General features: G+C 50.7%; 2 protein-coding genes across 11 annotated transcripts; both read right to left on the reverse strand.

The window, feature by feature from the left end:
• Nucleotides 1–23,868: 23,868 nt before the first annotated feature.
• On the reverse strand, nucleotides 23,869–134,597 carry PTPRS (protein tyrosine phosphatase receptor type S). Of its 10 annotated transcripts, XM_044947983.2 has the most exons (37): nucleotides 97,448–97,601; nucleotides 89,439–89,640; nucleotides 82,337–82,482; nucleotides 81,660–81,801; nucleotides 75,581–75,769; nucleotides 73,646–73,654; nucleotides 71,881–71,898; nucleotides 68,900–69,010; nucleotides 57,830–58,099; nucleotides 56,374–56,955; nucleotides 55,234–55,367; nucleotides 54,822–54,966; nucleotides 49,248–49,306; nucleotides 49,001–49,115; nucleotides 47,553–47,746; nucleotides 44,428–44,545; nucleotides 42,083–42,691; nucleotides 41,526–41,623; nucleotides 40,704–40,957; nucleotides 39,746–39,839; nucleotides 39,440–39,655; nucleotides 38,805–38,962; nucleotides 38,309–38,320; nucleotides 38,020–38,132; nucleotides 36,451–36,498; nucleotides 35,309–35,406; nucleotides 35,101–35,224; nucleotides 34,337–34,512; nucleotides 34,138–34,257; nucleotides 31,353–31,507; nucleotides 30,964–31,249; nucleotides 30,541–30,719; nucleotides 29,514–29,640; nucleotides 29,294–29,419; nucleotides 26,493–26,647; nucleotides 26,179–26,314; nucleotides 23,869–25,188 (listed from the first exon to the last, which is right to left on the reverse strand). In XM_044947983.2, the coding sequence occupies exons 2-37, from the start codon at nucleotides 89,527–89,529 to the stop codon at nucleotides 25,120–25,122; spliced, it is 5,676 nt and encodes a 1,891-aa protein (XP_044803918.1). In that variant the 5' UTR covers nucleotides 89,530–89,640; nucleotides 97,448–97,601; the 3' UTR covers nucleotides 23,869–25,119. The 10 variants fall into 10 exon arrangements, with proteins under 10 accessions (XP_044803918.1, XP_044803915.1, XP_044803914.1 ...); XM_044947980.2 differs by lacking the exon at nucleotides 97,448–97,601 and adding an exon at nucleotides 134,464–134,597 and having other exon boundaries at nucleotides 49,001–49,306; XM_044947979.2 differs by having other exon boundaries at nucleotides 49,001–49,306.
• A 97,832-nt stretch (nucleotides 134,598–232,429) lies between these two features.
• Nucleotides 232,430–233,940, reverse strand: ZNRF4 (zinc and ring finger 4). The gene is made up of 2 exons (XM_044948722.1): nucleotides 233,862–233,940; nucleotides 232,430–233,742 (listed from the first exon to the last, which is right to left on the reverse strand). The coding sequence occupies exons 1-2, from the start codon at nucleotides 233,938–233,940 to the stop codon at nucleotides 232,529–232,531; spliced, it is 1,293 nt and encodes a 430-aa protein (XP_044804657.1). The 3' UTR covers nucleotides 232,430–232,528.
• Between the last annotated feature and the right edge of the window lie 53,707 nt (nucleotides 233,941–287,647).

The following is a 287,647-nucleotide window of genomic DNA, read 5'->3' on the forward strand; positions in this document are numbered from 1 at the left end:
TAGGAAGGACCAGAGTCGGTGACTCTCCATTAGCCTGCTGTGCTTGGCTGCAATGTAGAGGGAAGGGGACAAATTCATGGGCATGCCCCTACTTTCCTTTGGACCATAATCAGGACCCCCATCTCTCTTGTTGCCCCCATATCTAGTCTCTCACTACATCCTTCATCCCATTACTCTTCCTCTCCATCCCCACCCGTCCCTGGGAACTGCCCCCCACTTCCTGCTTCCAGTTTCTACCTCCTCCCATATTTCCTCCATGCAAAAGCCAGCATGATCTTTTCAAAACATAAATGTGATCATGTTTGTCCATTGCTAGAATGTCAGCTTCAGGAGGGTGATGATCTTCCTTTGATTTGATCACTACTGGATGTCAAGTCCCTGGTATACAGTAGGTGCTCCATAAATGTTTGTTTAATGAAGGAATGACTTAGGACCATTACAACAGAGATTATGGGTGGGTGACCACCCAATAGCCTTATTCCCATCTTCTTTGGTCACAGCATCTTGGTATTACTTAGGGCACCAAAGCATCAACTGAAAACATCAGCCTCCTTTACAGCCAGATGTAGTTTTGTGACTACATTCTAGCTGGTGAGATCCAAGCAGAAGTTTGCTTGGGATTTCTAGGGAGGCGCCTTTAAAAGAAGATGATTTAGATGGAAACTACATCATTTTATCCTCCTCCCCTTTTATCCTTCCTGCTGTTTGGAATATAAGACTGATGGCTGGACTTTGGCAGCCACTTTGGATCCTGAGTTGACTCTGAGAAGAGTAGAGAGAGGAGAAAGAGGAAGCCTGGGATGCTGAGGACCATGGATGTGCCAACCAGCCCAGAATTACTCACCTGCAGACATCATCTTTATCTTGTTTGAGCCATTATTAGTCCAGTATTTACTAATACTTAGTTTGGGTTCCCTAGAAGGAGACCCTGAAATAGGGTTTGGGGAGCAAGTAGTTTATGTGGGAGATGATGCCAGGAAGCCCTGGGTGGGGGTGGAGAAATTAGATGGGAAGGAATGGAGTTAATACAGAATGCATGTCCAAGTTAGGTGACAGCTATGGATAACTGGGGCTCAGTCCACTGGGACCCTTGCTGACAGTCCAGAGCACAACCTTAGTTATCCTACCTGAAGGATGAGGGAGCTGGGGAATTGATCTCCCCAATTCTGCTATCCTTGTGAGTGAGGGGTGAGTGAGAGGCAAGCTTCAGGTTGGGGCCTCTTGTTGTTTAGTCCCTAAGTCTTGTCTGACTCTTTGAGACTCCATGGACTGTAACCCGCCAAGCTCCTCTGTCCATGGGATTTCCCAGGCAAGAATATTGGAGTGAGTTGCCATTTCCTTCTCCAGGGGATCTTCCCAACCCAGGGGTTGAACCTACATTGGCAGGTGGGTTCTTTACCACTGGGCCACCAGGGAAGCCCCAGGCTCACCCTGCACGGAGGAAAATCCCACAGCAGAGTCAGGGATTTGCATTCAGGAGCCTTTGGTGTGTTGAGATGAGCACAAGGGCATGGGCATTTTCCAGGGGCCCCCATTTTCCTTTTTTTTAAAAAAAAATGTATTTATTTATTTTTGGCTACACTGGATCTTCATTACTGTATGCAGGCTTTATCTAGTTGTGGGGAGCCTGGGTTTCTCACTAGTTGCAGTACTCAGTTTTCTTACTGCAGCGGCTTCTCTTGTTATGGAGCACAAGCTCAGTATTTACGGCATATGGGCTTAGATGCTCTGAGGCATGTAGAATCTTCCTGGACCAGTGGTTGAACTGCTGTCCCCTGCATTGGCAGGCAGATTCTTAACCACTGGACCACCAGGGACGTCTTCCCCCATTCTTCTTAGGACAGACTCCTCAGTATGAGTTGCAAGGTCCAGCCTCCCTTGCCTTCACCTCTTGAACCTCGTTCCACCTTATACTCTCAAAGGCATCCCAAACTCCTCAAAGGCACCAAGCCCCTTGCACCTCCTTGCAGGCCTTTCCCCAGGCTGTTCTCTGGAGCATCCTTCACCCCTCCCTTCTCCTAGCCAACGCCTATTCTTCATTTACACCTTTAATACCGTCTCCTCCAGGAAGCCTTCCCTTCCCTCCAGGAAGCCCCCATCTAATTCAAGCCCCTAGTTCCAGCTTCCCACACCTTCCTGTGTGCTCACCTTTGGAGAAATTCTCATAGCCATATTTAGACAATTATTTGTACACAATTTAGGGTTTGTCTCATCTGCCTGCTCCCCCAAAGGTGCTCCCCATATCTGGAGCATCCATCCTGGGGCCTGGTATGCAGCAGATGCTCAATCTATAGGGGAATTCATGAGGGCAGACCTTCCCCTGCCAGGAGACTGAAGTGTGGCTCGGATCACAGAGCAGAGCCCACTGGCATCTTTTCTGCTGCTTCCATGGTTCCCCTGGGGACCCCCCTGGCCCTTTATTCCAGAACTCCTGTAATTGAAAGCAAATGTTCCCTCCAGAAGTTTACCCTATCTGTGTTCATCTTCTGCATGGGCTAATTTTATTAAAGTTCCCCAAAGAGGGAATTGTAAATTCATTATCACGCATCTTGGACCAGACCCTCCTCTATGCCGGGTGAAAAAAAAAAGATTAGAAGTCAGCTGGGCCGGATGATAATGAAACACAAGATGCTCCAACATAATTCTTAATTAAACGGTAATGAGATAAGGAGTTGTCGCCGTCTTGTGGGCCTGGCCTGAGTCGCCCGTGTTCTCACTGTAACTCTGTGATTTACGATTTTCCTCCCTCAAAGATGTAATTAGTTTTTGCTTCCCACTTAAAAAATCCTAAACATTATTTAGATTATTAAAAAAAAAAAAAACTGGCTGCCATTGGGGGTTGTTTTTATCCTGGTGCAGTAGTAATGTCAATTTAGGAAAAAATGCGGGAAGGTGAAGGAGGAGGGTGCGAGATGAGAAACTAGCAGAAGAGCAGGAGACTGTGTCCAGTTCGCTCCTGGGCCAGCCTGCTGGACTAGGACTGATGGTGCTGCCCCCAGAGATGGCCTTTTGTTTCTGGGGTCATTTAAGACTCTCCCCATCTCTCTCAGGGGCTTCCATGGTGGCTCAGTGGTAAAGAACCCACCTGCCAATGCAAGAGAGGCAGGTTCAATCCCTGGGTCAGGAAGATCCCCAGGAGAAGGAAATGGCAACCCACTCCAGTATTCTTGCCTGGAAAATCCTATGGACAGAGGAGCCTGGTGGGCTACAGTCCATGGGGTCACCAAGAGTTGGACATAACTGAGCACGCATGCACGTCTCCCTCAGAGCCTCTTGCAGCCCCACATGTAGGAATATTTGGGGCTCACTTGGCCTCTGTCTCCTTGTCACTGAGCCCTGGGGTCAGGATGGACTTGTATCGTAGAGTTGTTTGGTGGCAAGTGGTAGAAACCACTTCCGCTGTCTTGGAGGAGTTGGGTCTGAGCAGTGGGATACCAAAGGGGATTCACAGAATGGAGACAGGAGGGCAGTCAGGTTTGCCCCATGGCCTCATGCTAACTCCCTCCCCTCCTGCCACTGTTTCAAAGCCCCAGGAAAGGGTGGCCCAGCCTCAAACCAGGACGGCCTCTCACACACCTTTGCGTGGGGTCATGGGAGGACTAGGTCCTTCATCGAAGGAGGACATCATGACACCCCAAAACTATGTGCAATGAGAGCCTCCCTGAAACAGAAGCCAGGTGCAATTAAACATGACTGCTCAGGTCCCCAGTGATGACTGCTGTGGGACTTCCCACAGCCCGTTTGAGAACAGTGTTGTGGCAAGGCGGGTGTGTGTGCAACCCCCAGGCAGCACATCTGTTCCTTAGAAGTGGGCTCATCATGGCCACAATGACAGGTGAAATCAAAACCACCAACAGTTTTTTGAAATTTACTTATTTTTGGCTATGCTGGGTCTTTGTTACTGTGCAGGGGCTTTCTCTAGTTCAGCAAGTGTTGGCTACTCTCTAGTTGCGGAGCCTGGGCTTTTCATTGCAGGGGCTTCTCTTGTTGTGGCTCCTGGGCTCTGGGGTCCGTGAGCTTCCGTAGTTGTGGCACACGGGCTCAGCATGTGGAATCTTCCCAGACCAGGGATGGAACCCGAGGCCCCTGCATTAGCAGGTGGATTCTTATCCACAGGACCACCAGGGACATCCTGTTACAACTTTTCTTACTTGATTGTTTTTGCTTTGTTTCTGCAATCCCCTCACTTCCCTAATTAATGAGACCAGAGCTTTCTCTACAAACAAAAAGCAGGGGAGGATGGACCTAGGGTCTGTTATAAAGAGTAAAGTAAGCTGGAAAGAGAAAAATACCATGTATTAATGCATATGAATGGAATCTAGAAAAATGGTATAGATGATCTTATTTGCAAAGCAGAGAGACACAGATACAGATACCAAGGGTGAAGGTGGCGGAGAGGGGGATGTGTAATGAGTTGGGAGATTGGGCTTGAGACATAAACAGTATTGATACTACATATAAAATAGATAACTAATGAGAACTACTGTATAGCTCAGGGACTCTACTTAATGCTCTGTGGTGGCCTAACTGGGAAGGAAATCCCCCAAAGAGGGGAATATGTGCACGTGTAGCTGGCTCACTTTGCGGCACAGCAGAAACTAACACAATGTCGTAAAGCTACTACACTCCAAGAAAAACTAATCTACAAAGGAAAAGAGGACATGGGGGCTTTTGTACTCAGGAGGGCCCTGCAGAGTCCTGCTCAATCTCAACCAAAACCCAGTAGACTGGCCTTTCTGCGTGTGGGTGAGCAGACCCAAAGTCATTTTGGAGACAGTTCATTTACCTGTTTAAAGTGTACTTGTTGTCGTTCAGTCGCTAAGTTGTGTCCGATTCTTTGCAACCCCATGGACTACAGCATGCCAGGCTCTCTGTCCTCCACTATCCCCCAGAGTTTGCTCAAATTCATGTCCATTGAGTCAGTGATGCCATCCAACCATCTCATCCTCCATTGTCCCCCTTCTCCTCCTGCCTCCAGTCTTCCCAGCATCAGGGTCTTTTCCAGTGATTTGGCTCTTTGCATCAGGTGCCCAAAGTATTGAAGCTTCAACCTCAGTGTCAGTCCTTCCAATGAATATTCAGAGTTGATTTCCTTTAGGATTGACTGGTTCGATCTCCTTGCTGTCCATGGGGACTCTCCAGAATCTTCTCCAACACCACAGTTTGAAAGCAGCAATTCTTTGGCGCTCAGCCTTCTTTATGGTCCAACTCCCACATCCGTACATGACTACTGAGGAAAAAAAAAAAAAACATAGCTTTGACTAGACAGACCTGTGTCAGTGAAGTGATATCTCTACTTTTTAATACTCTGTCCAGGTTGGTGAGGTAGAAGGCAATGGCACCCCACTCCAGTACTCTTGCCTCGAAAATCCCATGGGCGGAGGAGCCTGGTAGGCTGCAGTCCATGGGGTCGTGAAGAGTTGGACATGACTGAGCGACTTCACTTTCACTTTTCACTTTCATGCATTGGAGAAGGAAATGGCAACCCACTCCAGTGTTCTTGCCTGGAGAATCCCAGGGACAGGGGAGCCTGGTGGGCTGCCGTCTATGGGGTCGCACAGAGTCGGACACGAATGAAGCATCTTAGCAGCTAGGTTGGTGAACACATACTTCATGTGCAACTATAAGGTGCCAGGCCTCTGCTGGGTGCTGGGGACCCTGCAGTGACCAAGAGAGACAAGATCCCGCCCGTTAGAGACCTCACAGTCTAGTGAGGGAGACCAATGTTCAATGCATAACCCCACACTGAAATAGGAGATCACAACTGTGGTCACCTCCAGGAAGGAGCAGGGGGTTAGGAGGATGCTTGAAGGGGGATGGACCTGGTCTGGAGGATCTGTGAAGACTTCTGGAAGAAGTTTGAGCTGGGAGCTGAAGGATGCAGGGGAGATACAGGTGGGGGGTGGCAAACAGGGCAGAGAGAAGTATGCCAGGCAGAGGGAACAGCCTGGGCAAAGGCACTGAGGTGGGACAGGTAGAGGGGCTGGAGGTAGGCTGAGTATGAGGAGTTTGCCTCAGAAGGCCCTGAAGGCAAAAAAAAATTTTTTTTAATTATTTGACCACACTGCACAGCATGTAGGATCTTAGTTCCCTGACCAGGGATCAAATCCTCACCCCTTGCTTTGGAAGCTCAGCGTCTTAACCACTGGGCCACCAGCGAAGTCCCCCTTTTCCTTTTCTTTCTTGTTTTAGTTTTATCGAAGTATAGTTGATGTACAGTGTTGTGTTCATTTCTGCTGTACAGCAAAGTGACTCAGACACATGCAGATTCTTTTTCGTATTCTTTCCCATTATAGTTTATCACAGGATATGGAATATAGTTCCCTGTGCTATACAGTAGGACTTTTGTGTTTATCCATCCTATATATAACAGCTTGCGTCTGCTAATCCCAAACTCCCAGTCCTTCCCTCCGCCACCCCCTTGCACCCTTGGCAACCACGTCTGTTCTCTATGTGTCTGTTTGTGTTTCATAGGAAAGTTCATTTGGGTCATACTTTAGATTTCACATGTAAGTGATATCATATGGTATGTCTTTTTTAGGTTTTTAAATTGAGTTAATTACATAACCTAAAACTCGCTACTTTAAAGTGTGTAATTCAGTGGTTTTTGGTATAGTCAGAGTTGTGCAGCAATCACTAGTCTAATTTCAGAGCATTCTCATCTCCCCGAAAGGAAACCCTTTCCCCATTCCCCCTCCCCAGCCTCAAGCGACCTCTCCTCCATTGTCTGTGGCTCTGGACTTTACTGTTCTGGACACTTCCGGTCGATGGAATCACACCCTGTGTGTCTGGCTTCTCTCACTGAGCATCATGTTTTCAAGGTTCATCTACGTTGTAGCGAGTGTCGGTGCCTCTCCTTTTTGTAGCTGAATAAAGCTGCATTGTACGCTGCGTGCTAAGTCGCTTCAGTCATGTCCGACTCTTGGCGACCCTATGGACTGAAGCCCACCAGGCTCCTCTGTCCATGGGATTCTTCAGGCAAGAATACTGGCGTGGGTTGCTGTATGCTCCTCCAGGGGATCTCTATGGTTATGCTCATTTTATCTGTTTGGCATTGATGGACATTGGGTTATTTCCACCCTTTGGCTATTGTGAATCATGCTGCTATACACATTTCCATACAAGTTTTTGTGCAAACATACATTTTCTGTTCTCCTGCGTAGATATGTAGGCATGAAATTGTTGGATTCTATGATAATTCTATGTTTAACTTTTGGAGGAACTTCTAAACTCTCTTCCTAAGTGGCCACACCTTTTAAATATCCCACCAGTAGTGTTTGAAGTTTCCAGTTTCTCCCCATCCTTGTCAATGCTTGTTATTGTATTTATTTTTTAGATTAGTCATTCTAGTGTAGGCAGTGTGGGGTCAACTCACTATGGTTTTTGTTGCTCAATCACTGTTGTGTCCAACTCTTTGCAACCCCATGGACTGCAGCATGCCAGGCTTCCCTGTCCTTCACTATCTCCCGAAGTTTGCACAAACTCATGTCCATTGAGTTGGTGATGCCATCCAAAATCATCTCATCTTCTGTCACCCTTCTCCTGTCTTCAGTCTTTCCCAGCATCAGGGTCTTTCCCAATGAGTCAGTTCTTCACATCAGGTGGCCAGTGTATTGGAGCTTCAGCTTCAGCATTGGCCTTTCCAATGAATGTTCAGTGTTGATTTCCCTTAAGATTGACTGGTTTGATCTCAAGAAGACTCACAAGAGTCTTCTCCAGCACCACAGTTCCAAAGCATCAGTTCTTCAGTGCTCAGCCTTCTTTGTAGTCCATCTCTCACATCTGTGCCTGACTACTAGAAAAACCATTGCTTTTCTCATGAGTTACAAGCTGGAGGGACACTGGTGATAGGAAGTTACTGCAGAGAGCGAGCTCAGATCTAGTTAATGAAGCCAGTGGGATTTAAGGGACTTCCCTGGTGGTCCAGTGGCTAAGACTCCGAGCTCCCAACACAGGGGGCCTGGGTTTGATCCCTGGTCAGGGAACTAGAACACTGCATGTTGCAAATAAGGGTTCTAGTGCTACAACTAAAGATACCACATGCCACAATTAGATAAATAGATAAGTAAGTGAATGAATGAATGAATGAATACATAAAGCCAGAGAGATTCTGGAAAAGGATGAAACTTACAACTGCCCCAGCTCCCTGGTGCTTTCCTGCCGAGTGCCCATTGTGAGGGTGAGAGGGAGTCCTCCCAGGACCGGGAACCATCAGCAGGGCCCCGAGACAGCAAGGTTCACTATTCAGGAGGCTCATTCAGCTGGAGCCCCTTTCTAAAAGGGTCAGAGAGGGAGGAGTCCAGGCTGGGGCTCACAAACAAAGCTCGGAGCGGGAGCAGCCTAAGTTCCTCCTTTGTAGGGTCCAGCTCTGCTCTCGGTTTGGGGGCCTGAAGGGGTGGGGAGGCACCCTCGCCTGAAGCCCTCGGGCTGTGGATGCCCATTGTTTGCCCTGATTGAAATGCAAAGAGAAAATTAGAATTCACCAGCTTATTCGCCCTTCTTTCTTCTGGATTTTAATGAATTCGGCAGTTATGGGCAGAGCAGGTGAAGAAAATGGGCTTTTGAGATGTTTTTTCAAAAGAACGATTTTCTCTGTTGCCAGGCTGGTCCTCGCGTTCAGCTTCACTTGGCACAGTGTTCTCCCAAAGTTGAGGGGTCTGGGCAGCTCTTTCGATCCACTGACTCACTTCTCCTCCTGATTCACAAGCCATGCTTAAAGAATCACCTGTTTATGTGACAGACCATCAGGAAAATAAATACATGGGAGGGCGCATTGGTGAAAGGCATGGCCGGTCACGTACTGTTATAGGCAAAGAATGTTTAAAATTCAACAGTAAGGTCACTATAGACTCAGTGGTGACAGGCTGAAAGCTTCTCCTCAAAGTTGAGGAACAAGACAAGGGTGCCCACTCTCGCCATCTCTGTTCAACGTGATCCTGGAAGTCCTAGCCAGAGCAGTCAGGCAAGAAAAAGAAATAAAAGGCTTCTAAATTGGAGAGGAAGAAGTAGAATTATCTGTTGCAGAGTACATGGTCATATATATAGAAAATTGCAAAGATTCTACCCAAAACTGTTAGAACTAGTTCATAAGTGAACTCAGTACACTTGCAGGATCCAGAATCAATACACAGAAATCACTTTGGCTTCTGTACACCAGCAATGAACTGTTTTTAAAAATTAAGAGAACATCCCACCTACAAGATCATCAAAAAGAATAAAATACTGAGGAATAAGTTGAACCAAGGAGGTAAAAGATCTGTGCACTGAAGACTAAACCACTGATGAAAAAAACTGAAGAAGACACAAAGTTAATATTGTTAAAATGTCCACCAACAACTTCTCTGGTCGTCCAGTGGCTCATACTCTGAGGTCCCAAAACAAGGAGGCCCGGGTTTGATCCCTGGTCAGAGAACTAGAACTCAAATGTCACAACTAAGAGTTTGCATGCTGCAACAAAGTTCGAAGATCTTGCATGCTGCCAACTAAGACCTAGTACAGCCAAATAAATAAATAAAAATTATATATAAAAAAAAAAAAACATGGAGACAGAAACCAGACCCCAAGAAGAATGTGCTGCATGATTTCATTTCTATGAATCTCAAAAGACAGGCAAGACTAATTTATGGTGATATAAATCAGAACAGCCATTCTCCCTGGGGTGTGAGCATTGCCTTGGAGAGGTTACGAGGGAGCTTTCTTGGGGCTGGTGCCATACTGGTTGAGCTGCTGCAGCAGAAGGCCAGAGGCTGGGTGGCTTATAAACAACAGACATTCATTCCTCAGAGTTCTAGAGTTTGGAAGTCTAAGATCAAGGCACTTACTAATTAATATACCAGGCACTTGATATCCAGCAGTGATCAAATCAGAGCAAGATCCTTACCCCTCCTGAAACTGACATTCCAGAGAAAAATGATCAGTTTTTTTTAATTAATTAATTTAATTCTGATTTGTTTTTGGCTGTGCGGAGTCTTCACTGCTGTGCTGGCTTTTTCCTAGTTGCAGTGAGTGGGGGCTACTCTCTGACTGTGGTGTATGGATTTCTCACTGCAGTGGCTTCTCTTGTTGTGGAGTACGGTTCTAGGTGTGTGGGCTCAGTAGTTGAGGCTCTAGAGTGCAGGCTCAGTAGTTGTGGTACACGAGTTTAGTTGCTCCACAGGCATGTGGGATCTTCTCAGACCAGTGATCAAACCCATATCTCCTGCATTGGCAGGTGGATTCTTTACCACTGAGCCACCTAGAAAGAAATATGATCAGTGCGTAAAAGATCATTTCTGTTTTTGGCATGTAGAAAATATGGGAGGAGGTGGAGGCCGGGTGCAGGAATCAGAGCAGTTCCCAGGGAGGAGTGGAGATGAAGAATCATGGCATGAAGGACGTGGTGAGGGACTAGATATGGGGGTGACAAGAGAGGTGGGATTCCATGGTCATGGCCCAGAGAAAAGACTAGAAGTCCAAGATCAAGGCATTGACTGAACTGGCGTCTGGTGAGAACTTACTTTCTGATTCATAGAAGGCCATCCTCTCACTGTGTCCTCATATGGGGGAAGGGGTGAGGAGCTCTCCAGGGGCTCCTTTATAAGGGTACTAATCCCATTCATGAGGGCTCCACCCTCATGACCCAAGATCCTCCCAAAGGCTCCCCCTCCATGTAGCACCACACTGGGGTAGAGCTTAATATAAAAAGGGGGTGATGCATATAGACAGCAAGCCAGAAACATTCTATTATCTTGATCTGGGTGGGTAGGTAGATGTAAAAAAATCATCCATCTCTACATTTCATATTTGGACTCTGACATGTAAATTAAACCTCAGTTTTTTAAAAAGGTAGGAGAGGGACTTCCCTGGTGGTCCAGTGGTTAAGAATCTGCCTTCCCAGAGCTTCCCTGGTGGCTCAGTGCTAAAGAATCTGCCTGCCAATGCAGGGGATGTGGGTTTGATCCCTAATCTGGAAAAATCCCACATGCCACCGGGCAACTGAGCCTGTGTGCCACGACTATTAAGCCTGTGCTCCAGAGCCCAGGAATGGCAGCTACTGAGCCCACGTGTTACAACTACTGAAGCCTGAGAGCCCTGGAGCCAGTGCTCCACGACAAGAGGCCATCGCGCTGAGAAGCCCTCACCCGGTAAGCGGAGAGTGGCCCCTGCTCTCCACAACTGGAGAAAAGCCTGCACAGCAGCGAAGACCCAGCATAGCCAAAATAAATAAATTATATATATATAAAAAAGAAAGAAAAAGAAACGGAATCCGCCTTCCACTGCAGGAGGCATGGTCAGGAAAATAAGATTCCACACGCTGTGTAGCAAGGCCAAAAATAAATAAGTAAAAATGAACAGGAAGGAGGAAGTTAACACGGGGTGGGTGGTGGCTGACAAATAACACTCAACCAGATCTTTTCTCCTGGAGCTGAACAGAAGAATTAAGTGAGTGTTAGAACATCCTTATTTTCAGTTCAGAGTTATTTAGTTCCATTCCCTGGGCCATCTAAAGTCATCCCTTTTCCTGTAGATTCTAACTTCTCTTCTATGCTTTGATTCCCAAACTTGGGAAAGCATGTTTGCTTGGTCCGCTGTGACAAAGCCCCACTAGTTGGGGCAGCTTAAACAATAGACATTTATCATCTCACAGCGTGGAGGCTGGAAGTCCAAGATCGTGTGGGCATGACTGGTTCCTTCTGAGGCTTCTCTCAGTGGCTTCCAGGCGGCTGTCTTCCCCCTGTGGCCTCATATGGTCACCCCCCTGTGTGTGTGTCTGTATTGTACTCTTTTTTTTTTTTAAGTATTTGTTTGGCAGTGCCAAGTTGCTGTTGTGGCGTGCAGACTCTTTAGTTGTGGCTTGTGGGCTCTAGTTCCCCGACCAGGGATTGAACCCAGGCCCCCTGTATTGGGAGTACAGAGTCTTAGCCACTGGACCACCAAGGAAGTCCCCTGGGAAGCCATTCTTGATGCCCCTCCCCCCTATGAACCTTTTGGCCCCATGTATTTCACTCAGCAGAAGAGAAAAGAAATCTCCCATTTGTGAGTCTGTCTCCCCCACTCACCAAGAGGCCCACCAAGGCAGGCGCTACGTCTTGGTCACTGTTAAATATCCAGTTCCCCGTACACGTGTTCCATTTTCGGCTCTGCCGTTTTCAGGCTGTGTGAGCTTGGGCAACTTACTTAACCTCCCTGTGCCGCAGTTTTTTTCATCTGCACAATGGAAGTGACAGCTACTTTGTCACGTGGTATAAAAACACCACGGTTACCACTCAGTAAACAGGAGCTATTTTTTAGCACTGTGACAGGGCTTCCCTGGGGAAGATGGCATAGTTAACAAGATTTAGCGGTGTTCTTGCGCTTGCAGGATGCTGCTATCTGTTCAAAATGAGCTAAGTCTCTAATACCTGATAGTGAATGGAAGGACTTTATTTATTTAAATAATTTTTAAACTCTTTTTTTATTAAAAAAATTTTTTGACTGCACTGATGAGAGGCATGTGGGATCTTAGTTCCCTAACCAGGGATTAAACCTGTGTCCCCTGCATAGGAAGCACAGAGTCTTAACCTCTGGACCACCAGGAAAGTCCCTGGAAGGGCTCTATTTTTTATAATTCACTTTAATCACAATTATTGTATAAATGTATTTTCTAGCATAAGAACAGAAATAGGACTATAAGATAAATGGATTTTCCATCACACGAACAGAAATATGACTATAAGAACTAAAGCTCTCTTTCGCTCATCTTTCATCCTGGTCTGGTCTTTGCCCGCTGTTCTACTTTACATTGCTAGGGTGGTAAAGAATCTGCCTGCCAGGAGATGTGGGTTTGATCCCTGGGTCGGGAAGATTCCCCTGGAGTAGCAAATGGCAACTCACTCCAGTCTTCTTGCTGGGAAAATCTCGTGGACAGAGGAGCCTGGCAGGCCACAGTCCATGTGGTTGCAAGAGTCGGACACGAGTGAGCACCTCTGCCCCAGACTTCCTGCAGTAAGCACCCGTCTTTGTGTCGTGATTGTGGGTCAGTCACTTGGACCAAATGTGGTGGAGATGACTTCCTTCCGTGACATGACGTCTGGGGCCTGAACTTGGAGGCCAGGACCGCAGACCAGGGCACCTGTATGTGGCCTCTCTGTGTGGCTTGAGCTTCCTCACAACATGGCAGGGATCCAAGAGCATGTCCTGAGAAGATCTAAGAAGTGAATGTCTCTAGGGAACCAGGTGGGAGCTGACAGTCCCATATGCCCTAACCTTGAGGAGCACCAGTACCACTTCCCCTATATGCTACAGAATCAGTGACAACCAGCTTCAGGGGGAGGGGACATTGACCCCACCTCTCCATGTCAAAACCTTAGTGGTCGTATTTTAAAGCAGCTGTACTTCACCAGAGGCGTGTTGTCAGTTTAGACGTATAGCTTTCCGACCTCCCTTTCCTTTGTATTTACAATCATGTATGTGTCCCCAAGAAAAGATCTAGTGTGTTTTTTTTTTTCTGAAGTGGATACATTTATAATCTTTTTTGATTGTGTTAAAATAACATAAAATTTACCACTGTAATGATTTTATTTAACTAAAAAATTTTTTGACCATGCTGTGTGGCACATGGGATCTTAGTTCTCCAACCAAGGGTTGAACCTGTACCCGGAAGCCTGGAGTCTTAACCACTGGGCCTCCAGGAAAGTCCCACTATTGTAACAGTTTTTAAGTGTATGGCTCAAAAAGAGTGTGGTGTTGATTCACATTATTGTACAATCCCCACCATCCATCCCCATGCCTCTGTTCATCTTGGAAATCTGAAGTTCTGACCTAATTCAATACTAACTCTCCATCCTCTCTGCCTCCCAAGCCTGGGAAGCACCATTATGATAGGATGGCTTTTTTATATATAATTTCCTCTTTTAGTTTAACTTTTTTTGTTGTGCTGGGTCTTCATTGCTTTGCGCAGGCTTTCTCTGGTTGTGGTTAGCAGGGGCTTCTCTCTAGTTGCTGTGCACGGGCTTCTCGTGGTGGTGGCTTCTCTTGCAGCAGAGCACAAACTCCAGGGCGTGCAGGCTTTAGTAGCTGTGGGACTCAGGCTCAGCAGTTGTGACTCACGGGTTCTAGAGAGCAGCCTCAGTAGTTGTGGCTCACAGGCTTAGTTGCTCTGAGGCGTGTGGAATCTTCCCGGATCAGAAATAGAACCTGTGTCCCCTGCATGGGCAGGCCAATTCTTACCCACTGTAGCACCAGGGAAGTCCTTGTTTACAATTTCTAATTCGTTATTGGTGACAGTACAACTTGCTGATGACTTTTAGACACATCATTATAACTTTTTATTTTGAAATAATTTTAGACCTACAGAGATGTTGCAAAAATAGTACAGAGTTCCTGTGTATCCTTCATCCAGCTTCACCTACACAACTGTGGTACATTTACTGAAACCGGGAAATGAACACTGATACAATACTAGCAACTAACTACAGAACTTATTCAAACACATAGAGCAGTTTTGCCTCTCAAGTCCTTTTTCTGGTCTAGAATCAAGCTAGGACCCTTTGTTGCATTTCATCATCACATCTCCTAAGGGATAGTTTCTTTTTAAATTTTTTTTGGCCGTTCTGAGTCTTCATTGCTGCACGTAAGCTTTGTCTGGTTGCGGTGAGCAGGGGCTACGCTTCGCTGTATGCAGGCTTCGCGTTGTGATGGCTTCTCTGGTTGCGGAGCACGTGTTCCAGCTGTGGCATGCAGGCTTGGTTGCCTCTCAGCAAGCGGGATCTTCCAGGACCAGGTATCAAACCCCTGGCATTGGCAGGAGGATTTCTTAACCACTGGACCACCAGGGAAGTCCCTATAGATTAGATTCTTATTGTTTGTCTTTTATGTTCTTGGGTACCTTAAAGAGTATGGGTCAGTTATTTTGTAGCAAGTCCCTCAAGCTGAGTTTTTCTGTTTACTCATGATTATACAGAGGTGGTGCATTTTGGGGCAAGAATGTCACAAAAGTGGTGTTGTGTCCTTCTGAGTCAATATATCAGGAGACAAATGATGTTGGTATGTCTCATCTGTGGGGGTTTTGACCTTGATCACTTGGTTAATGTCCTATTAGCCAGGTTTGTCTATGGTAAAGTTACTGTTTTCCCCTTTGTAATTAGAAAGGATCTTGTATGGAGATACTTAGAGACTATGCAGATATCCTGTTTTTTTCATCCATTAACTTTTATTATTTAGTATTTCCTTCTTTTTGCTTGTTTTCAGAAATATGTATTTTAAAGCTAACTTATGCCAGGTAATACTTGTACAGATCTTAGTGATACAAAAATAGACTTTTAAAATCCCATCCCTCAAATAAGTATTTGTAACCCAGGGAGAGAAATCTAACTAACTGGCTTCACAAAGGGTAGAGGAAAGAAAATGAACTCTGCCTGACTCTGTCGGGGGAGAGAGAGTCAGGTTTGAGTGCAAAGTGCTAGAGACTGGCAGACCTCTCTTTTGTGTGGAAAATTGCATATATTCTGGCTTGTGAGTCTCTAGTCACAAAGGTTTAAATATGAGAGTGTTGAGCAGTTGATAAGAAATTGGATCAGAGCTTTTCATGGCTGAAAATGTTTTTAGTTGAACCGCACCAACTTCAGAAATAGGCCAATGACTTTTCATGGTGGCTTTGTAACTGGCACTTTGTTGGGTTTTCCTCTTACTTACAGGACAGTTTAAGATGATCTGTTCGAGTTGTCTGGTGGGCAGTCCTATTTCTTATGATAATGAAATATTTGCTTCTTTTCATACTTGTATGTCATTTCTTGTTGCATTGGCTGGGGTCCCTAGTATTACATGAAATGATTGTTATCATCATGGACATTCCTTGTGTCATTTCTGAATTCACTGGATGTGTTTCTAGAGCAGAGACTGGCTCACTATAGCCTGTGGGCCAAATCCAGTTCACTACCTGTTTTTGTAAATAAAGTTTTATTGAAACACAGCCATGCCCACGTGTTTTGTCTGTGGTTGCTTAGGTGCTGTAGTGGGTTAGCTGAGTAGTTGCAACAGAGACCTTCTGGCCTGCAAAGCCTAAAATATTTTTGCCAACTTTTGTTCTAAAATTTCAGCATTGTCAAGTTACTTTATCAAATTATGGAATATTTGCTTATTTTTTTTAAATCAAAAGCTTTGCGGTTTTCTCTTTTTCCCCCCATGGATTGATTTCTTATTTTCTCATTTCAGATATATAAAAGTGATATAATGAACACCATAGCCTTAACACCCAAGTTAAAAATTAAAACACATATCGAGCTGTATTTACATGTGTGCCTGTTGCTGGATGCATTCCCCTTACTCCTGCCCAGAGGGAACAGTTATCCAGAATTTGTTTAGAGATGAGTTTTTCTAAGAGTTTTATAGTTTTAACTCTTTAATAATTAATTTCTTTTAAGACTTATTGATTTGTTTTTGGCTGCACTGAGTCTTCGTTGCTGAGTGCGGGTTTTCTCTAGTTGTGGAGAGCGGGGGCTACTCTCTAATTGCAATTTGCAGACTTATTGCCATGACTTCTCTTGTTGCAGAGCATGGGCTCTGGGTGCTTGGGCTCCAGTAGTTGTGGTACACGGGCTTAGTTGACTCGCAGTATGTGAAATCTTCCCGGACCAGGGATCAAGCCCACGTTCCCTATGCTGGCGGGAAGCTAGACCACCAGGGAAGCCCTCTTTGATGCATTTTGGGTTAATTTTCATACGTGGTGTGAGGTGCGGTCCAATCTGACTCCCCAGGTGGCGCTAGTGGTCAAGAACCTGCCTGCCAGTGCAGGAGACACAGGAGACGTGGGTGTGAATCTCTGGCGGGCTGCGTCCGTGGAGTTGCAGAGTCAGACATGACTGAGCATGCCTGCACACGGGGGCCAGTTTCATTCTTTGGCATGTGAAAATCCAGTCCCAGCGCCGTTTGTTGAAGAGACTGTTCTTGTTTCACTGCATGGCATTGGTACCCTTGTCAATCTATAGATCATAGATGTATGGGTTTATTTCTGGATTCTCATTTCTATTCCATCGATCTATATGTTTGCTCTTATGCTATGATCAGTGTTTTGATGACTGTTGCTTTGTAGTAAGTTTTGAGATTGGGAAATGTTAGTCTTCCAACTTTATTGTTCCTTTTCAAGATTATTTTGACTGTTCAGAGTCCTCTGCGGTTCTGTATAGGATTAGCACTGAGGATGGGATTGCCATTTTTGCAGGAAAAAAATCATTGGGATTTTCACAGGCATTGCATTGAATCTGTAGATTGCTTTGAGTAGTATCCATATCAGAGAAGGCAATGGCACCCCCCTCCAGTACCCTTGCCTGGAAAATCTGATGGATGGAGGAGCCTGGTAGGCTGCAGTCCATGGGGTCGCTAGGAGTTGGACACGACTGAGCAACTTCACTTTCACTATTCACTTTTATGCATTGGAGAAGGAAATGGCAACCCACTCCAGTGTTCTTGCCTGGAGAATCCCAGAGACGGGGGAGCCTGGTGGGCTGCCATCTATGGGGTCACACAGAGTCGGACACGACTGAAGCGACTTAGCAGCAGCAGCAGCAGTATCCATATAGATGAGTTTTTATATATTTGCCACTTGCATTTATCTCTAATATATATTTGCTTGATGTGTTTTAAAGTATTCTGTGATAGAGTTACACTAACTTTTCTTCCTGTGATTTGCTTGCTTTTGATGAGTGTATTAGAGATTGTTTATATTGTGGTACATTTCCAATTGCTTTGTATTCATTGTTGTGTAGTATTTCATTGTGTGACCAATCAGAGTTCTTTAGACATTCTTCTGCTGGTGGTTGGGCTTCCCAGGTAACATAGTGGTAAAAAATCTGCCTGCCAAGGCAGGAGACATGGGTTCAAGCCTGGGGTCAGGAAGATCCACTGGAGGAGGAAATGGCAACCCGGTCCAGTATTCTTGCCTGGAAAATTCCATGGACAGAGGAGCCGAGTGGGCTCCATGGAGTCACAAAGAGTCAGACAGAACTGAGCGACTGAGCACGCATGCACTTCTTCTGCTGGTGGCTATTTTTTAAAATGTTATTGAAGTACAGTTGATTCACAATGTTGAATTAATTTCTGCCGTACAACAAAATGGTTCAGTTATACATATATGTATTCCTTTTCATGCTCTTTTCCACTATGGTTTGTCACAGGATATTGAATGTAATTCCCTGTGCTATGCACTAGGACCTTGCTGTTGATCCACCCTATGCATAATAGTTTGTAATCACTAATCCCAGACTCTGACCTGATCTGAATCCCAGACTCCCAAGCCACCCCTCCCCCCCAGCAACTACACATTGGTTCTGGAGTCTGTTTGTTTCCTAGGTATGTTCATTTGTGCCATAATTTAGACTCTACATGTAAGTGATATCATATGGTGTTTGTCTTTCTCTTTCTGAACTTGCTTCACTTAACACAATCATCTCTAGGTCCATCCCCGTTGCAGCAAGTGACGTTACTTCATTCCTTTTTGTGACTAATATTCTATTGTATGTGCTGTGTGCTTAGTCGCTCAGTCGTGTCTGACTCTGCAGCCCCAAGGACTGTAGCCCGCCAGGCTCCTCTGTCCATGGGGATTCTCCAGGCAAGAATGCTGGAGTGGGTTCCCATGCCTGCCTCCAGGGGATCTTCCCGATCCAGGAATTGAACTGGGGCCTCCTGCATTGCAGGCGGATTCTTCACCAGCTGAGCTACCAGGGAAGCCCCCATTCTACTGTATATAACATCTTTTTTATCCTTTCATCTGCTGATGGACATTTAAGTGGTTCCATGTCTTGGCTATTGTAAATAGTTCTGCTGTGAACGTAGGTGTGCATGTATCTTTTTGAGTTATAGTTTTGTTTGGGTATATGCCCCAAAGTGGGATTACTGGATCATATGCAAACTCTATTTTTAGTTTTTAAAGAAACCTCTCTACTGTTCTCCATAGTGGCTGCACCACCTTACATTCCCACCAACGGTGTAGGAGGGTTTCTTTCTCTCCATCTTCACACCCACTTCCTGTTGGTGGATATTTAAGTCGATGCCAATCTTTTATAAAATAGTTTCCAGGGTTTGTTATTTTTTGTTTATAATAAAAATATTATACAGTATACTTTTTTTTTTCAATTTTTACAAATAATTCTATGACAGACAAACCTCTGCATGTCTCCTTGGCACATCTGCTCAAGACAAGTGTCTGTAAGATGTGTTAAGACTGAAATTATTGAGTCAAGGTATCTTGACTCAGTACCTTCAATTTATTAGATACTGTAGATCTGCTCTCTGAGGTAGCAACTTATTCTAACTTCTATTTGAGTGGGTTTTCTAATGTTAAAGCATCCTTGCATTCCATAAATCCTTCCCTGTTGAGTCATAACATCCTATTCTTCTAAGGAGATGCTAGATTTGCATTGAACTTCCCTGGTGGCTCAGGGGTAAAGAATCCACCTGTGATGCAGGAGACACAGGTTCAATCCCTGGGTCAGGAAGATCCCCTGGAAGAGGGCAATGGCAACCCACTCCAGTATTCTTGCCTGGAGAATCCCATGGACAGAGGAGCCTGGTGGGCTACAGTCCATAGGGTCGCAAAAGAAATCGGACATGACTGGACAACTAAATAACAAGATTTGCATTACTAGTATTTTTTAGCCTTTTTGAATCTAGGCACATGAGCGAGATGTATTTCCCCCCTGCCCGCCTTGAGTTGTCCTGTATACTTTGAGTACTATCTTTTTTCCCTCTGCAAGCTGACATAGCTTATAAAAGATGCCAATTATCTTTCTCTTGAAGATTTGGCAAAACTCACTTGAAAAACCATCTGAGAAAGTGCCTTGTATGGGGGATAGATCTTTGACCATCATTTCAGTGTTTCTGAACATGATTCCCTTTTTAATGACTTGGTTTGGTTTTGCTTTCTTAGATTTTTTTCCCCCATATTTTATCATTTGAAAGTTAGTGGTGTGCTGAAGTCGTGTCTGACTCGTTGCGACCCCATGGACTGTAGCCCGCCAGGCTCCTCTGTCCATGGGATTCCCCAGGCAAGAATACTGGAGTGGGTTGCCATTTCCTTCTCCAGGGGGAATCTTCCTGACCCAGGGATTGAACCCACGTCTCTTGCATCCTCTGCATTGGCAGGTGGATTGTTTTACCACTGTGCCACCTACGAAGTCCAACATTTAGTGGTATGAAGTTACATATATGCAGTATATGCTCAGCCTTTAAGATAACTTCTTTGTGAGTGCTGTTAGTTCCTCTGTCATCTGTAATGTTTATTTGTGCTGTCTTTGTGCCAAAGGTTTTCTCTTATGGGTGTTTTTAAAAAATCCAGATTTTTATATTATTTTGTTGTTACTGCTGTAGTTTACCATTTGACTAATACCTGATTGTCCTAAAGATGTTTCCCCTTGATGCTCCTTGGATCTGTTTGTCCTTTTGTGGGTGCCTGAGTTGAAAGCTTTAGTTTGTTTTCAGTTATTCTTCCCATAAATTCATATAAGGCTACATATACCCTTGAGTACTTTCTTGGGCTACTTATTTCACTTATAACGAGTGTTCTCCCTCCCTCCATAAACACATTTGAATTTACCTCTGAGTAAATTAAACAGACTTTGAATTTACCTCTGAGTACATTTTTGGTTGCATCCCAAAGGCTTTCATTTGCAGTAGTCTTACATTCAGTTCTAAATACTTTGTAGTTCATGTGTGATTTATCTTTAACTCATTTGTTTGAACCCTTCCACCTATGTGGATTTGAAGTTAGATATCATCACTGATTTATAATTTTATTACAGGTGGCTAGGGAGTAAAGTCTGAGCGTTGAGCTTTCCTCTCTGGTCTAATTTGTGGCCCCTTTTTGGTGATGAGCTCTGGGTATTTAGACAGAATGTACATTTTTCATTGCTGGGTATAAGGCCCTGGACGCATCTATTTGCTAAAGTTTTCCACTGCATTGTGCATCTCAAGATCCTTCTTGTCAGCTTGGTCTTTCTGTTCCCAAGTTAGGTTTAGCATCCAGCATCACTGTAGTTCTGTTCACGGGTGTTTTAGCTTTAAATGTTTCAAAGTGATGTTATTAGGGACAAAGTGTGTGTCCAGGGTATTTACACTTTCTAGAGCACTAGAATGGGTTTCCCTGGTGGCTCAGTTGATTAAAAAAAAAAAAAATCCACCTGCAATGCAGGAGACCCAGGTTCAATCCCTGGGTCGGGAAGACTCCCTGGAGAAGAAAATGGCAACCCACTGCAGTATTCTTGCTGGGAGAATCCCGTGGACAGAGGAGCCTGGCGGGCCGCAGAGTTGGACATGACTGAGCGACTGCACCACCACCACCACGGAGCACTCAAATGCTATGGTCCCTGAGAGACCCTTGGTGGAAAGTGGGACTCTGCTGTGGGGCCCTGTTCCTCCCAGCTCGGGGCTGGTGCTGTGGTCAGGAGGAGCCCATAGACGCTTTGAGCTTTTGCACTGTCACAAAGGGGACTGGCTAGAACTGGGCCCATGTCCAGCTGACGCTACTTACACCTGTGAGATCTTGGGTAAGAAACCTGACCTATTTGAGCCTCCGTTTTCTCATCTGTCCACTGGTGCATGGGCAGAAGGATTAAATGAGACTGCATGGGCCAAGCATACAGTCAGTGCTCAATAAATGGGGGTGGATGTTATGGAATCCTATAGCAGGGCCAAGGCAACTGGAGATGCTTAGAGTCTTGGTGCTCCTGTCTGTGAGTTGAGGCAATTCCCTATGGCCCTCTTCCAGGAAGTCTTCAGATAAATCTCTGTCTGCCACCACCTGCCCTGCAACTATAGCCATGAACATCCCAAGGGTGGAATCATAGAGCTGAAGGTCACATGCTCATTGACTTTCCCTGAAGATGTTCTGTCTGGTTTCCAAGGAGGGAAAGGTAGATCCTATTCAGACACTTTAGTCTCAATGGGCTTGGGTAAAGAGAAAGGAAACAGATTTCTTAGAGGAGCTTTTAGAACTGGGCTTTGAGGATTGAGTAGAAGTTCTGTAGGCAGAGTAGCCTGTGATAAAGTCTTAGATAATTTAGGTAGGACCAGACTTGGGTTACAGTCTGACTTCTATCCCTTGGGTCCCACATCTATTACTAAGAAGACACCTTCCCACTACTTCTTGAATTCAGAACTCAGGAGCTACTAAAATACAGGCCTTTGCTGTTTCTTCATCTTTCTGTCTTCCCACCACCTCAGCCCAGGGAGTGAAGGGTTTATTTCCCCCCTGCCAGCTGTGCCATAGCTCCCACTATTCCTCTGTTTGTTGTCTCTTTCCTGTTTTTTCTCCCCTGATACTCATGTCACAATTTTTAAAAAAGGCCTCAATCGGCAGTTAATGTGCATTCCCCCATATTCCTGGATTTGGATGTTTTCTTGATTGTACTTGCCAAAGATTTGTCTATATTGGTGTTTTTAAAGAAAAGTTTTGTCAATGCAAGAACCACCTCAATAACACCCAATTAGTGTTGTTGCTGCTGCTGCTGCTGCTAAGTCGCTTCAGTCGTGTCCGACTCTGTGCGACCCCATAGATGGCAGCCCACCAGGCTCCCCCGTCCCTGGGATTCTCCAGGCAAGAACACTGGAGTGGGTTGCCATTTCCTTCTCCAATGCATGAAAGTGAAAAGTGAAAGTGAAGTCGCTCAGTCGTGTCTGACTCTTAGCGACCCCATGGACTACAGGCTACCAGGCTCCTCTGTCCATGGGGTTTTCCAGGCAAGAGTACTGGAGTGGGGTGGGTGCCATTGCCTTCTCCACCAATTAGTGTTACTTGAATTGAAAACTTGGTTCACGTATTTTAAAGGTTGACTTGTTTTCAGAATGTTTTCTTATCAACATGTTCAAGGCTATAAAATTTCCTCCATGCATCCCTTTGGCTGCATCCCATGGGTTGTTATATTTTGTACTATTTGAGTTGTTCAGTTTCAAAAATGTGTCACTTCTATGTTGATTCCTTCTTTAACTCATGCCTCATTTTAAAACGTGTTTTAAAATTTCTCACTGAAGGCCTTTTCAGGGGAGGCTAAGTATTGCAGAATTTACTGCTGGGGTCAAGATCAGGTTATCTAACATTTGTTTCTTGAAGATTTATTAAGATCTCCACTGCTGGATTTTTTTAAAAGTAAGTGCTGATTTTCATAAATGTTTCATGTGTGTTTGAGAATTTTAAGGATGGGGAATTTAGGGTTTGGTAAATCTATTTGACTAAGTGTATTCATGGTGGTGATCACGCCATCGACTTACATACTTACGGATACTGGATCTGATGGCTTCTAAAAGCAGTGACCCCACTCTTTCCTAGGCTGGGCCCCCGCCCTCACATCCTCTTCTCAGCCCTGTAGCATCTCTGTGGAGGGATGCTTTCACCAGGGGGGATCTTCCACCCACTTCTGGGTCTCAAACCAGATGCGGAACAGACTCAGGAATGGGTGCAGACACAGACTGGCTCCCCCCTCCACCCGCTGGGGGTCTGATTGGCTTAGAGTAGGCTCTGCTCATGAGGTAGCCTAGAGCACGGGGAAGTACAGTGCTCCCAACCCAACTGTTCCCTCCATGGACTCAGCTCTACTGCTGACCCTTCTGAGGGCTGTGGATGAGACAGACCAAAGTATGAATCCCAGCTCGACTTCAAACCGCTGTGTGACTTTTCGTTGGTGCCTGCCCCTCTCTGAACCTCAGTTTCCTCATCTATAAAGTGGGTTGATTCCCACCTCAGCGGGCTGGCCCATGGTAGATACTCAGAGATGGTCACGATTATCAACATGAATAACTAGTATCAATGGGGCAGCCCCTGCAGGGAGTTTGGATTCTGTGTTCAAGTTCTCCAGGCTTCCGGCTTCCCCAAGGAGACTGGACAGACAGGGGCTGGGGTGACAGAGAGTCCACCAGCGGCCGGGGTCAGACGATCTTCCTTTAATACAAAGTCGATATATCTACATACACAGAGGTGGGAAAACCACCCAGCTGCTTCCGTTTGAATAAACAGTGTTGAAAGCAACAGCGGCTCTGCTCTTGTACAAAGAGAAAAACTCACTTGCTCGGGGTGGGGGTGGGGCAGAACCCCATCCTTCTGCCCCAGAACGGCCCCATGGTCCCGGGGGGGCGGGGAGGGGCCCCTGATTGGGGCAGCTTATGGCCTCTCTCTCCCCCCAAGTGGGAACCTCCGACTGTGTTCAGTCCTTCTCCTCAAGGTGGGAGATGGCAAGGGGTGCTCGGGCTGCTGGGGGCGGGGGTCGCTGCGACCTCCTCGGTGGTAGTGCCCACCCTGTGGGCTCGACAACCGACGCTGGTGGGCCCGCGTTCCCCCACTGCCCCACCCTCACCCTCCTTGATATGTCTTGAGAATTAAAAAAGAAAAAGCAAAAAATTAAAAAAAAAAAAAATCAGGAGGCAAAGGCCTTATTCTTGAGCGAGGCACACCTTTGGAGTAGGTAAAGGGAAAAAAAAAAAAAGCAAGCCAAGGGGCAGCCTGAGCCCGCGCAGGCCCATGAACATGACCGGCACGCAAGAACGTCTGTTACGGTGAAAAAAAAACAGACTGTCTGTGAACAGAATAGGAATAAGCCAAGTTTTTCTTTTTAAATCCGTTGACTGTCAAGTCTTTTTTGTCCCCCCCCCATGTGTTTCTTCTTTAAAAAAAAAAAAAAATACACTATTAAAAAAAACAAAAACAAAACGAAATGTCACCGGATACAGTTACACTGAGTTCTGAAAGAAAGCTGACTCCTGTCCCCACCCCACTCCCGCCCCTCCAGCCCGGTGACCCCCAGGCTGCGGGGCGGGAAGGCTGCCTGGTGGGGAGGACAAGGGGCCGAGCTCCCAGCCCCCGCCCCCCTCTGGTTCTTGGGAACAGCCCCTGGATTGCTCGCCGCCCCCCTCCCCCCACCCCGGAACCTCTCCTTGTGGAATCTCGTTTTAGAAGGGAATGAGGAATGTGCCAAGTATTGAAGGCGGCGGCCCGGCCCAGGGAGGGGGCTGGGGCCGTGCAGGGGGCCTTGAGGGGCTGCGTCGTCATCCCCGGAGACCCCTCGGCTGTGGAAACGCGGTTGCTGCCTCCTGCCCTGGCCGCCGGAGGGGGTCCAGGCCTCGGGGGGCCCACCCGGCACGGGAGGCGCAGGGGCCGGTCGAGTCGGGCCAGGCCAACCTGGCTTAGGTTGCATAGTGGTCAAAGCTGCCGAGATACTCCAGTGCCGCCTGGTAGCAGAACTGATATTCATCCTGTGTGGAGAGGGGGTGAGGGGAGGGCCCCCATCAGCGCCTCTGCAGCTCCAGGGCTCCCCATCACACTGCAGAGCAGCTGTGCCCCTTGATCCTGTGCCTGTGCTGGGCTCTCCCCGTCCTCAGCTGGCCCGCAGGGTGCCACTTGGCCATCCTGGCCTCTTGTGACACTCCCCTGGGGGCTGGGAGGTTGCCACTCCAGCTCTGACTGCCCAGAGACGGGGGAGCTCATGGATGCATTTAACCTAGCTTCTGGATCTGGTGGTTTCTAAAAGCAGTGACCCCACTCTTTCCTAGGCTGGGCCCCCGCCCTCACACCCTCTTCTCATCGCTGGAGTATCTCTGTGAGAACAGAGGGGGATCTTCCACCCACTTCTGGGTCTCAAGCCAGATGCGGAACGGACCCAGCAATGGGTGCAGACACAAACTGGCTCCCCCTCCACCTGCCAGGGCTCTGACTCTGGCTTAGAGTAGGGTCTGCTTATGAGGTGGCCGAGAGCACGGGGAAGTACAGTGCTCCCAACCCAACTGTTCCCTCCATGGACTCAGCTCTACTGCTGACCCTTCTGAGGGCTGTGGATGAGACTGACTGGGGTACGAATCCCAGCTCCACTTCAAACCGCTGTGTGACCTGGAGACACTGCGTGGTCCAAGCAAAGGTGCCCACTGTCAACATGATGGTGGGACTCTGGGCCTGGCTTCAGGATCCATGACCCCTGCCAGGGTCCTGGCTGAGCTGGACCTCACTGAGACCCTGGGGCCAGGAGAGGGGACCCATCTCTGTTCATTCCGAGCGACGCTTCTCAGCTCTGGCCTTTGGCTTACTCTTGGGTCAGCCCAAAGCAGGAGGGGCTGAGGACCTTTTACCCTTGACAACCCTGGGAGTGGGGGGTGGCTGTGCCCACTGCACAGAGGAGAGAACAGAGGCTGGTGGCGGCATCAGCGTGAGGCCAGGCTGCCCTCCCCGCCCCCGCAACTCCCCCGCCTCACCTCCATCTGCACCATGGCTGGCCTCTGGGTCCGCAGCATCTTCACTGTCTGGAAGATGTCCACCACACCCTCGTACCGCATCCGCTCCAACACGATGCTGAGCGTGATGAAGACGCCCGTCCTGCCCACGCCGGCGCTGTCAGGGCGAGTGCACAGGTGAGTTCAGGGGGTGGGTGTGTGGGGAGCCTGGCTCAGCTGCCCAATTCCCATCCTGCCTGCTCTGAAGCCTCCTGCCCCAGGGATGGAAAGAGCCCCAGCGGGAGTGCCCAAGGCTGTGCTCGTAAAGACTCAGCTTCCCACCACGGGCAGCTCACCTGCAGTGGACAGAGATGGGGCCGTCCTGGCCAAACTGTTCCTTGGTCTTGTGCACTTGGCCGATGAAGTCAATGAAGCCCTCCCCCGACTTTGGCACGCCCTGCTCCGGCCAGTCCGTGAACTGGAACTGCCGGACAGTCCGGGACTGGCCGTCCTGGAACGGAGAGAGAGAGAGTGCCGGGTCCTGTTATCAAGGTCAGTGGCAGTCACCCTTGCCAACCACAAGCTGCACCAATGCCACTCTCCACCCTTCCTCACCCTCTGCCATCCACCCTCCTTGTCCCACACCATCTTTCGTTGAGATGCTCTGACTTCGTCTGTACCACCCAAGGCTGCCAAGTCCATCCTCCTCACCATTTAACTTCATCCAGCAACACCATCTCACATGGCAATCGTTCACCCCTATCCCCCGACTGCTGCTCTCTGCACAGCTCCAAACCCATCCACCACGACCCAAGTGACACCAACACCATTGCTGTCCCTTATCCTCCATTCTGCACTGTCCCATGGTACACCCAACATCTGCCCTTGACCCACTCTCCATCTCCCTGGCAACCTCCTCTCTCATCGTCTTAGAGTAAAAGAGCACTGTCCCCATACCGTCACCTCCCAACAGCACCACCTTCCACCATGGACATCATCTTCCCACTCACCAGCCCTATAATCTCCTATCCCTCACCACTCAAGGGCGCCATCTTCCACTAGCCACCATTGGAAATTCATCGTCTTCTACCTGCTTTTGCCTCCTAACTTTTATCATCCACTTACGGTAGTTCATAATCCTTGAACATCTGGTAATGCCGCCTCCCATTAACTTTCTCCATCTCCACCGCTCAACCATCTGTCTCTCCAGTGCTCATCCCCATGACACAACCATCCATCTGTACAATCTAAATCTCAACCACTCACCTCTCCAATCCTCATCCCCACCACTCAGCTATCCATTTCTCCAATCCTCAGCCCCAACAATCACCTTCCATCTCTCCTATCCTCATTCCCACCATTAAACCACTCACCTCTCCAATTCTCAACTCATCACTCAACCCTCCATGTCTCTAATCCTTATCCCTACCATTAAACCACCCATCTCTCTAATCCTTATCGCCACTACTCAACCTCTTCGATCTTAATCCCCAATACTCAACCATCCATTTCTCCAATCTTCATTCCCAAAACTCAACCTTCCATCTATCCAGTACACTCATCTCCACTACTCAACCATCTATCTGTCCATTCATCCCCACCACTCCACCATCCATCATTCAAATCTTCATCCCCACCACTCATCGATCCATCTGTCCAATCCTCATCCCCAGCAGTAAACCACTCATCTCTCCAATCCTCAACCCACCACTCAACCATCCATCTGTCTAATCCTTACTCCCACCACTGAACCTGTTGGATCCTCATATCCAGCACTCAACTGTCCATCTCTAACCCTCATCCCCACCACTCAACCACCTATCTCGCCAATACTCGCTTCCCACTACCAAGCCGTGCCGTCCATCATCATGACTCTCTTCCACCTTTCATTTATCATGACCCAACGGCACCACTTTTCACAATTCATCCTTAGCAATCCATCCTTCTTCCCCCTCTAAGGACCATTAGACATTCCATTATGTCAGGACCACTGACGTTCTCCACCCTCCTTCCCTCATCACTTACCTTTTCCCACTCACACTCTCTGCATTAAATGCTGCAGTCCAGCGATGCCATGTGATTTTGATGGTCTCCATCCTCCATCACCTAACACCTTCTCCAATCCCGCCTTCCTCTCTCTTGGACCATCAACAGTACTGTCTATCACTGAGTGTTCATTGTTCCTTTTACTTTTCAAATCGTTTCCTCTTCATTTTATTCCATCTGCCACTGGCCAAACACCTGCCCTTTCCAATCTCACCTTTCTCCATCCACCGCTGATAACACATCACCCTTCGCCAAGCCACAGTTCCGTGCTCTACCGGCATTCTCCATCCGCTTCTGTCTGGACATTCAAGTCTCCAATCCCACCTCCTCTCATCTAAGACCATCCTGTTTACCACCCTCCTCTATCACCCAGCAGTGACGTTGTTCACTGAGTCTCCAGTCCCCCATTCAGCCCACCCAGTGGTGCCATCCTGAACTACCCAAGCACAGTGACCAGCAGTGCTTTGTCCACCAGGGTCCACTGTCCACTGGTAACATCTGGACTGACATTGTCATGCCCCATCATCCTACCCATGGATTCTCCAATTCTGGCACTAACTTCTATTCTCTGTCACCTAACAGTCTTCATCGGACCCCATCTAATACCTGCTCTCTCCCATCACCACGCGCCTCCGCTGGGTCTTCTCCAGCCAACACCGTCTACTCTCTCCATTCTCCTCTCTCTCCATACAATGGTTCCAATTCCTAGTACCTGCCCCCACCCCCCCACTGTCTACCACTCTTTTCCCATCTACAGTGGCCACTACTTGACACCATCAACCCATCACCTTTCCCCCAGCCTGCCTTCAGCCCTCTAATGCTGCCCTCCGTGGTTGCTGCTTCCCAGCTAATGCCCCACTTACTCCCTTTTACATGATCGCCTTGGACTATGTCCCCCAGTGAGCAGTGTGACACGTGCTCTGAGGGGGACACCACGGGGTCATGGTCCTCTCTTCCACCTACTCGGTGGTGGGAGTGACTGTCCAGCTGGCCCACGCACTCCTCTTCCACCCAACCCCTGGGCCTTTGCTTCCACTCCCCAACCAGGAAAGCCCTCTCCAGACCAGCAGGGGAACGGTGAGCTGCCTGGAGGGTCTGTCCCTGTACTTACCCGGGCGTCCGTGACCTTGAACTCCCGCAGGATGTACTGAGGCATGTTGTATTCCGCCATAGGATCCACCACGAAGTACTGGTAGCGGGCGGAGCGCTCGGCCGGCCAGTACTGGTGACACTTCTCCTGGGGGGCAGGTGGGCGCTGTGGTCAGCCCCGCCCCACCCCACCCCCTCGGCCCCTCCCTCCCCCGCCCAGCCCTGGACGGTCCCCGCCTCACCCGGCCCATCTCCCTCAGCTTGGTCAGCATCACCACGATGGTCGAGTTGTTCTCCCAGAGCATGCGCCAGAAGTCCTCCGTGGTTTCCGCCAGCGGGCCCTGTGTGGCAATGTAGGCCTTCTGCTGCCTGTGAGCGGGGAGGTGAGGCGGTGGCAGCGGTGAGTCTAGGGCCCCAGGGAGACCCAGGCCCAAGCACCATCTCCCTCCCGATCTGGTTCAACCCCCCAAAGAATCCTGTTCTGCACCTGGAGAGACCACCAGCCTCGGAATTACTCCAACTTCGCGAGGAAGTTGTGGGACTGTCGGCAGGCGTCTCTGCTTTCATTCTCCGCCCCCTCCAGGGGCATTAAGTTAATATCCATTGTCTGCTCAGGCCAGGCTCCCCTCCAGGGCTACATATAGCCGCCCATTCTCAGAACACCCTCCTTTGCTCAGGGCTTCTCAACCTTGGCACTACTGACGTTCGGGACTGGATGACTGCGATGGGCTGCCGCTCTGTACCCAGTGGGGTGTCCAGCAGCATCCCTGGCCTCTGCCCACTAGAAAGTGTTAGTGCTCAGTCGTGTCTCTTTGCGACCCCACGCACTGTAGCCCACCAGGCTCCTCTGTTCATGGGGATTCCTCAGACAGGAATACTGGAGTGGATTGCCGTTTCCTCCTCCAGGGGATCTTCCTGATCCAAGGACTGAACCCAAGCCTTCTGCATTGCAGGCAGATTCGTTACCATCTGAGCCACCAGGGAAGCCCTAGATGCCAGTACTAACCCTCCTCTCTCAAGTCCCATTTTAACCATCAAAAACATCCCCAGATACTATCAAGTTTCCCCTGGTGGGCAGAACTGCCCAGATCGATGCTTTTCTCTGAGAAAGATGGACAGATGTGATCATGTTCCAGCCAGCAGCCGTCGGTTAAATGCATATCTAAAGAGTCTCTCCACCCCAGCTGTGACTGCATGGGGCTGGCAGGGTCTCTTGAGCTCTCTCCCATGCAGGACTGGAGCCCCGGTAGTGGCCAGGGCTAGGTTTACCTGTAACCATCAATGAAGCTGGCGTTAATGTAGTCGGAGCCTTCCACGCCCCGGATGGGTTGTAGGCAGACCCGGGTGCTCTCGTAGGGCATGATGTTAACCAGGCGGTTCTTGAACTTGTTACAAGGCAGATTGGCACTGATGAAGCGGGATGTGTGGGCTTTGGAGTTGGCCAGCCGCTGTGGAGACGAGGGGATGACATCAGGACAGCCTCCATCTGGGGACCCAATTTCCCTGGGTGGCGGGCAGGCTGTGTGTTTTCAGCCAGAGGGCTAGCAGGGCCATGGCGGGCAGGGCAACACCAGCCCTTCGACCCTCTGGTCCCCTTAATGGGGGGGGTGGAGAGAAAGAACTCTGGTCTCCTGCTTAGCCCCCTCTCCCCCACCCAAGCACAGCATCCTCTACTCGTTCCTCCCCACCCACCTTGAACTCGAGTTCCATGCCAGTGACGTGCTCGCCTGGCTCCACCTGCGTCAGCTTCTGGATGTAGGCGTAGAGGCTGCGGGCAGGCACCTCCGTATTGCCGCAGCCCACGGCCTCCAGCAGGGCCTCGTGGATGAAGCTGTACTGGTCTTCCGTCTGCACCATGTAGTTGCGCTGGGACCGCATGAGGGTCACGTGGCCGTACACGTCCACCGTCTTCTCCGGCTTGATACGCTCCAGCATGGCATCAATGACGATAAAGCAGCCTGTGCGGCCCACACCCGCACTGTGAAGATGGAGGGGGCCGTCAGGGGGCACCCGAGGGCCAGGGGAGAATGGGGGACAGGGCGCAGAAGGGAGCCGGGAGTGAAGGCGCGGGGGCCAGGTACCTGCAGTGGACCACGATGGGGCCCGCGTCCGGCGGGTTGCAAGTCTTGACTCTCCGCAGGAAAGCCAGGAACGGCGTCGGGTACTCAGGCACCCCGTGGTCCGGCCATGCCGTGAACTGGAACTGCCGGACCTCCCGTTTCTCGCTGGAGCCATTCTGGGGGTGCCAGGGACACTGTTGGTCAATGCAGCCCACCACCCATGTGCCGGCGGCCCAAGTTCATGCCTCCAGACCACCATGTCCTTGAGCGCCTGATTTGGGTGCCCAGCTGCTCCAGGGTGTGGGGGTGTCTCCACTTCAGAGTGTCCCCAGCATCTTCGTGCACTGCTCCCCATTTCTCCCTAAACCTGCTCCCCCATCTCAGCTGATGGTGGCGCTGTCCTTCCACGCACTCTGGCCAAAATGTAGGAGTCGCTCTTGACTCCCTTCCCCTGCCTGTCCACATGCAGCATCAGTCAGCACAGCTTTCAAAGTCTATCCCAAGCCTGCCCACTTCTCACTCGCCCCCTCCATGGTGATCACCTTAGTCCAGCTCACCGTCATCCATCCAGACCAGAGCAGTCACCTGTTCCCCCTGGGTGTCCCCACAATCTATTCCCTCCACAGCAGCCAGAGGGTGCTGGTGAGCACCCGAGTTTGGTACCCCCCCCAGCTCCTCTGCCCACAGCCCTCCCTGGGCTAAAAGCCAGAGTTGCCCCTGCCCCTGCAACCCACAAGGTTCTGCACCTCCTCCCATCCCCTCCCTGCCCTTACCTCCTCCCACCCTCTGCTCCAGCCACAGGACTCCTCACTCCCAAAACACCCAGGGCCTTTGCATGTGCTGTGCCCTCTGCCAGGAATGCCGCCCCCAGATCTCTGCAAAACTCCTTTCCTCACCAACTCCAGGTCTTCCACTACATACTCTATTCTTCCCTGTTTTACTTTTCTCTTATGTGTAAGATTCCTGGTTTTTTTTTCATATTTGTTGTCCACGTGTTGTCCACTAGACTGTAAGCCCCACAAGAGCGGTATTTGACACACAAGTGTCTCAGCTTAATGCGTGAATCAACTGAAAACCCTTACTCTTGTCTTTTTACTCAGGTTTCTGGCACCTGTGCCAGGCACAGGCTGTATGTAAGGGCACGTGGCTGGCTGCCAGGGAAACACAGTAATGCCAGAGCACCTCTCTCTCCCTACATGACAATAAAAAGTGTCCCCAGTCCAAGGCACTAGAAATAAAAATATACAAAATGGCACCCTAATGAAACTTACAAGCCTTTGCATAGCAAAGGAAACCATCAACATAATGAAAAGATAGCCTACAGCATGGGAGAAAAAAAATGTGCCAACCATGCAACCAAGGGGCTCAATCTCCAAAAGAGATAAAGAACTCATTCAGCTCAACAAAAAACAAACCTAATTGAATAACAGTCAGAAGATGTAGACATTTCTTCAAAGAAATACATCAAAAACTACAAATTCCAAGGTTGGAGAGGATGCAGAGAAAAGGGAACCCTCCAACACTGGCGGTAGGAATATTAATTGGTGCAGCCACCGCGGAGAACAGGAGAGGTTCTTCAAAAAACTAAAAATAGAACTACGTATGATCCAACAATCCCACTCCTCGCCATATATCTGGAAACAAAACTCCAATAAGATACAGGCACCCCTGTGTCCATAGCAGCACTATTTACAACCGCCAGGACACAGAGACAATCTAAATGTCTGCTGACAGATGAATGGATAAAGACGTGACACATAAGTACAATGTACCACTCAGCCACAGGAAAGAATGATCCAATGCCATTTGAAGCAATACGGATAGGCCTAGAGATTATTATACTGAATGAAAAAAGTCAAAGAATCGTATGATAAAAAATATCATGGTATCACATGATAAAAAGTCAAAGTATCATATGATAACACTTATGATATATGATATCACATATGCTATCACATATAACACTATCATATAATATATGCAGAATCTAAAATATGGCACAAATGAACTTATCTACAAAACAGAAAGAGACTCGTGGATATAGAAACCAGACTTGTTGCCAAGGGGGAGGGGGTCGAGGCAGGGCTGGAGCAGGAGACAGGGGTCAGCAGATGGAAGCTATTATAGATACAGAATGGATAAATATCAGGGTCCTACAGCACAGGGAACTACATTCAATATCCTGTGATAAACTATAATGGAAAAGAATATCAAAAAAATTATGTATACATATAACTGAATCACTACTGTACAGCAGAAGTTAACATTGTGAATCAACTATATGTCAATAAAAATATTCAAAGTGCCCCCAGACATCGCCAAATATCCCCTGAATGGCAAAATGCTGCAACCGAGAATCACTGAGTGAGATACAGGGAATCATGTGATGGGCAGCAGCCATCAGTTAAAGATTCCATCTACCTCAGCCCCAACTGCCTGCTCTGTCCTCCATCTAAGGCTGGAGGCCCCCCTACTGCATGGCCAAGACCCTGCCATAAACCCAGGCTGGGTGAGGGAAGGGGTCAAGACTGATCTCGGGGTGGGGGCTGGTGACTGCTGGTGAGGGGAGGAGAGGTTCATTGCTAAGCTGGATTCTGCTGGTTTGTCCTGCTGTGGCTGCAGACAAGAGCCATTCCCCTGAGGCTCAGTGTCCCCATCCGTAAAGTGACTGCTTGAGAATGCACCCAGCCTGGGTCAATGTGGTTTCTCTTCCGTCCAATGGGGAGTTCCCAGGGCAGAAGCTCATCTCCCTTCTCCGCCCACCATCGCCCCCTCCCACAGCCCCCCAGTTCCATCCGGGCCCTACCTTGTGCAGGGAGAACGTCCTCACGCAGAACGTGGCCAGCTCGATGGTGTCCAGCAGCGTGACCTGGATGAAGCCGTAGGTCTCCGTGCCCCTGTTGGGCCAGTACTGGTCGCATTTGATCTGCACCAGGTGAGAGAACACAGGTGAGCGTGGGCTGGGGCCGGCGCAGGGCTTGGGGGCCGCAGGGCCCAGGCCTCACCCGTGATTTCTCCTCTAGCCGCGTCATCATAACAATGGTGGCCGAGCGCTGCTCCCACACCATGCGCCAGAAGTCGCCGAAGGTCTCCGGCAGTGGCCCCTGTGTGGCGATGTACGCGTTCTGCCGCCGGTAGCCGTCCACGTAGTTGGCATTAATGTAATCGCTGCCCACGATGCCTAGGCCGGGGGTGGCGGAGAAACTAGAGATCAGTGGGGGTGCTCTATCCTTCTAGGCTGGCTCCACCTGGTCCACCGCTTAAAGGAAGCCCTCCGAGACTGCCCCAGTCTATCCCTAAGGAAATCGTGGTGCATATACTCCATGCTTTCTCTGCCTCAACATTACTGCTGTTTGGAGATAGACTGTTCTATGTCGGGAGCTGTCCTTTGCATTGCAAGGTACTGAGCAGCATCCCTGGCTTCCACCCTCAAGATGCCAACACCACCCCACCCCAAGCTGTGACAACAAAAATACCCCCAGACATTGACAAATGGCCTCTGTGGCGAAGCTGCCCTGATAAGAGCTACACATGTAAAGAATGGATGGAAATCTGTGGTGGACAGCAGCCACCAGTTAAATACAGATCCTAAACTTCTCAATGGCTTCTGGGTAGGGTGGGACCAGGCCTCAGTTTCCTTACCTATCTCCTAGCTAGTCCACTCTGTCCTGGCCCCCCTGGCCAAGAGGAGACATGGGATCTACGTGTTCTCCGTGGAATGAGGACAGGCCAAGGTTGCTGGGGAGGAGCCTGGGACCCCACACGCTACCTTCGATGGGCTGAAGGATTACGCGGGAGTGGTCGTAGGCGATGACGTTGGCATAGCGGTTCTTGGGCTTGTTCACTTCCAGGTTGGAGTGCTCCCACGTGAACTGCTGGCCCGGGTCAATGGACTATGAGAAGCAGGAGGTGGGAGATGTCAGGGAAGGCGTCTGTGGGCCCCAGGAGGGTGGGAGGCGGAGGGGGGGCTGGCTCACCTCATACTCCTGGGACAGCTTGAGGCTGTCGTTGGCCTTGAGTCGTTCCGTGTGCTCCGCCATGTCCCCGATGGGGATGGGCGGGTGGCTGAGCATGCCTGCAGGGAGAGCAGACCCGCCCATGTGGCCAGTCACTCGGGAGGGCCAGGCCGGGGAGGGGAGGGGACAGGGGGTGCTCTACGGAGTGAGTCTGCGATGGACGAGCTGCGGGTTAGAGGGGGTGGCGGGAAAGAGGAAGGTTTGGGGTGGGCCCCATGGGGGCGAGGAACCCAGGCCTGGAGGAGGGGCACTAGGTGGAGTCTCCCCCACCCTCCCCAGGCCCCCCCCCCCCGACAACCAGCTGGGGAGGCAGGTGCTGGGGGAGGGTTGCCCCGCAGGACTTTAAGCTCCTAGTGCCTCGTGGCAAGAAGCAGGCAAGTGACACAGAGATGAAGAAGCAGATGTGGCTGGCTGAACCTTCTGGAATAGTGTCCCCCTGGTGAGGGCAGGAGGCTGCCCCCTTGGCGATCGAAGAGACCAAAAAGTCCTCTGCCAGGTGGAGCTGAGGGGCCGGGGAGGGGATGCACGGCGTATGTGTGTGTAGGATGATGGGGTGGGCGTGGGTGCTTCTTCCCCATCTTCAGGCCTGCCAGACTCCTCTCTCCTGGGGGCCCAGCGGCCACGCATGCACACACACACACACACACACTCACTCACTCAGCAGCTACCGGGAGGGAAACTGACAGCTGTGTGCCAGCACCCAAGCACCGGTGTTGAATCTATAGGGACTTGCCGAGTTGACTGCTGAAGAGCTGTTGTCCCGAGTCCCTGGGTGCTGCCCCAGGGCCCACGTCTAAGAGGGCTGAGGCTGGTGTCTATTTGACTGGTGGGTCCCCCTGCCTCTCGCATGTATTTTGACACACACCTGTGCCCTACATCCCTGCTCCCAGCCCCGTTCCCTCTCCTCCTGCCTCTCTCTCTTTCTCACACACACACGCAGTCACAACCTGCCACCTTAGGGCCCAGGGGACCAGACCCCTGCCCCCTTCGAGAAGCCAGCGCAGGACAGGTGGGCGGAGAGAGAGGAAGCCGGATGAAGAAACCAAGGATGAAAACAAACAGGAGCGAAAGGAAGCCAAGAACAGAGAGACACCGGAACTAACTTTCAAAGTGAAACCCCGGCTCCCTGAGGGGGCTGCTGAGGCCTGAATCTGCAGAAACAGCAAACAATAAATAAATGAAAACACGCGGGGGGAGGTGGCCCACCTCCCCCCGCCCCTCGCCGGGTGCGCGCACAGCGGTCGACGGACAGATAGATGCAAAGGGCGGAGCAACTTCAACGAGTGAGGGACCCACGGCAGCGGCTGGGTATCGCCTCAACTGGACACTGGCGAGTCCTGATTTTCAGCTATGACTTTGGCAAGATCTCAAAGCTTTTAGGTTCTTCTATCAACCTGTCGTCCCCGCACCCGGCCACCCCCAACCAACCTGGCCTTGGGTCCCTTGTTGGGGGTCAGCAGAGGGGATTTTAGAGGAGAAGCGGGATGGTGAAGGAGAAACTTGGGGGCAGGAGAACAACATATGGGCCCATGCCATGAGCTGTAAGGACAGAGGCCATCAGTTAAACACATACATTTAAAATTCTCATCTGGATGGAAACAGAATTGACATAAGCTAGTCCAGAGACAGAAGAGAGAAGAAGAGACTACAAGGGATGCCATGAGACTTTTCATGATCGCCTGTGGAGGGCTGCAGCCATCAGGTAAATATAAATGATCAAAACCCTCATTTGGAGAAACATGGGACTAACGTGACACAGTCCAGAAATAGAAGAGAGAAAGAAATGTTAGGAGAAGCGTGCAAGACGATACATGAGTCCGTCAAAGCCCCCGTGGTCTCTTCTTATGGAGGACTGCAGCCATCAGTTAAATGTTTAAAAATCTCCATTTTGTTGGAAACAAAAGTTAACAGGAAGCAGTTCAGAGACAGAGAGTGAAGATCAGGGTGTAGGTAGAGAACAGCAGATGTCGCCGTGCGATGAGCTCATAAGGAGAGAACAGCAGCCCTCGGTTAAACTGCAAATCCCTTAATTTGGTTAGAAGCAGCTGGCATGAGCCCATTGAGGAGGAGGGGGGGGGATGAGGGGGGGACTGCACATGAAGACGATCAAGGGCAGGGTCCTGATTCCGTTCTCCCACCACGCGTGGCAGGGGACTCAGCAGAATCCTCTTTCATCTACAGGGGACTATAATGAAACTGGGAGAGCATGACCATATGTGACCACAAAGCGGGGAGAGAGAGAGAGTGTGGTGGAAGTGGAATTTTTGCTCCTTGCTAGGGGCGCTTCCCCAGGGAGGGTGGAAAAAACCCAAACACCCACCACTGAGTGGCCTTAAGACTAGAGGTGTGAACAGAAGCAGAGCTTTTTCTGCCAGAAGGAATTGAGGACTCAGAAAATGTTTGCTTCTGTCTTTGAAGATGTCCTTTAAGCTCCTGGAGAAGACAGCAGCCACCAGTTGAATGCAGCTTCTCAAAAATCTCCCTAGATTGTAAGCACCATCAACCCCAGGACACTCCCACGCCCAGAGCCTCGTAGGAATCAGGACTGAAGAACTGCATCAGGCACAGTTCAGTGGGGGCTGGCAAGGATCTACCAAGGGGGCCGCTTCATCTCCCACTGTGCTGCCTCCCTCCCATCAGTGCGGTCCCCGGCGCCCGGGATAAGCACATACCTGGCGTTTGGAAGTTAATGCGTCTCATTTCCACGGGGTCCTTGGGGTGATGGGGGGCGAGGTCGGCGTTGTTCAGTAGGCATTTAGTGCGGGGCTCAGAGTCCTTTCGTTTGCTTTGTGCGAGCAAACAGACAGAGATGTGTGACCCAGCTGTATGTGACCTGGGTTCCCACAACCATGCACAGACACATGTGCAACGGTTGGAACAACTCGGTTCCCGCTCATCCCGTGGGCGAGGTGCCACCCCAGCCCCTGTCCTCAGCCTCCAAAGGGCAGGACCAGTTCTTACCTATCAGGCTTGCTGCTCCCGAAAGCAGATGCAGGTGAGAAGGAGGGAAAGAAGACAGGTGAGGGCAGGCTGGCCATCAAGAGCCTGTTCTATGACTGTGGATGGCTTTCTTTCCCCCTCTGAACCTTGGTCTCCAGAAATTGGGGCTAATCCTTTCCAACTTGGGTCTCAGCCTTCTAAGCTGGGACATGTCCCACGTGACTTCGTTTAACAGGACAAAAGGGAGTGCCCCCCGTCCCCCCCCCACCCCCGCCAATCTTGCACGGGACGTAACAGGAGTCAAATCACTGGCCAGGTTGGAATGCCAGCCCTGCCATTTCCTAGGCTGTGTGACTTTGATCAAGTGGCTTAACCTCTCTGAGCCCTGTTTTCCCTGTCTGGACCACAGATGGCTTCTGTGATCATTCTCAAAGACAACCTTGCCCTGGATCTTTCCAAACCTCCCACCCTTAGGAAGGCCTCCCTCCTGTCAAGTGGGGACACGAAAGGGGCTCACTTCTTGTAGAGCAAGATGGCAATCACTATGCAGATAATGAAGACCACAGCCAGCACGGGCCCGATCACCCAGATGAGCCCCTCCTCGCCGTCCACGATGGGCTGTGGGTCTGGGTTGTCCAGCTGGAAGGGGTCTGAGAAGGGGCTGGCCGCAAATGTCTGCAGAAATGGGGTGGGGGAGACTTCCATCCGTGCCCACCGCTCTCACAGTGGCCAAATGAGTCTTCCTCAAACACACATCTGTGTCCATCCCCTGCTCTAAACCCTCCTATGGCTTCCAAGAACACTGACCATAGTGGTCTGGCCCTGGCCAATCTTCACTCTTCCCCTCCTCCACTCTGTTTCAGACACTCTTAGGTCCTCTTTGTTCCTCTTGCATCCCAGACCTTTGCACGTGCAAACTCCGGGATGCCTTTTCTTTACTGAACTCCCATACATCCATCAATGCCCTCGTTCCAAAGCCCTTTCCTCTAAAAATCCTTCTGCTTGGGATTTCCTCAACCTCAAATCCTTCCTTCTGCTCAGCTCTGACCACAGGGAGCTGGGAGGATCTTCGTCTGGCTCTGAGGCCAGGGCTCTGGGGACTGAGGCCACTCCGGGCACTCTGGATGCGGGCAGACACCATTCGGGACTTACGGGCTCACTCTTCTGCAGCACAGCAAGCACAAAGAGGACATATCGGTGGCCGGGCTCCAGGGCCCTGTTGTCAAAGCCTCCATACTGCTTCTGGTCCCCAGGATGGAAGGTGTGTGGCAGCACTGAGAAGCGAGCCGCGATGTAGGGCCGGGGGACCTCCAGCTGACGCGAGTGCCTCAGGCTGCGCCTCTGCAGCCGTGCGATGTCCTGGATCAGCTGTGGGAACAGAGATGTGGGCTGTTCAGAACCCAGCTGGGAGCCACTGGGCTCCTGAAAGCTGGCACGTGTCTGGGCCCAGCCCCTTACCTCCTCCAGGTCCATATCCTCTGGGCTGCCCAGGGGGGTCAGGAACTGACCACCACGAGATTTGCGCAGCGGCACCATCACAATGAAGTAGTTCCTGGCAGGAGACGAGAATCACAGAGGGCTGTCTATAATCATGAGCAAGGGATGCTACTGGGCTGAGTGAGGGCACCACCCCTCTCTGAATCTTCCCTTCCGTTCACACCATGGGTGTATGGCCCAAGTCACGTAGGACTACAGTTTCTGATTCAAGCCTCCAGGGTTTTGATCATGTTGTACTTTTTGCCTAGAAAGCCTACCCTGGGCAATGACAGTTGACCCTTCAACAACATGGAGATTAGGGGGTGCCAACCTCCGCTGCACAGTAGAAAATCCACATGTAAGTACAGTTGGCCTTCTGTATCCATGGTTTTCCATCTATGAATTCAACCAACTGTGGATTGTGTAGTACTGTAGTGTGGACTTGTTGAATAAAAATAATATGCATATAGGTGGACCCCTGCAATTCAAACCTGTGCTGTTCAAGAGCTAACTGTATACTTCTCAAATTCGCAAATGTCCTTCAAAACCCCAGCTTCCACACCCATGCAGTCTCGTAACTCTCCATTGCCCCCTGCTTCTCAGAGGACTCCTCTCCTTAATGTGGGACTCTTAGCCTTTGAGCTTCTCACTGCCACACCATGGGACTGAGATTGTCTGTGTCCAGCTATGTCTCCCCATCAGTCTGAGAACCAAAACTAGCAGCAGGTCAGGCCTGCCAGGGTGTGAGAGAATGCTGAGGCCACATTCAGTGGGGACATCTATGAGAGGCCCCGGACCTTCAGGGCAACCACATGAGAAGGCACCCATGTCTCTGTTTTACAGACCAGCAAGGGAAGTGGGGTACTGAGAGGTCAAGCGGCAGTCACACAGCTGACTGGGGGAGGGATGTAAAACCCTGGAGCGCGTGGGTTGAGCTTACTGGACAGGCACGGGGCTCTGGCCATCTGGCAGATACACCACGATGAAGCCATCGGAGTCGGGCTTGGGGGTCACGCTGGGCTTCGAGCTGAGCAGGTTGAAGGCGGTCCAGGCCGTGACTGTCTGCTGGAGGCCGCCCAGGCTGCTGCCGCGGTTGGTCAGCACAAAGTTGTAGAAGGTGTTGGGCTTGAGGTGAGTGATGAGCTTCTTGGTGGTGCGGCCATCCACGTCCAATGTGAGCCCATTGTATTGGATCTGTGGGGTGGGTCGGCTCAGCAGAGCTCTAGGTTGAGCCCTGGTCCTCACTGAGCCTGGATCCCAGACTTAGCCTGGACCCTATGATTTGTGACCCCAGAATGAACCTCGATCACAGCTGTAGCCCTAATTCCAAGCCTTGACCCCAAGACTCAATCTCAACCCCAGACTGAGCTCCGAACCCAGTTGATTCTCAATTCAGCCGAGTCTCAACTCCAAGTTCCAATCCTTAAAAAGTCCTGATTCCACACTTAGGCTTGACGAGAGACTGAGCCTCAAATTCTAGCTGATCCCCAGCTAAGCCCCAGTTCTGACCGAACCCTAATTCCCCCACTGAACCATGACCCCTGCTGAGTCCCAACTGTGCATCCCAATCCTGACTAAGCCCCGAACCCAGACTGAACCTCAATATCCCACCCAGTCGCCAGTCCAGTTGACCCCCTACCCTGACTCCAGATGGCACCCTCACCCTGGTCAAGCCCCGCCCCACATATACTCTAACCCCAGCTGAGCCCTGCCCCACGCACACCCTAACCCCCCATCCTAGATCCAACAGGAGGCTGCGCACCTTGTATGGGGTGGGTGAGTTGTAGTTGTCTGGGAACTCCCAGCTGAGCAGCACCGATGTCTTCATGATCATCTTCACCTTGAAGTTCTTGGGTGAGACTGTGCCACACAGCAGCAGGTGGGAGAGAGCAGAGGAGAGATTCCCATGAGTGCTGGGGGGCTGGGCACAGGTACGGGGTGGGGTGGGGCGGCCCAGGCGCTCCCTGTCGTCCGCTGTGCCCGTGGCCTTACTGCCTGGCCCTGGCCCGGCCCTGCCTGGCCCTGTCCCATGTCCCTGCTGCGGGAGACGGCGCAGCTGCAGAGAGAAGGCGGAGGCAGAGGAGGGGAGGGGGGACGGGTTGGGTGGGTGGGTGGGGGGCGGTGGTGGGGGCGGCGGTGCCACCTAGGCATGTCCCACCTTTGCCAAACGCCGGAGCCTCGGGGTCCGGACTCGCCTTGAGCGTCCACGTGGAAGCAGAAAAGTGACCACTTACCTGGGCAGGGGAGAGGGAGGGGGCTGGGGTGGGGGTGGGCACAAGGCCCGGTCCGGCTCTGGTGCGGGGGTCACCGCGCGCCTACCTTGGTCCCGCAGGAACGTCCGGTAGCGGACAGGGGGGCTGTAGGGGCCGGGGCCCCGGCGCGTGTGGGCCCGCACTTGGAGGTCATAGGCCGTGTCGGGCTTGAGGCCCTGCAGCGTGAGCATGTTCTCGGCGCCCGGCTCGGCCGCCGCCGGCAGCTCGGTCTCTCGGGCGGGGCCCAGGGCGCCAGCCTCCCGCACGGCCACTGTGTACTTGATAATGGCCCCGTTGCGCTCGGCGGGCACGGGCGGCAGCCAGCGGAGCAGGACGGTGCCTGCCGTGGCATTGCCAGCTGCCTCCAGGATCTGTGGGTGGCCACGGGGTGTGTCCTCGGGGATGCTCAAGACCTCGGCCGCCTCCTCGCCCAGGCCGCCTCGGCTCCGGGCCGCCAGCCGGAACACATACGTGGCCCCCTTGTGCACGCCCGATGCGGTGTAGTGGTCCTCGGTGGGCGGGAACTCCAGCGTGGCCAGGGGGGACGAGTCCTCGCGGCCGAACTGCAGGCGATAGCCCAGCACCTCGTCCTCAGTGGCGCCGGCCGGGGGCTCCCAGCGTGCCAGCAGGCTGCCCTCAGGGGTCTGCTGCACCGACAGGGTGGGGCGGCCCAGCACTGTGGGGGGACACAGGGCAGGCATCAGGGCCACGCGATCAACCCCCAGGTCCGGAGCACAGCGTGGGGTGGCAATTTTTTGGCCACTTGTGGGATCTCAGTTCCCCAACCAGGTATTGAACTTGGGCCCTCAGCAGTGAAAGCAGAGAGTCCTAACCACCGAACCACCAGAGAAGTCCCAAGGAACTGCAGTTTTTAAAAGCCATCTTGGGAAGGCCATGCTCAAAAGCAGAGACTTGGAGGTGAAAGAGGGAGCCACAAGGAGGTCTGGGGGGAACAGTGCTTCAGGCAGAGGGAACAGCCACTGAGGAACAGTGAGGACGCAGAGGACCCGAGAAAGGAAAATATCTGCAGAGGCCACGGCAGGCCCTCATCTATGCATCTCAAGTTAACAAGTCATTCATCTCTTGCTTCCTGCCAGCACCTCATTAGCATCAACGGAACGGAGGAGGAGTGTCTAAAACCCTGTCTCTGCCCCCATGGTTCTCACAGTTTGGGTAGTAATCAATGCATCAAAGTCCAGAGAAGTCCTGCAGTGCTGAAGCGCTACACGTGAAACCAGGTATCTCTGCTGTAGGACTTATCAGAGCCTTTAATGGAAGGTGGTATGAACAGTCACAGTGTATGCAGCAGGTTCTGCTTAGCAAGCATGACTCTCACATAACATCCCTGAGAGAGGCAGGAGAGATATGGGAAGCTTCCTGGAGGTGGTAACATGGGAGCTGGATGCTGGATGCCAAGGATACTAGGCAAGGGAAAAGCACAGTAGGGGACATGGGCCAGCAACAGTGTGAAGGCATGCTGCGTCCAACTGGGAGCCCTTGAATATCAGGGTCTGTGGTGAGAAGAAAGATGCAGGCCGTGGGGGCCCTTCTCCGTTTTGGAACACACCAAGCTTGTTCTCTCTGAGCCTTTGCCTGGGTTATGCTCTCTGCCTGCAATGCCCTCCCCTTAGGTTTTCACAGCTGCCTCTCTCCTCACTCAGCTAATCCTGGCTGGTGAAAAACCAGCCTCTCAGGACTGATAGGAGGAGCCAGAGGGGAAACTAAGGCAGGGCTGCCAGGAGAGGAGGCTTCATGGTACCATGGGGGAGATGGAGACACGACCCTGAAATGACAACCTGCTTGTGGGGATCAGAGCTGGGATGGGGGAGGCATGGGGTGCAGAGAGCAGAGCTGGTCATGATTGTTGGCTAGAAGTGGGGTGGGGCAGGTGGCTGGAGAAGGCTTCCCAAGGAGGGAGACTAATCAAAGACCTAAAGGATGTGGAGCAGCCAGCCAGCTGATAACCTAAAGGGTTATCAGCACAGAGGGAACAGGAGGCAGAGGGTGAGAAGTTAGGAATTGCTTGTTTAGGGATGTCCCTGGTGATCCAGGGGCTAAGATTCTGTGCTCCCAATGCAGGGGGCCCGGGTTTGATCCCTGGTGGGGGAACTACATCCCACATGCAGCATGTAAGAGTTCACAAGCTGCAACTAAGAGTTTACATGCCGCAACGAAGATCCAGCACAGCCAAATAAATACATTAGAAAAAACAAAGAGTAGGGTGTTGAAGGTTCCATCTAGCTGGAGCTGAATGGGGCTGGACCGCACCAAGTCTGGGTGTCCTCTTGAACAACCCCCACACTTCGCTCTGTTCCTCTCTCCTGGCGCACCCTCCCGCCCTCCCCCACACCACGGGCTCAAGAACTCTGCAAGGATGCTCTGAGGGCAAAGGGGTCGGTGACAGGCTTGTACCTGCTCCTTTGGTCACTACCACCTTGGGTTTGCTGCGAGCGCCATCGCCTTTCATGGTGTAGGCGGCTACCGTGATGGAATAGGCAGTCTCAGGCTGCAGGTTTGTGATGACCATCTCCTGCGGGCAGGGATGGCGATCAGTGATGCAACCTAGGCTGTCCACCCTCCTCCCCGTGCTAGGGACAAGCCAGGCGGACGCAGGGCCCAGTCTGTGGGCAGAGACGTGCACCCGAGCTCATGCCACAGACCTCAACACGTAGCATGTTCATGCTGAGATGGGCACACGTGACCTCATGACACCTGTCATGGCCCACCGGGACCAGTGCAATGCCCACCCTTCTGCCCTGGTCCCCAGCTACCACGCTTTCCCACACAGTCTGTCCTCCCCGCAGTGGCCTCCAGAGGGTGTGTGTGAGCACCTGACCACAGCCCTCCAGGACTCCCAGTTCCCTAGGGGCAAAAGCCCAAGTCTCTCCCACCGCTTGCTGCCCACAAAGCCCTGACTGAGCTGCCCTGTCCTCTCCCTCGCTCACTCTGCTCTAGTCACACGGGCCTCCTGGCTATTCCGCCTACACACCGGACACGGCCCTGCCCCGAGGCCTTTGCACTGGCTGTCCCCCCTGCCTCCACTACGTCCCTTGGAGTGCTGGAGATTCCTTACAACAGCTCTCAAAAGCCAACAGTCAGACCTTCAGAAAATCTGCAGGCCAGTTCTTAAAACACAGTGATGATGGAAAATGAATTATAGAGGCTTCCCTGTTGGCTCAGTGGTAAAGAATCTGCCTGCCAATGCAGGAGACACGGGTTCAATCCCTGGTCAGGGAAGATCCTACATGCGGTGGAGCAACTAAGCCCATGCACCACAGCTACTAAGCCTGTGCTCTAGAGCCCAGGAACTACAACCGCTGAGCCCATGTGCCGCAGCTCCTGAAGCCTGAGCGCCCCAGAGCCTGTGCTCTGCAACAGGAGAAGCCACTGTAACCAGATGCCCAAGCTCACTGCAACAGGAGAAAAGCCTGCACAGCAACGAAGACCCAGCACAGCCAGAAACAACAAAATTTTTAAAAAACTATAAAACATGAAGTTATATAAATGTACGATCAAATAAATAGTAAAAACAAAGAGAGTAAATACTCAAAACCCATTCCTCCTTAATTATTTTACTGTGATAACTAATACTTATGCCTGATTCAAGGTTATTCTTTTTTTAAATTATATCTGAAATTGTAACAAGTTTGCAGCAGTATACATATTTTTATACATTTTTTTTTTCATTTTCTTTTCTACTATGGTCCAGGAGCCACTCAGGTAAGAGGGCTAGAGGATACCTCCAGGGTCCTCAGCTGCTGCTGCTGCTAAGTCCCTTCAGTCGTGTCCAACTCTGTGCAACCCCACAGAGGTCAGCCCACCAGGCTCCCCCGTCCCTGGGATTCTCCAGGCAAGAGTACTGGAGTGGGGTGCCATTGCCTTCTCCGGGTCCTCAGCAGGTGCCCATTTACCTGATGCAAAACCGAGGCTACAAGCTCCAAGAGGTAACGATACCACAGGATACTTAATAGTTGCCTGTGCTACACATTATGACCCTGTTGTTCACCCACATTCCATCTCTCATACCTGTGTAACAGAAATACTATACAATGATGAGCTACCGCAAACCTGGCTGGTAGCTTGAAATTGACGTGGTGTGAGTGTTTACACCATGGAGAAGGGCAAATGCCACACCAGTCAGGACTGTGTCCACCTGCCCACCTGCCTGGACAGCTGACCGTTCAAGCCTTTACACCACTGTCTACACCCCGTCCCCACCAGAGCTGTAACTAGACATGCATTTGTGCGTGTTCCAAGTAATATCCCTCTTCCCTGGACCATGACCCCCCAGGAAGGTGGGCTCAGGGCTGTCCTGGTCACCACTGTGTCCATGGCACCTAGCACAGATCTACATTAGAGAAAGTGCTCAGTTAATCACTGCTCCTTCAGTGACTGACAGAGCACCCTGACCTCCCCCACAGGCACACGTGTGCCCATGTTTCCATACATGCACACCCACCAACACGTCAGGCATGCCTGGGAGCTGTGGGGTGGCTCCAGGAGCACAAGGAGGGGGGCCAGGATGCACGAACAGGGGGTCTCCTGCCCCTGAGCCTCAGACATTGTCCTTCCCATGGTCTTCATGGATTGGAGGGGCTAACCTGGAGCCACGTGGGAACGTCCCCCCAAAACTGGGATGGGGGGTGGGGAGTACAAGGCAGAGCCACTGGAATGGGTGAAGCTGTGTCAATCTAACATCGGGCTTGGGGCTCTCAGAAGAGCCTGTGGCCCCCATCTTAGGGGCAGAAAGACAGCCCAGAAAGAGGCAGTGATTCGCCTAGAGCCACACAGTCATCCTGACTCTGGTTCAGGGCCTCCGGAGAAAGCTTGAAGGGGTGGAAACAGTTGTTCTACAGGCCTCTTGTGCCACCTGGGGCCCAAGGACCACTCCCCCCACACCCCAGAGCCAAAATGACGGAGAGGGGCACTTTGGCCTGAGAGAAATTTCAAGGTCAGGGAAGGCTGAGCCAAGTGATAAAAGAGTCAGGCTAGGCGGGAAGGTAACTGTTCCAACTTCCCAGGCCTGGGTCCGTTAAGGGAGGCTGTAAGGTGGAGGAGGGTGGGCAACGCTGTGGAAACAGTTGCAGGGAAGATGTGTGGGAGACCACAGCGGGGAGCTAGCCTAGGGGACCGGGGTGGGGAGGCCAAAGGCCAGCGGAGTCCAGTGGTCACTCAGGTAAGAAGGCTAACGGATACCTCGGGGTCCCCAGCAGGTGTCCATTTATCTGATGCAAAACCGAGGCTGTACGTTCCAAGGCGTAAAAGGTGTGCATCGGGGACCCAGGGGAGGAGACCCTTTTACAAGGGGCGTGCAGGGAGGTGTGGACTCACAGCACGGACAGTGGCTGGGGGTGCACTACTTACATATTCAGCCGTGTCGTCCATCTCCCACTGAGCGGGGAGGAGGCGGCAGGAGAGAGAGGAGGAGGTGAGCGAGGTAGCCAGACAGAGAAAGAGAGAAGCAGCGAGAGGGCAGGAGCGCAAGGACCCTGCCCGGCCCCGCCCCGCCCCCAGGCCCCGCCCGGAGCCCCGCCCACCTGGGCGTCGGCCAGCATGATGTCCTTGATGCGCGGCGGCCCTCGGGCCTCTGCGCCCTCCATGCGCACGTAGTGGACCTGGTAGCCGCGGATCTGGCCGTGCTGGCGGCCGGGCGCTGGCGAGCGCCACAGCACGCGAATGGCCGTGGCGTTGAGCGCCTCCGCCTCCACCTTCCGTGGCGGCGCGCTGGGCACTGGCGGGAGGAGGGGAGGGGGGGCGGGCGGGGCCGTTACTGGGGTGCCCAGCTCCGCCCCGGGCAGCGCCACTGCCCGATGCCAGGGTGACGAGTGACTGCCGGTTAACCGGGCGCTCTGAGCGCTCCCTACTGGCGAGGAGGGAATACCTCCCGCACACCTCCCACAGCCCAGGGAGCGAGCCCTGATGGTGCACCCCCTTTACAGATTGGCAACTGCGGCTCCCAGAGTCTAGACCACGTGCCCAGGGCCACCAGACATGACCGGGTCCTGCATGCCCCATCCTAAGAGCTTTACCCACACTGACTCCACCCTCAGATCACTCCTGCCAGATCAGCGCTCTTGTGCTCACTTTACAGATGGGGAAACTGAGGCACAGAGAGTTGACTCCAGGATCGCAGGGTTGTTAAGAGACGATGCCGGGGTGGGAGCCCAGGCAGTTCAGCTGCAGGCTCCCTTACACTCCAGGGTGCACCCAGACCACTCCACACTGGGGCACCCTCTCAGCCAGCCCCCAAGCTCAGAGCTCTCGCCATTCACCTTGCCCCTGACCCGAAGATCTGGCATGAAGAATGGCTTCATCTCTTCCCCATGCTTAGGACAAAATGTGGGGCTGCCAACCAAACCTTCCAGGCCAATGGCCCAGAAAGCAACTGGTCTGGGTTTCCTGCAATTTTACTGGGGGAGCTGCCAGCTTCATTTCCCCCCATGAACCTCAGCGTCTACTATGTGACTAGCACCTTACAACTTTCTAGTGTGGCAGCAGTGAGGATATTTACACCACAGAAACTGGCCAGCACTGCAAATCCGTCTCCGAGCCTGGGGAGCTGGTGGTTAACCATCCTCAGCATGCCATCTCCTTACTTTCTAGGTTGGATGGCTCAGACCCAAGGAGCTCCACATCCTGGGTTATCTCAAGAGTCTGAAAACAGGGTTTCTGGGGTCCCACGGACCTCTTAATTTTCCCACCAGCGTTGCTTGCTGTTTCTTACACTCCACTGCCATGGTTTCCACCACCAGACCAAAATACAGGACACTGCCCGCTTAATGTTCCAGGCCCAAGGCTCAAAGAAAATGCAGCCCAGAAGGTCCAGTACGGAGATTTCCAAGCTCAAGGAGCCTGGGACGACTTCTTACGGAGCCCTCTCCTGCCTGTTTTGACCACCAGCCAGCCCAGTTCTCCAGGGGCGGAAGGCTCTGCAGCGGGGGGCCGGGCTGGGGCCTGGGGGTCGTGGGCCGGGGTCGGTGCTTACCGTCCTCGTCGGTGCGGACGACCACGGGCGAGCTCTCAGGCCCTGGTCCCACCTCTGTGTGAGCGACGGCCGTGATGCGGTACTCCGTCCACTTGTCCAACGCCTCCAGCAGGATCTGGGTGGTGGTCGGGGGGATGCCGTTCACCTCCTTGGGTTGCGGGTCCTCCGAGCCCAGCGGTCGGTAGCGGACGCTATAGCTCACCAGGGCCCCGTTGTGCGTGTCCGGCGGCGGCGGGCGCCAACTTACCAAAATGGCCGTGGAGCGCGTGCTGACACACTTAACATCTTGAGGGGGGGCTGACGGTTCTATTGGGGGGGGGGGAGAACGTGGGGGCGGGGAAGGGAAGCGGGATGGGCGGGGAGGGGGTGGGGAAACAAAAGATGGGAAAGAGAAAATAAAAAAGAAGATGATAACAAACAAAACAGAACCAAACCAAAGAAAAAAGTCGAACCCAAAAGAAGTGGGTGTCAACCAAAGGTGAGATGGGCGGGTGGGAGGGGCCGGGCGCGGGGAGGGCTGGCCAAGAAGGCTGCGTCCAGCATCCAGGGCTGTGCCTGGCACACAGTAGGTCTTAGGGAGAGGGGAACCACAGTCCCCACAGAGTACACACGTGTGCAGTGCAGTAGGCCAAGGGGAACAGCAGGGAAAGTCTTTATTTACTGGGCACCTATTATGTGCCAGGCGTGGTGACAACTGACACAGCAGTTTGCCCCATTTACTGGGCACCAACTATCTGCCGGTCACAAAATAACAGCAACTCTGTACTTATTCATTCAACACCTACTGTGTGCCAGGGAAAGCACCAGGGATGGAATGACAGAAAAGGTACTTATCTATTGAAGGCCTACTGTGTGCTGAGGACTGTGCCAGTGGAAAAACAATAAAAGCTTCATTTAGTGGGCACTTACTATGTGCCAGGCACAGTGCCAAGGGCTTTGCAGAGTAACAGTAAGAACATCTATTTACTGAGCCCCTGCTACATGCTAGGCACAATGTCAAGGGCTTTGCAGAGTTAAAAGTAAGTGTTCTTATTTACTGAACACCTACTGTATGCCAGGCACAGCACAGGGATAGAATAACAGTAAATGTATGTATCTACTCAACACCCACTGTGTGCTGAGCACTGTGACAAAGGAATAACAATAAAAGCTTCATTTACTGGGCACTCACTATGTGCCAGCTGCCATGCCAGGTGCCAAAGCTTTATAGCCCTGTTAATTCAGTCACTACTATGTCAGGGCTTCCCAGGTGGTGCCAGTGGTAGAGAACCTGCCTGCCAATACAGCAGACATGAGACGCGGGTTCTCTCCCTGGGTCGGGAGCATCCCCTGGGGGATGGCATGGCAACCCACTCCAGGATTCTTGCCGGGAAAATCCGGCAAGAGGAGCCTGGTGGGCTACAGTCCAGGGGGTCGCAAAGAGTCGAACCCGACTGAGACTTAGCACGCTCACAGTACATTCCAGGCACAGTGCCAAGGGTTTCACCAAACAAGTTAAAACATGTACTTATTGAACTCCTACTATGTGCCAAGCACCACACCAAGGGCTTTACAGAATAAAAGTGTTTATTGCACACTTGCTGTGTACCAGGTCCCGTGCCCGATGAAGAGCAAAAGCTCCACTTACTTATATGCTGGGCACAGCACCAACGATGGAATGACAGTTAACAATAGTTTACTGAACACCTACTATGTGCCCAGGGAACAGCAGTAAAAGCCCCACTTATTAGGCACCTACTATGTGCTAGGAGTGTCTCTAAAAGCTTCATAGGTTAATAATAGGAGGATCCATTTACTGAAAACCTGTACTGCCAGCAACCCTGGAGGGCACCCCAATGGTTACTCCTTGGCCTCACTTGCAAAGAAAACAATGCCTGAGTCTTCAGTACCTACTGTGTGCCAGGTAGCATGCCAGGGGATATGCAGAGTAATAATAAAAGCCCCTGTGTATTAGATGCCTACTCTGATGGTCCCAGGGCTAGAGCTTTACAGGTAACACAGCTCATATTTAGCATTTACTGTGTGCCATATTTAGCACCTACTGTGTGCCAAATTTTTAATAACTCATGGTTCTTCTGTTCTGAGCCCCTACTGTGTACCTGATGCTACCCTAAGCCCATTACTGATCAATAGTATGTCTCATTTATTGAGCACCTACTGTAGGTTGGTCTTTTAACAGCCCTCTGATGATAAATGTAGACGTTGCCATTTAGGCAGTGCCTACTGCATGCCAGGCCCTGTGCTAAGGCCTTTACGGAAAAAGAAAAACAGTTCCCACGTATTAGTACCTACTATGTGCTAGGTACTGTATGAAGGGCCTTGTAGAACATTCATAGTTCTCATCTCTTAGGCACCTATTATGTGTCAGGCCCTATTACTACTGGATAACAGTAATAATCTCCACAATTTAAGCACCTACTATGTGTCAAGCACTGTGTTGATGGCCCTATATAAAAATGGTATAGTTCTTATTTACTGAAGACCTACTCTTTACACACACAGAGCCAAGAACCTTGCAGAGCTCTTCACGTGTGTGACAAAAACTGCCCAAAACCATGCTAGGCCTTTCCAGACTGACAGTAGCTTCCATCTGACCACCTACTATGTGCCCAGCACCAGGCCATTTATTGAACACATATGGATGCCAGCCATTGGGCCAAGGGTTTTTGCAGAGTGATCATCGTAGCTCCCATGTTTCGAGGACCTACTGTGTGCCTGGGACCAGGTTGAGCCTGTAACAAACTATTAATAGTCTCCATTCATGGAGTGCCAACTCTGGGCCCAGCACCTTGTCAATCCATATTTAGACGGAAAATAGCTGCTGCATTTATGGAGCACCTACTGTGTGCCAGGCAGCTTGTTAAGGGCTTTGATAAATAACAGAGATACTTCTCATGCATTAAGCACCAACTGTGTGTGTTCAGGGCTTTATGGAATATCAGTAATAGTCTCCATGTGCTGAGCACCCACTAGGGGCCAGGCCCTGTGTTAAAACCATTACTAATAATAAACCTCACATTCTAAGCATCTTCTGCACGCCCAGCAGCCTAGGCCTTTTACAGACTCAAAATGTGGCCCACTGATTGTGCCTCATTTAATTCTCACAACCCCTTAGGCGGCCAGAAGTAGCCCCCCCTCCACTCCCACCCTACGTTCCCGGGAAATGGGTTTCAAAGCCCACCGGGCTGCCTGGTATTATTGTTGGTTGTATACCCACTGGGTGCCAGACCCTATTTTACAGGTGAGGAAACTGAGGCCCAGGAAAGGCAAGTGGCCTGCCCTTAGGGTGTGTGGTAAGAGCCAGGACTTGAAAACAGGCTCAGCAGCTGTCCACAGGCTGTTTTGGTTGCAGCTGGGAATTCAGAACTCAGCCAGTGTGTTTATCAGCTCAGGCCAGTTAAGGATGCCTGGAGTCACATCCCCTCAAATGCCCATGACTCTAGAGTCTGCCTCCCCTCCTAGGCAGCTCAGAGAGGTCACTGGCCTTGCTTGAGGTCAAGGTACATAGAACCTTCATCAGCCCCAACTATTCATCATGTGTGTTTATAGACCACTTACTCTGTGCACACCCCCTGCCAAGATCTGGGACACAGAGATGAATCAGAGGCCTCTGTCCTCAAAGCCATCAATCAGGCCACCTGAGACCCCAGAGGCCACTCAAATGACTTACTGCAGCCAGAATGACTCTCTGGACTCACTTAAAGAGAAACACTGGAGTTCCTTCCTCCAGAGCTAGACCTTTGGGGGCCCCTTCCCCCATTTCTTGACCAGCCACTCCAACTGAAAGTGCCCAGGGGAGCAGGGAGTCAGGCAGGAGCAGAAAAAACAACTGAGAAATGTGCCGGAAGGAATGGATTCGCTGAGAAAGAGGGAGGAAAAACAAAACCAAAACCGTAACGAAAGCAGAAACAACCATGATGGTGGTGATGATGAGAAAAACCATAATAAAAGAAAGAAAGACGCCTTCCAGAAAACTCCCAGTCTGGTTACCTACCTTCCACTCTTCAACTGCTAACTTAAAAGACTTTCTTACGAGGGAGGGAATGGCGGAGTGCTGACCTACAAGGCCAGACCGAGCTCTGGGTGGGTCTCCGGCCGCAAGTGGGGCGTGCAGCCCTGCTCTGGCCCCAGTGTGGGCACGCTGCACTTCCAGGCTGGTGCCGACGAGGCGGGAAGGTGGGACGGTGTCTGGGGAGACCCACGGCTGAGTGGTCTGGCCTCCACCTACCCTTGAATTCAGCCTAAGAAGCCCGCACTCCCCGCAGAGGGGGGGGCATACGCCTGGCCCTGCGTCTTGGCTGCCAGTTCTCTTGCGCCCCAACCGTCTTGGGGTACAAAGTGGGGAGCCCCTTCTCCCCCACTCCCTGCCCTGGGCCGCCCCGGAGGTTTGCGTGGATGGGCCAAACCGCTTTCTTGACGACCTTGGCGGCCGCCTCCTTCACAATCCGGCCCAACCTGCGTGACTTCTTGGGAGGGGGCGGAGTGGCGTGGATGCGCACATTGGGGAGGGGCATGGTTCCGGGTTTCCGGTTCCTTGACAGGCGTGCCTCTCAGCAGCGGCAGCGAGGTGAAGAGTTTAGGGGGCTGAATTTGGGCTCTGGACTGTCTGCACAGCCCAGCACACTGGGCACAGGCTAGCGGGTGCACGCAGGGTGGGCCGTTTTTGTGAACTCGCTGGAGACCAGCGTGTACTCACCTTCGCGGCACCTGTGCCGGTCTCTCACGTGGCTGCCCAAGCCACAGGACACCCTCACTGATCGCCTCACGCACAAACACGCCTGTGAGTTGCGGAGCGCTCGGCTGGGCCCCAGAAGGGCGGGGAGGAGGGTAGGGGGCGGAGGAGGGGCGGGGTGCTGTCTCCGAGGAGGCCCCTGATTCCAGCGGCTCAGACTCTCTGGCCGGAGTTGCCGTCTCTCGACTGACCCGTGACCCCCTGTGCGCACACGCCTAGGGGGTGCCTGAAGGTTTGAACACCAAGGCGGCTTCCGGAACAAAGGCTTGGGGTAGCTACCCCGTGACTGACTGGACAGGGGGAGGAGAAGGAGGGGGCCACGGCGGGGGCCACCTGGGCCAGACTGCGCAGAGAGGAGGGAGCAGAGGGAGGAGGGGGAGGCAGGGAATCGACAGGAGGAGGGGCCAGCCTCGGCCCTGAGCTCTGCAGGTGGGGAGGGGTTGCGGAGTGTGGCAGGGTCCACGGTGTGGCCCAGAGCCAGCTGCAGTGTTCTCTCCAAAAGGTGACTTTTTGTGACAGGGAGGCCGGGCGGGCACAGCAAAGAACTCCAGGAATTCGAGAACCCTATGTTTTGGATAGCCTTGCACTCCCCCCAGGACCAGGCATCAGTTCTGACTGCCCCCACCCCGGCCCCTGCCAATGGGGACCCCTGTTTGGGGGCCAAGAAGGGCTATTTGGGGAGGTGGGGTCTTCTCTGCATCCTCTGCTCTCTGGCAAGGATGGGGTGCACGCTGCGACTGTCTCATGGACCCCTCTAAACGCCTGTGAAATGGGTGCAATGTGGCCATTATTCCACAAGCCCCAAACCCAGGAGAGGCAGGGGAGAGAGAAGGTGCCATCAGTCAAACCGGCCATGGCTGTCCCCAGGGGAGATGGAGAAACTGAGGCCTGCGGGGTCCACGGGCGAGCCCCTCACTGCAGCGGCGGGGGAACTGGGGCTCAGCGAGGATTCTCATGTGCCCGAGGCGGAGGAGCGAGGTGGGATGGGCCAAGGCGCCTCCCACCCTCGCGCAGGCCCCGCCCGGGTCAGTGCACAGGTGCCGGCCAGGTCCCCCCCGTAGGTCAGGGCAGGGTCCAAGAGACACCTACTGGACTGCAGCGTGCGCTGCCGCACCACCGAGGTGAAGGCGCCCAGGCCCTGTGGAGAGCGCGCCGCCAGGCGAAAGGCGTACTCTGTGTTGGGTTTCAGGTCATCCACCACGAAGGCCGTGGCCGGGTCGAAGGTCCTCGCGACCTGGGGGAGGGGCGAGGAGAGAGACCGGGATGGGGAGAGAGACAGACAGACAGACAGACAGACATCAGGGAGAGAGACAGACACAGACCGAGAGTGATGGAGATGGAGAAAAGAGAGGTGGAAAATGTAGCAAGGGACGGGGCAAAGAGGAGGAGGAAGAGAGATATTCAGGCACCGAGTCAGCAAGACAGGAGAGCCGCCCAGAGCAGGTGCTTGGGGAGGGGAGAGGGGGCGAGTGCCATCCCCTCCCCCACGCCACCCACGCACCTCTCTGCCATGGTCGCCTTCCCGGTAGAGGAGCTCGTATTTGATGATGCTCTCCTGCCGCGGGGGGCTCCAGGAGAGCCCGATGCTCGTCTCTGACTTGGCCTCAGCCCGGAAGTTCATGGGCTGGCCGGGCACTGCGGGTGAGAGGCGAGAGAGCTGGTATCATCGAGGAGAGGCTGGGGAGGGAGTCCACCAGCATAGGGTACCCAACCTTCGAGGTTCCCATTCTCCCCCAAAAGAGCTCCCTAAAGCTTAGTACTGCCCTAACAAGAAGGGATGTGAGGTTCTGGATGCTCCCGGAATGTTCTCCACTGTCCTCATTTCTCTTCTTTTCCAGGGACAGCCCCCTGTGGCCTGTTGTCAGCCGCCCACCCCAACTCCCCCATCCTGTCTGCTGCCAATGGGAAAACATTTTTAAAAAATCCCCTTTTCAACATACCCCAGCATCCACCCTCTCCCCTCAATTCAACAGAAAATTGGTGGGGCCCATAACTGAAAATATAGATCCACCCTGTGTCTGCTCTGTGGCTGCAGAATTCCAAACCTCCTGTCCCTTCGCTTGAGCAGTGGCCCGACTCTTCCTGGACTCGAGGTTCCCGAGCCCAGAAACCCATCAAGAGCTGGGGCCCATGCACCTACATATTGCACACCCCTACCCCCCGTCCCTCGCCCGCACTGTGAGAGACCTGCCTTCAGGACTTTGAGTTAACATACTTTGTTATTTCAGTGATCCAGTGGGCAGGGATCGCTCTAGTGAGAGCAGCAAACCGAGGTTCTCAAACTCAGAGATGGATGAGGGAGGGGCGTAACAAAGGAGAGGGAGGCCAGCGGAGGCCACACCCCTTTTCTCAGATGCATCCCTACCAACTGTAGCCCTGTGTGTGGGCTTGCCAGATCGGCTTTTCCAAGGGTAGCCAGAAACCTGGGTTTTCAAGGACACCCTCCTGCACTGCGACACCAGCGTGAAAATACTTGAAAAAGGCCAAATAAACTCGTGGTGGCTTCCAGGTAAGATGGCCTCCTCTGTGTGCTCAGAGGCACATCACCGTATGGCCGCCTCCTACTGCCTTGTGAGGCATGGGTCCCACATCCTTCCGTCCTCCCATCCCCCAGAAATCGTGCATCACGCAGGCAACTCACCTCCCTGCTGAGTCTTGACCTGGATGGGGTCCGAGAGGGGCCCGTCGCCCACGGAGGTGAAGGCCAGCACGCGCACCGTGTATGTTTCGTCCTCCAGAAGGCTGCCCACGGTGGTCAGCAGGCTGTCGTCCACGTTGTGCTTCTGCCAGTTGCCCACGGGGTGCTCCGGCTCCATGGTGTAATAGATCCGGTAGCCCCGGATCAGGCCATTGGGTTCCACCGGCTCCTCCCACTGGATGATCATGGTGGTGGCACTAAGCATGCGGGCCTGCACGTTCCTCGGAGCGCTGGCGGGGGCCTGCTCGCCGGTGCGGGTGACCACCGACTCGCTGGGCGGACCCTGGCCGATAGAGTTGACGGCCGACACCCAGATCTCATACTCCGAGTTGGGGCTCAGACCACCAATGCTGTAACGCGTGGTGGTGATGTCCTCTTTGATCTGGTACGGCCCATCCTGGCTCTTGGATTTATATTCGATGACGTAGTAGGACACGGGGTCTGGGTTGCCTGAGTCCCATGTGATGGTGATGCTGGTGGCTGTGTTCTCTGTCACCACGGGAGTCCCAGGGGCTTTGGGGAGAGCTGTGGGCGGGAGGCAAGGTCACATGTCAGGCATACTGGCTGTGAACCTACACAGCTCAAGGCTGTGTAACTTTTAGTCACATGACTGCCCTCTCAGAGCCATCATTTCTTTGGTGGTAATCCCTGTCTTAATGACCCCCAGCCTACCATCTATAGCAGGTATCGGCAAGGCATATGGCTTATGTATTGCTGGTGGCTGCTTCTGTGCTAAGAATTTCTCAGCTCTGTCATGGTAGCCCAAAAGCTGCCACAAGCCAGCTGTGAGCAAATGGGCAGGTGTCAATAAAACTTTATTTATAAAAACAAGTGGAGGGCCAGATTCAGTCCATGGACTGTAGTCTGCTGGCCCCTGTTCCAAAGCTAGAAAAATATCTGGGGGCACCTTCCTCTGAGTTTTACCACAAACTTGAGACATCAAGAGTCAGTAATCCCTCCCTACTCCCCAATGCTCCATCTCTCTGAGTTTTGCACAGGCTATTTCCTTTTCTTAGATATGTTCTCCATCTGTTTTGGCTCATTCCTGTTCAACTTTTAGTCTTCCCCTGATTTAGCTTTCCTGGGAAATGGCACCTTTATTCTGGTGGTCTGAGTGGTGCTCCATGGCCCCTATCACTGCCCTAATCAGCATGCATCATAACTGCCAGGCTACATGGTATCACCCACTTTGGACTGTGAGCTGAGTAGAACAAGACTGGGTCTCATTCCATGGGGCCAGGCCCACAATAATTTGTCATCAGTAAATATTTGTTGAATGTCCTATTCACAGCCAGGAGTGCCTGAAGCCAGAAAAGTAACTCAGAAGTTTTTCCACCATTATGCCCCACCTACACCTGAGGTACAGGGATGACTTGCCTCTCCCACGGCCCCTGCTTACATTTCACTGTGATCTGGGCCACGGCCTCGATGACGCCCAGGCTGGACATGGCCACGCACGTGTAGTTGGCAGAGTCCTTCACGTCTGTGAGTTCCAGCACGTTCCGGCCCACGGGCATGTCATCCTCGGGCGTCAGGTCCTCAGCCCCCTGCATCCACTTGACGTATGGCATGGGTGAGCCCACGGCCACGCAGGTGATGTTCACGTTGCCACCTGGCATGATCTCGTGGCTCATGGGCAAGATGGAGAACCGTGGTGCCACGCGGCGGACTGGGGGAGTGGGGTGGGTGGGAGATGCGGGGGGAGGGGGGTGGTGGTGGAAGGGAGATGCATGGGGTTGTGGGGGGGATGGGTAGACGGAATGCAGAGGAGAAAAGAAAGAAAAGCAGGAGGAAAGAAAGAAAGGAAGAAGGAAAGAAAGAAAAAAGGAAAAAAAAAAGTGGAAAACAATTTAAATATAAACAGGGCTGTTTCTTTCCCCCCAGTCAAAATTTTTTTTCTTCCAAATGAAAGAAAATAACAACAAAAAAAGAAATTAAAAAAACAAATTCCAACACAAATAAACCAAAACTTCAAAGGAAGGTAATTTCACAAACAATATATAGAGAGAGGTATCGATATATAATAAAAGAGACATGAAGCATTATTCCATAGCAACAGGGTTTCAGAGACCAAGTGGCTGGTCCACAGCACAGTTAGAACACAAAAATTTATCAGTGGTTTCTCATCTTTGCTGACAGATGTGGCTTCAGGGAGCAGACCCTCTGCCGGCTCAGAGGAACTTCAGAAGACTGGGGCTGTGGGGGCCGGTGAGGGGGGATGCTCTGGGAAGGTCAGATGGGAGGGGCGAGGGCACAGGAGGTCATGGGAAGAGTTGGGGCAGCAGGCAGAGGGGGCCAGGATGTGGGGCCCTCCCATCCCCACTCGCCCTGGTGACCCGGGGTCCCCGCCCACTTCCCCAGGGGGGGCCCTCCAGGAAAAGATGAGAAACTCTAATGAAATTTTTGTGGTTTTGGGGTATAGAAACCCTTCTAAAAGCTTCTGTCGAATCTGACAAGTTTCCATTGATAGATGCAGCTCTCAGAATCACAAACAGCATGCAAAATAGGTTGGTTGGTTGAGAGAGGTTTAAAGAGAAAGAGACAGAGAGAGAGAGAGGAAGAGGCAGAAAGTGGGAGAGAGAGAAGGGTAATGCGAAGAGGCCTGGATCTCAGGGGCCTTTAGTGCACAGTCATGGGGGGAATCAGAGAGAAGAGAGAAAGAGAAAACAGGACAGACAGGGAGGGATAGACAGAGAAAGGAGGGGGAAGGGGCCCACTTCAATGCTGCATATTAATTCTAGCGGATGTGACCCAATGTGACACGTCACATTGTCACATCACAGCCCTGGCAGAATAATAAGTAGGATATTAATAATAATCAGAATCATAAACGAGGGAATGAACTTGAACGCTGAGAAACAGGGACATGTCCTGTGCATTTCTTAGCGGGAAAGCGAATGCAGCCTTCTGTCCCAATCTCGCAGACCATGAAGGCGGCAGGATGCATTTCGGGGGGCTCCATTTTCGGAAGTTGGATGGGTTTCTGGGTTAGGTGTGTGGGGGGGGAAGAGGTGGGCACGAATGGGTGTCTAAACTGCCAAAGGGCACAACTGCCCCATGGGAAATGTTGCCCTGTGGGGGAAAGGGCTTGGGTCAACTGGTAAACCCTTCTAGCTGGATCAAAGTTATCCCTGGCTTCAGGACACCACATGGACATGCCCCCAGCTTTGGGCAGGTCAACGAATCTTGTCTCAAACTGTAGGGATGACCACCTGGAGGCTCAGCAAGGCTAAACAGGACCACAAAGTAACTTTCACATGAAACGGGCTCGTGGTGGAGGGGTCTGGCCTGTCCTACAGAGGAGGGGCTCCAGGGGCAAAGGGAGGCAGCCCTGTTTCCTCTCTCTTGGCATGGGTTCCGAGCTGAAAAATCTCAAGCCTTGTTCCCTGAATTCCAACAGGAGGTGAAGAAGAAGGGGAGCTCTGCAGGGGCGGGAGGGAGGACCAAGAAAGCTGGCAACCCTTCAGAAAAAGAAGCCCCACGAAAAGTCCAGAGTCACGTTGGAGACAGGATGGAGGAGCTGGAAGGTGTCAGCAGAGGAGCGGAATGGGGGGAGGGGCAGGGAGGGGAGACAGAGGGGGCCATGCAGACAGACTGGGGAATGAGGGGCGGCGGGGTAGGGCGCTGAGATGGGGGGCAGCTTTCTGGCAGGGCTGGGAGGAGGGCGGGGGGAGTTGGGAGGAGAATGGGGAGTCCGGCCAGCCAGCGGACGCAGTCCAGGCCAGCCGCCGGCATCCACAGCGAGGCACGAGTGGGATGCCCAAACGCTGCGTTGTCATGGAAACAGAACACGATGGGGGATGAGCGTGGGGGAGCTAATTAATCAAGGACAGAAAACGGCACTGACGTCCAAAACAAAACCAGGAGAAACAAATGAAAAACCAAAGTGGGGTGGGGGGATAATTCAAAACACCAAACCAAAAAACCCTCTAAAACAAAATACCCAAAAAGCAAGAAGAAAAAAAAAAAAACATGGAATGGGTGTGGGGCTGAAAATCGGGGTCTGAAAGGAGGAGGGCTGTGGCTTCCCCGGGGAGGTACCCCCCAACCCTGGCAGAACACAGCATCTGGCCTCCCCACCCAGCACCCAAGGGCCCTGGTAGAGGCTCGAGGTAGCCTCAGAGGTGAGAGTCTCATAGGCAAAAGAACCTTCGGAGCAAAACAACCCAGCCACAGGGAGCCCCACTTCTCAGTGACACTCTCCCTGCTGCTTGTTTAGAGCTGAACAGAGACCACATCAGTCTAATCACACAGTTCAAGGTGCTCCCCTCAAGACCTCAGGAAAACCTGCCCAGGCTGGGGGGGTGGGGCTGATGAGGTTGCATAGCCCTCTGGCCTTGGGAAGGGCCCCTCATCCTCTGGGAGCCTCGGTTTCCTCCTCTGTGAAATGGAGGCCATCAGTGATATGCTGAGGTCATTAAGCCGACTGGGGCAGTGCCCAGCACCTTAGTAGGTGCTCAGCCTGGGCATGGGGCCAGTGAAGTTCCCTCTGGTCTTCCAGGGTGCTGGAAAGATCAATGAGATGTTTAACATTAAGGAGGTTTCAGGATGAATCAGAGTTGTTTTTTGTTTTTTAAAGAAAGCAATAGGAAGAATCTCTATTGAATCCCTCCCAACTGAGAGGCCAATGACCTTGTACCCATTTTGTGGATGAGGCAGTGGAGGCCCAGAGAGGAACTAGGGCTAGCTGGAAGACACAAAGAAAGGAAGCGGTAGGGCCAGAGCTCAAAGCCTGGTATGCCTGACCCCTACCTCCCAGATAAAGTGAGCCTTCTCTTACCATGGTAATTAGCAAGAATTATATAGCCACGTGTCCCTTCTTGGTTCTTTCACACTTGTGTCCTTACCCTCTGGGGATACCAAAGAGGGCAAAAGTACCTCACCTATATACATCTGTCAACTAAATAATCACCAGTTGAATAATATCCAGCAGCCATCATAATAAATGTCCAGAAGCCATGAGTAAAAGGTTTATACCGAAAGGGATTACTGGAACATTAAAAGGAGTGAAAGCTAGCTTTAGGATTTAAAGATTAAATAGGAGCCAGATTTATCCCTGTGTAAAACTCAACATCACACCCCAAAGACCCTGCTCATATCTGATCTCATCTTAAAATACCTTCCTTTAGGACTGTCATAATTTGGAAGGTACCTCTAACACTTTTCAGAAGTAGACACAAGGCAAACATCTTGAACATGTAAAAAGACTTGCCATACAGGGTTGTTAATTATAAGTCAGTTAAGAGTGGGAGGGCATTTATCAACAAATGTAATTTTGGTGCTCACAAATCCCCAGCATGGCCGGCAGCCATCAATTAAATGGATCTGCCAATATGCTGTAAAGGCTGACACCTAAGACACTTTGCCCACTTGCTTTCTCGCCTACCCCGTTGGTTTCTAAGGGTGTGCTGCAAGAAGAGGGCTGGTTTGCCATGACTTAGGGGAGGACTGTGCCCATGAGCACCAGGTGGCTTAAACCTCCCCCTGTGGGGGGTCCTCACAAGGCCTCTGGGTATCCTCCCAGTTGGCAAGGGCGGGTGGCTGACGCTGTGTTCTGCCCAGTTTGGTGCTGACTCCCACCCACATCATTTTTCCACCCCTGGCTGCAAGCTTGAGGTGCAGGTTAGAGAGTAAGGTGGGCGCGGAACCCACGGGACGGAGTGGCCCCGCGGGACCCCCGCCCCCAATTACCGACCTGAGTGGAGGGTCCAGGCAGGTTATAAGGGGACCACACCAGCCTTGGTCCTCAGCACGCTCCAGCTGGTTCTTGTTTCCAGCTCTTCTCGTCACCGAGTAGCCGGGGGGGTCCCAGTGGGGGGGACCCGTGTGGGTGCGGGGATCAGGAGGGTGGGCGGTGGTGGTGGGGGTGGCGGGTTGGGGGGATGGGTCGCTTCAAACCCCGATTCACATGGAAAAACAACTCAAAAACCATCAAAGCAACCGGGAGACGACCCCTCCCCCAGGCAGGAAGAGGCAGAAACTCAAAAACCAAAAAAAGTGGGGGGGGGGGCAGGAGGCGGGGTTCAGGGGAGAAGGGGATGGGAAGGGTGAGGGGGGGAAACTCAAAAGTGAGGTGATCTGATTGAAGCACTAGGTAGGGAACTCAACAGTGTCAGACATCTCAACGAGTCAGCAAGCCGCAGCTCCGAAGGGGTGGGGTGGGGGCAGGGGGCTCTGCTGGGCATTTTGGGGTGGGAGAAGCTGCTGGGTGCTCCTCCGGACTCCAAAATGAGGACGGGGAAGGGCGGGGAAGGTGCCAAGAAGTTCTGCAGCTCCATGGGGTTTACTCAGGCTTAGATTACACCTGTCAGGGGAGGGGGAGGGGCATCCAAGGCCTAACTCCAAAGCCCCTCTACTGAACCCCAGCCCGTGGCCCAGGGAGGGTAGGTACCACTCCATGGCCTGCCCTGTGATCTTTCTCTCCCTCCCGTGCCATCCTGCCTCCCCTCTCCCACTGCCAGCTCCCTCTGCTGCTCCAACAGAGCAAGGCCTGGAGGGACCTGGCTGGACTCCCGGCCCACAGGCTGACCAGCGGCCTTTTGAGCTGGACATTGTACTGCCCTACAGATACTTTTTTATTGGGTTTTTTTTTTTTTTTTTTTGGTACTCTCTGTCTCCCAATTTTTTTTTCCAGTTCTAGCAAAAAGGGGCACGGTGTCTTGCCAATTGACTGACTCCCCTTGCCCCCTTGCTGCGGCCGCCAGAGACACAGGGCTCTCTGAATGACGAGGTGTAATCTAATGTACCCCCTCACCCCCAAAAACAGAGGAAACAGCAATGCAAAGGGTGTGAGGCAGGCAGCAGGCGAGACGTGTCTAGAGCTCAGTGTTCCTGCGGAACGGCCCCGCCCCCACCCCCATCCACCATGCCCGAACAGAGAAGAAGCCTGCCTCCCCACCCCTGGAGCCCCTCTCCCCTCGGGGTGACGGTGGGATGAGGAGAAGGGCTGGGTTCTGATCTGCCACTGACTACCACCAAGGTCATGTCAGGGACTTTGGGGGGTGGAGGATGAGGTGGGCATGGCCAGGTGTGACCAGCAGAACTGGGGGAGCTTGCCAACATTCCCCAGTGGTAGTCTTTGTGGAGATACAGGAGGTCATGGGGAGGGGTGATTCCAGGCCCAATATCTATCTACTCCTGTCTGGGGGCTGCCAGGGGGGAAAGGGGAACACCTGGAGATCATACCTACCAATTATATGGCTTGGGTGCCGGAGATTTAATTTTAGAAACAATTTGCCCCACAAAATGCCGTGCTGTGAATTGATCTGAAGGGGCCTGGGGATGGGCTGCAGATAAAGGGTTCTGAAGAACACCTGGAAACTGGGGCAATCTAGAGCTCCCTCTGGCATCAGATACTGAGTCCCCATCTCTTAGTTCAGTGTTTGAGAACCAGCATCAAATTATCCCCATCAGGCTCCTTCTAAAATCCTGACAACATCCTAAGTCCCTTGCAGGTGGAAGGTTCTCTCCCGTGTCTCCAGCTCTAGCATCTTCCCGTGGCATCAGGTGGGTGGCACACCGTTTCACTGGGTCCTGTGCACCAGGGCTCAATTATGCTATGTTACTAGACCAAACGGTAAAGACACCATCTTCAGCCACTCATTCACACCTTAAAGGCTGATGATTTTAAAGAAAATCAACAGCCAGGGAGAATGTAATTCTGAGCTACATTTTCCTTAGGGAGGTTCTGTGATTACAGCTGCCAGCTGCATTTTAAAAAATGGACCTGGCTTTGACTTTGGGTCCTTTGAATCTCAGCAACTGACTTCAGGAGAAGGGTAAATCTGAATACTCCACCCCCTGGATCACCCAGGGTCAGTAGAAGCTGGAGACTGTGAACTGAAGGAAGAGCTAGGTTGAAGGTGGGGATTCCTTGCAACTAATTCCCAGGACTGGTTGCTTTGGCAACAGTGTAAATGCTTATAGCTCTCAGGGCAGAACATGCTAGGTGGCTCTTCTCTTCTGCTGAGCTGGTATGTATCTGCAAGGGTAGCCTAACACCCAAACTGGGTCACTGGCACTCCCTCCATTTCTTTTTGTTTTGCCCCCTTCTGACACTCTGGCCACAGAACTTCCTGTGGGAGTGACAGGGAGTAAGAGGAAAGACGTGGATCTGGGGAGACCATTGATCTCATGGGATTGAGGTTGCAGCCAGAAAAAAATGAGACCATGGGCTGAGTTCCGAAAAGCATTAGCAAAACTTGAGCTCTGAGCAAATGAATTAATTTTTGCCCTCCAATTCTTCCCAAAGCAGTTTCCCATAAGCCATCTTATTCAAAAGGCATATCTGTGAAATAAATGATGGGGAAACTGAGGCTCCCAAAGGGAAATGACTTGCTCAGACCATTTATTTGAACTCTATTTTCCTATTTTTACAACAATCTCCCTTGTGATTTCTTACATGCCACACACGACACAGGGCACCGGATAGACGAATATTAATTTTCTCATGGACTCCTCCCAACTTTCCTGTGAGCTTGGCATACTGATGCTTCTTCCTATTGTTCAGATGAGGAAATAGGGACTCCAAGCAACCAAGTGACCAGCCCAAGGTCATACAGCCAAGAAGGGGCAGAGGCAGGACTTAAATCTGGGTCTCCTCAAGTCGAAAATCTGTGCTCTCACCACTAGTCTATACTGCCCCCAAAGTCCAGGTGGTCTTCAGAGACCCTCAGCCACCTCTCAGTTTCAATTCACTGGGACCCAACTTTCATAAAGGAGCTGAGAGACCTCTTTCCTACATCTTTTGGAGAGTTCTGCCTGGCAGCTCTTACTCTGGATTCAAAAGGAGACAGGAAAAATAAATCCCCTATTATTGCATCTAAAATCTTTTTGCCAACTCGGCCCTGAACTTAATCATTGGGAGTTTAGAGAAGGCAGGTGAGGGGCAAGTGAGAGGAAAAGGTTACCCCAAACAGGCTAGTCTCAGCTCTCAAATGTCATCTATGTTGGGTAGTCAGCTGGCCAGTGGCTATAAATCTAAATAGATATTTTATAGGGGGCAGGTTTTCTATTTGGGGTTAGAATGGGGCACTCAAAGGCTTGCCTTTCCTCAGGGAGGGAAGAGGAGATGCGAGCGAGTGTCTCCAAAGGTTTCAAAAGTGAGAGAAACAGACAGACAGAAGGAGAGCTGAGAGAGAGAGAGAGAGAGAGAGAGGCAGAGGGAGAGCTGGGGAGGCAGACAGAGGGAGGGAGGGGCTGTGCCCAAAGTTCCCCAGGGTTTTCTCCAGAATTCCACAGTTCTGATGCGTAGGTACTCAGAAAGTGACCATGCTGCATTGCTGGACAAAAGATGCCTGTGACTAGGCTGGGAGTCTGGGAGGTGGTGGGGGAAGCAGCCAGCATCACCTGTGAGGCGGAGGCATAGCACTAGGGCAGAACGACTGGCCACGTAGTTGGCCAAAGTCTGTCCTGCTGCATTTTCCGATGGGTGGATGCATATCGGTACCCAGTCAGGACACAGAAAGTCATCACAGCAGCTATCATTCTGAGCACTGACTATGTGCCAAGCATACATCATTTTGGGAGGATGGTCCATTTATAGGTGGCCACTTCTCATATTTAGACATGTTGCTCTACTGAACAAGAACTCAACATGCCAGCTGTCCATTCGGCTGTGCTTCCAATGCCTGTTTCTGGGTTGTCTGGGAAGGTGGGAGGTGGTCTCATGCTGAGGCAGAAGGAAGGGAATGTGCCTGCTTAAGCTCCCTTCAAACATGGCCGTCCTGAAGAACAGAGGCATCAGCTCTGGGTAAGAGAGGTAGCTGGCCAGTCAGGTCAGACAAACTGGGCTTCTCGCCTCACACACCTCACCCAAGCTCTGACCTCCCACCATCTGTCTAAGCCACCTCCTTTGTGCTCTTGAGCCCGGGTGGTCACTTTCTGCCCCAGCATCCCAGCTGTGGGACCCCGTCCGCCCTCCTGGATGGTAGTTGGGACAGGAACACTGGCTTTTAAATCACAATGCGTTTGGAGAACAACCACACAACAGCTCAGCCCAAGAAATCGAAACCCAAGAGCACGGAAACACAAGACAGACCCAAAGACCAAACGCTTTGATGGGGGAAGGTGCAGGGTAAAGGGGCTGGGAGGGGGAAAAAAAAACGAACTGATCGGTTTTTTCCCCCAAAACGAAACCAAAAATTAATAACTAAATAAAAAGAAGAAAGAAAGAAAAAAAAAAAAAAAAAAAACGAAGGAAACCAAAGGAGAAAAACGGAACGGAAGACAAGAAACACTCCAACAGAAGGCGTTGGGAATTCACCAAACCGAATCGACAAGAGTGGCATGCAGAGAAATTTTTACATTCTCCCAGCATGCATCAGGCCCAAGTTACCATGACGACGAGGAGTGCAAAAAACTTAGCAACAACATTACCAAAGGATGCATATAGGCGACCACAATGCAAGCATCGCATGTGTGCGGCCGGCCCTAGGCCGGGCTGGGCGCGGCTGAGATTTTCGTGTCTTTCTGGGTTTTTTTTTTCTTGCTCTCTCTTGGCAGTTTTTTGTTTTGTTTTGTTGGCTTTCAGCTCATTATTCACATTCTGTCATTTTTTTTTAAGTTCATTTTTCTATCATTTTCTGTGTGCATGTCTGCGTGTGTCCGTGTTCCTGTCTGTGTGTGTTTCGTGTGTGTGTGTGTGTGTGTGTGTGTGACTTTCAGAATGTAAAAATGTGGGTAAAGAAAGTAAAAAAGAAAAAAACACACCAACCTTCTCGAAGCTCTGAGGGATGTAAAGGGGGTTTGATGCAGAACACAATGACATGGGGAGAAGAGAAAAAATAGGGGAGATACAGAGAGTAAAAAGAGGACTTCCCAAGGCTAAAAGCTGCAATAGTTTGTTGAATTTTTTCTTTAAACCAAAAAAAAAAATTAAAATTAAAAAACAAAAAGAACAGCAACGACCTTTTCGTCTTTCCTTGACATACACGATCTACATTTGCCTTCCACGATTTTTTTTAAATTCAATTTTGGAGCGTCTGAGGCCCAGGCAAAGGATGGGAGGCCGGACCCCCTAAAGAAAGGACCATCCCTCCAGGGGGCGGGGCACTGAGGACACAGAAGGCTGGCCCCCCTCCCTGGGTGCACCCTGCTTAGAGGGCCCGCCCCCACCCTGCCCCACACTGTCCTCCTTGAGCCCTGCCAGACTTACAAACCCCCTTCCCAGGTGTTTGCAGAGAAATAAAGCAGGTTAGACGAAGACCAGTCAACTGGAGTCATGGACGCGCTATAACTCACCAGAGGTGCCATGGCAGCAGACCGGAGGTGTGGCCCCTGCCCACCCGCGCCCTCGGGTCCCCAGCCCCACCCCCCATGCCACCTCCTCCTCAGAGGCGAGCTGCAGAACCCAAGGGCGGCCAAGGTGCTGCTTCAGGGCTGGTGGGGGCTGTGTCTGGTAGGGGGGGAACTGAGGGCCTGAGGGTCTCCCAGTAAGGGAGGAGCTGCATGACCTCCCAGGTGGAGAACAGTTGGAGGCCTGGTGTGTCAAATAGGGGAAGGGAGGTCCAAAGAAGGGTGGCTTGGGATCAAGGATATGGAGCCACCCGGGGGCAGCCCCGGGGGATGAACTGGACCCCATTTCCTGGCAGGTGGAAGCTGTTTCCACCACAGATCTGACCAGAAACAGCCACGGGGACATAGGAGATGGAGGAGGCGGCAAATGAATATTTCCGAAAAGACGGAAGAGAACCAACCCAGAGATGAGATGGGGTCCACAGAGGCATCTAGGAGCAGGGGTAGCACCCCCACTCGGCACCTTCGAGGAGACACCAAGGGGCTACTCCCAGGCCCTCCTTGGGTTGGGGGTGGTGGTGCCGGGGCAAGGACCCCCGCGCTTCCAGGTGTGACCAAGTGGGAAACAGATAAGCCTCAGCCCAAACCCTGGGACACCTGCCTATAGGAATCCTCCTCTGAGGGTGACCAGGAGAGCACTGGGCTCTGGGGACAACTGAGGCTGTGGGGCCGGCAGGGGCAGCCTTGAAGACCCTTCCCCAACTCTCAGACTGAGGGCGCTGGAGGGCGGGGCGGTGAAGCGGGTACGAGGCCACGAGTCTGGAGAAGCGAAGCGAGCACACAGCAAGGGAAGCACCGCACGACACACCACAGAAGCTGACTCGGATGGGCGGGCGGGCGGGCAGGGTGGGGCAGAGGCCTGCAGGCTCCCCCGGCCCTGTAGGCCCACCAGAGACCCCCCCCTTCCGGCCCCAGCCCATCCCCTCCTGTCGCCCCCACCCCAACGTCCTGCAGCTCGTGGGACAGCCGTCACCAGGCACGAGGGTGGGGGAATTGAAGCTGCCCCTATTTTACAGGCAAGGAAACTGAGGTCCAGAGAGGGACACCGCCTCGCCCAAGGTCCCGCAGCCACCACCCGGGGTGGGCCTGCCTGCTGGGGTCTGCAGGGGGCAGGGGAGCCCAGAGGCTGTGAGCCCGAGAAGGAAGGGGGACCGGTGGGGGCGGGGGGCCCTACCTCGCACGTAGAGGTTGGCGGGTGAGGAGTAACGCACGCCGGCGCTGTTGGTGGCCACGCACTCATACTTGCCCTGGTCGGTCTCCTCGCTGCTCTCGATCTGCAGGGCTCCTGTGGGAAAAGGGGACAAGGCCTGGCCCATCAGGGCGGACCCTGGCGTGGGGGAATGGCGGGAGGGCTGTCCCAGAGTCCCGTCCAGCCTGTCTTTTGGTTGGGCTGGGCCAGAGAGGCAGACAGAAAAGTTGAGTCACCCTAGAAGCCCCCACTGGGTCAGGGCCTCCCTTGGCTGCCTGCCTTTCCCCACCCCAATTCTGGCCCATCCTGAACACACCACATGCCTGGCCAATCCTCCACCCTCAGCTGGGACTTTGTGAATGACTGCCACGTTGAAGGACAAAGCTGGGGCATGGGGGGACTATGTGCCAACTGAGGTGCATTTAGGAAAGTGCCAAATGATGCTTGCCAGGGGGAGGTGGAGGGCAGGTTGGCCGTCCCAACCCACAGCAGCTGCTCCAAAGCCCCTGGCACTGAAGGGGTCACCTCCAGTGATGTACCAAGCCTGGGAGGAAGTTTGGGGGAGAATGGATACATGTATATGTATATGCGTGAGTCCCTTTGCTGTCCACCTGGACCCATCACAACACTGTTAATCTGCTATACTCCAGTACAAAAAAAAAAAAACAAAAAAAACAAGGTGCCAATTCAGGGAGCTGGTGGTCGCTTTTTCGTTTCAACCAGTGTGTAAGTGAATGCGGTCTGGGTTCTTCAAGTATGTTTGGAATCACAGGCCTCGAAGCCCACGGTGCTTGTAAATGGAGACAGGGTTGTATTTCTTCAAGGGTGCTTAGATTTCAGAACTGGGTTACCCTCTCCATGAGAGCGAAAGCAAAGGATGCTGAGAGTGATATATTGAGCTGGCCAAAAAGTTCGATTGGACTTTTTCCATACAATGTAACAAAAAACCGGAGCGAACTTTTTGGCCAATGCAATACATCAAGTAAGTTTGAAATCAAAGAGCTGGATCCAAGCTTTCTGTACTTGAAACGAATTGAAGAATGAATTTCCCCAGACTTACAGTCATCTACATCAATCAGTCTGAATTCATGGACCTGTTTCAAAACCATGGGTCTAGATTCAGGATCCACAAGTGAATGAATTTTCTAGTGTATTTGCAATCATAGACGGAGACCCAAGTCCACGGTGCTCAGAGGTTAATGGGGAGAATTTTCAAGTGTTTGAAATCGGAAGTCTAAAGGAAAACCTCTAATCTGCACAAATAAAGTTGAGGCTGAAACGCCTCCAGTGTGTTTGAAATCATAAAACAAGATTAAAGAATTTGTTGGTCATGAGTCAATAAAGAATTTGAAGAAGTGGTCAATTTTCTTAAGCAGATTTTTTTAAAGTTTTGTTTTTTTTTTTAAATGTGGACCATTTTTAAAGTCTTTATTGAATTTGTTACAATATTGTTTCTGTTTTAGTTTTTTGGCCATGAGGCATGTGGGATCATAGCTCCCCAACCAGGGATCAGACCCGCACCCCCTGCATTGGAAGGTAAAGTCTTAACCACTGGACCAACAGAGAAGTTCCATCTTAAGCAGATTTAAAATCACAGGCCCAAATAAAGGGGCTTGGTGCCCACAAGTAAATGAAACCAGGGCAGACTACCTCCTTCAATATGTCTAAAGTCACAGGTCCAGATGAAAGACTTCACTTCCCATGAACATGTGAAAAATGAATGAATCTTCTTAACGGTGTTTGAAAGCACAAGGCCATGGACACTACAGTGTTCACAAGTAAACGAAAATGTGGCCAAGATTTCCCTGAAGTTATCTGAAATCACAGGTCTGGGAGAAATCTTCATTTTCGCAAGTAAGTGAAGTCCAGCAAACATCTCTAAGCATGTCTGAAATCATGGGCCTTGATCAAATACTTCATCAACCATGAACCAATAAAAATGAGGCAGAGATTTCCACAGTATGTTTGAAACCAAAAGCCTGGACCCAAGTTTGCATTTTCGTAAGTTAATTAAACTGACTATCTGTAAGTTTGTTAGAATCACAGGCCTGGACCCTGTAACTTGTTGCTTATGAGTAACATGAAGATGAGGGAATACCTTCAATATCAGTATCAATCACAGCTGGTTGTTTTTGGTTTTTTAAACTTTTTATTTTATTTTTTTTTTTCTTTTTCTGATCACAGGTTTTGATTAGAGTCCCTGGCACCAGGAATCCAAAAATCCAGTGCATGGTCCCAAATAAACACCCCTTCTCAGCTTTGTTTGTGGTTGTCCCACACGAGTGGGGGGAACCCACAGATGGGGAAGTTCTCTCTAGGGGCTGTGGATTAGGGTTCCGTCCCTACATAACACTTCCTACCAATCTCAAGGCTCCAGGGAAGCAGGCAGGCAGATACCACTATGGAGGCCCAGAGAGGGCATGGAACCTGCTCCAGGTCACACAGCAGCTCATGGCAAAGTCAGGACCAGACTCAGACTCTTCCCTAGGGCTCCCACCCAGGCCTGTTCTAGTCTAACTTTGGGGCAGCTCCGTTGGGGCTGCCTTTGAGACTCTCTGCTCCCTCAGAGAGCTGGACCCCCACACCCGTACCACATCACCCAGATCTAAGCTTCACAGCTGGAAGGCCCTCCTCTGCACACCCATTGTACAGATGTGAAAACCAAGGCTAGAGACGGATGAGGGCTGCATCCAGAGCAGTCATCAGCGCTCTGGGCAGGCATGGGAGGCACTGCACCTTCCGGAGGACATAACACCCTGTGGCCAGGTGACCTGAGGGACCAACACGGCCACACTCAGCCCCCAGCCACAGACGGTGACACAGACACAGAGACTGTATGGACACCGGGCAGGGTGAGGAGGAGACATGTGGAGGGGGGCCTGGGGCAGCCCCCTGTGGAGCCTGGGGGCTGGGCGGGCAGTGAGAGAGACGTGAGTGGGTGGGTGGGTGAGGAAAGAGCCTCTTACCTCGGATCGGAGTGCTTTCTGTAAGGGAAGCAGAGAGAATCAGGTGAATGTCAGAAGGCAGTCCTGGGGGGCCGCGGGGCCCCAGGGAGGCGGGGCCGGGCCACCAGCCAGGCCTGTCCACTCGGCCCCCAGGGCTGGGAGGGGGCTGAGGTAGGCAGCCCTGGGTCTATGGACCCTGCAGGCCCTGTCCAGGAAGACGAGGCAAGGCTCCCAAGAGGAGGATGGGCACTGAAGGCTTGCCAGTCAGGAGGGCTTCCCATTGAAGGCGGGAATCTCTTGGGGAAGGAGGGGTTGAGTCTAGAAGCCCCTGTAGACTGTCCTGGCCTGGCCTGGCACTGTCGGCTGCCTTCCTTCTGGGCCGAGGGCGGAAGGTCCATGACCTCCCCTCCTAGATTCCTTCTCAGGAGGGACAAGGAACAACGGGGCGCGGGGGGGGGGGGGTGGTGGGCAGGTCTTGGGAATCTTGTTAGAGATAGGGTGGAGAGAAGGGTTAGTGCCCCAGGGCTGGACATTAATTAAGCAAAGGGAAGATGTTACAGACAGGCCAAGTAGGAGGGGCAGGGGAGGGTGGTGAAAGGGGATGGAGGGAAGGAGGAGGGCCTTTCAGCATCTCTAATTTCCAAAAGGAAAAGAGGAAAAGGACTGTGTGTCTCTATGGATTCTGGGGGCTGGGACCGCTCAGGAAACCAGACTTGGTAGCCCCTGGTTAGAATTCTGCATCCTCAGTAGTGATATGGGCCCCCCTCTCTCTCTGTGCTGATGACAGCTGATAACCCCCAATGCCACAGCAGAGAAAACACACCCCTCTCCATCTGGCCCCAGTCCATTTTGCAGAGGGGCAAACTGAGGCCCACAAGTTCCAAGAATTGTACCGCCATGAGTCAGAGGCAGGGGCGGGCCTTGAACCCAGCTCTTCGGTCTCCCAGGGTGCCCTTCTAGAACTTTTAGGAGGGTCCTATATTATCTCTTAGAAAATTCCCAATCTAATAGGGCCACTCCCCCTCTTCATACAGAGGGAGGAGGCGAGAGGAGGGGGAAGGGGAATTTGCCAGAGGCTGTACTGTGGAGAGCAAAAATTCGGGTCAGTGGGAATCTAGGTCAGCTCCTGCTTGGGCTGTTTCACTAAGACTGGTGACAGAACCCAGAGAGCGAAGGACAGAACTTCCCAAGATGGCCGTAATAGCCCATGGTCACTATATTGAGAGGAAGACCACACACAGAGAGAGGGTATTAAAGGCTGTTTTGCCTTCTGCTCGGAGGAGGATGAGAAGTTACTACTGTGGGTCAGTATCGGTCATTCTCACCTTAGTAAGAATTAGCCCAGCAGTTGGATTCAGGGGCTTCGGGTTGGATGCTTGGAAAAGAGAACAAGATGCACCCAGTAGTAGCCCAGACGGAACATTCCCCCTACATCTAGCCCCTAAATTTCTGTACCTTCATATTTTCCAGCAGCGTCAAGGCCCAGAAAGGGCTGGCAAGGGGGATGGGGGTGGGTATGTTACGTATGAAGCTCCAGTGAGTCCCTTGTGGTCTTGTCCTTTTTTCCTCTTTTCCTTTTAGGCTCTTCTCTCTGCAGCCCCCTGGTGCCCAGATGGGGAGGGCCAGTGGCCAAGGGGTGGGGGTGGGGGTGGGGAGACGTTAGTAGACATGCCACGTTGAGTGGGTCAGTTACCATCACGGTGGCCGTTAGTCTGAGGGGAGGAGGTGGGGTAGGGGACACGGAGGGGGGCGTTAGTTGTTGACATGGTGAAGAAATTAAACTTACCAAAGGTTTCTGAACGTTTACAACAGAGGGACAAGAAAAGAGAACAGGAACGTTAACGGGTGGTTATACAGAAGCCTGTATCCTCTGGGGATGGGAGGGGATGTTGGAATAATAATTAGATTGATTACAATGTGTTTTCTTTGGCTGCGCCACGTGGCTTGTGGGATCTCAGTTTCCCGACCAGGGATCAAACTTGCATCCCCTGCAGTAGAAGCTCAGAGTCTTAACCACTGGACCACCAGGCAAGCCCCTTGATGATGATTTTTAAAGCAGCTGATGTTCACTGAGTTCCTGGTAGGGCCAAGCAGCCTGCCAGGGGCCCCTGACAGTGACGCTAGGGAGTAGGCACGTTTCATGAGGACACTGAGACCCGGAGAGAAGGACGTGCCCAGGTGACCGGGCACCTGGGTCCACACTCAATCATGTCATTATATTGGTGTGACAATGGTGGAAACCAGCAGAGAAGCAACTGGGTTCCCAAGGCTGCCACCACTCCTCCAGCTGAACCCCCCAAGCTGCAAATATCCTCAGACAGGTCGGCACCGGGAAGGCTACATCTCTCCCAGGGTGAGGTCCACGTCTCTCCAGGGAAGAAATTCTGGGCTTAACATCTGCCCCTTTTGAAGTTTTGGGTCTTTGTTGGGGGGAGCAGAAAGTAGGAAATGGGCAAGCGGGACGAGGCTGGGCAGTGAGTGGCGGGGGAGGTTCGCTGGGAATGATGGAGAGGCTTTCAGGCAAGACTGGCTCCAGGGTGGGGGCCCTCAGAGAAGAGGGAAAGGGAAAAAGGGGGTACACCCACACGTGTCTTCAGAATGGACCAAAGCACGCAGGAGTGCCCGTGCACATGTCTGCGTACACAAGGACCAGCCTGAGACATGCATGTGGGAGGGGCTGTCACGCAGACACACGTGTGGCTGAGATGCACGCGGACAAATTTTGCTCTGGGAGGGGGAGGGCGACCTGTGTGCCGATGGTATGGCCTACATGTTAAGTCAGGACACGTGGGGAGCCTGGACACACACACACAGAGGTTCGTGAAGCAGTGTGACAACAGACACAACGCACACAGAGCTCCCCAGACAGATGGGCTCACAGACGGGGGCATGGGGCTGCTGTGCTGAGGCCCAACTGTAGCAGTGCCCAGCCCCAAGGTGGCCCAGGCCCTGTGCTCTGTCCCAAGGCCCCCTTAGCCTGGGTGGACCAACTAGTGCCCCATCACATCCTTACTGCCTGTCTTAGAGATGCTGTCTCTCTGCAGCCCTTTGTGACTCCCTGTCTATGCCCTTATCTCCTCTGGAGACGCTCATTGCTTCAGCACCGGAAACACTCTCTAGCCTTTGCTTTATGCTCGCCTCTGCTCCTACCTGTCTGGACCTCATTACATCCTCACAGGACACGTCCACTGTTTCAGCTCAGAACACACTCTTCCCCTGCCAGCTTCCATGGCTCCCCAGTACCTCGACCGTGCCATTATACAGCCAGTGCTCAGATGCTGAAGATGGCCTTCCTTCAACACCCTCCACAGCTCCCCATCACCTCTGCCTGTCTGTCCCCCTACTGTGTCCCCAGTGCAGGGGCACAGGAGATACCTATCCTCCTCTGGCTTTCCACTACCTGCAACTCTCTGTACCCCATTAGGACCCCACTGCTTGAGTACTGGGGCCACTCTGCTCCCACGGTCTCAGCAGCCCCCATCACTGTGCATATCTGAGTCAGCTATGGCTCCACTCAGGCACTGAAGAACTCGCCATAGCTCCCCATCACCCCTTGTCAGTCTCTACCTTATTACATCCCCACTGATTCAGCGCCAAAGACACCCTCTCCCCCCTCCACGGCTGCACATCAGCTCTGCCTTTCTGTGCTCCTTCAGTCCCCGGGGCGCGGACCCTGAGATGCTGCCCTCCCCCTGCCATCCTCCTGGCCCCCTGCGCTCACCTGATCGCAGCTGCTTGATGCGCCCATTGCTGGCACTGGGGTCCACGGGCAGGAAGTCCTTGAACCAGGTGATCTCGGGGTCCGGGTTACCACTGGCAGCACAGAGCATCGTGGCCGTCCGCGTCCGCTCCACCACCTTCAGCTGGGGGCCCATGTCGATGTTGGGGAAACCGGGGGGCAGCTGGTCCTCTGGGGCAGCAGGGGGGGGGGTGATGGGGAAAACAGCAGAGATACAATTATTGCACAGCTGTCCCTCCAGGGTGGGGCTTGGGGATGGGCCCTGGAGGCAGCCCTTGCCTGGCTGGGTAATCTCCTGTAGCCTGTTTCCTCCTCTGTCTGTGGGAAACCGTGGTAACTGTTGGGAGGGCATCAGGCTAGACCAGTGTCTCTGATCAGGGCCAATCCTGCCCCTAGGGCCACGTCTGGGGATGTCCATGGTTGTCACTCTCGGTATCAAGTGGGTGGGGGCCAGGGATGCTGCTCCACCCCTCACAATGCCCAGAACGTCCCTGATGTCAACAGTGCTGAAGTTACAGAGCCCTTGGGTTACGTCACAGCAGCCCGAGGGAGCTTTTCGAAATGGAAACAGGGCCACACCACCCTGTGTTGCCCGCCCTGCTGTAGTCTCCTCCACCCTCCAGAAGAACCCAGGCTCCTTGCCTGGCACTGGCCCCCAGTGGCCTCGGCAGCCCCATCTCGGGCCAGCCTCACTCTTCTCACTCTCTCCATCCAGCCACACCAGCCACCTTGGTCCCCCAAAGTCATCAGGCCCCCTCCAGCATCACCTTGGGCAAAGCTCACAGTCACAAGTTATAAACACCCTGGGAAATCCCCCGGTGGACCAGAGGTTAAGGCTCTGCACTTCCACTGCAAGGGGTATGGGTTCCATCACTGATCGGGGAACTAAGATCCCACGTGCTCGTGGTGTGGTCAAAAACTAATAATAAAAAGTAAAACCCTCCTGTACTCTAGAAAATCCAAACATCGAACTCCATAGATCACAACGCATCTGTGTCTCTGCCGTGTCCTTACCACCCCATGTAGGTCCTGGCACACAGTAAGTGCTCAATAAATGAGCGAACGACTCAGCCTCAGTTACTCCCAACCTGTGAGAGGCATGCCTCCTGGCCTCGGTCTCCCTATTCACTGGTTAGCCTCCAGATGAAGGTTGTGGGGGGAGAAAATACCTCTCCCTGGAGACTTGGTCCCCATGTTCTAGTGATGGGTAAGAATGTGGTTCTCTTGGCACATACACACCACTACATATAAAACAGGTAACGAATAAGGACCTACTGGATCATACAGGGAACTCTACTCAGTACTCTATAATGGCCTGTATGGGGAAAGAATCTGAAGAAGAGTAGATACGTGTATTTGTATAACAGATTTACTTTGCTGGTTTTTAGCATGCATGCGTGTTTAGTCATGTCTGACTCTCTGCAACCCCATGGACTGTAGCCCGCCAGGCTCTTGCATTCATGGGATTCTCCAGGCAAGAATACTGGAATGGGTTGCCATGCCCTCCTCCAGGGATCTTCCTGACCCAGGGATTGAACCTGTGCCTTCTGTGTTGGCAGGAGAATTCTTTACTGCTGTGCCACCTGAAACTAACACAATCAAGGTGACAAGCCGGGTGGCCTCCGTTCGTGTAATCTGCATGTCGTGCCATGGGCTCCACGGCCTGACTCAGCTGGATTGGCACCAGGGATGGGGGCTGCGGCTTCAGGGCCTCCTGGCAGGTCCCGCCCCCTCCTGTACACTTTGCCTTCCCCCCTTCAGCACCTGGACTTCTGGTTCCTTTTGTTCTGACCCCTAACACCGCAGCTCCAGTCTGGCCTCACATCCACAATAGACAAAGGGGTTCCCTGGGGTGGGGCATACCGTCTCAGCAACAGTTAAAAACACCCACCATCCCCTTGTTATGGGCTGAAATGCACCCCACCCGCATTCACAGGTTGAAACCCTATGAATAGGCTGGATGGCATCACCGACTCAAAGGACGTGAGTTTGAGCAAGCTCCAGGAGTTGGTGAAAGACAGGGAAGCCTGGCATGCTGCAGTCCATGGGGTTGCCAACAGTCAGATACCACTTAGCGACTGAACAACAATTCAGAGGTTGAAACCCTAACCCCCGGGACCTCAGAATTAAGACTATATTTAGAGATAAGGAGTTTACAGAGATCATTAAGTCAAAGGCAGTACTAGTGCGACCCTAATCCAACAGGACTGGCGTCCCCCTAAGAAGAGGAGATTAAAACCCAGGCACACACAGAGCAGAGATCATATACAGATGGAGGAGAAGATGGCTGTCTTTGAGCCAAGGAAAGAGGCCTCAGAAGGAACCAACCCTGCAGACACCTTGATCTTGGACCTCCAGCCTCCAGGACTGTGAACAAAAACATGTGAAGTAAGCCACCCAGATGGGGGTACTTCATTAGAGCAGCCCTAGCAAACTAACACAGTCCCCATCCCACCCCAATGAACAAGTGATATAGTAACAAGTGACGAGAAAGTGACTGCATACAGGGCTGATGAGACGGAAGACACAGGCCTGCTTGTCTGTGGCAGGCAGAAATGTGTGTTGGTCCAGTGGAACCAGGGCTGGTGGTGACTTGGCATCACCCACCTGAGACCCCTAAGCCTGTACATTAGTGCCAATACTAACAGCAAAAGGCTGGCGACAATCTAAATGTCTGTCAACAGACCCTCATTATACACAGGCCAGGCCATCCACAGGGCAGGTCCCCCAAACAGCAGAAGGAATCACCTTACAGATGCAGAACAAAGTCCAAGATGCACTGCTAACTGGACAAAGTGAAAGATGTGTAGACCAAGGATTGAAAACTATGGCCCTTGAGCCAAGTCCGGCCCCCTGCTTATTTTTGTTGATAAAGTTTTATTGGCACACAGCCACACCCACTGGTTTCCTCATCATCCTCAGCAGCTAGCCCGAACTGAGAAGTTGCAACAAAGACTTTCTGGCCTGCAGGGTAAAAAATATTTACTCTCTGGCATTTTACAGGAGAAGCTTGCCACTTCCTGTTATAGACAAAGCTGCTATTTGCGTAAAAAGGAAATAACACTCATTTATTTGATTACAGATGCCCAAGAGGGAAACAAGGTATGGCAGGGCTATTGGGGGATGGACAGGGGACTGGGGAAGAGGTAGGCAAGAAGACGCCATGTGGGGAGAGAATAGAGACCCAAGTACTTGGAGGTGCAGGAAGCCAGGACCGGGTGAGGGAGAGGTGGGCCAGGGACACCATCACCCCATGTCCGCAGTTAAACAACAGAGCTGTGGTTCCTGTTCGGGCAGGAGTCACTTCATAGAGGAAAACAGTGTGAGTTCCAAAACCTGAGCACTAAGTATGTACCAGGCAATGTTAGGTAATTTCCTGTATCCGCCTCTGAGAAGGGATCCATTTCACAGAGGGGAAAGCTGAGGTTCAAACACTGGGCACACCTGCCCTGAGTCATACAGTCCGGTCTCAGCAAGGCTGGAATTCGAATCCAGGCTGGGCTAAATCTGGAGGAAGCTGGATGGAGCCAATGACTGCCGAACCCCCAAGCCGGGCCTGGACTTGTCGGGTCAGAGCGGCTGGATCCTGGCTGAGCTGTTTCACACCCAGTTCGTTCTTCCTGGGCCCGGAGGCCTGGACCACCTCACTGCATGATCCCGATTGGCTACTGATGACGTCACTGGAGGTTCGGGCCAAGATAACCAGGCCTCAATTCTAGGTGCTCAAAGCTGGCCTAGACATGCTGGAGGCTGGGGCTGCCAGGGTCCCTCTGTGCTGACGTTTCCTGCGTGTGTGCACACGGGTGTGCATGTGTGCTCACCCACACCCCACGTGTGTCCACTCGTGAGCACTTCCTGGGTGCGTGCAGCCCCGCAGGGGAGGGGCGTGCGTTGTGGGCGGCAGCCAGCCAGGGTGGGGGGTAGGCTGCGGCCGCCTGACGTTACCAAGAGCTCCTAATTAAACAAAAATGTTCATCGAGTACCACATTGTGCTGGATTCCTCGGAGTTTAATTAAAACAACAGCGTGAGAGGCGTGCGCAGCGTCCACAATCAGATGGCAGCGGGGTAAGAGAGGTGGGGGGGAGGGCTGGGCCCAGCAGCCTGGACCTTCCCGCTCAGCTGGGGGGTCCCTGGGGCTCAAAGGAGACAGGGAGACAGGCGCTCCGGGTCAAACGCTCTGGGCTGAGCGCCCAGCCCAAGCACCACGTCTGTTGAGGCGGCCTGAGAACAGAGAGATGCTGAGGGCCGAGATGGGGGGCAGGGAGCGGAGATGTGTCTTTCCCAGACTCCCAGAGACTGGGCAGTTAATAGATTCACAGCGTGTCCTTTTAACTCTCTGAGCGCTTACAATGGAGGCTGGCACGCGGGGCGGGGGGCGGAGGGTTGGGGGACGAGGGGCGGGCGGTGTGTGTACAGCGGGAGCCGGGCTGTGCCCGGGGAAAGGTCAGGGCAGAAATATCTGCTGGGAAGCGGCGGGGCGGGCTGGGGCAGGCGGACTCCTCCCCTCCCCTCCCCCTTCCTCCATCCCCTAGCAGGACCAGCTCCAGGCCCCACACACAATGAAACTATGGGGCCCCTTGTTCGAAAATTACTAGGAATTTCCAGGCGGTAACAGACGAGGGCGGGCACACATCAGGGTCTGGGATCAAGTGGCCCTGTGGCCAATATGATGGCTCCTCCCAGGGCTCCAAGCTGCCAGGGAGGACACTGGGTGACTCCCAACCTGGGAGCCACATGGGGGGACCACCTGCCCCCTAATGGCTGGCAGTGACTTGTACTTTTTTTTCTTTGGGCCACATGGCATACCAGGATCTTAGTTCCCTAACCAGGAATCGAACCTGTGTCCCCTACAGCTGAAATGCAGTCTTAACCACTAGACTGCCAGGGAAGTCCCGGGTGGCTTTTTCTTAGAGATCAGAGAGGGTCAGGGTGGCGCTGCAGCTGACAGGCAGAACCCACCCCACAGCTGCACAATGGCTGATGGCAGCCATCCTGTGGCAATAATATCAGACAGGTAGCACCAACCAAATGCTGGTTCCCCACACGGCACCGTTAGTCCCGGACTTGTTTTGTCCACTTCTGTGGTTCGTGTAACAATCCCTTGTGGTGAACATCATTATTATTCCACTTTGGAGGTGAGGGAACTGCAGCTCAGAGAGGTTCATTAACTTGCCCAAGGTCACAAAGCTACAGAATGGCAGTGCCAGGATGTGAACTCAAGTTGCAGGCCCCTGGGTTAAATTAATCACCTTGCAAGGGAGAAGGCAGTTGGGAGCAGCTGGTGGGCAGATGGGAGGCGGGTTTGCAGTAAGACTGTCTGAATGATGCTGTATTACAATAAGGAAGCCATTTCCTGGTGCCCCAAACTATGGAGGCCAGCAGGCAGTCCACAGGAAGGATCCATGGGAATTGTGTGGGGAGGTGTGGTTAGCTGCTTCTGCCTAGCCAGCTATTTCTCCTTTGTTTCTTTGGGGAGACCACCCCTTATTCACTCTGTCTACATGGGCTGACCCACCCTTGACTTCAGGGAAAACTCTGCCAATCAGAGTATTTCTTCCTCCAACCACAGTGACAAGCTCAGGGATGGTCATCTGACCCAAGGTGGGTCAATGAACAGTCCTGAGTCACTTAGTCCTCTCTTCTGTGTACAGGCCCCAGAGTCTGGAGCTAATGGGGAGATATCATTGAGAATACAGCTGATAGGGAAGAGAACACCCAGAGTCTGAAGATAAACCCTGGAACATGGTATGAGTTCCTGGATCCAGCTGAACCTGAAGCTGTTATAATCCACAAACATTTTAATTACATGAACAAATGAATTCTCCGTTTCAGTTGGATGCACCTTTTGTGCTAGTCCCTTAACAGGCTGCTCTTTTCTGCAAAGGCTCAATAAATTCCTACCAGAAGGCTCTAAGACCCAGTGGTATTATGGGCTAAAAAAAGGAGATCAAAGTCCCCCACAAGTGAAAATCCAAAGCAAGACTTTCACGGATCCCTTTGGTATCTGTCCCCAAAACCAGGCCCCAGGGCCTCCTCCACACACCCTGGGGAGCCCAATACCTCGGAGGACAGTGAGCTTGGCGTGGACGGTGATCTCCCCGACTGAGTTCTGGGCCACACACTCATACACATTCTCGTCTCGGGGTGTCCGGAGTGGCTGGATCCTGAGCACGGCCCCTGCACTCCCATCGAACTCGATCGTCTGTCGTGGGGAGGGGAGAGAGGTCAGGGTGAGGCTGGTGTCCCAGGGATGATCAGGAGAGGAGCTGGGGGCTATAAACACGTGTGTGTATAGGCCCTGTATAGATACTGGAGGCAGAAAACTGGGTCTGTACGAGTAAAGGGTATTGTGTGTACATGGGTTCGTGACACACGCACCTAAGTCTGGGGACAGGCATGCAAAATGTGGAAACGTGTATGTCTGACCATGGACATGGGCACAGGGTTGCAAATTCCCTTCTGTGAGATAAAGGTCCAGAGAGGCAGGGCATTGCTTGAGGCCACACAGCACACAGGTGGCAGAACAAGCGAGACTGGCAGAGCCCTCATGGAGCACATGTCTCCTTGCACCTGCCAGGGAAGTGGTGGACGAAGAGAAGGGTCCCAGATGGAGAGGGAGCCAGCTCCGTGGAGGAATGTTCCTGGGATGGCTTCCATGGCTGAGCAGCCATGGCCCCATGGCGGGGGTGGGGTGGTGGGGCCCTGGGCTGTCTCCCCTCCCTTCCCTGGCCACTCACCTCAAAGCGCTGTGAATTGACCTTCTTGCCCTTCTTGTTCCAGGTCACCCGTGGCTTGGGGTCACCCGTGGCCTGACAGACAAAGGAGGCCACGCCCCCTGACACACCGATCTGGTCCTTGGGTTCTCTGATGAACCTGGGGGGCTCTGGGGAGAGAAGAGGAAGAGGGGCTCTGGTGGGCCTGGGCATGTGACCAGCACCCCATGGGGCCAGGTAAATGAGCCCTCCAGCGTGCCTGGGCCACAGAGGTACCACGTGGGCCCAACAAGAGGGCTGGAGTGGACGAGGGAGAAATGGTGGCACGGCTCGCCCTCCATGGGTACCCCGGGCCTGCCCAGCACCCCACCTCCCCGCTTCTGGATACAACCACCACACACACTCACACATGGACACAGCCTCATGTGGGCACACCCACTCAGATGTAGTGCCACAAAGGAAGGTGGGAGGGGAGACCCGCGAATCTAGGGTCCCCAAATTCAGCCCTCAGTAGTGACCAGCCAAACCCTGGAGGGTCCTTGGTCCTAACATGGCTTGGGAAGAGATAGCTTGGCCTAATCCCCCGATGGCACATGTGGGGAAACTGAGGCACTGAACAGGGAGGCAGGGGGTGACCAAGGGACACGAGGTCAGAACCAGCGCTCGAACCCAAGGTCCCAGCCTCTTCATCTGTGGGAGGTGTCCAAACACAAAGGGTCAGAGAAGGAGGCCAAAGCTCAGAACAGGTGACTGGATGCTGCCAGCCACTAGAGCAAATGCTTATTGAGCACCTACTGTATGCAGATGGTGTACACTCAGAAACATCCAGTTCTTCTGGCAGGGATTTCCCTGGTGGTCTAGTGGTTAAGACTCCAAGCTTCCAATGCAGGGGGTGTGGGTTTGATCCCGGGTTGGGGTACTAGCATCCCACACGCTGTGCAGTGTCGCCCCCCTCAAAAAAAATTCTTCTGACAGTGCTGGGCGGGCAGAGCCGCCATAATCCTTATTTCACACACAGGAAAGGCGAAGCGAGCCATCTGCCTGGACACACAGCCAGCCAGGGGCTGAGCAGGCATTTGAATGGGGCTGGTCCTGGGCCCACATCCTCTGTCCCTCATGATGATGTGATGTGCTAAAATCTCCCCAGGTAAGTCTCCCGTGGGAGTTATACCTAGACAGCTTCAAGTCTGGACCTCACTCAGGCTATAGCACCTGGTGAGAGCTCATTAACATTGTTCTCTTTTTTTTATGGACTTTTCACAGTAACCTTTGAATTGCCCAAAGGGATCCTGGATTTCCAGCCATAGTAAAGATATAAGATATCCCATAAAATGAATTCAGTTGTTTCTGAGAGTTTTGCCAACAGATTTAAGGGCTGCAACATGCTTAGAAGGTCCTGAAGGAAACAACCCATCTATCCAACAAAAGGGGATTATTAAATGAATACGGCCACCCACGAAGTGGAATATTATGCAGCTGTAAAAAGGGACAAGGATGCTTCTGTAATGAGCTACTCGGGAAGGAATGTAAGATACCCCACAAAATGGACAAAAAATGAGGAGTAAAATGTGTCGTGAGTGTTATTTGTGTGATGAGAAAACTGAAAATGGGTAAAGTGTGTGTGTGTGTGTGTGTGTGTGTAGAAACAACACCTGCCTCTGAGAGGAGAAAGCAGGTAGCCAGACTCAGGGGGAGGGAGGCGTCACACCCTGGTGCCTCTTTTAGACTGAGAAGTATTTGCAGATAAATTGCAATTATTATTTCTGTAAGGTTTGACTAGAAAGGTGAGTAGATTGAAGAAATATATTAAGTAAAAGTTTGGGATCTGAGGCATAGAGGATCAATAACTCCAGCTTGAGCAACAATTGGGCCTCAGAGGTTCATCTAGAAAGTTTTGGCTACTCAGGAGTGCTGAGAAGTTCAAGAAGACCTCAGGTTCCAAATCTGGGTGCCACAAACCCCAATTTCTACCATCTGTGACTCAGGACGGGTCTTGAACAAAATACAGAGTCCCTATTCCCGTGGCTTGACTGGCCTCACCTCCCTCATTTCAGGCTGTGCTCCCACTGATATGACCCTGTGAGTCTACACTGGCCATCTCTCTGGAAAATCAGTAGACCCACTGCATGCAGACATGTGTGGCCTCTTTCAACTCCTGTGTTGTCTACCGAGGAGGTGACTGTTCATCCCATTATACAGAGAGGACTGTGCAGCTTGAGAGAGGTTAACGAGCTTGTGCGAGTTCACACAGCTCAGACGTGACAGCGCTGGGGTTTGAACCTGGGTCTCTCTGACCCTAAGCCCGCGTCTTCTGCTCCTCTCACCCGCCAGGCCCAGAGCCTGACTGACGTGGTTTTGCGGCTCCATGCTAAGCAGCCCTGGGCTGGGCCTGCCCCTCCTCCTGGAACGGTGACTGGGGCCTTATGCGTCCCCAGCCAAGGTCAGGGGGGAAAGTCACTGCAGTTGGGTCAGGAATCTTGCTTCTGGGAAAAACCCTCCCTCGGGAGCTGCTGGAAGGAAGGGCAGAAGCCAGCTGCAGGGAGGGAAAAGCATCCAGCTGCCTGTTTACCACTCGGGGCCGGGGACACACCCCGAGGACCCTCCAATCCAGGGAAGGAGACTCGACGAGAGCCTGCACTGTCCTTTCTCCTCCTTGCGTCTGGCAGCTTCAACCTCTGCTCGGCCAGCGCCTCCCCCAGGGAGCCTTCTTGGATTACCACTGGCTGGGTCAGGACCGCCTCTGTCCCCATCCTTCCCTGGGTGCCCCCCTCTACCACAGCCCTGATCACACTGGGCTGAAATACTTGGTCCCATGCCACCTGGCAGGGTGGGTGTGAAATGGACCCCACTCCCGGGGACTCCCTCACACCACCTCTCTGAGCCCGGTGACCCTTGAAAAACTGGGGTTTTGAACCCTGTGCATGTGTGTGTGCTAAGTCGCTTCAGTCATGTCTGACTCCTTGCAACCCTATGGACTGTAGCCCACAAGGCTCTTCTGTCCATGAGATTTCCCAGGCAAGAATACTCGAGTGGGTTGCCATGCCCTCCTCCAGGGGACCTTCCCCACTCAGGGATCAAACCCACATCTCCTACGTCTTCTGCGTTGACAGGTGGGTTCTTTACCACTAGCGCCACCTGGGAAGCACTCGAACCCTGATGTTTGCCAAATACTGAGTAATGAAGCTGCCCACTCGCTCCCTGGCTCCCCCTCTCTTCAGGGCAGACGCCTCTCAGCCTACGTCCAGGCAGCTCTGGGAGCCCAGCCAGCCCAGAAAAGCTTTCTCCACCCGCTGCATCTCCCATTAGACTAATTCTTGTGGATGCTTAAAGTCTCTTATTTGGACAACCCTCCCCTCCTCTTCTTGGCAAAGGGGCTCCAGACACAAGAAAGACACTGGGGTATGGCTGCAGCTTAGGCAAGCAAGCGTTCCTTTTGTGCTGGGCCTGTTCTCACACCAGCTCTATTCCGAGGCTCAGAGAGGGTGACTGACTGGCCCCTGCTCACCCAGCTTGTGATGGGCAAGAGCTAAGATTCCAACTTGGTCCCATTTGGTTCCCAAAGCTTTGCGCGCTGTACACTTGATCCACAGGGTTGTGGGTTTCCGGTGACAGAGAGCACCCTGGGTGTTTCCATTTCTTAGATGAAGAGACTGAGGTTCAGAGTGGTGATGCCAACAGCACTGGGAGGTTGGGAAGGGCTTGGCTCGATTTCTGTTTTTCCATTTCAGATTCTGCAGAGGAAAATCTGGTGCCGGAGGTAGAGCCCCACCCACCCTCCTGTCCCTTCCAATCCAGGCTGGGCCAGCCACACCGCGTCCTGGGAAGGTCCCACAGGACCGAGAGCTGTTTCTGGGGCAGAAACCGCTCCTCTTTGTGCTGGGCGGTGGACATCCCAGCTGCCTGCCTGGGCTTTCTCCCGCTGACAGCCCCCACCCAAGTGACTCCCCGAGGACCTGGGCTACTCTCCTTGAAGCTGGCAATGCCAATCACGGTGCCCACAGCCCCTCCGCTGACCACCCAGGTGTCACGGCTCCTGCTAAACAGACCACCTCTTGGGGTCAAGATGCCCCAGCTTTGGAGATGGAGACCTGGGTTTGAGTCTAGGCCACTACCAATACCTATAGGGATACAGTAGTAACAACTGCAGGGACTTCTCTGGGGTCCAGCGGTTAAGACTCCACACTTTCAGTGCAGGGGATTATGGGTCGGATCCTCAGTCAGAGAACTAAGATCCCGCATGCTGCATGGCCAAATAAATAAATACAAATATCAGTAAGTGCAGGATTCCCTGAGGGAGCACCCACTGAAGTAGCGTGGCTACACGCCTGGCGCTGATGCCCTGGGTCACTCTCCCTGCGCTGGTTCACCCTCTGCTCTGGTTCCCTCACCCCACCTCTGCCAGTCCTCCCTTGGCAGCCAGAGGGGACCTGTGAGTATCTGAGTCAGGTCTTGCCCACTCATTCTGCCCATGGCCCTCTGGGTCTCCCATCTCCCAGGGAGCAAAACCCCATGTTTTTCAGTAGCTCATACACACACACACACACACACACAGAAGTCACTCAGTTGTGTCCGACTCTTTGCGACCCCATGGATTGTAGCCCACCAGGCTCCTCGGTCCATGGGATTTTCCAGGCATGAATACTGGAGTGGGTTGCCGCATAAGAGCCTGCAAAACCTGCCCTGCCCCTTCCTTGCTCTCCCCTTCACTCACTCTGCTCCAGACACACAGGCCTCCTCACTTCTTCCAAGATGCCAGGCCTTCCTCTTACCCCAGGGCCTTTGCACAGGCTATGCCCTCTGCCCAGGACACTTTCCACACTCTCCCAACATGAGTGGGGCACTCTCCTCAGCTCCTTTAGGACTCTGTTCAGATGCCATCTTCTTGGTGCAGTGTAACACCCTCTCACCCATTTAAAATGCAGCCCCCAACCCTCCACTCACAAGCTCATCTCCCTTTGTTTGTCTTGCTCCTGGGCGTGTCTACCATCCTGCACACTTGGCGTTGCTCCTTCATGAGATGATCAGCTCCAAAAGAGGCTGGGATATCTGGTTTGTCCCCTAGGTCTAAACCAATAGTAGGTGCTTATTAAAAACCCACCGAATGAATGAGAGCACAGAAGCAGCCATAGTCCAATGACAGACACAGGATTTGAACCCGGGTCAGGAGAGTCTCCAGACTGTGATTTCCACCCTACTCCTCACCATAGACATTCTGCAGCCTCAGTTTCCTCATCTATAAATGGGAACAATCTCAGCTCCGTTCTGCCTGAGGCTGGTAACTGTCAGTCACAGATTTATGATTTATTCCACTAGTGTATGTTAAATTAGTGGTTCTCATGTGGGGGTGCCATCAACATGATGGGGCCAGGGGTGCTCCACATCCCACAGTGCCCAGGACACCCTCCCCCCAGAGAATGCTCTGGCCCCAGTGTAAGCAGTACCAAGGGCAGGGGGCACCCTGAGTTAACTAAAAATGCTCAGCCACCCTCAGCCTGCCATTCCCACTATGAGGAATATAGCCCAGAAGACACAGGCCCTAGAAGGTGACTGGCCAGATCATGGCCCAGTTATGTCTGGCCGCTGATCCAGAGGCAATGTGGGGTGATGGGTAGGAACCTGGGCTCAGGCACCAGGCAGTCAGGCTGCTTCCTGGCTGTAATGTAACCTCACTGTGCCTCAGCTTCCTCACCTGTACGATGGGGATGGGGAAAACAGCATCCATCTCATCAGATGGTGGTGGTTGATCTGAGTGGGTTAGGCATTTATTGTAAAATATTATGAAAACAAGAAAAAGCACAAATGTACGAAGCAGGTGTGTATGTCTCTGGTGTTCTCACCCAGGGGCAATAATTCTCATGCTCGTGATAACCCTGGATTGCAGGCCTACTATGTGTAGGCAGCATGCAGGGGTTATGGCATGTCCATGTCCTGGGAATGCTGGGAGGTGGATGATGCTGAGTCTCATTCAATCATGGTGGAAACAGCCACCGAGAGAGGCTGACTCATTGGCCCAAAGTCACATAGCAGGTTGACAGCAAAGTCAGGATTCAAATCCAGTCTAATACTGGATTCCCAGTTTTTCTGCTGACTTGACACTTAATGTCCCTATAGGCCTGAATAACACTCCTCTAGGCCCTTAGTTCGGAGAAGGCAATGGCACCTCACTCCAGTACTCTTGCCTGGAAAATCCCATGGACGGAAGAGCCTGGTAGGCGGCAGTCTATGGGGTCGCTCAGAGTCAGACACGACTGAGCGGCTTCACTTTCACTTTTCACTTTCATGCATTGGAGAAGGAAATGGCAACCCACTCCAGTGTTCTTGCCTGGAGAATCCCAGGGACGGGGGAGCCTGGTGGGCTGCCGTCTATGGGGTCGCACAGAGTTGGACATGACTGAAGCGACTTAGCAGCAGCAGCAGCAGGCCCTTAGTTGTGAGATAGACCTTGGCATTGGGCCCAGGACCAACCCTCATCCTTCCCACATTACTTCCACAAACACAGCCTTGCCCATCCCCAAACTACAGGAAACTTTTTTTTTTAACTCCAGACCTTTCCATGTGATAACACCTTGACCAGTAATGCCCTTTCTACAGGCAAACTCCTACACACCCACAAAACCCCAGATCCAATGCCCTCTCTCCCAAGAAGCCTCCCCTGGCTCCTCCTGGGAAGATTTGATTGCCTGTGTGTCAACCAACTGGTCACTGGAGTTTCCACTTGTGGCAAGGGAAAGTGAACTCTGTGGCTTCTTCAGGAGTGACTTCAAGTAAGTCCCTGCCTCCTCCTCTAAGCCTTGGTTTCTCTGATCCAAAACTGGGGATGGTAATGAGACTAGCTGGGTTTTGTGAGGTGGAGGGAGAGGAGGCAGATAAAGTCTGCATTTAGCACTGGTCTGGGTGCAGAGTCAATGCTTCAGAAACCCACATGGTCACCTGTTACTATGACTGCTTTTTAATACCATCCTTAAGATCTGCCTCTGCATCTCACAGGACCCAGCACAAAGCAAGCATTCTACTTGGCCTCGTTCACGGAGCACAAAGGCTCTGCTTGGCAAAACCACGGGCCCCCAGGGAGAGGTGGGGACACTTGTTCACATGCGCACATGCAAACTCAGATGCCCGCACTTACCTTCTGCAGCACAGCCTCCGACCAGCAGGACCACGAGGAGGCCCACAGGTCTGATCACAGACGCTACACCATGGCCCCAGGCAGGCGCCATGCTCAGCCGTGACCTGCAAACTTCGACCTCTGACCTCCACCCTGGAGGGGGGGATAGCCCCCCAGGTCCCTCACAGAGAGGCCTCGAGCCAAGCGTCAGACGGGGCAGCGTCTGCAGAGATAAACAAAGGGGCTGTGAGAGGGGAGAAGGAATCCAGGGTGCCTTCATGGGGGAGGCAGCTGGAGGATCACAGAGGGGCAGAGGAGAATCATGGGGTTCGAGGGTCATGGGGCGATGAAGGAGCAGAAAAAAAGCACTGAGCCCCTATGATGAACTGAAGGTCTGTGTTCCACCCCCAACAAAATTATGATGCTGAAATCTAACCCTTCATGTGGATGGTATTAGAGGTTTTTGGGAGGCAATCAGGTCATGTGGTGGAGCCCTCATGAATGGGATTAGTGCCCTTATAATGGGGCTTCCCTGGGTGGTTCAGACGGTAAGAAATCTGCCTGCAATGTGGGAGACCCAGGTTCGATCCCTGGGTCGGGAAGATCCCCTGGAGAAGGGAATGGTTACCCACTCCAGTATTCTTGCCTGGAGAATCCCATGGATAGAGGAGCCTGGTGGGCTACAGTCCATGGGGTTGCAAAGAGTCAGCCATGACTGAGTGGCTAACACTTTCACAGGGACCCAGAGAGCTCCCCCATTACCCCCACCACGAGGACACAGCTAGAAGAGGGTCAGCTGCAAATCAGGAGGCGGGTTCTCACCAGACACTAGATCTGCCAGCATCTTGATCTTCGGCTTTCGGCCTCCAGAACCGTGAGAAATGAGTGTTGTTTATAATCCCGCTCAGTCTATGATATTTTTTATGTCAGCCTGAATGGACAGAGACACCCCCACCCCTGGCTGGGTCCTGATCCCATTTAAGCCTCAGCTCTAATGGAGCCCAGACCCCAGACCTCGGCTGAGCCCCCCAACCCCAGGCTGAGCTCCCCCCCACCAGAAAGCACCCTGAACATCAAAGTCCTTCCCCTCCCAGGCTGAGCCTGTTGAAGGCCAAGGCTCCAGGTGGCACTGCCAACTGTCCCTACAACCAGGACCCTTTGGCCACCAGATGGACCCTCCCTCCCAAACACCCCTGCTGGTTCCTGCCCTGCTCTAACACCTATGGCTCCTGTGACCCCCAGAGGAAGCCGCTCCTGCTGATCTCCTGCCCCCTCCCTTGGGAGGTGTGGCCACACAGCCCCAGCTCAACCCACCTCCGAGCCTTTGAACCCACTATGTTCCTTACCGGGAATGCCATTCCCCCCGACCCCAACTGCTGCGTGACAGGTCTCAGTTCCACTGTCGCTTCCTCGGGAAGCCCTCCCTGCCTCTCATAGGTCAGCCCCCACCCCCATGCCACATCCCATGGCTTCAGAAACGACTGAGCTCATCCTCCACGGCATTTATCCCAGTTTGCAAGTCAAATGCGAATGTGTATCACCAGTGTCTGTTTCTCCCACGGGAATTCAACCTCTGCTAAGGCAGAAGGGTTCTTCTCGGGACCCAAACCCTGGCACAGCCCCCTCCCCGCTGCCCTCCCTAGCCAGGGCACAAGGGAGGGACAGGGAGAGGCCATGCCCTGGGTGGGTCCAGGCCATGGCCACAAGGATGGGTGCCACGTAATGATGGGGCGGCCCCCGTGATTCTGGCTCCCAAAATACCCAGCTGCGGTCACCTCGCCCAGCCCCAGAGCAGCCCCAGGGGAAGGCTGGGCTGGTGGTGGCCGGGTCATGGTCCGGGTGGAGAGTGGAGAAATCACGATGAGAAGAGTGGGGGCTGGGGGGCTCAAGAGGCACACAGTTAGACCACAGTGAGACCAGACAGAGATGGAGGCTGCTTGCACACAGTCAAGGAGAGACCCTCTCACAGTCAGGGAGACCAGACACCATCACAGATGTACAGTCAGGTGACAGAGATGGGTCCACACGCGTCAGTTCAGTTCAGTCGCTCAGTCATGTCCAACTCTTCCTGTCCATCACCAACTCCCAGAGTTTGCTCAAACTCATCTCCATCGAGTCGGTGATGCCATCCAACCATCTCATCCTCTGTCGTTCCCTTCTCCTCCTGCCCTCAATCTTTCCCAGCATCAGGGTCTTTTCTAATAAGTCAGTTCTTTGCATCAGGTGGCCAAAGTATTGGAGCTCTAGCATCAGTCCTTCCAATGAACGTTCAGGATTGATTTCCTTCAGGATTGACTGGTTTGATCTCCTTGCAGTCCAAAGGACCCTCAAGGGTCTTCTCCAACACCACAGTTCAAAAGCATCAATTCTTCGTAGTCAGGCTAATAACACTCACCACAGGCGCACGGACAGGCACAAAATCAGGCTCCAGACAAAGGGTTGCAATGGGGCTGACAGCATATGTAAACAGTCAGATCAGAGGCAGACACGGGTCCACGCCAAGACCACAGATCCACAGCCGGGTGAGACACATACACACAGGGTCACGGTCACGTAGGCAACACACACACACAGCTGGGTTGTGAGCAAACATGAATACGGAGGCAGCGGCGAGCTCCATGGGGCACGGGAGGTGAAAACACACAGCTCCCAGACTCAGATATGGGCACACAGTGGGGCGACAGAGATAGGCAGTCAGCAGACTGAGCTTGCACCCATCCAGACAATATACACCCAGAAACGCTTAGTCAGAACCCCCCCCCATCCACGTGTACACACACAGACAGGCACGTGCACAGTCAGACCACAGACACACACTGGGACCCAACTGGTCCAGGATGTGCAGATGGGGAAACGGAAGCCTGGAGCCAGCCACCTCCCCTGGCAATCCCTCTACAGGCCCTTTAAGAGCAAAAGTGGCTGATGGGGACAGTGAGGGCCCTAGCTGGAGAAATGGCCCATGGCCAGCTGCGGCCAGGGTGACCACAGCAGCTGACGCTGCCCACAGATGCACATAGGCTCAGCCCCATCTGGGGAACAGGGTGGGGCTCTGGCCCAGACCTCTTCGATCGGCAGGTCAGGCCTGCACAGAGCCTCAGGGAAACTGAGGCAGCATAGCAACACAGGCTGCCAAACCCAGGGTTGCCAGGTCCCCCTGGCATGGGGGTAAGGTGGGGGTGACCTCCTAGTTCCTGTCTACTCACCTCCAATACAAGTTGGCATGGGCAGGGGTCACCTGCATGAAGGGCCCTGGCCACGATGTTCCCCCGCTCCCCATGCCCCATGGGAGCCAAGGGCAGCTGCCTTCTAAACTGGGAGGCCCCTAATTACCCGCTGGGCCCACGCCTTCTCAATGACTGGGCAGGATGGGGCTGATCCAGGCACAGGCAGGGCCCGGCCATCAGCTCCTGACTTCCCCAAAGAGGCCAGTCCAGCCTGCTGGGCTGGAGTTGGGGAAGGACAGAGCACTGGGGGCTTTCAAGGCCTGGGGCAGGAATGGGGGTAGGAGAGGATCAGACAGAACACAGAAGGTTCCAAGTTCCAGGGTCTCTCAGGCCCCCACCCTTCCTGAAGGATCTTGCTATAGCAAAGCCCCTGCCTCTCCCCCTCCTCTGGCTTCCTCCAAGACCCGGGTGTGGGAGTCTTCTACAAGGGGTCAGGGGAGAAGATAAACAAACCCTATCAGCTCTGCCTTCCAAGTCTAGTCTGAGTCTGTACTTCTTACCCTTTTCCTGTCTCTATTTGGTCCAGTCCCATCATTACTCACCTGGACCAGTGCTGTCATTTCCCTCCATGTCTCCCGCCCTATCCGTCCCCCCCCAAAGTCAGAGGGTGCCAGAGAGCATCCAAGTCAGGCCCCATGCCCCTTCCTTTGGGGGTAAAAGTCCAAGTCCTCCCCACCACTCAAAAGGCCCTGCAGGACCTCCTCCACCCACCCGCCCCACTCACTCTGCTCATGCCACAGGGGCCCCCTGTTCCTCCAACACATCTGTCCCAGGACCTTTGCATGTGCTATGCCCACTGCCTGGACCTTACCACCTCCAGATTTAATGTTAATATGAACCCACCTTCCAATGCAAGAGATGTAAGTGATGTGGGTTCAATCCCTGGGTCGGGAAGATCCTCCAGAGGAGGGCATGGCAACCCACTCCAGTATTCTTGCCTAGAGAATCCCATGGACAGAGAAGTCTGGTGAGCTACAGTCCATGGAGTTGCAAAGACTCGGATATGACTGAAGTGACTTATGCACACACGTGATTACTTGGCTGAGAATTAAAGGGGGAAGCAGAATGGGGGTGGGTGTCTCCACAGAAGGGAACAGCATGAGGAAGGGCAAGGAACAGATGGGGAGAGATTAGGGCAGAGTAGTGGCAAGGAGGCCTCAGCGGGAGGCCTCTGAGCAGGGGGGAGGGGATGTGGCCAGAATGGCACCACGCCAAGCCTCCTCTATGGCCATCACATATAAAGTAGCCTGGGTCAGCAGCCCCATCACGGCTGAGAAAGAGAAACTGAGGTGGGAGCTTTGGGGCAGCATGATGCAGCGAGATCCCCAAGGTCTTGGAGGATGGCGTGGCCATTAAGAAGGGAACAGCCACCCATGAGAGTCACAGGAAATAACCTGTGTGGCCAATGAGGCTGGGCACAGCATGCGGAGGAGGGGAGGAGGGGAGGGAGCAGCCTCTGGACAAGGAACCCAGGACCCAGGGTGGATCCCTGCCCGCTTCTGTGCCAGGCGCCGAGCTGTCCACCATCCACGCCCAGCAGCTGGGCACCGGTGGGTGCTCAACCTGCACAGATGGGGAAACTGAGGCTCACAGAGGAATGCAGACTCTGCCAAAGCCCCTCAGCTGGGCGGAGCCTTGGTTCCACAGTCCATGTCGACACAGGACTGTGTTCTTCCCTAGCTGTGTGATCTCGGGAAAATGAATGACCCTCTCTGGGCCTGGTGCTGCTGGACAGCCTCTAGGGGCTCCCAGGCTTTGCTCAGAGCAGGTGAGTGGGCACCCATTCCAGTCAGGCGCCAGGGCGCAGGTCACGCGATCCTGGAGCCAGCTTTGTGTACCCACGCACAGCAGGGAGCATAAAAGGGTGATTATGACCAAGACTGGGCAGCAAATAGGCTTTGTGTTGCCCTCACGAGGCAAGGTCTCCTGGGGGTCTGAGGACTCCCTGCTGCCTCTCCCTGCCCCGCCTCTGGGTCTGGGCCATCCTGGGGACCAGGGGGCTCATCTGTGCAACTCTGACCCTCAGGGATTTCCGAAGGCCAGGCAGAGGGAAGGCTGGGTAGCATGTCCCTATTAAAGGAAAAGTCTCTGAGGGATGCACAGTCTCATGGTCATCACACCCACCCCGCCCACCCCCCCATACCTCTCTGGCTCTGTTGCCTCTTTTCTGGGCCCGGGGATTTTCCTGCAGCCTGGACCCCCTTTCCCAGGGCCTCAGATCCCCTTGAGGGTGGGCCTTCCTGCCTCCTGCCTCCGGCCTCCCTGGGTTGCTGTGTCCCCAAAGGTTGACACAGAGTCCAAGCTCTGCCTCTGCAGCCCCTGGTGGACTCCACGTGGCTCTGGCTGAGGCCCCCTCCCTCTTGGGACCTCAATGTCCTCCCACAGGGAAACAGGCTCAGGGTGAGGCCAGGTGAGGCTGGCCTCGCTACCTTCCAGGAATGAGCCAGGACCAAGGCCCAGGTTTCTGCCTTTAATTGACCATCGGTTTGTACTGAAAGCTGTCCCCAAGGGTCCCCACAGCCAGGAATGGATGGGCAGGGCGTCTGGGGAGCCAGGCCCAGTCCCAGAGGAAGTAAGGAGTGTCCCCTCCACATGCCCAGGCCTTTCAAGTGCTCCCCGTGCTTCCTTCTGTTTGACAGAGGAGGAAATTGAGGCTCAGAGAGTGCTAGCTGCATGTCGAGGGTCACACACCAAGGTTAAGGGCTGGGTTAAGATTTGAGGCCAAAAACCAGCTCTCAATCAAGCTCAGAGTCCACACTCCCTGCAGGGCCTCATTACCAGGGTGGCTCCTGCCAGCATGTCCCCCACACCGGCTTCATGCGGGAGCCTGGAACACCAAGATCTGGGTGCACCCCTGCCCTGCTCATACCTGCCGGGCTCCCTAGCACCTCTACTCGATGTCCTGGGCCTGCCCTGTTCCCTCTTTGCATGGTTCTCAGAACGCACTGCTCTGCCTCTGGGCCTTTCCTAATACAGGTCTTCCTTCCAGGGGGCCCACCTGTCAATTCATCCTTCAAGCCGTAGCCACAGACCTCCTCATCCCAGGCTGAGAGTGGACTCGTCCAGGGACCCGTCCTCAGCCCAAGTCCTGACCCTCGACCCTGGGGCTGGAAGTAGCTGTGCTGGACTCTGCCCCTCCTCTGCTCTAAAACCTTCCATGGTTTCCATCAAAGTCCATTCAAATCTAGACTCCTAACCTCAGCCACCCAGAACAGCCAACTCCATCACATCACACTGCAAGTGCTGTTTGCCCCATGGGTGTCCCTACTCATCACCTGCTCACACAGGGACATCTGTGCACGATGTTCCCTCTGCCCAGCACACATTTTCCTCACCCTCTGTCCAACCTGAGCCTGCACACTCATACTTGGGTCTCAGTGGAGCTGTCACCGCCTCCAGGAAGCCCTCTTGCATACCCCAGGCAGGATCACGGCCCCCTTTGGACGGTCCCAGTGCAGTGTCTCCCATCATAGCTCTACTCCTCACAGGCCTATCAACCTCCAGGATGGGAGTCTTTTCCCCACTCTAGGAATGTGTGTTTATTAGATGCCTACTTCATGCCACGCCATTCCTGTGTTCATGTCCTTTTCAGAGAGGGAAACTGAGGCCAGAAGAAGCCACCATGTCAGCCGACATGGCTCTTGGGTGTAGGGAAACTGCTCAAGCGTTAAGAGACAGAGGGGAGGCTCATCGAGGGGCAGGCAGAGCTTGGAGGGCTGGGCCAGCCCCCCACAGGGGTTCCCCCTCCTTCAGGAAGCCCCTCTGGAGTAGGAATCGGGGAAGCAGGACTCTCTAGGCAATAAGGGGCAGGGGGGTGGTGGTGTCCAACACAGCAGTGCAAAGCAACTATGTTTGTTGTTTTAGTCAGTCAGTCATGTCCAACTCGGCGACCCATGGACTACAGCTCACCAGGCTTCTCTGTCCATGAAAATTCTCGGGTAAGAATACTTGAGTGGGTAGCCATTTCCATCTCCCTGGGATCTTCCCAACCCAGGGATCAAACCCAAGTCTCCTGTTTGGGAGGTGGATTCTTTACCACCGAACCACCTGGGAAGCCCCCATAAAGCAACTATACTTCAATAATAAAATTTAAAAATTAAAACAAAACGGGGGGGGGGGGGGGAGTGGAGGATCCAGAGGCATGGGAACTTAGGGACAAGGGGACAGGCATGGAGAGAGGGTCGATGGGAGCTGATATACTTGCCTGACCCCTCAGTTTATTAAAGACACCAAGACGCAGAGAATAAATCTGGAGTCCATAGGCCTGAGGGGCGCAGAGACAAACAGAGGAAAACTTTCTGGGAGTTTTGGGGAGCGGCTAAGAGCAAGGATCTGAGCCACTTACGCCCCTACCCCCATCCCACCCCCGGAGTTCTGTCACCTCCTCTGCAGAGCGGGTCCCCAGCGGGAAGGATGCCAAAGCCCCCTATCAGAAGCCCGCTATCAGAGCACCCCCTCCGCCCGGGCTGGGAGCGAAGGCTGCCGGGGCCTGGCTCCACCCCCAGGAGGTGGGAGAGGAGGTCGGGCTGGGGGCCAGGCGGGGGAGGGGACCCCACGGAGCATAACGGTCTGGAGTTTTCCAAAGTAATAGACCGACCGGTCTGAATGGGGGAGGCGCGCCAGGCAGCGGTGGGCTCGAGATGTCCCTGGTGGGTAGCCAGGCCAGACCGCACGCAGCGGGGGTGTGGAGGGAACCCGGAGGGTACCCCCCCGCCTCCGTCTCGGGAGCCTGAGTAGGGGTGAAGAAAGAGACAAAGCCCAGCGCAGACTGAGCCTCGAGGTGGAAGGGGGTCCCAACGCACTCACCCTGAGGCTCAGAGATCGGGGCCCAGGGCCCCGCGCTGCCTCGGCCGGGCCGGCTGCAGCCCTTCCCTGGGTCCGCCCGGAGCGCCGCGCGCTGCGAGTACTCAGAGAGGCCGAGGCCCAGCGAGCTCGGCCTGGAGGCGGGGCGGGGCGGGGCCATGGGCGGAGCCGGCAGGGGGTGGACCCGGGGAGGGGGCTCCAGAGCAAACCTCGGGCGGGGCCTGGCCGGAAGTAGGGCGGGGGGACCAGTTGGGAACCAGATATGTGGGCACTGGAAGCCTACGTGGATGGGGGTCCTGTGCCCGGGAGGCCCCCAAGGAGGGCACTCTGTGCTCCCCTCCCGCAGTGTGCACATACACGAGGGGGCTCCCCAAGGGACATAGCCCAAGAACCTCTCTTTTGAAGGCCAGATGCCAGAGGGCGCCCCCTACCCTGCTCCTCTCTCCCTTCCAGGTGCTGATCGTGGCCATGGCAACGGATAAAGGGACTGGATGCTGGACACGGCGTCAGAGGGGGCGCCCCAAATAGACCCAAATACGGGAGGTCGAAGAAGGGGCAGAAAATCCCCTCCCAGTCTGGGTTGGATGGCAGAGGCCGCGCCCCCTACGAACACAGAAGCCCACAGGGTGGGGGAGGGGCGCAGGCACAAAGAGGCTTTCCTTTTGCTGGGAGTCCAGTAGGGGACTGGGGGTATTGGGGTGGGGGGAGGCGAACGGGAACACTGTGGCACAGGCCCCCCACCGGAGCCACAACCCTGGGGAGGGGGCGGAGAGCACAGGGCCAGATTGGAAACAGATGGGGCCACCGTGCCAAGCCCGAGACACCCGATCCGGAGGGGGAGGGGAAGACAGGGCAGGGGGGTGGGGAAGGAGGGGTGGCCCCACCCAGGCAGCCAATCCTGGCCGGCGCTGCTGCCCCGGTGCGGGTTTGAAAACTCCGAGGGAGAGGCCGGGAATTCGGAGGCCCTGTAGGTCCTGGGAGCTTGGGGAAGTGGTCAGGGAGGGAAAAGAAGCCTGACAGAGACCATGGGCCGCTGCGGGGGGCCGGTTCCCCCAGCTGATCCCATTCCAGGCGAATTCCACCACGGATCCCGATGGCTCAGGACGACTCCCACAACCAGCGTGTATTGAGATCTAAGTATACTCCAGGCCTTGTGATGGCTCACATCACCCCACCGTCGATCACCCCCATTTTCCGAAGGGGTTAGGGAGGAACAGAGAGAAATGACCAAAGTCAGGAAGAGCAGGGATTCGAACCAAAGTTTGGGTCCAGCGACTAAGCACCCTTACCCACAATGCTACAGAAGGCCTGGAGCCAGAAAATGACAAATCACTAGAAAGGTAAAGCCCAGGGGTAAACAGCAGAGCTGAGACAGGTCCCAGCCTCTAGAAGCTCACCGCCCGGTGGGACAAAGAACATGGGCTGTGATTGGGGGGTGCACAGGCAGCAGTGGGAGCCCCTGAGCCCCACTATGGGCTCTTCTGCTAGGGACCTGGACTACTCACTTCCCAAGGTTGCCCATCCATGCCCTGCTAGGTCTACCCCCATCTCTCCCCAGCACCAAATGCACCCTCCCTGGGTGATCTGCCCGTTTTTGGGCCCTGCTTTTGCAAAACAGAGCATATAATTCCACTTCTCCTGGCACTGGGGAGCCATGCATTGGAGAGCCATGCACCACAGTCTTCAAAACACAGGGCACATGGTAAGTACTCTACATCTACAGGCAAACTCTCCACCTGCCCCTTCTACATGGGACACATAGTAGGTGCTGCTAACTGAGAAATACTCTGACACCTCCTTTCCCCATAACCCTGGGGGGCCCATAGCTGATGCTTCATAGAGGTGGGACAGACACCTGGAAACCCAGCACCTTGTGGGAAGCACACAGGAGGTGCTGTGGGTCAACATGGGTGTGGAATCAAGCGGCAGAACCTCCCCCCTACCCCAGTGTGGTAGGACACGCAGTGGGCCCTCAGAGAATGCCCCCAGGAGCATGCTTTGCTTGCATCTACAGGCTGATGGTCCAGGCCAAGGACTCATGCAGACCCTGGTTTGAATCCAGGTACACCCACGAGACTTCAAGCAAGAATCTGCACCATCTGGGGCCTTGGTTTCCCCATCCAAAATAGAAAGCAGGCACACAACAGGCACCCGATGAACCCACATCATCAGGCTGGGTGACCGGGGACAGAAATGCCTGTCTCTGGGCTGCCCAAGCCCCAGGGGATGGCGGCTGGGGACGTGCCACCCCCTCCAAGGCAGGCCCTACCCTGTCTGCTCCCTTGCCCGTGTCTCCCTGGAGATGACCTCTTGCTTCCAGGTGAAGGAGGTGACCACAGTGGGGTGGGAACACAGCCACCCCCTAGGTAGAGGTGGAGCTAGACAAGCCCTGCGTCTGGCCTCCCTCAGCTGGGAGGCCCTGTCTGCTCAATGCCCTGAACAATCCCCAACCCCCCAACCATCACAGTTCTGATCATCCCATATGTTAACTGTCTGGACACGGGTCTGTCTCTCCCACCAGACTGTGACCTCAGAGGACAGGGCTGGGTTTGTCTCGATCAGAGTGTGTGCCCCGAGTCGGGTCCCCAGCACCCAGCAGGTTCTCAGCAAACATTTCTGTAACAGCCAGGCTGGGTTCTTACCCAGAAGAGCCCCCCCCACCCCCGCCTCCAAGTTCTACATTCTCCCCAAGATGCTACACTGTGCGTCCCAAAGCAAGGGTCTTCATCCACCCTTTTTTTATTTATCCATTTAAAAAATTTATTTGGCTGTGTCAAGTCTTAGTTGCATCATGTGGAACCTTTAGTTGCAACATGTGGGATCCAGTTCCCTGACCAGTGATGGGACCTGGGCCCCTTGCATTGGGAGCGTGGTGTCTGAGCCACTGAATCACCAGGGAAGTCCCTAACTGCCCTCTTTTTAAAAATGTTTCTTTTTATTTATTTAATGAATTTATTTGCACCAGGTCTTAGCTGCAGCACATGGACTCTTAGTTCCCTGACCAGGAATCGAACCCAGGCCCTCTGTATTGGGAGCATGGAGTCTTAGCCACTGGACCACCAGGGAAGTTCCTACGATGTGCCAGGCCTGGCTGGAGGCACTGGAGATGCAGCAGTGACCAAGACTGAGCAGGATCTCTGCCCTCATGATCCTGATGCTCCAGGACAGGCAGTGGATGAGAAAGAAAAGAAAGAAAATACACCAGGGTAGTTGGTGCTAAGTGCTAGGGACTTTCCTCGTGGTCCAGTGGTTAAGACTCTGTGCTTCCAATGCAGGGGGCCTGGGTCTAGTCCCCTGTTCTGGGAGCTAGGATCCTACATTTGCCTCATGGTGTGGCCAAGTGAAAAAAAAAAAAGATGGACGAAGTGAGGGAAGAGGGGACATGTCAGGTGGGATGCAGTATTAAATAGGAGGGTCAGGGAGTGGGAAATCAACATTCAAAAGTCTAAAGAAATCAACCCTGAATATTCACTGGAAGGACTGATGCTGAAGCTCCAATACTTTGGCAACTTGATGCGAAGGGCCGACTCACTGGAAAAGACCCTGATGCTGTGAAAGACTGAGGGCAGGACAAGAAGGGGGCAACAGAGGATGACATGGTTAGATAGCATCACCGACTCAAAGGACATGAATCTGAGCAAACTCGGGGAGGTAGTAAAGGACAGGGAAGCCTGGTGTGCTACAGTCCATGGGGTTGCAAAGAAATTGGACAGGATTGAGGGAGGGAATGACAAGGAAGGGAGTGGGAAGGTGACATCTGAGTAAGACCTGAAGGAGGTGTTGCATGTGCGAAGGCCCTGGAGCAGAACAGTCTCTGGTATGGTGGAGGGACAGCAAAGAGACCCATGTGGCTGGAGCAGAGTGAGTGAGGAGGAGAGAAGGAGGCAGTGAAGGGAACAGGGCAGGTTGATGCAGGCCCTTAGGCTACCCTGAAGGAGGTGGGCATGCTGGAGGGCTGTAGGCAGAGGAAAGTAGGGGTGTGACTCAGGTATTCCCAGATACCCCGTGGCTTACTGCATGGAAGACAGACTGGGGGTGGGGGAGCTGGAGAACCAGGGCAGAGGTGACTGCACCGGTTCAGGCAAGTGATGAGGGAACTGATCAGGTGGAGGCAGAGAAGTGGGGTGGCAGGGTGGGGCGGGGAGGGGCGTGGGCACATTTTGGATAGATTAGGAAGGCAGAGCCAAGGAAGTTTTCTAAAGGACTGGTTGTGGGGTGCAAGTTAATGAGGGGACTCAGGATGATTACCTTGAGCACTCTGACCTGAACACGCTGAAGGCTAGAGCTGCCACCTTCAGGAAGCCCTCCCTGACTGCTCGGACCACCCAGTGCCCCTGAGGGCTGACCCCAGGCGGGAGCCCACAAATCAGTTGCTACATCCTCTCTATACACACAGGAGGCCGCTGTCCTTGGGATGCAGCCTGGGGCTAAATCACGTCAGCTCCTGCAGCTGGGACATTTGGGGGGTAATTTTTTTCAAAATAACTTTTCTTCTAATTATAAAACAGGCTCGTGCAGCAGAAAATTAGGGGAAATCAGCATGAAGAAGAAAATAAAAATTGCCCACAATCCACCCCTCTCCTGGAGAAGAACGGTTAGCATGTGGTCATTTTCATTCATTCTTTCCAGAAACACTTACTGAGCACCTACTGTGTGCTGGGTCACTGAGGACACAGCAGTGGGATGAAAAGCAACCCCCCCATCCCCTTACCCTGCCCCACCCCTGCGGCTTGCAGATAAGAGGGAGAGATGGATATGCACCGAAAAACAAACATCACCACTAACATAAGGCCAGAAGTACTGAGAGGCTGCAAAAAGAAAACAAAATGAACTGTAAGGCTCTAGAAGGATGGAGGGGTCTGGGGGAACCTCTCAGAAAGACCTTGACAGACAAACTCCCAGGGGAAGAGTTTCAGGCAAGAGGAGCAGCAAGTACAAAGGGCCTGAGGCTAACTGCCTCTTTCTGGTCTTTCTCAGATGGGTACCCAGAGATCACCATTATGAAACCATCTGCCAGGGTCCAGTCCACAGAGTTTAATGGGTCTTCACTCGCTCTCCAGTATAAACAACAGAAAAGGACATCGTCAGACCGAGCTGTGACACCCCTCATTTCCAAGAAGAGGGTGATTCCCTCAGGATGGTCAAAAACCTTTGAGACCTGCCCTGATGCGCCCACCCAGGTAAAGCTGCACCCTGGGGACTTCCCCGGTGGTCCAGTGGTTAAGAATGTGCATTGCAATGCAGAGGATGCAGGTTCGACCCCTGGCCTAGGATGATCCCACATATGCTGGGAGCAACTAAGTCCACTCACTTCAACTATTGAGCCCTCGAGACACTAGAGGAGTCCGTGCGCCGCAACTAAAGATCCTACATGATGCAACTAAGACCCAACGTGCTGTGCTAAGTCACCTCAGTCGTGTCTGACTCTTTGTGATCCCCTGGACTGTAGCCCGCCAGGCTCCTCTGTCCATGGGATTCTCCAGGCAAGAATACTGGAGTAGGTTGCCAAATGCAATGTAGCGATATAAATAAATATTAAAAAAAAAAAAGAAAAAAAACTATACCCTGGACATTCTCAAGCTGGACCCCACACTCCCAATCATTTCCCTGACTTCACATTTGGGACCAAAATTTCTGAAAATTTCATTTAAGGGCAACCACCAAACTCCACGCACTTGGCTTTGGGAGCAAGAGGGAAACTGGTTGGGCAGCTTCCTGCTTTCTCAGGCTCTGGGGCTCCCGGGCCCCAGGTTGCCCAATGGGCCCCTCCCCACCCAGCTCAGCATTCATGCCCTGGGGCAGCGAGCGTGTGTCGACCAGCCCGGTGTCCGCCTCGCCCACACTGGCATCATGGCCCTGGCCGTGGCTGCCTGCCAGTCACACCGCAGTGAGCATGCTACCTGCCACAGGCGCGCAGCACCTCCTCATCTGCCTTTTTCATCTTCTGGTTCCCTCAGGCCTAGCTACCATCCTCTCCTGGAAAAAGCCGGGATGCTTTCAGGTGGAGCTGGAGCCAGCAAACCTGCTCTTCCCTGTGTCCTCCCCTGCTCAGCGAATAGGAGCTCTGTCCTTCCAGAGGCTCGGGCTAGAACCTGGGGACTCATCCTGACTCCCCTCCTTCCCTCACCCCCACCACACACTGCTGGTCTGGAAACGCTCTCAAGTCTCTCTCCAGATGCCCCTCCCATCCTGTCTAGCCCCCATTAGTACCCACCTGGATCAGTCACCCCTGTCCTGGTTCCCCAGCTCTGCCCTTTGCTCCACACAATCTGTTCCCCTCCACAGTAGCAACAGGGTGCCAGTAAGTACCTGAATCAGCTCCCATTCTTCCTCTGCCCCAAACCCTCTAGGCTCCCACCTCCCTCCAGCAAAGTCCTCCCCCATGCCTATTCAGGACCTGCCCCGCCCCCTCCCTGCCCTCCCCCCTTGCTCGCTCTTCTCCAGCCACGGGCCTCCTCACTGTTCCTCCAACTCCCCAGGCACAGTCCTGCCCCCGAGCTTTTGCACATACTGGTTTCCTCCATATGAAACACCCTTCCCCCACATTTTCACGGCTATTTCCTTCTGTCAACTCAGGTCTCCCTCAAACATTGCATCCTCAGAGAAGAACTGATCATCATGGTTGATCACTGCCACTCAGGCACTACCTCCATCAGCCTTTATCACATATTCATTCTCTAGCTTTTTTTTTCTTGGAGGAGGGTCACTTATTTTCATCTGAAATTATCTACTTCTCATTTACTGTCTAGATTCGTGCTGTCTGATAAGGAACCACCAGTCATCTGTGACTAACTTAAAATTTAAAAAAAAATTAAAATGCAAAAACCAGTTCTTTGGTCACACCGTGTTTCCAGTGTGGTTTGTGGCCACAGGACTGGCACAGACATCACATATTTCTCTCAGCACAAAAAGTTCTGTGGACAGCTCTGCTGGAAGTGGTGGGAACTGGGAGGGTGAGGCCAGGTCAGTTTCAGCCACTGCTGGGTCCTAGCGCCTGGCATGCAGTAGGCACTCAATAAAAGGTTTCTGAATGAAAGAATAAACTAATGGCTAAGAGGCCTTGCAAAGTCTGGAGGGGCTGATGTACAACACTGGCAGAGGTCAGCAGGTACTATCTGCAGCCACAAATCCACACAGCTCGATTTGAACTTGGGTCTACTTGGCTTCCACCCCAGGCACCCTCTGAGGGCTGCTGCTCTGGCCCCAAGGGCAGAAATTTGTGAAAAGCTGCTCTAACGACAGCCAGACTCCACTCTGCAGCCAGGTGCCAATGTGCTGACTCAGTCAGAGGTGGGGGTGGCAGGGGTAGCGCCTCTGCCAGGCCCCCCATCGCCCACCTTGAACCTGCTGTGGCCGCTTTAATGTATCTGGCCACATCCTCTCCGTAAGATGCCTCTGTACCCGCCAGGTCCCCAGTGGGGACGTGTGTGGCACTTCCCCCTCAAATCCTCCCTGTCTTGTTCCCGACTTCTGCCACATCCCAATAACTGTCATTAAATCTTTCATTCAACTGGCTCACGCAGTTCTCTTAAACTAATTTACTTTAGAAACTAAATCTCTAATTCACAGCTCTAACTGCCTAGCCTTGAAAGTCACCAGAAAAATTATTACAATGAAACTATGAGTCGAGTTCTTCCATTTTCCCTGGATACTGTTGCTAAACCCAGCAGCACAATGGGATTTGGTTATGGAGAGATTGGCAGGTGTTGGTTTTAAAGATCACCCTGTACCGGACTGAGACTTTCGTCTTGACCTGTTACTGACGGAAAGCAGAGTCGCTGCTGGTCCATGTAGCTCTGTGCTACCAGATGCTTCCTCCATTGGGTCACCCCCAAAAAGCCTCATCCTAGTGGCAAGTCCCTCACTTTAGGATTCACGGCCCAGAGAAGGCAGGAGCCCTAGGTTCTTGTCCCATCAAGGTCCCCAGGGAGCTGTGTGGCCTTTATCAAGTTCTTGCCCCCGTCTGGGTCTCTGTATCCCCACCTGTGCAGAGGACAACTGGGTTTTTGGTGCCTGGGACTGATTTTGGTGGGGTCAAGGCCTTTGATGATCAGAGAAACTGAGGCACTGGCCAGAGAGATGCCCAAGACAGGGCTTCATGTAGAATTTGACCAACTTGCCTCATGAGGGTGGGACCCAGCCTTGGTCTCTACTGAAATCTTAGCCATCTATCCTGTACAAGACCCTATTCTGAGTTGGGGGATGCAGCAGGAACCAGGGCAGACAATCGCCCAGGGTTTCTCTTCTAGGGAGGGAGACAGATGGAGGCAGCCATGCAAAGATGTGGGTGGGGAGGGAATTCTGGGTAGAGGACACAGCATATACAAAGGTCCTGTGGTAGGAATGAATACACTAAGCTCTGGGGAAAGAGAGCAAGATGGGGTTAGAGGAGTAAGGTGGGGGGATGTGATGTGAAGAATGAACATATTGAGGCATGAACAATTATCATACTTCTGTAACAATTCTTTCACACATGCATTTAAAGAGCACCTGCTGTATACCAGGCTCCAGGCTTAGCACTAGAGACATAAGATGACCCAGGCAGTCCTGGCCCAGCGTCAGGAAGTTCACAGGCTGCAGGGGAGGCAGATGGGGGGCTCTGGCAGTTAAGCGAGCAGAGGTGTGATGAGGAATGCATCTGGCATGGCGGTGGGGAGGGCTTCTGGGAGGAGGTGATATCTAAGATGTGAAGGAAGAGAGGAACTGGGAGAAGAAATCTAAGTGGTACCAGACTGAATGGGAAGAAGTGGGAATAGGAACCTCGGGCTAAGTCTCACCTCACACGTGAGAAGCCTGAGGAGCCAGGGGACTGATGAGGGGGCTGGGACAGCAGAGCGGTCGTCCCTGCTTGACCCAGCTATGAGCTCAGGTGTCAGCATGACCCCTCTGGGCAGCTCCCCATGTTCTCAATTCCTGGGTGACTGGGAGGTGGGGCAAGGTGACATCTTTAGACAGAGGTTGGGTCCAGGTCCCAACCCCATCCTCCTCCAAGACTTCTGAATGCTCTTTAAGGCTTAATACAAGGGCGAAGCTGAAGTTCAGATAATTTGGCTACCTGATGCAAAGAGTTGAATCATTGGAAAAGACCCTCATGCTGGGCAAGATTGAAGGCAAGAGAAGGGGACGACAGAGGATGAGATGGTTGGATGGCATCACTGACTCAATGGACATGAGTCTGAGCAAACTCTGGGAGATGGGAAACACAGGGAAGCCTGGCGTGCTGCAGTTCATGGGGTCACAAGGAGTCAGACACGACTGAGTGACTGGACAACAAACAACAATGGGGGAAGCGCTCTAAACCAAGCCAGGTGCAGAGCAGGCACTCAATGAGCACTCTGGCTCTTATTCCTGGCTCTTCCTGTAGGCCAGGCATCCATGAAGCAGCTCACTGAATCACCTCAAAGACTGGGGTTACTATTCTCCCCATTTTTCAGTTGCAGAAACTAAGGCCTGAAGTCTGGGCTCATATTCTCACCACTAGGAAGTGGCAGAGCTAGGACTTGAACACAGGCTGGTTCTCACCTCCTCCCTTTCCCCGCATCCAGGCCTTGGCTTCCCTTCTTCCTGCCTGACTGGAGGTCACCCAGTCCAGGAATTTGTAGCATCCTGAACCTAGCCCATCTGTGACTTTGTAGCTGACGTGTGGGTGGGGACTGGTGGCCTCGTGGAGGCATAAAGATGGACCTCTGGCTCCCAGATATATCAGGTATTACAATTAATAATTAATTATTCCAGGACTTCCCTCGGGGTCCAGTGGCTAAGAATCTGTACTCCCAATGGAGGGGGCCCAGGTTCAATCCCCAGTTAGGGAACTAGACCTCACATACCACAACTAAAAATCCTGAAGTGTGACAACTAAGATTCCTATGCAGCCAAAGAAATAAATATTTTTTAAAAATTATGAATTATTCCCCAGCAAGCAGTGCTCATCTGGGAGCCATGATGGAGGGAGTGCAGGTTTGGGTGAGGGCAGGGGTTTGGACTCAGCAATTGTCCTAGGAGATCTCACCTCTTGGCCTTTGCACTCTCCATTCACCTGCTGGGAACACTCTCCCCCATAAAATCCACCTGTCTCCCTCCCTCACCACCTCTGTTCAAATCTCACTTTTTTTTTTTTTTTTTGGCAGGCACATGGGCTCTTAGTTCCCGGGCCAGGGATTGAACCCGCCCCCTACGTTAGAAACACAGAGCCTTAACCACTGGACCGCCAGGGAAGTCCCCCTCAAATGTCACTTTTTCAATGAGGTCTTCTGGGATATCCTCTTGAAAATTCTGCCTCCCACTCTGGGACTTCCCCAGTCCCTTGGAATTTCTCTCCCCTAGAGAAGACTTCCCTGGTGGCTCAGACAGTAAAGCGCCTACCTACACTGCGGAAGACCCGGGTTCGAGCCCTGGGTGGGGAAGATCCTCTGGAGAAGGAAATGGCAACCCACTCCAGTACTCTTGCCTGGAAAATCCCACGGACTGAGGAGCCTGGTAGGCTACAGTCCATGGGGTTGCAAAGAGTCGGACACGGCTAAGCGACTTCACTTCAGAGCAAACTACCACTCTCTCTGACATTTTATGTGGGTTTTATCTGTGCTTTGTTTATTCTCCGGCTCCCCAACTGGAGTGCTAGCTGCAAGAGGGCAGGAGATTTGTTCTTTCAAATTCCTCTGGCTGAGGACAGGAAGCAGCTGGTGTGTGGCAGATGCAAAGCTTTGTGGACGGGAGAGCCCCTCTTATCTGCTCCTAGAAGCAACCTCCGTTGCTGGTTTGTGTCAATCTCTGCATATCTCTCCCAAGCAGTTACAGACCAAAAGTAACACCAGAATACAGAGTGGTTTTCTTCTTCCGTGAAATTGTATCATCTTGTCTGTATCATTTCCCAGCATTCCTCCTTCTTTCAAAAGACACTGTATCTACTGAGCACACTCATCCCTAGACACTTCCCCTGCTGTGTATAATCTTCCATTACGAGGTTATTACAATCCCCCGTTGATGGACACCTAGGTTGGCTCCACTTTTTATTTTTTCCTCAGTCTCGACCAATGCCTGTGAATCTTTGCATCCACATCTTCCACATCTCAGTGCAGAGAGATGGGCAGTTGGAGGGTCTGCACCTTCCCTTTGAACCTGCTAACATCACTTCTAGAAGTTTTTCTGAAAGACACATCCCCGTGAAATGGCATGTGTAGAAAATCCTCATGGCAAAAGACTTGAAACAACCTAAGTGCCCAACAATAGGGGATTGGTTAAATAGATACTGGTGCAAGGGACCAAATAATGCCACAAAAGATTACCATCTTTTAGTATTATGAGACTGGTATCACAGCTGTGAAAAGGAAGATAGAGCCAGATGTATAATTATGAAATCACTTTTAAGATACATTTTTTAAGAGAGAGGAAAAACAACCCCAAAGTATGGAACAGCTTTTAAAAAATGCTACCATTTGGTTAAACCAGGGACCATAAATCTATCCGCCTACTGTTCACTGAATGTTCACTGAAGATGTCTAGATAACTGCTCTGTCCAAAACTGTGGCCACGGGCCACATGTACTGTTTACATTTAAATACAATAAAATGGAATAAAATTTAAAAGTTGAGTCTTCATTTGCACTAGCCACATTTCCAATGCTCAACAGCACATGTAGCCAGAGGCTATTTTATTAGAAAGCTATCACCAAAAAGTGTTTCTAAAATTGTACAAAAGTTCTGCTAGACAGTGCTATACAGAGCAGGGGCCAACATGCTACAACCCAAGGACCAAATCCGGCCCCCTGGCTGTTTGTGTCAATAAAGCTTTATTGGCATCCAGCCACTGCCATTCATTCACATATTGTCTCTGGCTGCTTTCATGCTACAATAGTGGCACTGAACAGTATTGATAGAGACTGCTGAAAAGATTTACTATCTGGTCCTTTACAGAAAAAGTCTACCAACCGCTGGCCTAGCAGGAGACTGGTGGCTGCTTCTGGCGAAGGAGGGGGAGGAGAGCTGCGGATAGGAGGGGAGTGGTGGTAGAGAGACTCTCCCCTGTGTATTCTTCTGTACATCCTCCATTATAGCTCACATGTATGTGTTAGCTGGCCAGAAAATAAAAATAAAAGATGGTAAGAAGTAGCCATGCTGATTTATTCTCCCGCTGATGACGCCCGGGGTCCCCCTCCCATTTCCAATCTGGAAATCATCAAGCTTCATACAATTTTGCCAAGCGGATGGGCAAGAAATGGATCTTGTTGTTTTAATCTGCATCTCCTGGGCAAGAGATGAGGAATCTTTAAATATGAATACATGCTTATCTGCTCATCCATCAGACCCCCAACTCTAAAAAGCCAGGGATCCCATTGATCTCAGTCACCGCAGCATCCCAGCACCCATGCGGGGCCAGCCAAACAGTTGGAGCCCAATAAATGTGTACCGAGTGGATGTATGAGGGCCTGAGGGAACAGGGCCCAGGGCTGGGGCTGTATTACAGTAGGCCAGGGATCATTGCGGACAGCAGTGGGCATTGAACACCAAGCCTAGCTCCTCCAAGGCAAGCTCACCAATGGACCCAGGGCAGGCCTGGCTCCCAAGCAGGCCAGAGCTGGTGGCCCCATGGGCAGGAGCCTGGGGACACCCTTCCTGGGGATGGTGGGGGTGAATCTCGGGCTCCAGGCAGGAGAGATTATATATTCATCAGAATCTTAAACAAAAGCCCCGCGGCCGCCTGTCAGCAGGCTCTGGCTTTTATGGTAATCGGCGATGAATTACCCACAATGCCTGGCCAAGCGCAAGTGGTTCTTGGCCCAGATCCTAAACTAATTTTTATATGTTCGTGTGTATATAATTTCGCTCACTCCCTCCAGTCCCACTTCCATCATTAGTGGAAGCATCGGGGGAGGGGTGAGGGGAGGGAGCAGAGGGAACCCTGGATGTAAAAGCAGAGGGTGCTCATCAAGAGCCCCCTCCCCTCCCGGGGCTTGCCTGGCACCAGGCCCTGGACTCAGCGCCTGTGGAGGTGGGAGATGAGTGCCAAGCTGGAGCCAAGGGGAGTCTGGAAACCACCAAGAACCAAAGCTGGCAGCCCCGGGGGCGGGAGGGCGGGTGGAAAACACCCAGAGAAGAAGAGAGAGGAGCAAGGTGGGGAGGACGTGTGGGCCCAGAAATGCTGAGCCGCAGGCTGTGCAGCCTGAATCAAGTGCCCTAACCACTCTGGGCTTCAGCCTCCTGGTGTGTGAACCAGGCCTCCTTTGTATCTTGAACTGGAGGCTTCTAGTGAATATGTGTATTTCTGCCCCGAGAGCCCCAGTGGAGCTTGGAGCTGGGTAAAACCCCAGCCCCATCTAAGCCCATTTAAGTATACCTGGCTGTGCTCTAAATGCTTTGTACATATTAACTCATTTCACTGCTGCCTTCTGTCACCATCCCCATTATACAGATGGGGAAACTGAGGCTGAGAAAAGGATGAGCCACTGGCTTGTTGGTGGCAGGGGACACCAACCCCACATGACACCCACAGGCTGACTTCGGACCCACCAGCTCCAGGAGGCCCCCTCCAACACCTGCAGAGAAGCACTTCCTTTGCTTCTGGAAAACTAAGTGGATGTTCTGTTAACACAGGGGTCCCCATGCCTGTCCCTCCCCATTCTTGCAGATGCTCAGGCCAGAGATCTGAGAGTTATCCTCAATTCCTCTCAACCCTACCCTGCACCCACTGCTTGGCCAATCTACCAGCTCTTGCAAAAAAAAAAAAAAAACACTCTCCAGAATTTTTCTCCCCCCTTTCCTGCCTCCATCTGGTCCAGGCCCATCATCGCTCACCTGGTCCCCAGTGACCACAATGGCAAAAGGGCACCCATGAGCACCTGAGTCAGGCTCTGTCCTCTCCTCTGCTCACAGCCCTCCAGGGTTCCCACCTCCCTAGGGGTAAAAACCCAAGTCCTGCCAGGGCTCACAAAGCCTGAAACAACCAGCCCTGTCCCCTCCCTGTCCTCTCCTCCCTCCCTCCCTCTCCCTCACTCACTCTGCTCCAGCCACTTGGGCCCCCTCACTGTTCCTTCAACACACCAGGCATGGTCCGGCCACAGGGCCTTTGCACAGCAATTCTCTCCCTCTCCTCCATGGAACAACTTTACGCCAGATCTTCACATAATTCACTCTCATTTCCTGCTGGTCTTCACTGAAAGATCACCTCCTCAGAGAGGCCCTGCCTTGATTCCATAGCTAAAATAGTTCCTTCCTTATCACCCACCCCTTTCCCTGGCTCTGTGCTTCTTAACAGCAACCTGTAGCCCTTTAATAAATAATCTATTTATTTGTGTATTGTTCTTCTCCCTGCTACACTTGACAGAGGCAGGGCTTTGTCTTCTGTGTTCCTCACCACTCTATTCCCAGCACCTTGGCAGGGCCCAGCACATACTAGATGTTCAATAAATAGATGAATCTCTAGACCGCGCCCCCACTCCCACCCAGTAGGATTCTGAACCCAGAGGAGGCTGGGTTCAATCATAGAAAACTATGATTGTTTTCAACACTCAGAAGCTTTTTTGGGGGTCTGAAAAAAAATTTAGATCTGAAACTATGGGGGGCTTCTGCAACTAGTCCAGTGGCAACAGTTAAAGAATAAAAACATCCATCCCACTAAACCATTCAGAAGCCTGCACGCACTCGCTACTGGCTGAGGAAGAGATTATAGACACTCTGTAGGGTGACCAGGTGAGATCCAGCAAATGCTAAGGTGTGCACGCCACAGGACTTCCCTGGTGGCCCAGTGGTTAAGAATCCACCTTCCAATACAGGGGGCTTCCCAGGTGGAGCAGTGGTAAAGATCTGCCTGCCAGTGCAGGAGATGCAAGAGCCGGGGGGTTAATCCCTGGGGGTGGGAAAGTCTCTTGGTGAAAGAAATGGAAAACCACTCCAGTATTCTTGCCTGGGAAGTTCCATGGACATAGGAGCCTGGTGGACTACAGTCCGTGGCATTGCAGAGTTGGATGCAACTGAGTGTGTGCACACACATTCCAATGCAGGAGACACAGGTTTGATTTCTGGTCAGGGAACTAAGATCCCACATGCCATGTGGGCAACTAACTCTGCATTCTGCAAGTACTGAGCCCATGTGCCACAATCAGGGAGCCCACGTGCCACAACTAAGGAAAACCCGATGCAGCCAAATAAATAAATGTAAATAATTAGTTTTTAAAATGTGAATTCCCTATAGAATCTCTTACTTGTGCTTGAAACCTGTGCGTGAAAGCACTGCGGCTTGTCTCATGGGAAAGTGAAAGAGAGGGATGAATGGGCACGGCTATCACGAGGGGAGTGGGCATGCCAACAGCATAGTACTCAGCCCAGAAAAAAGCAGCGGAAGGCTTCATACATACTGCATCTGTGTGAAAAAGAAGAGCACAGAACAGTGGGCATAAGATGTGTGAATAGGGTGGAAGAGACCAAGAGACCTAGATTTGCTAATGTTGAAGTAATAGGACTTCCCTGGTGGTCCAGTGGTTGAGTCCGCCTGCCAATGCAGGGGACATGAGTTCTGTCCCTGGTCCAAGAAGATTCCACATGCTGCAGGGCAAGTACATCCTTGCACCACAACTACTGAGCCCACATGCCCTAGAGCTCAGGCTCCACAAGAGAAGCCACCACAAAGAGAAACTGTGCACTGCGAGGAAGAGTAGTCCTTGCCTGCCACAACTAGAGAAAGCCCACGTGCAGCAGAGAGACCCAGAACAGCCGTAAAGAAAGAGAGAAAAACAGTAATAACAACACTTGTTACTATTTTAAGACACACAACTCACCTAATTCTCTCCCTTTTACAGAGGAGGAAACTGAGACTCAGAGAGGTCAGCCCACTTACTCAAAGTCACACAGCTTGGAGGTGGCAGAGGGAGGAGATGAGTGCGAGTCACCTCTTAGCCCCAGAGCCTGGCCTAGGTTGAGGTGAAAAAGGTGGCTTGCAGCTCAGCTCAACACCGAGTATACAGTAAGCGTCCCATAAATGCCATGGAGATGCCCAAGGGCAAAGGGAACACAGGCAGAGACCATGCTCAGGCAGACTAGTGAATTTCTGAGCAGTGGATCAGATGTTTGCTAGGGAGAAGGGACAAGGGCTTGAGCAATCAAATTCCTTTGATGCTGGGAGCCGGGCATCGGGGAGTGAGATGGCTGGCTCTGAAGAGAACAATTGGCTGCCAATCTCATTTCCTCCTGTGACAGAGATGGGTAGGCCTGGCCGGGACTCACGGCTGGCACAAAGCCAGTCCCAGTGGGGACCTCCCCACCTGTCACCCATGATGTGTTCATCAAAAGCAAGGGGAAACTCATAACCATCCAGGGTGGGAGGCTGGAGGGCTGGTGTGAGGGCCCCTTTTGGGTGGGGAGGGGAGAGCCTGGCCCAAAGTCAATGTGGCTCCTGGCAAACCTTTCCTCCTCTCTGTCTCAGCCGGACCAACTCACCATCCAACCCATGCTTACGGAGAACAATACGGCATGAGATCCAAGACCACGAGTTTGACATGAGTTTGGCCCCAGGCTCTGCTGCTTGCTTACTCTATGGCCTTGAGTAAGTCATTTCCCTTCTCTGAATCTCCGTTTCCCTGTCTGTAAAGTGCAGTCATGACCACCCGGCTTGGCACACCATCCTAAGCCATGGGCTTTAGATTCAGAGCAACCCAAGTCTGAATCATGGTTTAACCTCCTTGTTGGGTGGCCTTGGGCAAGCAGTTTAAGAAATCTGGGTTTGCTTTTATCTTTCCTGGACTAGGAAAATGGCAAACCATGCCAGTCTGCTTTTCAGCTTCCGTGGTGGCTCAGTCAGTAAAGATTCCACCCGCAATGCAGGAGATGCGGGTATGATCCCTGGGTTGGGAAGATCCCCTGGAGAATGTCATGGCAACCCAGTCCAGCATTCTTGTCTGGGAAATCTCATGAACAGAGGAGCCTGGCAAGTTCTAGTCCACGGGATCGCAAGAGTCAGATACAACTTAGCAACTAAACTACCACCAGTCTGCTTTTCTTCATCTTTAACAAGAAATTAAAGTCCTTGTCTGAGCTCCTGGATCAAGCCATGCCTGAAGCTGATATATTCTAAATAAATTCATCTGCCTTTTTTTTCTTTTACCTGAAGTCAGTTTGATTTGGGTTTCTCCTCTTTTCAAGCTGCCTGCTCACTGTGTATCTGAGGATGAAGCCTCCTTAGGAGCAGGACAGGGAGCTGAGGATAAACTCAAGGTTATCCCTGCTCAACAGTCAACCTGCTGATGGACTTCAGACAGACCCAAACCTCTGGGTCTCAGGTCTCTCGGAATGCAGATGCTGGAGTGCAATACCCACAGGCATCATCCAGATCTGGGACTGAGGGCAGTGCCTGTTTACTGAGTCCCTACCTCGTGTCCGCTAACTGGCTGCCTATTATGGATCCACTGGTCTAACATCTACCACGAGCCATTTAGTGAGCACCTACAATGTGCTGGGCCTCAGGCAAGGCACAGGATTTAACCGCTCCACCTTGAGGGCTCACAGTGACTTCACATGGGGAGTCTGCGCCCATGCTGTTCTCTCTGCCTGGAACATCATTCCCTCCTGTCTCTGCCCAGGTAACTCCTACTCTGCCCAGGTAACACCACATCTCAGATTAGCTGCCACCCCCTCCAGGAAGCCTTTCCTGACCTCCCCTCCCATTGTTTGTTCTTGGAGACTTTTTTCCTCTCTCTTCCTCATCCAAATTCCAGATCTGACCATTTCTGTACTGCACTGAGTTTAAGCTGCATCATTATTTTATATGTCAGTAAGAAAGAAAAAATGCTGCCAATTAAACTGAACGTGACTGCTTGCCTTTTTTTTTTTTTTTTTTGCCACACCAGGCAGCATGCAGGATCTTAGTTCCCCAACGAGGAATCGAACTTATGTCCCCTGCAGTGGAAGCACAGTCTTAACCACTGGGCCACTAGGGCAGTCCCTAGACACAACTTTCTTATCACACAGAATTATCATTTGACAGCAACTGAACAGGTTTTTTTTAGACTTCTTTGGACACAGACTTTGATCACCTTTCTTTCTTGAACATAAGTGGAAAGTGTAAGTAAAATATATGTACAAGTTTTCTTAAAACACCTCTGGTTCCAAGCCCAGGTCTTCTTAATTGCTTTTTACCCCAGTGCTGCTGATTCAGGGTTTTGCACATGGCACCTGTCCCTATGAGGCCAGGCTCCTGACAACTAGCATTTCCCATGGTTGGCTGCCTCAAGACTTCCCTCCAAGCTTCTGACATCCATACTAAGGGATCCACGGAAGGCTCTGACAATCCACGGAAGGCTCCCGTCCACTCTCGCATGGCCCGAGCACTGTAGTTTGTCAACTAACATTTTGGGGGCCATAGTGGTCAAGACAGGGATAAGTAGTCTGCCTAAAATGGTCTGGCGCACAGCAGGAGCTAAAAAAATATTATTGGGATGACAAGCAAAGAGCTGAGTCTGATTTCACCGGAAATGGGGAGTTCAGAGAGGATGGACAAAAGCCATAATGTCACACAGCTAAGTAAGCTGCTACTGCTGCTAAGTTGCTTCAGTCATGTCTGACTCTGTGCAACCCCAGAGACGGCAGCCCAAAATGCATAAAAGTGAATAAAAGTGAAAAGTGAAAATGCATAAAAGTGAAAAGTGAAAGTGAAGTCGCTCAGTCGTGTCCGACTCCTAGTGACCCCATGGACTGCAGCCTACCAGGCTCCTCCGCCCATGGGATTTTCCAGGCAAGCGTACTGGAGTAGGTTGCCATTGGGCGCAAGGGCAAAGTCAAATCCAGGATCCTTGGTTTTGTCCTGGTATATCTGCTGACAGTATTGACAATGTACTTTCCTAAAATGGGGTAGAGTGGGGATTCCAACCAACTTCTTGACTAAGAGAGGGCAAACTCACCCAAGCCTTTACATGCATGGGGGAAAAAAAGATACAAATGAACTTATTCATAAAAGAGAAACAGACTTATGATATTGAAAAGAAACTTATGGTTACCAAAGGGGAAACAGGGCACAGAGGGATAAAGCAAGAGCTTAGAAAGAACATAACAGACACTATTATACATAAGACAGACAACCAACTGTATAGCACAGGGCACTATACTCTATGTTCTTTAATACCCTATATGAGAAAAGAATCTGAGAAAGGATGAATATATGTATATATATCAAACCAGTCAATCCTAAAGGAAATCAACCCTGAATATTCATTGGAAGGACTAGTGCTGAAGCTGAAGCTCCAATACTTTTGCCCCCTGATAAGAGCCAACTCATTGGAAAAGACCCTGATGCTGGAAAAGACTGAAGGCAGGAGAAGAGGGTGGCAGAGGATGAGATAGTTGGATGGCATCTCTGACTCAAGGGAAATGAATTTGAACAAACTCTGAGAGATGGTGAAGGACAGGGAAGCCTGGCATGCTGCAGTTCATGGGGTCGCAAACAGTCAGACATGACTTAGTGACTGAACAACAATATGTGTAACTGAACCACTTTACTGTACACTTGAAACTAACACTATACTCCAATAAAATTTATTATAATTTAAATATACATGTGAAAATATAAATTATACAGTTCAGTCACTCAGTTGTGTCCAACTCTTAGCAACTCCATGGACTGCAGCACGGTAGGCTTCTCTGTCTATTACCAACTCCAGGAGCTTGCTCAAACTCATGTCCATTGAGTCGGTGATGCCATCCAACTATCTCATCCTCTGTCGTCCCCTTCTCCTCCTGCCCTCAATCTTTCCCAGCATCAGGGTCTTTTCCAATGAGTCAGTTCTTCTCATCAGGTGGCCAAAGTATTGGAGCTTCAGCATCAGTCCCTCCAATGAATATTCAGGACTGATTTCCTTTAGAATTGACTGGTTGGATCTCCTTGCAGTCCAAGGGACTCTCAAGAGTCTTCTCCAACACCACACACTTCAAAAGCATCAATTCTTCAGCACTCAGCTTTCTTTCTGGTCCAACTCTCACATCCATACATGACTACTGGAAAAACCATAGCTTTGACTAGATGGACTTTTGTCAGCAAAGTAATGTCTCTGTTTTTTAAATTATAATAAGTTGGGTCAATTTGTATATGGGTTTCCCTGGTGGTTCAGACAGTAAAGAATCCGCCTGCAATGTGGAAAATCTGGGTTCAATCCCTGGGTTGGGAAGATCCCCTGGAGAAAGGAATGGCAACCCACTTCAATATTCTTGCCTGGAGAATCCCCATGGACAGAGGAGCCTGGAGGGCTATAGTCCATGGAGTCGCAAAGAGTCAGACACGACTGAGTGACTCAGCACAGCACACACATAAATTAGGAGGAAGTGACGGCTATGAAGTGCTTAGGGACCAAGCTGCACCCCAGCCAGGCCACCCAGCCACTGTGCAACATCTAGCTGTGTGACCCTGGGCAGATGACCCAGCGTCCCTGGGCCTCAGCTTCTCTGCCTGCCAAATGGGTATCACAGTTGCTCATGAGAAGTCTGCCTTCAAACTCTATCCCAAATCTCCCCGCTTCTCCCCTATCCTCGGTCTCCACACGGTTCACCCCATTACCCTGCCTGGACCCCCAGTACAGTCTCCTCAGCCCTGCTCCCCCCACCCCACCCCCATGATGTAGTCTCCCCGCAGCACTCAGAAACCCAGAAGGCTCCCATGAGCATCTAAGTCAGGTACCCACCTCTCTCCTCTGGGTGAAAGCCCAAGTCTGCCCTGCCCCAAGGTCCTGCACACCCTGCCCCCACCTGTCCCTCCCTTCCTTCTCCTCCTCTCTCTGGCCCCCTGGCTCACTCTGCTCCAGACATACGGGCCTCCTCACTGTTCCTCCAACACCCCAGGCACAATCCTGCCCCAGGCACTTTGCACAGGCTGCGCTCACTCCCCAGAACATTCTCTCTCCCCAGAACATTCTCTCTCCCACATATCCACTTGGCTCCCTCCCTTACCTCCATCAGGGCTTTACTCAAGTTGTCAACTCCTCAGTAAAAAGCCGTCCCAATGAGTTCATTTAAAATGACAGCCCTGGGACTTCCCTAGTGGTCCAGTGGTTAAGACCCTTACTGGTGAAGTGCCCCTTCCACTGCAGGGGGCACAGGTTCGATCTGTGGTTGGGATATTAAGATCCTGCTTCCCACACAGGGCAGCCAAAAATAAGTAAATAAAATAACGACAGCCTTCATCCCTTCACTCACATATCCCTTTTCCTCTTTTATTCTGTTCTCTTATCACCACCTGACATGACACATCATTTGCTTATTATCTCTTCCTGATCACAACCTGAGCGCCACAGAAGCACGCACTTCCTCCCGGCACGGCTCCAGCAGAGAGCCCGGCACACAGTAGGTGCCCGGATGACACGGCACAGATGTGGGGGTGGCTGTAGCCACAGCTGAACCAGCCATCCGTCGGGCCTCTGGGGCTGGCTGGGAGCGGAAGCCTCCACGCCTCCTCCAGGGCCCCTCCTGTCCCCATTTCTGAGCCATCCCTGGACACTGCCCTCTGCCCCCTGCCCCCTTTCCTGAGTCTCCAGCCAACACCTGCTGAGGAAACGCAGGAAGCAGGGGCGGCCTCCGTGGTGCCTGTGGCCTGGGCCGGGCATGTTCCCCCGGACAGCTTAATCCCTGCCCGGGTGGGAGGGAGGCCCCGGAGGCGGAGCCAGGATCTTCCAGCCAAAGAAACAGACCATCTCCCCACTCCTGCTCCCAGGAAGAAGTGCTATGCTGGAAGGTGCCTGATAACTATTTAGAGAGTACATATATTATTATTATTGTTATTATTATTTCAGCCACACCGCAAGTGGGATCTTAGTTCCCCGACCAGGGATCAAACCCGCACCCCCTGCATTAGAATCCATTTTAACCACTGGACCACCAGGAAAGTCCTAGATATATTAATGATGGCCACCGTGTCACCCTTACTCTGAGCCCAACAGTATTCGCTCTTACTAACTCATCAGATCCTCCCAAGGATCCTGGGAAGATGAGGGTCATCATTTCCCCTACTGTACAAATAAGGACACTGAGGCCAGGAGGTGACATCAGAGCAGGTGAACAACAGAGCTAGGACTCAAACCCAGGCCCATCTGGTTGTGAACCACTAATCGACATGGTATCAAAGTATAAAACATGGCAGGAAAACATCGGCAACATCTACAGAGCATTTGCTGTGTCCTCAGCCCAAGGTGGACCCACTCCAGTGTTCTTGCCTGGAGAATCCCAGGGACAGGGGAGCCTGTGGGCTGCCGTCTATGGGGTCGCACAGAGTCGGACACGACTGAGGTGACTTAGCAGCAGCAGCCCAAGGTGGAAGGGGGAGAACAGCGTGGGTGCCTCATGTCCTGTTCACCTGCCCATGATCTGTCGATATGGGCCCATTCTACGGATGAGGAAAACTGAGTCCACAGAGGAAGAAGTGATTTCCTGAAGGTTCCCAGAAGTGGCAGTGCCCAAAGCGGGTGCTAAATTCACTCAATCCTTCCCTGGGATGGGTCACAGAGCCTGTTTCAGAGATAACTCACCTGCTATAATGAGGCTGGCTCATACCTCAAGAATACCCACTGTGTGATCCGCGCCCCAAGTGGAAAACCCTCAGGGGTATCATTTCTAGGTGGGTAAACTGAGGCTTCAAGAATTTCAGCCATGTACCTGAGGTCTTGAGATGTTCACTGACTGGTGAATCGAGGCTCAGAGACGTTCCTCCCTGTGCCCAAGGCCACACGGACAGCAAGAGGCGGCACCAGGACTCAAACTCAGAGCTTCCCAAGCAGACTTGGAACTGTGGGCTGGCATGAGCCTGCCGTGGAAGCTCTCAGTTCTGCAAACCAGATGTCCAGTGGCCGTGATGGAGTATCCACAGGGACAAACAGTGTGAAACCCCAAATGACAAGTGTTGGGATGGAAACAGCCTCGTGCGTGGCTCGGCTGTTTCAGGCGTAAAAATGAGCGGGGGGAGGATACCTAACACCAACTGTATTTTTAAAAATCCCACAGCGATAAGGAGGCTGGCCCGTCAGCACGGCGTCACATCCGTGGGCATGCAGAAGCCCAGAACGCAAGGACGCGGCTATTTTAAAGGGGCTATTTCTGGAGGCCGAGGTGAGAACGCGGGGGCGAGAGGAAGGATCAGGAGCAGCCGCTGAGCGGCCCGAACTGGCCGACTGTGGGGCGGGGGGACACAAACAAGTGAAAAGGGAGGGCTCGGGAGCCACCTGCTCGGTTGCTACCAATGCAGGCACTGCCACCAGCCAGCTGGAAGACCTGAGGCGTCTCAGAGCCCCGATTCTTGCCTTGTGAATGGAGACCTGGGTATGCAAATCTCTCAGGGGGCCCTACTGTGCACAGGTGCTGCTGTGGATACAGTAGAGCAGACAGGAAGAAAGGAGGTAGATGGTGAGTAAGAGGAATATGAAGTAGAGATGCAACCGTGCTTCCAGTAAAAGCAGAGCCAGAGCGGGAAGGATGGGGAGCCAGGTGGGGAGGCGAATTTTGCAATTAACAAGTTACTTCATAAATAATAACTTTGCAAACCTCAATAGAGATTGGGAGGAAGCCTCCCTTAAAAATGAGCAGAGACCTAAGGAGAGAAAGAAGAAAAGTGCTGTGTCCGGAGGCTCACCTACTGATGCTATTAGGATCAAGTTGGACTGTAGATGTCCAAACAAAACAAAACAAAACAAAACTCACTGGCGAGGCATAATTTCTATCTTCACATACAGGAAGCTCCCAGGTGGGCCTCTCAGGGCTATTTTGCCCACCCCTAATCATCAGGGTCCAGGCTCCTTCCATCTCTGATCTCCCATTCTTAGCCATGAACCTGCCTCACAGTTCAAAATGGCTGCCTGGTTGCCTACCATCACCTCCGTATTCCAGTTAGGGCGGGAAGTAGGGTAGAAGGAAGCATGTGCTACCTCCCTTTGAAGGCATTTCCAGAAAATTCTGTTCATTTAGCCCACTGGTCAGAACTGAATCATATTGCACAGACAGCTGCAAGGTATACTCAGAAATGTTTGGGTTTTTTTTTCCCCCACCAGGTAGCTATGTAGCCCCCAAAGTCAAAGGTTTCAACTGCTGTGCAGGAGAAAGAAGGGGTTTTGAGAGACTCTCCCCCACCACAAACATGAAACCCTCCACTCCAGGATGCTTTTCACTCATCCCAGGCTCCGCCTCCCCAAAGACCCCAAGGTTGCAAATCCGTGTTTCAGGGGCCGCGTCCGGAAGGCAGGGCCCCACCTGGGGTCCACCCTTAGCCAGGCAGTACCCGGGCCCACAGTGCCAGGCATCTCCCGTCCCACCTCGTGCCTGCCTGGTGAGGCTGCCCAGCCAATTTATCTCCTTCTCCTCAGTAAACAACTGTCAGGGAAAATAAATAGTTTTTAATAGGCTCATTAATTGAATTCAGGGAGAAATAACCTTCTCCCGAGGCTGTTGAGAAGGAACACTCAGACACACATACGAGAGTCCCAGGACCCTGGTGTGAAGGTAGAGACCCCCAAACAGTCATAGCTGTGTGCAGCCACATGGACTCCACCAGTAAGGGGGCCCTTCCCCTCCCGGGCTTTTTCCAGCCTCCTCAAGGCTGGAAGTCTCCAGTGGGTGCTAACTGGGCTTTAACGCCTCAGTAGCCCTTGGCCTCTGCTCTAAGCCTGTGGCGGCAGCAGGATGATTTAATGTCATTTTCTCTCTCTCTCCTTTTTTTTTGCTCTCATTACATTTATTTTAAAGGTTCTGCCTTCTTATGTCAAGGACATACCAGGTTGCCCATTGACCAAAGTAAGACAAATTTTTCTTCTCTGAGTTTTCAAAGGACTTCCCTGGTGGTCCAGTGGGTGAGACTCTATGCTCCCAATGCAGGGGGTAAGCCAGGTTCGATCCCTGGTCAGGAAACTAGATTCCACATGCTTTAACAAAGATCCCACGTGCCATAACCAAGACCTGGTGAAGCTAAACAAATAAAGTGTTTTTTTTAACTTTTCAGAGAGAATGGGTTTTCAAGAAAACTACCAAGTCTTTCCTGATGGGGCTTCCCAGGTGGCTTAGACGGTAAAGAATCTGTCTGCAATGCAGGAGACCCGGGTTCGATCCCTGGGTCGGGAAGATCCCCTGCAAAAGGAAATGGCAACCCACTTCAGTATTCTTGCCTGGGAAATCCCATCAACAGAAGAGCCTGGCAGGCTACAGTCCATAGGGTCGCAAAGAGCCGGACATGACTGAGCAACTAATACATACACACAGCAAGTCTCTAGGAGGACCAGGGAGGTGAGGGCAAAAGGCACACGTCTGGGTGGTGTCTCAGAGAGCTCTGGATGGGGAATCTAGAGAGGTCACTGCATCTCATTGGGTGATTGTGGCACAGAACTTACCCCCGCCCCACAAGACCTGCCTAGGGCTCTGGCCACAGAGGTGTGACTTGGTTTCCCCACCGTGACTCAGTGGTCCTGAGGTGGGCCTCCTGCCACCATGGATCACAGCACCGGCATGGCCTGTGGTTCTGTCTGCCTGGGGCTGGTCCCCAGCTCCTGGCGGCACTGTAGCAGGAGACTCAACCCTGCTGGGAGAAGCCAGACTTGAGCCCAATTGCTCCCAGGACTCCCAAACCTTTTGCCCCCCTCCAAAGCTCCATCTGCAGGCCCCCTGATGTGCCCGGAGAAGGCATTCATCACTATACTGTGTCTTACTATGTTTAGCCTGTTACATCTTCACCGTGCCAGCACATTCTAAGCAGACTTGGTACAGACCATTCTGATCATTCAAAACAGTCTTGTGTCCCTTTTACAGACAAGGAGACTGAGGTTCAGTCAGGAGACTCCAGGGGCCCAGAGTCATGCTTTGCAGAAGGCCAAGGCGCAAATGCAAATTCTTCAAATGCCAAATGTGATCCCCCCATGGAAAGCTGGGCCCATTCCTAGGGGCATCTCGGTGACTTCTCTACCTATCTGGCTGAATGTTGTTGTTCAGTCGCTTAGTCATATCTGACTCTTTGCAACCCCATGAACACAACAGGCTTTCCTGTCCTTCACCATCTCCCAGAATTTGCTCTGGCTAAATGTACAAGGTATCAATGAACAGCAGGGTTAGTGGAGTCTCAAAATTTCCTGGCCCAGCTACTATGCCCTCTGGGGAGCCCCCTGTATTCCTCTGGGTTTCTCATCTTCTCAAGAGATAGGAAACCTTCTGGACTGTTTCAGGGTTCCCTGACCCCATGACACTTGTCCCCAGGGGCCCTGGCTCTCAGTAGCCATTCACCATAGCTTCTGCACCAGACAGCTCAGGCATGAGGCGATTCAGAGAGGGCAAGCGAGTGGCTGAAGTCACACAGCACCTCCACTGAGGTCGTGTGTCTTCTAGCAGCCCTGCCCAGGGCAGAGGGAGCTGAGCCCGGGCGTTTGAGCTGCTGATGTGGGGTTTTCCCAGCCATGACCCATCTAATCTGGACAATTAGACACGCTGGTTCTAGCGCAGGAGGGCAGCTTTCAAGAGTCTTGCAGGATGGTCTTGGGGGATGCAGCCTGGTGGAGCTCCCATCCTGAAAAGGGGGTCAGACGGGCTGTAAAACAGCAGCTAAGAAAATGAAATATTGACCAAAAAGTTTGTTCGGGTTTTTTCCATAAGGTATTACAGAAAAACCTGAATGAACCTTTTTTGGCCAGGCCAATAAAAAAGACTACTGGGGAACACTGGCCGGATAGGGTTGGCCCAGCCAGAAATGGAATGCCCAGCAGAGGAAATAGCAAAGACAAAGGCCTGGAGGTGGAAAGAAAAGAAAGATCAGCGTGGCCGATGCACAATAAGTGAGAAGGGAGAGGGCAGAGAAGCTGGCAGGGGACTGGATGGCAAGAAGGGTTTGGGCGCACCATCCAGAGAGGCAAAGCAACTTGCCTGAAGTCACACAGCTCGTAAGAGGCAACGACGGACCTTGAACCCAGACCGGCTGATAATGACGCCCCTTCATCTGCGACCAACCTTCTGGCTACATAACTGCTACCTGCGGAATGAAACCGCAGAGCCTTCTTCTGCAAAAATTATTAACCATTTCAAGAAAGCAACAGCAGAGCATTCAACTAAGTACAGACCCTCTGTGAGCACAAAAATGCACACAGGCAACCCTGGGAAAAGGCTCCAGTGAGCCAGTTCCTCGTCCTTATTCTGTGCCTCAGCTGTCTCCATCTGCCGCCTCTCAGAGCTGTTCTAAGGATGAAAGGAGGAAGTTCAGCGAAGCTTGAGCCCTGGATCAGACACGCAGTGTCGACTCTACAACCAGGGACCGCGTGAAATACTGGTTTATTTCCCCTCTGTTGTAACTGTTTGGGAAATTGTGGATGCAGGGTTCCATCCACATCTCCCCCCATGGTTTGTGAAGACAGGTGGAGGGAGGCAGGGAGGGGAGGTGAAGCCACAGTCATTTAGTCCCTGCTTGTGTTCCCAGGTGGCGCTAGTGGTAAAGAAGAATCCACTTGCCTATGCAGGACGCCCAAGAGACTTGGGTTTGATCTCTGGTCGGGAAGAAGCCCTGGAGGAGGAAATAGCAGCCCACTCCAGTATTCTTGCCTGGAAAAATCCCATGGACAGAGGAGCCTGGTGGGCTACAGTCCATGGAGTTGGAAAGAGTCGGACATAACTGAAACAAACACACACACACACACACACACACACACACACACACACGTACCCTGGGCGCCAGACCGTACATCCACATGACGGTGTTTAATTCCTGATGCAGCAAGCAGGACGTGTCCCCATTTCCTGGATGAGAAAAGCGAGGCTGGGGGAAGGAAGAAGGGGGACCTCACATGGCCGGGGAGGGCCTGTATCAGGATTCGAACTTAGCACTCTGGCCTCCAAAGACCAGGTAGGGAAAAGAGGAAAGACCAGGCCATGGCAGCCCCTTGGCGTCCCAGATCCACCACTATCTCCAGAAAACCCCAGGAACCCATGCATCAGGGGCAGTTTCCCGATTGCAATGATCAACTGGGCCATGGGGGCCGGGACAGGTGGGCTGCAGGAACCCGTTTGGGATTTCAACGTTCGAGTCCAGGAAGGCAGTGCAGGGCGCGGGAGGCGGACGTTCACAGATAAGCCCATAATACCCCAGCTGCCTGATTTCTCTCACCGCCTGGGCTGTGGAGCACGTAGCAGCTTTTCAACAGCTCAGCATGACTGACATCTAGAACCCAGTCATTCTCTGTTGCAGGGGCTGGGGGTCGGGGGCATCCCAGATGCTGTGGGGTGTGGAGCAGCATCCCTGCCCCGCCCACTGGATGCCAGGAGCATCCCCTAGTTGTGATGACCACAGATGTCACCAGACTTCACCCTGTGTCCCCCCGAGGTTGGGGAGCAAAATCACCCCAGGCTGAGAACCACCACAGCGAACTCCACAGATAACACAGGCGACCCAGTGCCCCAGCCCCGAGAGCAAATAGGTACGTTCCAGAAAAGACAAGAGGAGAGGAGCAGGTCCTGCGGCCAGCAGGTAATTCACGGCACTGCCCCGTGAGACCAGCCGGCACAGCATTTAATTTCAGTCAAGTTTATCATTATGACCAATATTAATATAATCAGAGCCAATGTTTATCGAGCATGGCCCGCTGGCCCAGGCCCTGTTTTCAGCCCTCCCCAGGAGGAACAGCACCGCTACCTTCAAATAACCCTTCCAGGTGGCTGCGAGCCTTCAGCCCATTTCACAGCCCAGGAGATTGAGCCCTGGGGATAGCAAGTGAGGGGTTGAGCCCATGCAAGCGGCAAATGAAGGTGTTGTAAGGAAAAGAATGATCTGAGAATGGAAAAATAGGGCAATTTCATGTAAAAAAAAAAAAAAAATCCAGATTTCTGGGTTTTCTTGGAGAACCAGGAAGACCAGGGTTGGGGGGATTCTGTCCAGTGTCCCCTTGGCATGACCTCTCCAGCCCTGATGGGCCGTGGGGGTTAAGAATGACGTTTCTGGACTTTCCTGGTAGTCCAGGGGTTAAGACTCCGAGCTTTCACTGCAGGGGGCACGGGTTCAATCCCTGCTTAGGGAAGATTCCACACGCCATGCGGCGCAGCCAGAAAAAAAAGAAGACAATGAAGTTTCTGCCAAGTCTTCCTGCCTCGGTCTTCTTCTCTAGACCAGTGTGAAGAGACCCAGCCCACCTTCTAGTGGGAGGCTCAGCCCAGCAGGCACAAGAGCAAGGTCGGTGCAGCTGTGTGGCTTTGGGCAAGTTCCCCTGCCTCTCTGGGCCTCAGCCTGAGAGCTGTTCCTGGAGGTGTTTCCAGAGTTCCCAGGTCTCCACTAGCAATGATCTTTGCACCCAAGCTCTGGGGGGCTTTCAGCAAACTCTAGCTGCATGTGTGGAAAACACCATGCGAACCTCTCAGGGTCAGGACCCCATGAGGTCACCTACCTCTCTCTTCCGCTTCCCTCATCCCCTGCCACACAGCGTCACATGCCTGCCTTCTCAGCTTTGCACCTGGTGTTCCTAATACCTGTTCAACTCAGAAAGCCCCCCTCCACTCCCAGACAAAATAGTGGCCCCGTGACCTGCTGGGGGCCACTGAATTTCCAATCTCCGCAGAACCCTACTTATTTAGGGTTATTTATTTATGTACTAGCTTATTTATGTACTTACTGTCTCTCCTGAGAAACTACAGGGTCCAAGGGATGGAGGGCCGAGCCCGCCTTGTTTACTGCTGTATCTCCTAAATTCTATTTTCATTTGCTTTTATTTACAAAAAGAAAGCAAGTGAAAGAACGCACCAAGTGCTTTCAGTCTACCGGCACATATTCGTCCGTAAGTGAAGCAAAGATCCCATTTTACAGATGAGGACACTGAGGCACACGGTGGCTTCACACCCAGTCCAAGGCTCCCCAACAGGTCTATGTCTATAGTCTGAGGTCCCACAGTTGGTGAGCAGCAGAGCTGGGATTTGAACCTAGGGTCTGCCTCTCAAGTTCTCTGGCCACCAGTATTCAACAAATACTGACTGAATGAATGAACGACTGAATGAATTGGCAAATGAATGAATGAAGGCTGGCACACCAAGCTGATAGACTTGAGCACCTCTCAGCAGATCTGAAGCCAAAGCTGAGCCTGCACAGCCCTGAATCCTCAGGGACCTCCCCCTAGGCACTCACATAGATTCACCACAGACTCTGGAAGTTGGGGGACCACTGCCTGGGGTCTCAGGAGTGTCCAGATCCCCGAGGCAGCCACCTGCCCTCCCTGCCTGCCTCGCCTGGCCTCCCATGGCTCAGATCCTGCCAGGCGCCTGGCCCAGTCCTGCCGCAGATATGGGGCGGCCTTGATTAGGCAGCCAGTGACGGGGAACGCCCCAGTTTGCAGTGGCTGAGTCATCCTGACATTGTTCCCATGCTGGACCCCATGAGGGGCTGAGGGTTCCAGGGGTGGGGGAGGATGCTGCTGGGGAACCCCTACCAGGCAGGTCTGGCTACATATTGACACATCACTTAACACACATTGACTCGTCTGATTCTCCCAACAACCCTACAAGGTGGAGAGCATCACCTCTCCACTTTACAGATGTGAAAAAGGAAGCACAGAGAGGTTGAGCAAATTGCCCCAGGTCACACAGCCAGCGAGTGGCAGAGGCATAATTTGAACTCAAACTACCTCAGAACAGAGTCCATACTCTGAGGAAGGCAGCTGGGGGCCCCGGGGTCTCCACAGTGACTCTCCAGTGTACCCCACAGGGGAATGGTCATCAAAGCTACTTCTCTGACAATGGGGCAGTTAGAGGCCCCCTCACTCCTTCCCAGGAGTTAAGACTTCAGGTTCTGGCAGCTGCTGGTCCTGGGTAAGATTTCAGGTTCTCTCACATGTGGGCTGTGTGACCCGAGGCCAGTGAAGACCTCTCTGTGTGCCTCAGTTTTCCTGTCTGCGAAATGGGGTTCCCAGCACGCTCCTAAGGCGCTTACTCAGCAAGGGACCTGGAATGGGCACCAGCTCCAAATAAGTCGGATTAGCTATTATTATTCCCCGACATCCCCTCATTTGCTGATCATGGGGTTAATTATAAGTGGCGTTAAATTATACACACACAGACGCATCGACCTCCCTTTCCCAGAACCCCTGAATTTTCACCAACACTCAATTACCCATGCAACAGCATGGCAATAGAGCATCTTCCTGGCTTCTCTCCACCTGGCCCACCTCCATCGGAGGGTCCCAGCCCTGTGTGACAGAGGCCAAGACACCACTCGGGGGCTGGGCCATCATAGGACGAATGCAGCCAGCAACGGCCATGTCCAAGAGCCGAAGCAGGCTGTTTACCTACAGCATCTCCTGTCGGGGCTCGCCGTAAGGCAGGCTGTGATTGCTCTCTGATCTTAGGGATGAAGGAGCACAGAGAAGTCAACCAACCAGCCCAAGTACGCACAGTAGGGTGGGTGCTGAAAGTCAGGATCCCCTGAAAGTGTTAGTCGCTCAGAGGTGTCCAACTTTGCGACTCCATGGACTGTAGCCCGCCAGGCTCCTCTCGCCATGAAATTCTCCAGGCAAGAATGCTAGAGTGGGTTGCCATTCCCTTCTCCAGGGGATCTTCCCAACTCAGGGATCAAACCTGGGTCTCCTGTATTGCAGGCAGATTCTTTACCATGTGAGCCACCAGGGAAGCCCCAGGACCCCCTGAGCCAGAGGCATTTCCTCCTTTTGCAAGAGATGAGGCTCCTACGGAGAGGTTAAGGAACAGAGGTGATGCCACAGAGAGAGGAAGAGGGAGAAAGGGGACGACTGTGAAACCAAAAATTGGGATTTTTCAGTTTTCCTAGGAGGGTTAGGGCCTGGCCTTCCAACAAGGGACTAATGTTAACAGTCAAGATTAAAAAAAAAAAATCAAAAATGAAAAAACCTCTAAAACAGGGACCATCCAGGGAGTTCTGGACAAAATCTGCTCCTTCAAAATCAGGATATTTATGGGAGCAGGGTCAGTGTGACCCAGAAACCTGAGTTCCAAGCCCCTGGATCAGGGGAGAATCCATGGGAACATGGGAGTGCAGGGATCCTAAAAAAAAAAAAAGAAAAAACCTGGGTGTGTTTTCAGGTATGGAATCCTTTGGGCCTCCACAGGACCGGGGGAACCAAAATGGGATTCCATAGCCAGCCCAGAATAGCACCAATCCCTAGGTCCACCCCGGCCAGACCCGGGGGAGGGGTGGAGGGAGAGGTAGGGCAGTTCCCCAGAGCAGGGAAGAGACAAAAATAAAGCAACACAGAGAGTCGGGGCCTGTCTGTGAGTCACTCCCACCACTCCTTAATTTTCGCCTTTGCAGAAGTGTAAGCCAATTGGTTTTTTCATGTTCCCCACGCACAACCCCCCACCCCAACACTTCTGAAATATCAGCCAGCAACAAGACAGAAATGGTACGGCAGGGTTCTTTGTTTTTTCTTCCTTTGTGTGTGTGTGTGCCTTTTCTTTCCTTAAAGAAAAAGGAGAGAAGGGAGCGGGGTGGGGTGGGGGGGTGGGATCCGAATACTATACTCAAAACCCAAAACCCGTAAGCATCTAGAAGCCCAGCTGCTAAGTCACTTCAGTTGTGTCCGACTCTGTGCGACCCCATAGACGGCAGCCCACCAGGCTCCCCCGTCCCTGGGATTCTCCAGGCAAGAACACTGGAGTGGGTTGCCATTTCCTCCTCCAATGCAGGAAAGTGAAAAGTGAAAGTGAAGTTGCTCAGTCGTGTCCGACTCTTAGCGACCCCATTGACTGCAGCCCACCAGGCTCCTCCATCCATGGGATTTTCCAGGCAAGAGCACTGGAGTTGGGGGCCATTGCCTTCTCTGAGAAGCCCAGAGGGGATGGCAAATTGGACCACAGGGTTCAAAGACCCACGTGTCATCACTTCCTGTACATCTCAAGCTATGATCTGCCTGGGTCCAGGCTATTTGTCCTTGTGATGGGGTGACACGCACTTAAAATCATCCCCTGCCCCAACCAGCACTCCATCTTCTCCAGCCACAAGCCAGGAGCTTTCTGGTTCCAGACAGAAGTCAGACCAAATTTTTAAAACCATCTGAAAAGCCCTTGTTCTCCCCAGCGCAGTGGTGTGACTTTTCTTCTGTCCACAGCCCCACAGAGGGTTTTGTTGGCTTGGCACCTGGATCTTGTCACCTGTCCCCACTGTGAGCCCCCTGCCTGGTGGGCAGCTGGGGTCTCTCCACATCCCCCCCACCGCTGCCCGCTGGGCATCTTTTGCGGCGGGGAAGGACAGAGCAAGGGCAAGACAGGGGCACCTCCTCCTTGTAAATTCTGGGAAACGGGACGCCCGCCCACGGAGGGTGTGCCAGAAGGCTGTTCTGGGTGCAGAGGAAAGCGGGGTGGCCTCTTGGAGCCCCTGGCCAGGCCCCCTGCATCTCTTCAGAAGCACAAGCCCTCCCTCCTCCCCCTCAGAGAGGATGCCACGGCCCACAAGGAGCCTGCCAGGCCGCTGCACTTCCCAAGAACCTTCCTCTGGCTCCGGATGCCTCTAACAAATGGAACCTAATGCAGTCGGGCTTGTAAAGGGGGGTGGGGGGTGGGAATTGCTTTCAGCTGAAAACGTTAAACTTTGTCAATTATCCCCCAAACCCGCCAGGTTTATAAATATCCGTCTTTATTTTTAGGGTTTTCCTCTCCATCCTGAACTCTATCGGTGGTACGCCCCCTGCCCACCCCCTCCAAACAGCGGCTGCACTAAAGTCACAGGAAGCAGGCGAAACTTGGGGCTGTGGGGGGCCGCGTCTCAGAGCCATATAGGCCCTACCCAATCCTTCCCTGCCTGGCCACCTCTCTGACCATCCTTCAGGCTGGAGTAATCAGCACAGCCACAGGTCTCCCGGCGCCTGGCTCCTAGGAGCGGCAGTTGGAGATACATGGTGCTCCAACACCTGTGACGGGCTGTTCCTTGCCCACCCAGATGGTAGAAGGGGAAACTGAGTCATCCATGGAAAGCCGTCTGCTGAGGAGAGGTGGAGCTGTCCCCTAGACCGATCCCGATCTAGGGAAGGCCAGGCAGACCCCCACGCTCTCAGTGGCCCAAAGAAAATGGACACACAGTCATGGTTCCAGAATTGTCCCCCGCAGATGCCACTGCTAAAGTCCTGACATCCAGGAGCTTCTCCCCTTCCACCTGCTCTGACAACTCAGCCTGGAGCCACCGCTCCAGTGCTGGGACAAAAATGCCTCAGGTCTCTGAATGGGGCCTCCAGACAGGCAAAGATGCCCAGGATCCCCCAGGGAAACAGGGGAAAAAGAAAGGCGCTAGGAATGATCCAAGGAGATAGAAACAGAGGCACCGTCAGTGGGTGACGATTCCTGTGCGGGCGGCAAGCGGGCACCTGGCTGGCAGTGCCCTCCCTCTGTGCCCACCTCAAGGCATGGGACCATGGGGGAGGAGGGTTCACCCCAAGGATGCTGGCCTGCACCCCAGCAGCACCCTCCAATGCCATACCCTGGCCACATCAGAATGACCCATGCCTCCGCCCCTCTCCCCACCTCTGCAGAGAATGGGGAGTGGGCCAGGCCTGGCCTCTCCTGGCAGGACGGGTACTGACATGACAGCACCAGCCCTCTTCACCCCCTGGGGGGCAGATGTCATCGACTGGGTGGCAGGAATAGAAAAGCGCATGAGCTCACCAGGCAGGCTGGGTCTCCCTCGACGTTTTGTTTGCCTGAGTCCAATTATACCAACTCTCAGGACAATCGAGGGTGGCTGCCCCCAGGGGGCTGGGGGGGCCAGGGCCCCACGCAGAAGTGCACCGTCATGTTGAAGGTGTCACCCCGGGCCCAGGGAATGGGGCAAGAGGAAGCTTTCTGGAGCAGGGGGAAGAAGGGAGACAGGACAGCAGGCATCCCGCGATTTCCCCTCGGAGGGCATTGCGGGGGAGTGGGGATGGGGATCCAGCTGGAGACCCAGGCCCAAGTTGGTGGGCTCTGGGATTGACGGGGGGGGCGGAAAGCAGCCACCCCCAGGCCCAGCTGCCTTCCTTCCCTAGCCAAAGTATCAGCTGGCAGAGGAAGAAGAGAGCTGAGGGACAGAAGGCAAGCGAGATTGGCAGGGGGAGGGGGGCACAAAGGAAGGGGACCCTGGGTGGGGGAGGGGCGTTATGCAAATGGAAGAATCGACCCAATCCCTCGGCCATTAACAAAAGCTCCAGCAGCAGCAGCAGCTGCTATCGGCAGGAGTAGAGTCACCGGCTGGCTGGCTCTTCTCACGGGTGGAAGAGGGGGAAGCAGGGCGCCCCAAACAAAAGGGACCCTCGCCCCCCTGCACCCCGGAACAGCAACAGTGGGGAACACTGATGGAAGACCAGAACCCCAACCGCCAAAGTCCAGCGGGGGAGACCACCGGGGGCCCAGAGCGGGTGGGACCCCGACCTCAACACCCTCGAGGACCCTTCGGCTTTGTCCCTGTTTCTCAGAGTCCTCATGCCCAGCCCTGGACGCCTCAGACACCTCCCTCCCCAATTCACGAGCTGTTGCCCAGGCTGGTTTTTCAGGGGTCTGGCGGGAGACAGAAGGGCCCCATGCTCAGAAAGAGGACTCCCGCAGATGGAGATGAGGGGAACAGGGGAATCCCAGCTGAGCCCGAGAAGGGGAAGGGAGGCACTACACCCCAGATGGAAGCGCTGGGGTGGTTCGTACGTTTGGGGGATGAGGACCCAAGGGGGTGGCTAAATTTAAGGAAGGACTGCAGAGGAAAGGACATTCCGAAAAGCTGTATATTTACGAAGCTACTAGAGGAAGGTCTGAAATCGGGGGAAGGATCACATTAAGAGGAGATTCCAGACTGGGGGGGGGGGGGGGGCGGGGAGTGTGGCTGACAAAAAAAAAAAAGATTCCACTTGGGGTTGGGGGGATTCTCTGAGAATTTCAGAGAGAAAGCAGTTGAAGGGGGGGTTCTCTGATTTACGGGGAGTTTCTTGGGGGTAAGTACCCAGGATTTGTGGACAGGTGGAATCCTAAATGTGGCAGTGTTTCCAAGGAGCGGTGAACTTGGCCGTAACTCGGTCGAAACCCTCGTGCCCAGAGTACCGGCGCTCTAACTCGTGGGGGAGGGCTTCCCTCTGGGTAAGGGGCCCCCCGCGCCCCCTTCAACCTGGTTCCGACGGCTCCGCCCCCCCAGGGATGACGTCACCGCCCCGCCTCCCAGCCCCCAAGGGGGCTCCCAGGGCGTGCAGAACCCGCGAGGCTGGCAACTGAAGGGGCGGCTTCCCCTCTCCCGGGATCCCCACGGGGCCCCCAGCTCCTAGGGGAGGTCGGGCGCCCGGCACACGCGCCCGCCCGCCTGTCCGCCAGGGTCCCTGGGGCTGGGGGCTGAGTCTTGCCCCACTTGGGAGATCTGAGAGGGGGCGCTGGGTCCGCAAAAGGGTGGGGCAAGACAAGGTAGCGGAGGGCCACCCCCCACCAAAGGATAGATGAGACCGAGAGGGCGCTAGGGGGAGACAGCATTGAGTAGGGGGTCTCTAGGGGAGGGGGATTAAAGAGCGAAGGCGGCGGGCACAGCAGCCGCCCTGGGCGCACCGTCCAGTCGGTGCCCTCCTCGATCTCACCTGGAGGCACCTGTCCCGGGCTTGTCTCCACTCCGGGGCGCCCGCGCGCCCCCCCCCCCAGCCCCAGAACAGCGCCCCCTGCCTCCGGGACCCGCCCGGGGAGCCTGGCTGGGCGCCGCCGGGGCCAGCACCCCCTCCGCACACACGCGCGTCCTCCCTCCGCGCCTTTGCCCCGCCCGCAGCCCGGGGTGGTGCAGCCGGCGGCGCTGGGCAGCTTCCAACGCCGCGCTCCGGGCGAATCCAGCCCAGCCCCCTCCCCGCCGCGAACCCCCTAGCCCCTCCCGCCGAGCCCCCTCCCCCGCAGCCCCTTCCCACCCCGGCCCAGCCCCTCAGGGGCATTGTTCGGACGCAGCCTGCCCGGCGCAGCGGCTAGGCGTGCAGCCGGCTGCAGCGGAGCATCTTCCGAGCACAATGGCCGTACAGTCTTCCCCGGCACAAAGCCGGCGCGCTGCCCACTCTGCCGTCTCCAAGACCCCCACTGGAGCGCCTGCATTTCTTTGAATCGAATTCATGATTATTTTTCCCCCTTTACCTGGAGGCTGGCTGGGCTGGGCTCCCCCGGCTCTGCCCCGCTTCACATCCTGGCTGTTGCATGGGATTCGAGCGGAGCCCGAGCGCCAGCGGCTCGCGGCGTGCGCGCGCCGGCCGGGCTGCCGGGCGAGCGGCGCGAGGACACTCACTGCGGCTCGCGCTCCCCTCGCGCCGGCTCGCGCGCCCCCCCAGCCGGTGACGTCATCCCTTCCGCCACCGCCGCCGCCGCCGGCCGGAGGCGGGGCCCGCTATGGCGCGTCACTGCGCAGCCGCGCAGCCGCCACGCCCCTCGGCCAATGAGGCGGCTTGGCGGGGGCACGTGGCCCGGGGCCTTTAAAGGGCTGCAGGAGCACGTGGGGGTGTGGGGCTTCGAGGGACACGTGGGTGGCGGCGTCAGCACCAGGGACCCCTCTGGCCGCTGGTCCCCTCGTTAGCCCCAGGGCACTTGGCACAGAGATCATGGTGCTTTCCATCTCCTGCTCTAGACTCTGCCCTGGCTTCCCAGTGCCCTCTGTATAAATTCCAACCTCTTCTGTGAGACTCACTTCTCCGCACTGGCACCCACCATCTTATTCCAGGTGTACATGCTTAAGCCAAACCAGCATCTTACAGTTCTTCCAGTCTACTCACTCCTGACAAGATCTTGCTCCTGCTGTTCCTTCACCTGGCACAGTCTTCCCTGCGGCACACCCCGCCCCAACGCCCCCTCTCCGACCCCCGCCCGGGGATCTTTCTGGGGGTTCCAAGGTGGCGCTAGTGGTAAAAAAAAAAAAAAAAAAAAAAGCCGCCTGCCAATGCAGGAGATGTAAACGGTTGAGGGTTAGATCCCTGGGTTGGGAAGATTCCCTGAAGGAGGACATGGCAATCCACTCCAGTATTCTTGCCTGGAGAATCCCTTGGATAAAGGAGTCTGGTGGGCTACACTCTATAAGGTGGCAAAGCGTCGGACAGGACTGAAGCAACTTAGCACATCTTCCCCATTTCTTCTCTCCCGTCTCTGTTCAACCGGCAGCACCTGGAAGAAGCCCTCCTTGACTATGGCCATCCGCCACCCTAAGCTCCATTATCTATGCCATCATTCTGATTTTATTCTGATCATGCTAGGGTGTGCCTCCGTGGGGCCTGGAGATCCTAGCTTATTGATTGCATGAATGAGGGAACATTTCCTGCAGAGTAAGCACTTTCCACACCTCTCACCTAATTACCATCACCTGCTGCCCTTGAGGCAGGGCAAACCACAGTCGGAACCCCAGCTCAAACACTGGCTTGCTGTGTGGGGCCCTATCTCAGCTTTTCCACCTGCAAAATGTGTTTGCCCCACGTCCCTGGGTCTCAGTTTCCCATCTGTGAAATGGAGCAAGGTGGCCATTGCTCACAAGAGACTGTAAAGATGAAGTGTGATAGGGTGCCTACCTGGCCCACAGTTGAAACTTGAAAATGGGACAGTGAGGGGGAAAAGACAGAAAGAAAAAAGGGAAAGATTACCATGGAGGGCTGGAGGGCTCAAAGACGCCAAACAAGATTGCACATCAAATGACTGTGTTCTGAACCCGTTGGAAGCATTTTATTTCATCAAGGTATGTGTTTGAAGAGGGCCTCATGCCCATAAAAGGACTCAAGTTTAAAATTTGGGGGTTTTTTCCTCCCAAATCATTGATTCATTCATTCCTGGCCAAAGATGCAGATATAAACAAAAGGCATTAACCCAGGGAACAAAACAAGAAGGCGGAAGTCATAAATAGGAGACAAGAGAGGAGAGGATGAATAATTAAACAAGGAACCTAAATTAAGCCTGGAGTTTCCCAGCGGCCAGTGCAGGTTTGCAGAACTTATTTGTCCTCCTTCCTGGCAGTGTGACCCTGACCTAGCCATTGACAATCTGACCTTGGTTTTCTCATCCAAGCAATGGAGACACAACTGCATCTTAAAGAATCAAATGGGATGGTCTGTGCACAAATGCTTAGCTGATCTGAAATACACAGTAGGTGCTCAAGCCCTGTATACTCGATGGAGGTAGACTTCTGGCTCTGGAGAGGCTGGACATGGCATGAGCCACACTTAGCCCTGCCACCTATTAGGTGAAGGACTGAAAATGCCCCTCTGAGCCTCACTGCTACCATCTTCAGAAAGGGTACAACCTCATCTACTTCTGGGAGTTCTTGTGAGCAGGCAAGGAAAACAGTTGCAAAATGTGGTACAGTGCGTGCTCAGGACACCAAACCATTCAAGCCATCAATCTGTGTGCCAGGCTGTTTCTAGGGCTGGGGCACAGAAAGAAACAAAACGGGCTAAAAAATTCCTGTCCTTTAGGAGTTGATTCCAGGGGAGGAAATAGACAATATCTCACTTGGGGTAAAAACACAAGCCTTCCTTGCAGCCCACAAGGTACTCCACTGCCTATCCCCCATCACCTGCCTGCTCTCACCTCCTCCATCTGCTCCCCCCCACCCTTGCTCACTCCAGTCCACCTGTGCCAGCCGCCTCACTGTTCCTTGCAAACATCAGGCACAGTCCAGCCTCAGGGCCTTTGCACTGGCTGTTCCCCTTTCCTAGAGTACTGTTCCCAAGGCTGGCTCCTCATCCTTCAAAACTCTAAGAGACCCTCCCTGACCATCCTGCCAAAGTTTATCTTCATCTCGGTACCAGATTATTTATTATGATCTGGAGTGATTACTATTTGGGGGCAGTTTGTTTTCTGTCTCCCCACTTTATCTGTGCCTCAGTTTGCCCATCTGCCAATGCAGGATAGTAAGAATCTCTTATCTCCTCGGGTTTTGGGAGGATGAAATGAGTTACTTCATCTAGATTCTAGAAGGGATTGCTTGATAAATGTGACTACTGTAAGTGGGAAAGCCAGGATGACTAGCCAGGTAATCATAAAAATCCATACAAGGGGAAACAGAACATTCTAGTCTGATATTATTGCCAGCCCTGGAATATAGACAAGTGTCAGAGGGCATTAAAGATCCAGTAACCAAGACTTCCTGCAAGCCAAAGCTTGAAGAGAAAATAGGAGAGAATATTCTCCCTTGGGGCATGGCTTAAGCCTCAAAGCTCCACAAGGTGGAAAATACTAGAATTGGGAGGTAGGGCGTGGTAGGTTCTGAGTCTCTTGTGTCTGCCAACCACAGGGAATGGCAAGCTGTGGAGGTGACTCATGGTTTGTGGGGTGAATCGTTCAGTCATTGAGCATTGCCACCTTGTGCAGGGGAGTGGTGGGCTTTCTCCATTTTTCCCTCTTCCTCCCTCTCTGCCAACACAGTCTCCAATCCAGCACCTCCCAGAACCTGATAATTAGCTTTGTTTTGTTTTTATTGAGACAACTCCAGAGGAACCATCAACTGCCCATCACAGCATGTATAGGACTCCTCCTGCCAAGTTCACAGAATCCAGCCTTGAATTCTTGAAAGCCACTTCCAAAACATCTCCCCCACAACTCTGACCTATGCCAGAGTCCACTGTCTTTGTACATTCCTTCAAGTTAAACATTTCCCTCTCTGTCTCTACCCAAGTTCACTTCAAATGCCAAAGAGAAAAGGGGCAGATGGAAACACCTCATTGGCTGACAGCTTGCACTTTTCTGCATTCAATGTGGGGCTCCCTTGGGGGTCCCCCTGAGTTAGCTTATCAGGTAATCATTAGGAGTCTGGAGTCAGAGAGACATGGCTTCAAATCCTGGCTGTGACATTTAAAATTCAACATCCCTTCATGATAAAATACTCAGCAAACTAGGTGTAGAGGGTACTTCTTTGACCTGATAAAGGACGCCAACCGGCAACATCATACTTAATGATGAAAGACTGATGTCCCTCTAATCCCTCCAAGATCAAGAACGAGATAGTGATGTCTCTGCTCACGAGTCCTATTCAACATTGTACCAGAGGTTATAGCCAGATAGTTAGGCAAGAGAACAGGCATTCAGATGGGAAATGAAGATTTAAAACAATATTTGCACATCATTTTGTAGATAGAAAATCCTAAGGAATCCACTTAAAAAAAAAAAAAAACTATTAAAACTAGTAAACAAGTTCAGCAAGGCTGCCGCATACATGATCAATACACTAAATCCATTGTATTTCCTAAGCAGTGGCAATAAACAAGAAAAATGAAATCAAGAAACCAATTCCATTTGCAACATATCAAAAAGAATAAAATACTTGGAGATACATTGACTGAGACATGCAAAACTTACACTATGAAAACAGCAAGGTGGTGCTAGAAGAAATTAAAGACAACCCAAACAAATGAAAAGACATCCCATGTTCATGGATTGGAAGACTTGATACTGTTAAGATGGCAATATTCCCCAAATTGTCCTATAGGTTCAACCTAATCCTTATCAAAATCCCATTTGACTTCTTTGCAGAAATTGACAAGCAGATTCTAAAATTCTTATGGGAGTTACAGGGACCCAGGATAGCCAAAACAGTCCTGAAAAAGAACAAAGTTGAGGGGCTCACACTTCTCAGTTTCAAAACTTATTGCCAAGTTATAGGCATCAAGACAGTGTGGTCTTGGGGTTAAGACTCTGCACTTCCAATGCAGGGGGCATGCGTTTGATCCCGGATCTGGGAACTGGATCCCACATGCCACAGCTAAGAGTTCACATGCTGTAACTAAAGGTCCCACGTGCCACAGCTAGAGCCCACGTGCTGCAACAAAGACTGAAGATCCCATGCGCCACAATCAAGACTCACCACAGCCAGAATAAATGACAATTTAAAAATATTAAAAAATAAAAATAATAAACCATTAGGGACTTCCCTGGTGGTCCAGTGGTTAAGACTCTGCACTTCAACTGCAGGGGGTGTAGGTTTGATTCTGGGTCGGGGAACTAAGATCCCACATGCCACACGGTACAACCAAAATAAATAAATAATTTATTAAAATAAAATTTAAAAGACATTAAACAAACTCTTGGCTATGCTACCCATGCCTTACACAACTCTAAGCAAACCATGTGTCTCTTTGTTATTCTCCGTTTCTTTGCCCTGAAATCAGGTATAATTAGACCAACCCCTCTCAGGCTTTCTGTGAGGGTCAAATAAGCCATGTCACAGGTAATTATTTTGGGGAGTATAAAGAAATGAATCCAAGTATCCAAGAGAAGGGAACAAGCATGAATTAACTAGGTACAACCCAACTGGGAGTAGTATACAGCAATGAAAAAGGATAGGTAGCATGGACCCATGAAGAAGGCTCTGTAGGATAATTTGTTCTTGATAAATGCCTGTGGAGAGCTTTTATTATCATGTTCCACCTTCTATGTTTTCAGCTTATAAGGAAGTAAACTGAAATGAGCTCATTTAAAACAAGCAAATGCATATATTTGCACATCTATAAACCCAGGTCACCACCACCATCCAAAAGAAACAAGCGGTGGGATGGATGGGCTATTCAGATAATTCTCTTAAAATGGCATTTTTCTCTTTGTGGTGACAAGTTCTGAATCTTGATGGTGGCTGTCGTTACACAAAACTGAACGTGTGATAAAATGGTAAAGACTACGCACACACCACACACACACACACACATATAAACCTGAAAAGTATGGAAGAGATCAGTGGATTGTAGAATTTCCATTTCCTGATTCTGAAAACATTCTATAATTATGGAAGATGTGATCACTTAGGGAAGCTGGGGAAAGGGTACATGGACCTACTTGTACTATCTTTGCAACTCCCTGGGAATATATAACCATTTCAAAATAAAATGCTTTTCAAGGAGCATGTTGGGAGGCTGAGGTGTGGTATGTCTGTCCTGTCTGTTCCCCCTGGCTGGACGTGGATGTTGCTTTTTATTTTGGGTGCCCACAGACAATGCTATGCTAAAGAGTTCGACTGTCATCTATCCACACAAGCTGCTTTCCCTAACTCTGCAAACCCAGCCATTCTCTATTTAAGCTCTTATAGATGGGCTTCTCAGGTGGCTTGATGGTAAAGAAGCTGCCTGCCAAGCAGGAGACTCGGGTTTGGTCCCTGGGTCAGGAAGATTCCCTGGAGGAGGGCATGGCAACCCACTCCAGTATTCTTTCCTGGAAAACGCCATGGACAGAGGAGTCTGGTAGGGCTACACTCAGCACACACTCATGCACACACCTGGGGACTCAATGACGGTCTGCAAATCTGGCATCTGTTACCTCCTACCTGATACAGATGGGGCCTCTTGACTTACTGATTTTAAGGGACAGAGGATGTTCCACCAGATGAGGGCTCTGCTGAGTCAGGGACCTTGGGACACACATAGATTTGCCATCTAGACCCCCTGCCTCAGCTCCCCAAGCCAGGGGCTTCCTACCACCATCACCATGGGTCCCCAGGTGTGGCATCCAGACGTCTGGGAAGCCCCAGGGGGGTTTTAAGTTCTACACTCACAGCATGAAACACCACGGAATCCGGCCGGTCAAAGCTGTTCACATCTCAGTTTTCTTTTCTAGGAGAAAGTCTTGGGTGGTGCTAGTTGAGTCATAAACGCCTGCCTGCTCACATCCTCTCAACACTTTTTCCCAGAAGGAAAGAGTTGGCCCAACTGGGGGTCTGAGAATGGTGGTCACAGTTCAGATCGGATCATTGCTCTCTGGATTTTGTTAATTTCATGGCTGGGTCTTCATCTTTTTTCTTTGTGTATTCTGGCCTTACTTATTCACTGGACTTATTACTTTGATTTGCCTTTGTGTATACACTTCACTTGCATCCAGGTCTAATGTTTGAGAGGTGTGGTCTAATGTTTCTTTTTTTAAAAGAAATTTGGTTTTGTTGTTTTAGTTGCTAAGTCGTGCTCAACTCTTTGAGACACCATGGGCTGTAGCCCACCAGCCTCCTCAGTCCATGGATTTCCCAGGCAAGAATACTGGAGTGGGTTGCCATTTCCTTCTCCACGGGATCTTCCTGACCCAGGGATTGAACGTATGTCTCCTGCTTGGCAGGTGGGTTCTTTACCACTGAGCCACCAGGGAAGGCCTGAAGTTTGGTTACCTAGAAGCAAACAAGTGGCCGTAAAGAAAACATGAAGTGGAATTCCTTGGCTTCACTGCGCGGTTTTGGTCCCCAGTCAGGGAACTAAGATCCCACATGCCACAGGGCAAAACAAAATAAAGGAAGGAAGAAAGAAAACATGTAGTAATCAAAGGTCAAGCACTACTCACTATCAATGTTTGAAGAGGATTGAAGTCCAGGGCTTCCCAAGTGGCTCAGTGGTAAAGAACCTACCTGTCAATGCAGGAGATGCAGGTTTGATCCCTGGGTTGGGAAGATCCCGTAGAGAAGGAAATGGCAACCTGCTCCAGTATTCTTGCCTGGAAAATCCCACGGACAGAGAAGCCTGGTAAGCAACAGTCCACCGGGTTGCAAAAGAGACAGACACGACTTAGTAACTAAAACAAACAACAGTAAAGTCCAATGCAGATTGGATTATCTCCATGAAACGCAGTGATGTCCAAGCAGCATGTGCCTCCCTGACACCTATTTTACAGATGAGGAAACTGAGGCTCCAGGAGGTGATATCACCAGCTTAGGGACAAGTATGGAACCAAGATCAGCCTGACTGCAAAGGCTATATTCTTTCCTTTTCCCAATGATCCTCCCTCCGGATGTTTTCCAGGCTGGTCCCACCTCCTGGCGTGCCTTCCTGGCACCCTGCAGTTTTGCCAACTCCTGCCCTCCACCTGCAGGAGGCCCTCCTGATTCTTACAGCCCCAAATCACTCTGAAAGCTGAGTGCTCATTAAGCCATGTCATGAAGCCACATACACTCTGGGGCTTGCTGAATACCTGTGGACTGTGTGGGACCATCCCTGTGTGTGAAAAGGGTTAACTTACTTCATTTGCATACCATGCCCAGATGCATTTCGGGAACAGACTACAGCCTTGCTGCCTGGGCTTGGTGGGGGGAGGGTGGGGAGGGGTGAGGTGAATGAAAGGCTTCTTCTGGGCAGAGCTAGCAGGGTCTGAGCAGGGGAGGGGGCAGGGAGGGGGTGTATGGGCGGGAGTGAGGCACAGATCACCCTAACTGCTGGGGTGGAGCAGTCAGAGGGACATTCCTTCTTCCCATAATGAACTAACCAGAGAGATGCAGGCAACCGGAGATGGGATTCCGCTCCCCCACCCACCCCTGCAGCCACAGGAGCTGTCCTCAGTTTACCGAACTGCAGGTTGGGCATATGGTACCGTCTTCCAAAAATTGAAGTGGTGCAGAAATTCAACCCAGCCTGGGTTAACCACCGTGTAGCTTTAATCCTGTGCATAGTAGGCACTTAACAGATGTCATAGTGTTGACTGTTCACGCTTCTCAAGGAAACCAGGCCTTGGAGAGGGTACGCGGCTTAGCCAGGACACAGCGGGAGGACACACAGGGGACATAGATGTCCCAGCAGGGCTGGAGCCTAGCCCTCTCCCCCCACCCTCGCTGGCTCCCACCCGACCACGAGTGGGATCGTCCTGGCAGCAGAGATGTGGCGCAGGATAAAATGGGAAGTGCTAAATAAATCCTCTTGCCTGGCGTCCCACTTACCCGTGGAGCGCCTCTCCTGGTGCCTGGCACTCTGGGACTCTGGAGGGGAGGGGCGCTTTTCCTGTGCCCATGAAACTCAGGGAGGCTATAGCATTTCAGACACTGCTCACAGGTCCCCAAGATATGGTCACCGGCCTTGCCCCCCAATTCTGTTGTGACTTTGCTGAACTGAAAGAAACTGAAAGACGGGGGCATTTCTGAGCTGGGAGCAGGCTGCCTGCTGAGGGATAGGGGAGAGTCGCTGACACAGGATGACAGAGTCCATCTGATGAGCACCTACTATGTGCTAGGCTGTTGCTGAGAGCTTCCTGTGTCACCAAGTACCAGGAATCATTATCATCCTGGAGTAAGATGAATGACTTCTGCCCATTTCACAGAGGAGCATATTGAGGCTCAGAGAGGGAAAGGATGTCCTAGCATTCACATAAGTTGAGATAGGAAGGGCTGTGTTAAGGGTCCCAAGTGTATGATTAAATTTTGGGCCACACTGGATGGCATGAAGGATCTTAGTTCCCTGACCAGGGATCGAACCCTCACCCCATTCAGTGGAAGCTTGGAATCTTAACCACTGGACGACCAGGGAAGTCCCAAGGCCCCAGATTTGACTCAGGTCATAGTTTATTCATGGATCTGAAATGCACGTATTGGGCACCTACTGTGCCAGAGAGGGAAGAAAATAAGTGACAATCTTGGGCTCACTTTTTAACAGAAGAGATGAACATAAAACCAGATAAATAAATGCATGGTGGGAAGCAGTAAGGATGGAAAAAGTAAGCAGAGAGGGGAAGGGCTGGGGTGCAATTTTAAATCAGGTGCTAAAGGAAGGCCATGCTGTGATGAACAAAGGTCTGAAGGCCTCGGATGAAGAACATCCTGAGCAAAGGGAACAGTCAGTGCAAAGGCCCTGGGGCAGGACTGGGCCTGGAGTGAGGGGGAGAGGAGGAGGAGGAGGAGGGCAGGGAGGGGAAGGGGCAGGTCCAGGGAAGGGGTCGTGGAGGACTCAGGCTTTACCAGGAGAGAGGCGGGGTCCAGGAGGGCGGTTAGCAGAGAAAGGGGCGGGGCCTGACTCGTGTGCTCACGGGCTCCCTCTGGCTGTTGTAGGGAGAAAAGACTGTGAAGGGTGAGGGTGGGAGGGAGCTGGGGGACCAAGGGAAGGGAAGGTGATTGTGCCAGTCCAGGTAAGTGATGATGCTGGGGGTGGGGGTCAGGGTAGGGGGCGGAAGTGGGGGCAGGTCAGGGTGCAGGCAGCTTAGGAGGAGAAATAACCAGATAGGGGACAGACTTAGAAAACAGAGTGACCCTTGGCCATGTTTCCCTTGCAGTCTTTCTGGGGCCTAGTGAACCTGCAGGGACTGGATGGGGACATATTTGCATTATCAACCCAGATAATAGAGGACTAGGGTTAGGGTAAGGCTTCTGTGGCTGCTGCCCCAGGTGCTGTGGAGGTGTGCCCGGCCACAGGCAGGGCAGCCTCAGTAACCAAGCACCTGCTCCACCATGAGCTCTTGAACAAGAATCCCCAGAGGGCTGAACCAGAGACATCAATGACGTCACTCCTAGAGGCCCACTGCCTGCTCTCAGCCACTCTCAGTGCGTGCGGAGCCCCGGTGATAACCACAGTGCCCCCAGTGACCAGGGCTGGAGATCTCACCAAAAATGGCATTTCCTGCGTACATTCTGTTCCAGACTCCATTCCCTGCCCTTTCTGGTGATCCTTTGAAGCCCTGGGAGGAGTGTGCTGATACTGCTCCCAGTTTACGGCTGAGGCATAGAGAGGCTGAACACAGCCAGCCTTCACTGAGTCAAGTTGAACCAAGCCTGCCCTGATGTCTTGGGTTAAGGGTCCCCTCTGCCCTTGCAGTCAGCCTCTTGAGTAGCCTGGAAGGTCAGTAGATTTCCCAGAGCAGAAACTCCCCCTGACACAGGCCAGCCTTGCATGCTCTCAGCGATGGGACCCTCACTTCCTGTATGAGAGAGCTGCCTTGCTTTGGGGTGACACCAAGCACTCTTGGAGTGGCCAAGAGTGAGTTTTTCCCTTTAATCCGTCTGGTCTCCGTCCTCTGCCTTTAACCTCCCTCCTTTGGCCCTGGTCCTGCTCTCTGGGGACTGCTCAGAATATGTGTCCCTCTTCCCCCTCCTTCTCCTCCGTCCTCCCACCTTCCCCACTTCCTCTCCTCGACCTCCAGGTAGCCTTTCAACTTTCACTCTAAGGAGCAGAATTGGAGAATAGATGGGTCCCAGGGTTTGGAGTCAGACACACCTGCCTCTTGGCAGTTCTGTGGCCCTGGGCAAGTCATGTTATACCTTGGAGCCTCTGTTTCCTCATCTGTAAAAAGAAGAAGGCAACATACCCTATCCTGGTTAACCCTATGGTCCCCATGCCCAGCTCAGAGTGTGGCAAAGAGCATTTGTCAAATAAATGCTGTTCTTGTCAACTGTTGGTCCACTACTAACTACTTGCATGCTCCAAATCTGACCCTCCTTAAGAACATCCCTGGACTCCCCAGAGTAAGCCCCTCCCCAGGACCCAGCCAACCTCCGTCTGCTCTGTCCACTCCCTCTCCACCACAAGGAGATCCTTCCTGACTCATGGCCTTTGCATATGTTGTTCCCTCTGTCAAGCATGCCCTTCCCTGTGCTTGGTTTATCATCCTGTCTATGGCAGCTGAGAAGTCCTCCACTCAACTCCCTCCCTTCTCAGTTTGCATTTAAATCATTAACTGTGATGGTTAATTATGTAATTAACTGCTTAACATCTGTCTTCCCACAATCCTGCCACGACAGCAGGACTTTTCAACTGCTTTTTCATACTTGTAGCCACAGCACCTTGGACAGCACCTGACACATACTAAGTACTTGATAAATGCTTGTGAATGAAAACAATGAAGGACTTGTGTTATACACCATTTCGCCTGTTTCTTCCCTATGTTCCAGTTTACCAGAGGGTTGTTTTTTTTTTAATTGAATACATTCCTGTTAGTGAGGCTGCAAACAGATAAACAGCACCATCACCTCCCTGCTTTTACACTTCGTACTCCTCTTAATACAATAAAAAATGTTTTCACCCTTTTTTTTTCCCTTCCTTTTTCAGCTTTTCTCATTCAGGAGCGGAAAATGTTAAAATGTGTTGATGCAGTCAGAAGTGTTTTAAGCCTTCAGACAATTCAGACTTGAGAATCAAGTGATGGCGGAAGAGCTAAAAAAAATACATTCTTGCGTATTAGGAGGAGAAAGAAAATGCCATTTCAATAAGATCAAGGCTTGTTAATGCTGGAATGTAAAGATAGACACTTCCTGTCCTCAACACACAAACTTTACCCACAGCTGTGGGTGCCGGGCCCTCCAGAACTGCTGGGGCAGGGCGGCCACAAAGAGACTGTAATTGCTCCGGAGTTGAAGCCCTACGTGTTCCCGGAGCCACGCCAAGATTGAGTGAAGGTCACAGAGGATGTGAGATGCTGTGGGGAAGGAACTGTCCTTGGAACCCTCCCAGGACATAAGAAGGGGAGGGGCTCAGCACTCAGGAGAAGGGATTCTCACGCCCTGTTGCCTGTTACATGTGGGGTCTTGCACAGATGTTAACCCTCCTGGGGAGGGAGGTTTGTAGTGCACACCCAAGTGCCCACTATGTGACCTTGGGTACATTGCTCACCCTCTTTGTGCCTCAGTTACCCTCTCTGCCAAGTACAGATCATATTTTACTATTAAACATTTAATATTGGCTGTGATTATTTGCTGCTATCAGTAGCTCTTCTTACTGTTTTTGTTGTTGTTTTATAATACCTATCTGAGGAATCTGCCCAGCCCACGGGCTTTTCCTGAGAATTGCTCCTACCCATTCTTACCACTTGAGGCTTCCCTGGTAGCTCAGCAGTAAAAAATCTGCCTGTTAATGCAAGAGACCCGGGTTCGATCCCTGGGTCAGGAAGATGCCCTGGAGGAGGAAATGGCAACCCAGTATTCTTGCCTGGGGAAATCCCATGGACAGAGGAGCCTGGTGGGCTACAGTCCATAGGGTTGCACGTAGGCAAGCTCATCCCACTCACACATTCTGCCTCATTCACAGTGTTACCCCACCCTCCTGTTTTAAGAGATTGGACCATGGAGGTAGGCTGAACCTATCAGATTCTTTCCTCTGGGAGTTTGGAGTGAGAGTCCCAAAGCACATAGAACACACCCCTGCCTTAGGGGAGGGACAAGCAAACTGTGGAATAAAGATGATCATTGCAGATCTGACAATTGCTACGAAGACATAAAAGCAGGAATAGCAAGGGGAAAAGCAGGGCAAGGAGTTTGGATTTCATCCTTGGGGCACTGAGAAGAAACTGAAGGGATTTTTAGCTGGAAAGGGATTCCACTTGTGGCTTAAGAATGTCAATCTGGCAGATGAAGAAGCAACATTTCCTGAAAAAAGCCAACCTGTGTTTATCCCACAACCCCGACTGCATATCTGCTCATGGGTGGGGGGTTTCTGCCTGGGGTCTGTGTTAAGAAGGCTTCTGAGCCCGAGTCCCAGTTCTGCAGGGAAAGGAGTACTGCAATCTGTTGGTGATGCCTGGGTCTTGCCTCTCCTTGTGATAGAGTTCTGTTATTGGTTAGGGATGTCTGTCATAGGCAACTGAATAGGCTATGGTGGTTTGTATGTTACATATTTGCTGTCCAGGGTTAAGAGGCTGTTTCTGCTCAAAGAAAATTCTCCACACCCTCCTGGAAAGGACAGTAGGAAAGATTCTGGATCAAGACAGACAGGATTCAAATTTTGGCCAGACTACTTCCTCCCTGTATGACTTTGGGCAAGTTTCTTTCTGACTGAGCTTCATTGATCCTCTGCAAAGAAGGAACAGAAGTCTTGCCCTATGGATTTATTCTGTGGATTGTATGAGGGGCCATGTGTGACATGCCTGCTGTGCAGTAGGACTTGGCCGTGGTGGACGTCAGCCTCTCCAGGCCCCCCTCGCTGTTGCTCAGGTTCTGAAGCCAAATCCGTTTTATTTCTAGACTCGGCCCCAGGGTGGGTTCCAACTCTGTCCTCCAGACCTTGGCGGATACCCTCAGCTGTGTCTTGCACCTGGGTTCTGTCCCCAGAACTACCAAAGCCTTGGCATCCACCACCCACAGACATGCCCCCACCTGGTGATGGCGCGCGTGAGACAAAGTGGGCACAAGGACAGATGGCCTGGGACGCTCATGGAGGCAGGGCTGGGGGAGTGGGGAGAGAGGTTCCCACACCTGGTCTTCACTGGCTTCCCCCCAACCTGGGCCCACCAGGGAGGGTGCTTCTTGCCAACTGGAGGGGGGTCTATCCCTATGTCTGGCTGCCTCCCAGCTCTTGGCCTGGTGTCCTGCCATCAGTATTTATGTCTGCAGGTGGCTGGGACTGCCTGCTCTGTTACTTGGCACAGACTGGAGGGATCTTGGGATACTGTGATGCGGTGCGGGGGAGGGGCATCACAAATGCATATGCTGGGGCCTGGCCCAAGGATGGCTGTGGAAGGTGGTAACTGTGAGGGAGGAGACGGTTCCACCAACCTAGGGACCAGGAAGCAGCCCCTCCTAGCTCCCTCCCCACTTCCATCCTGGCCCCTTGACTCACACCCCAGCACTCCGTCCCCCACTCAGCAGGCAGAGGGACATTTAAAAACACAAACCCTCACGCTTCCTTGGTGGTCAGTGGTTGAGAATCCTCCTGTCAATGTAGGGGACACAGGTTCAATCCCTGGTCCAGGAAGATCCCACATGCCTTGAGGCAACTAAGCCCATGCGCCACAACCACTGAAGCCCACGTGCCTTAGGGCCCGTGCTCCACAACAAGAGAAGTCCCTGCAAGGAGAAGCCCAAGCACTGCAGCTAGAGAAAGTGCAGCAACAAAGACCCAGCACCGCCCCAGATAAATTAACTAATTAATTATAAAGACACACACACACACACACAAAAACACACCCGCTCCTCTCCCTCCTCTGCTTATATCCTTCTGTGGCTGCTTTTGCCCTCAGATTAAATCCAACTGCACCACCCAGGAGTGCCTGAGCTATTCTCTTCCTCTTCATTCCCCTCCCCATCTGACCCCCTGTCTAGGCTAAACTCAGAGCCCCTGGACCTGCTTCATGTCTCAACACAGACCATCCTTGGCCTCACCTCCAGGTCTTTGCACATGCTGTTTCTTCTGCCCCAGATGCATTTCCCCTCCCTTCACCTGGCCGACTTGTTCACCTTCAAGTCTCAGCTTCAAAGTCATCCCTTCAAGGAAGCCCCCTTTGATGACATCCCCTCACCTAGGCTGAGTTAGACGCCTCTCCCTGTGCATCTACCATTGAAGCTCCAATTACCTGTTGGAGCCACCTGTGGCTCCTTCCATGCATCATAATGAAATTCCCACCTGTCCAGGGAGTGACCTCCATGAGCATTCCAGTCACTCAGGTACAAGAACACCGGCCTGCCTGCCCAGCTTAGGCTCAAAACCCGTCTGTGCCACCCATGTACGGTGTGACTTTGGATCAGTGACCCCACTTGTCTTGGATCCTGCCCACTCATCTGCAGATCGTGGCTGCAGATGGTACTTGTTCAGTGAGAGACTCAAGAATGAATGAATGAGTGAATTGCACCTGTCAGCCTATTTCACACACACAGCAGTCAAAGGAGTCCCTTTAAAATCTGAATCAGGAACTTCCCTGGTGGTCCAGTGGTTAAGAATCCCACTTGCCAGGGCACATGAGTGTGGAGCCCTGTACCAAGGTCACAGGGCAAAAATCTCTGGAAATGAACAAGCCCCATCGCAACTGTTGCCATGAGCTTCCAGATCCCAACTTGCCAGTCCTCTGACCCCATATTAGGTAAAATACTCACCCACCCTATGCATCCTAACTGATCACCATTCCAGTAGGAATATTCCCTGTCTTGAGGCTATAAAAATTGGCTACTAGCCTGCAAAAGGGTTCAGCTCTCCCTTGAGCCAGCCCATGGTTCTAACAGCATCTCCCACTTTAGTAAATTTTACTCTCTTCTCATTCTGCCTCACGTCTGGAAATTATTTTGCAACCTGTGGACAGACCATGACAACAGGTTTGATCCCTGCTCGGGGAACTAAGATCCCACATGCATGCACCACAACTACTGAGCTGTGCTCCACAACGAGAGAAGCCACTGCAATGAGAAGCCCGTGCACCACAGCGAAGACCCAGCGCAGCCCAAAGCAAAGAAACAAACAGACTTAAATCAGCAGGTTTGATCACCCATGTACCAAACCCTTCGGCAGGTCCAGTGCCTTCTCAATAAAGTCCACGTTCCTCCCCTGCCTCCTGCCTCTCTCCCTCTCCCCCACTGTGATCCAGGCACTCAGGCCTCCTCACTGTTCCTCCAACACACCAGGTGCAGTCCTGCCCCAGGGCCTTTGCACATGCTGTGCGTATTGTCTGACACACTATTCCCCAAACTCTTCTCATTACTGAGCCCTCAACCTAAGTGTCACCTCCCCCCTAGAAGCCTTCCCTGATCACCCTATCTGAGCACATCTTGATCATTCTTCACCTCTATTCATTCTCTTCCTGGCTCCAATCCTCATATGGAAAAATTCCTGCACTTGTCAGGGATGACTTACCTGTTCAACGTCCACCTCTCCTGCTATAGCCGTGTCACCCTGGGCAAGCCCCTGCTTTCCTCTGAGCCTCAGTTTGTTCATCTGTCAAACCGGTGTATGAGCCACCCAGGTGGTAAGCCCAGAGTTGGTGATCTTGTTCCCTGCTGTGTACCAGCACCTAGAACAGTGCCAAAAAAATGAATGGATGGATGAACAAACAATGCACACATTCATTCACTCTCTCAGGGCCCAGTTTCATCCTGCTCAGTCCCTCTCTGGCCGCCTCTGTGAGGCCAACAAACTGGGTTTAAGTGAAGGGGTGCAGGGTACAGATATTACGGGGGCCTTCGTGTCCCCCATGTGTGTCCCTGCTCCTGCCTGTAAAGGCAGGCAGATGGGCTCATAACGTCTACTGATTCTCAGCCATGACATCTCCATCTGGACACGTGCCCCGCCCACTCATCAGAGGACCTGCGTGGGAGCGTGTGCACAGCTCCCTTGTGTATGGCCAGGACCGCGTGGCCACCTGGGCTGGCGTCACCCCCGCAAAATATCAACCCTCACTCGCCTTGCCACATTTCTCCTCCTGCCACTCTACATCCAATCAGCCAGCCGCCTCTTGACTGTGAGTTTCAAAAGCTGACACATTGGAGGTAGGGAGGAAGGAGAGTGAGGTGCCTCGGAACATCCCAGGAGGAGTCATGTTAATTGAGCACTTACTATGTCCTAGGCCCTGTTCCAAGGTCTTTGTTGAAGTTTGCACATCTAATTTGTTCACAATCCTATGAGGTAGAAAGTCTGTATTATTAGCCCCAAATTATAGGTGGGAAAACCGAAGCACCAAGAGACAATGTGACTGGCCAAAGGCACAGAGCTGGGAAGCATGTTTGATCGCATCAGTGTCTCCAGGAGCAGAAAGAACATGGAAAGCATCCTATGTGTCTCTCCACAGGGACCAGTTACAACAGTCTGTTTCATATTCCAAAGAATTGCAAACAGGCGTTCCAACAAAAATTTGTACACGTGTATTCATAGCAGTATGATTCATGGTAAGCCAAAAGGCAGAAACAACACAATTGTCCGTCGACAGGTGAAGGATAAACAAAATGTGGTCCATCCATACAGTGGAATATTATTCATCTTTAAAAAAAATAAAAAGAAGGAGATTCTGACACATGCTACGATACGGATGAACCATGAAAATACTATAAATAAAATAAGCCAGACGCAAAAAGATAAATACTGTCTGTTTCCACTTGCAGGAGGTCCCTAAAAGAGTTTCTGATCCATAGAGATGGGAAGTAGATGGTGCAGGCCAAGGGCTGGGGGAAGGGATGGTGAGTCAGTGCTTAATGGGGACAGTTTCAGTTTGGGAAAGATGAGAAGGTTCTGGAGATGGATGGTGGGCATGGTTGTACGGCAGTGTGAATGTACTTAATGCCACTGAATTATACACTTAAAAATGGTTAAAACTGTAAATTTTGTTATACATATTTTATAATATGTATTTTTTAATTTCAGAAGAAATGAAGCACGGATACATTGTACAACATGGATAAACCTTGAAAACCTTATGTTCATTGAAAGAAGCCAGACATAAAAGACCACATGTTGTAGGATTCCATTTATATGAATCCAGGCAAATCCAGAGAGTCAGAGAATGGATTTGTGGTTGCCAGGGGCTGGGGGAGGGGAAGTGAGAGTGATCACTAATGGGGATGGGGTTGCTTTTTGGGGTGATGGGAAGGTTCTGGAAGTAAGCATGGGAGATGGTTGTACAACTTTATGAATATACTCACTGCCACTGAACTGTGCATTTTAAAATGCACACTTAAGTGTTTAAAATGGTAAATTTTATACTACATCTATTTTACCCCAATAAAAGAAAGAAAAAAAAACCAGCCTGGTTTATTCTCTCAGTGGAGTAGTCGGCAGGTGTATAAATAGTGAGAATCCATGTGCCCATAAGAGATGATCTCAAAGGTATATGGCTAAGCGTTAGCAAAGAAAGTGCAGGATATCATTTGAGTACATACACTTGTGTGTGAAAAAAAAATCGAGAAGGGAAGAAAAATATACCCACAGGTGCTTCTGTGTACACATACCATCCCTGGAAGGAACACAGGGACAAAGCTGGCTGCCTCAGGATGGACCCTGGATGACCTACCCTGGAGGGAGATTTTTCCCTCTGTGAACTCTTTTGTACTTCAAAAGGCAGAAAAGCATGATGGCTAAAAACCCAGCTCTATCTCTGTCCGGCTGTGTGACCTTGGGCAAGTCACTTAAACTCTCTGTGCCTCAGTGGCCTCATCTACAAAACAGGAAAGATGACATCAACCTCAGAGGGCTGTTTGGACAAAGACGTGTTTCCGTGGTGGCTCAGATGGTAAAGGATCTGCCTGCAATGTGGGAGACCTGGGTTCGATCCCCAGGTCAGGAAGATCCCCTGGAGAAGGGAATGGCAACTCACTTCAGTATTTGTGCCAGGAAAATCCCACGGACAGAGAAGCCTGGAGGGCTACAGTCCATAGGGTCACAGAGTCGGACACGACTGAGCAACTAACACTTTCACTTTTTCATGACAAATTAAAACCCATCAGGTGTTGAAAATAGGCCTTCGCATGAGGCAGGTGCCATTTAAGCAATGCTCTCGACTTCTTGAGGGCTTCCCAGATGGCACTAATGGTAAAGAATCTGCCTGCCAATACAGGAGACTTTAAAAACCACGGGTTCAATCCATGGATTGGGAAGATCCCGTGGAGGAAGAAATGGCAACCTGCTCCAGTATTCTTGCCTGGAGAATCCCATGGACAGAGGAGCATGGCAGGCTACAGTCCATGGGGTGACAGAGTCAGACATGACTGAAGCAACTTAGCAGCACATCTTGACTTCTATACCCTATTTCATCTTTATCTAAACAAACAACTATCTAAGATTAAATTTTTAAAACATTGAATGGACGGTGCGTGGAGAGTGCTGAGCACCTGGCACCCAGCCCGTGCTTGGCATCTGCAATCCATGAGCTGGTGAGCTCACCCTTTCCTTCTCCTCCCCTCCCCCATCCACATCCCCCATGGACTCAGCCTCATAGCAAGTGACGCAACCTGGGGAAACCGAGTCCCTCGGGCCATAGGTATTCCCGCAACACCTTGCCTGCATGAAGGCAGGGGGTGTGGGGGGTGTGTGGGAGGGAGGACCCTCCTGGCATTTGGTTCTCAGGGGAGGGTGGAGGGTGAGAACCGGTTCCTATTTGACTTAAATAGCATCTCGAAGGAGCCAGTTGCCATGACTTCGGGAGGAAGTCTCTGGCTGGGGTGGAGCCTGGCCGGGTGCCCCAGGAGGGACCTCATTCCTTCCCCAGGGGCTGACCTGGCTCACCCTCAGGCTCTGGACTCAGGCCGGTGTGGATCTGCATCCAGCCTTTCTTCACACCCTGTAACCTGTTCCTCTTCTGTGAATTAAGAATATTAAAAAAAACAAAACTCCAGTCTTGGGCTGTTGGGGGAATTTAACAGGATGCAAAATGCCCAGCTCCGGGTTAGGAGATCTCACGATTATTCTTATATCCTTGGGAGAAAGTGATTTTCAATATGATCCCACTTAGGATCCCCAGACCGTTTCTATGCATAGAAAAATGTCAGCAGTGGTTATGTGTGGGGACTGTAATATAAATAATAATAGCTGGTACTTATTAAGCATATGCTAAGTGCTTTAGCCAGGGGTCCCCAACCTGTTCCAATGCATTGGCCACCTTATGTGAAGAGCCAACTCATTGGAAAAGACCCTGATGCTGGGAAAGATTGAGGGTGAAAGGAGAAGAGGGGGTGCAGGATAAGATGGTTGGATGGCATCACTGACTCACTGGACATGAATCTGAGCAAACTCTAGGAGATAGTGAAGGACAGGGAAGGTTTGGCGTGCTGCAGTCCGCGGGGTTGCAAAGAGTCAGACACAACTTAGCAAATGAACAATGACATGCATTCTTCTCTCTCCCCAATCCCTCGTTCAACCCCATGGACTCAGACGTGGTCTTCCAGTCATTGACCACCAGATTTACATCTTCAAAAGGCATCTCTGCCCCTAATTCCTAATATCCAGCTGGCCCCCGACATCTCCATGTGGGAACCTAATAACACATCAAAGTCAAATCTTGACGCTCACCCCCCCACACACAAACTCGTTCCTCCCTCATCCTTCCGTCTCAGCTGACGGCAGCTCCAGCCATCCAGGTGCTCAATTCAGACACGCTAGCATCATCTTCAGCTTTCCTCTTTCCCCCACACCTCACAGCCCATCCGTTAGAAAACTGCCTTGGTTCTGTATCCACAATCTACCCAGAGAGTGTCCACTTCTCCATCTTCTATATCCTCCGGTCCAGCTCCATCACTGGCACCTTGGACCAGTGCGGCTGCTTCCACCCTGGTTCCTCTCCTTTCCATCCTTGCTGCCCAGTCTGTCCTGCCCATATCAGCCACCAGAGAGCGCCCGTGAGCGCCCGAGTCGGGCCCCGCCCCTCATCTGCCCACAGCCCTCCAGCTCCCACCTCCCTTGGGGAAATAGCCCCAAATCTGTCCTGCATGACCTGCCCCAGTCCCGTCCCTACCCTTGCTTCATCCCTCTCTCTCCCTGCTCCAGCCACACAGGCCTCCTCGCTGTTCCTCCAGGTCAGGGCATGGAGCTGCCCCGGGACATTTTCATAGGCTGTGCCCTCTGTGATCGCTTCAAATGCCTTTGGTCTCTACTCAGATGCCAACCTCTGCCTGAGCCCTGCCGTGAACACCTTGTTTAAGATTGACTTTCCCACACATCTTCATCCTTTTGTGGCTTGATTTTGTTTTCCTTTGCTCACCCACCATACATTTTACCGGTTTATTTTTTAATGTACAGTATCAGCTCTTGGCGGAGAAGGCAATGGCAACCCACTCCAGTATTCTTGCCTGGAAAATCCCATGGACAGAGGAGTCCATGGGGTCACTAAGAGTCGGACACAACTGAGCGACTTCACTTTCACTTTCATGCATTGGAGAAGGAAATGGCAACCCACTCCAGCGTTCTTGCCTGGAAAATCCCAGGGACAGGGGAGCCTGGTGGGCTGCCGTCTATGGGGTTGCACAGAGTCGGACACGACTGAAGCGACTTAGCAGCAGCAACAGCAGCAGCAGCAGCTCTTGCAAACCGAGACCTTCATTCTTTCCTATTCATGACTTCTTCCCAGAACTTAGGACAGCATCTGACACACATTTAATATTTGTGGAATACTTAAATGCTTAAGGAAAGTCCCCAAACTATCGAATGAGTGAGAACCTACTATTGCTAGGCCCTGGAAGATCTGTCCAGGAGGGAAAAAAAAATTACAATTAGGGACAGGTGGGTAACCCATGGGGGTTCTCAGGTGGCTCAGTGGTAAAGAACCTGCCTGCCAATGCAAGAGATTCAGGAGACATGGGCTCAAGCCCTAGATCACGAAGATCCCCTGGAGGAGGAAATGGCAACCCACTCCAATATTCTTGCATGGACAGAGCAGCCTGGCAAGCTACAGTCCATGGGGTCACAAAGACTCAGACATGATTGAGCGACCAGGTAACCCATGAAAAGACCACGTCCTTAAGCAGTGCAGGCCAGACTTTTCTGACTCAGCCCCAAAGTGTGGCAACAGCAAAATAAAAGGGAATACCTTCCCTCCCAGGTCTCCCTGGGGGCTGTGATGATGAGCCTGCCATCCCATGAGCTTGGCCCTCCACCTTTGGCCTCTGCGCTTCCCCTCACATCTTGAGTTTCTGACTCGGAGGACGTTTTCTCTTCTGAGTACATTCACAGAATCCTCTAGCACTCTGGGCCAGCCGCACGTGAGCCTGGAAAGAATATGTAAAGGTCAATGTCTATAATTGAATTTTCCCCCCCAGATAAAAATAGCATCTTTGTAATCGTTTAAATGGTTCTGAGGGAAGGAAAGAGAGAGAGAAAGGGAGAAATACCTGCAAGTTGAAAAATTACAGGCTCTGGTCTCAAGTCCACCTGAGCACCAACTACCCATCACTGAGTGAGTGTCTTCCCTCATAACCTGGTGCATGAATGTGTGTGCGCGTGCACACACACACGCACACCTGATCACAGGTGATGATGACTGAGTGCTAAACTGAGGTCAGTTTAGCTGGGATCAGAGGTTTCACCCAAATGAGTGGCCCCCACATGGAGGACCCTAGTAGTTGATATGGGGCTGGCGGCGGGGGTGAGGGCGTCTTGTGCCCTCTGCTCTGAGCCTGGGTTTCTCCTCCCTCCACACAGGTATTGGACTCTGTTTTCTCTCTGCCCTTCTAGGGAGAACATCCCTGATACCGTTGAGTCTGGACCCCACATTCTGTGCCCCCCACCGATGCTGTCCTCAAATTCTCCTCTCCCACTCCATCCTGTTTGTGGTCTGGGGGAGGGGGAGTAGGGGGAAAGGTATGGGCCACTGAAATAAAGTTCCTCCCTATTCATTTTCAGCACAGGAAGATTTACCATTATCTCCTCTGGCCTTTCTGCAGAGTTAACACTGAGTCACAGAACCTTCCTCCTGGCAGAGGTGTGTCACAGGCCTCCTCCCCTGGAAACTCGCCCTTGGCTCCCCTCTCCAGACCTCAAGTTCTCCACTTGGGTCGGTCAATTTCCCAGACCAAACCTCAGATTTCCTCACCTGGACTGGTTATTTCACATGTATATTCCGTCACATAGAGAAGGTACTATAAATGGCAGCATGCTGGGTTGAAAATAATCCAATAAGTATTTACCAAGCCCCTACTGTGTGGCGGGCTGTCCAGGGCACCAGAGACGCTGCAGAGACACAGACATCACAGACGAAATACCCTGCCCTGGCTTCAGCAATTAACCAAATTGAATTTGTAATGGGGGCAGAAGCAAAGCAGGTGTAGCCAGACCATGTGCCCACGTGCATGGGGGGGGAAAAGACTGACAGGAAGACCATCAAAATAGTAACAATGGTTATGGGGGGAGGAGGGCTAGGATATCTGAGGACGGGGTAATCTGCATCGAAAGGGTACTTCCCAAATCTCAGGACACTTATGTGAATTTTGCCTTAATAAAAAATGAAAGAAGAAAAGCAAAGAGCGCAGCCCTGGAGTTAATGGATGATGTGAAATTGTCTAGATAAAAATCTCAGACTAGGAACTTCACAGGAGGAAATCCTGGGTACATCTGAGGATCCATAATCAACAAGTGAACAATACATTTCTAAGGACAGAAAAGAAATAGGGTCATCTCATCCAGTGGAGTCACTACCAGGAAGGATTTAATCACCCAGTATTTTGTATCAAGAATCTCCACCGTGACACTTTGCTAAAAGGATGTGTCCATTTCTTTCCGTTTTTCTTTTTGCATGTAAAAATTTACTTATATAAAGAGGCTTATACCAATATTTCCAATAAAGTTGTTTTTAATTAGTAAAAGAGAAGGAAAATAAAAAGAAGGAAGGAAAAAGAAAAAGAGGGAGTGAGAGAGGAAGAAAAGAAAGAACTTATATATCTGATCTCTTATTAGTTGTTCCAGGACATTTTCCCAAGAAAATAGTTGTGGATGGGAACTTACAAGTAGCTACCAGGGTGTTATTTCCTGGTCTATAATAGCAACACATTAGATACAACCTAAATGCTTAACAATAGAGGATGAATTTGAAAAAAAAAAAAAAAAACACTATGTTGCCATGAAACAAATTACAATTGTATAATTGCATAGAAAAAAAGACTAAAAGGAAGCACACTTAGAAGCTGGCACCCTGGGCAAGATAACAGCCAAGCTTTATATCTTCTTTTTAGTGTATTGAGATTTTCTAAATTTCCTGCAGTGAATGATGTTCCTTCTGCGGTCAGAGCGAGGATAAACAATATCAATACATCCTTGTTCTCAAAGAAAGTAGAGGGAGAAAGGAAGCCTGGCTAAAGCTGGGGAGTGGGGGGTGGTCCTGACTCCATCATTATCCGCTGTATCACTAATACGCCATGATCTTGGTTTTCTTGCCTGTAGAATGGAAATAACGAGATCTACATGACCACAGGGGTTTCAGGACGAGGACCTGACAAGCCCAGCCAAGGACGGCATTATTGACCCTCATCAGAAACTGTCATCTCTTGTCTTCAGACCACCCCAGCCCCCTCTGGCTTCCTGACTTCCCTCTCTGGCCCCTGGCAGCCCAAGAGAGTTTTTTTTGTAAAGAAATCATAGATGAAACCTCTTCCCTTCCCTGTTCAGAGACCCTCCTCTATTCTATGAAGCAGATACAGTATCATCAATTCCATCTGGCAAATGGGGAAACCAAGGCTTGAGGATGCTCTGCTCCTTTCTGGGCTCTCTGATCTCAAGGTCACCCAACTATTGAGAAGCAGATCCAGGACTTGAACCCAGGATGGTCTAGCTCTCAAGGCTATGTGCCTAACCACTGCACCATACAACTTGTCCTCATCCCCTTCCTGCCCTCCCCTCCTCCCCTCTCCCCCTCGCTCACTCTGCTCCAGCCACCCAGCCCACCATTTCCCCAACATGGCACACCCTATCCTGCCTCAGGAAAATCGAACCAGAATGAGATTCTACTTTGCACTGATCGGATTGGGAGAGAATTGGAAAATATTGGATGAAACCAAGTATTGATGGGGGTGAGGAGAACAGGACTCATATACCGCAGATGTGCAGCCTGACTGTATTAAAACCCCAGAGCAGCAGCTCCAGCCCTCGGCCATTAACCCAGAGAACCAGCTGCACGTGTGTGCAAAGACTCGTGTTCAAAGGTGTGCTCTGGGGCTTCCTGGGCAGTCCAGTGGTTAACAGTCCACCTACCAATGCGGGGGACATGGGCTGGATCCCTAGTCTGGGAAGATCCCACATGCTGTGGAGCAACTAAGCCCGTGCACTGCAACTACGGAGCCTAAGTACTACAACCACTGAAACCTGCACACCTAGAGCCCAAGCTCCGCCACAAGAGAAGCCACCGCAACGAGAAGCCTGCGCACTGCAACTAGAGAGTAGCCCCTGCTTGCCGCAACTAGAGAAAGCCTGCACTCAGTAACGAAGACCCAGCCAGCACAGCCAAAAATGAAAAACAAAAGCGTGCCCTGTGGAGTTGGTGACATATGTCTAGCAGGTGGGGATGTGGTAGATAAACCATGAAACATGCATCTTATGGAAATGCATGCAGCCATTAAAAAAAGGGAGAGGCTGATCCACGTGTCCTGATCTGGTGAGGTCTCTGAGATGAAGGTCATTTGGTCCTACTATTGGGATACTGTCTGTCCTGGGAATAGTAATTCATTTAGAGAGTGCTAATTAGCTGTCTGGCACTGTGCAAGCCACAGTCTCTGAATTATTTCATTAGTCACTCCCATTTTACAGATGGGAAACAGAGGCCCAGAGAGATTAAGCAACTGATCCAAGGTCGCACAGCCAGTGCATAGGAGAGCTGGGAATTAAACACGAGTTCTGTGATGTCCACCTCTGTGTTCTTACCCTCTCTGCTCCTTGCGTCATTCATTCATTCCATAAACACTGATGATCACTGTGTGCCTGGCCCTGTTCTAAACACCAGAGACCCAGCAGAGAACAGGAGTGACAATATCTCCCACTTTCTTGGAGCTGCTGGAAGCTGGAGAGAGAGAATACGCAAGTCAGTGAACAAAAAGTGATCATTTCAAATAGCGATAAATGACAAGCAGTACTGAAACAGGGTGATATGGGGGAAAAGTGATGATGTAAGGGGATGCAACTTTAGCTGGGATAATCAGGGGGAATCCCTCTGAGAAGGTGAAATTTGAGTTGAGACCTGAATGATGAGAGAGAGAAAGCTATGGGGACGTCTGAAAGAAGAGTGTCCCAAACAGAGGGTATATAGAGCCTGTACAAAGGTCCTGAGGCAGGATGGTGCCTGATATGTTGCAGGAACAGTGAAGAGGTCCCTGTGGAGTGAGTGGGGGGGAGAAGGGGAGTGGGGGGAGGGCAGGGAGGGAACAGGACAGGTCGTGCAGGGTCTTGTGGGCCTTGGGAAGGACTTGGGCTTTTACCCCAGGGAGGTGGGAGCCCTGGAGGGCTGTGGGTAAGGAAAAGAGGAGCTGATTCAGGTGCTCATGGGTGCCCTCTGGTTGCTGCAGGGAGGAGAGACCATAGGGGGCATGGTGAGCAGGAGCCAGCCCTACTGGTTCAGGTGGGTGATGAAGGGGCTAGACCCAAGTGGATGCAGAAGATGCAAAAATAGTTAATAACATTCCAGCGTCACCCACCACTACCTTGAGTGGTTTATCCTCAAGGACAGATGGCACATTTCTCCCCATCGATTTGACTGTTCAGTCGTTCAGTTGTGTTCAACTCTTTTGCAGCCCCATGGACTGTAGCCTACCAGCTCCTCTGTCCACGGGATTCTCCAGGCAAGAATATTGGCGTGGGTTACCATTTCTTCCCGACCCAAGGATTGAATCGTGTCTCCTGCATTGACAGGCAGATTGTTTACCCCCGAGAGCCTTCTCCCCATTGCCATCCGCTTTAGAGAACGCCCATGATCAGCTGCAGCTGCCAGACCCTCCCAGCCAGCAGTGCCCTCTGGGGACCAGAGACACACAGAATACCCCCCAGGCCATACCACAGGCGAGATGCAGGGCCAGACCTCAGGCCCCCCGTGCCACCTCTCTGCTGGCTCAGCTGTGCTCTGCCTGCCTCTGCCAGGGGCAAAGATTAGGAGTTTGTTTACCGGTATTATTTTTTATTGATTTTTAAACAAGTGCTCAGCAAAAAACACACACTTGGCTCGGCTGCTTCCATGATATCTAAATGATTCATTTAAGCGATCCTAGTTGTGCGGGCCACTGGGTGCTAAAAGCTTGCAGTTTGATCTTTTTCAATTTTTTTTTTTTTCCTAAGCTGTCATACAGGGTGACCAGCTTGTCCTGATTTGCCCAAAACTTCCCTGGTTTTAACACTGAAACCAGGATGATCAATCATCTTAGTTTGATCGGAAAAGCATTTGAAACACACACGTTGTGGTTAGCTAGGGTGGGGGCTCCTCAAATGGGGTTGATGACGGTTCCTGTCTCATTAGCTTTTGTGAGGGGTGGTTTGACAATAAGCATCCTGGTTTTGTTTGGGGCTCTGTAATAAGGCATTGTCCTGTAGTTATAGTTGAACCTTCCGCTTGGATCTGAGCTTCCTAATGGCAAAAGGGAAAGGAGAAACATAATTTTTTTTGGGGGGGGGAGCATATTGTATAGCTTGCAGGACCTTTGTTCCCCAATCAGGGATCGAACCCGGGTCCCAGTAGTGAAAGTGCGAAATCCTAACCCTTGGACTATCAGAGAATTCCCCAGAAACAATTTTTTTTTCCTTAAAAAAAAAAAAGGTCCTAGTACATAGCAAACACTCAATAAAACTCTGGCTCTTACAGGGCTGGTGAAGGAATCAGGGTTTCTCCTAAGGGAACCTATTTGGGGGAGAGGATATGTCAGCTCCTTCTAAACTATATGGCCCCACCATCTACTTCTTGTCTCTATGGATCTGATTCCTGCCTGATGACAAATAAAAATCGCAGGTTCTGAAGTTAACCCACAAATCAGTTCAGTTCAGTTCAGTCAGTCAGTCATGTCTGACTCTTTGCGACCCCATGAATCGCAGCACGCCAGGCCTCCCTGTCCATCACCAACTCCTGGAGTTCACTCAGACTCACGTCCATCAAATCAGTGATGCCATCCAGCCATCTCATCCTCTGTCGTCCCCTTCTCCTCCTGTCCCCAATCCCTCCCAGCATCAGAGTCTTTTCCAATGAGTCAACTCTTTGCATGAGGTGGCCAAAGTACTGGAGTTTCAGCTTTAGCATCATTCCTTCCAAAGAAAAACCAGGGCTGATCTCCTTCACACAAATTATTTTCCATAATTCATTTTAATTTCTGATTTAGGAACCCCCTCCTGCTTCTTCTAGTATCAGTTCTTCTTCAGGGTGTGCAATCGCTGAAGCCATGCTCCGTCCCTGGGTCTTCTCCAGGGCCAGGGAGGGGCACACCCAATGAAGTCCTTAGCTGTTCATCAGCCTACACAATCGACCTCACCGTCCTTCCCAGCCTGCCTCGATTCAGAGTGATATACAGGATTATAACTGGAAACTTCTATACATAAAAAGACACCAAAACCATATTAAAAGAAAGTGACAAAACAGTACAGTGGTCTGTCAAAAATTAAACACAGAATTACCATTTGATTTAGCAATTCCACCTGTGGGTAGAAACAAAAAATTTGAGGGACTTCCCTGGAAGGACTGACGCTGAAGCTGAAGCTCCAGTACTCTGGTCATTTGATGCAAAGAGCCAGCTCATTGGAAAAGACCCTGATGCTGGGAAAGATTGAGGGCAGGAGGAGAAGAGGGTGACAGAGGATGAGATGGTTGGATGGTATCACCGACTCAAAGGACACGAGTTTGAACAAGCTCTGGGAGATAGTGAAGGACAGGGAAGCCTGGCGTGCTGCAGTCCATGGGGTTGCAAAGAGACAAACATGACTTAGTGACTGAACAAGAAGCTGGAGGTGCAGTGGTTAACACTGTGCTTTCACTGCAGGGGCCGTGGCTTTGATCCCTGGTTGGGGTACTAAGATCCCACATCCCATATGCCAGGTGGCGTGGCCAAAACAAACAAACAAACAAATATTTGAAAGCAGGGACTCAGAGGCCTACTTGTACACCTGTGCTCACAGCAGCATTATTCACAGGAGACAAACCAGGTATCTGTCCACGGTTGACAGATAAGCAAATTAGGGTCCATCCATACAATGGAATGTTATTCAATCTTTAAAAAGGAAGGCGATTCTGACACCCACTGCAACACGATGAAGCCTTAGGACATGATGCTTGGTGAAATCAGCCGGACACAGAAGGACAAACACTGGTTCTACTCACAGGAGGTCCCTGGAGGAGTCAGATCCACAGAGACAGGAAGTAGATGGTGGAGGCTTGGGGCTGGGAGAGAGGGAGGGAGAGATGGTATTTAATAACGGTCCCTCCCTGCCCTCACTTCCCCTCCAGCCACCCAGCCTCCTCAATGTTTATTATCATTGTCGTTGTTAAAAACTCGTCTATTTATTTTATTGTGGTAAAATATACATAACATAACATTTACCATTGTAACCACTTTCAGTGGCATTAAGCACATTCACATTGTTGGGCAACCATCCCCACCATCATCTCCAGAACTTTCTCATCTTCCCAAACAGAAACTCTGTCCCCATGAAACACTCGCTCCCCACCCGCCTGCCACAGCCCCTGGCTCCACCATCTACTTCCTGTCTCTGTGGATCTGATTCCTGTAGGGACCTCCTGTGAGTGAAATCAGACAGTGTGTGTCCTTCTGTGTCCGGCTTATTTTATTGAATATAATGTTCTCAAGGTTCATCCACGCTGTAGCAGGTGTCAGATCTCCTTCCTTTTTAAGGCTGAAAATATTTCACTGGATGGATAGACCATAATTCATTTATTCATCATCTGTCTGGGGACACTTGGGTTGTCTCCACCTTTTGGCTACTGTGAATCATGCTATGAACATGGGTGGAAAAGTATTTGTTTGAGTTCCTGCTTTCAATTATTTGGGGTATATATCCTAACTGTTCCTTTTTTTTTTTTTTTCTTTATATAAAATTTTACTTATTTTTTTGGCCGTGCTGGGTCTTGGTTGCTGCATGTGCTTTTCTCTAGTTGCAGCAAGTATGGGCTACCTTCTAGCTGTGCCTGGACTTCTCATTGCGGTGGTTTCTCTTAATGTGGAGCATGGGCTCTGGGGATCGCGGACTTCAGCAGTTGCAGCTCGTGGGCTCTAGAACACAGGCTCAACAGTTGTGACGCACAGGCTTAGTCACTCCACGGCGTGTGGGATCTTCCTGAATCAGGGATTGAACCTGCGTCTCCTGCATTTGTAAGAGGATTCAACTGAGCCAGCAGGGAAGCCCCTCACTGTTTTTTGAACATACCAGGAACAATCCTACCTCAGGACCTTTGCACTGGCTGTGCCCTCTGCCTGGAGTGACCTCTCTCAGATCTTTCCATGTCTGACTCCTTCTCATCTAACTCTGGCAGCCTCAGGCTGACCCAGCCATCACTCACCATGAGGACACTGGCAACCTGGCTGCTCAGAGAAACCTCCACTGCTCTCCACCCAGAGAAATCTTGCTCTGAATGGAACGACTCCTATTTTATCAAGCTTCTCTGTGTACATGTTTGAATCCTACCACATCTCTGCTTTGGAGCCCAGACACAGTCATGGGGAAAACATGAGAAACATTTCAGTGGATGACAGTCATGAGAACAATGACACACGATGTTAATTAACAATTATAGAACAGTCGTTGGGTATCACATTCTACTTTGTGCTGGGCAGGTGGCTAAGAGCTTTGTGTGTGACATCTTATTGAATCTGGAGAGATGGATATAGTAATTGCACCCATTTTACAGATGAGGAAACTGAGGCTCAGCCAGGGGAAAACACTTGCCCAAAATGACATTACCAGGACTCAAACTCAGGCCTGTTTGCTCCATTGAGCCCAGCTTCATGGTCCCCAAGGAACATAAAATTCAGGGCAGATCCACACATGGTGGGTTATAAGGCCTGGGAGAGGGTGACAGAGTCACGGCCACCTCTGTATCACCTTCAGTGAGTAACTTTCACCCCATTAGATCTCCCAGCTTCTGTATCCATCATTTGATTTTTCTCTTCATCACAGTGCCATTGAACTGTCTGGGCTGGGTGGTTAATATCTTTAATTTTTTTTTTACTTATTTATTTGGCTGTGCTGGGTGTTAGTTGTGGCATGTGGGATCTTTTGACTGGGGGTTTTTCTCTAGTTCCAATGAGCATAGGCTACTCTCCAGTTGCCTTGCACGGGCTTATGGTTGCAGTGGCTTTTCTTGTGGAGCATGGGCTCTAGGCAGATGGACTTCAGTAGTTGCAGCCAGCGGGCTCTAGAGAGCAGGTTGAATAGTGTGCACATGGGTTTAGTTGCTCCGTGGCGTGTGGGATCTTCCTGGACCAGGGATTGAACCCGTGTCTTCTGCATTGGCAGGTAGATTCTTTACCACTGAGCCACCAGGGAAGTCCACATGTGGAATTTTTAGTTGCAGCATACGAACTCTTAGTTGTGATATGTGGGATCTAGTTCCCTGACCAGGGATTGAACTTGGGCCCCCTGCACTGAAAGTATGGAGTTGTAGCCACTGGACGACCAGGGAAGTCCCCGGGTGGTTAATATCTTGCACCATCCAGGACTTGGTAAAGAGCATCTCCTAGCAGGATGCCTTGCTGCTGTTTGTAACAATGATGCTTTTGTGTGACATCATCCACATGGACTCAGTCAACCCACTGGGGCAGGCACCATGGATATCCCCATTTTACAGATGAAAAGAATGAGGCTTAGCAAGGGGAAGTCTCTTGCTCCAGGTCCTGCAGGAAGATTTGAGTCTGGACAGTCAGACTCTGGTCCCCAAGACTGTACCACCTGGCTTTGTTCCTGGCTGCGTGGTGGCATTTTGCTTTATGATTTCCCGAGTGCTCCGTTAATCGTCTGAACAAAGCGATTACCACATCTTTTATATATGGCCCGATGTCTAATTGTCCAGGCCATGGAACCAGTGACTCAAAACTTCCCTCCCTAATTGTCTTTCCTGCACAATTAGTACCTCGTTATATATGGTTCTGTGGTCGCCTGCATTTCTGCAGTCTACCAGCCTTGCTGCTAATCATCTGAACTCCGTAATTAATGCCCTATTCTAGACCGTCTTCTCTTCTCTGTATAGTTAGAGCCATTCTCATTTCTGGGGTGAGGGTTGGCAGTGCTCAGAAGAGAAAAATGCAGCCCCTGCCCACAGGAAAGTCATTGTCTATTTGGAAAGGCAACAAGCAAATGCAGAATTTGCTTTCTGCTTGCAGGAGCTACAAATCCTGGTTGTAGAGTGGCAAATAGATCAAAGGTTCCCTCTGTTGGAGGAAGGGCAATGGAGATTGGGTCATGCAGGATGCATAGGAGTTTGTGAGATGGAAGGGAATTCCAAGCAGAAGGAATAGCATGTGCAAAGGTTTAGATGTTGAAAGAGCTGGGAACTGGGGGAGGGAGGCAGTGAGAATTAGTAAAACAGGCAGGCTTGATTGTGGAATTATGGCAGGAGAGAATTTAGGAAGAACAAGAAAGACTTAACAGGGGTCCTATATAGAGATATTGAAGAGCAGGTTGAGGACTTAGATTTTATCCCCTGGGGATCTATGAAAGGGTTTGAGCGGGAGAGAGATCTGATCAGGTTTAATTTTTTTAAATGTTATAGTTACTGTAGGGAGAATAAATTAGAAGGGAAGAGAAATGGAGGCCATGAGACCAGGAAACAGGTGGCATGAACTGTTGCCCACCAGGCTCCTCAGTCCATGGGATTTTCCAGGCATGAATACTGGAGTGGGTTGCCATTTCCTTCTCCAGGGGACCTTCCCAACCCAGGAATTGAACCCGGGTCTCCCACATTGTAGGCAGACGCTTTACCATCTGAGCTACCAGGGAAGCCTTTCTGTTGTCCAGAGATAAAATTAAGGTGGAATTGAGTGGATCAGAGGCTGTGGGGATGGAAGGGAGTGGATGGATAAGAGAGAGATTTAGAGGACAGAATGAGCCAGATGTGGAAACTGACAGGTGATGGGTGAGGATGTGGGAGGAAGGGCAATGGATGCCCAGGTCTTTGATCCAAGGGTATGCAAGGGAGGTTGATGGGGCCATTCCCAAGTAGAGAATAAGAAGGTCTGTAATGAAGATTCTAAGCTCCATTTGAGTCCTACCTGAGGAAGGACATACTGGCCACTCTGGACTGGAGCACAGAAAGCTGTTCAGGGTTTGGAATCTGATTTGGCAGGAACCTCCAAAGCTGTGGGAGTGGATGAGTTCACCAAGAGGGAGAGCAGAGATCTGGAAGCAAGAAACCAGCAATTGCTGTTATAAGCCCCTGAGATTGCAGGGTGGGGAATGTTTGTTATGTGGCACTCTCACAGCATTAGCCAACTGCTACAAGTCTCCAGAAACAGACTCTGGAGCCCTCCAAGGTCAGACCCCTTTTGTTAGATGTGGAAACACAGCCCATCTGGAGCTGCTCCATGTATGCATCTCAGAAATCCCCAGCCAGACAAGAATCCAGCCTCCTGCAGCTGCTCCCTGAATTAAGAAACTCAAGGGTTTCCAATAGGTTCTGTGGTAAATTACCCATGAAAGTACCGGGGAAAACCTCACTCGGGGGGGGTGGAGGGCGAGAAGAAGATCTGTGATGATATATCTACAGGAGGAGAAAAAAAAAGATTTGGGAGCTCAGTGGTGGAATGTTCTATAAGAACCTTTTAAAAGCAAACACAGGAGACATGAGCAGTTTTTAAAATGACAGACAATACAATGGAAGATAATATATTTAAAACCCATATCAACTGTTAACAGACCATAAAAATACAGCTACATTAATCTGAGCTGTCTGTCACGGGCCCTCTGAGCAGCTGTGTGATTTTATAGTTTCGCTCCTGGAGGTTTCCTTGACACTTTCACAAATACATCTCAATTTATTTAGATAAGGACAATAGAAATATTGCGCTTTTTTTTTTTTTCTTTCTTCCTTCCCCTCTTCTTCCTCCACCGCCTCCCGGAACAGCTGAGAGATCTGACAGAGCTGGCCTAGCAGAGATTTTTCAAATTGAAAAAATAAAAAAACAACTTTTTTTTTTTACTTGGAGAAAAGTTCCTATCGAGGATTCTAGGGCCCCAGAGTTTCAGGGTTGTGGGGAAAGGCCAAGTTGATGCCTTTGTTGCTGTGTGTCTGCAGGCAAATGCCTTACCTTCTCTGAGGTCTGTTGGCAAAGATCCTGCACACACCTGCTCCTCCTCCCCACACCTGGATAAATCCACACTTACCATCACCACCACCTCCACCACTACAGTTGCGATTCACCTCCTATCTCTCATCTCCTTCTCTCCCCCGGTTCACTAGTACCTATTACAAAGGTCCCCTTGCTCTTTTGCCTACCTGCCAGGCACGATCCTGCCCCACAGCCTTTGCACTTGTTCCCTCCAACCTGAAGGACCTCTCCTCATTCTTCCCATGGCTGGCTCTTCTTCCTGCTTCAGTTTAATGCCACCTCCTCCCAGCAGCTCTCCCTGACTACCCCCAGCTAAAGGAGCTTCCTCGTCCTTTCTTTCGCATCAGATCATGTTCTGTCTCCCTCCTAGGACTTACATTCCTTGAAAATAATTTTTTTGCTCCTTCATTAGTTTATTGCCTGTCTCCTACACCAGACTGAACTCCTTGAGGTCAGGGGTCAATCGGTTGGTTGTTTGGTTTATTTTGTTGGTCTGTTTCAGCCACTGATATCTTCCTGGTGCTTGGAACAGGGCTTGTTATACAGCAGGTGCTCAATACATACTTGTTGAGGGATTGAATGAAGCAGGGAGTGAATAGGCCACTCTGGGTTGGGAATGGTACAGCAACGCCTTGGAGGTAGAATTTGCCATCGGAGGTTGTGAGCCCCAAGCACCTGGAATGGGACCCCAGCCTTCCCTTCTTCTGGGAAGTGGTTCATATCTGACAGTTTAAGACCACAAGTCCAGGGACTTCCCTGGGAGTCCAGTGGCTAAAACTCCAAGCTTCTAATGCAGGGGGCCCTGTTTTCATCCCTAGTCAGGAAAACTAGATCTTGCGTGCCGCAAGGAAGATCAAAGATCTCGTGTGCCACGACTAAGACCTGGTGCAGCCCCAAAGCCCCAAATCCAGCACCATGCCAACCACTCTGGGTTCTGCTGCTCACAACCCCCCACCATGAGTGCTGGCGACACCATCCCGGTCAAACAAGGGTCCTCCTCTTGGGCTCCCCCACCACCACCTCCCCTGGTGACTCAGGTGATAAAGCCTCTGCCTGCAATTCAGCAGACATGGGTTCAATCCCTGGGTCAGGAAGATCCCCTGGAGGAGGGAATGGCAACCCAATCCAGTATTCTTGGCTGGAGAATCCCATGGACAGAAGAGCCTGGTGGGCTACAGTCCATGGGGTCACAAAGAGCCGGATACAACCGAGCAACTAACACTAACACACCTCCTCCCCCATCTGAGGCATCCTAGATATCATCACTGCTGCAGATGAAACCCGCTTGATGCCGGGGAAGGCCCAGCACAGATGTCCCCAGGATGGAACATCTGGGTCGCATATTGCAGCAGCTGGCAGGAGCTGGGACACCACCAGGCACAATGACATCTCTGGGAGGCTAGGTGGCCCTGAGTCGCCTCCAGCTCCCACCATCTGTCTGCAGCCAAAACCTGTCTGACGATTTCTCTGGGCTGGGGAGGAAAGGGTCCCAGAGCTGACTGCCATCCCTAATTCTTTCATCCCCTCCCTCCTCATTTCCTTCCATCAGTGAATGATAGTCGCTCAGTCGTGTCCAACTCTTTGCGACCCCATGGACTGTAGCCTCCCAGGCTCTTCTGTCCATGGAATTCTCCAACCAAGAATACTGGAGTGGGGAGCTATTCCCTTCTCCAGGGGATCTTTCTGACCCAGGGATTGAACCCGGGTCTCCTGCATTGCAGGCAGATTCTTTACCATCTGAGCTACCAGGGAATCTTAAGTCTGGGGCATTATCTCCAAATGATAACCTGAATCCATGCACATCACTCCATCCCACTCCTGCCTCTGCCGAGGCCCAGCCACCATCATTGCTCATTGCAACCAGGGCAGTAGCATCCCTGTGGTTTAGTCCCAGCTACCTCCCTGCCCCTGTCGCCTCTTACTCTGCGCCAGCCACACCGACCTCCCTGCTGGACTCAGAACACACCAGGCATGGTCTGGCCTCAAAGTCTTTGCCCATGCTGTTCCCTCTGCCTGGAACATTCTTCTCAGATCTCCCCACGGCCAGCTCCTCCTCATCCTCCAAGTCTCTGCTCAAATATCACCTCCTCCAAGAAGCCCTCCCAATTTCCCTTGCCTAGTCAATCTTAGTTAGGTTAGGCTGCTACAACAGAATGCCATAGACTGGGTGCTCATAAACAAGATATTTACTTCTCATAGTTCTGGAAGCTGGCAGTCCAAGATCAAGATGCAGGCAGAGAGACTTCGCTGGTGGTCCAGTGGCTAAGACTCTGTGCTGCCAATGCAGGGGGTCCGGGTTCATTCCCTGGTCAGGGAACTAGATCGCACATGCGGCAACTAAGAGTTCGCATGCCACAACTAAAGCTTCTGCGTGCTACAACCAAGGAATCTGCATGCCACAATGAGGATTGAAGATACGCTGTGCCACAACCAAGACCTGGTGCAGCCAAATAAATAATTTTTTTTTTTTTTAAAAGACACTGGCAGATTTGGTGCCTGCTGAGGATGTGCTTCCTGTTCCATAAAAACAGTCATCTTCTCACTGTGTCCTCACATGGCAGAAAGGGTAAGGGGGCACGCTGGGGTCTCGTGTATAAGGGCGTGCGTGCATGTTAAGTCACTTCAGTGGTGTCTGATTCTTTGTGACCTTATGGACTGCAGCCCACCAGGCTCCTTTGCTCATGGGATTCTCCAGGCAAGAATACTGGAGTGGGTTGCCATTTCCTTCTCCAGGGGATCTTCCTGACCCAGTGATCGAACTCTTGTCTCCTATGTCTCCTGCACTGGCAGGCAGGTTCTTTGCCACTAGCGCCACCTGGGAAGCCCAGTATAAGGGCACTAATCTCATTCATAAGGACTCCACCCTTATGACCTAAGTACCTCCCAGAGGCCCCACCTCCTCGTACCATCACATTAGGGATTAGGTTTCAACATATGAGTTTGGACAGGACACAAACATACAGCCTCTAGCAATCTGCCGGTCCTTCCTGACCCCCATCCCTTCCACGCTCCTCTCATTCCATGGGTTGCCTGCCTTCCACCCAGTACTCTCCTCTCTTTGCCTGGCAAACTCCTGCTCATGCTCTGAGCCCTAGTTCCTTCCAATCTCCCAGCCCCCTGGGTTCCCTGACCTTGACCCTGAGGGCCTGGGTGAGTCTGGGTCCAGCTCTGCATCCCTGCTGTCCTGGAGTCCCTTGGGGACATCTCAGCACAGGGCTGGACACACAGGAGCTATCATAAAGCATCTGCTGTCCTATTGCTTTTCTTCCTCAGACCCCTCTTGGCCTGGGTGTCCTTCTAGAATTTCCACAGATCAGGAGTCTGGCTACAGAGTCTGTTTGAAAGGGATGCAATGGCTGGGGGTCAGGGACTGTCTTGAGTGTGGGTTTGCCCAGCATATCCACTTCTTAAATGTGGGTTTTCAGTTTCCTTGGGGGTGGCTCCATGGTCCCTGATGGAGATTTTAGAAGGGTCTGAAGCCCCACAAACCACCCTTTGGCAGTGCCCATCTTCCCCTCTGGCTACCCAATGTCCCAGACCTCTCTTGGCATCTCTCTCTTAGTCTTAGACCCCTGCCCCATCATCAATGGTAGATGGCACCTCGGGACATCCAATCACATTATCAGAGGCACTAAAGAGCCTAGTGGTGAAAACTTGACTCTGGAGACAGGCGGCCCGAGTTCAAATCCCAGGTTTCCACTTGTACTCATTCTGTGTGACATTGGGAAAAGTATTTGCCCTCTCTGAGCCTTAGTTTCCCCATCTCTAAAATGGGGGTAATGACATCTACCACTTAACCTGTTAGAAGGATTAACTGAGTTTCTATGCTGTTTATTTCTGGGGTCTTAGTTCCCCAACCAGGGACTGAATCTGAGCCCCCTGCAGTGGAAGCATGGAGTCTTAACCACTGGACCCCCAGCGAAGTCTCTGTGCTGTTTATTCTAAGACAGAGCTGGGCACATGGGAATTGTCCTAAGAAGTGCTAGTTGCTGTTGTTATTAGTGTTGTTTTATTTCTTTTTTAAAAAATTTATTTCTCAAATCCCCCAGGGCCCAGTGCCAGCCACGCTCTCCTCTGCTCCTGAGTACAGGGTCCTGGCTCTCAGCCCCTACTCTGTGCAGAGCAGCCACCTGTACCGAGAGAAGATTCTAGAAGAAGGGGGAGGGGCTGCCTGGTGGCTCTTCTCCTCTCACGTTTGCAGAGCGAGCTCAGTGCGTGCTGACTTTGAACAGAGGTTTTTCTTGGGGGCTTTGGGAGTTTAGCAGGGAGGGGCTAAAGGTCCCTGCCCCACCCAGGGGGCTCCTGATATTCTGAGCAGCCCCAGGGATGAGTGAGTTATAAATCAACATCTCACAGGGGACAGCCGCTTTGCGAGCCTGGGGACCTCGAAGAAATGCAGCTCCAGGCCCTGGCAGTGACCCTGGGGGTGACCTTTGCCTGCAGGCTCATCCAACCAATGAGAAAGCCCGCTACGGGTGCCTGGAAACCGTTTCCATGACACCCAGGAGCCGCGGTCCCTGGAAGGGCCTGGTCCGAGGGTGAGGGGCTGCCGGGTAGGGGTGCAAGGCGGGGGGAGGAATGCTTGCAGATAACCATGGCAACGCCAGCAGCTGCGGGAGGCAGGCCCAGCTGGCACGGAGGCGCCTGCCCGCTGGATCCCAGTGCTGCCACCGCCCCCAGGGCCCTCCTCCTGGCGCGAGCAGGGACACTGAGGCCCAGAGACACCTGTCACCCACTTTAGGGTGCCTTTTGGGGATGGAAATTGCACCCTGCCTGTATCAGCATGAGGGGCCTCATAGGAAAGGGGGGGGGGGCTTTGGGAGGCAGAGCAGAGACCCTGCCAGCTTGGCCAGGGGCAATCTGGGAGGGCTTTCAGAAAGAGGTGAGCATTTCCCAAGCATTACTGGTAATGGTTGTTGCCACATCAGCACACACCTATTCCACAATTGATTTGATATCTGCCTTCCACTGACTCACATCTTCTCAAGTAAGTGTATTTAAAAACAGTCTCTGCTTCCCTCCTGCAAATGGAAAGCTGGTTGCACCTGCCCAAATACAAGGTGGGTGGCAGAACACACTGGATGGAAACAAAACACAGTCATTCCGTCTAGTGAGGAGGAGTCGCTGCCTGCTCGAGGCTGGGAGCGCGCAGCCTGCTCTCACTTTGTTTACAAGAGGATGTATGAAAGAAAAGGGTTAAAAACAACCAACCAAAAAAACCCCAGGGCTCTCAGCACTCTCTCCTTTGCATCATCAGAGGTAATGAAAGATAGGGAAACAACTCATTTTTCCCATGCAAATTAATGATATTGATGGAATGATCCAGAATTGCTCTGGGCTGTGTCACTGAGGGGAATCCTGCTGTGCTGACTGAGGATTTGGTTAGGTAGAAAGGAAGGGCGTCCAAGGCAGGGGTGCACAGCATAGGCAAAGGCTTGGAGGAAGGATTCTTGAGAGGGTGCCGTTGTGAGAGAATTTCTCCCTGGGCTCGAAGGAACAGTGTCTTCTGGCCTTTCTAGTGTTTTCTAATGGAGGTGGGTAGGAGAGCAAAGGAATCTTTGGTCCAAGAAGGAGGGGGCTTGGGGCTCTGGGTTCTGAGAGAGCACTGCAAGGGGCTGTCTGGGAGGAGGAAGTGTTATGTGGGTGATGATTCCTGGAAGCAGCAGAAAGGGAGGGGAGAGGGAGACCAGTAAGAGAAGGGGCCAATATGGGGGCTTCGATGAGCAGTGACTACTGTGAGTATCTGGAACCCAATCTTGCTGGGACATCTGGAATATCGTATAGAGAAATCCTCAGAGTGGTTCTATTTGTACATTAAAGGCTCTGACAAGGCCTGCAAAAGAGACACCTGTTGAATGGTTTCCCAGTTGAGCCTGGATATCAACTTTTTATCCACAGCAGTTTTCTGGACACATTTTTTGAGGCATCAATCATACCTCTGCTTTCTCTGGCCTCTCTCTCTCTTTTTTTTTTGGCCGCATGAACTCTTCCTTGAAGTGCCCTGACTTTCCATAGTTGTGGCATGCACAGGCTTCTCCAGTTACAGCACACGGGCTCCAGAGCATGCAGGCTCAGTGGGTGCGGCATGCCAGCTCTCTAGTTGTGGCATGCAGTTTTAGTTGCCCCACTGCCTCTGGGATCTTTATTCTCCAATCAGGGATCGAACCCATGTCCTCTGCACTGGAAGACAGATTGTTAACCACTGGACCACCAGGGAAGTCTCTCTTGGCCTACTTTTATATCTCGGTTGTGATGTAAGACAGACAATAAAATAAAATTAATACAATTATTATTCTTTCCCCAAGAGAACATGTACTGGCTTCTGTATCTGAAAAGTCCAAGTTCTCTCCTTTCAGGTATGGCTAGATCCAGGCACTGAGATAATGATACTGATGCTATTTTTAAAACATACTCCTTTGAGGCATAATTGACATGCAATTTGGCCAACACAAACACATTTGTGATGGGTTATAACATATGTATATGTTCATGAAATGATTACCACAATCAAAATAATAAATTTCATCCCCCAAAGTTTCCTTGTATCCTTTTATAATGTTGGCCCAACACAAGAGGAAAGGCTGGCACTGGGATAGGGCATGGAGTTTCAGAGATGAAACCTGTTGCCTCGGCTCTGTTTTGGTTGTGAACAATGGAAATTAAACAGTTCTGGAGGGGAAACAGGGCTTCCCTGATGGTTCAGTTGGTAAAGAATCCACCTGCAATGCAGGAGACCCTGGTTCAATTCCTGGGTCAGGAAGATCTGCTGGAGAGGGGATAGGCTACCCACTCCAGTATTCTTGGGCTTCCCTTGTGGCTCAGTTGGTAAAGAATCCGCATTCAATGCTGGAGACCTGGGTTCATTCACTGGGTTGGGAAGGTCCCCAGGAGAAGGGGAAAGGCTGCCCACTCCAGTATTCTGGCCTAGAGAATTCCATGGCATGTATAGTCCATGGGGTTGCAAAGAGTTGGACATGACAGCAATTTTCACTTTCACTTTCAGCAGTGGGGAGGTGAGGGGAAGATCATATAAACAGATTGCAGCAACTGAAAATTCCAGGGTGCAGCTTCAGGCATAGCTGGATCCAGGAGTTGAGCTGATGTTATTGGAGGTCTATTTCAGTGTCTCAGTTTGACTTTCCTCTGGGTGAGCTTCATTCACAGGCCCCCATTCATAGAGTCAAAACATTCCCCAAACTCCAGGCTTATTTCTCTTCCCAGTCAGCCTGGCAAGCAGAAATGAAAACCCTCCTGCCTAGGGGTTCCAGCGAAGACCATGGCTAATTCTGATTGGCTTTACTCAGGTCACATGGCCACCTCTGAACCAATCACTGTAGCGGAGGGATGTGACAGTCCTACTAACCAGCTCAGGGTTACCATAGACCAAGAAATATGTTGGGGTGGGTTCAGACTGGGAGTGAGGAGCAGGCTCCCCCACCCCCGAAGCAGAGGCAGAATTTGTCACTGGCCAATGCAGGGGATATGGGTTCGATCCCTGGTTTGGGAAGATTCCACATGCCATGGGACAACTAAGCCTGTGCACCATGACTGCTGAGCCCGAGAAGCCACAACTACTAGGGCCTGAGAGCCCTAGAGCCTGTGCTCCACAAGAGAAGCCACTGCGCTGAGAAGCCTGTGCAGGGCAACAAAAACTAGCCCCCGTTCACCACAACTAGAGAAAGCCTGCGTGCCGCCACAAAAACCCAGCGCAGCCAAAAATAAATCTTAATAAATTACTTTCACTGTAATAGGCTGTGTAACATTAGGAAAATGGCTTGCTCTCTCTGATCTGTTTCCCATCCATAAAAAGAAACCTATGGGGAAGCCATGATTGAGTCCTTGAGTGGTGGGGCTACAAGGTGTCTGGAATACCCAGGAGCCTGGAGAGGACTCTCCCTCCCTCCCACCTCTCTCCTGGGACTCCAAGGATTGCTGAATCTTTCCTATAAGCCAGGCCTGATAACATGGATCCACAGCAAGGGCCCCCCCAGTCTCAGCCCATCCAAGAGTAAAATTCATAGACAACATAACTGACCAACACATGTAATTTCAAAAATCATAACTTGCTGGTTATAATATAAAGGAGAAATAAAAAGAAAGTTCTTTTCCATAAAATTCTGTGTATTTCAATATGTAAATGTTCCAGCACAACCATGATAAAAGATTCAACAAAGCCAACAGAAGCCTCCACCTGATGGGCCCCCATCATTGCTTCTCTGCACCAGGGCAGTTACCTCCACCTTGGTCCCCAGGCTCCCTCCTTGGCTCCCCACAGTCTTCCCTGCAGCTACCTGCCCTGTGAACACCTGAGTCAGGCACCTCCCCATCTCCTCTGCCTACAGCCCTCCAGGGTTCCCACCTTCCTTGGGGTAAAAGCCCAAGGCCTCTTCTGAACTTCCAAAACTGTGGCTTTGCCCTGTCACCTCCCTGCTCTGCCCTCATCCCTCTCCCCACCTCGCTCACTCTGCTCCAGCCACGTGGGCTTCCTCATTGTCCCACCAACACACCAGGCCCAGTCCTGCCCCAGGGCCTTTGCACAGGCTGTGCCATCAACCTGGCCAGCTTTTCTCCCAGACATTCATATGTCTGATTTCTCCTCACCCCTGAAGTCTCAGCTCAAATGTCACTTTTTTTCACCACCTCCTTGACCTTCAGTTAAATGCTCCCCCGCCTCCCTCTTTCACTCCCTATCACATCCCTCACTTTGCTTATCTTCTCTTTCTGATTAGGCTTTCTGATAAATCTGATAAGGCTTTCTGATTTTTCTTTAATTCTGTTAATTCTTTGTTGTGTGATCCCAGGAGCCCTACAATAGCACACGCAGTCTTCAATAAATGAATTCATTCAGTGAATGTTTAAATGAGTCCATCATCTCATGCCCATTCTCTGGATGAGGAAGCTGAGGCATGGAGAGATGAGTTTGCCTGGAGGTAGAATCAGGTTTGAGACACTTCAAACTAACAACTCTCAGCTCTGATGCTGAAACCCTGGTGTTCCCCCAAGGACCCAGACCATGAGTAGAGAGGAGGGGAGAGCGACAGTAAAGGAGTTAAACCTCCACCACCACCCATCCCCCCAACTTCAGTCACCAGGCCTGGGTCACTTTGTGCCGAATTCACACATCCACACACGTTTCTGGCTCCTTTGGCTCACCCGTCCCACCCCCAGGGGGAAGCATATTCGTCTCCATGGCAACCGTGTTGTCTCCCATCTGACTGGGGCTGAATGACAGCATTGGGCCAGATGAAGTCACTCGCCACCCACGCAGGAGGGATAGGAGCTGGCCCAGAAGTGCCAAGAGCAGGGACGGACTCAGAGGCCCACTTCACCTACCAGCAGACTGCAGCTGGGGGAACAAACCTGCCCGCAGCCCACCATTCCACCATCACAGATCCGTGCCTTGGTGTCTTAAACACTTTGGTGGCCCTGGGGCTTCAGAGAGAGCTCAGATCTCAGGTGTGCAGGATTGAGCACCCTGGGGAGATTGCATCTGATCCATCTTTGTGACTCCTACTCCTGGCACTGAGCCTGGCACACAGTAGATGCTCAAGAAATGCTTGAGAAGGAAAGGAAGGAGAAACAGAGGAAGGGGATTGTTGGCCAGAGCTCTTAAGTTCTTACCTAACAGCCTAGATTTCTTCCAGGATTTTTTCCTATCAGCCAGCACTTCTCTTATCAGTTAACCTTTTAGTTATCAGCTCACTCCTTAGTTATCAGCTAACACCTCAGGTATTATCTGTGTCAGAAATATTCAGGGAAGGCTAAAGAATGGGCAACTGAGCCTCAGAAAACAGGTTTGTTTGTTTTTTCCCTTAAATCCTTTCCTCCCCTCCCCACCAATTCCCAGCAGGGAGAGAGAGTTGATTGGTTTTGCAGGAAGCTGGGGAAGGCAAGTTCTGAAACCAAAGCTTCCATTCCAGTACTCTTGTCTGGGAAATCCCATATACAGAGTAGCCTGGTGGACTACAGTCCATGGGGCTGCAAAGAGTTGGACATGACTTAATGACCAAACACCACCACTGTCTTTACAATTGGAAGGAAAAAATCAAACAACAAAGGGTATCATAAGGTGAAAAATGTGGGCTTAGTTCTTAAGGAAGTATTTTCATACCAGGGGAACTATCCAAAACCTGGATGGGTTGCCTTAAGCAGTAATGAGGTCCCCACCACAGGAGGTAATCAAGGTGGGCTAGAGAATCATGCTTAGGAAGAAACAGAGGGAATCAGAGGCAGAAGATTCCAAGAATGCTCTGTTTTCTATTCGAAGATTTGGCGACAGTTCTAAGATTCTGTGCCTAAGATTCAGCAGCAAACCCCAAGTTTCCACAATGATAGAGGTCTGAGCGGTCATTCTGGAATCTTCTGATTCACCATACAATTCATTGATTCCACAAACAACTGGCCACATGCTGTGAGCCAGGCCTTGTTCTAGGAGCTGGGGACACAGCAGGGACCAAAAACAGTCAACACCTGACAGTCTTGGGTGCAGACAGGCAAGAAACAGTTAAACCAATGGATTATAATCTATCTAGCCAATAAATTCGCAATGGGAGAAAAATAGATCAGGGAGGAGGGGCTCTGGAAGTAACCAGTGGAGGGAAATACTAGCTAATACGGTGATGGTGACGCTTGAGCTGAGACCTGAAAAAGGTGAAGGAAAGAGCCTTCATGTGAACAAAGCGTGTTCCAAACAGAAGAAACAGCTGGGACAAAGAACCTGAGGCACGAACATGCTCAGCGTGTTTGAAAAACAACAAGGAAATGATGGAGGAGAGTTGGAGGTGAGGTAGACACACCTGAGGACGTGCCATCTGAGCCGAAAAGAAGCTATGCCTCCAAAAACCAGGGGCTTTCCAAATACAGAGGACAGCATATGCAAGGGTCCTGGGAAGTGAATGAGCTCGAAGAGAGAGAGAGAAAGAAAAGGACACACAAACACTTACAAGCAGAGACAGAGAGACTGTGAAACAGAAAGACAGATGGAGAAACTGAGACAGAGACAGGCAGAGAAGTCTTCTGTTGATAGGTGTTGGGTTGGATTTCATTCTTCAAAAGTTCATATGTTGAAGGCCATAACCCCAAGACCTCACAATGTAACCTTATTTGAAAATAGATAAAGGTGAATCTGGTGAATCGGATTACACTGGTGAATTGGATTGCCGCGAGAAATATCAACAACATCAGATATGCAGATGATACCACTCTAATGGTAAAAAGTGAAGAGGAACTAAAAAGCCTCTTGATGACAGTGAAAAAGGAGAGTGAAAAAGCTGGTTTAAAACTCAACATTCAAAAAACTAAGATCATGGCATCTGGTCCCGTCACTTCCTGGCAAATAGATGGGGAAAAGGTGGAAGCAGTGGCAGATTTTATGTTCTTGAGCTCCAAAATCATTGTGGATGGTAACCGCAACCATGAAATTAAAAGCTATGACAAACCTAGACACCCTATTAAAAAGCAAAGACATCATTTTACTGACAAAGGTCTGCACAAAGCAATGGTTTTTCCAGTAGTCATGAATGGATGTGAGAGTTGGACCACAAAGAAGGCTGAGCATGGAAGAACTGATGCTTTCAAACTGTGGTGCTGGAGAAGACTCTTGAGCATTCCTTGGGCAGCAAGAAGATCAAACCAGTCAATCCTAAAGGAAATCAACCCTGAAGATTCATTGGAAGGACTGATGCTGAAGCTGAAGCTCCAATCCTTTGGCCACCTGATGCGAAGAGTCAGCTTATTGGAAAAGACCCTGATGCTGGGAATGATTGAAGGTAAAAGGAGAAGAGGGTGACAGAGGGTGAGATGGTTAGATAACATTACTGACTAGATGCGATGCATTTGAACAAACTCCAGGTGATAGTGAAGGACAGGGAAGTTTGGCGTCCATGGGGTCACAAAGAGTCGGACACGACTTAGTGACGGAACAATAACAACGTACTGGTGAAGAGTGGGTCCCTAATTCAGTATGATTGGTGTCCTTATAAAAGAGGTACTTTTGGACGGTCATGCATACAAGGAGAAAGCTTTGTGAAGATGAAGACAGTCACCTACAAGCCAAGGAGAGAGGCATGGAACACATCCTTTCCTCAGGGCCCTCACAAGGGACCAGGCCAGCCAACAACTTCATCTCAGACTTAAAGTGCCCAGAAATGTGACAAGACCTGTCGTCTGTTTAAGCCCCCAGTCTGTGATAATTTGTTACAGCAGCCACTGGAAACTAGTATTCTGGGTGAGCCAATGAGTTAACAAATGACTGCATTTGGAAAGTCAGGGACTGTTCTGCAAAGCTTGATTCTGCCTTGGTCAACCTCACTCAGATTGGAGGGAATTTCCAGTTCAGGAGTTCAAATCTCAAGCTTGTTTACCCAGGAGTTGATAGGTCTAAAGATGACCTATTATGCCCAGAACCTTTCTTTTTTTAGAAAAAAAAAAAAAAAACTTTTCTTATTTGGCTGGTTCAGGTCTTAGTCGCAACACGCAGGATCTTCGCTGCATCATGGGGGATCTTTCATCACAGCACACAGACTCTCCAGTTGAGGTGCGCAGGACTAGTTTTTCTGCAGCATGTGGGATCCTAGTTCTCCAGCCAGGGGTCAAACCAGTATTCCCTGCATTGCAGGGTGGACTCCTAATCACTGGACCACTAGGGAAGTCCCTGTTCAGAACCTTTCTATGATTCATTGCACAGCATCCTCCCCGTGGAGCCCCTTCCCAAAGAAGGAACTCTTTTTTTTCTTTTTTAACAGAAGAGGAAACTGAGGCTCATAGAGGGCACTGTGGTAGGCAACTTATTAATACAAATATGTTCCCAGGAACTTTTGCCTTGGTCCTCCTCTCCTGGTATACCCCTTCATTCATTTAAGTAGTCTTTAAAACATTATTGAAAAAATTGTTTTCTGTGTAGGGATTTTGCATTGCTTCTGCTATTTGATATTTTTGATAATACAATGATGGGATCTTTAAAAAAAAAATGTATCCTTTGCTTCTCCCTGGGTTGGAAAGATCCCCTGGAGAAGGAAATGGCAATCCACTCTGGTACTCTTGCCTGGAAAATCCCATGGATGGAGGAGCCTGGTAGCTACCATCCATGGGCTTGCAAAGAACTGGCCATGACTGAGTGACTTCACTCACTCACTCACTGCTCTCCTGGTGTAATTCTCTTCCCTTGCTTCGAATGAATCAGATCAGATCAGATCAGTCGCTCAGTCATGTCCAACTCTTTGCGACCCCATGAATCGCAGCACTCCAGGCCTCCCTGTCCATCACCAACTCCCAGAGTTCACTCAGACTCACGTCCATCAAGTCAGTGATGCCATTCAACCATCTCATCCTCTGTCGTCCCCTTCTCCTCTTGCCCCCAATCCCTCCCAGCATCAGAGTCTTTTCCAATGAGTCAACTCTTCGCATGAGGTGGCCAAAGTACTGGAGTTTCAGCTTTAGCATCATTCCTTCCAAAGAAATCCCAGGGCTGATCTCCTTCAAAATGGACTGGTTGGATCTCCTTGCAGTCCAACGGACTCTCAAGAGTCTTCTCCAACACCACAGTTCAAAAGCATCAATTCTTCGGTGCTCAGCCTTCTTCCCAGTCCAACTCTCACATCCATACATGACCACAGGAAAAACCATAGCCTTGACTAGATGGACCTTTGTTGGCAAAGTAATATCTCTGCTTTTTAATATGCTATCTAGGTTGGTCATAACTTTCCTTCCAAGGAGTAAGCGGCTTTTAATTTCATGGCTGCAGTCACCATCTGTAGTGATTTTGGAGCCCAGAAAAATAAAGTCTGACACTGTTTCCACTGTCTCCCCATCTATTTGCCATGAAGTGGTGGGACCGGATGCCATGATCTTCGTTTTCTGAATGTTGAGCTTTAAGCCAACTTTTTCATTCTCCACTTTCACTTTCACCAAGAGGCTTTTTAGTTCCTCTTCACTTTCTGCCAAGAATATCACAAAAACAATGGATGCCATTTTCAGGGTTGGGTTCTAAAAAAAACTGTGGCATCCATCTTCCTGGACTCTCTACTGACTCCTTCTGTTTTGAAGAAGCAACCTGCCATGGTAGGGAGACACCAGCGGCAAGTAACTGAGAGTGGCCTCCAGCCAACAGCCAATAAGGAACTGAGGCTCTCCTCCTAACAACGTATAAGGAACTGAATAATGCTAATAACCATGGGAGCTTGGAAATGGATCCTGCCCCTGCAAACATTCAGATGAGACATTATCCCTAACTGATACTTTGTTACAGCCTGAAGCGCAGACCTCTGTTCAGCCATGACCAGACTTCTGATCCATAGAAATTGAGATAGTAAATGTCTTTATAAGCCACAAAATTTTGGAGAATAATTTGTTATGCAGCAATAGCTAACAAATACAGACAACCCTTTACCTAGGTCACACAGTAGGAAATAGCATCAGAATTTGAACCCAGGACTGCACAGAGACATGGCCAGTCCCTTGTTCTCAACAATGACCAACTGGCCCCTAGATTTGCTGTGTGAGTTGTGCTTTGGACTCCCCCACCCCACAAAATGCATGGTTTCAGGATCAATTTGTTTGAAAATTCCCTTGCTTCTTTTGCTTTCTTTCTGTTCCTTGAATTCACCAAAGTGTTCTCTGATCCCAGGGCCTGTGTACTGGCTGTGACCTCTGCTACAGCTTCCTCCCTTTGCCTTGCTCCCTGACTAGCTTTAGGTCACAGCTCAAATGTCACCTCCTCAGAGAGAGCCTCCCCAATTCCCCCCTGCCCTAACTAAAGTCACCTGTTCATCCTTCTCTAGCACATTAGCTCCTTTTATTTTTCCACAGAATTCTCATGAGAAAATATTTCAGAAAAAAGTAATTGTTTTTGCTGTTTATCAGCTATCTGCTTTGCATGGCAGGAATTTTGGTCTGCTTTAGTCACTGGTGTGCCCCCAATGCCCAGCACAGGGTCAAGCACACAGTAAATGCTGGAGTAAGCCAACAGGTGGCTGGTCTGGGACCTTGCATACATGCCTTCACTCAGGTCTGAGATTCAAATTGCCTATCAATGAAAGGGGGCAACCATCCTGCCCCACAGAGATGACTGCTGACACTGGGAACAGGTGAGTGAGAATGCCCAGTGGGGTCACAGACCCCCAGAGCTGTCCTCTCCGGGTCACACGGGCACGTCGCTGTCCATGGTGCTGAACAGTGCAGGTGTGGGCATCTCCTAGTGTAGCTCTTTGAAAAGGAGTCTACACAGTACATAGTCCAGTGTGTAGAATCTGGGGTGTCAGGAACCACATGGTTCTTTCACAGAACTCCCACCCCAGCTGCTATCTCAGTGACCCTTTGTGTGAGGAGCCTCTCCCACTGGGGACCCCGATCTCCTAAGCCCCATGTGGCCCCAGCCTTGGTTCTACCAACCTAAGTGACAATCCAGGGGATCCTGAATTGATAGCAGTAACTTCAACTTCTCAGTCTCTTTCTGACTGTATGCGTTTCTGTCTCTCTGTATGTCCGTCTCTATGTCTCTTTCTGTGTTGCTGTGTCTCTCTATCTCTATCTCCCCTGTCTACCCATGCCTCTTTTTGGCTCTATCTCTTCCCCCCAAAATCCCCACATTCTGGAAGCTCCAAGCCCTTCATGCTACCTGCAATGGGCTCAACTTTCTCCAGCTACCTGGGGAGGGGATGTGGAAGAAACAAAGTGAAGACTCCCACCTCTCTCCTTGTCTGCGTATCAGCCAACATATGCTGCAGAGCATGGGGGCATGAACAGTCATCATCCTGTCCCAGTCCCAACACCACCTCCAGTTATCCTTGTGCCTCAGTATCCATCCATACAGTGATGTGATTGGTAGATGATCTCTCAGCACCTCCCAAGAGCCACTCCCTGCTCCCCACATAAAAAAAAAAAAATCTCATTAGTCCCCAAACACCTGGAAGCAGAACATGAGGTGTGTGAATAATTTATTTTGTGAGTCATTTTAATATTTTATAATAATTGTGATGAGCCGTTTGGCTTTGTGGATGTGTTTGGGTGTCATTAAGACAGAGCCAGTGATGGGCAATGCCACTGCAGCATCTCTAAATCAGCCAAGGTGACCTGTCTCCATGGTGGGGCAAATAGTGGGGGAGCCAGGCTAGGGGAAGGAGGCAGTCTTGAGGAATATTGAGGCAGACTGGGTGTCACCAGTGGCTAGTGGGCTCAGCTGTACTGAGACTGCAGCTACAGATCAGCCTCATCTGCTTTTTCCATTCATTCATTCACCCCCTCAAACACTCACTTATTCAAACTCTGCCAGGACTGAATATTTATATCTTCTCCCATCCCCAATTCATATGTTGAAGCTCTGACCTCCAATAGGATGGCACTGGGAGGTGGAGACTCTTGGAAGTAATTAGGGTTACATGAGGTACCAAGGGTGGGGTCCGCATAACAGGATTAGTGCCCTTTTAAGAAAAGGAGACTAGGGACTTCCCTGGCAGTCCAGTGGTTAAGAATCTGCCTTCCAATGCAGGGGACACAGGTTCAATCCCTGGCTGGGCAACTAAACCTGTGAGCTGCAACTACTGAGCCCTCTCACTCTAGAACCCATGTACTGTAACTAAGACCCAACACAACCAAATAAATAAAGGCTGGAGCCTGGGGGTTGCACTAAAAATTCTCAGTTTGCCCATCCTCCTCTCCAGAGTCATTCTTAATTCTTTCTCATCCTTGCCCATGCCTCTGGAGAGGCTCATCTGCATGACATAATCAATGATCTCCCATTGGCCAGATCCTGTAGGGTTTAAGCAATGGGAAGCAGATGTAGGTGATCAGAGAAAAAGACTGGGGTGTTTGTTCTCCCAGCTCCTGTTTTGCTGTACTATTGCTGAGCACCTGAGCTCCTTGCAAGCCTATCTCCCACTGGATCCCAGGAACCACGTTTTTTCTTCACGTACTCAGACCTAGATGTGAGAACAGCTCTCTGTGGTTGCAGCCCCCATGCTGCACTATGCCCTGAGGGTTTCCCATCATCCTGCTTACACCTCTGTAAACAATCCTTTATTACTGTTCCTTTAACAACACTGAGTGTCTGTCCATTTTCTCCAGGACTGTGAATGATTCAGTTATGGGACATTAAGCATCTGAGTCCTTTTCTATAGGGTTAGAGCCTTATATCGGAGAAGGCGATGGCACCCCACTCCAGTACTCTTGCCTGGAAAATCCCATGGACGGAGGAGCCTGGTAGGCTGCAGTCCATGGGGTCGCTCAGAGTCGGACATGACTGAGTGGCTTCACTTTCACTTTTCACTTTCATGCATTGGAGAAGGAAATGGCAACCCACTCCAGTGTTCTTGCCTGGAGAATCCCAGGGACGGGGCTGCACAGAGTCAGACACGACTGAAGCAACTTAGCAGCAGCAGCAGCAGCAGAGCCTTATATGGCAAGCCATAAAGTTACTGTAAACAGGCAGGACCCCATGGGCCTTCCTAGAAGAGACCCCTCCTACACCATGTCCTCCACCTGCCCCTTGTCTGCAGAGAAACTTTAGCTTCCTAGGCCTTCCCCAAGTTCCAAAGTGTAAATTTAATGAGAAAAGAGAAAATGTAGAAAGAAAGGAAAACAGTTAAACAAAACAGAAATGAGGATGTGAGTGCTAAGTCATTTCAGCCGTGTCAAACTCTGTATGAGCCTATGGACTATAGCCCTCCAGGCTCATCTGTCCATGGGGATTCTCCAGGCAAGAATACTGGAATGGGCTGCCATGCCCTCCTCCAGGGGATCTTCCTGACCCAGGGATCAAACCCACATCTCTTATGTCTCCTGCATTGGCAAGCGGGTTCTTTACCATTAGCACCACTTGGGCCTTAGCCTCCTAGGTCTTCCCCAAGTTCCAAAGCATACATTTAATCAGAGAAGTGAGAAAATGCATAAATAAGGGAAAATAGTTAGACAAGACAGAAATATGAATGGTTCAGCCATTAAAGTCAAGAACCTTTAGTTCCCCCTCAAGGGCTATAGATAATATTCTTAGTCATCTTTTGAGCTGTTTTGCAGATACTGAAACCCCCACCAGGTGGAAGAAGTTAACTGCATGCTGCTCACGAGCATGTAGACCCCAGACTGGTTGGAACCAGGAGATTGATGATGTTGACTCCAGATTAGCTCACCAGCAACCAATCAGAAGAATGGCCCCCAGCTGATCATACACCCCACAATCCTCTTCCTTCACTCTGTCTTTAAAAACCTTTCCCTGACAGTCTTTGAGGAATTTGAGTCTTTTAAGCACTAGCCACCTGGACTCCTTGCTTGGCGCCCTGCAGTAAATGCTGCACTTTCCGTCACTGCTACCCGGTGTCAGTAGATTGGCTTTACTGCATGTGGGCAAGCAGACCCAAATTTTCATTCAGTAACATTATCAAACTACAAGCCCCTGGTACAATTGGAACCTAGGGACAGTCCCACAGAATCATAAGCAGTGGTATTTCCAGTGTGGTTAATAGCCTGGACACTAAACCACAGAAATCCAGGACAATGAGCCCCCAGAAGGAAGGAATTCTGGAAGACTTTTTACCATGACATCCTCAGGCAGAGGATGAGATAGTTCTTGTAGCATCATTGACTCAATGGACATGAATTTGAGCAAACTCTGGAAGTTTGCTCATGGAGGACAGATGAGCCTGGCGTGCTGCAGACTATGGGGTCATAAACAGTCAGACACAACTGAGCAACTGAATGACAACAACCTCAGGTAAAGGACAGCATGATACAGAGGGGCTGGCATACATCCAAAAATCCATGCCCCCACCTCCCATAGTGTGGAGTTCTGTTCCCACCCCCTACCCACACTGGAAAAGGCAGCCCAGCTGGGGACATCATTCCCAAACACCCTTGCAGTAGGTGTGGTCATGTGATCTGACCAATGAGCCATTAGTGGAGGTGATGAGCATTGATCCTGAGTGGCAGTCAGCCTTGGTTTTCTATTGCTGCTGTAGCAAATTATTACAAACCCAGTGGCTTAAAATAACACAAAGTTATTATTTCAGGATTCTGGAGTTAGAAGTGTAACAAGCTTCTGAAGGGCTGTGTTCTTTCCGGAAGCTCCAGGGAACAACAGGTTTCCTTGCCTTTTTCCAGCTTCGGGGGGCTGCTTCCAATTCTTGCTCATGGTCCTCCACCACTCTGACCTCTTCTTCCGACTTTGCTTTCTGACCCTCCAGTTTCACTCTTAGAAGGACCCTTGGGATTACAGTAGACCCACCCAGGTAATCCAGGATCATCGCCTCATCTCAAGATCTTTAATTACATCTACAAGATCATTTTGCCATGTACGGTAATATGTTCACAGATTCTAGGGATTAGGACATGGCCTTTGAAGGCCCATTATTCAGCCTACAATAGGGTCTTTAAGAAGCAGGTGTTCCTTAATGCCATTTGCAGCAACATGGATGTACGTAGAGATTATTATATTAAGCGAAGTAAGCCAGAAAGACAAAGACAAAGACTGTATGATTATTAGCACGTATATGTGGAATCTAAAGTACAATAAAAAGCACTTCCCTGGTGGCCCAGTGGTTAAGTCTCCACACTTCCATTGCAGGGGGCAAAGGTTCAATCCCTGGTAGGGGAACTAAGATCCTGCAGGAAGTAGATAAAATACAGCACAAATGAATGCATATATGAAACAGAAACAGATCCACAGACATAGAGAACAGATCTGTTGTTGACAAGGTTGAAGGGGTGGAGAGGGGTGGGAAGGGGGTAGAAAGAGGGTGGGGAGGGAATGATTGGCAGTTTGGGATTAAACAGATGCAAACTAGTGTGAACAGGATGGATAAACAAGATGTTACTCTACAGCAAAGGGAACTATATTTAATATCCTGTGATAAGCCACAATGGAAAAGAATATGAAAAAGAATATATACATATATTCTTTATATATATATGAAAAAAATATATATATAACTGAATCACATTGCTGTACAGCAGAAATTAACACTGTAAATCAACCATACTCCATAAATTTTTTTTTAAAGCAGGGATTTCTTGCCTATACTCTCATTCCCATCTATGAGCTGGAAGAGGTGGCCACCGAAGTCCTGGGAGAGGGCAGAGACCCAGGACAGAAGAAGGTTACAATCCCACCAGCAAAGCATGAGAACCACAACTTCTCTACATGCTCTCCAACACTTTCTTTGGCCTGTCTTTTTGAGTCTAGCAAGAATGGAACTATGCTTAGAGACAGGGTCTTTAAAGAGGTAATTAAGGCCAAATGAGGTCACGTAGGTGGGCTCTAGCCCAATATGACTGGTATCCTTTTAAGAGGAAATTGGGACACAGACACACGCTGAGTAAAGGCCATGTGAGGACACAAGGAGGAGGTGACCATCTGCAAGCCAAGGAGAGAGGGCTCAGAGGGAACCAACCCTGCTGACACTTTGATCTTAGACTTACAGCCTCCAGGACTGTGGGAAGACACATTTCTGTTGCTTGAGCCCCTGGGGTCTCTGGCATTTTGTTATAGCAGCTGAACAAACTCACACAGTTTCTTTATCTCTTCCAGCATCTGGTGGCTGCCAGCATTCCCTGACTTGTGGCTACATCACTCCAATCTCTGCCTTGCTGGTCACATTGCCTTCTCTTCTTCCATAGGTGGTCAAATCTCTCTCTACTTATCTCTTACAAAGGCAGACATGATTGCATTTAGTGCCTACCTGGATGGTCCAGGATAATCTCAACACAGGACCCTAAATTTAATCACACCTGTAAAGACCGCTTGTGTGTGTGTTTGTATGTGTGTGTACAGGTGCACCAGAGTAGGCAACATTCACAGATTCCAGAGATTAGGACCTGGGTCTTTTGGGGGGACTATTATTTATCCTCCCACAGTCATATAAATGGAATAAAACAGTATGCAGTCTCCCATGTCTGGCTCCTTGCACTCAGCATAATGCCTTTGGGAATCATCCAAGTTGTTGCATATGTCAATGCAACACTGAGTGGTATACCACTGTATGGATGGACCACTGTCTGTTGATCTGTTCATCATCTGAATGGCATTCTTGTTGTATCTACTTTTAAGCAATTTTGAGTTGTTGTTTCTCTGTCACTAAGTTGTGTCTGACTCTTTGTGACCCCATGAGCTGCAGGACACCAGGCTTCCCTGTCCTTGACCATCTCCCAGAGTTTGCTCAAGTTCATATCCATTGAGTCAGTGATGCTATCTAACCATCTCATCCTTTTCCACCCTCTTCTCCTTTTGCCTTCAATATTTCCCAACATCCAGGGTCTTTTCCAAAGAAGTCAGCTCTTTGCATCAGGTGGCCAAAGTATCAGAGCTTCAGCATCAGTCCTTCCAGTGAATATTCAGGGTTGATTTCCTTTAGGATTGACTGGTTTGATCTTGTAATCCATGGGATTCTCAAGAATCTTCTCCACTGGAGGAAGGAATGGCAAACTACTCCAATATTCTTGCCAAGAGAACCCTATGAACAGTATGATTTTGAGTAAAGCTGCTATAAACATTCACACACAGGTTTTTGTATAAACATAAGTTTTCATGTCATGTAGGTAATTTGTTTCACTTGGAATGTTATCTTTGGGTCATGTGGTAAATGTTTGTTCAACTTTACAAGAAACTGTCAAGTGGTTTTCCAGAGTGGCTGAGCCAATCCCTCATGAGTACTGAGGGACAACATATGATTTGTAAGTATTTTCTCCCATTCAGGAGGTTGCCTTTTCATTTTATTTCTTGCCTTTGTTGTGCAAAAACATTTTAGTTTGATGTAGTACTACTTGTTGATTTTTGCTTTTGTTGTCAAATCCAAAAAGTCTTCGCAATGACCGATGTTAAGGAGCATACCACCTGTTTTCTTCTAGGAGTTTTATGGTTCCAGGTTTTATGTTCCAGCCCTTAATCCACTTTGAGTTAATTTTTCTGTATGGTATAAAATATTGGTCTAGTTTCATTCTTTTACAGGTGGCTGTCCAGTTTTCTCAACACCATTTATTGAAGAGACCATCCTTCCTTTATTGTATATTCTTGGGGCCTTTGTTGTAATTTAATTAACCATATATGCATGTGTTTATGTCTGGGTTTTATTTGCTCCATTGAGCTATGTGTCTGTTTTTATGCCAATACCATACTGTTTTGATTACTATACCTTTGTAATATAGTTTGATATCAGGGCATGTGATACCTCTACAGGTGCTTGCGTGCATGCTAAATTGCTTCAGTTGTGTCCACCTCTGTGCGACTCTATGGACTGTAGCCCATCAGGCTCCTCTGTCCACGGGATTCTCCAGGCAAGAATACTGGAGTGGGTTGCCATTTCCTTCTCTACAGGTGCTTATATGAACATAAATTTTCATTCCTCTGGGATAAATGCCCCAAATATTCAATTGTTGGGTCATAAAGTAAGTGTCTGTTTAGCTTTGTTCACTTCAGTTCAGTCACTCAGTCGTGTCCAACTCTTTGCGACCCCATGAACCACAGCACGCCAGGCCTCCCTGTCCATCACCAAATCATGGAGTTTACCCAAACTCATGTCCATTGAGTTAGTGATGCCATCCAGCCATCTCATCCTCTGTTATCCCCTTCTCCTCCTGCCCCCAAGCCCTCCCAGCATCAGGGTCTTTTCCAATGAGTCAACTCTTCGCATGAGGTGGCCAAAGTATTGGAGTTTCAGCCTCAGCATCAGTCCTTCCAATGAACACCCAGCACTGATCTCCTTTAGGATGGACTAGTTGGATCTCCTTGCAGTCCAAGGGACTCACAAGAATCTTCTCTAGCACCACAGTTCAAAAGCATCAATTCTTCGGCACTCAGCTTTCTTCACAGTCCAACTCTCACATCCATACATGATCACAGGAAAAACCATAGCCTTGACTAGACAAACCTTTGTTGGCAAAGTAATACCTCTGCTTTTTAATATGCTATCTAGGTTGGTCATAACTTTCCTTCCAAGGAGTAAGCGGCTTTTAATTTCATGGCTGCAATCACCATCTACAGTGATTTTGGAGCCCAGAAAAATAAAGTCGGACACTGTTTCCACTGTTTCTCCATCTATTTCCCATGAAGTGATGGAACCAGATGCCATGATCTTTGTTTTCTGAATGTTGAGCTTTAAGCCAACTTTTTCACTCTCCTCTTTCACTTTCATCAAGAGGCTTTTTAGTTCCTCTTCACTTTCTGCCATAAGGGTGGTGTCATCTGCATATCTGAGGTTATTGATATTTCTCCCGGCAATCTTGATTCCAGCTTGTGCTTCTTCCAGCCCAGCGTTTCTCATGATGTACTCTGCATATAAGTTAAATAAGCAGGGTGACAATATATAGCCTTGATGTACTCCTTTTCCTATTTGGAACCAGTCTGTTGTTCCATGTCCAGTTCTAACTGTTGCTTCCTGACCTGCATACAGATTTCTCAAGAGGCAGGTCAGGTGGTCTAGTATTCCCATCTCTTTCAGAATTTTCCACAGCTTATTGTGATCCACACAGTCAAAGGCTTTGGCATAATCAATAAAACAGAAATAGATGTTTTTCTGGAACTCTCTTCCTTTTTCCATGATCCAGCGGATGTTGGCAATTTGATCTCTGGTTCCTCTGCCTTTTCTAAAACCAGCTTGAACATCTGGAAGTTCACGGTTCACATACTGCTGAAGCCTGGCTTGGAGAATTTTGAGGATTACTTTACTAGCGTGTGAGATGAGTGCAATTGTGCGGTAGTTTGAGCATTCTTTGGCATTGCCTTTCTTTGGGATTGGAATGAAAACTGACCTTTTCTAGTCCTGTGGCCACTGCTGAGTTTTCCAAATTTGCTGGCATATTGAGTGCAGCACTTTCACAGCATCATCTTTCAGAATTTGAAATAGCTCAACTGGAATTCCATCACCTCCACTAGATTTGCTCGTTAGCTTTGTTAAAAAACAAAATTCAGCACACAAAGCTCTGTCAAACTCTTTTCCAGGGTGACTATCATTTTACACTGCTACCAAGAATGATTGAATGATTCAGTTTCTCTGCATCTTCATCAGCATTTGGAGTTATCACTATTTTTTATTTTATCCATTTTGACAGGTGTGTAGTGATATGCCAACTGTGTTTTTAATTTGCATTTCCCCAGAGGCTAATTGATGCTGAACATCTTTCCATGTTCTTATTTTGCCATCTGTACATCCTCTTCAGTGAAATGTTTGTTTCTGTCTCTGTCCATTTTTTAAAACTTGGTTGTTTATTTCCTTACTGTTGAGCTGTCAGAGTCCTTTATACATTTTAGACTCACATCCTTTGTGTGACATGTGCAAGCGCCTTCTCCTGGTCTGTGGCTTGTCTTTCCCACAGTGCCTTTTACAGAGCAAAAGTTATTAATTTTGATGAAGTCCAGTTTATCTGTATTTTCTTTTATGGATCACCCTCTGCTGTCATGCGTAGTCTTTTCCTAAAGCCAGGTCTCGATTTCCTCCGTTTTTGTGTCAACGTTTTACATTTTATATGTAGATCTACAATCCATTTTGAATTCTGTTATGCGTGTGATATATAGCCTGAAAGGGTTTTGTATATCCTGGGGACCTTAAGAAACCAGTGAGGGGTTTTGAGTCAGAGGAGATATAGATGGAAAAAGAGCTCAGGCAAGTAGAGTCACTTAGCTCATGACAGCCCTGCTCTGAGCATCGGTTTCCCCCATCAGTAAACAAATGGACCAAACCCGAGCATCTCTAAGGCAGTGGTCATTTAAATGAGGCCACATTGCTGGATATGTGACTCCATACTTCCCAGGCCTCCAGAATGTGCCTGAAAGTGGGTCTCAGAGCTCAGATTGTTAGAGTCACCTGAAGGGAAAGTGACTCAGTGGGGCACAGCAGAATTCCAGACGACCGTGGTTCCTTTCTGCCGGGATGGCAAAATCAGGTCATTTTTCAATTCCAGTCATTCTCCTTCATACATAAAATGTGCCAAGAGCCACTTTCCCGAAAATCTAAATTGAAAGTAAATAGCACGGGGACAATTCTCGGTGATAAAACCGCCGATTCTGGAGCTTCTTGGGATAATATTTATTCTCCCCTCTCACTAATGGCTCCAGCCGCCTCCCCAGGTTATTAAAGTAATGGGTTTGCTTAACCTGACTGAGGCCGCATCCCACCTGGGGCTGATTGGACCCCGTGTGGAGCCCCCCCACCCCGCCCCCTCCGATGGACAATTATATTAACCGCTGCTGGTTTGCAATTACTATAAATCAGAAAGCGCAACGGCCTGGGTTTGCTTTTCTTTATTGAAAATGTTTAAACTTCATGCATTGTAAATGTCACTGCTCTAGATTTATTTTTTTTTCTTTTTTTTTTTAATTTTATTTTTAAACTTTACATAACTGTATTAGTTTTGCCAAATATCAAAATGAATCCGCCACAGGTATACATGTGTTCCCCATCCTGAACCCTCCTCCCTCCTCCCTCCCCATACCATCCCTCTGGGTCGTCCCAGTGCTAGTTTAACTCTTTCTTTAAGACTTGGTGGCTTGGCTCTCAGGGGACCTTCTGGGAGTAGTACTGGGATCATCCCCATTTTCCAGATGAAAAAGTGGAGGAGCACTGAGGTTTTCTTCTTCTTCTAGTGCTCAATGGAGTTATATTCTTTGAGGTAAAATTTGAACACAAGCAAGTCTCCAGGAAACACTGAGATGATCTGTCATCTCAGGGACAACCACCACCAATGCTGAGAGGGTAGGTCCCTCCAAAATGATTTTCTATGCTTAATATTCACTCATGCACAAATATTCACTCATACACCAAATGTTTTTTGAACTCTTATTGTGTGCTGGGCACTGTTTGGGGGTCTGAGAATACAATAAGAAACAAAAGAGACTTCCATGAAGACCATTCTGGGCAGAGGGAACAATCCGTGCAAAGGCCATGAGGCTGGTCCATGCCTGGAATGTTGGAGGAACAGCAAGGCTGGAGCTAATAAGTTTAGGGAACCATTGACCGAAACGGCCCACCTTGGCCAGGCACAATGGTAACCACTTGCCTGAGTCATCTCACAACAGGAGGTCCCGATAAGAAACTTGGTGCTGTCCCTGAAAACTAATCAGAAGAATTCCAGAGGGGCCAAAAGGAGGCAGGAGATGCCAGCCCATAACATACCCTACCAATTCTCTCTGAATCCTTTGTGCTGGAATCCATCCTGGCTGAGACGCGTGCACCACCCAGACCCTGAGTCAGACCAAATATGGGCCAAGAAAGATGACTGGCCAGAGACAGTGCTGAAACTAATCCCATCACCGTAAAACCTGAGACTGCGAGCCACTGGCAGAGAAGTTCTCCTGGGATCCCTTACCCTTCTGCTCTCCGCCCAGGGTGCCCCCTTCCCAACAAAGTCCCTTGCTTTGTCAGCATGTGTGTCTCCTTGAACAATTCATTTCTGAGTGTTAGACAAGAACCCACTCTTGGGTCCTGGAAAGGAATCCCCTTCCTGCCACAGGCACGGGGGTGTGGGGGTGAGAGATGAGGGCAAGAAGGTCAGCAGAGAGCATGCAGAACAGGCTCAGGGGAAAAGGGAAAACAATGTAATTCTTTTTTTAAGTATTTCTTTTTAAAAAAATTACTTTATTATTCTTATTTTTTTATATTTATTTTTTGGCCATGTCACATGGCATGTGGGATCTCAGTTCCCCAACCAGGGATCAAACCTGCTCCCCTTGCTTTGGGAGCATGGAGTCTTAACCACTTGACCACCTGGGAAGTCCCAAGAACTTTATGTAATTCTTAAAGGTGAAAAGCCAAGGTTTGCTGGGGATGTGGGGTGAGAGGGTGACTCCAAAATCCTGGCTAAGCAGCTCCAAGGATGAAGCCACCATCTTCCAAGATGGGGGATGGGGGAAGAGCAGGTTTGGGAGATGGTGGAGATACAGGGTAGTCCAGTTGAGCAAGACTCCCCAGGAGCCTCCCATGTAGAGACTTCGAGGGGCAGCTGAACCCAGTGTCTGGAACTCTGGGGAGACCTGGGCTAAAGACAGGGGACCATCAGGGCAGGCATAGTCAGGGTTCCAGTCCTGAGAGTGGACAAGACTTCCAGAGGAGGGAGTGTGATTTGGGGGAGGGGAGACTGAGGAATTGGAAGGTGGTCCCTGAGTCTGATCCCCAGGGTCAGACTCTGCCTGAATGGGTATGAAGAGGATGAAGCAGCTTGTCACTGACCATGAGGACAGGGGCATCAGTGGTGGAGGACAGGGAAAGTGTAAGAAACTGATTGGAAAAGGCTGGGGAGACAGAGACAGAAGTGGAGACAGCCAGCGTAGACAACTCTCTCAAGGGATTTTGCTGTCCAAAGAGGCAAAGATTGGACTTCTCTGGTGATCAAGTAGGTAAGACTTCAGCTTCCAATACAGGAGGTGAGAATTTGATCCCTGGTTAGGGAGCTGAGGGGGCTTCCTTGGTGACTCAGATGGTAAAGATTCCGCCGGCAATGCAGGAGACCCGAGTTCAATCCCTAGGTCAGAAAGACTCCCTGGAGAAGGAAATGGCTTTCCACTCCAGTATTCTTGCCTGGAGAATCCCACGGACAGAGGAGCCAGGTGGGCTACAGTCCATGGGGTCACAAAGAGTCAAACATGACTGAGTGACTAAGCACGGTTGCTCGCACACACAGGGAGCTAAGATTCCACATGCCACGAGGCCAAAAAAAAAAAAAAAAAAATAGTTCATTAAACAGAACTAATATTGTAACAAATTCAATACTTTAAAAATGGTCCACACTTAAAAAAGAAAGAAAGAAAAGGCAAAGACATGAGAGGCAGCCAGAGGGGTTGGGGGTTGAATTTTTCCTGTAGGATGATATGATGTGATGGAAGAGATAGAGACCATTTCTGGAGCCGTGTCCTGGAGTGAGGACCCCTGCCCACCCCACATGGGGCTCATGCAGCCTCAGCAGCCTCGTCTGCAAAATGGGGACCAGAACAGAGGCCACCTCTGGGGTTGCCGGCCCCAGCGTGGTCAAGGTGCCCAGCTGAGGTCCGGGCTGGCCGCAAGCCTCTCTCCCCTGGGCTGCATCTGGGAACTGGTTGCCCCCAGCCTGGGATCTTGACTGCCGCAGTGCCCCCCCACCCCAAAGACGGCATGCGAGATCCCCCACCAAGAAAGGGCCCCACAAGTCAAAGTGCTTTTTCAAAAATAAATAGCCTGATTAGCATAAGGTATGCAAATGTATGCTAATGTGACAACTATTAAAAGATTCCAAATGTCATCGAGGGAAAACACACCGGTCTGGGGCTGGGAGGGTGGGGGATGGGAGAAGAGGACGTAGCCCGGACTCTGGGGGAAGGTCAGGGTGCTCAGCCCCACTCTTAAGGGGCTCCACACACATGCGTTATTCCAGGGTGGATCACGTCTTGTCCTGAGAAGACCCTCAGAGCTTTCTATGAATCCTCTCGAAGTCTGTCCACCAAGTGCTTGAAAAACTTAGGGTGACAGTGGCTTTCATTCCACAAATGAGCTCAGGCTTAGTACTCCCTAGAAGAAGGACACTGCCTAGGTGATGGATCCCAGAATCTTTGCTGAGAATAGGTAAAAAAATAGTCTCTTCCACAACAGAACACCCCCAGATCTCCCAAGAGATGTTTGCTGCCCATAACAAATCAACGTGTAGCTTACCTCACTTTAGGAGTCAGTTTCCATCCCCAGCTTGTTTTCTGAGTCAGGAAGACAAAACGCGAGCAAGGCAAGGGAGAGACCTAGTCCCAGGGTCAAGCAACTGTGTCTTCTCACCTAATCACCAAAACTATTTACAGGATTTTCAGAGGGAGAAAACCGAGCATCAGAGAGGCGAGGCAACTTGTTCTGGGTCACATAGCAACTGTCAGGCTGCTGGAGCCTCAGTTTGTCACATCTCAAGGTCCAGCCAACACCACCTTCCTACCACCCCTGCTGTTATTTCCTGGATATTTTCCTTTAAATGGACTCAACTTCTTAAAATCCGAGATCTCTTTAAAAGGAAATTGTTTGTCATGACCGTAAATGAAAAGCCAGCATCACTGACTGTAAGTAGAAACTAACTCAATGAAAACCAAATCATATTATTAATTTCTGACCAGAGACAATTGTCTCTGAGGCTCCGAGCTGGCCGGCTTTCTCCCTTCATCCAGAAGGGAGATTCTAAGGTGTGAGAGATGTGTTAAAGACTGATTAGCATCCAATGAAGATTTTTTTCTTCAAAAAGAAGTGAAAACAAGAGCTCTCTCATCATGAGATTCCATGGTACTTATCGAAGTTTTTATGTGTCACCTAAAACCATCTCCTGGCCACCAGACTGGTGTCCACCTACTTGAAAGGCAGGAACACTGTCCCAGTACACTAGGACTTTATTTATGGCCAGGGATCCATTTGGGGATTCATACTGTCAGCATCCACAGTCATACTGGTGTAACAGAGAGATGGAGAAGGGATGGTTTCGTTCATATATAGGGCAACCCACCCACCCATCATCTCCCCATCCATTCATCCATCTATCCATCCACCTACCCCACATCCACTCACTCATTCATACATCCAAAGTGAAAGTCACTCAGTCATATCTGACTTTTTGTGACCCCATGGACTGTAGCCTGCCAGGCTCCTGTCTGTGGAATTCTCCAGGCACAAATACTCGAGTGAGTTGCCATTCCCTTCTCCAGGGGATCTTCCCAAACCAGGGATCGAACCCAGGTCTCCTGATCCATTCATCCACCCATCCATCATCTAGCCACCAAGTACTCACCCCATACCCACCCACCTACTCATCTATCCATCCATCCAACCACCCACCCACTCATCCATCTATCCACCCGCCCCCATCCACCCTCTCACCTATTTACCATCCCCCCACCACCCATCACTCAATCACTCATCCACCCACCAACCCACCATTCATCCATCCATCCATCCCCCCATAACTACCCACCCCATATCCACTTTTCAATTCATCAGTCCATCCATCAACTTATCTGTCCATCAATCCATCCATCATCTATCCACCCATTCATTCACCCCCTTATCCCATCTAGCCATCCATTCACCCATTCAGTAAATACATATCCAGCACCTACTATGTGCCACGCACTATTCCAGGATATAGGGACACAGCTGTGACCAAGACACATCTGGTCCCCACCCTCTTGGAGCTTATCAACCATCTCTTGAGCAACATCATGAAGTACAGTGGAGAATTTCTCTGCCCACCCCCCCTTTTTTAAAGTGGTTAGGGTCATTCTGGTGGATGGACATTTGTGGATTTTCTCAATCTGCATTCATCCCCCAACTCCCACTTTTAGGAGGCAGCAGTACCCTGTCTTTGCTGCTGCCTGGAGTGGGAGGTCATTGTTCAGTTGCTAAGTCATGTCTGACTCTTTGCGACCCTATGGACTGCAGCTCCTCTGTCCTCCACTATCTCTTGGAGTTTGCTCAAATTGATGTCCATTGAGTAAGTGATGCTATCTAACCATCTCATCCTCTGCTGCCTCTCTACCACATATTTAGAAACTGTTAGACCCTTTGCCAACCTATGTCCTCTTTATTCTGGGCACACAGCAAGACTACATTTCCCAGGATCCCTTGCAGTTGGGGGTAGCCATGTGATTGAATTTAGTCAATGGAGTGTTGGCAGAAGTGATGTGCCCCTCACTTCCAGTCCTAGTCATGCTCTTTCCACACTGATGATGGAGGAGCCACAAGACAAAAAGGGTTGGCTGGTCCCCGAGTCACCGGATGGACAAAAGCTGCCTGCCAATCAGGAACACCTGTTTGCACTTTACACGAGCAACCGATTCCTGTTGCATCAAGTCACTAAGATTTACCAGTTTATTACAGCAAGGAGTATTATCTTGACCAACCCACACCTTTCCCACTTCCCAATACTGTGGTTTAATTGGCCCCACCCAACTCTGGGTAGGGCTTAGGTGACTTCAGCCAATCGCTGAATCCTTTTCCTACTAATCTCCTGATTGGATCAGCCATGGTCACATGGTGAAAGGATGCAGCTGGAGAGATCTGATGGGTTTCTAGGGACCACCATACTGGGAGTGCTGAGGCCACTGGGCCCAGTGAACCAAACCAGAGAGCTGAGCTTCTAACATTTGCTCCTGGGAGAGAAAAAAAATAATTGTGTTTTTCATTTTTAATGTCCTGGCCTTTCTCCTGGATGGTTCAAATTCAGAAACTTGTTTCCCCAGATTTAACCACTTTGATGATTCCCAGACCTCCATCTCCAACCAGATTTGCCTTCAGGGCTCTAGCCAGTTCCTCTGAAGCCTCCGTTTGGATGTCCACTGAGCACAACCTACCCAACACCCAATACATCACTCTACCCCCTTCACCTGTTCCTCTTTCTGTGCCCTGTCTCACCAGAGACCCCAGTATTTTTCTGGTAAGCTGGAAACAAGACTCACCACCTCAATTTCCTGTCCCTGCCCCCAGTTCCACACTCACCAAGTCTTATTGATTTTACCATTATTGTCTCCATCGCACCCTGTCTATCCCCGCATACCTTGTTCAGACAAACTCCAACTCCTGCAATAGCCTCCTTGATGGCCTCTTAACATCCACACAGCAACCAGAAAGATCGATCATAAGTATAAATCTGACCCTTCCCCTCTCTCCCTCCATAGTGCTCCATGGCTCCCAAGTGCCCTCTGGAAAAATTCTAAATTATTTTTCAAAATTCCTCCTAGTCTAGCCACTCCATTCTTCCCTGCCTCATCCCTACTTCTCCTCACCTAACTCCTCCTCCTCCTCCTCCTCCATTCGTCTAACACCTATTCGTCTTTAGATGTCAACCCTCCAGAAAGCTTCCCTTGATCCCTACACAGGGCTGAGAAAGAAGTCTCTGTGTTTTAACCAGTGTCTGAGCTTACCCCATCACAGGTCTGACCACCCGGTGCTGTAACTGCCTGACTAATCTGTCCTTAAATTCCAGGAGGACAAGGGCTGAGTCTGCCTTGTCCATCACTGTCCCCAGCACCTAACACAACACCCGGCATCTGGCAGGGGCTTAATACAGTTTTTTTAATGACCGAATGGAAGGAGGAAACAGAGACACTGTGAATGCCACTTGGCAAAGTGGATGCTGCGTGTGCCCCACCCACATGCCCCCACCATCCACATTTTGGTACCAGCCAACACCATCCTTCAGCAGTCACCTGCCTCTCCCTAGTCGAAGCTTCCTCAACCTAGGCGAGGGGCAGGTGGGAAATGCCAGGGAGTTGGTGCTTCCAGAAGCAGCATTTGGCCAGTGATGGACAGGGGCTGATGTATAAATAACCCCAGCTCCTTGCCCCTTGGACAGCTCTATGCTCTTTCCAGTGGGTCCCCAGAGGGACTGAGCCTTGGTCACCCTGGACAGTCACCTGTTCCTGAACACTGCCCCCTTCCCTTTCCTCCTTTATATCCCCAAGTGTCTCCAGGGGCTTCCTGGGATCACCTCCTACATAAACTACCTGTCCCCAAACTCTCATTTCAGAGGCTGCTTCCAGACAGCCCAGCCTGAAACAGTGCAATAAAAATCTCTCAACCCTCTAACCCGGTTGCCAACACTTCCAGGAGAACTTTGACGTGCTTTGGAGGAAGGAAAAAAAAAACAACAAAAATGCATTGCTTCTTGCTCTCTGTCAGCCGTAGGCTTGCTGTCTCCACGCACAGACTGCGACATTTTCAGTTGTGTATTAATTGTGTGTGTGGTTTTTTTTTTTTTTCTGAGAACAAGATGCTCTCCTGCAATGTGCATGTGCGTGTTTAATGACTTTCTCATTTTGAGATCAGGCCAGATAGCTTTTTGAAGAAAGTCTGCCCAGATCGTGGAACATATAGAAAATTCTCTTGGCTTAATAGCACTCCCACCCGCCCGCCCATCCATCACGGACGCACCGCAGAATGAAAAACAACCACATTGATTGGATCTATTTCTAATTGACAGCCTAAGATACTGCTTGAAATCTGCCATTAGCTGGGAGAAGCTGGAAGTGGCTTTGCCTTGTTTCCCAAGGGCAGAGGTCTATGGGAGAAGAGAGTGAATCATGGCAGGTGTCAGCAAGCATTTATGGAGCACCTGCTGTGTGCAGCATCCCAGGCTGGGTGCTGAGGACACAGCAGTGACCAAGACAGATCCAGCCCATTCTTTGCTGTGTCAGAGACAGATAGGTTGCTTGTGGCCCCATGATGAAGGGGATGGATGCTCAGGCAGCTCTGGGTGCACAGAGTTGATGCCTGATCCAGCCTGGGATCAGGGAGGGCTTCCTGAAGTCACAAAAAAACTGAGAGCTGAAGGCTGAGGAGGGGTTAGATGTCAAACCAGAATAAAAATAGGCACGAGTGCACCAGGAGTGAGGAACAGCACATGCAAAGGTCCAGGGGCAGGTGAAGGTAATTTGGTGTGGCCAAAGTAAAAGGTTGCTGCTGCGAGCTGTAAACAACGCCAGGATTCATGGCCTCCGGAGGAGAGGAATTCAATCCAGGGCCAGAGACAAGGCTTGATCACTCAGAGCTTTTGTGTAGCAAAGTTTTATCAAAATATAAAAAGAGATAGAGAAAGCTTCGGACATAGAAGGATAGAAAAGTAGTGAGAGAGGAGGAGGAAAGGAGGAGGAAGACAGCAGTGCTTGGAGAATGATGGGAAAGTGTTTCAACTTTCCTGTGAATAATAGGGAGCCATGGAAGAATTTACAACAAGGAAGTGAGTGACATTTAATAAGTTATTTTAGCACAGAGTTATCATATGACCCAGCAATCCTGGTCTTAGGCATATCCCCAAAGGACTTGAAAGCAGGAACTCAGATAAATATTTGCACATCCATGTTCACAGCAACGTGGTTCATAGCAGCCAAAAGGTGGAAGCAACCCAAGTCTCCATTGGCAGACGGACGGAAAAACAAAATGTGGTCTGTCCATACGATGGAGTATGACTTAGCCTGAGAAAAGGATGAAGTCCTGATACATGGTTCAATGTGGATGAACCTTGAAAACAGTACGCTCAGTTAAATAGGCCTTTTTCCACAAAAGGACAAATACTATCTGATTCCACTTCTGGGTACTTAGAACAGGCAAATTCATACAGACAGTAGGTAGATTCTTTACCATCTGAGCCACCACAGAAGCCCACGAAGATTTGGACACGACCTGACAACTGAACAACAACAAGTAGGTGGATTAAATGTTACCGGGGACTTCCCTGGTGGCCCAGTGGCTAGGACTGCATGCTCCCAATGCAGGGAGCCCAGGTTCCATCCCTGGTCGTGGAACAGGATCCCACATGTCGCAACTAGAGACCCTGTATGCCGCAAGTCAGGAACTCACACGCCACAACAGAGACTGAAGATCCTGCCTGCTGCAACTTAGACCTGGTGCAGTCAAAACAAAGAAATAAAAATAAATATTTAAAAACAAAAAATAAATGTTTCCAGGGGCTGTGGAAGGAAGGATGGAGAGTTATTACTTAGTGGGTACAGTTTCTGCTTGGGGTGACAAAACTGGGGGAAATAATAAAATGTTTGTGGTGATTATACAACATGGTGAATGTATTTAATGCCACTGAATTGGACAGTAGTGAAAATGAACAATTTTATGTTACATCTACTTGACCACAATTTTTAAAAAGCTAACAACATAAGGAACTTCCCTGGTGGTCCAGTGGCTAAGACTCCATGCCCCCAATGCAGGGAACCCAGGTTCCATCCCTAGTCAGGGAACTAGATCCCGCATGTCATAACTAAGACCCAGCACAGTTAAATAAATAAACAGTTAACAATATAAGAAGACAAAAATCACTGGGGCCACTGTGGGAAATGTAGGATGAAGCAATGAGTCTGGGTAGACAATGATGAGGGTCCAGGCCAGGGTGGAGGCAGAAGAGAAGGCGAGAAGGATGGGGGCGTGGTTTGGAGGCAGAGCTAACAGGATGCTAGGGAGAGGGGAGATGTCAGCTTCTTTTGGCCCCATCTCCAAGGATGGCCCTTGCAGGCAACTGGGCTTATTAAACCCATTCTCCAGAGGCCCAGGTACTCCACTTTACCTGCAAAACTCCTGACCTCTTTCCCTCCAAATTCCACCTTTCATGGCCCAGTCTGGAGAGTCCCCAGGCAAGGAGTCCCAGATGGGAATGAACACTACCTCCTCGGTGCAAAGCTGGGTAAAAATACTCCATCTCCTCGGCGATTCCTCCACCCACCTTCGCTTACAAGGTACAGATGTAATACCTGCATTTAAATTCAATTAAGCCAGATTCAGTTCTGCGCCTGGAATACATTACCCAGCCAGAGACAGCAGGGGGGCAGAAAAAAAGACAGAAAAAAAAAACACACACAAAACACAACACAGACCTATTTAGAGATTTCCCTCTAAATGGATTTTAATTCTCTCGATTTATCAGAGGCCAGAGGAGCTGCTGACAGCCGGCGTTTGTTCAGCGTCTGGGAACCCAGTTTCAGCCAGGAGGAGGGATGAGGAGAGGCTCAGCTTCTGGTCTGATATTGCTCCCATTGGGGAGGAGCGGGGAGTGGGGGGCAGGTGGCGGGTGGTGGAGCATCTGGGGTCAGCCAGACCCAGGTTCCAATCCCTGATTTGCCACTCACTGGCAGCCATATGCCCTGGAGCCAAGTATGGCATCCTCCCTGGGCCTTAGTGTTGCTGTTCAGTTGCTAAGTCATGTCCCACTCTCTGCGACCACATGGACTGCAGCACGATAGAGGCTCCTGTGTCCTTCACCATCTCCCAGAGTTTGCTCAAATTCATGTCCACTGAGTTGGTGATGCCATCCAAAATCATCTCATCCCCTGCCGCCCCTTCTCCTCCTGCCCTCAGTCTTTCCCAGCATCAGGATCTTTTCCAGTGAGTCAGCTTTTCACATCAGGTGGCCAAAGTATTAGAGCTTCAGCTTCAGCATCAGTCCTTCCAATGACTGTTCAGGGTTGGTTTCCTTTAGGACTGACTGGTTTGATCTCCTTGCTGTCCAAGTGTACTCTCATCTGTAAAATGGGGACAGGGACTGTGCTTGTCTCCAAAGGGGGGAACAATGATTAGCCGAGAGGATTCGGGTGAGGCACGAATCCTGGATATAGACAAGATCTGCTGCTGCTACTGCTGCTAAGTCATTTCAGTTGTGTCCGACTCTGTGCGACCCCATAGACGGCAGCCCACTAGGCTCCTCTGTCCCTGGGATTCTCCAGGCAAGAACACTGGAGTGGGTTGCCATTTCCTTTTCCAATGCATGAAGGTGAAAACTGAAAGTGAAGTCCCTCGGTCATGCCTGACTCTTAGTGACCCCATGGACTGGAGCCTACCAGGCTCCTCCGTCCATGGGATTCTCCAGGCAAGAGTACTGGAGTGGGGTGCCATTGCCACACAGGACTAAATGGGAATATCTTTACTTTTCTCCTTTGCTTTTCGCTTCTCTTCTTTTCACAGCTATTCATAAGGTCTCCTCAGACAGCCATTCTGCTTTTTTGCATTTCTTTTCCATGGGGATGGTCTTGATCCCTGTCTCCTGTACAATGCCACGAACCTCCATCCATAGTTCATCAGGCACTCTGTGTATGAGATCTAGTCCTTTAAATCTATTTCTCATTTCCATTGTATAATCATAAGGGATTTGATTTAGGTCATACCTGAATGGTCTAGTGGTTTTCCCTACTTTATTCAATTTAAGTCTGAATTTGGCAATAAGGAGTTCATGATCTGAGCCACAGTCAGCTCCTGGTCTTGTTTTTGCTGACTGTATAGAGCTTCTCCATCTTTGGCTGCAAAGAATATAATCAATCTGATTTCAGTGTTGACCATCTGGTGATGTCCATGTATAGAATATTCTCTTGTGTTGTTGGAGGAGGGTGTTTGCTATGAGCAGTGTGTTCTCTTGGCAAAACTCTATTAGCCTTTGCCCTGCTTCATTCCATATTCCAAGGCCAAATTTGCCTGTTACTCCAGGTGTTTCTTGACTTCCTACTTTTGCATTCCAGTCCCCTATAATGAAAAGGACATCTCTTTTGGGTGTTAGTTCTAAAAGGTCTTGTAGGTCTTCATAGAACCATTCAACTTCAGCTTCTTCAGCGTTACTGGTTGGGGCACAGGCTTGGATCACCATGATATTGAATGGTTTGCCTTGGAAACGAACAGAGATCATTCTGTCGTTTTTGAGATTGCATCCAAGTACTGCATTTCAGACTCTATTGTTGACTATGATGGCTAATCCATTTCTTCTAAGGTATTCCTGCCCACAGTAGTAGATATAATGGTCATCTGAGTTAAATTCACCCATTCCAGTCCATTTTAATTCACTGATTCCTAGAATGTTGACGTTCACTCTTGCCATCTCCTGTTTGACCACTTCCAATTTGCCTTGATGCATGGACCTAACATTCCAGGTTCCTATGGTATATTGCTCTTTACATCATTGGACCTTGCTTCTATCACCAGTCACATCCACAACTGGGTATTGTTTTTGTTTTGGCTCCATCCCTTCATTCTTTCTGGAGTTATTTCTCCACCGATCTCCTGTAGCATATTGGGCACCTACTGACCTGGGGAGTTCCTCTTTCAGTATCCTATCATTTTGCCTTTTCATACTGTTCATGGGGTTCTCAAGGCAAGAATACTAAAGTGGTTTGCCATTCCCTTCTCCAGTGGACCACATTCTGTCAGATCTCTCCACCATGACCCGTCCGTCTTGGGTGGCCCCACACAGCATGGCTTAGTTTCATTGAGTTAGACAAGGCCGTGGTCCGTGTGATCAGATTGGCCTGTTTTCTGTGATTATGGTTTCAGTGTGTCTGCCCTCTGATGCCTCCTGGCAACACCTACCGTCTCACTTGGGTTTCTCTTACCTTGGACGTGGGGTATCTCTTCACGGCTGCTCCAGCATAGTGCAGCCGCTGCTCCTTACCTTGGACGAGGTCGCCCCTCCTGACCTTGAACGTGGAAATAGAGGAAAACAACAGAATGGGAAAGACTAGAGATCGCTTCAAGAAAATTAGAGATACCAAGGGAACATTTCATGCAAAGATGGGCTCGATAAAGGACAGAAATGGTATGGACCTAACAGAAGCAGAAGATATTAAGAAGAGGTGGCAAGAATACACAGAAGAACTGTACAAAAAAGATCTTCACGACCCAGATAATCATGATGGTGTGATCACTCACCTAGAGCCAGACATCCTGGAATATGAAGTCAAGTGGGCCTTAGAAAGCACCACTACGAACAAAGCTAGTGGAGGTGATGGAATTCCAGTTGAGCTATTTCAAATTCTGAAAGATGATGCTGTGAAAGTGCTGCACTCAATATGCCAGCAAATTTGGAAAACTCAGCGTGGCCACAGGTCTGGAAAAGGTCAGTTTTCATTCCAATCCCTAAGAAAGGCAATGCCAAAGAATGCTCAAACTACCGCACAATTGCACTCATCTCACACGCTAGTAAAGTAATCCTCAAAATTCTCCAAGCCAGGCTTCAGCAATACATGAACCATGAACTTCCAGATGTTCAAGCTGGTTTTAGAAAAGGCAGAGGAACCAGAGATCAAATTGCTAACATCCGCTGGACCATGGAAAAAGGAAGAGAGTTCCAGAAAAACATCTATTTCTGCTTTATTGATTATGCCAAAGCCTTTGACTGTGTGGATCACAATAAGCTGTGGAAAATTCTGAAAGAGATGGGAATACCAGACCACCTGATCTGCCTCTTGAGAAACCTATGTGCAGGTCAGGAAGCAACAGTTAGAACTGGACATGGAACAACAGACTGGTTCCAAATAGGAAAAGGAGTACATCAAGGCTGTATATTGTCACCCGGCCTATTTAACTTATATGCAGAGTACATCATGAGAAACGCTGGGCTGGAAGAAACACAAGCTGGAATCAAGATTGCCGGGAGAAATATCAATAACCTCAGATATGCAGATGACACTACCCTTATGGCAGAAAGTGAAGAGGAACTAAAAAGCTCTTTGTTGAAAATGAGAGGAGAGTGAAAAAGTTGGCTTAAAGCTCAACATTCAGAAAACGAAGATCATGGCATCTGGTCCCATCACTTCATGGGAAATAGATGGGGAAACAGTGGAAACAGTGTCAGACTTTATTTTTGTGGGCTCCAAAATCACTGTAGATGGTGATTGCAGCCATGAAATTAAAAGCCGCTTACTCCTTGGAAGGAAAGTTATGACCAACCTAGATAGCATATTAAAAAGCAAAGGTATCACTTTGTCAACAAAGTTTCATCTAGTCAAGGCTATGGTTTTTCCAGTAGTCATGTATGGATGTGAGAGTTGGACTGTGAAGAAAGCTGAGCGCTGAAGAATTGATACTTTTGAACTGTGGTGCTAGAGAAGATTCTTGTGAGTCCCTTGGACTGCAAGGAGATCCAACCAATCCATCCTAAAGGAGACCAGTGCTGGGTGTTCATTGGAAGGACTGATGCTGAAGCTGAAACTCCAATACTTTGGCTACCTCATGGGAAGAGTTGACTCATTGGAAAAGACTCTGATGCTGGGAGGGATTGGGGGCAGGAGGAGAAGGGGACGACAGAGGATGAGATGGCTGGATGGCATCACCAACTCGATGCACATGAGTTTGGGTGAACTCTGGGAGTTGGTGATGGACAGGGAGGCCTGGCATGCTGCGATTCATAGGGTCGCATAGTTGGACACGACTGAGCGACCGAACTGAACACAGGACTAGATTTGTTTTTGGAAGCCCCACCCTTCCCTCTAGCAAAACTTATTCTTCTGGAACTTCCCTCATGGTCCAGTGGTTAGGAATCTGCCTGCCAATGCAGGGGACATGAGTTCGATCCTTGGTCCAGGAAGATATCACACGCCATGAGGCAACTAAGCCCGTCTGCCACAACTACTGAAGCTCACACACTCTGTGCCCTAGAGCCCGTGTCTACCACAGGAGAAGCCACCACATGAGAAGCCTGTGCATCAGGATGAGTAGCCCCTGCCTGCCACAGCTAAGAGAGCTCGTGTACAGCAACGAAGACGCAGTGAGGCCAAAAATAAAAAAATTTTAAAGTATCCGTCCTGTGTCCCCCTTCATCAGGGAAAGCTCTGACAAGTCCAAGATGCTCTAGATTATGATGACATAGCTGCAGAAACCACTGTTGCCTCGCGAGAAGCCCACATTTGGCCTTGGCCTTCACAGACACCTCCTTTCCCCATAGTGTGGCCCACCTGAGTAGGGCAGATGCCCCCAAATTCACAGCCATGAGACCAACACCCCCTAGCTTAACCTTCAGCTTCCCATTTCACAGATGGGAAAGCAGAGGCTCAGAAAAGAGAAGGGGCCATCCTGAATCCTCAGAACCAAGAGCTGTCCCCAGGAGGCCTGGGTCCTAACCCAGTTGGGTCCAGACTCACCTTCAGACCTTGGAGAAGCATCCACATGGAGTCTCAGTCTTGCCATCTGTCCAGGAGGAGGAAGAAGGGAAGAGCCCTCTGGGTCATTCAAGGTCTGCTGTGCTAAAAGGATAACATGCAGGTTTAGTCAAAGGGTGCTGGGACACCCCCTATACCCCTGCCACTGCCCCCAGGAGGACCTTTGTCTTCCTAAGAGCCTGCTCAGCAGTAATCTGATCTTTGAATCAGAATCCAGAGTTTCTGGACCGTGTGTCCTGGCTACATAGGGACCTCCCCTCTTGGGTTCTGGCCTGTCCATTGGGGCCCTTGTACTTGGCTCCTTGGAAAGGCCTTCAACCTTTCCAACTTCAACCCTGGGAGGTCTCTTGGAATTTCAGACACAGCCCCTGGCCTGGCCCTGCGCTGGAAGTGCTATTTGAAGAGGGTGAGAGATGTAAAGGGTACACTGATCTCAGGATCAGAGGAGGAAAATTGAAAGAAAAAGATAAAATACAACTACTGTTGAGGGGGCAAAAATGTGGGCTTCTGAGGATTAGACTATTCTAAATTTGATCTTATGGTGGCTACATAAGTTTATACCCATGTATTGATGCCACAGGCCACCCACCTAAGACTAGTTAGTATACTGTGGGACCTCCCTGGTGGTCCAGTGATTGAGAATCCGTGCTTCCACAGTAGGGGGCACAGGTTCAAACCCTGGTCAGGGAACTAAGATCTCCTACATTATGCAGTAAGGCCATAAATAAATAAATAAAAAGACTATTACACTACAGAAGGTTCATTGGACACAGGGAGAAAGATTGAGAGATTGGCAAAGACAGAAAGATAAATGAAGACAGAAAAGAGATGGAAACAGAAACTGAGACAGAGATAGACAGAGGGGAGAGATGGAGAGAGACAGACATCAAGAAAAAAAAAAAGAGAGAGAAAGGGAGAAGGGGGAAAAAATGAAAGGAAGCCAAAGCAGAGGGAGAAAAAAGGAGGTGGAAACAGGCAAACGGCCCAAGACGGGGAGGGAGGCCAGGAAGCCAGGAGCTGTCACACACGAACATGTCCTTAATTGTAATTACATGGGAACATTTAGTTTGTAGATGCTGCAGAAATGGAAGCGCTGCACCCCTCCCATTAATCTAATGGTTGTTAGTCAATCACTCTTCAAAGGGACTCAGGCTGGGACTGCTAGGGGGTGGCCTGTCAGGAGCAGATCCGAGAAGAAGGCTTTAAACTAATGATGCCCTTAGAGAGAGCCTGATGGGTGGTTCTGGGGAGAACAAAACTTCCGCAAATGTCTTGGCTAGTGAAGTTCAGAGCCTTGCAAGCAGCTACCAGCTCGCCTGGAGTCAGGGACTGGCTGTCAGGGACTGGCTGGTGAGCAGGAATTCTAATCTGCAAGAATACAGGAGTGGGTTGCCATTTCCTTCTCTAAAACAGGGCTTAAGTGTGTATAATGAGCCCAGCAAGCAAAAAAAGGAAGGGAGAAGGTCCTTCCGAGTAGAGAGAACAGCTTGTGCAAAGGTTAAGAAGGAAATATGTGGGCAGCGTTGAGTGTGACTGGAGGGGTGAGCTGGAGAGGCGGCAGAGACCAGGCCACAACAGGACCTTATAAAACATGCTGAGGGAGAGGAAAGGGGGGAGGGACGGCATAGGGGCGGGGTTGAAGGCATAAAAACTATCATGTATAAAATAAACCACAAGGAGAGCTTCCTGGATGACCCAGGGGTTAAGAATCTGCCTGCCAACATAGGGGACATGGATTTGACCTCTGCTTTGAGAAGATCCCACGTGCCTCAGAGCAACTAAACCCCTGCATCACAAGTACTGAAGCCAATGCACCCTAGAGCCCACGCTCTGCAACGAGAGAAGCCGCCACAATGAGAAACTTGCATACCGAAACTAGAGAGAAGCCCTGCTCGCCGCAGAGAACGCTGGCACTCAGCACTGAAGATCCAGTGTGGTCACAATTAATTACTTAAATTTAAAAAAAAATTAACAAAATAAACTACAAGGACGTATTGTACAACACTGGGAATATAGCCATAAATGGAGTACAACCTTTGTGAATCACTATATGGTACACCTGTAACATATAATATTGTACATCAACTGTACCTCAAAAAAAATTTTTTTTAAATACTGATTTCTTTTCTACTTTATTCTATTTCTTTTCCAAACAAATTTACCTGCAGTTTGAAAACTATTGGTTCAGAGTTCTGCATGATGAAATATCGTACAATGAAAATATCAATATTAGCTAAGATTTTAACTGGACAAAAGCAACTGATTTATCTAGAAGGCTTGCTGATAATGTGGTAATAAAATTCATAGCATGCTCCAGTCACAAGAAAAAAATGTTAAAAATAAAAATACTGAGATTTTGTGGTTCGGAGGGTAATGGGGAGCCACTGAGGGCTTATGGTAGATGGACACAAGTTCAGATTTCTATTATATGTATAAATTATACTATATATTCATTTATATATATAAACTATACTATATATATTTACTGTGGTGTTGGAGAAGACTCTTGAGAGTCCGTTGGACTGCAAGGAGATCCAACCAGTCCATTCTAAAGGAGATCAGCCCTGGGATTTCTTTGGAAGGAATGATGCTAAAGCTGAAACTCCAGTACTTTGGCCACCAAAAGACTCTGATGCTGGGAGGGATTGGGGGCAAGAGGAGAAGGGGACGACAGAGGATGAGATGGCTGGATGGCATCACAGACTCAATGGACGTGAGTCTGAGTGAACTCCGGAAGTTGGTGATGGACAGGGAGGCCTGGCGTGCTGCGATTCATGGGGTCACAAAGAGTCGGACACGACTGAGCGACGGATCGGATCTGATCCGATATATATTTACTTATATTTTTTCTGGCCACACTGCACTGTTTGAGGGATCTTAGTTCCCTGACCCAGGGAACAAACCAGAGCTCATGGCAGTTAAAGTGCTGAGTCCTAACCACCGGACCACCAGGGAATTCCCCAGATTTATAATTTTAAAAACATATCCTTGTCTATGGAGGCAGATTTGGGCATCAATCATAACATCTTTGGGCCTCCCTGCTGGCTCAGATGGTAAAGAATCCGTCTGCAATGCAAACAGCTCAGCTTCGATCCCTGGGTCAGGCAGATTTCCCTGGGGAAGGGAATGGCAACCCACTGGTTTACTTGCCTGGAGAATGGACAGCATTCTTGCCAGTCCCATGGACAAGGAGCCTGGTGGGCTACAGTCCATGGGAGTCACAAAGAGTTGGAAACAACTGAGAAACTAACGCTTTCACTTTCATAACATCTTTTACTCGCACAAAGAAAGTGAGCTTCCTGACCCTGCGGTATGCAAGATAAGCCTCCAGTAGTGGTGCCGGGATGTTGGCATCAGGCCGAGGCTGGGATTTCAGAGTTGGGGGCCTCAGCTCTGAGGGTGGCGATCTCAGGTGGCCTCAACCTGCAATGGCTTGGAGTAGGGCTTGGGCTCCCAGCCGGAGATTGGGCTGGATCAAGGAGGTAAAAGCACTGAATCCTAGCCACTAGATCAGTGGTCAGTAACAAGGGCCCTACCCCTTCGGCTTTGCAGAGAAGAATCTCTACACAGACAGAAAGTAGTGCAGCAAGTTAAGGACTTATTAAGAGGAAAAATGAATTTAAAAGAAGATGCTTGCTCCTTGGAAGAAAAACTATGACCAACCTAGACAGCATATTAAAGAGCAGAGACATTACTTTGCCAACAAAGGTCCATCTAGTTAAAGCTAGGGTTTTTCCAGTAGTCATGTATGGATGTGAGAGTTGGACTATGAAGAAAGCTGAGTGCCGAAGAATTGACGCTTTTGAACTGTGGTGTTGGAGAAGACTCTTGAGACTCCCTTAGACAGTAAGGAGATCAAACCAGTCCATCCTAAAGGAAACCAGTCCTGAATATTCACTTGGAAGGACTGATGCTGAAGCTGAAACTCCAATACTTTGGCCACCTGATGTGAAGAACTGACTCACTGGAAAAGACCCTAATGCTAGGAAAGATTGAAGGCGGGAGGAGAAGGGGACGACAGAGGATGAGATGGTTGGACGGCATCACTGACTCAATGGACACGAGTTTGAGTAAGCTCCAGGAGTTGGTGATGGACAGGGAAGCCTGGAATGCCTGCAGTCCATGGGGTTGCAAAGAGTTGAACGTGACTCAGCAACTGAACTGAACTGAAGAGGAAAAAGAGTACAGTACGTGTGCATAAACATACGGGCGAACTCAGGGAAAGAGTCACTGAGTTGCGCCCTCATAGTGGTTTGAATTACTTTTATGGGGCATTTCTTCTGGGTTTCATTTGGCCAATCATTTTGATTTGCCTGGTTCACAGTCCATATTTGATGTATCTCAGGATCCTCCCATTTGTGCACACACATCTCTTCACCAAGATGGATTCTACCACAAAGGCTTGGAGTGTCAAAGAACTTTCGACATAACTCCCCTTTGGCCTCCAAGGAACCTTTCTGTGCATGTGTGGTCAGTGAAGTCTCCTGACTTCGAGAATGAGCAGTATGAGGTCTGGGCAGGGCCAAGACTGCTTGCCTTAATTGTCCTGCTATTCTCATCTTGGTCAATGGGTTGACCATATGGGTTATTCTCATTTCAGTCCATTGGATTGAATCTCTAGTTGCTTTACCCTGGGGAGGCCCATCTACCTCCTGCCTCAGTAGGAGGGCTCTGCAGAGAGGGGTTCGATTTGGAACTAATCTCACTTAGGGCCACACGTGGACACGCAGTGGTGGGGGCGGTGGATGAGTCAAAAACGCCTGGCTGGGAGGCTTGAGTCAGCACCCAGTACCTAGCTCCTCTCCCCACCCCACCCTGCCTTGCTACGCTTAGCCAGGGGTGACTCACTCATTCAGTTGGCCTGAAGTGTGGAGGTCTGACGGGAGTGGAGGAGGATAAGGCCACCCAGTCCAAGTCACCACTCACGCTCACTGAGTGCCTGCGGGAGGCCAAGCAGTATGCAGGAACCAAAACTCCACCTTCCCCAAACTCAGCGCTTCTGGAATGAAATCTGCGGGCTTCAAAATATACCTCAAACTCATCCACTTCTCACTCTCTCCCTAGTTTGCCTCTATTATCACTCACCGGGATCAGCACAATTCCCTCCTTTCTGGCCCCACAGCTCCTCCCGTGGTCCCCCAGAGCCTGTTCTTCCCAAAGCAGCCAGAGGGCGCCTGTGAGCACCTGAGTCAGGTCTCACTTCTCTGCCCACAACGCTCCAGGACTCCCACCTTCCTTAGGTTAAAAGCCCAAGTCCTCTGGTGGCCCTCAAGGCCCTGTACAACCTCCCCCTCCCCTTCTCCCTCTCTCCTTTGCTCGCTCTGTCCAGTTACCTGAGCCTCTTCACTATTCCTCCCATATGCCATGCATGGTTGTTGCCCCAAGACCTTTGCACTGGCTATTCCCTCTGCCAGAAATGCTATTCCCCCATCTTTTTTTCTTTTTTTGCTGCATCATGTGGCCTACAGGATTAGTTGCCCTGACCAGGGATTGAACCCAGGCCACGGCAGTGAAAGCGCCGAGTCCTAACCACTGGAGCACCAGGGAACTCTTTCCCCCAATCTTCTGATAGCTTCTTTCTATTCTATCTAAACATCACCTCCTTAGGCAAGCATTCTTTAAAAAAAAAAAAAAAAAGTCTGTTAATTTTGGGCTGTGCTGGGTCTTCATTGTTACACACAGGGGCTGCTCTCTTGCTGCTGTGTGCAGTCTTCTCATTGTGTGGCTTCTCTTGTTGCAGAGCACAGGCCCTAGGGCACATGGGCTTCAGTAGTTGTGGCATGGGGACTCAATTGCTGTGGCCTGCAGACTCTAGAGCACAGGTTCAGTAGTTGTGGTGCAGGGGATTAGTTGCCTCAAGGCACGTGGAATCTTCCCAGGTCAGAGATTGAACCCATGTCCCCTGCATTGGCAAGTGGATTTTTAAACACTGGTGCATGCTAAGTCCTTTCAGTCATCTCTGACTCTTTGCAGCCCTGTGGACTGCAGCCTGCCAGGCTCCCCTGTCCATGGGATTCTCCAGGCATGAATACTGGAGTTGGGATTCCAATCCAGGGATCCAACCCAAGTCTCTTGTGTCTCCTGCATTGGCAGGCAGGTTTTTTTTTACCACTAGCGCCACCTGGGAAGCCCACCGCTCTTAGACACTGGACCACCAGGGAAATTTTGCCTTCCTTCATTTTGGTCTAAAAGAATATCCAGCTCACTCTGCTTCCCTTTCCCCTTGTTTTACTTTCCTCACAGCACTGTGGTCCTCTGAAATCGATGTTCCTCTGTTTATGTTCATTTCCCACCTCAGACCGTAAGGTCCAGGTAGCTGAGCCCAGGCTTGCCTCAGTCCCTCCTGTCCCCCTGGTACCTAGCGCAGGTCCTGGGACACAGTTAATGCTGAAAATGTGTTTGTTGGCTAACTGCATGGATCTTTGCAGCATCTCCCCAGATGTGGGGACTTTTATGGACCCCCATTTCACACAGGGGGAAACTGAGGCTCAGAGAAATTCAACCTGAAACCTGCAGGGCTGTTCGTGGCTGGAGGGTGTGCCCTGGGACTCTGCGGGATGAATGGTGGTGTCTCAGGCACAGAGGAACAAGTTGAGGGCCTGTTTGACGGGGTGGGGGTAGAGTCTGTCCACGCAGCCTTGGGGACACTATGTGTGCGCATGTGTCTGTGTGTGTGTATGAGGGTGAGGGCTCCTAATCTGGGGAGAGGCCTCTAATATAGCGGTGGGGGAACCCTCTCTTTCCTCTTTCGCCTCCCCGCTAAAATAAGCTCAGGATGTCCAAGCAAGGGGACCCGCGTAGGGAGCGACATGGAATAGAGGGCTGCACGCTTATTATAAAGACCCACTCATAGCCACACAGACACTCCAAATTCCTCTTTCATGCGCTCCCTCCCCCGCTTCTCTCCCCTCCCCTGTCCCCCTTTCTCTTTTCTCCTCCATCAAGACCCTCCCCGCTGGCCCCAGCAACCGCAACGCGGTCCCTTAGAGCTTGCTCCCGACTCCCGCCCACAGGAGCCCCTAGCCAATGGCCGCACTTCCTGATGAGGTAATGCGTTCCTTTCGCGTTCCCATTGGCCAGCCTGGAGCCGTGCTCTTGTCCAGCTCCCAAGAAAACTCAGACCTTGTGAGGCATGGTGGGCCAGTCCCTGGAGCCTCTGAGCACCTGCTCTCCCCTCCTGACTGTGGGACACCCCTCCAATTGCCCCTGCCCCTCCCTGGGCTCAAGCCCTAGCGAGAAGAGGAAGGCTGGATTTAGAGACCCCTGCCCCTCTCCCTCTGCTGCCAGCGGAGCCTAATCCTCGGGTCTGCGCAGGAAAGATAGAAGACCCCCGCCCAGCCCCCTGCAATCAAAAGACCCCAGGGCTTTGATTGACCTTTCAGGACAACTGCACATTAATTGAGCTCCCACTGTATGCCAGCCTATGCCAGCCTGGGACCCACTGGGGATACTGCAGGTGAAATTGTTCCCAGGTCCCTTCTCTCTTGGGCTCACAGAATAATGGAGACTGGGGACAGACCACCGGAGAGCCCCCACTCCTTCCCCCTCTAGCCCTTGCGGCAGCAGCCTGATGGCAGAAAGAGTAGGCAGGGGCTGGCGGTTTCCTGGCAAGCCAGGCTGTACTGTCAGCGCTGCCAAGCCGGGCAGGGATGGCAGAGGCGGCGAGGGGGAGGCAGGGGGCCTCCCCTCTTAATTATCTTGTTCACTTGTTTATTTACTGGGAGCTCGGGCGCGTTCGGGGCCGTGCCTTCCTGTTCACTGGGTATTCATTCAACAAACATTTATTCGATTGAGCCCCTGCTCTGACCACTCGTTCTTGTTTTATGTACTTCCTCCTTAATCCCCCTCCCCTCCCCTCCCTGAACCATTCTAATAGGCTTTTTTTTTTTTTTTTTTTTTAATTGTGAGCGTTCTGGAGACTAGATAAGGTTGTTTTGTCAGCCCGTTTCTCTTTTTTCTTAACTTTCCTTTTGAGATGGAAAGTGCAAATCTTAGCTGGATAGCCGGATGCATTTTTGCCCAAGCATAGATTCACCACCACCCAGCCTCCCCCATAGATGCCAGTGGTCAGAGAAAGAAAGAGAAAGAACCAGGGCCTAGGTTAGGGAGACTGCAGTGGAGGTGAGTCTAACAAATGCAAGGTCAAATCTTGTCTTTATTTGAAATTTTGATATTTTGCTCATTCTAGATTTTGGAGGGCTTTAATTTTGGTTTTTCCAAATATTGCAGTCAAATGTTATTTCCCTGGAGTGCTTTTACAATGCTCCCTTGAATTTTGTCATTCAGGACTGTGCCTCCTTCAGATTATCCTAGTTCTGACCCTATATAGAACATTTCAGGGCTTTCTTGGTGGCTCAGTGGTAAAGAATCCACCTGCCACAGGTTCGATCCCTGGGCCGGGAAGATCCCACATGTTGAGGAGCAACTAAGCCTGTGTGCCACAATTATTGACCCTGCGCTCTAGAGCCCAGGAGCTGCAATTAGTGACCCCACTTGCCACAAACTACTGAAGCCCGAATGCTCTAGAGCCTGTGCTCCGTAACAAGAGAAGCCACCACAATGAGAAGAAGCCTTTGCAACGCAACTAGAGAGGAGCCTAAACAGCAAGGAAGACCCAGCACATCTGAAAACAAATACAAAAATAAAATTATTATTTTAAAAAATGCTTAACACTCCACCACCTGGAAGCCTTGGGTTAGGGGGCGGCTCCCAATGGATGCCCTCCTCCCCCCAGGTAACTTTCTACTCTCCATCATCATAGTTTAGTTTGCCTGTCTTTAACATTGCTATAAATAGAATCGTACAGGACGCAGTCTTTGGAATCTGGCTTTTTTCACCACATAATGCTTTTGAGGTGCATCCAAGATGTTCCCTGTGTCAAGTTCATTCCTTTTCACTGCTGTCTTATTCTGGTGTATGGATGGACCGAAGTTTGTTTATCTACAAACTCACGGGCATTGGGGTTGTTTCCCGTGTTTGGCAGTTTCAAATAAAACTGCCGTGATCACTGTGACACCCGTCTTCCTGTGGACATATGCTTTTCATTTCTCTTGGGTAAACACCCAGGAGTAGGGTGTCTGGGTCGTATGGTAGGTGTGTGTTTAACTTTTTAACAAACTGCCAGTTTTCTAGGCTGGCTGGTAGGAATTTTGCATTCCTACCAGCAACAGAGGAAAACACCCACAAGCCCACGTATGAGGCATTCATATATTTGGTGTTTTTATCGAGGGGTCATTTAAGTATACAGTTCGATGAGTTTTAACAAATACAGACACCTGTATAACTGCCACCTCAATGGAACAGATGTACATCCATCACATTAGAAAACTCTCGAAGAATGTGTCTTTAATTTACAAAGAGTGGGGAGGGCAGGAGTGTGAAAGATCTCACTGTTTTTCTTGTTTTCTGAGCTTTCTGTTTTGTTTTGAAGTCCTACCCATGTGCCTTAAAGTGAACATCTTTGCCAATAATAATTTTCTCAGAGACGAGGGTACCCATAATCTTATTTCTCCTGAGCCTTGTCCAGTTTATTTCTTTTATCTTAAAAACTGAACAAAGAGCTAGTGATTTCATAACCTATATGGGAAAAGAATCTGAAAAAGAATGGATATGTATATAGGTGTAACTGAATCACTCTGCTGTACACCAGAAACTTAACATTGTAAATCAACTATACTCCAACATAAAATAAAAATTAAATAAAAAAAATAGCTGGAGGGACTTCCCTGGTGGTCCAGTGATTAAAACTCTGTACTCTCAATGCAGGGGGCCCAGGTTCGACCTCTGGTCGGGGAATTAGATCCCCACATGCCACAACTAAGAGTTTGCATGCCACATCTAAAATGCCTCATGCAACCAAGACTCAGCGGAGCCAAATAAGTTTTAAAAATAAATAAATTAAAAAATTTAAATGAGTACATGTATATGTATAACTGAATCACTTAGCTGAACACCTGAAACTACCACATTGTATAAATCAACTATCAGATCAGATCACATCAGTCGCTCAGTCGTGTCCAACTCTTTGCAATCCCATGAATCGCAGCACGCCAGACCTCCCTGTCCATCACCAACTCCCGGAGTTCACTCAGACTCACATCCATCGAGTCAGTGATGCCATCCAGCCATCTCATCCTCTGTCGTCCCCTTCTCCTCCTGCCCCCAATCCCTCCCAGCATCAGAGTCTTTTCCAATGAGTCAACTCTTCGCATGAGGTGGCCAAAGTATTGGAGTTTCAGCTTTAGCATTAGTCCTTCCAAAGAAATCCCAGGGCTGATCTCCTTCAGAATGGACTGATTGGATCTCCTTGCAGTCCAAGGGACTCTCAAGAGTCTTCTCCAACACCACAGTTCAAAAGCATCAATTCTTCGGCGCTCAGCCTTCTTCACAGTCCAACTCTCACATCCATACATGACCACTGGAAAAACCATAGCCTTGACTAGACAGACCTTTGTTGGCAAAGTAATGTCTCTGCTTTTGAATATGCTATCTAGGTTGGTCATCACTTTCCTTCCAAGGAGTAAGCGGCTTTTAATTTCATGGCTGCAGTCACCATCTGCAGTGATTTTGGAGCCCAGAAAAATAAAGTCTGACACTATTTCCACTGTTTCCCCATCTATTTGCCATGAAGTGGTGGGACCGGATGCCATGATCTTAGTTTTCTGAATGTTGAGCTTTAAGCCAACTTTTTCACTCTCCACTTTCACTTTCATCAAGAGGCTTTTGAGTTCCTCTTCACTTTCTGCCATAAGGGTGGTGTCATCTGCATATCTGAGGTTATTGATATTTCTCCCGGCAATCTTGATTCCAGCTTGTGTTTCTTCCAGTCCAGCATTTCTCATGATGTACTCTGCATAGAAGTTAAATAAACAGGGTGACAATATACAGCCTTGACGAACTCCTTTTCCTATTTGGAACCAATCTGTTGTTCCATGTCCAGTTCTAACTGTTGCTTCCTGACCTGCATACAAATTTCTCAAGAGGCAGATCAGGTGGTCTGGTATTCCCATCTCTTTCAGAATTTTCCACAGTTTATTGTGATCCACACAGTCAAAGGCTTTGGCATAGTCAATAAAGCAGAAATAGATGTTTTTCTGGAACTCTCTTGCTTTTTCTATGATCCAGCACCCAATATAAAATAAAAATTAAATTTAAAAAAAGCTATTGACACCTTGCTGTGGCCTGGTGTTTCAAACACTTTGCAGCTATTAAATATAATAACCAAAATTATTTAATCCCCTCCCCCAGCAGCATCACAAATTAGACAGTTATCATTCCCATTTTAGAGATGGGAAAACTGAGGTACAGAAAGGTGATGCCCCCTGCTCCCTTCCCAGAGTTCCAATGTGGGTAGAACTGAAATTTGAACCAGACCCTGTGGCACCCTGGGCTCCTGATCACCATATATGCTGCCTTCATGCTCCCGGCAGGTAAAAGTAATCAACAAACACCCTCCACAGGCCCACACTCCCTCTCCTACAATTCCAATGCCTAAAACACCCAAAATAGAAACTTTCCATTGGGATGACGCTAAAACTCATTGAGAATCAAGAGTTAATAGCCTTTGGGAATTCCCTGGTGGTCCAGTGGTTAAACTCCACTGCAGCAGGCACAGGTTTGATCCCTGCTCAGGGAAATAAGAACGCGCATACTGCAAGATATGGACAATTAAGAAAAAAAAGTTAATAGACTTTGGTTTTTACTAAGCTTTATTCATCCCATTTATTGTATATGTGTTTTCTTCCTATTGCTACTGTGTTCGATTGGGAGGGGAGAACAGGCTGCCTCAGGCCCTACTGGAGGGTGTTACTCATATATGCTGAGTGTGTGCATGCACGCTCAGTCTCTTAAGTCATGTCCGACTCTTTGCAACAACATGGACGATAGCCTGACAGGCTCCTCCGTCTGTGGGATTTCCTAGGCAAAAATACTGGAGTGGATTGCCATTTCCTCCTCCATGGGATCTTCCCAACCCATATCTCCTGTGTCTCCTGCATTGTAGGCGGATTCTTGACCGGCTGAGCCATCAAGAAGGTGATACCTAAAGGAGCAGAAAGGGGTGGTAGCAGAGGGAGGACAGGTTACTCCCATCTGAAAGCAGAAAGCACAGCTTGTGCAAAGGCCCTGAGGTGCTTCAAGGGCCTGAACACTGTCCTGTGGGCCTGCAAAATATCCTAGGAGGGGCAGGAATACAAGGGTTCACGCTGGCTTTCCTGCCTGCCTGGGAAGGCTCCCATACCATCCTCTGACCCCAGGATGCTGGGGCTTGAGTCTCTGCAGCCCAAGGGTGTCCAGAGGGCACATCACTGGTCTCCCCTGAGTTCTCCTGGAGGCTCAACCTTGCAGGTGTCAGAATCTGATTATGTCCTCACAGGCAAGCACACCATTCACCCCCAACCTGAATGCCAAGGAGACCCCTCTGCCCAGGAGTGCAGAGGCTCTGGCTCACTCCATTTACCCCCAGTCCCTGTGTCTATGCATGCTAAGTGACCTCAGTTGTGTCCGACTCTTTGCGACCCCATGGACTATAGCCCACAGTCTCCTCTGCCCATGGGATTCTCCAGGCAAGAATACTGGAGTGGGTTGCCATGCTCAAAATTGGTTTGAGGATGAAGACTTTTTTTTTTTTAAAGGTTTCACTCTGTGCAAATCTGCCATCTTTGTGGATCAGCTTCCAGGTCAAAGATCTGGGAGTCCCCTGCTCTTCTATTTCCCTTTCTCTTACCCTCCACTTCTATAAGGTATACAAATCGTCCACACTTATCCAAGGGGAAACACTCCAAGACCCTCAGTGGATGCCTGTAACCTCAGATAGTACCAAGCCTTATTATGTTTTTTCCTATACCTATGGGGCTTTCCTGGTAGCTCCATGGTAAAGAACGTGCCTACCAATGTAGGAGACCCGGGTTTGATCCCTGGGTCAGGAAGATCTCTTGGAGAAGGAAATGGCAACCCACTTCAGTATTCTTGCCTGGGAAATCCCATGGACAGAGGAGCCTGGCAGGCTACAATCCACAGGGTCGCAAAAGAGTCAGACACGACTTAGGGACTAAACAAACAACAATATACCTGTGATAAAGCTTTTTTAATACAATTTTTAAAGGTTACACTCCACTTACAGTTATTACAAAATATTGGCTATTGATAAATCAGGCACGGTTAGAGAGTGCACAAATTGCCGGCATCACTAGGCTTGTGCTTTGTAGCCGCTGTGAAGTGGTGGCTCAGAGGGTAAAGCGTCTGCGTGCGATGCAGGAGACCCGGGTTCGATCCCTGGTTCAGGAAGATCCCCTGGAGAAGGAAATGGCAACCCACTCCAGTATTCTTGCCTGGAGAATCCCATGGACGGAGGAGCCTGGTGGGCTACAGTCCACGGGAGTCGGACACGACTGAGCAACTTCATTTTCACTTTAACACAAGCCCTGCAGTAATGCGATAGTCGACCTGATTACGGAGACACCTACTAAACCACGTGCAGGCAAGAGACGCTAAACAAAGGAATGGTTCAAGCCCTGGGTGGGGGACTACCCTGGTTGCCCAGGGGCTAAGACCCTGTGCTCCCAATGCAGGGGGTCTGGGTTCGATCCCTGGTCAGGGAACTAGATCCCACATGTCACAGCTAAAAGATCCTGAATATCCAAACAAAGACCTGCTGCAGCCCAATAAATAAACATTTTTAAAAAGCCCGGGGTGAGACAGAGTGCAAGGGAACTGTGGGAGTGGGAACTGTGCAAGATTTCACCACACTGCTCAGAATGGCAGCAATTTGAAACTTATGAATTCTTGACTTCTGGAACTTTCCATTTAATATTGTTGGACTTGGGTTTGACAGTAGGTCATTGAAACAACAGAAAGCAAAGCTGTAGATTAGGGGGAACTATGGTGTCGGCCAATCCTGTCATCTGTGCCTGCATCATGGATACCAAATTGGCTCACTCCCACCCCCTCCTCTGGCTCTACCTGGTCCAGTCCCCATCATGAGTGGTCCAGCCTCAGGGCCTTTGCACTGGCTGTCCCCTCTCCCTGAATGCACTTCCCCCAGCTGTAATAACATCATATATTTCCTTTGCTTTTAAAAATGCATGTTAAGAGACTTCTCTGGTGGTCCAGTGGATGAGGCTCCACACTCCCAATGCAGGGGGCACGGGTTTGATCCTTTGTCAGTGAACTAAGATCCAGCATACTATGCAGCACAGCCAAAAAAAAAAAAGTCAAGGATGTGAGTTCCAAGAAAGCAGTGACTGTGCATACCACCTCCTTGCACAGTTTCTGGCATGCAATTGTTGTTGTTGTTCAATCTCTCAGTCATGTCCAACTGTTTGTGACCCCAGGGACTGCAGCACACCAGGCTTCCCTGTCCTTCACTATCTCCCTGAGTTTGCTCATCTAACCATCTCGTCCTCTGTCGTCCCCTTCTCCTGCCCTCAATCTTTTCCAGTATCAGGGTCTTTTCTGATGAGTTGGATCTTCGCATCAGGTGGCCAAAGTATTGGTCCTTCAGCTTCAGCATCAGTCTTTCCAATGAATATTCAGAGTTGATTTCCTTTAGGATTGACTGGTTTGATCTCCTTGCAGTCCAAGGGCCCCTCAAGAGTTTCTTCTCCAGCACCACAATTTGAAAGCAAAAATTCTTCAATGCTCAGCCTTCTTTATGGTCCAACTCTTCACATCTGTACACAACTACTGGAAAAACCATAGCTTTGACTATACGGACCTTTCTCAGCAAAGTGATGTGGCCTGCAATAGATGCTCAATAAAACTTCCTTCACAATGAAAGGTGTTAATACAGGGTACCTCAGAAAACAGCCTGGTTGTATTCCCAGGTCTCAGATGGGAGCGTTTGGCTATAGACACCGATAGAGATTTAGAAAAGGAAAAAAAAAAAGCCTCCAAATTTTGGTTGCCTCTCTCTGCCTTTAATTATTTTGTCGACAAGGCTCACAATTCAGCAAGTCAAGGTGGCATTTGAGAGGGACGGTTCCCTTTAGCGTAGCTGACAGCTAATTTGTGGGAAGTTTAATTACAGGCGGCGTTAATTAACTGGCAGAGCGCTGGGCGAGGAAGGCAGCCATCTGTTCCTAAAAGCCTCCTCCCCTCCTAGGCCTGGCTGGGAGGCTGTGAGGGGTGGGCTAGGAAGGGGACAGGGCGTGGGGAGGAGGCGGAGACAGAGGAGGAAGAAAGGAGGGTCAGGGGATGAATCAGAGCCTTGTCGGCCCCCCTTCCAGATGCCATCTGGGTTGAAATCTTGGCGGGCAGCCTCCTTGTAGCCTCCATGATTTTGCAGCTGCCTCCAGAGGCTGCTGGGAATGGCAGTAACAGTTCCCTGGAATCTGCTCCTCACTGGTTGTATCATTAGGAGCAGAGGGTGCAGAATAGAGGAGGTGAAGAACACACGGACCTCAGGCCACCCTGGAGTGGTTTGGCACCCACCAAAGGAGGCTGGACATGACTGAGCGACTTCACTTTCACTTTTCACTTTTATGCATTGGAGAAGGAAATGGCAACCCACTTCAGTGTTCTTGCCTGGAGAATCCCAGGGACGGTGAAGACTGGTGGGCTGCCGTCTATGGGGTCGCAGAGTCGGACACGATTGAAGCGACTTAGCAGCAGCAGCAGCAAAGGAGGCTGGGAGGAGGAGCTGGGTTGGAGCCAGGGGTGAGGGATGTCCTAATCAACCTGGCCTGGGAGTTGGGGGAATCACCCTGCCTTCTCATCCCACCATTTACCCAGCTTCGTCCCTTCTGAGCTGTTTGCCCTTAGCCAAGTTGCTTAACCTCTCTGGGCCTCAGTTTTCTCATCTGGAAAATAGGATTGAGTATGTGCGCATGCGTGCTAAGTCACTTCAGTCATGTCTGATGCTGTGCAACCCTATGGACTGCAGCCTCCCAGGCTCCTCTATCCATGGGATTCTCCAGGCCAGACTACTGGGGTGGGTTACCTCGCCCTCTTCCAGGAGATCTTCCCAACCCAGGGACTGAATCCATGTCTCTTATGTCTCTTGCACTGGCAGGCAGGTTCTTTACAGCTGAGCCACCAGGGAAGCCCCAGGATTGAGTAAAATAGGAGCTAATTCCATTTGTCTTTCTAGAATAGTTGAGCCCAAGCATTTTCAGGCTGCAGAAGAGAGCTTCAGTATGGACTTGAAGTGTCATTCATTTGTCATTACTAAAAATGCATATGCAGGGACTTCCCTGGCAGTCCAGTGGTGAAGACTCTGCGTTTTCACTGCAGGGGGCACATGTTCAATCCCTGGTCAGGGAACCAAGACCCCACATGCTGTGCCATGTGACAAATAATAATAATAATTAAAAAAAACCTTTTTGTTTAAAAATGCATATGCATATTGAGGAGGGGTGTGTGTCCCATAGGGCTTCCCAGGTGATGTTAGTGTTAAGGAACCTGCCTACCAATGCAGGAGATATAAGAGACGTGGATTGGATCCCTAGGTTGGGAAGATACCCTTGAGGGGGCATGGCAACCCACTCCAGTATTCTTGCCTGGAGAATCCCATGGACAGAGGAGCCTGGCAGGCTGTGGTCCATAGGGTTGCAAAGAATTGAACACAACTGAAATGACTTAGCATGCACGCACATATGTCCAATAAGGTTGAAAGCCTGTGTGCCTTGTAGGATTCTGAGTCTGCATGTGCTGTTCCCTCCTCCTGGAACACTCTTCCCATCCCAGCCCAATTGCTTCCATTCTCTCCTTCAAGTCTTGTGGTAGATGCCCTCTGCCAGAGAAGTCTTCTCTGACCCTCCAGGCTAGGTCAAGTGCCCCTGTGGCCCCTCACAGCACCAGTGTCTCCCTCTTCACAGCCCTGGTCAAAGCCACTGCTTTGTCATGGCCCACCCCTCCCACTAGACTGGGAGTCCCAGGCAGGTGGGGACTGTCTGGGTCACTGCTGCCTCTAGTGTGCCCAGAACACGCTGGAACAAGTAGGCGGCAGCACAAATTGTTGCGCAGACAAGACAGCTGGAGCTGATCTCCACACATGGGGAGGCGGTGGCCAGTGGGATTCAGAATTCAAAGTTAGAGCCCTGTCAAAGAGAGGACTGAGACTTTCCTAGTGGTGCACTGGCTAAGATTCTGCACTCCCGCTGCAGGGGCTTGGGTTCAATCCCTGGTCAGCGAAGTATATCCCATATGCCACAACTAAAGATCCTGCCTGCCACAACTAAGACCTGATGCAGCTGCTGCTGCTAAGTCGCTTCAGTCGTGTCTGACTCTGTGCGATCCCATAGACGGCAGCCCATTAGGCTCCTCTGTCCCTGGGATTCTCCAAACAAGAACACTGGAGTGGGTTGCCATTTACTTCTCCAATGCATGAAAGTGAAAAGTGAAAGAGAAGTCGCTCAGTCGTGCCTGACTCCTAGCGACCCCATGGACTGCAGCCTGCCAGGCTCCTCCATCCATGGGATTTCCCAGCCAAGAGTACTGGAGTGGGTTGCCATAAGACCTGATGCAGCTAAATAAAAATAAGAAATATTTTAAAATTAAAACACAGAAGTGGAGAGGACTGTCTCAGGTGCAGAAGTATGCTCCCTGTCACTACTGGCTCAGTCAGATTCCAGGACTGTGGAGGCCACACCCTCCTCCTCGGACTCCGTTTCTTCCTCTGGGAAATGGGGGTATGCACAGGAACCTGGCTCTGGATGCCGGGAGTTGGTGCAGAAAGAGCCTGACCCAGCATCCACCATGCTGTGTGCGCTCTGAAGTCACGCAGGAGGCTACACTTTGCCTAAGTCCACCCCCATTCGTGAGGTTGTCCATCCTCTGAGCCTCAGTTTCCCCATTTGGCCACACTCCCCAAAAGAATTAACACTTTCAAACTGTGGTGCTGGTGAAAGACTCTTGAGAGTCCCTTGGACTGCAAGGAGATCAAACCAGTCAATCCTAAAGGAAATCAACCCTGAATACTCTTTGGAAGGAATGATGCTGAAGCCAAAGCTCCAATACTTTGGCCACTTGATGCAAAGAGCTGACTCAGTAGAAAAGACCCTGATGCTGGGAAAGATTGAGGGCAGGAGGAGAATGGGGCCACAGAGGATGAGATGGCTGGATGGCATCACCGACTCAACAGACATGAGTTTGAGCAAACTCTGGGAGATAGTGAAGGACAGGGGAACCTGGTGTGCTGCGGCCCATGGGGTCGCAAAGAGTCAGACACAACTGAGCAACTGAACAACCACCACCCCTTATACACACACAACCAGGGTACTTCCTGGATGGACAAGGGGCAGCCTCTGCTGGTGCTCCCCTAAATCAGCCATCAGATGAGCTCGATGGGGCTGGCACAGGCTGGCCTCGCTAAGCTGGCAGTCCTTGGCAGCGCCCAACTTTCCTGGAGGCAGCTGGAGAGGAGCCCAGACTTGGCTGCTGGGGCACTGAGGAGGCTGGGATGACGCTGAGGCCCCTTCTCAGAGGACATTGGACCTGACTGGGGGCAGGGAGCACTGTGTGCACTTATTAAGCACCTACTGGATGCTAAACTAGGCTGCTTGGGGCTTTCTCCATGCTGTTCCAGCTGCCAGGATTACTTCTTTTCCTGGTGTTGATTCCTGCACTTTCTGCTCTGAATCTAGAAGACGTTGCCTCCAGGAAGACTCCCAGATTTTCTGGGTTAGGGAAGACACCTCCCTTTGGGTCAACACAGTGCCTGTGGTTCCCCCACACTTCTGATCACCTGGTTTTATAGCTGGGTTATGGGCAGGTCACTCAGTCAATCGACAAATACTGACAAAGTGCTTAGTAGGTGTGAGGCACTGTATGTGGTTGGCAAACCATGCAGGGAAGGTACTGTTATGGTTCCCATATTACAGATGGCAAAAGTGAGGCTCAGGGAGGTTTAATGGTGGGAAGAGGCTATAAAACTTGGGGCCTGGAGCACAGTAGGGCCTCAGTAAGAGCTGGGTTTCATCCCTAGTGAGTTCACTCCCTCTGCTGGCATGATCGTGAGAAAAGGCAACTGTCTGGTGAACCAGGAGGTGCCTGCTCTGCTGTGGAGCCTGTGACCTTGAAGGAGGCTCAAGCTTAGAGGTGCAGGGATTCATTCATTCATTCACTTATTCAACAAACATGAATTAGGTAGTTCTTTGGGCCACAAATGTGTTCAAATGACAGGCATGCTGGCCAGCTCTAATATCTGTTCTCTCTTCCATGGTAATAGAACCCCTGGTTTTCAGCTGGACCATTGGCCATTCAGAATAGACTACATTTCCCAACATCCTTTCAGGCAAGTGTAGCCATATGACTGAGTTGTGGCTAGTGGAGTATGAGCAAAACTGGTGTATGGGCTTTCTGGGAAGTGTCCTTAAAGAGAAAGGGTAAGCTCTTCCTTCTCATTGAGTGGAATGCAGATGTGATGGCTAGAGCTCAAGCAGCTACTGTGCTCTATGAGGAGAAGGGCACTTGCTGAGGGGGTGGGACAATAAGACAAAAGGAACCTGGGGTCTGGACACTGTGGTGCCTCCATGTTATCCCTGGACTGACTACTCAGGTTCATGAGAAATAGTTCTCTGTGCTTAAGCTGCTCTGATGGGGTCTCAGGTCCCATTGCTAACTCCAAGCCTGACTGCTACACACGTCGCTCCCTGTCTCCACTTCTCCATCCTCATCCCAGTCCATGCCTGCTGGGCAGAGAGGCCTGCTCCTTCTTGGCAGCTCTGGACTTTGACGGCCACCCAGAGTGACTGAGGCAGTGTTCTCTGCATACTGTAGCCTCCGTTTGTGGCCTTAGGGCCAGTGGTCTAGGAGCTGCTGCTAAGTCGCTTCAGTCGTGTCCAACTCTGTGTGACCCCATAGACGGCAGCCCACCAGGCCCCCCCGTCCCTGGGATTCTCCAGGCAAGAACACTGGAGTGGGTTGCCATTTCCTTCTCCAGTGCATGAAAGTGAAAAGTGAAAGTGAAGTCGCTCAGTCGTGTCCGACTCTTAGCGACCCCATGGACTGCAGCCTACCAGGCTCCTCCATCCATGGGATTTTCCAGGCAAGAGTACTGGAGTGGAGTGCCATTGCCTTCTCCAAGCCCCTCAAATACTGGGTAGGAGGTCTTTACCATCTCTAGGAATAGTGTGCAAGGACCTCAGCCCACCTCTCTGCACCCCACCCCACACACATACACACACCAGAGCCATGACCAAGAGCCCACCCTTTGCCATCAGCCATCCAACAACAGACTCCCTTTTTTCTGAACTACTTTGGAGGTTCCCAGCTAGGTTGGGAAGTGCAGATAGCAAGACACAAGTGAAAAACACTCTCGTGGGTTTTGCTGGTGGTACAATGGATGAGAATCTGTTCACCAATGCAGGGGGCATGGGTTCAGTCCCTGGTCCCGGAAGATCCCACATGCCACAGAGCCACTAAGCCCATGTCCCATAACTGCTGAACCTATGCTCTAGAGCCTGTGCGCCACAAAAACTGAGCCCATGTGCTGCGACTACTGAAGCCCATGTGCCCTAGAGTCTGCGCTCTGCAACAAGAGAAGCCACCACAAAGAGAAGCCCACACGTCGCAATGAAGAGTAGCCACTGCTCAACACAACTAGAGAAAGCCTGAGCACAGCAACAAAGACCCAGCACAAGCCAAAAAAAAAAAAAAAAAAAGTTAAAAAACCCACTCTAATGTGTGAAAAAGAAGACATTTGACTAAATACAAATATTCACTCATGAAGCCACTAATACCAGACTACTGTGTCCAAATCCTATCACCCATGCTGCGCCCCCTGAGAAATTCTATACAACTTTCCCTCTCAGATCTTTCTGACCACGCTTGCCCCAAGTTAGCACCCGCCCCTTCTTCGTTGCCCAGAAGACCCTTTCATTGACCCAAGTTTCTGCGGAAAGCTTACACTGGGAGCTGAAGAAACACCATTATCTATTTACCATAAAATTAAATCACATCCACGCTGGTCTCTGAATCCAACTAGAAATTAAAAGAAACTAAAGGAGGCAGAGGCGTACTTAAAATGATACCACGTGTGTGTGTGCTAAGTCACTTCAGTCGTGTCCGACTCTTTGTGACCCATGGACTGTAGCCCTCCAGACTCCTCTGTCCATGGGATTCTCTAGGCAAGAATACTAGAGTGGGTTGCCATGCCCTCCTCCAGGGGATCTTCCTGACCCAGGGATTGAACCCACATCTCCTGCATTGGCAGGCAAGTTCTTTACCACTAGTGCCAGCTGGGAAGCCTGAAATGATGCCATGGGGACACCCAATTGACAAAACCCAGATCAGGGGCATCTCTGCAAGACGAAGGACCCAGTGGCCTCAAATAAATAAACTGCAAGGAAAATTAAAGGGAGAAAGATGGCAGGAGAAGCTCTGGATTAAAAGAGACTTTGGACAAACCTCCTGGTAGTCCAGTGGTTAAGAATCTGCCTTGCAATGCTGGGTACCCAGCTTCAATCCCGGGCTGGGGGACTAAGATGCCATATGCCACAGAGCAACTGAGCCCAAGTGCCATGGTTACTGAAGCCCATGAGCTCTGGAGCCCTCACACTACAACTAGAGAATTTGTGTGCCTCAATGAAAGATCCCATGTGATGCAAGGAAGAAATCGCAAAATGCAAGCAAGATCCCAAGTGCTACTGCTAAGACCCAGTGCAGCCAAGCAAGTAAATAATAAATTAAATACTTTTTAAAACCTACAGAACCAATTTTTAAAAATAAATAAAAAATTAAGGAGACTTAGGAGACCACCAGTGACTCTAGATTCTATCTCGGTCCTGCTTCAAATAGTCTAAAAAATAGTGCTAAAAAATAGCACTATACCATAGTATAATAAATGTGCACATTTCCACTTGCTCCCTGGATGAATATTCAACACGATTTAGGAATCATTATAGCATCAAGGTGGTGCTAGTGGTAAAGAACCTGTCTGCCAAAGCAGGAAACACAAGAGACCTGGGTCAGGAAGATACCCTAGAGAAGGGAATGACATCCCACTCCAGTATTCTTGCCTAGGAAATCCCACGGACAGAGGAGCCTGGCATGCTAGTCTATAGGGTCTCAAAGAGTTGGACATGACTGAAGTGACTTAGCATGCATGCACGCATGAGGAATCATTTCATTCTGGACTTGATACTGAACTTTGTGAGGTTGCTCTTGAAGGGGTCTTATCTTGTAGAGCAGGGTGTCTCCTCTCGGCACTGTAGACAGTCAGATCAGATCATTCTCTGGGGTGAGACCCTCCCAGGGGCTAAGAGGTATGGAGCAGCATTCTTGGCCCCCACCCACTCGATACCAGGAGGCCCCCAGTCATGATGACCACAGATGCCCCCAGACATCACTCAGTGTCCCCGGGGACACAACATCCCCACCACAGTGGAGAACTACTCCTTTAGAGATACACACTGAAATATTTGTAGGTGAAAAAACATTGGAATTTACATCAAAATAGCAAGGGAGGGGCTTCCCTGGTGGCTGAGTGGTAAAGAATCCACCTGACAATGCAGTAGACACAGGTTTGATCCCTGATCTGGGAAGACCTTACGTGCCTTGGAGCAAGTAAGCCCATGTGCTACAATCATTGAGCCTATACTCTAGAGCCTGGTAACTGCTACTACCGAGCCCATGTGTGCCAACTACTGAAGCCCGTGTGCCCTAGAGACCGTGCTCTGCAGCAAGAGAAGCCACTGCAAGGAGAAGCCTGCACACGTCAACTAGAGAGTATCCCCTGCTTTCCACAACTAGAGAAAAGCCCACATAGCAACGAAGACCCAGAGCAGCCAAAAATAAAATAAATAAAAATGTTAAACAATATATTTTAAAAAAGAGCAAGGAAGGAGGAGAATTAGAGGAGACAAGAATGACCAGGAGTAGATCAATCATTGAATCTGAGGGATGGGTACACGTGGGACGATCCCCTGGAGGAGGGCACAGCAACTCACTGCAGTATTCTTGCCTAGAAAATCTCATGGACAGAGGAGCCATGGTCTGTCGGGTCGTAAAGAGTCAGGCCCGACCGAAGCGACTTAGCACAGCGTGGCAGCACAGATAAATCACTGAATCTGAGTGATGGGTACACGTGGGGAAAGTCATCGTTCCATTCTTTCTACTTGAGTGTGTTTGACACTTTCCACTATAAGCAGCTGAAATGATGAGGAAATTTCCATTGAACCCAGAGTTGAGTTCATCATAACCTACTCACGGTGCCCTCAAGGTTGAATCAAGCGTGCCTTGCTGGGGACTTCCTTGGGCGGTCCAGTGGTTAAGACTTTGCTTTCCACTGCAATGGGGTGTGGGTTCGATCCTTGGTTGGGGAGCCCAGGTCCCACATACTCAGTGGCCAAAAACTCAAAACGTTAAAAAGAAAAAATGCTATGCTGATGTAAAATGTCAACACTCAGGGAAAGCTGGGTGAGGGGTCCATGGGAACTGTCCAGAGCCACTTTGCAATTTTCCTGTAAAGCTAAAATTATTCCAACGTAACAAGTTTATTGTTTTTTAAGGTTTAAATGAAAGCGAATATTAGGAATCAGACCCTGTGGACCCAGGATTTGAACTGAGGCATGGTGGCCCCGTCACAGGGCCACCATGGGGATGAGGTACATAACGTCCCTGAGAAGACCACCCTCCCACCCCCACATCCCCTAACTCACCCTCAGATGCCAGGAGCCAGCCTTGGGCTCAGCTGGGACTTGCCAGACGGATGGCATGAGGGACTGGGCAGCCCCAGAGTAGCCAGGGGGAGAATCCGCTTTCAAACCCACTTTATTATCTAGTCTCCAGGCTAAAAACATGCCTTCCTTCCACCCTGCCCACCCGGATCTCTACCAGTCTGGGGCTGGCGGGTCTCAGTGGCGTTCTGGGGGCCCCTCCAAGGGCGCACTGGCCTCGGCCTCCCCCACAGAGATGGCACTACAGCGGCGCCGGGAGGTGGCTCGGGTCAGCAGAGCCAGCCTCCGGGAGCGCAGCCGGGCCTGGACAACCCAGGTCGGCGTCTGGCGGCCAGACAGCGAGGAATCTTCCTCGTCCCCGTGGCTGTCGACGGTGGAGTCAGAGCTGTCCGTGCCAGCCACTGACTCCTTGCACATGGGACAGGAGCGCCGGACAGCCTGGGAGAACCAGGGGTCGATACACTTGCAGTGGTAGGTATGGGAGCAGGGCAGGACCTTGAGGCGGTCGCCTTCCTCGTACTCATCCAGGCAGATGGCGCAGAGGTCGTTACACCTGGTGAAGGTGCGCACCTGGGCCCTCTGGGTGGCCTGTGCCTTGACTGCCTGCCCGCTGGCCCGCCAGCTCCAGAGCCAATGCCACAGACGCTGCAGGACAAAGGCAGCGCTGGTGAGCAGGGCCAGGGCACGGCCCAGCACCCAGGAGACGGCCAGCACCGGGTGGCAGTCCAGGTCCGGGTGGGGCGGGTAGTCGGGCAGCAGGACGACGTGGGCCGCCTTGTCACAGCGCGTGATGACCCGCAGGTCCTGGGAAGCAGCCTCGCCCACGAACACCGAGGGGATGGCGATCTGCTGCCGCAGGTCCTCATACACATGCGCCATGCTCACCAGGTCGTCGGAGTGCACATTGTGCACAATGGCCGCCTCAAAGCCGGCCCGCTGGGCGTGCAGCACCTTGAGGTCGAACGTGCAGTCGTAGCGGCGGATCAGCACAATGGCGCCCAGGGAGCCGTTGCCCGGCCGTGGGCCCTGGATGGGATGGCATGCGTTGGCTGGCTTGGCCTCCATCAGGTAGCCTCGCACGCCCCCGGGGGCCAGGGGCGCCCCAAACAGGGCTGGCATATCCGCAAAGTCCACCGTGCTCGAGTTGCCATCCAGCACGGCCCGCACCACCGCCTGCGAGGGAGCAAGCAGCCCCAGCAGGATCAGCGAGATCCTGACTGCCCCCAGGGCCACAGCTGGCTGCTGCCGCCCCATGGCTGGCCTGGCCTTCTCCAGCGGCGGCGTGGAGCTAGGTCCCACTGGGGACTGCCAATGGGAGGCCTCTGGGCATCTCCAGGGCCTCCCGGGGACCCGTGGCCGGGGAGGGAATGGAGGTGAACTTGAAAAGGTGGCTCAGAGGCAGCTGAGCAGAGCAGTGGGGACCCTGGTGGCCCTACACAGAAACGGCTCCTGGGGGCAGCCAGGCTCGCATTCTGTCCTTGAAGGCTGGTCCCAGGAGGAGATGACCTACCCAGGCGGCCTTCCTGGCAGATGACACTGAGACCAAGAGCCCCCAGGGTTCTAGAAGCCCCCAGGCTCTGTGACATCATCCTGTTACATCCAGTCCCTCCACCCCCTGCCAAGACAGAATTCCTGGGGCTCTGACCTGGGGGCTGGGCAGCCTTGGAAAAACTTCTAGAAGTCTCAGCACATCCCTAGCTCCTGGACCTTGTAAGGGTAAAGCTCAGGGGTGCCACAGAGTGGTTTGCCAGCCCACGCTCCCCACCATGGCATGGATCCAGCCTTCTCACTAACATACTGCCATCATCATCTCCCCAAGCCTCCTAGAGACCCACTGAAGAAGGGGGTCAATGTTCACCCATTTCGAGATTCCCAGGGGACTTAGACTTGTTCAGGGCACCCTCTGCCCATGAGGTTTTAAAGCCCAAATCCCAGACCTCCTCCCTCCCTCACTCCCCCTTGCTCACTCTGCTCCAGACACACAGATCTCCTTGATGTTCTTCCGTGAACACACCCAGCACAATCCTGCCCCAGGGCCTTTGCACAGTCTGTGCCTCAGTCTGAAAGATCCTATCTCCCCGTGGCCGGCTTTTTCTTACCCTTCAGGTCTCAGTTCTTATGTCCTCAGGGTCTAACTGACTTGATGGGAGGGGCGGGAGAAGTGCAATGTCAGGGCTGGGCTAGCAAGAACGGGTGGCCCAAGTCCCCATCACCTGGGAGACCAGCCGTCCCCAACCGTTTTGACACCAGGGACCTGTTTCCAGGGGCTTCCCAGGCGGTGCCCGTGGTAAAGAATCTGCTCACCAGTGACATGGGTTCAATCCCTGGGTAGGGAAGATTCCCAGGGTAGGACATGGCAATCCACTCCAGTCTTCCTGCCTGAAGAATCCCACAGACAGAGGAGCCTGGTGGGCTACAGTCCATGGGGTCACAGAGTCAGACACAACTGACTACACCACACCCATACACACCTGTTTCATGGAGACAAGTTTTCTGTGCACTGGGGATGGGGGGGATGGTTTCAGGATGATTCGAGTGCATTACACTTATTGTGCACTTGATTTTTATTATGATTACATCAGCTCCACCTCGGATCATTAGGCATTAGGTCCCGGAGACCACCTGAACCAGCTTTATTCTCTCAGCTTAGATCTTCCTCTCTATCCGGGTCTCCAACTGTCCCTCATCCAGAGCGCTGGCCATCAGCCTCATGTCCCCTCCCAACTCTTTATCCCAGATCTCCCACCGTGAGTCTGTCACCTGGCTGGGCAATCTACTCAAGCCCTGAATCATTGCTCTGTCATTAACAGGCTTATGCGACACCAGGTAAGTCACTGAAGCTCTCTGGGCTCTAGCCTCCAGATCTTTCAGATGGGTGTAATGATGAGCAATGTGCCTCGTAGGGTCCGTGGTGAGAAAATTAAATGAGATGATGCCTGATTCACGTTCACCATGTGTGTGTTAGTTGCTCAGTCGTGTCCAGTCATGAGCCCATGGACTGCAGCCCGCCAGGCTCCTCTGTCCATGGGATTTCCCAGGCAAGAATACTGGAGTGGGTTGCCATTCCCTTCTCCAGGGGATCTTCCTGACCCAGGGATCAAACCCAGGTCTCCTGCGTTGCAGGTAGATTCTTTACCATTTGAGCCACCAGGGAAGCCCCTAGGGTCTGAATTTTTCATTCTCCCATAACAGACTTGCCTCCAGTTCACAACACTTTCAGTACATCACCACACGGCAGTCAAGCATATTTCTAAAGTTTAATCCTCTGGTCTCTCCCATGCTCTAAACTCTCCGATGACTCCCCACTACCCTCTTGAAATCCAAGTTCCTTTCTGTGTCTGACACAGCTCTCCATGGTCAAGCCCCTGCCGGTCTCCAAAACCTCAATAATTTTATTTTTAAAAATTTTACTATTTTTGGCTGTGCTGGGTCTTCATTGCTTTGCACGGGCTTTCTCTAGTTGTGGTGAGCAAGGGCTACTGTTTGCTGTGCTGGACACACTTCTCATTGCAGTGGCTTCTCTTGTTGCAGAGCACGGGCTCAATGTGGGTGGTCTCCACTGTGGCACATGGGCTCTAGAGCACAGGCTCAATAGTTGTGGCACACGGGCTTAGCTGCTCTGAGGCATGTGGGATCTTCCTGAACCAGGAATTGAACCCGTGTCCCCTGCACTGGCAGGCATATTCTTATCCAACTGCACCACCAGGGAAGCCCCTCAATGCTCTTCAATGCTGCGAATGCATCATGATTCACTAACCTCTAGAACTTTGCAAATGTTGTTCCCTCTGCCGGGAACAGAATTCTCTCTCTTCAACCACACTTCACCAGGCTGGCTACTTAATTCTTCAGGTTGTCTCTGTTGGTTTAATACTTCCCAGAGCAGCCCTCAGCCAATGATAGAGAAGAGACACAGGAGTCAAACAGACCAAAGACCATGTGACAACAGAGGGAGAGATTTCAGTGATGTGACTACTAGCCAAGGAATGTCGAGGGTAGCCAGCAACCACCAGACACTAGGAGGGAGGTGGGAAACAGATTCTCCCTCTGAGCCAACAGGAAGGAACGGACCCTGCTGATACCTTGATTTTGGACTTCCAGCCTCCACAACTGTGAGGGAGGCCCTGGTCATGGCAGGTGTAGAAATGAAAGCACAGTTGGAATCCTTGTCCCTAGGGCCCACGTCTGGGTGAGGTCAACCAGACACAAGGTGTCAGCACACTGAGACCGAAGGGCGAGGAAGGATGAAGTTGGAGTTGAGGGGGTGGAGAACAACATGCTGGGAATGCAAAGGGCATGTGCAAAGGGCCTGCGGTGAGAGTGAGTGAGGGAGTGAGTGAGAGTTGAATGGTTGGATATGGCAAGCCGTCAGAGTGGCTAAGAAGAGGGTCTTATTGAAGGATGGGAGACAGATGGGAAAGAGCAGGACCCGACCCAAACCTTGAATGTCGCTGACTTTAGAATTTACACAGAGACTGATGAGGAGCCTTAGAAAAAGTCAGAATAGAGACAGGACATGGTCAGATCGTATTTCTCGTTTCTGCTCTCTGTATTTCTGCACTGTTTGAATCTTCTGACGATGGGAGTGAATTCACGTATGATTCCTGAAAGAAAGAAAGATTTGTGTTTCTGAAAGAACCCTCTGGTTGTTGGATGCAGGGTGGGTGGGAGAGACAAGGAGAGGTGGAGAAGCCATGGAGGCAGCGGGAGAACCAGGGGAGGGACTGGCGAATGGGACAGAGAGAGGATAACAGGGGGTTATACCCCTGAATGAGTGAGTGGGCAGGAAGGTCAAAGGGGAGGTGTCCTTGAATGGAGCCGGTCATGGGGGTGAGGGGCATCACTCTCCAACAATGCCTTCCCCTGGGGCTTACTTGGAGCAAGTTTTGTTTGGTGCTACTGTCTTTAAGCTCTTTCTGGCAATGGCTAATTTTCCTAAGATACAGGTCCTTGGCTCCATGGGCACTTTTTTTTTTTTTACTTTCTGACCACACCGTGTGGCATGTGGGACCCTAGCTCTCCAACCAGGAATTGAACTTGAGTCCCTCTGCATCACAAGTGCAGAGTCTTAATGACTGAATTACCAGGGAAGTTCCTTCCCTTCCCCACTGACATTTTGAGGCATCATTTTGTTTTCTGTATCTTTACTTCTTGTGGGTCCCTTCCCTTTGAGGCAAGTGATACAGGTTTTTTGTTTATGACTCGACAATCTTCTTAAGGAAAGATAAAATGTCGATCTTTAAGGAGTATTTGGTAAACAAAGGAACAGGCGCATGATAGGGAAAAGTTCAAGCCAGAGATCTCCAAAGATGGGCAGTTAATAAGCAGAGTTTGTTAGGGCTGTCGTAGCAAAGTACAGAAAGTCCCCTACATATGAAGCTTCAAGCTGCTACATTTCAAAGATGCAAACGGGTGTTTGCAGGTCCAATCACAGAGTTTAGTTCACCTGTCTGGTGTACACTGTCATGTGAGAGCATCCTCTATAAGTCGTTGTGCTTTCGTGTACTTTACGGTACAGAGTAGAGAGTACAGCATCTTTGTTTCAAGCCCAGGATGTCTGGAAGCTTCCCTGGTGGCTCAGTTGGTTAAGAATCTGCCCACAATATGGGAGACCCAGGTTGGATCCCTGAGTGGGGAAGATCTCCTGGAGAAGGAAATGGCAACCCACTCCAGTATTCTTGCCTGGAAAATTCCCTTGACAGAGGAGCCTGGTGGGCTGTAGCCCATGGGATCACAGAGAGTCAGACACGACTGAGTAACTAGCACTTTCACTTTCTGGATGTCCGGAAGCAAGCGTAAAAGCAGTAGCGATGTAGCTGGTACTGCTAAGAAGTGCCAAGTGATAACAATGGAAACAAAAGTGAAAATAATTGAGGGAGTGGAGCAACAAGAGGAAGAAGCAGCTGAAGAACCAAAGGGATTCGCGGCGCAGGAGATGGTAAGGGGTTTTCTTTACTTCAAGAGACTCTGTTCGTTTTTGGAAGCACAGGACCAAATGCAGAACAATACACAGAAGCTGCAACAACCATTCAGGTTGCAATCCAGCAGCTGCCGTGTCATCTATGATGAAGAAAGAAAAAAAAAAGGGCTACTACCAAGACATCGCTGGATTGTTTTCTTCAGGAGGGTAGATCGAGTTGAATCCACAAGGAACCAGAAGCTGTGCCATCAATGTCAGGTGTGAGTGACGCTGCAACCTGCCCTCCGTCTCCTGTCGCTGACGATCCTTCCGCTCTCCCATCTCCCACCTTCTCTAGCTCCTCCAGTCAGTAACTCTTCTTGCCTCTTCACTCGATGCCTACCCTGCGTGCCAGCCATTGATTGTACTGTGCTACTGTACTTTCAAGGTACTGTACTGTAAGATTAAAAGTGTTTTATTTTTGGTGTTTGTTTATGTATTATTTGTGTAAAACGCATTACAATACTACATAGCTGATTGTATTAGTGAAGTACCTAGGCTAACTTGGGCTTCCCTGGTGGCTCAGACAGTAAAGAATCCACCTGCAATGCAGCAGACCCAGATTTGATCCCTGGGTCAGGAAGATTCCCAGGAGAAGGAAATGGCAACCCACTCCAGTATTCTTGCCTGGAGAATTCCCTGGACAGAGGAGCCTGGTGGGCTATACAGTCTATGGGGTTGCAAAGGGTCGGACATGACTGAGTGACTGACACTTTAGGCTAACTTTATTGGATTTATGAGTTCATTGGACTTATGAATGAGCTCTTGGAATGAAACTCATTTGTATGTAGAGGACATATCAAATCAATGGGAGAAATGCTAGAATGGTTGGTTGAATGTTTAAGGAGAAACAGAATGGTTATACACTGCCAAAGACCTCTCTTAAGATCTTTACAAATTTGAAAGGTAAGAAGGTAATTTTCCGGGGGAGAGGGGAGTCACATGTCCTGACCACGTGATCATAACATCACTGCCGATGAGACCCAGCAACTTCTGGAGTCTCCTGACTTCCTACACCAAGGAGGATGCAACATCAGCCCCCTGGGGGATTCTGGGGAGAAACACACAATCCCAGTCCAACCATGAGCTGACATCAGACAGACCCAAATTGAGAGACCCTCTGCAAAATCCTGGCCAGTGTTCTTCACAAATTTCGAGGTCATGGAAGACATGGAAAGACTGAGGAACTATTCTGGCATGAAGGATGCCAGGCAATGTGATGACGAGATGAAATGAGTGACTCTGGGTGGGGTCCTGGACCAGGAAGGGAACACTCCCAGAAAAAACTACTGAAATTCAAATGAGGTCTGTAGGTCTGTTTATGATATTCTACCTGTCCTAATTCCTGGTTTTGATCATCCTACCAGGCAATATATGACGTTAACAGGAGGGGAAGCTGGGTGGAGAAAATGTAGGAACTCTCTGCTTCCTGCCGGATGCAGGGAACACGGGTTCTACCCCTTGTCCAGAAAGATCCCCTGTGCTGCAAGGCAACTAAGCCCGTGTGCCACAACTGGAGAAAGCCCGCCGGCGACAATGAAGACCCGGCACAGCCAAAAATAAATAAATAAAAATAATAAAAGAAAATAAAATTATTCTGAAACAAAATATTTTTTAAAAAGTGGCTTAAGGCACTAAAAAGTAGGAGGAGAGGAAGGAGGAGGAAGGAAGAGAGGCGAGGAGGAACAGCAGGTAGCCCTGAGACAAGGTTTGGGATGCAAGCAGTTTACGTGGGAGGTGACACCAGGAAGCCCCAGGAGGAGTCAGGGAGAATGAGAGGGATGGGAGGGAGCCTGTCCAGGGTGCATTCGCGATTAGGTGGCTGTGGTGGGCAGAGGGGGCTCAGTCCCACTGGGGCCTCTGCCGAGCATGAACTGCAAAGTTGCGTAGCACGAGGGACGAGGGATCTGGGGTATGTACACTCCTGCTCCTGCCGACCATTGGCTGGGGGCTACTGGAGGGGATGGCATGAACTTTTGAGACACTCCTCGCCTGCCATGAGCAAAGCAGGCTCAGGCAGAGCATCTGGGCTGGGATGCCAGCCAGCAGTGCAGAGAAAATGGTGAGGACCCGGGTATCTGGGCAGGCCACTAACAGCTGATGGACCTTCAGTCCTGCACTGACTGATATGGCAGCCACCAGCAACCTGGGCTTATTTCAATGCATTAAAATGAGACATTTAAAAATTAACATTAAAATATTAAAAACATTAAAAAAAACATTAAAAATTTCCTTCCTCACTCATACATGCCACATTTCAACTGTTCTGTAGCCACCTGTGAGTGACCATGTTTGGTGGCACAGGTCTGGAACATTCCATCGGTCACAGAAAGTTCTATTGGACAGCCCTGCACTGGAGGATTTTAAGTGAGAGAGTGGCATAACCGATTGCTGCTGCTAAGTCGCTTCAGTCGCGTCCGACTCTGTGCGACCCCATAGACGGCAGCCCACCAGGCTCCTGAGTCCCGGGGATTCTCCAGGCAAGAATACTGAAGTGGGTTGCCATTTCCTTCTCCAATGCATGAAAGTGAGGAACTAGCAAATCCCTTTGGTTGCTGAGGGAAAACAGCTGGTTGGGAGTAAGAGTGGAAGCCAGGAGCCCAGGAAGGAGGCAAGAACAGTCATGCAGGCTGGAGGTAATGGAGGCTTGGACTGGTGCAGTAGCAGTAGGGGAAGTAGCTGCCTGGAAGTGGCATCACTGGTGAGTCCTGACCGTTTGGATGTAAGAGGTGAAGGGAGAGAAGGAAGGACAGGTGAGATCTGTCTCAGATGTGAGTGGCAGGGGAAGATGGGGTCCCAGAAGGGAAAGTCAGTTCAAGTGCAAATGCTGAGCTTTGTCTTGGTGCCCCTGGGTCTGAGGGGTCAGGCAGGGCCAGGGGTGTGTGGGAGGTAGGTGGAGAGTGGGGGGCATCCAGTTGGCAGCTGGACTCTAATGGTAGAAGCCTGGGTACACAAAGGAATCTGGGCCCTTGGGCCATCCTGGCCACCAGCCCAGCTGGCAACCGCTGGCCATGATCTAACTTGTCAGGCGGAAGCCCAGCCCCGTCCCCAGGCTCGAAGGCACAGCTTGCCTAAATGCTAACAAGTTTTGCCTCCAAATGGTGGCGGGTATGCGCGTGTGTATGTATGTGTGTGTTTAATTCTGGAATGAATTTAATTCTAATTCCACCGACTTTGGGGATGGGAAACAGCTGTCTTAATGAGTTAAACAGTGGGTTTAAAATAGCGAGCATCTGTTCGCCGTCTGAGCTAGCACCCGCCAAGCCTCCTCCAAGGCTCTGGGGCTCACAGTCTGGGGGGCTCTGGGGATGGTACAGGACATGGGGTTAGGAGGTCCAAGAAGCAATTTTAAAGCTAGCCCTGCCACAAGGCAAGTTATCTACTCCTGGGACTTGTGCTGCTTCATCTGTAAAAAGCCAGGGGCTGTTTGGGATGTCCCCAGGGGTCCAGTGGTTAAGAACCCACACTCCCACCTGCAGGGGATGTGGGTTCAATCCCTGGCCAGGGAACTAAGATCCCACATGCCTTGAGGTGCTGCTAAAGAATACGTACATAAATGTTTTAAAAGTTGGAGCTGTTTATCCACCATGCTGAGCCATACCTTGTGCTAAGACCAACCAGGCACACAGCTGAGGGCGGCTCAGGCCAGTCCTGTGGGGGCAGCAGACCACAGGTGCATACCCCCGGAGCGCAGAGGCCTCCTGGACCTGAGGCCCGAGACTCTCCGGGTCTCAATTTCCTCATCTATAAATGGAAATAACAACATTACCCAACGCAGAGAGTTCTTTAAAAGTTTAGATGAATTAAGAGTTTCCCTGGCGGTTCCATGGTAAAGAATCTGCCTGCCAGTGCAGGAGACTCAGGTTTGATCCCTGATTCAGGAAGACCTCACATGCCACAGAGCAACTAAGCCCGAGCACCACAACTACTGAGCCTGTGCTGCAGAGCCTGGGAGTGACAATGACTGAGCCCATTACTGTAACTACTGGAGTCCACACACCCTAGAGCCCGTGCTCCACAATAAAAGAAGCCACAACAAGAAACCCACACACCACAACTAGAGCAGCCCCCATTCACCACAACTAGAGAAAAGCCTGAGCAGCAACAAAGACCCGGCACAGCCCCAAAATAAAGTTTAGATGATTTATGACACATGGAGTGTGTGCTCAGAATCAGGGGACAGCGAGCATTATGTAACTGTGTAAAAAGTTTTCTAAGTAAATTAATGTATTGTAGAAATTCAAGGAAGAAAAAGAACTAGAGAGAGGAAATCACAGGGTGATATATACCACAGAGGGGACTGGGTGGAGCTGGTTTAGACAGGGAAGTCAGGGAGGGCTTCCTGGAGGAGATGACTTTTTCCTGTTTTGGCTGTTCTGGGTCTTTGTTATGCTGTGGGGTGCTCACTGTGGTCCATGGGCTTCTCTAGTTGCAGTAAGTGGGATCCATGCTCCCTGACTAGGGATCAAATCCAGGCCCCCTGCACTGGGAGTGTGGAGTTTTAACCATAGAGCACCAGGGAAGTCCTGAGGAGGTGACTTTTGAGCTGAGGCCTGAAGGAAGAGGAGGAACTGCCCATGGGCAAGTCAAGCATGGAGCATTCCAGGCAGAGGCAATGGCAGGTGCAAAGGCCCTGTGGCAGGACCATGTGTGGGTATTCCGCAAGCAGCAAGAAGGCTGGCACAGCGGGAAGAGGAATAGGGTCAGAATTGGAATGGACCTGTAGGCTGCATTTCGGAATTTAAGCTTTATCCTGAAGGCACTGGGGAGCCACTGGGGCTTCCAACTCAGGAAGGAGTGAGATATTTTGCAACCAGAATCACGACTCTCGTCTCAGCTTCTGTTTGCATTTATTAAGCACCTACTGGACACCTAGCCCTCAAGCAGAATCAGAGCTGCTCACAGCCAAGATGCGAAACAGAGAGACACTAAGACGCCACACGCGTTTATCCCAGTTTGGCAGAATGTAGCCCATGGGTGACATTCCTGACACAGACAGCCTGGGTTCGAGTCCCAGCTCTGCCACTCCCCAGCCACACAGGCTGTCCTCAACCTCCCCTCCTTGGGACTGAGTTGTCTCCCAGATGTAAATATATGCTCCACCCCCAGCTTTGCATGTCCTGTCATCACATTTCCAAAATTTAAACTAACTTCTTAAAATGTGAAATATACACCTCCCCTGCATGTGTGCTAAGTAGCTTCAGTTGTGTCCGACTCTTTGCAACCGCTTGGACTGTAGCCTGCCAGGTTCTTCCATCCATGGGATTCTCCAGGCAAGAACACTGGAGGGGGTTGCTGTGTCCTCCTTCAGGGGATCTTCCCCACCCAGGGACTGGCAGGTGGGTACTTTACCATTAGCAACACCTGGGAAGCCCCTAGTGATCCAGCAATTCCACACCTAGGGATTTGCTCAGGAGCAAGATTGAGAGCAACCTCAAACTGGAAACCACCAAACTGTCCATCAACAGGCAAATGGATAAGCAAACCATGGTCCACGTGAACCAAAGAACATTCCTCAGCCGTGCAGAGAAACGAAGCACTGAGACAGGCAAAGACATGGAAGCCAGAAAGAAGAATGCTACCCAGAAATTACAAACTAAAGCAGGGTGACCCAAATCAGATTGGCGGTTGCTTAAAAAGGGGCGGGGCTAGAGGTGGGGAAGAGAGGGAGTAGGGAAAGGTTACAAAGGGACCCAAGAGAAACTCTGGGGGTGATGTGCACCTGCCTGAAAACACATCCCACTCACATCTCGAGTGTTTGTATTTTACTGTACGGAAGCTATACCTCATGCATAAGTAAGAAAGCTATGGTGTTTCGAGCAGTTATGTATGGATGTGAGAGTTGGACCATAAAGAAGGCTGAGCACCAAAGAATTGATGCTTTTGAACTGTGGGGCTGGAGAAGACTCTTGAGAGTCCTTGGAACAGCAGGGAGATCAAACCAGTCAATCCTAAAGGAAATCAACCCTGGATAGTCATTGGAACGATTGATGCTGACGCGGAAGCTCCAATACATTGGCCACCTGATGTGAAGAGCCAAGTCATTGGAAAAGAAGATTGAGGGCAGGAGGAGAAAGGAACAACAGAGGATGAGATGGTTGGATGGCATCACCGACTCAATGGACACGAGTTTTGAGCAAGCTCCGGGAGATGGTGAAGGACAGGGAAGCCTGGTGTGCTGCAGCGCATGGGGTCACAAAGAGGCGGACACGACTGAGCCACTGAACAACAGCAACAAACCATAAAGCTATAAAGACGAATGAAATAACCAACAAAAACCAAAAAAAAAAAAAAAAGGGCAAGCACTTGGCCCAGAGTACAAGGGGCACGAGCCAGGCTGGAAACTTCCTGGGTGGCTATAATGGGGGAGGGGGAATTTAGGAGAAGTTTCCTGAGGCCACAGTCCAGGGCCACAAGCTTACCCCAGATCCCCATCCTCCCTACCCTCGACCTCCACAGCCTCCATCCCGGGAAAGGAGCCTTGCCAGCCCGCACTTCACCCAGGCCCCGGAAAATAATTTCTTAACGTTTTGCTCTCCGCCAACGAGACACAAGATTAATTACAGCCATAAACACACTGGGCGCCACCTAAATATTTCATAGATGTGTGCGTGCACGCGCACACACGCAGTCCTCTTGTTCTTTTATGTTTTGTTTTTAAAGGAGGCTGCCAGGGGACACATGGGGGAGTTTGCCCTCCCCTCCCCCTCACCTTCCATCCCCTCATGTCCTCTCCTGTCTTTCTTCATTCCTTCCCCTGCTGGAGGGGTCTCAAGGAGATTGGGAGAGTTTGCTCTGGGTTAAGTGGAGGAATGCATTTCCCTGGCTGCCTCCTTGCGAGGTGGTAGCTGTGTCAGGAAGATGTAGGGGTGGCAATGGGTCTGGGCATGACCTTACACTTGGGAGGAGGGGAACTGGAGGCCCCCGTGTCATTACGGAAAGCGGCCATGAGTGCCCTCCCCCTTCCAAAAGTATCGATCAACACTCATTTATTCATTCAACAGATGTTTCTCGGGGCTGGAGAGTGTGGCAGTTTAGAACACAGACTTGAGATCAGAGAGATCTGGCCCAATTCAGCCTTGACAATTTCTTGGCTGTGTGATCTGGGGTGACTGTCTTCACCTCTCTGAGTCCCAGTTTCCCATTTGCAAGACAGAGAAAATAATAGTATCCTATATCATAGGGTTTCTTTAAAGTTTAAGTTAGATCTAAAATCCTTATAATGTTCTCACTGTGGGGCCAGGTATACAGTAGGTGCTCAATCAGTTTAGCTATCATGAGGAGGCTATATTACTGTCTGTTGAGCTCTGGGCTCTGTCCTGGGAGCTGGGGATGGAGCATCAAAGGAGACCAGTGCTTACCACCCGCCTCATGCTCAGAACTTACTCCTGCTTTTTTCAGCCCTGCACTTTACATATGAAGGCTCAAAGCCATGAAATGGTTTGGTTAGGGACTCCATGCAGGGTATAACTGAAGGAACTCAGAAACGCCCCCAATGACCTCAAGACCTCTTTTTTTGTTGATGGGGAAACTGAAACACAGAGAAGGGCAAGGAGGGTTCTCATTCCTTCAAGTCTGAGCCCAGCCCTGGCTCTCAAGAGGGAGCCCAGGTAAGTTCCTATCACATCCCTGCCCATCTCTGGCACTGCAGCATCAGGAGCTGCCTGCTTGCAATTTACCAAATGTGACAGTATCTTGGCTCCAGTGGTCTAGTCTGAGCCAAGACAGACCCAGGACAGATCCAGACCCCGCCCCCTCAGGGCTCATGTCTAGCGGGGAGAATGAGCAACAAGCAAGAAACACTATAAATAATTGTGTGGTGTGTTGGGAAATCAATGCGATGAAGAGAACAAAGAAGCAGGGAGAAGGTATAGTGTGTCAGGGTTGGAGGAGGGTGAAGTTACAAGGGGCTCACCGAAGAGCTGGTATCAGAGCTGACACTTGAGGGAGGTGAGGGACAGAGCCACGCTGGGTCTGGGGAACAGCATTCCAGGCAGAGGACACAGTCCATGCAAAGGCCCTGGGGCAGGACTGTGCCTGGTGTGTTGGAAGAACAGTAAGGAAGCACCTGTGTCTGGAGCGGAGTGAGCCAGGGGAGGGCAGGGAGGGACAGGAGCAGGTGAAGCAGGGCCTTGTGGGGCACTGGGAGGACTTGAGTTTTTAACCCAAGGAGGTGGGACCCTGGAGGACCAAGGGTGGAGGAGGGGAGGAGCCTGATAGGTGCCCACGGGCACCCTCTGGCGGCTGAGGGGAGGACAAACAGAGGTGAGAATGGAAACTGAAGGATTTTGAAAGAAAAGTTATGACCAACCTAGGCAGCATATTAAAAAGCAGAGACATTATTTTGCCAACAAAGGTCCGTCTAGTCAAGGCTATGGTTGTTCCAGTGGTCATGTATGGATGTGAGAGTTGGACTATAAAGAAAGCTGAGTGCCAAAGAATTGATGCTTTTGAACTGTGGTGTTGGAGAAGACTCTTGAGAGTCTCTTGGACTGCAAGGAGATCCAACCAGTCCATCCTAAAGGAAATCAGTCCTGAATATTCATTGGAAGGACTGATGTTGAAGCTGAAATTCCAGTACTTTGGCCATCTGATGCGAAGAACTGACTCATTGGAAAAGACCCTGATGCTGGGAAAGATTGAAGGTGGGAGGAGAAGGGGATGACAGAGGATGAGATGATTGGATGGCATCACTGACTCAATGGACATGAGTTTGAGTAAACTCCAGGAGTTGGTGATGAACAGGGAGGCCTGGGGTGCTGCAGTCCATGGGGTCGCAAAGAGTTGGACACGACTGAGAGACTGAACCAACTGAACTGAAAAGGTGAGGGGAGGGAGGAGGGTGGAGGAGCTGAGATTTAGCCCAGGTGGCTTGGGAACGCATCTCTGAAGAGGTGAACTTTGAGTTCTAAGTGAGTGAGAAAATCTAGGGTTAGAAAGAGTATTCCAGGAAGAGACCACAGCCAGTGCAAAGGCTCTGAGGCAGGAACAAATGTGATCTGTGTGACGAACATAATGGAGATGGAGTGAGATGGGGGGAGGGATCTGGGAGGAGGATAAGATTCTGGACCAGGCAGAGCCCTGTGAGCTCCAGGGAGTTTCTGTTCTATTCTAAGGCAATGGGGATCCATGCCTTTGAGAAGGCAAAGGGCAGGAAAGGATGTATAATGTGGGAGACAGAATAATATGTCCACAAAGATGTCCTCATCTTAATGTAACCCATGAATGTGGTCCCTTACATAGTGTGGTGGGGTGAATACTGTCCTCCCCAAATTCATGTCCACCCAGAACCCCAGAATGTCACCTTATTTGGAAATCACCTTTCAGCAGATGTAATTAGTTAAGGATGAATGAAATCATCCTGCATCTATGGTGAACCCTAAATTCAATGACTGTTACCCATATAAAAAAGAATCGAGACTCAGCCATTAAAAAGAATGAAATCATGCCATTTGCAGCTATCTAGATGGACCAAGAGATGATCATACTGAGTCAGAGAAAGAAAAATATCGTATGATATTACCTCTGTGCAGAATCTAAAATAATAATACAAACTTATTTACAAAACAGAAATAGACTTAGAGAACAAACATGATTACCGGGGGGGAAAGGAGAGGGAGAGGGACAGACTGGGAGCTTAGGATTGACATGCATACACTGCTTTATTAAAATAGATAACCAACAAGGACCTACTGTATAGCACACAGAACTCTCCTCAACACTCTGCTATAACCAAAATGGGAAAATAATTTGAAAAAGAATAGATACATGTATGGAGAAGGCAATGGCACCCCACTCCAGTACTCTTGCCTGGAGAATCTCATGGCCAGAGGAGCCTGGTAGGCTGCAGTCCACGGGGTCGCTAAGAGTCGGACATGACTGAGCGACTTCCCTTTCACTTTTCACTTTCATGCATTGGAGGAGGAAGTGGCAACCCACACCAGTGTTCTTGCCTGGAGAATCCCAGGGACGGGGGAGCCTGGTGGGTTGCCATCTATGGGGTCGCACAGAGTCGGACACGACTGAAGCGACTTAGCAGCAGCAGCAGCAGCAGATACATGTATATATGTATCATTGAATCACTTTGTCGTACAGCTGAAACTAACACAACATTGTGAAACTAACACTCACAATGTGAGTGCTGATGTGTGCACGGGTGCTCAGTCACTTTGGTCATGACTCTTTGTGACCCCATGAACTGTAGCCCGCCAGGCTCCTCTGTCCATGGAATTCTCCAGGCAAGAATACTGGAATGGGTTGCCATGCTCTCCTCCAGGGGATCTTCCTGACCCCAGGAGTGGAACCCATATCTCCTGCATCTCCTGCATTGCAGGCAGGTTCTTTACCCACTGAGACACCTGGGAAACCCTTTAATCAACTATACTGAAATGTAAAATAACAATTAATAAAACAAAAACAAAAAAAGAAGAGAGCATAGAGACCCAGACAGAAGACGGCCACGTGAAGATGGGAGACAGAGACTGGAAGAATGTTCCATCAAGGAACACCTTGTGTATTTTATGTGTATTTCACTACAGTAAAAATATTTTTATATTTAAGAAGCAACACTATGTTAGGGGGTACTGTGTTTTCTTTTGGGGTGAAGAAAATGTTTGGAACTAGAGAGAGGGGATACAATACTGGCAATATGTTAAACGCTGCCAGATTTGTTAATTTTCTGTGATATAAATTTCACCTCAGTTTTAAAAAGGAAGAATAAAACAAAATAAAATAAAACCCCTTGCTTGGGGTGCCCTCCCTGATGACTTTCTGATGCAGATGCTTCCAGAGCTTTCTCTGCCTGTGTCATAGTCCTGCGGCTTGTGTCCCCAACATCAGTCCGCAGCTGCTCACAGAGCTGATCTCATCCTTTTTCACGGCTTTCTCCCCTTATCCAAGGAGCAGGAGTCATCCACCCCTGTGGTGGGCTTCTGGCAGTTTCCAGTCATCTGCCCTTCAATGCCAAAGTGCGGGTGAGTGGACATCGCTCTCTGTCACTTTGGAATGGGGGCAGAGACTGTTTTTGTTGTGGTGGTGGTGGGTTTTTTCCTTTTTTTGGTCATACCACGTGCTTTGTGAGATCTTAGTTTCCCCACCAGGGATCAAACCCACAGCGGAAGCTCAGAGTCTTAACCACTGGACCACCAGGGACGTGCCGAGTTTGGCTTATTTTGAATTTCACTGGACGCCGCCCACCCCTCCCTCTGTTTCCAGGCTGTTTGTTCCTTATCCTTCTGCCCTCGAGCCAGAGTGGGTGGCCAGGGCTCTCTTCCTTGGCCTCCATGCCTCCACTCTGCTCCCCTCCAACCATTTCCTAGAGGGATCTATTGACACATAAAGGGGACCACAACCCTCTCCTGCTCAGCATCCTCCCAGGGCTCCCTCAGTTCAGTTCAGTCGCTCAGTTGTGTCTGACTCTTTGCGACCCCATGGACTGCAGCACTTCAGGCCTCCCTGTCCATCACCAACTCCCGGAGTTTACTCAAACTCATGTCCATTGAGTCGGTGATGCCATCCAACCATCTCATCCTCTGTTGTCCCCTTCTTCTCCCACCCTCAATCTTTCCCAGCATCAGGGTCTTTACAAATGAGTCAGTTCTTCACATCACGTAGCCAAAGTATTGGAGTTTCAGCTTCAGCATCAGTCCTTCAACGAATATTCAGGACTGATTTCCTTTAGGATGGACTGGTTGGATCTCCTTGCAGTCCAAGGGACTCTCAAGAATCTTCTCCAAAACCACAGTTCAAAAGCATCAATTCTTTGGTGCTCAGCTTTCTTCACAGTCCAACTCTCACAACCATACATGACCACTGGAAAAACTATACCTTTGACTAGACGGACCTTTGTTGGCAAAGTAATGGCAAAGCTTTTTAATATGCTGTCTAGGTTGGTCATAGCTTTTCTTCCAAGGAGCAACTGTTTTATAATTTCAAGGCTGCAGTCACCAACTGCAGTGATTTTGGAGCCCAAAATATAAAGTCTCTCACTGTTTCCATTGTTTCCCCATCTATTTGCCATGAAGTGATGGGACCAGATGCCATCATGATCTTAGTTTTCTGAATGTTGAGCTTTAAGCCAACTTTTTCATTCTCCTCTTTCACTTTCATCAAGAGGCTCTTTAGTTTGTCTTCATTTTCTGCCATAAGGATGGTGTCATCTGCATATCTGAGGTTATTGATATTTCTCCCGGCAATCTTGATTCCAGCTTGTACTTCATCCAGCTCAGCGTTTCTCATGATCTACTCTGCATATAAGTTAAATAAGCAGGATGACAATATACAGCCTTGACATACATTTCCGGATTTGGAACTCCTTATGGCACCCCACTCCGGTACTCCTGCCTGGAGAATCCCGTGGACGGAGGAGCCTGGTAGGCTGCGGTCCATGGGGTCGCTGAGGGTCGGACATGACTGAGCGACTTTACCTTCACTTTTCACTTTCATGCACTGGAGAAGGAAATGGCAACCCACTCCAGTGATCTTGCCTGGAGAATCCCAGGGAAGGGGGAGCCTGGTGGGCTGCCGTCTATGGGGTCACACAGAGTCGGACACGACTGAAGTGACTTAGCAGCAGCAGTAGCAGTGCCCCTTGAATAAAATGCAGTCCTCCTCACCGTCAGTCCTCCCCGCAGCAGCCAGAGGGCGCCCTTGAGCACCTGTCAGACCCCACCCCTCCTCCAATCTTGGCCCTCCAGGGTCCAACCTCTCCCCGGGTAAAAAGCCCAAGTTTTCCCAGTAACCCACAAGGCTCTGCACCACCTGCCTGGTCCCTCACTGCCCTCCACTCCTCCCTCTGGATCACTCTACTCCACACAGGCTCCTCGCTGTTCCTCCAGCACGGCAGGCCGGGTCCTGCCCCAGGGCCTTTGCACATGCCAGCACCTCTCTGCCTGGAGGACTCCTCCCATTCACCTCCTTCTCCAGGCAAACTCCTGATTTTTGAAATCATAGCTCTAGCCTCATTTCCTTCTTCCAGACTCACTGAGTGGGGAGAGGGAGGTGAGGGGTCTGGGGGAGAAAATGGGACTCTCCAGGGGAGAAAGCAGGCAGAGATGGCAGAGGAGTGGGTGAGGAGCCAGGCCTGGGGAAGGTGAGTTAGAGGCTGAAAAGGATGCTGGGGTGGGAGCTGGGGCAGCTGGTTTCCCTTTCGTGGAGCCTCCATTTTCCCACCAAGGCACTGGCTCTTACACATCAACACTCGCCAGAGACGCGGGAAATATTTTCTCTCTGCTGACACTTTTGGCAAAATACAAATCCTCCAGTTTTTTTCCGTGCAAAAAACATGTCCATCAAAACCGTCCCCGCAGTGCCTGCAGGAGAGAGAGACCGCTGGATTTGGTCCGAGGACTGCGGAAAGGGTTCAGGGAGAGAAATATGCAGAGGGCCTCATCATCTCTCTCTGCAGCCAGAGGGCGGCATAAAAGCAGTGAGAACAGAAGTCAAATAGTCCCTCCGCCCCCACCCCCTCCCTCATTTGCTGAGTGCTTGGTCAGGGCTGAAAGCTCCACTATCTGTAGTCGCTCCATGGGTCTTTAATGCCACAGCTGTTAGCTCCACTTTTCAGATGAGAAAGCTGAGCCAGAGGGGGGAATACACCTCCCCAAGGTCACACAGCAGAGCCAGGATTTGAATGCATAGGCCACTCTACTGCTCAGGGATGCCTAGAAGAGCTCCTTCCCAGAAGGCAGAAGGGAAGAAAGCAACAGAGCCCAAAGGATCAGCATATGCAAAGGTTTCAAAGCAGATTCCATTCAACAGCTCCAGCTGTAGCCAGCAGCCCTCAGTTAAATCAGCCTGCGACTGTGCGGAGCCTAGAGGGAGGTGTACAAGTTGGGTCCCTCAGCCACAGTGGTGATGAGGACAGGGTGTTCCTGGTGTCCCCTAACTGGCTGGTCACATCTTCCTTGACTGCCTGCATTACCTTTGTTGCATCCTAGTCCCCACAAACCCCTAAATCAGGGGTGAGTGTGAGAGCAGCAGCTGTGCATCCCTAAGCAAGTTGCTTAACCTCTCTGTGCAAGTTTCCCTATTAGTTAAAATAGACATAAAAAATAATCCCTAACTCCAAATTAAAACCGTGACTGTCCCCCAAACACTTGGCACACAGTAGGTGCTTATAAATGTGGAATATATTTAGGTAAGTGGTTTCTGACCAATGACTGGGGTGGGAGAAGACTTCTTCCTCCCTCCCACCCACCCGCCCACCCACTTCAGGGAAAGGTGCGACCTCTAGAAAGACAGCAGGAAGGAGGCTTTGGTCCCGGAATCCCAGCTGCCGCCTGTTCCCGCGGAGAGGGACTGACTTTTCTAGAATGTTGCCCCTCCTCCCTGGTTCCATCCGGAGCCAGCACTGCCGCATAAATCCCGCTTTACGGCTGTTATTGACGGGGAGCGGGGAGAACAACCCTAGCAAGGCCCAATTAATTTTCCCGTCTGGCATCTGTGCCGGGTGAATTTCTGAGCTCCTGGAGGGAGGGGGGCAGAGCCAGCTGGGGATAGGCCAGGCTGAGGACAAGGTCGTGGGCAGGCCAGGGTGTTCTAGATTCTCCCCACCCCAAGGGGCACTGTTCAGAGAGCTCCAGATTCTGGGTCCCAGGCTTCGGTCTGGAAGGCAGGATAGATGGTCGTTGTTCAGTCACTGTTGTGTCTGACTCTTTTGCGACTCCATGGACTGCAGCCTGCCAGGTTGCCCTGTCCTCCACTATCTCCTGGAGTTTGCTCAAGTTCATGTCCATTGAGTTGGTGATGCCATCCAACCGTCTCATTCCTCTGCCACCCTCAACCCTGAATATTCATTGGAAGGACTGATGCTAATAAAGCTGAAGCTCCAATCCATTGGCCGCCTGATGTAAAGAGCCAGCTCACTGGAAAAGACCCTGATGCTGGGAAAGACTGAAGGCCAAGGAGAAGCGGTAGGAGTTCTCTCTAAATTCAGAGTAAATGCTGCAATTTTTAACTAGAATGAAAATGAGGGCTTCACCCAAGAGACCCTTGAGCAAAAACTCACAAGAGGTAAAAGGAGTCATGTAGGTTTCTGTTGAGACATCTTGCCAGCAGAGACCATAGCTGGTACTAATGTCCTGGGGCAGGACCATGCCTGGTGTCTTGAAGGAACAGCCAGGAGGCCCACGTGTCTGGAGCTGAGTAGGCAAGGAGAGAAGGAGCTGAGGGCAGGGAGGGGACGGGGCAGGTGGGGCTTGTGGGCCCTGGGCGACGATTGGGCTTTTACCCACAAGGAGGTGGGAGCCGTGGAGGACTGTGGGCAGAGGAGGGGCGGAGCCTGACTGTGGTGCTCACAGGCGCCCTCTGGCTGCTGTGTGGGGAACAGTTGGGGATCTACAGTGAAAAACAAAGCTCAATTGTTAACTTCTGCCTGTCCTGCGCCCCAGGCTGTAAGCGGGAGGCCTCCCTGCTCTTTAAAAGGAAAATCAGGGGACTTCCCTGGGGCTTCCTAGATGGCTCAGAGGTAAAGAATCCGTCTGTCAATGTAGGAGACGCAGGTTCAATCCCTGGGTCTGGAATGACCCCCTAGAGTAGGAAATGGCAACCAGCTCCAGTATTCCTGCCTGAAAAATTCCATGAACAGAGGAGCCTGGTGGGCTATAGTCCATGGGGGGCTCCCAAAGAATCTCACACGACTGAGCAGGGAACTAAGATCCTTCATGTCATGATGTGTGGTCAAAATAAATACATTTTTTTTTTTTTTTAGAAAAAGGAAAATGAGTATATGTAAGAAGGTATTAAAGCACTCTTACTCAAACTTTCTGTGATGATAGAAATGGTCTGTATCTGTCGTGTCTGACGTGGGAACCACCAAGGTTTGGTGTGGCTTCTGAGGAGCTAAGGTGTGCAGTGAGATGTGTTCAGTGCAACTGTGGGACTACATTTTAATTATCTAAATTTACTTTAAAATTGTGGCAAAATACACAAAAAAATTACCATTTTAGCCACTTTTAAGTGCAGGGCTCAGTGGCATTAAGTACATTTACATCACCATGTGACCATCCCTGTCATCCATCTCCTGGACTTCCTCATCTTCCCAGACTGAAACTCTGTCCCCATGAAACACCGAAGCTCCACCCCTCCCCCAGCCCCTGCCCCCACCATCTACTTCCTGTGTCTATGGGTCTGGCTCCTTCCTAGGTCCTCACATTAGTGGGATTGTCACTGACTTGTTTGAGCATCATGGCCTCAGGATTCACCCATGTTGTAGCAGGTGTCAGAATCTTTTTTTTTTTCTTTTCTAACTTTTACAATGTTGTGTTAGTTTCTGCCATACATCAACTCGAATCAGCCATAATTATACATATATCCCCTCTCCCTTGAGCCTCCCTCCCCTCTCCCCATCGCACCCTTCTAGGTCATCACTGAATGCCAGCCTGGGCTCCCTGTGTTATACAGCAGCTTCTCACCAGCTATCCATCTTACACATGAGAGTGTATATGTGTTGGTGCTGCTTCCTCCATTCACTCTTTTTAAGGTAGAATAACAGTCCATTGTATGGATGGACCACAAGTTGTGTATCCATTCATTTGCTGACGGACACTGGGGCTGCGCCCTAATGCTGCTGTCAACATGGACGTACAAGTATCTCTTTGAAATTAAAATTTGAAAGTAAAATTTCCATCAAATTTTACTTTATTTTGATTAATTTAAATAGCCATGGGTAACTAGTGGCTACTGTTTTAGACCAGTGTGACTCTAAAAGGATTCCAAAACGACTTTAAGAGAATGAATTTTCTCTCTCTTCAGTGTCATTCAATACCCTGTCTGAGCCAACAAACGATGATTTATAATCCACCCATACTTATTATGATCCCACACTACAACCTCTTGTCCAAAGTGGGACACAGCCCAACAGCTCTGGAAATAACAGAAGAGCCGATGCCCAGGATGCAGTTTCCTAGGCCTACTGCCTTCTCTGCCCCAGGGGCAGGTGGCCTGGACCCCACAGTTCTAGGGATGGTGGGCATTATGTCCTTAGCCACCCTTTCTGGCTATTGCTACCCAGTCAGCCCTGCCTGCAAGAGCCCCAGTGCAGCCACACCCCACCCTATGACCCTGAACCTCATTAGAGTGGTACTCACAGAGGCTGGATGGTAAATATAGAGTTCCCTGGATATTACATGATATGCAGAAGAGCCCTGCAGGAAACGCCTAAGTGAAAATGTATCAGTCAGCTATTGCTATGTAACAAAGTACCCACAAACATAGCAGCTTCAAAGAACATAACTACTATCTCACAATTCCTCTGAGTCAGGAACCCAGGCATGACTTAGCTGCAGTTTTGGTGTCCCTGGGTCAACAGTTCACCAGAGGCTCAGCTGGGAGAAGGATCAGCTTCTAAGCTCCTTCAGTTGTTGGCAGGACTCATTTCCTCATGGCTGTAAGCTTGAGGTCCCTGACTCCTTGCTGACTGTCAGCTGGATGTCGCTCTCAGCTTTGAGAGGCCACCCACAGTTCCTTGCCACATGATCCCATTCATAGACTATACTCAAAATGTCTGTTTGCCAGGAAGAGAAAAAAAGAGTGGCAAGTCTGCTAGCAGGAAAAACATCTTAAATAAGAAGCATAATCACTGAAGTGACATCCTGCCACCTCTGCCACACTCTATCACTTAGAAACAGGTCACAATACCTACCCACACACAAAGGGAGGGGGCTGCACAAAGGTATGGGCACCAGGAGGCAGAAACCATGAGAACCAGCTTAGGGTCTGTCTGCCATAGGAAGCAAGAGAAGCTGCAATGGCTCTGGGCCCTGAGGGGTTTCTGGGAGAGAAAGAAGGAAAGAAGGAGCTGAAGGTAAGAGAAGATTGTGAAGACTGGGAGAAAAACATTACATTCCACACACAGTTTTGGTGTCCCTTTTTTGCCCAGTCTTGCATGCAAAAAACACACAGCCTTGAGATCTCTTAGAGCAGTACCAATGCTCCCAGCTTGGTGTCATATGTGCTGTGAAGGGTGAGAGGGATGCATAGGACCCTGGGGGAGCCCAGAGAAGGTCCCCGATCCATGATGGGAGGGTCATCAAAGGTTTCTTTGAGGAGGCAGTCTCAGTGCTAGCCCCCAAGGATGAGACAGAGGCAATGGGTGAGTTCGGAGAGTGTATTCTGGGAGCAGAGACCAGCAAGAAGAAAGGTCTGGAAGCCTGAAAGACAGCAGAGTATCACCGTCATGGAAAGAGGTGGATGGATGAGCCATCACTGCCTCTAAGGGAGGTAATGCCAAACCCATTGTATAGATAGGGAGACTGAGGCTCAGAGAGGTGAAATTGCTGTCTCTAGGTCACAAGACTGGGAAGAGGAGCAGTCTCATTTGTCAAATGGTTATTCGAGGTCCTTCTGTGCTATCACACCCCATCTCTGAGATCCCCTTTATAACCTCCAGATTAAAAACAATAACAATAGTACCAGCATTTATTGAGCACTTTCCTATGTGCTAAATACTACTGTAAATGTTCTATATACGTCAAGAGTCAGCCTGGGGTCAAATGGTGACCCAACACCTGTTTTGCAGGTTTTTAAATGGTTGGGGAAAAAAATAAAAGGATAATATTTTGAGACACACGAAAATGACATGAAATTCAAATTTCAGTGTCTATAAATAAAGTTTTATTGGCACACAGCCACTCCATTCATTTACAAGTCATCTATGGTTGCTTTGAATAACAATGGCAGAGTGGATTATATGGCCCACAGAGCTGAAAACGTTGACCTTCTGGCCCTTTACAGTAAAAGTTCCTGCTGTTCATGTATTAACTCCTGGTAACAGCCCTATGAGCTAGATACTATTGCCTTCCTTGTTTATACAGATAGGAAAACTAAGGCACACAGGGCCAAGGGGCTTGCCTAAGGTCACAGTAGATGAGTGGCCAAGCAGGGATTTGAACCCAAGTCTGTTAGATTCCCTGTACAGTGCTCTCAGCTCTGCACCAAACCTAGCCATGCCCTCTAACTCAGCTCTTGACACTTGGGGATTGGAAGTATCTGGTTCTAGCTCTTTCTGTCCCCAGTCTGGGGAGGGGGTGGCAATCAGCAAGCACCCAGGGCAAGCTTCCTGATTCCACCCACCAGTTGGGACTATCCAATGCGTGCTAAGTCACCCCAGTCATGTCTGACTCTTTGCAACCCCGTGGACTGTAGCCCACCAGGTTCCTCTGTCCACAGAATTCTCTAAGCAAGAATGTTGGAGTGGGTTTCCATAGAATTCTCTAGGCAAGAATATTGGAGTGAGTTTCCATGCCTTCCTCCAGGGGATCTTCCTGACTATCCAGAAAGACAGCCAATTCAGAGCAAATCAATTAAACAAACTCCATGCTGGCTGCTGCCCTGTTTTTCTGACCTCAGCCAAAAGGCTCACATTCTGGCCTCGGCTGACCCAGGCAGAGCTCAGAAGGAGCTGCAGGATCAGGAATCCCTACACAGAACTCTGACCTGGTCCCCCAGGGGCTGTGATATGGGATTGTGTAATCTGACCCCCCTCCCAGGAAGGTAGGGAGAGGGGACTGCACGAACAAACACCGGGAAAGGATACCCTGTGAAAGGAGAGTCTGTTCTGTAGATGATGAGCTTCTCAGTGTGACGGAGAGTGTGAGGGGAGCAGGGGGAGAAGAAGGCTATAATTTGCTCATTTGACCTGTCAATCAAATGATGAAGGTTGCTGTTTCTTTGTCGCATGCTATTTGAGAGATCTGACACCTGAAAAAGGAGTGTCATAATGCAGGCTCTTCCTGCTGGGCTGAAACCTGGAACAATATGAAGTGAGACATCTTACTGCAGACTTCTTGTTAGGCCCTCTATGCAGAGCCTGAGAACAGAGCAATGCAAAGAAAGCAGAACAGAGGCAGAAATGAGCTGCTGGGTTCAACCACACCTGAAGCTCATATCCACCTGGTCTTTCCACGTATGACCTGGGCATTTATTTATGTATATGGCTTATGCATCGTAACTAATAATGCTCTCATTAAATATTACCTGACCTCCACCTTCTGGATGATGGAAAATTAGATTATTATTCAGCAAATTCCAACTGATCCCTAAATTCTGCAGGAATATACTTTCCTGACCCACTGATAGTGTGTTGAATCTGAGCCGAGGGACTAAGAAGGACTGCATGCTTCAGCTCACCCTCTTGTGCTACTGCATTTAGCCATGACATAAGTATGTCGTGCTGAGTTGTGCTGTGCTGTGCTCAGTCGTGCCTGACTCTGTGGCTCCTTGGACTGTAGCCTGCCAGGCTCCTCTGTCCATGGACTTCCCAGGCAAGGATACTGGAGTGGGCCGCCATTTCCTACTCCAGGAGAACATGTCTTAAGTAGTCATTAATCCAAAGAAGATAAACACATGGACCAGATCTGGATACAGTTCACAGATTAGTACTGAGCCCAGCTGACCTACAGAAATGCAAATAAGAAATAAATGCTTGCCGCTGTACGTCAAAGAAATTCTGTGGATGTTTGTCACGCAGCAACAGCTGACTATTACATGAGCACATGATAGGATTGCACTTCCTGGCTTCTCTGGTTGTTGGATAGGGTGGGGCTATATGACAAGTTCTGGCAGAGAGACCTGTGACCTGCGTCACTTTCAGGCCAGAGCATTTGTTGCTAGTAAGGGACCCTCCAGAGTTCTCTTTCTCTCTGACACAGAGGCTAACAATATTCCACACATGGCTGCTCCATCAGCCTGCATTCTTGAGTCAGGCGACATGAGGCAGGCCCCCGGCCCAAAAAAACCATGGTGAACATACAACGTGAGTGAAGACTAAATCTTAGATGTCATTGACCTCTGAGACCTAGGGGCTGTTTGTTACTGCAGCAAAACCAAGCTTGCTCTAATACAAAAAGAATGGAAGTTTTTTTTGATAGTTTGGGCAGAAAGAGGTGATGCAGATTCTAGATAAAAGGGAAGACTCCAGGTAATGATGATCAAGACTTTCCTATGGTCCAGGTACTACACTCAGCACTTTTACGAAGTGATTTCATTTAACCCACTTACTGAGGACTTCCCTGGTGGTCCAGTGGTTAGGACTTAACCTCCCAATGCAGGGGTTGCAGGTTTGATCCCTGATTGGGGAGCTAAGATTCCACATGCCTTGAGGCCAAGACACAAAAACATAAAACAGGAAATACTGTAACAAATTCAATCAAGACTTTAAAAATGGTCCACATTAAAAAAAAAAATCTAAAAAAGAGAAAAACTCACATACCCGGGCTACTAGGTAAGAACTGATACTGTTTCTGTTTTACAGACTAACACACTAGACTCAGGAATGAACATCACTTGCTTAAGGTCACCCAACCAGGACAAGGTGGAACCAGAATTGGCCCCTAAACCCATCTGACTCAAGTGCCTGTTTCTCGAATCTGGCTCCCTCCAGGGCACGATGCTCTGAGCCTCTGCAGCCATGTGGTTCATCATCTCCATCAGGGAGACTTAAGGCCCTGAGAGAAGCCACGTGTCCACAGGCCCTGAAGTTGCTCCAATTTCAACAAACCAACAAAACCCAGTACTTCCACAGGGCAGCCTCCTGGAGCCACCACCCAATGCTTTCAGCTCCTTCCACAGTCTCACCATGGTCATACCCCAGGTACCTGTGGCTCTGTCTTCAGTGAGACGCTAAATGTGGTTGCCTCTCTTCCAAGCATGTTGTAAGCACGTGATACAGAGCCAGCCACAGAAGGCTTGGATGCTTCCACGGCACCAACAATGCGATGTGAGTGGCAGTGTTTCTCGGCTCATGTTGATGTCTTGGGAAAGCACCGTCTTTCATTTCTTCCCTCCATAGCTTTCCTCACCTTCAAACACCCCCTGCCGTGTACTTATTGACTCCCATGGACTCTGAGATGCCATAAAGAGAAAACCCACTCTTGTTTTATATCCCACTAAGGATGAAAACAGCCCTGCCGATGAAATCATGGCACAGGGGGTGGGAGAAGATACATCCTGATTTCAGAGAAGTTAAAAACAGGAAAATTGAGCATGTTAGACTCAGTGAAATGTGATGAGTTCATTGTTTGGTGACTGTCTCTTCTGCTAGACCCAGGAGGCAGGAAGTCGTTAGTAATGGACAGTGTTGAGCTTCTGGCGCTTAAAACAGGGCCTGGTACCCAGAAGGTGCTCGATAAACATTGGTTGAGTGGATAAATGAGTGGATGACTTGGTTGATAAGATGCTGAGGAGTTTTCAAGCACGCTCTAGTTTTATCCTCACCATGAAGCCATCGCCAATCTCTGTGCATTTTATGGAGGAGAAACCAAAGGCCCATAAAGGGATGATGACTTGTCTAAGTCATGTGGTGAGATTCACCTTCCAGCCCCGAGGCCAGACTCCCGTCCCTGCCCACTGATTCCCCATCAGAGCATCCAGGCCAGCCCAGGGCCAACTTCACCCCAACATCTTTCCCCAGAACCTGTTTTGTTAAAACCTAATCATGCCTGCCCGACGAAAAGTCGACATCGAAATTACTGCCGAGCCCTTGACTCAGGGTAATTAAGAGCGTTTTGGGACGCCTTGCTTGATTAAAAGCAGATCATCCGTTCAGAATGAAAATTCAGAAGGCAAATTGCTTTTGTTGCTGCCACGATGCTATTTTAAACCCACGCGGCGCACGAGCTAATAACGGCCCGTCACTCGTCACTCGGGCTGTCGGCCTGTGCTGGACCCATTTGCATGGTTCTTGACGGCTGTTTACAGTCATCACCCACCCCACGCCCTCACCGATCCTGGCACCCGAGCCTGGAGGGACTGTGTCTGAGCACCAGACCTAGTGGGATCTGGGCCACCCTTGACATCACCCCGAAACCTGCCCCCGACTCGGGCACGCCTAGGTTTGTGTGGTCCCCCACCCCACCCCCATTCACACTGGCCACCACAAGCCTAACCCTCTCCTGCCTGGATCCCAGCTTCTGCTCCTCCCTGGCTCCCTACCTCCCATCCACACCCCCCACAAAGGGCTCCTAAAACCTGATCCAGCTCCTCACGCTCCATCTTCACCCCACTAGCCTCCCCAGACTCTTCTAATCTCAGCTCAGAAGTCACCTCGAACTTCAGGCTGCCAGCTCAGGGACCTTCTCTGGCTCTTTCAGCTGCCTGCACAACCCCCCAGCAGAGCGCGCATCACCCAGGTGATAACTGTCCGGTCATATGTCCATTACCTTGTCTGAACTGTGAGCTCTGGGAGGACAGACTGAGGTCTGTGTTGGTCACCACTGTGTCCCCAGAACACAGCTCTTTGTGACCCCATGGACTGCGGCACTGCAGGCTTCCCTGTCCTTCCCTGTCTCCCGGAGTTTGCTCAAATTCATGTCCACTGAGTCAGTGATGCTATCTAACCAATCATGCTCTGTTGCCCCTCCTTCTTCTGCCCTCAATCTTTCCCAGCCTCAGTGTTTTTTCCAGTGAGTCAGCTCTTCACATCAGGTGGCCAGTATTGGAGCTTCAGCTTCAGCATCAGTCTTTTCAATGAATATTCAGGGTTGATCTCCTTTAGGATTGACTGGTTTGATCTCCTTGCGGTCCAGGGGACTCTCAAGAGTCTTCTCCAGCACCACAGTCTGAAAGTACAATTCAAAGAGCACTAAGGAGGGGGAGGTAAATACTGAAGGAATGAATGGGGCAAGAAGTGCTAGGTACCCTGTGGATCTCAAGACACCAGGCCCTCAAACAGCCCCCAGCTCTGCTCTGAAGCTCACCATCTAGTGGCCTGGAGCCTTCACTCCTGTTGCGTTGACCCCTCCTTCCCCAACCAGGGACGTGAGCCCACAATCAGAGCCTAGCTAGAAGTCGACTCCTTCCCAATTATTTCTCTGTCAGAGGAAGGGTCAGCCCCATAGTCTGGCTCCCTCCCCAGTGGACAAAGGGTCCAGGTCACAGCAGATGGGAATTCCATCAACCCCCAGGGTAAGGGAGGGGTGGAAGCACCCCCTCGTCAGAGGCTGATGTCAGAGGTGGGGAGGGTGCAGTTCCAATCAAGGAGGAGTGAGAGCGGGAGTGAGAGCTCCAATGGGAAGGCCCTCTTTGCAGTCTCACCTTGGGTCAGGGGGCAAGCAGTCTCCCGAGTCACTTTGTGACCAGCTACAGGGAGCATCATAATTACAACTTGACAATACTGCCATAAGATTCAGAGGACCAGTGGACAACATCGGTCAATGTTTTGAAACCATGGGCATGTGCTCTGGGAAAGTCACTTCGAAGAATGAACAAGGGAAAGAAAACAGGGACTTCCCTGGCAGTCTAGTGGTTAGGACTCGGCGCTTCCATCACAGGGGCCATGGGTTTGATCTCTGGTCAGGGAACTAAGATCCTACAAGCCATACGTGTCCAGAAAAATAATAATTATAGTGATAGAAAGCAGAGGTTTTCATCTGGGGGCAATCTGGTCCCCCAGGGGCATTTATCTGGAGACATCTGGGGGTGTCACAAGTAAGGGTGCTGTTGGCATTGAGTGGGTGGGAGCCAGGGACCAGCCAAAAGACCCCCTTGCTGTCTCCCTGGTGTCCCCGCAGCTCCTGGGGCAGCTGAGTCCCATGGGTTGGGTCCCTTGGGGATGCAGGAGACTGTAGCTGAAGCTTAACTTCCCTATTGTGGCCGCTGAAAGGCGAGCAGGTGTTGGCAGCTTTGCTGAGGAGGCCCCTCTCTGCCACCTTTGTGCCTCAAGCTGGTCGAATCCTCGCTCGAACTGGCCTCCATTCAACTTGCTGAATTCCACAATCTGCCTTCACCGGCCACGTTCTTCGCCTGAAAATCCCTCATTCTGCCCGCCCGGCTGGCCCGGAATGCAGGCGTCTTTGTTCATCTTTTCTTGGCCTCCTCTGCCGTTAATCGCTTCCTCCCTGAGCTGCTGCAACAGGGGGGAGAAGGGAGGGCAAGAATAAATAAATATAAAGGAAAAAAATAAAAGAGATTCGCCGGGTGTTCGGCAGAGGTTTGCATTGAAGGAGATTCTCTCGCCTGGCACTTTGAGATATTGACAAAGACGGGCGGGGCCCTGGGCGGTGCGCACTGGGCCCAGGCGGCTGCATTGAGATATTCACAAAAACAAATTCATCGGGACTGTCTTTGTGATGGTCTGGCTGCCAGACGTTCATTAACTCGTGCCAGGGTGACCGCCTTCAAGGCTCCCTCATCAGACCCAGAGATGGAAGGAAGGCTGGAGGGCGGGGTGGCAGGGGGAGGTTGGGGGGTGGTGGTGGTGGTGGTATGAGCCCAAAGTTGAAGCAAGGAGTGGGACGCAGAGACCACCTGGGAGCAGAGACCACCTCTCTCTTTCACTTGCTGTGTGACCTCAAGGAATCCGCTTGCTGTCTCTGGGCCTTGTCAGTAATTGGACTTCTATGGTCCCTCTGGGGAGGGATGTAGGATCTCAGGGTTACTCAGAGGATACAAGAAGCTTGCCAAAGATGATGCCAGCTGTTCAGAGGTGAGCTCCTGGTACAGGGCTCCTCATCAGAAGAAGAAAGAGAGGAAAGGTCCCAGAGACTGGTCAGGGTGTCTGGACGGAGGATGAAAGCCATCATTCCAACATCAGCCTCGGGCTGATCCCCAGAGGGCCTCAGGAGACTTGCCTCCCCTCTCTGGGCCTTTTCGATAATAATAATCCATCTTAGGTATGTTGACTAATTCAGTTATTCAGACCAAAATGTTGGCTGAGCTCCTTCTGTGTGCTGGTCTGTGCACGGAGTGCTGGGGACACTGCAGTGACCGAGGCAGATGCGTGCAGCCCTCCTGGGGTTCACAGACGGTCACATGACCAGGCAGCTGCGGTCCCAGGATGATGAGGGCTTTGAGGACACGGAAGTGCTGTCAGATATACCCTGAGTAACCCAAGTAATTGGAGACCACTTCCTAGAGCGGGAGGTGTCTGTCCTGCTGGGTCTTCTGAAAGCTAGAGGTGGTGGCCAGACTTAAAGCCCGCACTAGCTTCATTGCAGATGTGTGGCCAAGCCTGGCCGAGGCTGTTTCTGTCTCTGAGGCTCTCCACTGCCCAGTGTGAAGGGCGATCATTTCTCAGATGAGAAAACGGAGGCTGCTCAGTGGCAAGCATGGCAGGGTCAAGGTCACATGGTGAGTGGGGCAGGGCTGGGATCAGAGATCAGAAGACCAACTCCCACTACCCTTCTATACACACACCCTTTACACGGAGGCTTTTCGGAATAAAGCGAGCTTTCAGAGATGTTTCCAGGGGAAAGGGCTTGTATCTGTGGAAAGGCTGTTCGGAGTTGCCTGATATATGAGTTTCCTTGACTGCTGTAACCAATGACCATGAACTTTGTGTGATGCCTAGTAAAGCCCCACAGATTTATTATCTGACAGTCCTGGAAGTCAGAAGTCCTTCGTGGATCTTGCTGGGCTAAAATCAAGACGTGGGCAGGGCCAATTCCTTCTGGAGGCCCCATGGGAGAATCAGCTTCCTGTCTTTTCCATTTTCTAGAGGCACCCGCAGTTTTTGGCTTGTGGCCCCTTCCTCCATCTTCAAAGTGCTTCACTCCAGCCTCTGCTTCCACTGTCCTATCTCCTGGCTCCGACCCTGACCCTCTGCTTCCCTCCTCTAAGGACCTTTAGAATGGTACTAGATCACTCAGATAATTCAGACTCATCCTCCATCTCAGGGTCCTTACCTTAGTCCCCTCTGCAGAGTCCCTTTTGCCACACAAGGCGTCATTACCACAGGTTTTGGAAACTAGAAGACTGGCTTCCCTGGTGGTCCAGTGGCTATGACTCTAAGCTCCCAGTGCCAGGGGCCCAGGTTCAATCTGTGGTCAGGAAACTAGATCCCAGATGCTGCAACTAAGAGTTTGCAAGCTGCAACTGAAGATCCCACAGGCCATAGTGAAGACCCGAGATCTTGAGTGCTGCAACCAAGACCCAGCACAGCCAAATGTATACTTTAAAAATAGAAATTAGGATGTGGATGTGTCTGGGGAACTGTGATTCTGCCTGTCATGCCCACCCTCCAGGGGTCACAGCCTGAGGGGTCAGAATGGAGAATCTGAGCAAAGTCTTGGCGCAGGGGGCCTCAGTTTACCCATCTGTCAATTGGGGGTCATTCACAGACCTTGACTCTGAGGGTGGTTGGAAAGTTTGGTTCAAGCATTTGACACTAAATATGGGCTTCCCTGATGGCTCAGTGGTAAAGAATCTGCCTGCCAATGCAGAAGACCTGGGTTCAATCCCTGGATCAGGAAGATCCCCTGGAGAAGGAAATGGTAACCCACTCCAGCATTATGCCTGGAGAATCCCATGGACAAAGAAGCCTGGTGGGCTACAGTCCATGGGGTCACAAAGAGTCGGACACAACTGAGCAACTAAACAACAACAATTCAGCAGCAGCCAAGACTGAGCATGACCACTGGACCCAGGGGCGTGATACTGGATGTTAAACACGGAGGAAAACTAGCAAAATGCTGATGGGATGGAGCACAGTGGGGCAAGGGAAAGCTTCTCTGAGGAGGGGCTCTGTGAGCAAAGAGGCATATAGAAAAACAGGGAAAGAGTATTTCAGGATGTAGAAACAGCAAGTGCAAAGGCCCTGAGGCAGGTGGGGACCTCAAGTCCTTGAGAATCAAAGAAGAGACAGCAGAGACTGGAGTGGGTTTCCTGGAAGATGTGGGGCTACAAACTGGGTACAGACTGGGAGTTTGGGGCTTCCCTGGTGGCTCAGTGCTAAAGCAACTGCCTGCCAATGCAAGAGACACGGGTTCAATCCCTGATCCTTAAAGATCCCACATACCTCAGAGCAACTAAGCCCATGTGTCACAACTACTAAGCCTGTGCCCTAGAGCCCGGGAACTACAGCTATCAAAGCCCATACACCCTAGAGCCTATGCTCCACAACAAGAGACGCCACCACAAGAAGAAGCCCGCGGAACACAACAAAGAGTAGCCTCCTGCTCACTGCAACTAGAGAAAAGTCTGCACAGCAAACGAAGACCCAGTACAGCCCAAAATCAATATATAAAATTATTTTTTTAAAAAGATCAGGAGTCTGGCCAGCCTAAAGGGAGGGAATGGAGCAGGGCAAGGGCAACTGGTGGATAGAATGCCACCCAGCCTGCCTGTGTTCGACTCCCAGCTCTGCCAGTCTCGTGCTGTGTGACCTTGTGCAAGTCACTTTCCCTTTCTGGGCCTCGTCTCCCCATCTGTCAAACAGGGATAATGGTAATGGCAACAGCACAGACATGTCTGAGGATGAAGTAAATGTATCAGTGACATGCTCTGGGCTTGGAGCACACAGAGGTCAAAGGCTCATTGACTTCAAGGAAAAACTCACCCCTGGAAGACCCCACAGCCACTTTTGTCCCAGCCTCAGGTTTTATGTTCTTCGATGACACATGTCCACGTCCCTAGGCAGAGAGTCTTGCTCTTGTCAGGAAATGGCCATCACCAGAGCTTGACTGCGCTCCCCTCCCACCCCCTCCCCAGGATCCACTCACGTGGGGGTTCAGGGGGAGGGGGTGCAGAAGCCCCAACGAGGGGGCAGAATTCATCATAGTGCCATTTGTGGGAAGCACCTTGGTTGTTGCAAGTGATGTAGTAACAGGAAAAATTGTACTGCTTCCCAGGGAACAAAAGGGAGGCAATTCACATCAAGCTTTTGTTTCTTATTTTAAGAAAAAGTACAGAGGGACTTCCCTGGTGGTCCAGTGGTTAAGACTCGGTGCTCCCAATGCAGGGGACTTGGGTTCCATCCCTGGTCAGGCAATTAGATAATGGCTACCCACTCCAGTATTCCTGGGGCTTCCCTGGTGACTCAGATAGTGAAGAATCCACCTGCAATGCAGGAGACCCGGGTTTGATCCCCGGGTCAGGAAGATCCCCTGCAGAAGGAAATGGCAACCCACTCCGGTATTCTTGCCTGGGAAATCCCATGAATGGGGTAGCCTGGAGGGCTACAGACCATGGGATCGCAAACAGTCTGACACGACTGAGCGACTAACACACACACACACACACACACACACACACACGCGCGCGCGCGCGCAACTAACACCAGGTGTGGCCAAATAAAAACATACATATATGATATTTTAAAAAAAAAAAAAAAAGGAAAGAGTGCACAATATAGTCCCATTGTCCTTGGACCTTGGTCCCAGGTTTGAGCCAGAAACTTCATTTTAAGGAATGATGTCTCTTTGGACAGGGTCTTCAAACCCCCACCCCCAACCCCCCAAGTCCCATAGGTTTTCTCTCCTTGAGGCACTTCCCATATCTTGCGTCCTGACATCACGCATGGGTCATCCTTCTAGCTTCACCTCTGGGCCTGCCTTGTGCACAGAAGGGACACAGAAATGCTGGTTCCATGGAACTGAGCTGCTGTGAGGGGGCGTGCAGAGGTGGCAGGTGGGGAATCTGACTCTGTGCTGTCTTTCGGGTATTTCTTCCTTCAGGAAATATTTAGCCCACCTATACTGGGTGCTGGGAACACAGAGGAGAGCAAAACAGATTTTTTTTAAAAAAGTTTGTCCTTGTGGAAGTATTTGGGCAAGCTGAAAAATAGGAACAGAGTGATGGGAGTTATTGGGGAGCTGCACAGGGCAATGGGACGTGACCCAGTGTGGGGAGGCATCAGGGAAGACTTCCTGGAGGAGGTGACTCAGCAAAGACCTGAAGGATGAGATGGGAGCAGTGAAAAGAAGGGATGTTGGGTGTAGCAAAAGCCTTGGGGTGGGGTGGGAAATGAGACTTCTTCAAGCAATTGGAGGGTGCATAAGGGATTCGGGGGACCAGGAAGGAGGTGGAAGGAGGTGGTGGGGGCTACAGTCATAACACAGTCATGGGGCAGAAAGGAAAGGACAGAGCAGAGAGAGGCTTTGGGGGAGAAGAGGCAAGATCTAGGGACTCACGGGCTGTGGTAGGAGGGAAAGTGAGGCAACACAAGGCTGATGGCTGGGTCTCCACCTTGGGGATGCAGGCACCGTGGGACGAGCTCAGAGATGGGGAAGCAAGAGGAAGGGTGGGTTTGCAGGGAAGATGCTGAGGCTAGACTGGCCCGAGGATGGAGGCGCTGGGAGAGGTCCAGGGAAGCTCAGAGTAGAAGGCAGTCCCGCAGGGAGGGGTCCAGTCTGAACAGCTGGCATCAGTGGTGTGCTGCTCCCCTTGCCAAGAAAGGGCCTGGTGGTCAGAAGAATATTCTATCCCTCCTGAGTGATTTGTTACCGTCACATGCACAACCTCATATGAAAAGAAGACCTGTGAGGCTCTCTGGGAAAACAAGATCATTTTTGGCTCCTACATGGCCCTGGTCAGACCCTGGCAACTCCTTCTTGATAAGACCTCCATGCTGAGCCCCAGGATGGCACCACCCCCCATCTTCTAAGGATCACCTGGCTGCTCCCCCATGCTGTTCCACCCTTGTCCTGGCTTCCACTCCACACTGAGAGCTCCAGCCAGAGCTACCCCGCTTCCCTCCCAGCCCCACAGCTGTCTCCACCACCTGGGAGAGAAACCACATCTCTTTGGTGCCCCACTGAGTTTCTGGACACCCAGAGGAAGAACAATCACATCCAGTAAATATTCAAGGAGAACAACGGTGATTGTCACCGTGTCTGGACTCCAGCCCCCACGAGCCTTGTAGATGTCCCCGGGCCTTCCTTTATTCATTCAACAAACACTGGCCTGGTGCCCCCTTTAACACAGGCTGTGCCCTGACTCCAGGACAAGATGCTAGGTTCTGCCCGACTCTGAGCCACAGTTTCTATGTCCATCCTCAGAGGAGGCTGGGCTCCCCCCTAGTCCTGATGCTAAATCCTAAAGTCCCACTGCAGAGCCTGGTTTTGCTGACCCACGCTGGTTAGGTCAGATCCATACAGCAGGGTTTCTGCCCCACCTTCACTCCTCAGAGCCTGCAGGACTAGAAGTGTCCCGGGGCCCAGGGTAGCGAGTGAGCGGGCTAGGGTTAAGGCCCTGGCAATGGATGGGCCTCAAACCTCTCTGCTCTTGGAGGCCCTGCCGGGCGCTCCATCTTCTTCCCAGCGGGGGCCGCATTAGCCGCTCAAAACCCATTCGGGGAAATTAGAGCAGAGGCCTCTGTGACAATCACGGGTCATTCTCGTCTCCGGCTCCCAGGCTCTCCTGCAGTGATGATAGCCCAGCAGCGGGTCTGGGCGGGGGGAAACAGAGGGACTGGGGGGTCCCAGCCGGCCGGCTCCAGCACAGGGCCTTTTCCAAGCCAGCCAGGGAAAGAAGAGTGCAAATCCTGGGAATTTTAAGGGAGTTGCTTCTGTGCTCCAGCACCCTCAATGGCTCCCAGCTGTCAAAGATTTCGGTCCAAATAGTCCAACCCAATAAATAACAGCAAGTTTCAGCAGCACCATTTCACCCTATTTCTGCCTACAGGGTTTGTGGATTCCCTTAAAGTCCTCCAGTCTCAGGGGCTGAAGAGGCAAAGTGGGGTCAGGTTCACAGTTTATTCAGAAGTAGGGTGAACTTCATCGACTCAGTGAACATGAGTTTGAGCAAACTCCGGGAGATAGTGAAGGAGAGGGAAGCCTAGTGGGCTGCAGTCTATGGGGTTGCAAATAGTTGGATACGATTGAGTGACTGAATAACAAGAATGGGTGGGCTTCAGGAATAGTTTGATCCAGCACCTGAACTAGTCATCAAGAATCAAAGTTTACTCCATCTTCTCACATCTAGTTCCAATATCTTCCCCAGACTTCTCAAGCTTTTCCACCCCCAGGTTTTTGCTCACACCCGGTTGGCCTGCTTCACCCCTCCCCAAACCAATCTTCCACCCATTCCTTGGCCCAAATGTCATGCCCACAGACAGCACAATAGTTCAGTCCCTGGAAAGGGCAGTCAGGAAGTCAGCTGCTATCCAAGCTAAGACTTCTTTGCCCTTCTCAAGGCCTCAGTTTCCCACCTGGAATATGAGAGCCTTGAATCCAAGAATCCTTAAAATCTCTTTGAGCTCTGAGGTTCAGTGAGTCTGGGGCCCCCAAAGGAGGTAGGAGTTAATCACCAGGGATTAGTCCTCTTAGTGACGATTTGGGCCGTGATAATAACAGCCAAATTAGTGCATGCTTCCTGTGAGTAAGGGCCATCCTGGGTCTTTTGGTCTGTGATGAGGTGAGGTTTTAATCCTCCCTTCCTATGAAGTAGGTGCTAGTGTTGGCCTCACTTTACAGATGAGAAAACTGAGGCCCAGAGAGATCAACCTCCTGTTGAAGGTCACATGGCTGGCAGGTGATAGAGCCAAGACGTGACACCTACGGATCTCATTCCAGATTCTACAACCTCAGCCGTCATGCTACAGCACCTCTGGATATCCTGGCCAAAATTTCTAGATTCAGATCTTCAATTCAAGCAACCAGGAGGTGGGTAGAAAGTGGCCTTTTCGCTCATGAATCATCTCCAGGTTTGTAATACAGTCAGGGTGGTCAGTGGCGTCAGGAAGTCCCTCTTTCCACCGTGGTGGCAGATAAACTTCCCTCTCTTTCTGAACCTATGGAAACTCAAGTTCAGAAAAGAGAGGTAATTCTTCTAAGGTCTCCCAGCCAGACAGTGCTATGGTGTCTTATATCAGGCAAGATGGGCTGGTTATGTGGTTACAGCAACCCCATGGAGCCAGCCTCCAAGGTGGTCCCCTGGTCCTTCTGGAGTCTCTCACACCCTGAATCAGGGCTGACCCGTGTGGTTAATGGGACTTCTGAGTCCGAACCATAAAAGACTCTGCAGCTTCCTCTTTGCTCTCTCTGGGATCCCTCACTATGGGAGAAGCCAGCCACCATATTGCGAGGAGGCTCAAGTAGGGCCTGGAGAGGAACTGAGTCCTCCCACCAATGGCCACAAGAGGGAGCCAGCTTGGAAGTGGCTCCTCTAGCCCCAGTTGAGCCTTCAGATGACGCAGCCCCAGCTGACGACTAGACTGCAATCTTGTGAAAGATTCTGAAGAAGAAAAAAAATCTGGCTAAGCTGTCCCCAGATTCCTGATCCACAAAACCACAAGCAGTAATTATTAGTTTTGAGGCACTAAATTTTCAAGGAATATACACAACCATAGCAATCAGAGCAAATCCAAAAATTGTAGTGTCTGTAAAAACAACCAGGGCTTATTTATCACTCACACTATATGCCCAACACAGGTTGGCAAGGAGCCTCTGTGTCTACTGTATGTGGGCATCAAGGCAGGTGGGTGGGAAAAGGTGGTCTTGACGGGAGAGGATATGCAGAACTGCACACTTGCTTTTTTTCTTTTTTGGCCACGCCATGCAGCACGTGGGATCTTACTTCCCTGACTAGAGAATGAACCCATGCTTCCCGCATTGGGAGCTTGGAGTCTTAACCACTGAGCTACTAGGGAAGTCTTCTGCACACTTGCTTTTAAAAGGATCCCACCTGATTCCCTGGTGGTCCAGTGGTTAAGACTCCTACTTCCAATGTAGGAGACGTGGGTTCAACCTCTGTTCAGGGAACTAAGATGCTACATGCCACTCGGCAAAAAATAAATAAATAAATAAAAGGCATTTCACCTGGAAGTTACACACAACAATTCTGTTCACATTTTCTTAGCCAAAGCAATTCATGGTGTCATGCCTCACTTCAAAAGTCCTGCATGTTAGGTTGCTAGGGCTACCATAATGAAGTACTACCAAATGAGTGACTCAAACAAGAGAAATTTATTATCTCATGGTTCTGGAGGCCAGAAGTTTGGGATCAAGGTCCTGGCAGGGTCATGCTCCCTCTGAAGGCTGTACGGAAAAGTCTGTTCCAGGTCTCCCTCCTGGCTTTCGGTGATTTCTTTGCTTGTGGCAGCTGAACCCGTCTTCACGTGGCATTTTCCTGTGTGCATGTGTCTCTGTGTCTAAATGTCTCCTTTTTATAAGGACATCGTTTATATTAGATTAAGGACCCACCCTACTCCAGGATGACCTCATGTTAATTAATTACATCTGCAATGACCTTATTTCCAAATAAAATCACCTTCCTTGGTACCAGGGGGTTAGGACTTCAACATATGAATTTGAGGGCCCGGAATCCAATCAGTAACAGCAGAGAAGTGCAGTCGCATCATGTCCCAAGCAGGAGGCAAACTGAAGTCCTGCAAACAGCCTTAGTAACCACAACACATCCATTTACTGAGACCAACTATGTACTAAATCCTTCACCAGTCTCCCCACATATGCCTCCTTACCCATCTCTCAAACAACCCTGTCAAATAGAAATTCTCATCTCATTTTATGGTTGTGGAAACTGGGCTCAGAGATCCCAAGACACTTAACCTAATGTCACACAGCAAACCAGAGGCAACAGCAGAGAGAAGTCTGTTCCACCAGCTCACCAGTCCCCTTCCCACAGAGTCTGTGGGCTTCCTGAATTTCCTCCAGCCTCAACAGTCTGCCCGGTAAAGTGGGGCTATGCTTGGATTTAGTGTGGAAGTAGAGTGGGCTTCAGGGAGGGTTTGATCCAGTATTATAACAGATAAGCAAGAATCCAGGTTTATTCCCTCTTTCTTCTGCTATATCCATCCTAAATCTGTTTCTTTTGGGGTTAAAGGGAAGCTGCTGACAGTAACACCTGGGATGGGGTACGGGGAAAGGAAGAGAGAGTAGATTTATGAATTAGGTTGCATTTTAAGCTATCCTGCTCTACTTATTTTCAACATACTAATCATCTATGCCCAATATTAATTTACTGTGAGCATTGTTTTATGTCTCTTTCTCCCCTCACTGGACAGTCAGCTCATAAAGACAGTTTGACTGTTTGGCTCTGTATTAAATCCTAAGTGCCCAAAACAGTGCCCAGCACTTAACAGGTACTCAGTAAATTTCCAGTGAATGAATTAAAAATGCAGGATTGTGTTTAAACAAATCACAAGTCCTTCTTGGGACTGAAAGCTGAGTTAGGCCCCCTGGAAGCATGGAGCATATGACCAAACAAAACTGGGGTTCTGTGAAGTAGCATCAAAGGGCTAGGTGTATATTTCCCTGACTTCTTTTCTGCAGGGCTGCTGGGTCCCTTTCCTAAAGACCCAGGTCTTGACAGGTGGCCCTCTCTACACAGCTCTCTGCAAGGTCATCCCCTTACTCCCTCAGATCTCAAGGTCATGGGGGCTCCCCACTGTTACCAGCCTGGATATTACACCAGGTTAAGGTTAGGAATTTCCCTTAACCTCACCATATCTCCAAAAATAGTACCTTTATTCAACTTACTGGTAATTACCCAAATTCAGAATGGCCAGCTATGTCCTGCTGGGACCCTATATCTCTCCGTTTTTCTCCCTGCTGTCACCCACTCCTGGACATATACCTGGACCAAACTCTAACTAGAAAATGTACATGCACCTCAATGTTCATAGCAGCACAATAGCCAAGACAGGTCCATTGACAGATATATGGATAAAGACGATGTGATATATATGTATAAGGGGCTTCCCAGGCAGCGCTAATAGTGAAGAACCCACTTACCAGCGCAGGAGACACAGAGACGCGGTTTAATCCCCGGGTTGGGAAGATCCTCTGGAAGAAGGTATGGCAACCCACTCTAGTATTCTTGCCTGGAAAATCCCATGACAGAGGAGCCTGGTGGGCCACAGTCCATGCAGTTGCAAAGAGCTGGACATGACTGAAGCAACTTAGTGTGTGTGTGTGCATACACACACACACACACACACACACACGATGGAATACTACTCAGCCATAAAAAAGAATGAAATAATACCATTTGCAGCAACACAGATGGACCTACAGGTTACCATACTAAATAAAGCAAGTCAGAAAGAGAAAGACAAAGACAGTATGGTATCATTTATATGTGGAATCTAAAATATGACCCAAATGAACTTATGTGTGAAACAGAGACTGACAGAGAACAGGCTTATGGTTGCCAAGGAGGAGGGGGTGGGGGGGATGGAGGAGTTTGGGGTTAGCAGATGCAGACTATTACATAAAGAATGGATTAACAACAAGATGCTACTGTATCCTGTGATAAACCACAACGGAAAAGAATTTTAAAAGTTAAAAAAAATTTTTTTGAGATGGATGATATCAGCCCCATTTTATAAATTTGAAGAATGAGGCCCTGAGAGGGGAATTGTCACAGGCCCCCTGGCTTTCATCTGTGGTCTCATCCTTTTCTTGTCTGTCTGACTTCTAGTATTTTCAGTAAATACTGTCCTCTCTGCCTTCAAAACCCTTCAGAATCTCTCTTCCTCTCTCCTCTGTCTTCACCTGGAAGACGTCATCATCACCTGCCTGGACCACCTGATCACTTCCCCCTCAGCACCCCCAGTCTGTCCTTCCTGCAGCAGCCATTAGAGGGCGCCTGCTCCAATGTCACCTCCTTGCTGAAGCCCCCTGCGGTTAATCTTAAGTGTCAATTACACTGGGCCACAGGGGGTGCCCAGATCTTTGGTTAAACGTTATTTCCGGGTGTGTCTGTGAGGATGTTTTCGGAGGAGAGAAGCATTTGAATTGGCAGACTGAGCATAGCACATGGCCCTCCCCATGGAGGGCCTGAACAGAACAAAAAGATAGAAGCAGGGAGAACTCACTCTCTGCCTGACCACCGCAGGAGCTGGATATCGTCTTCTCCTGCCCTCAGACTGGGTCTCCAGCTTGTGGATGGCCCATTACAGGACTTCTTGTTTCTATAATCACATGAGCCAAATCCTTTTAGTAATAAATCTCTTCCTAGATGTGTGATGTGTGTGTGTGCATGTATACATATACATATATACACATACATATATATACATATATATATACATATATATTGCTATTGCTAAGTCACTTCAGTCGTGTCCGACTCTGTGCGACCCCATAGACGGCAGCCCACCAGGCTTCCCTGTCCCTGGGATTCTCCAGGCAAGAACACTGGAATGGGTTGCCATTTCCTTCTCCAATGCATGAAAGTGAAAAGTGAAAGTGAAGTCGCTCAGTTGTGTCTGACCCTCAGTGACCCCATGGACTGCAGCCTTCCAGGCTCCTCCATCCATGGGATTTTCCAGGCAAGAGTACTGGAGTGGGGTGCCATTGCCTTCTCCAATATATACATATACACACACACACACACACACACACACACACACACACATATTCTATTGGTTCTGTTTCTCTGGAGAAACCAGCCTCTGAAACTGCCTTCTTCTTCCTTGATTTACTCACCAAATCTTCCTCTTCCCCAGCTAGAAAATTTTTTTTCTGCACGTGGGATCTTAGTTCCCTGACCAGGGATTGAATTTGCTCCCCCTTACATCGGAAATGCAGAGTCTTAACCACTGGACTGCAAGGGGAAGTCCCCCCAACCCTCAACTAGAATTTAAATCTCCATCTTGGTGGCTGGATCCTCAATACCTACAACAGGGCTTGGCATACAGTAAGTGCTCAGAATACAACGGCTGGATTGAGTCACTGCCTCCAGGATCTCTGTAGCCCTGCAGAGGGACAGGTGAGGAACCCGGAGACCCATGTGATGGTGGAAGAAACTGAACAGAGCCACTTTTCCCTGGACTATTGTGCCATCAGCCACAGACCCGGAACTTGAGCCAGGGTCTCTCTGTTACCACAGCAAGCCTGGTCCCTCTGAGCTTTGGAACAACAGGGACACAGGGCTCAGAAGTGAAGAGGGGGCAGAGGGAAGGATCCTCCATGTATTAACCCAAAGCAGTGTTTCTCTGCCTTGGCACTGCTGACTTTTGAGTCTGGGTTGTTCTCTGTGGGGGGACCATCCTGGACACTGTGGGGGTGTGGAGCAGCCTCCCTGGGCCCCTACCCACTCAATGCCAGGAGCATCCCCCACTGTGACAAGTCCCAATGTCCCCAGACAACCAGTGTTCCCTGGAGGTGGGGCAGGATCATCCCTGGGTGGAACCACTGCCTTACAGAACTGGCTCCTTGCCCACCTGCCCGCTTCCCCCACTGCTGTATATATGTTCCCGCAGCGCTCACAGGCTGGGTGGGAGACCACGCATCCCAGGATGAGCTCTGCCTGGCAGGCAGAAGGCTTCACCCAGCCGCCCAGTCTCATCCAGACCCAGGGAAATTGGATTAACTCGCAGAAGCTCGCCAAGACGATCCGTCATGCCATCTGAAGGACAGCGTATTGATCTCCAGGTTGCAAAAAAATTAAATGATATCCCTTTTTGTTATTTAAAACGCTGCTTAAGCAATTCCGTAATGGAACAGCCCGGCCCAGGTCCAGGAACTCCCTGGCCGGCCGACCGCCTCTCCAGATTGGGTGGAGGACAGAAGAATGTGAACGCCGTCCTGTCTTCCCCTGGGTAATTGATGACCCTTGGAGAACAGCTCCATTTTGCCGGCGACTTGCACGGCTTTGATTTATTAAAGACACAACAATTATGAAAATAGCTGATTTATAATCAACTCGCCCAGGGTCCTAATTGATTTCTGGGGCAAAATTTAGAATTGGAGAGATTGACACCTCAAGTTGAGGGCCACCAGCCTTGGGGATGGGTTGTGATGGGGGACTGGCAGGGCCAAGAGGAAGATAGGACAGGAAGACAGTGGCCTGAGTTGGACTGCACTGTCATCTCGTGAAGTTTGGGGCTTCTGCTCAGCTTTGCCCGAGATATTCAAGCCCCGATGGACACCACCATTTTCAAATGGCTGAAGTGGTCCCTGGCCCCAAGAGGGGGATGTGTGCCATATTGCCCATAAATCTCTCAGCCTGTCCTGTGTTTGAAGAGCCTGGCACCATGTCTGTAAATGAACCCAGAGTGTCCAGAACCTTCTCTTCCTCTAGACCCCTGTGCTGCTGCTGCTGCTGCTAAGTCGCTTCAGTCATGTCCGACTCTGTGTGACCCCATAGACGGCAGCCCACAAGGCTCCCCTGTCCTGGGATTCTCCAGGCAAGAACACTGGAGTGGGTTGCCATTTCCTCCTCCAATGCATGAAAGTGAAAAGTGAAAGTGAAGTCGCTCAGTCGTGTCCGACTCTTAGCGACCCCATGGACTGCAGCCTACCAGGCTCCTCCCTCCATGGGATTTTCCAGGCATGGATGGAGGAGCCTGGTAGACCCCTGTGCTAAGACTACCAAATTTGGCCAGGCAAACAACGGGAGACCCAGTGAAATATGAGTTTCAAACGAACAGCAGGTGAATTTTAGCATAAGCATACCCCATCCCATATTTAGGACATACTTATACTAGAGAGTTGTTCCTGAATCATCTGAAATTCAAACTTGACTGGATGTTTTGTGTTTTATCTGACAAGCTTGCTGTGACATTCGAGACCCCAGTTCTCAAGAATCCTACAGGGTCAAAAAGATACGTGCACCCCGATCAATGTTCCTTGCAGCACTATTCACAACAGTCAAGGCATGGAAGCAACCTAAATGTCAATCAGCAGATGAATGGATAAAGAAGATGTGGTACATATATAAAATGGAATATTATTCAGCCATAAAATGAAATAATGCCATTTGTGGCAGCATGGATGGACCTAGAGATTATCATACTAAGTGACGTAAACCAGACAAATACCATAGCATATCACTTATATGTGGAATCTAAAAAAAAAATGATAAAAGACTTCCCTGGAGACCCAGTGGTTAAGACTCTGCCTGCCAATGCAGGCCACATGGGTTCAGTCCCTGATCTGGGAAGATTCCACATGCCGCACGGCAACTAAGCCTGTGCTCCACAACTCCTAAGCCTTCACTCTAGAGCCTGTGCTCTGCAAGAGAAGCTACTGCAATGAGAAGGCCTCGTGTCGCGACAGTGAGTGGAGCCCGCTCACCACAATGAAGACCAAAAACAAATAAATAAATACATTTTTAAAAATGAGATAAATGAACTTCTATATAAAACAAAAATAGACTCACAGACATAGAAAACAAACTTACGGTTACCCAAGGGAAGGGATGGGGGAGGGATGAATTAGGAGTATGAGATTAGCTGATGTACACACACCTCTGTACATAAAATAGGCTTCCTGTATAGTGCCACAAACTATATTCAACATCAATATATATCAATGTATTTATTATCAATATAATACATTATAATGAAAAAGAATATATATGTATAACTGAATCACTTTGCTGTACACCAGAAACTAACACGACATTGTAAATCAACTAAACTTCAACTGAAAAAAAAAATCTCCCCCAGGGGCCCATTCACCTAATGGGGAGATTGAGGCAAAAAGATATTTAATATCTGCCCAAGATTACACGGTGTCTGACTCAAGAGTCAAACCAGACCCTGAGGTCTGAGCTGTCCAAAGCCTCCAAGATCTCATCTTGCTTTTGGAGGGAAGGAACAGCAGATTTTCTTTCTATTCAGAGACAGAGAATCCTGGTAGCCAGTCTGCCTTGCTATTGCTGTGTGACCTTGAAAAGAGAGCCTGGCCTCTCTGGGCCTCAGTCTCCAGCACTGGAAAATGGGCATAATCATGGAGTCTCCACCACAGGGTGCTGGGGAGATGAAAATGCTTTGTGGGTGACCACAGTGGATGAGCACCTGATACGCAGGAGGGGTCACTTGGGTCTCCCCATGTACTAATAAAGACAGAAAGAGGTAGAGACAGCAACAGACAGAGTCAGAGAGAGAAAGGCAGAGAGACTGACAGAGAGAGGGACGCACTCCATTTGGAGACGGGTGGACCCGGAGGGAGGGGACTGGGTCTGCAAATCAGAAGGCTCTAGCAGTTTCTGTAAGGGGAGGAAAGAGGAGAGCAGGAGCCTGAGCGATGCGCGATCCAGAGCTCAGGGGCCGGCAGCTGCCTGTGCCCACTCTCCGTGACGGCCCTGCTGAGCAGTTTTAAGTGTCGTTAAAGATAAAATAATTTTTCCCTCTCTGAGCCGTGTGATTGACATGACGATGGGCCCCGCCGACAGGAAGAAGGTCAGGCTTGAATGTAATCAGTTTTTTCCAGAGTGATGCATAAACATGACGGCACAGCAACTAGGAGAGGGGAAGGAACCTGAGGTTGTCCCCAAACCCTCTGGGCTCTAGCCGCAGGGCACTATGGGGCCACAGGGCCAGTGAGGGCCAGGGAGACTTCCTGGAGGAGGCACAGCTACCACTGGGATCGGAAAGGAAGGCATCCCAGGCAAGGAAGACTACAGAAACAGAGGTGTGGGGTTTGGACATGTCTCATCATACATCTTCCTGCCCCCACCTGATCTCAATTCATTAATCCTAACTTTAAACTCCATGGCTCCCAGACACCCACTCCACCTCAGGGTTTAAATCCTGGCTCTTCACCTTATTTGCCGTGTGATCTAGGGCATGTCACCTCCTCCTCCCAGCCCCAATTTCCTACTCTGTAAAACAGAATCACTGTAGGGCTGCCTCACCCAGTGGATACGATAAGAACTCAAAGAAAGGAACAAGAGTATCAATCCTTTCAGCTGCAAGCAACAGGAAAACCCAACTTAATTTGGTCCAACATTAGGAAACATTTTTCATCTTATACAACAAATCATTAAGGTCTTTCCTCAAAAGGCACCTCTTCCAAGAGCCTTCACTCAACAATCCCTGTGCTGATTTTTAATATCCTCCTTTATTTTTCTCTCTAGTACTAATAATTTCCTGAAAGTATGTATTTGTTCATTATCTGATCCTTCCTTCTCCAAATGTCAACTCCCCAAGGACAAGAATTTTCATCTGTTTTGTTCACAGGTTCCCCACAGCACACAGAAGGTGCTCATTAAATGCTTGCTAAATAAATGAATGACCTCTTCATCCAAGGAGGATTTAGTTATTCAAGAACAGAGTTCTATCTCTTCCTAAGGATATCGACCATGTTGTTCCTCACGGTCCAAACTCATTGCAAAGCACCAACCATCACAATCTTGTTCTAGCAGCAGGAAGGAAGAAAGGTGGAAGGACAGAAGAGTCCTTCTCCACTGGACTGTCTCCTATGTGGAGCCTTCCATGAAGATCTTCCCCAAAGCTCCTTGGCCAGGACTCATTCCCATGGCCACACCTAGCTAGCTAGCTAGCTGGGGGTGGGGGGTGGGGCGGGGAGGAGGTTGGGAAATGGAGTCATTATCAGAGAGCCAGATGATTTCAAGTTGTGGTGTTGGAGAAGACTCTTGAGAGTCCCTTGAACTCAAAGAAATCAAACCAGTCAATTCTAAAGGAAATCAACCCTGAAGATTCATTGAAAGGACTGATACTGAAGCTCCAAAACTTTGGCTACCCGATGCCAAGGCCTGACTCATTGGAAAAGATCCTGATGCTGGGAAAGATTGAAGGCAAAAGTAGAAGAGGGCAGCAGAGAATGAAATGGTTAAATAACATCACCAACTCAACAGACATGAATCTGAGCAAACTCCGGGAGACCATGAAAGATAGGCGAGCCTGGCGTCCTGCAGTCCGTGGGGTCGCAAAGAGTTGGGCGTGACTTAGCGACTGAACAACAACAACGTTCCTCTTCTACCACCTCTAGCAATCCAGGTGCGGAAAGACCGGAGGATGGACGTCAGGAGACAGGCAACGAGGAACACACTCCTGACCCTCACATCTGCTCATGCCAGTGATTACCTGTTAGTTTTCTCTGGTTCCTGTATTTTACCCAATTACCACAAACTCTGTGAAACACAGAAAAACAAATGTATTCTCTTACCGTGCTGAAGGTCAGAAGGCCCACGTGGGTCTCACCGAGCTAAAATCAAGGTGTGGGCAGGGCTTGTTCCCAAGAGCGGCCCTAGGGATCCATCTCTTGCCTTTTCCAGCTTCAGGAGGCCTCTGGCATCCTCTGGGCCCTGGTTCCTTCTGCCATCTTCAGAGCCAGCAATGGCGGCTCACGTCCTTCACACGCTGCCATCTCTCTACTTCTCCGTGTCCCCTCCTGCCTCTTCCACGTCTAAGAACTGCACTGGCTCCACCTGGACTTGGCTTCCCTGGTGGCTCGGATGGTAAAGAACCCACCTGCCCATGCAGGAGACGCGGGTTCTATTCCTGGGTGGGGAAGATCCCCTGGAGGAGTGCACGGCAACCCACTCCAGCATTCTTGCCTGGAGAATCCCATGGACAGAGGAGCCTGGGAGGCTACAGTCCATGGCATTGCAAAGACTCGGACATGACTGAGCACGCACAGCACGCACACAGAGACGCACGCACGCACACATGGGCGCACGCACACACGGACGTACAGACGTACGCATACACGCACACACAGGCGCTCTCTCGTCCATGTGTGTTCATTTGCTCAGCCAAGCCCAACTGTTTGCGACCCCATGGACTGTAGCCCACCAGACTGCACTGTCCATGGACTCTTCCAGGCAAGAATACTGGAGTGGGGTGCTATTTCCTCCTCCACTCTCTCTTAAGGTCTCTTAAAGAAAGACTGGCAACCTTCACGCCGCGAACAACCTTAATTCCCCTTCGTATGTATGTATGGAGGGGTCCCCTTGTGGCTCAGATGGTAAAGAATTCACCTGCAATGCGGGAGACCTGGGTTGGGAAGAGCCGCTGGAGAAGCAAAAGGCTACCCACTCCAGTATTCTGGCCTGGAGAATTCCATGGACTGTACAGTCCATGGGGTCGCAAAGAGTCGGACACAACTTGAGCAACTTCCACTTTCTTTTCATGTATGTACGGATTTGCCACATTATGGAGATGACAACCTTCAACCTCCTGGATCTTCACCCTCCTAGTCCTCCCCAGCTCCTCCTCATAGCCTCCACAAAAGAGAAAATATCACTGTACTCACTGCCCAGATCAGAACATTCAGACCCCGAAGACTGAACAGCTTGCCCACGGTGCCTTTAAGTCTTGCAAATTTCAAAAGCTGGAATTTGGACCCAGGTGTGTGTGATTGCAAGGCCCGGGCTTTCTTCAGCCACGATATTGTTTGTAACCACAGCTGTGGCTTGTATTACTAGTATCATTGTGGTTATCATTAGGTGAGCCCCCCAACGCCAGCTCCAGCCTGCCAGGTCCATGCTGACCCTCTAGAGAAGAGAGTTACAAACAAGGCACAGGGAGGTTGAAGGGCATCTCAAGGTCACCCAGTGGGTGACAAAGCCAAAACTTAAGCCCCAGGCAAGCCCCCTTCTTGCCTGGCTAAGAGCTACTGTCCTCTTTACCTCTGGGGAGAAAGTTACTGCCTAACAGAGGCCACGGGGAACCCAGCTTGGGTTTGGGGGCAGCACCAGGGGCTCATAAGCTCTTTTCTCTTTCTAGTGGGAGGCTGGGGCGGCAGCGGTCATGGGGGATGCGGGCCAAGTGCTGAGTCTGCAACATGACATATCTCCGCGAAAGCCACCAGCCACGTGGCCATGGAGGCCCAGCGTCCTGAGGACGATCAATCTCCCCCTGCCCCATCCCTCTCACTGGCTGCCACCCTCCCACCTCCATCCTGGCGCGCTCTGTCTCTCCCTCTCCCTGTCTCTGCCCAGCCTCCTTCATCCTGGAGGAGGCAAGGTTCCAAGGCCATCCAGGCGAGGAAAGTCAGCCCCCCATCATGGAAACACTCAGAGGCAGGAATCACCAGCCAGAAAAAGAACAGAGCACAGGAGCCCAAATTGCGGGGTCCATGGATCAGGGGTCCCCGCCTCAGCTCCTCCTCTAAAGCTGGACCAGCTAATTCATCTTGTGTGTGTGTGCTCAGTCGTATACTTCTCTTTGCAACCCCATGGACTGTAGCCCACCAAGCTCCTCTGTCCCTGGAATTTTCCAGGCAAGAATACTGGAGCAGTTTCCCACTTCCTACTCCAAGCGATCTTCCTGACCCAGGGATCGAACCCACGTCTCCTGCACTGGCAAGCAGATTATTCACCACTAGTGCTACCTGGGAATCCCTAATTCATCTTGCTGTGCCTCAGTTTCCTTGTCTGCAAAATGGATTTGAGATAAAGACCGAATCATAGAACTGACCTGAGGGTTATGTGAACTATGACGAGTACTTTAGTTACTGACAGTAGATAAACCCTGTGAGGAGCTAGATGAAATTTCAAGGGAGTCTGGAAAGGCTTCCTGGAAGAGGCAACATTTGATCTGGGCCTTAAAATACGAGGAGATTTTGAAGGGACAAGTGGAAGGGAGAGGGAAGGCGTGGTGAGTGGCGGAAAGAGTTGGGACTTCCTACAGGTAATAGGGAGCCATAGAAAGTTCTCCAGCAGAAAGAGAGCAGCAATGCAGCTATGATTTTAGAAAGATGAACCCAGCAGCAGATCAGCATGGATCTAAAGACCTAACCATCAAGGCAGAGCCCATCAGTCACGCCCCACCTCAGCCTCCCTGGCCAGGGTGCCTGGGGCTGAGTAGTGACTCAATGAGGCATCTGAGGTGGGGGGAATAAGATAAATATGTGGATGCTCACAGAGGCACAGAGAGGGTTACTGAAGTGCCCACAGGACAGGCAAGTTCCAGGGCTGGAATTTGAACCCAGGCAGTCTAGCTCCAAGGCCCCCATCGTTAAGCCCTCTGCAGAAAGGGCTTCTACCTGCGGTGCCACAGGGCCCAGCCCTAAAGCAGCTTACTCGGCCGCTCTTGTCCCCATCATCTCCCAGATGCTAGAAGTGGATTCCCTCCTCTGTCACCCTCAGCAGCACCTGGACCCCCCAGCCTCCAGGCCCAACCAAAGCATTTCTGCAGTTGGAGAGGTTCTGCTGATCTCTCTCTCACTCGCTCTCTCTCTTTCTATCTCTCTCTCTCTCTCTCACACACACACACACCACTTGCTTGGTGCCCATTATGCACTGAATTGCATCTCCCCAAAATTCATATGTTGAAATCCTAACCCCTAGGACCTCAGAATGTGACTGTATTTGGAGATGGGTCTTTAAAGAGGTAATTAAGTTAAAATGAGGTCATTAAGGTGGGTCCTAATCCAATAGGACTGGTGTCCTTATAAGAAGAGATTAGGACACAGACATGTACAGGGGAGGAGGGGCATGTGAGGACACGGGGGAAGACAGCCATCGGCGAGCCAAGGAGAAGAACCCAGTCCTGCTGACACCTTGTCTCAGGCTTGTCTCCAGCATCCAGAGCTGTGAGAAAATAAATTTCTGTTGTTGAAGCCACTCCCTCTGCAATGCTTTGTTATGGCAGCCCCAGTAAATGCATACACTGCACATGAGACCAACTTCTCCACCTCAACGTCTTCAACAGTCAGGGCCCTTTGGTTTGCAAATAACAAAACAAACAGACACTTTGGTTTAAGCAAAAAGAGAGCTATTGTAACAAAATATATGGCTTCAGGCACAGTTTGATCCAGGTGCTCAAATTATGATAAGATCATCTGCTTTCCTCTCTATTAGTTCCATTCACCTGGAGATGCTTCCTACATGGTGACTAGATAGCTTCCAGGAAGACCACCTTTCTATTAGCACAGCAACCCCTGAAGAAAAGAGCATCATTTCCCCTTTAATTCCAGCACATGTTCAGGAGTTCATTCTGATTGGCTAACTTGGGTCATGGTGGGAGGCCCTGAGCTGATCACTGAAGCCAGAGGTTCAGAGACCTGATTGGCCAGCCCTGGGTGTTGTTGTTTGGATTTGGGATTTCTGTTTGTTTTGCAGGGGTGGGTGGGTGGTTGGGGTATTGGTTTTTCAACGGTGCTGGATCTTAACTGGCATGTGGACTCGAATCCTCACTGAGGCATGAAGCATCTTTAGTTGCATCATGCAAACTCTTGGCTGCAGCGTGAGAACTCTTACTTGTGGCATGCAGGATCTAGTTTCCTGACCGGGACTGGGCCCCCTGAGTTGGGAGCTCAGAGTCTTCGTCACTGGACCACCAGGGAAGTCCCCAGTGTTCTTGACTGGGCTCCCCCAGAAAAAGACCCTGAGGCAAGGGTAGGGGGTTACTGTGTGGGCAACTGGGACCCCCTGTGAGTCTTTAGGATACTGTGCAGAGCATCTCTTGGAGTTATCTCACCAGAAAGACAGGGGAGCTGCAGTATTTATCCACCAACTTCCTATCCATAAAGGCAAAGGGCTGCAATAACTCTCTGTCTTAGCTCCAACAGCCACAAAACACCTTCAGAGACATGGTTTCAGGTGTTCACAGTAAGCAGGCTTTGCATGAGCTCAAGAGGATATGGGTGGGGCTGCGGCACCGTCACAGCCTCCCTCCCTGGAGCCCTGCCTGAACCTCATGAGCCAAAAGCAAGACAGGAGAGGTCCCCCCAGGACCATCCAAGACACTGTTCCACAAGAAGGAAGGATGCAAAAGAGGCTGAAAAGCCAAAAATGGTCTAAATGGGGCCAGTTTTCCTTCATTCTTCCCATGAATCTCCTATGTTCCCACTGCCTGCTTCTTGACATTTCCCTCAAATTTTCCAAGACCCTTGAGCCATTTATCAGTCCAAAGAGGATTCTCTCTCTCTCTCTCTCACTCTGTCAAACATTAGAGAAGGGACCAGGTGGCGGGATGGACGGCCATTCCTGCTGTTAGTCCTGTGGCTGCCACAAGGTGGCGCTGCTGAACAATGGTCTTGAACAGTCTTGTCAGTTTTCCAGATCCCTGCTAAGCCATGTCCTTGCACTGGACCCAGTGGAAACCCAACTTGGTTCCCCAAGGTTAGAGCCAAATAGCTTACACTCAGGCCTCCATCCCCAAGCGAGAGCCTAGGACACCAGGACAGGGGGAATGAAGGAAGCAGGACTTCCAGCCCTCATCACACTCTTTATTAGAACCAACCAGTTTCCTCCCCCAGCTCCCCTCCCACTTGCTTTATAACAAAATCCCTACTGGGACACCACTGAGTGTTCCTTCCCTGCCTTTATATCTCCCTTGGGGCCACCTCGACCCATTAGAGAGAAACTCAGAAGGGAAGGAAAAGGAATATCAATTCGTTTGCTCCCATGAGTTCCACCTCATCCCCACATGCCCACTCAACACATCAAGGAATTTTGGAAGAGGTGTATTATTAGTCAGCTACTGCTGTGTAACAAGTTGCCACAAACACAGCAGCTTAAACCAACAACCATTTATTACAATTTCTGGGGGTCAAGAGCCCTGCCATGGTTTAGCTGGTCCTGCACCCCAGGGTTTCCTGCAAGGTTACAATCGAGGTGCCAGCTGAGGCCACAGTCATCTCTAGATTTGACTGGAACAGAGTCTGTTTCCAAGTTCAACAGGACTTGCACGCTGCTGTTCACTCTCTTGAAACCCAACTGCCATGCACATAACCCCAGGTTGGTTTGCCAGAAGAGCATCCCTGGAAGAAAGCCCACTTGTCCCAGCCAACAGCCAGCTGATCCCCAAATGAAAGAGCCCAGCCAAGATCTGCAGAGCTGCCTGCAAGCCTGAGATGAGTGCAGAGGCAGGAATGAGCCTGGTTGCAATTAGAAGAATCACCGGGCTAATCTGCAGACTCGTGAACCAAAATAAACGCTTAGTGCTCTCAGCTGTCGGATTAGGGGCTGGTTTGACAGATCCTATCTGCTATAGCATCGTCATCACCATTCCCCCACGACTGTGAGCATCCACTTAAATACAAGCAAAACGAGGAGAAATCAGTCGACTGACTCTCTCTAAATAAAGAAGTTCTACTTCACGGAGTTTAGCTGTCTCGACTCTACAAAGGAAATGTGGCTGGCAGCTTTTCCTGATGGAAAAATGTGAAGTTCCACCTCACCAGGCATCCAGTACCCTCCTTTTCCATCCACCTTCCCAGGAAGGCTCAAGAGGGAGGGGAGGCTCTTCCAGGCTTGCAGGCTGGACCAGGGACTGGCCAGGGGCTCTCAGGACCCTTTGGCTGCCCTAATGGGACCCCTCCCTGCCATCCTACTCCTGACTGCTTGCTACAGAGGTTTCCTAAGGATCTGTTAGCCTTTTCTTTCCAAAACCCAAGATCCTGTCAAGAGGAAGGAAGAATCTCCGTTGGATGAGGGTGGCAGAATTGGCTTTGGGAAGCCTCAGACCTCAGCACTGGTAGTTAAAGAGAGACACACACCGTGTTCCAAACTTGGCCTTGACCTTGAGCTTGTCATTGTCCAGGAACACTCAGTAAATGGATAATGTCTCCTGCCCACTCCCCTGACCCGTCCCTAAGTCCCCTGGACCTCCTCCAAGATCTGCCGCTGGCAGCACTGCTAAGGCCTGGCTCCAGCACCTCCAATCTACTGGTCAATGCTGCAGACATCCCTGGAGCTAAAATATGGCTGATATCACCCCAGGAAGCAAGGCTTCTCAGCTGAATAGCTCAGTGACCAAGAGCAAAAACTCTAGAATTAGGATTTCCCTGGTGGCGCGGTGGATAAGAATCTGCCTGCCAATGCAGGGGATGTGGGTTCAATCCCAGTTCCAAGAAGATTCCACATGTCATGGAGCAACAAAGAGTGGCTCTCCGCAACTAGAGAAAGCCTGTGTGCAGCAACACAGACATAGTGCAACCAAAAATAAATGGAAAAATAAAAAAAAAAAAACTTGAGAATTAGAGCCATGTAGAAAAAAAAACCCTTATGGCAGAAAGTGAAGA

Source organism: Bubalus bubalis, chromosome 9 (genome assembly GCF_019923935.1).
Source record: "Bubalus bubalis isolate 160015118507 breed Murrah chromosome 9, NDDB_SH_1, whole genome shotgun sequence".
NCBI lineage: Eukaryota > Metazoa > Chordata > Mammalia > Artiodactyla > Bovidae > Bubalus > Bubalus bubalis.

What these genes read in the sequence shown, in the direction of transcription:
- PTPRS (XM_044947980.2), bottom strand. Translation starts at nt 89,529, where the DNA reads ATGGCGCCTGCCTGGGGCCATGGTGTAGCGTCTGTGATCAGACCTGTG. An exon ending in GACGTTCCTGCGGGACCAAG is followed by an intron (nt 41,624 to 42,082) that starts GTAGGCGCGCGG and finishes TGTGTGGCACAG; the next exon opens with TCTCACCCAAGAACTTCAAG. An exon ending in ACTCACCCACCCCATACAAG is followed by an intron (nt 40,958 to 41,525) that starts GTGCGCAGCCTC and finishes CCCACCCCACAG; the next exon opens with ATCCAATACAATGGGCTCAC.
- ZNRF4 (XM_044948722.1), bottom strand. Translation starts at nt 233,940, where the DNA reads ATGATGTCACAGAGCCTGGGGGCTTCTAGAACCCTGGGGGCTCTTGGT. An exon ending in CTGCCAGGAAGGCCGCCTGG is followed by an intron (nt 233,743 to 233,861) that starts GTAGGTCATCTC and finishes GCTGCCTCTGAG; the next exon opens with CCACCTTTTCAAGTTCACCT.